We start from the raw sequence: 288358 nt of genomic DNA on the forward strand, positions 1-288358 counted from the left end.
ATTTTTTCTGTGTAAACGTGCTGGCAATTTACATAATTGGGTTTTTAATTTTTTACTTTACAATAAAGTTTAATGTGTGTAACCCAACCACATACAAAAATACTCAACTCATAAATTGGTGTGTGGAGTAGAAGGTGGTGTCAAACAGAAAATATTTCAGTTTGTTTTTAATACTTTATTATCTGCCACCACTTTTAATTCGTGTGGGAGATGTATATACTGGTGTGCAAACCTTAAGGACGAAAGTAATTTTCTCATGACATGTCACTGCCAAGTAACTTGGATGACACACAGAAAGAACTGCTGCAGTGTAGTACAGAAGGTAATCGAAAGAAATATGCAATGAAACGAACATAAATGACACTTTTATTCAAAGACAATAATTACACTGAGGGGCTCGCCGTGATCCTGCGGACATTACAAAATGGTTCTTAATAGGAGTGTGATCACCACGGACGGCAGTGCATGCTCTGCAAAAGTGCTCCCATGCTGACCACAAGCTTGGTAAGAAATTATTGTGGTAAGACTTCCTATTCCTCCACCAGCGCATTTGAGTAAAAAATGGCTCTGAGCACTATGGGACTTAACATCTGTGGTCATCAAAGGACATCACACACATCCATGCCCGAGGCAGGATTCGAACCTGCGACCGTAGCGGTCACGCGGCTCCAGACTGAAGCGCCTAGAACCCCACGGCCACACCGACCGGCGCGCATTTGAGTACTCTGGATAGCTGTTGGTGCGTGTGTATGTGCTGTAGTACATCTTCCCAACGTTTCCCACACGTGCTCGATGGGATTTAAATTGGGAGAAGTCCGCCTCGGTAGCTGAGTGGTCAGCGCGACGGAATGCCATACAATGGGGCCCGGGTTCGATTCCCCGATGGATTGGAGATTTTTTCCGCTCAGGGACTGGGTGTTGTGTTGTCTTTATCATCATCGTATTATCTCCATCGACACGCAAGTCGCCGAAGTGGCGTCAGCTCAAAAGACTTGCACCAGGCAACAGGTCTACCCGACAGGAGGCCCTAGCCACACGGCATTTCATTTCAGTTGGGGGAACTCACAGGCCAGTCCATTCGCCGAACATCCTCCCGTTCCAAGAACTGCTCCATCTTCACTGTTCGATACTGTCGCGCATTGTCATCCATAAAAATGAAATCAGAGCCGAATGCACCCCTGAAAAGACCCACATGGGGACTAACATGCATAAAACATTGACCAGTGAGTGTACAGTGCTCAAAGATTTGGAGATCAATACGGCCTTTCAAAATTGTAACTGCGCACACCGTAACACCTCGACCACGAGCACGATCACGTAGACAAGGTTCCTGTGCGAATTACGTGTTCCCACTTCTCGCCATATGAAGGTACTTCCAGAGCCACTACTCAGGCTGAATCTGCTCTCACCGAATGAGGTGGCGCAGTGGTTAGCACAATGGACTCGCATTCGGGAGGACGATAGTTCGAATCCGCGTCCGTCCATCCAGATTTAGGTTTTCCGTCACGTTCCTAACCCGATCAAGGAAAATGTCGGGATGGTACCTTTGAAATGACACGGGCGTTTTTTTCCCCATCCTTGACGCAATCCGAGCTTGTGCTCCACCTCAAATGACATCGATGTCGACGGGACGTTAAACCCAACCTTCCTTCCTAAATCTGCTCTCCTCTGAGCAGAACACGCGACCTCACTCCTCGACGGTCCAGTCCTTATGATCTTGGCACCATCGGAAATCTTTGAAAACTGCACACTCACTGGTTAGCGTTATTCCGTTTCTGCACTCCTTTCCTATGTGCGTCTGTCCAGGAATGCATCCAGCCCTGTTTTCACTGTTATGGATGATAATACCCGACCACATAGAACAGCACAGGTGGAGGCGCTCTTGGAACGAGAGGATTTTCGGCGAATGGACAGGACTGCCCGTTCACCCGACTTAACTCTTTGGAGCACGGTGGTATACATAGTATACCACCTTTTGAAAATTTTCTTGGCTCTTTGCACAGTGGTTTAACTGCACGACCACCACTCTAATATGCTCACCTAGTTCTCTACTTATCAGACAGATGGCACTCACTGCCTATAAGGAATCAGTTCCCGCCAAGAATTGCATAGATTACAACTGTGAAAGCTGCGTGCTGAGTTGTGCATGGTTTTTGCGTGTGAATAGTGGTTTATAACGAATTTCTTGTTGCGCCTGTGTTTTTTCCATATCTTGGACGTCACAGCTACGGTATGAACCCATGTATACATTCATATGCACAATCTTCCGTTATTTATATACAATTTATTTTGGTGGTATATTATTTGTACCACCGTGCATGTAGCAGTATTCTATTGCATTTCGTTTCCTAGTATAAAATTCGAAATCCTCCGCTACAAAGTTTAGTTTTTAATTGTGTTGTGACTTATTTTAGCTCTTTCTCCATTTTGTTTTGCTTACGTATTCTTTACTTGGATTCAGGCTGTTGTTTGAAAATGAAAATGTCAAGAAGAGGCTTACGAGATGAAGAAATCGAACGATTATTGTGTGAAATTCCATCAGACGAGGATTCCACTGTTGACACCACAGATGACGAATCTGATTATGAAGCAAGCATTGTTGCGGAGGCTATTGTGTCGTCTGAAGGCGAAGTTTCAGAGAGCGAGGAAGAAAGTGAGTCCACTCCGCCAAAACGCGCTGCTGACACAGCGCCAACTTGGGGACAACAATTCAATGCTACCTCAGGAATGCAGTTCGACAGTGAATCAGGACCAAGTGCTTTTATTAGGGACATTGATGATCCAGAACCTATCGATATATTCGAAAAAATATTTCCAAAAGAGCTAGTTGAGCTAATCGTTTTCCAAACAAATTTATATGCGACGCAATCTGGCAAGTCTTTCACTCCAACAACTGACAATGAAATACGAACTTTCCTGGGAATCAACATTTTGATGGGTATAAAGCGTATGCCAGCATACAGAGACTACTGGTCTAGTGCCCCAGAACTTCATGATCGTTATATTGCATCTCTGATGGCAGTAAATCGGTTTGGATGGTTACTGAGGAACATTCATCTGAATGATAACACATTGCATCCAGAAAAAGGACACCCAGGTTATGACAAACTGTACAAGCTGCGACCAGTGATCAAGATACTATCTGAATCTTTTTCCAAGTGTTACCAACCCAGCAAACACCTAGCAATTGATGAGTCAATGATCAAATTCAAAGGCCGCAACAGTATGAAACAATACATGAGAGATAAACCCATAAAGCGTGGTTACAAAGTGTGGATGCTGTGTGACAAGACCTCTTACAACTTGAAATTTGATATTTACACCGGAAAAGTAGGTGACACAGTGCAAACAGGCCTTGGGGAGCATGTAGTGCTGAGTTTGTCCTCTGAACTCGTAAATAAAGGCCATTATCTTTATTTCGACAACTATTTCAATAGCTATAACTTGTTGGCTGGTTTACAGCAGAGAAACATATATGCCTGTGGGACAGTTCAACCAACAAGGAAACATTTACCCAAATTAAAAACAGACAAAGAATTAAGCAGAGGTGAATTTGACTGGAGGGTCAGCAACTGTGGCATCCTCTACTTGAAGTGGAAAGATAAGAGAGCTGTTCATCTCCTTTCAAATTTTCACAGTCCTGAAGTTACTACAGTGACTCGCCGTGAAAGAGATGGTTCACGCATAGAGCTACCTTGTCCTCAAGCAGTGATGGATTACAATGCACACATGAACAATGTCGACAAGTTCGACCAACTGAAAAAATCATATGAAATAAGCCGGAGAAGTAAAAAGTGGTGGCACCGAATATTCTTTCACCTGCTTGATGTCAGTATCGTCAACAGCTATATAATTTGGAAGGAACTAGGCGATAGAGAAAAAATGACTGCCAAAGTCTTCAGGATGAGTATCCTGCAAAGCTTAGTAACCCAGAAAACACCATTGAGGCCATCTAGACTTCATGAGAGTCAAGTCCACGTAAAGAAAAACAAGCCATATGTTTCCTCACGCCAGCGTCTCGACAATTCATCCCACCAGCCAGAGCGTACTACCGCCAGACGTTGTGCGAAATGCAGTACAAAAAAGAAGCAAGTGCGCACTTTCTGGATGTGCGCTGAATGCAAAGTGCCTTTGTGCCTTAGCAAAACAAAAAGGTGCTTTCAAGATTTTCACAAAAAGGAATAAGAAACATATTTTATTTGTAAGGTTTGTAATTTGATTTTGTATTGTAAATGACCAATTGCCAGAAATAAAATTATTTTACATTAATTATACTAATTATTACTGCTTAGAGTAGAATTTAAAGGTGAGTTACAAGCACAAACCAAGATATCTCAAAAACTTTAGGTACGGCCCTAAGTGGCATGGTGGTATATTATATATACCACCATCTAAAACCAAAATCAATACAATAAAAAATTTTAATTCATGTTTTCCTTTATTAGCAACCCCACCAGACATAGAAAATGCATGTTTTATTAAAAAATTAATTAAACATAAAATCTGTGCATCAAAGAGTTAAATCCCATCCAGCGCGTGTGCTATGCTTTGGGGAGACGCCTTGCATCACATCCACAAGCACTGCTGACCATCGAGTAGTTGTCAACCCCGCTGGTGGAGAAATGAAGCTCCCTATCACAATAAATTCCTACCATAGTTCCCAAGCTTCAGCCATAGATCGCAATTTTTATTTCAATACTTGATGAATATCGAGCCCTGGGGGCTCGACTTCACGTTCTTGATCACTCTACATCATTTTTTGAAACAGATTACTACTGGTCCTGATGAAAGTGTATAGGTATCTTACGATGTGGCACTCCATGACAACAAAATTAAAACAAAAACAAGAATGTTGTTTCCAGCAGAGGTTACACAGTTTTTAGGTATGGTAGGTGTAGCCCTACTTACATACATACAAACATTTTTTTTCCCTCAAAGTAAATTCTCAACAAAATTCGAACATCACATCATAATTTCAAGATGCTACATTTCCACATATACACAGATGGTGCTATTTCTAAGATGATATAGAGATTTATTTATTTGGCCTCCGGCAGCCAACGTCCATTTCGTCAGGTAAGCGATAAATAAGAGACCTGTAGAAATGGCTCTGAGCACTATGGGACTCAACTGCTGTGGTCATAAGTCCCCTAGAACTTAGAACTACTTAAACCTAACTAACCTAAGGACATCACACACATCCATGCCCGAGGCAGGATTCGAACCTGCGACCGTAGCGGTCGTGCGGTTCCAGACTGTAGCGCCTTTAACCGCTCGGCCACTCCGGCCGGCTAAGAGACCTGTAGAACGATCCATAAATTGATGACATGATAGTGATACAAAAATGACAATACTAACGATTAACACAAGTTAATGTATAAAACGAAAAAATAGGTCCACTAGAAACACAACTGTTCAGAGGCTAAATTAAAATAACTATATATATAAAATACATAATAACACAATTGTTAACATAGTCCCCAGTGCTGGGTTATTATTACAAAGATATCGTGGCAGCTTGTAAAAATTTGGAAAGCTCTTTGTTATATGCAGGATTATTCAAAGAAAGAAGAATGGCAGCACTCGTAGAAAAATCTGCTTTCATACGACGTAATTGTTGTAAAAATGATTTTGTGTGTCCCTCTCCTTTTACACATGCAAAGGGGATGTGATTGTTGTCACCTTCTGCAGTGTTTGGGGTTGGAGTGACCCCAGTGCGGTGGAGATGCATCGGCAAGCTTCCGTGGTTGAATCTCATATGACAGGCAAAAAAATGGCTCTGAGCACTATGGGACTTAACTTCTGAGGGCATCAGTCTCCTAGAACTTAGAACTACTTAAACCTAACTAACCTAAGGACATCACACATACCCATGCCCGAGGCAGGATTCGAACCTGCGACCGTAGCAGTCGCGCGGTTCCAGACTGTAGCGCCTAGAACCGCTCGGCCACCCCGGCCGGCATACGACAGATAGTAGATATGTCATCTAGGTAAGTGAACATCGCGAAATAAGGATGTACCTGGGATAACAGACAACACAGGCGTAATATCATCCCCCCAACAGTTGAGATACGTTCCAGTCCTCTTGCCATTGTTGAAAGGCCTTCTTTGTGGCCTGATGGTACAGTTCAGAGGGCGAAAGTACGAGAGCGATGAAAGTTCCAGAGTTTGTGGGTTCTCTAGTAACATTATCGACTTCTTCATTATGACTTACGCTACAGTGAGATTGGATCCACAGCAATTCTAACGTCAGCCTGTGGATTTCACACTTGAGACATTGCCAAATGATTGCCAATATGAGGTTGTTTTAGATTTCATAATCCCACTTCTTTCGCCTTAGATATTGCAAATGTAAAATCAGATAAAGTGAGGATCGTGGAAATGAAACATGAAGGGAGATGCCTTCTAGTATGGCTACGGTTTCCGCAGAAAAAAACAGAAATTTTCCTTCGGCAGTTGAAATATTTTTGAGACATGTTTTTGTGGACAGGGAAAGGCACAGCCCACATTTTGTCCCTCACTGAATTTGGAGCCATCGGTATACATGTACAAAAGGTCCGGCTATTTCTGGGATACAAGGCACATCACATCTTGACAGATGAACAGGTTTTCCGTTAGTGACATCCCATGTTACGTTATTATCCATACACAGATGTCATTCCCAAAACAAATTCTTTTGTAAGTATCAGATGTAATATCATGGCAAAATGGTTATGCCTGTTAAGTTCTTGCTTTTTATAGGAAAAATGGATTTTTTAAATTGCTGAAAAAACTGTGGATCTTGAAGTAAGTTTGTTCGTTTAATATGTTTTCAGAAATTTTTTTCTGTACGAAGTACAGTTTGGGTGTTGTGAATGTCATTTAGTGTGGATCAGTTTGCTTTCCTTTTTACAAAAGTAATACAGTCACGGCAATAACACTTCGAACAATGAACAAAATTAAATTCTGATACTGTATCTGTACAAGATTCAAAAATATGGTTCAAATGGCTCTGAGCACTATGGGACTTAACATCTGAGGTCATCAGTCCCCTAGAACTTAGAACTACTTTAACCTAACTAACCTAAGGACATCACACACATCCATGCCCGAGGCAGGATTCGAACCTTTCTAGCCAATGTATGTACATGATTTCCTCTGCATATTGGTTGATAGGTTGATACTTGTATTGGGCGCTCAGCAGCAAGGACATCAGCGCCCTCACTAAACCAATTTGAGACGAGTGTGGTTATAACGTTAAAAATTACGTTTCAAAAGATAAAATATGAAATGAAAATCTGATACACTCTACGCTGCTCTTGCCACAAAGACGTGCAACGCGACTGGTGAGTTGTACGATGTGCTGCTACGAGATGTGGCATCGCCCGTAAGAGCGAGAAAGATGTTGGACACGATTATTTCTATGAAAGAGGGGCTATTCCGCATTCAGCAGCTTCTTCAAAAATTTTCGTGGTAATTTAACTGTTCGATGACTGTTACCCAAAGTTTGACTGCTCCAACCATCCAGTCTAAACGTGTTTTCTAATTGCAACAGAGCGTCCTGAGATTCACCTAATGTAAATATAGGACAGCCACATTAAATATAACCTAAGAGAGCATGTAATCCAACTGGATTGACGTGGTCACATACGAAATCACGATCTTACGCCGTTTATTCTTACATCGGGTGAATCAAACGTCCTATTTACGGCCAACAAAATCGAAACATTTACGGAAATGCTGTCAAAATTTCTATTTTATGATATACCATCTTCTGCAAGAAAATACACGTAATAATAGGTCAAACATAAAAATAAAATGCTCTAAAAACAATATCGGAATTCAACGAGAGCTCACGGAAGAAAACTGCTATCTAGCCTCATTTCTATCTTCCGCAGCAGTGCATCACATTTTATTGTGATATAACGTAACCAGCTTGGCGGACCTCTTATATTCCTCAGGCGCTTACTGTTCTTGGGAGGATGTTGTCTGTCGACCAACTGATTCGTAGAAATCTAGGCGCATCGAGTGACGACCTACGGAGGTACCACTGCATAGTTATTCACGTAATATTTGCTGTCTCACAATAGGAATCCGGCCCTGAATTAATAACTTCGCTTGACTGCTCATAAATTGGTGACGGCGAACAGGAATGTTACAATTCTGAGTAAAAATCACGGCTAACATGCCAGAAGACTTTCTGCATACGTGACGTTATTTAGACGCATTATCAACTATCGATGCAGGACGTGTCATATTCATTTTGGTATACTTGGATGTGTTGTATTAGTCTGTGACTTACAGAATACGTTTCAAAGCAATGGCGCATTGGAAATTTATCACAGACACGTCACATTATCCTTAAATATCAGAGCATAGCGCATCAACGACATAAGGTTTTCAGACATACTATAACAACCAGGACAGGAGACTAAAAATTACGGCACCAAGCGCTAGTGGTTTCTGAAGGAAAGGGCATATGTTCGCATCACGATACATCTTAATATTCTTTTCCATCTAACAAGTAAGCGTTGTTATCAAAATCTGGGATTCTGATAAATGTAATACAGTCTTGTTGTAATCTTCAGTCCAGAGACTGGTTTGGTGCAGCTCTCTATGCTACTATGTATTGTGCAAACCTCTTCATTTCCGAATAACTACTGCAACCTACGTCCTCCTGAATCTGCTTCGTGTATTCATCTCTTCGTCTCCCGCTACAATTTTTACCCTCCTCGCTTCCCTCCAATGCTAAATTGCTGATCCCTTGATGCCTTTTAACGTGTCCTACCAACAAATAACATCTTCTAGTCAAGTTGTGCCACAAATTCCTCTTCTCCCCAACTCTACTCAGTACCTCCTCGTTAGTTACATGATCTACCTATTTAATCTTCAGCATTCTTCTGTAGCATCACATTTCAAAAGCTTCTATTCTCTTCTTGTGTACACTGTTTACTGTCCATGTTTCACTTCCATACATGGCTGCACTCCATACAAATGCTCTCAGAAAAGACTTCCTGACACTTAAATCTATACTCGATGTTAACAAATTTCTCTTCTTCAAAAACACTTTCCTTGCCACAGCCAGTATACATTTTATATTCTCTCTACTTCGGCCATCATCATTTATTTTGCTCCCAAATAGTAAAACTCATTGACTACATTAAGCGTCTCATTTCCTAACCAATTCCCTCAGTATCACCTGATTTAATTTAACTACATTCCATTAACCTCGTTTTGCTTTTGTTGATGTGCATCTTATATCCTCCATTCAAGACACTGTCCATCTCGTTAAGATGTGCTCCCAGGTCCTTTGCTTTCTCTGACAGAATTACAATGTCATCGGCGATCCTCAGTTTTTATTTCTTCCCCATGGATTTTAGTACCTGCTCCGAATTTTTCTTTTGTTTCCTTTACTGCTTGCTCAATATACAGATTGAATAAAATCAGCGAAAGGCTATAATCCTGTCTCACTCCCTTCTCAATCATTCTTTCCCTCTCATGCCCCTCGACTCTTATAATTGCCATCTGGTTTCTGTACAAATTGTAAATAGCCTTTCGCTCCCTGTATTTCAGACCTGCCATCTTCAGAATCTGAAAGAGAGTATTCCAGTCAGCATTGTCAGAAGCTTTTCCTAAGTCTACAAACGCTAGAAACATAGGTTTGCCTTTCCTTAAGCTATCTTCTAAGATGAGTCGTAGGATCAGTATTGCCTCACGTGTTCCATCACTTCTACGGAATCCAAACTGATCTTCTCCGAAGTCGGCTTCTATCAGTTTTTACATTCGTTAGTACAGAATTCGTGTTAGTATGTAATAGAGTATGTTGTGCAATATTTGATGTTATTTACGTTTTAGATAACGAAGGATGAAATAAATATTTTGTGATTTCCGAGTGTGTGGTTAGGCAGTTATCTAAGAGGACAGCTCAAACTGCTGAGAGTCAAACAAGGAACAATAACATTCATATTCTTCTTTGTTAAAAAGTCGATAGCAGTTCCTAGCGTGTGATGTCGAAATGACATCATGTTTGCAGAAACTCTTGTGAGATGAGTGTTACCCAAAAATCATAACTTTCTAAGTATAGCTCACTTACACAGAGTAAACACGATGTAACTTCCATAAAATATTTCTATCTCTCTATAAGGACGATTATACTTCATTCTGACATTAAACTGACTCGCAGATTATCGTATCAGTCCATCCGAATACCACGAAAGCCTCAATAACAGATCGAAGTCACCACATTTTATTTGTAGGGAGATGACGGCATAAGGCCACTTTTTATATAAAATTAATATGCAAATTAATTAAATTAATCAATTAATTACCGTCCACCCACACACCCCCACCTTCAGGTGACGCCACGTGTTTTCCTCGGCCTGCCCTCCCCACCTCTCCCCCTCCCCGCACCTTCCCCCACCTACCCTATTGGCGGGAACTGCAATTTTTGATGGCAATTCCGAATTTTGTAGGTATTTTGAATTTTGGTGGGAAATCCTTTGTCCGAGGCCAGTTCTGACGCCCAATCCCACCCCCCATCCGTGAATTGGTGGGAAATTAAAAATGGCTGTGCCATTTGTGGGTGCCTCTGGACTGAAAGCCCAAGGGCACCCCACAGCACATGGAGACCGTCCAGATGCAGGAGAGGAAGGTTAGGTTACTGTACTTTATTTATTTTGTTGAGGAACTGAAGTAAACATTGATCCTAATTACATAATTAATCATAAAGATCAGGCCTAGCTACACAACTATATGCATAGCGCTACACAAGCGCCTAAAATCACAACACTGCTCAAACACTGACGATGCCGTGCAGCTGATGGCACCTGCTGGGGAAAAATTTCATAATACCACTCAAAACCAAACTCTACCCTTCACTTACAAGCTGGTGGGGGAAAGGCTGTTCATTATTTTGACAGGAATTGTGTTCAACTGATGAGACGTCGATGTTGGTAAGACTCAAGTTTAATAAGTCTATTATCTATATGCATACAGCAGAGGATGTGTCTATCGCTGTTTGAGATTAGCGTTCACTACAGACACCTGCCCCTGCATTGCTTGACAATCACCCTGCACCACAACTGATGGAAAATGCTTCACAGTTCTAATTACACATCCAAATTGTCGTGAAAAAACGGCACTCGTAATTAGCAGGTCATAACGCAACACATGTACTGGGAAAAAATCGTCGTCTCAAATGATTTCAACAGGAGAGAGGGATGGCAGTTGAATGTGCATTCTCTTCGATGTTCGGTTAGGAGCTAGCGAAATTGTAGACACTGCTACCTCACCTCATCCCTCCCCTCTCCATCGCTCTCTCCCTCCACGTATGGTGTGGACATAGGCCGGCCTCAGTTCATACCATGCGCTGCACAGTTCTTTGGCTTCATCCGGCCCGGCCGCTTTAGGGAGATGGTCCAGGCAATGGCCCGTCACTAAAACAAAAGGATGCCATGCCAACTAAACAATGCGAGATAAATGACTTTAAAATGTCGCCACGCCCTAGTCGGAGCACAGCTGCATCGGGCGACCACACACACACACACGCACACACAGTAGGTCTACCCACCATAAAATCCAACAGCCCACCATTCTGTGAGGGAAACATTTCATTGCAGCAATATATTTAACTTCAACGCATTTATTATAAGCGAGCATCTGTAAAAAAGGAAAACACAGTAGTGACGACAATAAACGTCCTGTTTCCATGAAAATAGGTGCAGTCCATTTTCTTTTAGTTTTATCAACAAAATCACTGTAATATGAGAACATTCGTCATGTTCAAATTATAAATGGTCGTGCATAAGGGCATTACATTCGTTTCAGATGGTTGAATTACAATATGGAATGGCATCTATACAGTCATTCTTTTATGTTCAATTGTAGGATACAATTCACATCTCTCTCCCGCCGGCTTCTGTTATTTTGCGACATCCAAGAAAGTGGAAAAAAAAACTACAGTAGCACCGCTGATTACATACGACCAAACTGCAAAGGGCGACCCTGCGCAAAATTGAGAAAAAAAATCTTCCACTATTCTGCAGCGAAAACTACCGATTACTGCAGAAAGCACTCGTTATTTTGAAACCGTCATCGGCGTAAAGAAAAAGCGAGAATTTAAGCTACAAAGGAAGAAACATCTATGTTAAGCGATTTCTTTCGGGCTGATGGACAAGAGCATCCCTTGTACTCAAATCAGTGTCTGTAAATAAACGGTTGTACATGTATATTACAAAAATGTCTATGTCTGTGCGTGTGTCATGGATGGCTCCAATAAACCCAGTCCAGTCCTCTTGCTGATGGATCCACCTTTGAACCCTATCCATAGCGGATCATCCTCTAGACAACGTTCCAGATATAATGCCTGGTTGATTCACCTTCGAACCCTGTCTCGGACGTAGTGCATCGTGAATTCATACCTATACACTGTTCCAGATATAACATGTATCCACGTTCTAAAACTAATGCAGGCCTATCCTCAGTCATGTGATCCATCCACAACACATGCACAGACATAGACATGCAGAAAATAGAGCAAATTCAACACACCTGTAGAATATGTGTTGTGAGTCACTGGGTGCATTCGAATACAGTGCTATGCTATACCATCCGACTAATGTGCTGTTCTATCTTGTACATAAGAGTAATAATCAGGAAGGGCTATCTCTACTCTGCCAATGGACATCTAGCACACAAAATAGCGGAATTCGAATGATCTTGTGCAATCATCAAGGATCTTTAAGAGAATAAAAGGAGGCGTGATAGATGCAGCAGGGGCCCTTGGTTGCTGTTACTACTGGAGGATCTAGACAATATTATTACGAAATATCGGTAATATAACTTGCATCGAAGATGTTACGCTCTTTAGCAGGATAAATTTAAATGTGCTTACATCCCCTACAGAATTGTTTTGCGAAGAGGTTTTCGCTATTTACCGGACTGTAGCACTGTCGAAAATAGTGTACAAGTGGTTGTAATCGAGACTTCGCGATTGGTAATATCCATGCATAGCCTCTATATGTATGTGTATAGAGCTGTCAGCGGCGGACGATTCCAGTATGAATGCATAACTTGCTAACTTTTCATCTATAAATTATATTGCCGGGCATGCGCACTCTGTAGGTATGGAGAAGGGAAACTATCGTGATCTAAGATACTAAGTGCTGTCGACACATTGTCAACTAACGAATAACTTATTACTAGGGTAAAAATATACCCGAAATCTACAGTTTGTTGATGTCCTGATATGATTGTGAGGATGCATCAGAGTTGTAAGGTATAAACAAAAGTACGCGAAGCTCATCTTATAAGCAATGAGACCATATACTTATGGGAAAAAATATCAGAGCAGCAGCAGAAATCAACTCCGTACACATGCCAACTCCCTGTTGCAGATCCCTACACGGTAGAGTGGAAGTAAAATAAACGTGTGGAACTAAACCAGACTTTGAGTTTTCATCAAGTGAATCGCTACATGAGCCTGCAGACAAGCTTTCTGATGAGTCGTAGCAGTATACGGATTTGTTTCCAGACTACGAGTTTCTATTTGCACCAGTCGTTGAGCCTCATCTAGGTATGAGGCGAGTGTTACTATACTTTTCATGATCTTCCTATCCCAAATGCATGCATGCAGATTATCGGGAAGAGGGGAATTCTTAGGATATTTTAGTAGGCTGGTATATAGGACATTCAAATATCCTCATATAAAATCAAACAACGCATGGGTATGCCAGCAATATGGCGGTATACACACGGAAAACTATCGAAAAATATGAAAAATGACCTAAAATCGGTAAAAATCGAGATTTTTACGACAAATTAATGGGAAATATATAAAATTGAGGGAAATACGACGAGATATGTAAAATTGCTGAAAACTTCCAAAATTACGTAAACTGACTGAGGATACATAAAATTAGGGGAAAAGCACCATGAAATGTGGGAAATTGAGGCGGGTTGGGTGTAACCATACACTCAAGACCGAGAAAAGCTTAAACATTATGCTGTCTGCATTCAGTTTTAACCCTGCCCTTCCCCTGTAAACTATGTGGGTTTCGTAACACATACATCAACAACGGCAATATAAGTGTTGCACAAAGGCTCTATATTATAGCAGGTGAAACAGTTGTATCCCAATATTAAACTGTGTTCTCACACATGCAGTCGAATATAGATATTACCGAATTACAGTTGGTTCTCACAAGCAATGTTTTACCTTAAGTATTAAGGAGAAGAATCAATGCGTTTGTCTGACTTAAGCCATTCCCTAGTGTTCTGTAGGAGAGTAGACCGACTCAGACATATACAATCTTTAATAGTGTGAGGAGGGTGTACCCGTGAAACATGGTGTTAGTACGAAATTGCTATATTATCCCACACATGAGCAAAACTACCTAATATCAGACCAGGACTTCTATGTGCAAGAGAAATGCTACCAGGGCCACAGTGATGCTACTGTAAACAGCAATAAGACTGTTAATCTCCTTCGAAGCAATAAGACTGCATTTCAAAATATTCTATTCTCTTCTTGCTTAAACTGTTTATCGTCCATGTTTCAGTTCCGTACATGGCTATACCCCATACGAATACTTTCAGACTTAAACCTATACTCGATGTTAATACATTTCTCTTCTTCAGAAACGCCTCTATAACTGTCCATAGTTAGGTAAGTGTTGCCACTGCCGTATTTTGTGCACGAACTGACCTCTCAATCATGCCCCATAAATGAACTACTTTTGAATGCATTATGGGAACAGCAGTGATCAATGTCTTATAAATAATTACTATTAAAAACAGTCTTGATCACGATTTATTTAACAAGGTGACCGGTTTCGACCACTACTGTGGTCATCTTCAGACCATTGAGTAGGAACCTCTTTCTGTTGGAGAAGCACAGTAGTGATTCTCCAACAGAAAGAGGTTCCTACTCAATGGTCTGAAGATGACCACAGTAGTGGTCGAAACCGGTCACCTTGTTAAATAAATCGTGATCAAGACTGTTTTTAATAGTAATTATGCCCCATAAATGTTCGATCGGACTCGTGTCGCGTAATCTGGGTGGCCAAATCATTCGCTCATGTTGTCCAGAATTGTGTTTTTCAAACCCATCGCAAAGAACTAAGGCCCGGTGAGATGGCATCATTGTTTGGAAACATGAAGGCCATGAATGGCTGCAAATGGTCTCGAAGATAATCAATTCCAGTCAATGAACGGTTCAGTTGGACCAGAGGAGCCGGTCATTCCATGTAAACAGAGTCCAGCCAATTACGGAGCCACAACCAGGTTGGACAGTACGTTGTTGAAAACTTGGGTCCACAGCTACGTGGAGTCTGGGACGTCAGCTCCTATAAACTGAAATCGGCACTCCTCAAATTAAGCCGCGGTTTTCCAGTTATCTGGGGTCTAACCTAGCCCAGGAGAGGCGCTGCAGGCGATGTCGAGCTGTTAGCTAAGGCACTCGCGTCAGTCGTCTTCTGCCATAGCACATTAACGCCAGATTTTGCTGCGCTATCCTAACGGATTCGTTCATAGTACATCCCACATTGAATTCTGCGGCCATTTTACGCAGTGTTGGCGTGTCTGTTAGCACTGAGAACTCTACACAAAAGTCGCTGCTCTCGGTCGTGAAGTGAAGGCCGTCGGCCACTGCGTTGTCCGTGCTGAGAGGTAGTGATTGAAATTTGGTATTTTCGGCACACAATTGATATTTTGGATCTCGGAATATTGAATTCCCGAACGATTTCCGAAATGGCATGTCCCATGCGTCTAGCTCCAACTAGCATTCTGCGTTCAGTGTGTTAATCACCGTCGTGCGGCCATAATGACGTCGGAAACCTTTTCACATGAACCATCTGAGTACAAATGACAGCTCCGCCAACGCACTGCCCTTTTATACCTTGTGTATGCGATACTACCGCCATCTGCATATGTGCATATTACCATCCCATCTTTTGCCGCCGCACTATATTGGTACGAGACTCCAACTAAAACGTTCCAGGTACGCAGCTAAATAATCCTTTCCTCACACAACAGTCCAATAAGGTTATTAAATAGCTAATTTCATCGTATTAACCATTTCCTCGTAGTATGGCGGGTCACACCAGTAAATAACTCGCGTACTGAACTGTGGAGTTAGGAGTTTGCAAGTGGGGACAAGAAGGGGACTTGCCAGTCTCCTGTTTGGAATCTGTGGCAGAGGCTTCTTACTAATTCCAGAAGTCTCACGCTTTTGTAGATATTTTGTAAACGATAGTTTGCTACTCACTATATGTTGAGTCGCAGACAGGCTCAACAAAATGCCTACTGTACATTTGAGCTTTCGGCCAAAACGCTTTCTTCTAAAGGAGGAAGCAATACACGCTCACGCAAGCAACACACACACCTGCCTCTGGCCACTGAGGCCGGACTGCGGACAACTTCTGTCGAAAGCTCAAATTTATAGCAGTCTTTTTGTTTTGGCTGTCTGCGACTCAGCACATCCTCTAAGTGGTGAGTAGCAGTCTATCCTTTGGATAATATTGTCGTTATACCATCTTGAATTTCTCATTGTTTGCTTTTCTAGATACGATTGCCCGCGAAACCACTAACACCCAAGCCTCCAGATGTCAGACACTCGGATTGGCACCAAATGTTGTATGTAGGTAGGGTACCAACCAAAACACCGAATTAGTTTGTGCTATGTGCTGTCGTCCAGTAGAACATGCGTAAACGGTAATTAAAAGTAACACCAGAACTACAGAGTTAGGGAAAATAGTGTCTGTGAATAATGATGTTCTTGATCTCGCGTGGGTAAGTTGCTAGAGCGTGTGGTCGTCGCATCGACGGTCCAGTGTTCAAACCTCACTGACGGCAATTAGTTTTAACTGTTTACACGTCAAACTGTTTTAGGGGAGAACATTTTCCTGACAGGTAAAAGGACTTTTCGAAATTTGTAGCACTGTTCTTTTGGCATTCTGCTTTCACTTCGTTAGTTGGAAATAGCAAATCTATATTTGTATAGACAGTTGTGGTGTTCTGTCAGGCATGATCGGCAGAACAGACACCACTCGTGATGAAGCAGCTAGTGCATTTATAGTTTCATAGAATAATCATAAGCAATCGGAACAGTGGAATAAAGAAAGAATTGTATCACACGTGCGGAAGTGTTAATAGACTCGTATAACACTTTCGCATAATACAGTAAAAAAATGGGGCACTACTGAAGAACGGGATACAACCCATCAGCTTTGACCAGTGACGTCAGAATTTGCCAGAGATGATTTATTACACAGATTTAACAGAAAACACGAGTGTTCGTAAACAAAGGAATTCAGGAGAGAGAAAACAGATGGTAGACATTGTCACGTGCATTAATATTTCGAACATATTGTTAAGGATATCGCTTGTTTGAGTCGTAGTACATCTGTAAAAATAAAGGAAAAAAGGGATAGAAGTAACGTTGCATGGAATACCTCAGTTGACATATATATGAGCTGTATCTCGAACTTCAGTCGATCTGTATAGGTTAGCTGCAGTAAGGAATACAAATTTAATGTGCGTCGATTTCTTCGTTTTCGTTAGCATTAGTATTCTATTCTTCAGCTGACCTACATAGGTCAACGGAAGTAGGGGATACAAATTTTTTGGCCTCCGCTACTACTAGCGTTCTGTTCTTGCAAGCAAAGGCGAAAAGACCTACATACATAATATTTGTATCCCATACTTCAGTTGACCTATATAGCTCAACTGAAGAATAGAATACTAGTGCTGACGAAAAACAGAAATCGATGTACTCAACATTGGCATCCTGTACCTTAATTGAACTACGAGAAGGCGAAAAAAGGGAGACACACAAAATTTGTATCCCACACTTCAGTTGTGCTATAAAGGTAAAGTGAAGTATGGGGAATAAATTTTTTTTGTCTTCGATACTTATACTATCGACTGAAAATTATGATAGTCGTCTTAGCGACTGCAAAAAAAAAAAAAAAAAAAAAAAAAAAAATCGACAACAGTATATTTTGTATCCCATTCTTCAGTTGAGCTATATAGGTCAACTGAAGAACAGGGTACTATTACCACCGAATGGGAAAATAACGACATTTATAACATTTGTATCCTGTACTTCAGTTCACCTGTATAGATCAACTGAAGAATAGGATACTATTGGTAGCGAAGTCAAAAAATAGCGACATACATAGTAGCATTTGCATCCTGTTCTTCGTTGACCGCCCGCATCTCGTGGTCGTGTGGTAGCGTTCTCGCTTCCCACGCCCGGGTTCCCGGGTTCGATTCCCGGCGGGGTCAGGGATCTTCTCTGCCTCGTGATGGCTGGGTGTTGTGTGCTGTCCTTAGGTTAGTTAGGTTTAAGTAGTTCTAAGTTCTAGGGGACTTATGACCACAGCAGTTGAGTCCCATAGTGCTCAGAGCCATTTGAACCATTTTTCTTCGTTGACCTATACAGGTAAATGATAGCAATGTTACATATTTCGCTTTTTTGTCTAGCTAGTGCCAATATCCCGTACTTCAGTTGACCTTTATACGTCGACTGAAGTACGGGATACAAATTTTACGTATGTCGCTCTTTTTCACTTCAGGAATGCTAGTATAGAAAAAATCGTAGTGATACTCTTGCTAGGAAAGGGAAACAGATCAACAACTGCAAAATTTGTTTTCCATACTGCAGCTGACGAACCCATACTTAACGCAGAACAATATAATATGACAAAGAAATACATCAAAATAGACAAATTCAGTACAACATAAAAATAAAAGACTAAACTTCCCATACGCAAACTCCTCCGTAAAAAAAACCAAAGCTTGCCTGGAAAGACGTCAAGAAAAATCACATACCCACATACACAAGAAACACAACATCGCAAAAAATACACATACATACATACACACAAATATTAATATAAATATAGAAGTTCACGTCAACGAAATGAAGTAAAATAATTAAAAAATACCCGCAGAATAACCTCACCTAACATAATAAAATTAAGGATGATGGATCAACCCCAAAAAATCCAAATCAATATTTTAACCATTCCGACCAAACCCTCCCTTTTTCCTTGATTATCAGTTACCGCTCCCACCCTCCCATCCAACTAAAATTATCTTACAAATTTTGGAGGATACATTTGCCCAACATGTTTAAGGAAAACTTAAACGGGCAATATATATTGGGTACATTACGCCTCCATGAATCTAAATGGCTCTGTAGTGTCGAAACGCGTCGTTTCCGCCTCCCTACAACAAATTTTATGGCTGACCAATAACCTCCTGTACTATTAGTACAAGCCCCAGGAGGTCTGAATTCAGTATTATGATTGATGACAAGATGCTGAAAACCCCTATTCCCCTAATCCATATATGAAGTAAAACCGTCGGAGATAACTACAGAACCCTCTGCAGCATGATCTTCAATTAATTTCACAAACACTTTCTTCGTTCGACTAGGAACTACTTTAAAAACTACATGATCACATTCTGGACCTGAAATTACAGCCTTTTAAACCCACAATCCCACGGCAAGTTCCCCCAGGTTATACTTGGTTTTGCTGAAATGAGACTCATCGACTTCGACTATAACACCCGGGCCCTCCAAAGGCCCCCTGTACTTTATATATTTTCCACAAACATCCCTACGGAACGAATACCAGTCTAAAACGGTATGCTAACTGACACGACATTCATGCACACACTGCCACACAGGATACCTCAAACACCAACAGTTTGTTATTTTTATTATATCCTTCGATTTCTCAAACCATGTTCCTGTCTAATTGAGTGCCATAGTCGATCCTTTCTACATCTCCATGTGAATAAATCGTGAGTACGACGAGCAGACCCACTAATCAGGCGCATATATCCACCGCACTCACGACATCGAACGTAATCAGCAAGAAGACCTTTTGCAAAAATCGAATGGTTGCCATGATGTCTACGACCAATGCCTGCTTTAAGTCTTCCATATTCATGGGAATAAATAAATCTATACCTACAAGCGAAAATCAAAAACTAAAAATTCTTCTAAATGAAAACCTATTCTTCCAAATTACCTCAAACTCACAAAGAATGAGATTAAGTACCGAGTGAATTGGGAAGAACCAATTACTTAAATCAATTCAAACGAAAAAATCTTACGCAATGCCTGGCGCTGTCTCTCATTTATTTCAATTTACAATGATGGCGTTTATCCACAGCAATCAAACGATTTATTATCTGTGGCTCTAAAAGACATTAATGTCTATGAGTAACCTATGACGTCATTGGTCAAAGCAGACTGGTTGTATCCCGATCTTCAGTTGACCAAAAAATTATCGTCATTGGGGTATGAACCCAACGCTCTATAAACTTCCCTACGGAAGCTAGACGGATACGTTATTGACAGCTACGCTTTTGCTGTGCTCCGTGGTCTGGTGTTACTTTTAATTAACATTTACGCCCGTTCTGCTGGACGACATCACATAATAAGAACTAAATCTGAGTTTTGGTTGATACTCTGTCGACATACAACGTTTGGTACCGATCTGAGTGTCTGACATCTGGAGGTTTGGGGGTAAGCTGTAGATTTAGCATAGCCGAATGTAATGGGAAACACTATGGCCTTAGCAAGCACTACTTGAGCTGTTATTTGATTGGCAGGCTGTTCACAGTGAACTATACCGTTTCCTTGGAGCGACAACTGTATTGGCGCCATTTTTCGGTCTTGATGGATGTGAATCTTTACAGAACAGAATATCTTTCTTTTACGTGTCACTTCTTCGCATAGCCCTTATCGAAATGCAGAAAGAGACTGTTCCAACACTGAGCACAAAGTGAACATGGCTGCAGCATGCTTGCCCGACATCCGGCCTCAATTCCTAAAAGGACACCTCCTTCCTCTGCAACACAACTTAATCACAGCAGCTGTGTGACGTTTGTCTATAGACGAAGAACTCATCTCAAGGCTTACTGAGACTGTATTTAGTTTTGCAGCAGGGAGATTGTAATAAACTCTCATGAACACGTACGAGCCACAGTGAAAATGTGTTCGTCTATGGAACTAAATACGAGGGTTGGAACTTAAATAGAGGCAACTATTTATTCACAACCGATACAAAAGAGTTGCAAGTTTGCATCTGTTACTGTCCTTCAAACTAGTCACCAGCATTGTGTAGAACCCGTTGCCAGCGATGTGGAAGGCGTAGTATACCGTTAGCAGAGCCTGTTCTGTTGATGCTGCGAATGGAGCCGTTTAAAGTTATGGTGATTCTCGTGTACGACTGTGATGGCGTTATCCTAATGCATTATGTTCCTCCACGACTGACTGTCAATGCATAGTATTACTGTTCGTTTTTGGAGCATCACCTGCGACCAGCTTTGCGAAAGAAGCGGCGACACGTTCTGCGCAACCCACCCATCATTTTGCACGACAATGCGCGGGCACATACAGCGCAAGCTGTGGCTGCTGCGTTCGGTCGATGGGACTGGGAAGTCCTTGTGACTTTGATTTGATTGCGAAGATGAAGGAACCACTTCGTGGCATTCGCTTCAGAACTGTTCCAGAGATTCGACAGGCAGTAGACCGCTCCATTCGCACCATCAACAGAACAGGCTGTGCTAACGGTATACTACGCCTTCCACATCGCTGACAACGGGTTCTACACAACGCTGGTGGCTACTTTGAAGGACGGTAACAGGATCAAACATGAACTCGTTTGCATCGGTTGTGAATAAATAGTTGCCACCATTTAAGTTCCAACCCTCATACATCGATCAGAAAGAACAAATACTATTTTCAGCGCTGGAAAAGAGGGAAACAAAAATGAAATATCAAGATCAAAATTATTTCCTCTCCAGAAGCAGGAAACTTTCTTAAACAGCATGGAGTGCAACACATGTCAGGAGTTACGAAATCTGTAGTCCAGTTGGCACGTCTGCGCAGTGTGTTGTCAGACTGGGGAGCGAAGGTCACATTGGTTCAGCCCTGGGCTGCTAAGAGTTGCTTCTGCCCGTCAGTTTGAGAACTGATGTACATTTCTCGAATTCATCACATCGAATTCTGGCTGTTTGCTGCACCTGTTCTTACAAACCAAAAAGTGCAACTATCAAGACACGTTTTGTCCGTCTTTCACTATGACAATCACCATAAAGAAAAATGTCCGTCTTTCACTATGACTATGACAATCACCATAAAGAAAAAGAAGACATAAAAAACGCTACAGATACATTATCGTGATAAGATGTGAAGCTTTTTAAGCAAAAAGGTGTTGAATAAGGGTTTTTTAAGTTCACTTCTTGTTTCTCATCTTTGAAAAGTATTAATCATTGGCATTTTTTGCTGCCTATTTTTTTTATTTTCAACATTATTTCTTAGGTGTATCAGTTATTTGTTATTCTCTTCATTCCTACGTACATATTAAAAGTACAAGTGAGCTACATTTGTATTAATCGCTTTGTGTTAATACTAGTTAACAAGTGACCCTCAAACAAATTTTTGAAATCATAGTTGATTTTTTGTACATGACATCATATACGATATCTTAGGGCAATTATACACACAACTATACATTTTCATGCTACTTTATGGCAGTAAAGGAATCATAAATATTTCACATATTGTTCATACTTGCTGTACATTTCATGATACGTCAAACTACAAACTTGGCACCAAAACTTTCAACAACAGTAAGTCGTCAACCAGTTTTAGTTAACTTCTCACGAGGTACAACCTTGAAACATTGTCTGTAGTTATTGGATACCAGTTTTCCTCTCCCAACACATCCTTAGTCGTGGTACACCAAAAAGTGCTGCAACATCACTGACTCTTCAAAACTTGTGAATTTCTTCTACAGCAGAATGAAGTGCTTTTCCTATTTTAACGAGGTGCGTAATATTATGAAATGACAAATAGGCCCAAAAAATGTACCAAGAAAGTATTTGGAAAAATATTCAAACGGTTTCTTGAGTTCATCTGAGATCTGTGACAGCTGAGTTGCTGGCAGCACTGTTAGATTTTAGGTTACTTGAAGTACTACCCATCTGAAAGCTAAAAAAGGCAAACAAGTTTTTCTAAGTAAACTATCTGGTGAAAGACAGTAATTCTTTTAATAACACACCTATTCTTCCTCATTCGTACGCCTTCAGAACTCGTCTCTTTCTCGAATTTGAGCAGGAGGCACAGTTTCTTCTTCTGTTGCACTTTCCTCTCTTTCATCTCTTCATCATCAGATTCATGAAACTCTACGTCAGATTCATCTGGATTAATTCTGTTGACCAACTCAATGATATCTTGACCGGTCAAATCTCGCAACCGAATGGAAAAATATAACCACACTCCAACTGCTGTAGACGAAGTCGGCATTGAGTTCCGAGGTGCCATATGTGCTACTCAAAAGTTTAAAACTAATAAATCCATTCAACGTTAATTTATAGTTCGCTATTGACTTAGGGACCCCTGTACAGTTTCACTGCAGTATTAAAGCTTGTGAAAACCACATGTAATTAAAAATGATATGTCTTTACCTTTGTTTCAACGAGACATGTTGTGCAGTTGCACAATCCGAAATTTCCAGTTAGTGCTGCCACCTCACTGTGCCCGGCAGAAGAACGAACAAGTGAGCTGCCGGAAATGCGATGTACGTCGCATGTGAGAGCACAGGTTAGAAAAAAATTAACTGCCTACGCACCTGAGAAAAAAATAAACCTAGATTTATCACCTACGATAGATACCTCGGGACTCAAGAGGATATTTTAGATTTTAAGCCTCGGTATCGATCTAACATGATGACAACTGAATAAAAATATATTTTGTGAATATAAACCAGCTTTATGTACGTTATATTAGATTTAGTCATATGATGACGTCATTTCGTAGGGTTAAATAAAAAAGGATGGTATCCATATTCGTATTAGTAGTAGAAAAAGATGTACTTTGCATATAAAAGTGGAATATGCTTGTCTTTTAGGTATCAAACAATATCTGTCTCAAAATGAGGTCATAGCTGCGAAACATTTGAGATGCAGTAAGTTTAATACCCGTACTATCAAATTAAGTTTTTTGTGACCGACACGTTCTCAAGCTCTCCGAATCAGATGTACATAAATGGAAATTCTAGAATCTTATCCTTGTTTGAATAAATTTCTGTGGACGCCCAGGGTTGTAAAAATTTGATAATTTTGTCTCTGGTGCCGTTAAATATTTTTTGAATAATTATATAGGAAGGAACATTCATTAATCGAGAAACCGTCTCGGTAGAGAATGGCATAAGGTTTCTACATGATTGGTTTCACTTAGGTCTAGTTCGCTAAAAAGACTATTATTACTACTAACTTCCTATGAACCATGGACATTGCCGAACTGGCGGTGATTTGCGGCCCTCGACTATACAGAAAGCCACACCCTCGGTGCAACCACAACGTAGGGGTATCTCTGGAGAAACCAGACTAACCAATGGTTCCTGAAGATGAGCAGCAGCAGCCTTTACAGCAATTGCAGGGCAACAGTCTGTATAAATGACTGACTGATCCGACCTTGCAAAACTGGCCAGCAAGGTCTGCTGTGATGGTGCTGTTAACGACAGAAAGCAAGGAAAAACTACAGGTCATGCAGTGGTACTGTATGGCCTAATGTTGTTGGTATCCTCTTGGTTAAAATATTCCAAAGGCAGAATAGTCCCACATTCGGATCTCCGGGCTTGGACTACTCAGGAAGATGCCGTCAACAGGTGTGTGTGAAATCTTATGGGACTTAACTGCTGAGGTCATCAGTTCCTAAGCTTACACGCTACTTAACCTAAATTATCCTAAGGACAAACACACACACCCATGCCCGAGGGAGGACTCGAACCTCCGCCGGGACCAGCCGCTCAGTCCAGGTCTGCAGCGCCTTAGACCGCTCGGCTAATCCCGCGCGGCCCGTCAACAGGAAAAACAAGAATGGCATTCTTCGAGTCGGAGCGTGGCATGTTGGATCCCTTAATCGAGTAGGCAGGTCCTAAAACTGAAAAAGGAAAGTAGATAGGTTGAAGTTAGACATAGTGGAAATAAGTGAAATATGTTGAAAGGTGGCTACACTGAGTCACAGCGCCAGAGATTGCGCCAAAGATTATTATTCCGCCGCCTCCACTGGTGCAGTAGTAGTTCAGAGGATGTCGAGGGCAGTTGTTGTTCTGTTGGGCGAGAGAGTAGATGCTGTTCTGTTGGTGTAATGTATAGATGGAAGAAGTTGCAATTATCAGAGTGTATTTGAGGAGATGGGCTTTTGATTTATGATCCTGGTGTAATGGAAAATTTTCGTCAATATATAATGAGGTAAAAAGGTATTACAGTTTTCTTTAATGACAATGCCTCTTGCTCACAGGTACAGTCAACAAGGCATCTGGCTCGTGTTCATTTTATAGACTTGTAATTCGGGTTTCTATGTGCAATTATAGTATTTCTGGTTTAGCAATTAGTTCATTGTAAATGGTGTTTAAAATATTTTGTCGTATTGAGAAAGAACTGAGCCAGATACATGTACGTTGAGTCACACTACCACACGCAGAACAGTTACACTTGTGCTTTGTTGTTTCGTAGCTTTTATGGTTGCAGGGGATTAATTAATCAATTGTGTTAATGGAAATTCCTTGTCATTCTTTATTTTTATTTTATGCATTCAGATTGCGTGCTAATAATAGTCAGGGCCAACCGGTTACGAGACTTCGTAACCGGTCACACAGCTAGTAAAATTATTGCATTTATTCATTAATATTAATCTTTTTAATTAAGCCCCAATGCAGTGTTGGCAAGGAGAACAGAACATTTGGTCAGGTCACTACAGAGTCATCAACACAAAGCCAAATAGGCACATAGCAAGAGTAGCCCTAATAATGAATAAGAAAACAGGAATGCGCGTAAATTACAATGAACAGCTTAGTGAACACATTGTCGTAGTGAAGATAGACACGAAGCCAACACCCACCACCGTAGTACAAGTTTATATGCCAATTGTCTCCGCAGATGCTGAAGGATTGAAAGATGGTGCGATTAGATAGAGGATATTATTCCGATGGTTGAGGGAGACGCAATTTTAATTTTGATGGGTGACTGGAATTTGACTGTAGGAAAAAGCAGAGAAGAAAAAATAACCGGAGAACGTGCATTATGGAAAGGAGGGAAAGAAGTATCCTCCTGTCAGAAGATGCGCTAAAACGGGAAGGTTTCAGATTGATTTCATAATAGTAAGACAGAAACTTCGAAACCAGGTTTTAAACTATAAACCATTTCCAAGAGCAGATGTGGACTCTGACCATAATTTATTCGTTATTAAATGCAGATCAAAACTGAATAAATTGCAAAAACTCAGGAAGGCCATGAGACCTGGATAAATTGAAGGACCTAGAGGTTGTCGACAAGGGGAGATTTAGGTAACGATTGATCGAAACAGGGGAAAAGAATACAGTAGAAGGCGAATGGGTGGGTTTGAGAGATGAAATATCGAAGGCAACAGACGAAATGAGAAAATATAAAAATGCTGCAGACGAATGGGAATATAAAAGTCGAAAAATGAGACTGACAGATACTGCAAAACTGCTAAGCATTAATGGCCAATTACATCATGGGAATCGCGTCGATGCGAATGACAGACTCCTCTGCGTCAGCCACGCGCACGTGCGTCACAGGCAAACGTAAGTTTATTTCATCTCATACACACATAATTCCCCACAGCAGCAGAAGTTCAGGGATAACTCAGGAGCTAGTGAACTTAACTGACGAAATGAGAAAACATAAAAATGCTGCAGACAAATGGGAATATAAACGTCTAAAAATGAGACTGACAGATAGTGAAAAACTGCTAAGCATTAATGGTCAATTACAACATCATGGGAATCGCGTCGATGCGAATGACAAACTCCTCTGCGTCAGCCATGCGCACGAGCGTCACAGGCAAACACAAGTTTATTTCATCTCACACACACATATTTCGCCACAGTCCCGGCATCATGCGTGGTTTCACTTTTTTCATTCTGAAGATAATGCTGTTTGTTGAAGATTGTTGCACAGCTGCTTTTCATGGTTTCATGTTATCTGCTTAGCTCTAATTATATGTTAGCATCATTTTTAATGTGCTGTCCGCCTGGTTTCTAATGTATGGATGATGAAGAAAATTTCGCGGACTCGGACTTCCTACCTCAATTCCTCACATACTGGCAATACAAAAATTTCTCTCACAAAATTTCGTCCTGCGTATATTCGGGTAGTGAATGGACGTTAAAGAACGGCGGTCTGGCAACACTATAATCACGTGTACGGTAAGTACTCAAAGGATAGCGTTTTGGATTGGCATGCACGATGTGGAGGGTTCGATTCTGGGTTGAGGCATATTTGTTTTTATTTGCTAAAAGTAGTCTGCGTGTTACGGTATATGATGTCTGAATCGTCATACAGCGATTACAGTGGTCTTATACAAAACATTTGCGATTACGTACTGTGAACACAGAAATGGAAGTACAATCGTTTTCATTGATCAGTTTTTAAAGAAGCCTTTTGCGAATTGTTTCGCACCACTGTATCCATCAAATTCCAAACCAGTTTTCTGTGTATCCTCCCTCAATGGTCCCATCGAAATTATTTGCAAAGCAAGTTGCTAGCCCTATTGGTGATGTAAGGCCCTAATTGACCCTCAACGTAGCGAGAATAATAGTTGATATTAATCGATGGGACTAGCCTATTGGGGGACGGTACACAGAAACAGGTTTAGAATCTAGTAGATGCAGTGATGCGAAACAATTCGCGTCCACGACATGCAAAAGATTTCTTTAATACAAACGATTGTCTTTCCATTTCTGTGCTCGTAGTACGTAACTGCAAATGTTTTGTAGAAGACCCATTGTAATCGCTGTATGACGATTAAGACGCCAGATACCGTACCACGCAGACTACGTTTAGCAAATAAAGCCAAATATGCCCCAACCCAGAATCGAATCTCCTGCATGCTAACCCACAACGCTATCCACAGCATCAACTGCACAGCAGTAGTATACCCTTACAAGAGGTAGTTACCCATACACGTGATTACAATGTTGCCTGACTGGCGTTCTTTAACGTCCATTTACTGCCCGAATTTCATGAGAGACATTTTTATATTTCCAGTATGTGCGCTGCGAAATCCGAGTGCACGAATTTTTCGTCACCCTTTATAGACAGACCTTCAGCACATTATTTGTAATCGAGTATTACACTTAATGAGATATGCTATTTCCACAGAAACTGTTATTAAGAAAGCAATTGTCACACCGTGTACGACGAGGCTGTAATATTTAGGTAGTCGCCTCTCTTGCTGACTCTAGAGAAAAGTAGTTTAGCAGTTTTTTGTGTCTACAGATGCTGCAAAATGTACTTCTCACAATCAACAGTTTTGAAGTTTTATTTTATTGTAATTTATATAGACTATGGACTATTTCCGTCTTTTTCTCAAGAGCGATTCGTTTCTTAAGGTCATTGTGTAGGTCTAAAATTCAGCCTCCGACACGAGGGGAAACGGATTCGAAACCCTCTGCCGTAAACTGTCATTCCGGAAAGGGTCTTTCATTATTGCTACTGACAATTCTTCCAAGCTTCTTTAAGTGAAGTAAGTTAGCGTGTCGACAGCAATGATTAGCTGCTGATAACACTTTAATAAGTTGCAGGGTGATAAAGACTTGACAATTATAGTCTCAAAAATAATTAATTATACTAAATGACTTACCTTAAACATAAGTGGTTCAAAGCATTTTTCTTTGCACCTTGCTGCAATTTCAAATATAATATTTGCCAAATCCTTTGCCTCTGACGCTGGTGGTAGCATCATTATACTCAAGATCACTGTAAATAATTACAAGCTGTCAGGATGATAGGCAGCTTCTCAGTTTTCTTTTTAGCGATTCTCTTGAAATCAAACTTGGCATTCCGAATTCCAGATTCTGTTGTAGCTCCATGATGAATCATCATTATGTGATATCTTAAACTGTTTCTGTATTCTGTTTTAGATTAACCAGTAACCCCTCCCCCCCCCCCCCCTCGCTAACCAAACCCAGTTCTGTACAGACTCGAACTCTCGTGTATAAAACAGCTTCAAATGTCTGATCACTTCACAAATGAGCTGATGTGTTAAATGTTTGACATTAAGAATGTAAACGATAAAAAATTTTAGAAGAAGTTCGATATTATGTTTAAAGTTTGTTGGAAGTCGCTGAGCGCTCTCATTATCAAACACTGAATGAGTGTAGTCTGGGTAATTTGTGCTCCTTTTGAAGCAAAAGCTAGCTTTTCACTCATCTCGATGTTTATGATATCATATCTCCTGAGCTATGTGTTGTACAATGATATAATTTCGCAGGTACATTAATTACTCTACGTGGATATTGTCTGCAAAATGTGTTGCGATTGGAGTCAGTAGAAAAGAAATAATAAATTAAAACGTCATGCACGAAGCTCAAGTTTTACTGCTTGGACTGCAAAAATGTAGTAAGCTGTCAACTTTTCTTATTTTGTTGAGCCCAACCTACATAGGTAGGAATGATCATCAAAATAAAATAAGATAAATCAGAGCTCGAACAGAAAGATTTAGATGTTCGTTTTTCCCGCGCGCTGTTCGGGTGTGGAATGGTAGGGAGATAGTATGATTGTAGTTCGATGAACCCTCTGCCAAGCACTTAAATGTGAATTGCAGAGTAATCATGTAGATGTAGATGTAGATTATATCAAATATTGGAAAAGAAATTTTTGTGGCCCCCGGAAACTGTTGGATAGTCAACCTGGGACTGGAATCCTGACCGTGTACTGTGCGCCGTGCACCGTGCATCGCAGTAGCCAATTAGCAATATACAGGGTGGTCAGAAACAGTCTGTAAAGCTTGTAACAGTATTGCAGGGTATGTTGCGTGGAGATATAGTTGTTAAGAAAGAAATTCGATACGTTGTCCCCTTTAGGAGTCAATTGGCATTGAAGTTAGCCAAGCAGGTCGTTGCGCGAACAAATTCATGTGGCCCGCCAGATACAGTTACTGCCAGTTGTTCTCATAGCGTAGACTGCTCATCTTTTGGCTCTGGTTCGATCCTTACTCGGGTCCCATGTTCAATTTTCGTTTCGCTCTCTTGTTCGCTTTTAGGAAACCAAACGAAGCACAGTTTTGGCGACACCGTCGCTGGCAGACCGCTTCAATTTGCTCGCGCTGCTGGCTGATTGGGTAACTTCAATCCTAATCAGTCCTGATACAGCGCAAAAAATGTTTCGAATTTCTTTCTTAACAGCTATTTTTCAGAACAGCCTACCGTGCAACACACTTACAAGCTTTTCACAGAGTTTCTGATCACCCTGCGGGTTGACATTGGCCGAAGATAGGGCTGTCGTACGTAAGAGAATCTATACTGGAGTTTCAAACTGTTACTGTACAAGCTAATTTCTGTTTCACTTTCAAAATATGGAAGCAAGACTCTAAGAATACAATAGGCGTATGTAGCTACAGTTTAATCTCGTACTCTGACATATTACTATCTGCAAAGAAGGGCAGCTCGTTTCGTGTTATCGCGCAACAGAGATGAGAGTGTCGCTGATGTGATACGCGAGTTGGGGTGGCAATCACTGAAACAAAGGCGGTTTTCTTTGTGGCGAGATCTATTTACGAAATTTCAATCACCAACTTTCTCTTCCGAATGCGAAAATATTTTGTTAACACCCTCCTACGTAGGGAGAAATGATCATCATAATAAAATAAGAGAAATCAGAGCTCGAACGGAAAGATTTAGTTGTTCCTTTTTCCCACGCGCCATTCGAGAGTGGAATAGTAGAGAAGTAGTATGAAAATGGTTAGAGGAACCCTCTGCCAGGCACTTAAGTGTGAATTGCAGAGTAACCATTTAGATGTAGATGTCATCATCTTTCGTTTGACATCCACAGCAAGATAAAGGCCTTTTCGAGATTTCTCCATACGTTATAGTCTTCAGCAATGGGTACCCTGTTTGCTAATGCCATCTAGCCAGCTAAGTTTAGGTTCTCGTCTCGGCCCATTCTTATCGCTAGAAATCCTATAAAGAATTTCATTTTTTCATTTACTATCCATTCTCTTGTGTACATGACCTGCTTACCTTCATTTCATTACTATTACAGCCACTAAGTATGTACTCAGCTGTAGTTTGTTTTTTGATCCACTTACTCATTTTCCTCTTTCCCATTAATTCTGTAATCGGCACTTGACGGCAACGCTTTAGACCTGTTAGTGACAGATCCGAACATTTCGAATCAGTTAACGTCGAGAAGAGAATTGGTGATCATAAGACTGTGACACTATCGGTGAGTACGAGTGAAAAAAATGAATGCTAAAAAGGTATGAAAATATTTTTGGTTCGCAAGAGTGACAGGAGACAAATTGCAGAGTAGCTAAGTAGTCAATATCAAATATTCAGCTCTGCGGATGACGATGTGGAACACAAATAGGTAAAACTTAAAAACATTGTACAATCTGCCTTAGACAAGAATGTGCCGAGAAAGATTGTGGGGCATGGAATAGGACCACCGTGATTCAGTAGCGTTGTTAAGAGATTGCTGCGAAAGCAAAGAGACTTCCATCCCCGATTTAAAGCGATGTCAAAGCCAAAATCAACATGAGAAAAACTATGTGTGAAGAATTCAGTGAACTTCAAAATAAAATTTTGCCAAGCGATATGATTAAACAACCTAAGAAGGTCTGAACCTAATGTAAAATCTGTATGCAGATCGAAATCTATTCAATCGCACAGTGACCATACTGGTACGGAAACAGGCGATGAGACAGATTTAATTCGGTCTTCCGAAATTGTTTCACCGGGGAAGACCGTACAACCGCTCCTTCTAATCATCGCACGAATGCTGAACAGCAGATTTTGAGGTAAGCGATAGGGGAATAGAAAATCAGTCAAAGCTGCTCAAAAGAAGAAAGGCAACTAGATTGAATGAAATATTAGTGTGGATCTATAGATATTATGCTAAGGAAATTGACCTCTTTCTAGCAGCAATTTATCGTAGAACACTGGAGCAACGAAGGGTACCTAGTAGTTGTAAAAGAGCGCATGTCACTCCCGTTTTTAAGAAAGGGCGTCGTACAGACGTGCACATTTATAGGCCTACTAGCTGAGTACCCAGCGTTGCCCGGGTATGTATTTATTCCAGTCCATTAGTCTGTCTACTCTTTCCCCCTCTCCCTGTTCATTTCCTCGTCTTTCTTTCTCTCTCCATCTCCTCCTCTTCCTTCTTTCTGTTCATCTACTGCCCCCTCCCCCACCCCAGCCTTTGCCTATCTCTTCCTCCCCCTGTCTCTGTCCATCTCCTCCTCTTTCCTTTCTCTGTCCATTTCCTCCTCTCCCATCTCTCTGTCCATTTCCCCCTCTCAGCGTCCATCTCGTCCTCCCCCTATCTGTAACTGTCTCCTCCTTCCCCCTCATTGTCTGTTCATTTCCTCCTCCCAACTTCTCTTTCCAAGTTATCACACTCGCCACAACAGGAGGACGATGGTTCTTACCCCTACAGTATTTCTTACGAGAGTGTACCTAATTGTGTACCGAATATGGTTGAAATCGTTCCAAGGGTTTAGGATGAGATTTTTACTCTTGGCATTGACTACACACACACATGTCAAATATATTTAGCATCTCCTACCCTCCCCTCCCCCCAGCCTCTGCCTATCTCTTCCACTCTCTGTAACACACTACTTTTTTTAAATCCATCTTTTATTCCACATGTTTGAAAGTTTTACAATGTGTAGATAAATCCTTTAGGAACAATATTTTCATTTCTCCACATAATTTCCATCCCTCTCAACTGCCTTACGCCATCTTGGAACCAGCGCCTGTATACCCGCACGGTAAAATTCTGGACCAACCTGTTGGAGCCACTGTTTGGCAGCGTGCACAAGGGAGTCATCGACTTCAAACCTTGTTCCACGAAGAGAGTCTTTCAGTTTCCCAAAGAGATGATAGTCACATTGAGCCAGGTCAAGACTGTAAGGCGGGTGTTTCAGTATTGTCCATCCTAGTTTTGTGATCGCTTCCATGGCTTTTTGACTGACATGTGGCTGTGCATTGTCGTGCAACAGTGAAACATCCTGCTTTTACTGATGTGGTCGAACATGACTCAGTCGAGCTTGAAATTTCTTCAGTGTCATCACATATGCATCATAATTTATGGTGCTTCCACTTGGCATGATGTCCACAAGCAAGAGTCCTTTGGAATCGAAAAACACCATAGCCATAACTTTTCCAGCAGAAGGTGTGGTTTTGAATTTTCTTGGGTGAATTTGCATGATGCCACTCCATTGATTGCCTCTTCGTCTCTGGTGAAAAATGATGGAGCCATGGTTCACCACCTGTCACAATTCTTCCAAGAAATTCATCTCCACCACTCTCGTACTGTTCCAGAAGTTCACTGCATACCGTTTTTCTGCTTTCTTTGTGAGCCACTGTCAACATCCTGGGAACCCACCTAGCACGAACCTTTTTTAACGCCAACTCCTTCAGTATTCTGCAAATACTTCCTTCCCCTATCCCAACGTAGCATGACAATTCGTTCACTGTGATGCGTCTGTCAGCAGTCACCAGTTCTTTAACTCTCTGCACATTGTCTGGAGTGTGTGCAGTACGAGGCCTGCCGCTGCGAGGACAATCCTCAATATTGCCGTGCCCGCTTTCATCGCGTAACCTGCTTGCCCACCGACTAACTGTACTGCGATCGACAGCAGCATTCCGCACACCTTTTTCAACCTCTTGTGGATGTTTGCCACTGTCTCGTTTTCACAGCACAGGAATTCTATGAAAGCACGTTGCTTCTGACGAACGTCAAGTGTAGCAGCCATCTTTAAGACATGCTGTGACAGCGCCACTCACGGGAACAGGTTGAACTAAGTTTGAAAACATGCGGTAAGGATGTATCTACACGTATCTACACACTGTAAAACTTTCACACATGCAGAATGAAAACTGTATTTTTACAAAAATAGTGTGCATTTCTTTTGAAGTGACCCTCGTATTTAACATATTTCACAAGTATTTGTACATATATTTCAGCTTAATGTCTAGCTAATTTCGCCTTGCATTTTTATTTTAGCTCAGCTCAATGTTTATGACGTCATATCTCATGAACTATGTGTTGTACAATTGAAATAATTTTGCTGGTACACTCTGTGGTATATGTGAATACTATTTGCAAAACGTGTCTGGAATACAGTTACTAGTAAATAAGTAATACATTTAAACGTTATGCTTGATACAGCAGTTGTACTGCGTGAACAGCGAAAATGCAGTAAGCGATAAACTTTTTCCTTTTCACTATTTTGTAGGGATCGAAAGCGAGGAAAAGTTTGGTAGAGGTTTGAAATTATGTGTAAAGTTTGTTGTAAGTCTTTATGTCCTTTCGTTCTCAAATACTGAAAGACTAAAATATGGATATTCGCGCCTCGTGGGCTGCACTACTTTTTCACCTGCACCCCTTTGATAGACAGGTGTTCCTTATATTTACAGCGATGGTTTCCAGACGTTAAGTGATATGAGTACCAATTTTGGTGGACATCGGTCCAATGGTTTAGGAGGAGATGTGGAACATACATACATATATACGTACGTTCAGTTTTATGTTTCCGTACTTCACTCGATGAAAACGGAACCTTATAGGATTACTTTGTCGTCAGTCTATCTGTCTGTCTGGCTATTAAGAATCCTTTTTCTCAGGAACGGGTAGACACACAAAGTTGCAATTTATGTCTCATACTAAGGTCTATGTTTCCCTGAGGATGATGTCAAAAAATTAAGCTTGTAAGTCAATGCAGTCAAAAGATACGGGCATTTATGTCACATATTTTGATTCTTACAAATTCATTCATCAAGACCTATAGGGTCCTCCTCTTTGACCTAGAATCACAAAATTTGGCAACGAGCAAGGTTTCACAATAAAAGCAAAGGGAAGAAACCGAAAACTGTTAATTTGTAATTATATCAAAAGAAAAAAATCGTCTTTTTTTATCGGTCTGCCTGTTCGTCTTTTACCAACCCCCTATTTTTCTGAGAAACTGGTAGAAGTATCAAGTTGAAATTTATGTCACATACCATATGTCCGTGGTATCTTCGCGGTGTAAAAACATTAAGCTTCTAAGTCTATGGAATCACAAGATACGAAAATTTATGTCACGTATTTTGATACTCACAAGCTCACTCGTCAAAACCTATAGGGTGCTTCCCGTTGATCTAGACTCATGAAACTTGGCGGTAAGCTAGGATTCACAGTGCAAGTAAGGGGGAAAAATCTCAAAATTGTTAATTTGTAATTATATCATACGAAAAAAAATTCGATTTCATTTGTTATCAGACTATCTGTTTGTCCTTCTGTTAAGCTCTCGTTTCTCAGGAAGAGTAGATATATCAAGCTGAAATTTATACCCCATGCTAAAGTCTATCGTCTCTTTGCGATGTAAAACACTAATGCTTCTACGTAAAAACAATCAAAAGATACGGCCATTTATGTCACATATTTTGGTATCTTTCCAGTATCTGTGACTACAACAAGCCAAAATCGTCGGAATTCTCTATTCCCGCAATGGATGAACCGTCTGTATACATAATTAAGTTTGCACAGAACCCTCCGTGCACGAGTCCTACTCACACTTACCCAAACTTTTATAATACGTATGGATATCGCTGACAATCTGTTGTAGAAATATTGGAACGCGTTTTATGCTTACGAAATTTGTGGTAAGGACTATGGGACCAAACTGCTGAGATCATCGGTACCTAGGCTTACGCACTACTTAATCTAACTTAACCTAACTTACGCTAAGGACGACACACACAACCATGCCCGAGGGGGACTCGAACCTCCGACAGGGGGTAGCCGCGCAAGCCGTGATAAGACACCTCAGACCGCACGGCTACCCCGTGCGGCTTTATGCTTACGCATTATGACGTTCTTGAAGAACGAAAATCTCGTCTATAAAAGTCAACATGGATTTTACCGACAGAGATCTTGCGAAACTCTATTTTTTTCTGTTCGTCCATGATATCCAGAGCAACGTAGTCAAAGGCGCTCATATTGACGCCATGTTCCCTGAATTCTGGAAAACGTTCATTCAATTGCGCATAATCGTTTAGTGAACAAAATACAGGCTTACCATGTATCGGACCAGATGAACTGAACAAAATAGACAAACGTAAAGCTTATTCTTGGATTACCGCAAGGAAGTGCTGTAGGACCCCTAGCATTTATAACGCTCTAATGGATAACTTTGGAAACTCCATGAGGCTATTCGCGGACGATACTGTTGTCTACAGGAAGGTTGTAAAACGAGAAGACTATAGTGAAATGCAGGAAGATTTCCGGTAGATAGATGACTGGAGCAGTGACTGTCAGGTGACGTTGGACATAAACAAATCAAATGGACTGCTCATAAGTAGCGGAAGAGATCCACTACTTCCAGATTACAATAGAGGCTACATTGGAAACAGAAACTACCGAAAAATGCGCTAAGAGTGACCATCTGCAGCGACATAAAATGGAATCTCTCTTTCCAAGCATTAATCCCGACTTGCGGGGTCTGCTGTTATGGTTAACCGGATTTGGCGTGTTAATTTTAAGGGGTGGCCAGGTGGCCAGATGCCCTTCCTGTCACCACCCTATAACCCCCCCCCCCCTCAGGGCGGAATATGTGTACCCCAATTGTCTGTGCCTAGTGTAATCCATGGAAAAGTGCGAACATGTTTCAAATGTCTGTGAGCCGTGTAACTGAGGCGGAACGTGATGACCAGCCCGGTATTCACCTAATGGGTTGTGGAAAACCGCCTAAAAACCACATCCAGGCTGTCCGGGACACCGGCCCTCGTCGTTAGTCCGCCGGGTGGATTCGATCCGGGGCCGGTGTACCTACCCGAGTCCAGAAAGCAGTGCGTTAGCTCTCTCGGGTATCCTGGAGGTTAGTGACATAAAATGGAATGACCACATAAAACAAATTGTAGGAAAAATAGGTGCCATGTTGAGATTCATTAGGAGAATGTTAAGGAAATGTGATTCATCCACGAAAGAAGTGACTTACAAAACACTTGTTTCAACGATTCTTGAGTTCTGTTCATCAGTCTGGAACTCTTATCGAGCGGAATTAGAGAGCAAACAGAGGCGGTAGAGCGGGAGAGCGATACGAACATGCTCAACACACTCCAGTGGCAGATGCTACAGATGTTTCGCGTAAAGATCACAACGATTCAATTTGAGCTAATACAGCGGCTAATCGACAATCATTCTTCCAACGCGCCATTTGCGAATGGAACATGGAAGGGGGGATTAGTCGTACCTGAAGTACTCTCCGCGACACAGTGTAAGGTAGCTTCCGGAGTGCATGGGTAGATGTAATTCTTAACATACATCTGTCCGTTGATCGCTGAGCAACCATCAGAATTTAAAAACTTTTTTCATCATGAAGGATGCATAAAAAAAAGAGCCGGAGGCCTGTAAACAGAAACTTGTACCACTGTTTCAAAACTACTGCCCAGAACTGCTGAGGCATTTGTCGCACTGCGACGCAAGACGGTGAATGGCGGTCTCGTAATATAGCTGGGGTTGCGTTGTGAAGCAGTTCCGAAAGTACTGTTCAGCGTCCTCGTCCGAGGCGAATCATTTGCCTCTCATTCTTTCCCGCTTCAAAAATTGCATATTCGTGGGGAGACAGGACTGTTTGCAAAGTATGGAGTATGGCTGAGGACTTTCCGTTTGAATGTTTGCAAGAGGTCCTTGACTACGTTTGCTGTTTGGGGCCTTGTGTTGTCGAGGCGCAGAATGAGCCAGCGGGCGAGTTGTCCTAGTTGTTTCGATTTGATCGCTTTGCATATGTGAGTATCACGTTCAAGGTTGTCTCATGTTGCAGAAAGTCGATAAGAAGTGGGCCCTTTTCGTCAAAGAAAAGGATCTGTATAATCTTTTCCACACTTGTATGGACGGCCTTGGATTTTTTGAGTGGAGGCGACGCTAAATATTTTCACTGGAGACTTTGTCATTTTGTCTCGAATTTGAAGTGCCGGCACCATGTCTCGTCTCCAGCGATCACTCATGGTAGGAACTTTCCCCTTTCTTGGCAGGGCGCCGCAGACGTTCAACAGAGTGGCCTATTCGACATGCTTTCTGTGGCGGTTGAAGACTCTGAGGTACTCATTGACTGTACGCTTTACAAAATTTCAGTCTGTCGTTAATGATGGCGTGGACGCTTCGGACGCTGAATATGACCACTGCGGCAATGGTTGCTATCGTAACTCGCCTGTCTCAAACAACGAGGGCATCCACCTGCGGGACGTGGCAGCCATAACGCAGGTTGGCGTTCCAGACCGTGCGTCATCGGACAACGATATCCGTCCTTCCATAAACCGCTTGTGCCTCGCCTTGACCCTTGCAATGGACATGCAGTGCTCTTCGTACACTTTGCTCTTGTTTTGGACCCGTTATTTCACGGTTTTCAGCACGACTGACAGTCCCGCGTGTCAATGTTGCAAAATAAGTTTTCATTTTTCAAAATTAATTAATGATAATAGTTTGCAAAATTTCAGATTATTACGAAATTCGATTATACGGTTTTCAAGAGCGTTAATTACATATAAACTTTAAAATGAGAAACATTTTAATATATCATTGTTTTGAAGACATTCCCTTCAAACCTAATACTCAAAATTATGTTTAGGGGTATGTTTTATCTCTTAAAAATGAAATAGGCACAAAAATACGTATTGATTATTTTCTCCCTCTACCCATCCACCAAGTTTAATGTAGATTATTGAGACTGCGGAATGTTCCCTTGTGAGTGCAGTGGACGGTCGACGAGGGTGCGTGCTCTCTCTGTAGTCATTTAGGTTTGCATCCGTATCCCTCTAGCGGCGATTGTGGAACCTCAGAGCTCGTAATAGACCCGCGCCTTCTTCCGTAGACAATGACATTACAATGCTTCAGCAGCCTCTGCTTCTGCTTTACCCCTGTCTTTTTTATAATTGATTTACATGCCTCGTTCAGTTTGCCTCATCCATTCATTGTTCAAGCTTACCTGTACTAGAGATGAACAGTACGCTGTCATCACAAAACCGAAGATAATACGCATGTGTTTCATTCATTCGTTTTCCCAGTTGAGAGGAACGAAAACTTCGTCTACGCTTGTTTACAACAGATGCACTGATATGGAATCTCCTTCTCTGACTCCTCTTACGATTTGCTCCGTTTCTCATAGACTGTCAACAAAGATTTAATTAAAACCAAGTCAAAAGTTTTTTTAACATCCATGAATCTGAGACAAAGTGCTAAATCATACTCCGTCCGATATATTCGTTCTCGAGTTTTAAATGGAATGTTTGTAGAATTTTTCTTCTGTCGTTAGTAACTTTCCCATATATCATCTTAACTAATCAAGTGTGGTGTCTAACCAACATAAGTTGATGTTTGGTTTCCTTCTTATTACTGCTGTATCCTTTTCTAAAGACAGTCTGTTGCTTTCTCTGATTAAAATCTAATACCTCTTGCGTTTAGCTAGTGATAATTCCACTGTGTACATTACGGACGGGAGTCTGAATGATTTATAGTTATTTTTTGTGTCTGTCTCCTTTCTTGTAAAATGTAGTAATACATTCTGCATATGTTAGAAAAGTGTCTCCTTTCAGGAACATTCTATAATAAAAATTAGAAATTCCATTTGTATATTGTTCCTCCAACTTAAAGAATTTAAATTGAAACACTCTCCCGAAGTTTTTCTTTTTTCCATACCTCATAGGGCTTTATACAGTTCCGATGGCATTACCCTTGGAATGTCATTGCTTTTAATAACCATCTACATTTATGACTGACCTCTTGAACTGTACAATCTATTTTTTTTTAAATTGGTATGTTAGTAGAATTTTCCTTCTGTCGTTAGTGTGACATCTATAATCTTAACTAATAAAATGTGGTGTCTGCCAAACATAAGTTTATGTTTGTTTTCTTCATATTACTATTGTTTTCAGTTATTTATCATATAAAATTTTCACTGTAGCTAATAACTTTCTCTCAATAATAATTGCGAACAGTTTTGTTTAATTACCCATATTTTAAGGCTATCGAGAAAATGTTAAAGTATGTTGATGAGCGCATATGTATAAAGAAACGCATTTACCGAATTATCCGTATAATGAAACGCATTTACCGAATTATCCAATGTTGAGCAGGAATCAGTCAAATTGCAGATTCATAAAAACAGAAATTGAAAACAGTTTAGGTTGACGTGTATACGAGAAAATATGTAATTCCGCACTTTCAACATTTTTTTAATCCCAAATCTACGACAGAGAAATGATACTGATCGGTCTCTTCATTGGTTCCATAAGTGTTTGGTTCCTAAAGGATGCGTAAAACTGAAATTTGTGTTACTGATAGTCACTTCGAAGTTTCTGAGGGATTTTTCAAGTCAAATAAATGTGGTGTTCCGTAAGAAGATGCTTATGTTTACTCCTTACTCTAACTTAGTCGCAGGTTAATTTTCAGCTCGTAGTCACAGTATAGTCGAAGAAATTCTGCCTGAGAAGCTTCTGTGTTGTGACAACACAGATTATGTCACCCGGTGTTATCTTTGTAACCTTCTGCACCAGAGTCCGCAGCTGGTTACTCATACACATTTCTGGCCTTAGCTTATCCTCGTACTCTGATACAGGACCCTTCATAGCTGATGTTGTAAATTGTGGAAGAAGAGAACAGATTCCTGTTCAAAATCGTCCGAAAGTAATTCCACAGCGCATCACGAGTGTTCCATATTGATTTACATTTTATTCTTTCCCATCAATTATGGTGCGCCATTTGAATCTTCATCTTAGTTGCAAGAATGTACTTTGGTCTAACCGTAGGTTGCAGGCCATTTTCCCACATCCTGTCATTACCTGGGCACTTTTAGGTGACGTGCCCACTCCCCACACAATCCCACAATTGCGTATGAATAACTGCAGTGTTTGCAGCCTCCTTCCTCAGAAACCACGCTGCCCAACGCTGTGGTTGATGATCACTCCCCATGTTGTCCGCCCCGTAATGACAGTATTTGGGAAAAGTGGGGTGTACTATGCAGGGATTACACTTCTAGTGATTTCCTGCCACCCACAGTTAGTCCGAAGTGCTACTACTTGCAACTGTAATGATGAGTCGTATGGCGCACCATGACTGATTGGAAAATAATAAAGTGTAAATCAGTGTGAACGCCCTCGTATCACATTCACAACTGACAAAAAGGGACACGAATACACTTACTATCATCGAAAGTACGTGATTTTCGAAAGAATTATTTATCTGCCGAACCCAGTACGTTAACCCTGGCTGCCAAATGCCCAATTTATAATGACTCTGGTAGAAACACGTCTAGTTAGACACTAGCAAATCTGAAACGTTTTATGCAGTAACGACGTGTATTTCAACTTCTGCTAATCGTGCAGCCTGCTGGAATCCTACCGGGAATTTCGCGAAAGCCACACAGAGCTGAAGGCATGTGCTACGGTTCCAACAGCAGTTTCTCCAGTGATGACATCACATTTTTTTGCCACTCCTATCGCACTCACTACGCAGGTAACAATCTGGCCCATTTCAAATCGGTTAACTGCTCTTACAGGTTCATAACTACTCAAGATTCTCCAATGGCGACCAACATTTGATCATGGTTGTAAGGGAGATGACCAACATTTGGCCATACTTTTAAGGGAAGTTCAAGGGAGATTTGAGCGCAACAAATTTCAGTTGCTCACCTACGTCTCATTTTCTTAGGATGGGTGACAGTGGAGTTATACGCGTAAATATTTTAAAAAAAGCCTATTTTGCTTACCTTTACTCTATTACGTCACATGGTATCATATTTTGGGGTAACTCCACAAACCGAGAGAAAGTACAAAAACGTGTAATAACACTCATTTGCAATGTAAATTTAGAAATGACTATTACACGCAAGTGTTCTAAATACGTTTCTTGGCATGTCCCATACGTACAAGGATCCCCTCATTTTTAAGTCTGCGGACTGAAAAATGAATCTAATCTAATTTAAACAAAATAATTTATTTGTTCATTCTATATAACACACAGGTATAATCAAAATAACATTGAACAAATTTGCACATATATATATATTACATGTACCTTACGATGGGGGACCCGAAAGTAACAGTAATTGGGCTGCAACGGGGAGGGAGAGTGGGGGAACCATTATTCGACCACGTGTTTGTCACGGTCACGCCACCTGAGTCAGTGTGCGGAGTTGTGTCGCTGAGAGTGCATCGGTTCGCCCGTGAGAGTTTTTTTTAGTAAAGCAACTTTTCCATTTCGGTGAAAACGTGATGGCAGATTCTCGAGAGCAACGCGCGGTTGGAAATTTTTTTTCCTGTAGAGGAAGTAAAAACAGAGCCTATCAGTGGTTTTCAGGTTTTAAAAATGGAGAAATGTCAACTGAAGACCAACCCCTCAACGTCAAGAAGTGACAAAAACGTCGTCAAAATCAATGTCCTCGTTCGTGAAGACCGTCGCCGAACCATTGATCAACTCTGTGCGATGTCTTGAATATCATGGAATTCAGTTCAGAGGATTTCATCAGAAGATTTGCACTTGAGAAGGGTTGGAGCCAAATCACAGACGAGCAAACGAAGCGTCGACATCAGGTACGTTTTGAGCTTCAAAATCAGCTCAAAAAGGACCCTGATTTTTTTCCAAGGTGATTACTGGTGATGAATCATGGTGCTATGGATACGACCCCGAAACAAAGCAGCAATGAAGTCAGTGGAAGACGAGTGGCTCTCCTCGTCCCAAAAAAGCTCGCCAAGTGAAGTCAAACTTCAAGACAATGCTCATTTGTTTCTTCGATTGAAGAGGTGCTGTGCGCGCGGAGTTCATTCCCCCAGGTCAAACTGTCAACCAGGAATTTTACTTGGAGGTTTTGAAAAGATTGAGGGAGAGTATCCGGAAGGAAAGGGCAGATCTTTAGCGCACAGACGACTGGTTCTTTCATCATGACAACACGCCGGCCCACACTGCGCTCTCCGTAAAGCAGTTTTTGACCAAAAACGACTTGACACCGATTGTCCACCCCCCCCCCCCGCCCCCCTACTCACCGGATCTAGTCCCCTGTGATTTCTTTTTGTTCCCTAGACTCAAAAGGCCACTGTGGAGGACGTGAAACAAAAATCGCGGGAAGGCATAAAGAACATCGCGATAAGTGAATTTAAAAACTGTTTTGAACAATGGAAGGATCGTTTGAAGAACTGCGTTGTGGTCAGTGGAGAATACTTCGAGCGTGATCAAAATTTGGTGTAAAAATATTAAGAAATGAAGAGGTTATGACGATATGACGGATTTCCCGTTTTTTTTTTTTTTTTAGTCTTCCCTCGTTCAAGAAATTAATTATAGAAGCTGCATAGCTCTGCAATTTTTTATCTTTCTGTACAAATTTAAAAAAAAAAACTATTTGCAACTGTAATCAAAATTGATTTCAATCAGTTAATCAGTTCTACGTTGCTGCTGTATCACTGATCAGTACATTTATTGTTTATAACGGAAAAACCACTTTCGAAGCATTGTGAAGTGCTATTGCGTTGTGTGAGTCAGTTTAGAAAAAAATAACGTAACGAACGTGTTTAAACAGCAACGTGTCTATAATCCTCTTACGCGAGTCCTTGTTACTTCGTGTATTATTCGTACCACAGCTGATTGGTATGAGGCGACCACATACGTGGCTTGTCAGTAGTGGCCGACAAACAGTCAAATAACCTCCCTTTCTCGACCCATCAAGACATGTATATCTGTCGTTCTTTCTCCGCTTCTCACATTTCCTTGAGCCAAAACCTCTTAAGCACGAACAGAAAACAGACTATACATCGACAGTAGAAGCGACGCAGCGATAAATGCTGTTGTTCCCTAACAAACGTCGAACTGTGTACCCCCAGAAACACGAGCCTTGCTGCGATACCAACTAACTGCTCTGTGGCGAGAAGTCGACGTGTTGTGCGGCTGGTGGAGGGTGTGATGGAAATAGAGAGGGAGGCGGACACAGGGCGGTGGGAAGCCCCTGGCAGCAACCGAGGCTTACCCATTCCATCAACAGCACAAAACTGCAGCCAGAGTTAAAAGCCCTATACAACACTGACGCGATCAAAACACGAAATATCTGTTTTTCAGGCACATTGGTAACAAGCGGAAGAGGAAATATTACTCCAAAAATTAGGCGAAACCGTTTCTGTCACTATTCTAGACTAATTGCAAGCAGTCTCTTGTAATTCATGGAGGTCAGTGGGACAGCAGTCGAATATGAAGTACTTTAATAATGAAAATTGAAAACGGCGCCCATATTGTAATTTAAACGTCGTTTATTCAAAACATGCTACGAGTTTCGACGCAAAAAAGCTCTGTCTTCAAGTCGCTGTGGATCGAAACATACTTAGCATCATAGTGAAGTACAATGAGAGTACTGACAACGTAAATCACATCACAGAACGCAGCTCTCCATGCTACTCTATCCTGTGCAAGGTTCTTCATCTCCCAGTACCTATTGCAACCTACATCCTTCTGAATCTGTGTAGTGTATTCATCTCTTGGCGCCCCTCTACGATTTTTACCCTCCACGCTGCCTTCCAATACCAAATTGGTGGTCCCTTGATGCCTCAGAATATGCCCTACCAACCGATCCCTATTTCTAGTATAGTTGTGCCACAAATTTCTCTTCTCTCCAATTCTATTCAATACCTTCTCATTAGTTATGCGATCTACCCATCTAATCTTCAGCATTCTTCTGTAACATCGCATTTCGAAAGCTTCTATTCTCTTCTTGTCTAAACTATATGACGTAATTTACCGACGGGAGTCCACAACCAGAATACCTACAAATACTGGATGTACCAATAACAAAACGAAACAACGTAATAAAATAAAACCAAACGGTTAGCGTAAACAAATGCAACAAAAATAAAATGAATAAACGTTCATTCGATAACGCAAATTCATGATTTACATTGTTTATGTACTGGAGATCATTAGAGTGCATGTGATATTATTGGGTTTACATTATCAAAAAATGGTTCAAATGGCTCTGAGCACTATGGGACTTAACATCTGAGGTCATCAGTCCTCTAGAACTTAGAATTACTTAAACCTAACTAACCTGCCCGAGGCAGGATTCGAACCTGCGACCGTAGCGGTCGCGCGGTTCCAGACTGAAGCGCCTAGAACTTCTCGGCCACAGTGGCCGGCTTACATTATCCAATGAACATTTGTTCATTAGGATTTTGTTGCATTTGATTACTCCAGCCGTTTGGTTCAATGTTATTAGGTTATTTCGTTTTGCTATTGGTACGTCCCGTATTCGTAGTTGTTCCGGTTAGGGATATACACGATTTCGGTTGCTTTGCTGATGTGGTTCGTTGTACGTGTGGGCTCCCCTCGGGTATATTACGTCATTGGAGTACATATTAAAAAACAGTTAAGCAATATAAATTAGATGCTGAAGTTTGTGTGGTATGAGTACCGATATTATATTTTTATTATATAATTTTATGATGTGATTTACCCCCGTTCTAGTCACAAAACTGTGATTTTTGTTGTCAGTACTTTCATTATACTTTACTACCATGCTACTTATGTTTCCATGTACAGGAGCCTGAAGATGACGCTTTTTCGCGTCGAAACTGGTAGCACGTTTTGAATAAATGATGTCTGAATTACAATACAGTGCCGGTCTCAATTTTCATTATTCAAGTATTTATCGCAAGCAGATACAAGTACCTTTCTGAAAATGGAGTAAGTTGTTACTGTGTTTCGTTACAATCCATACTACACTGGCGGAAACAGAAAGGGTTACACCATGAACATTTGGCCGAACATGAACAAATTTATACTTCAGTTTTATCACGCCTGTGGTATCGAATAAAATTTCATCCTTGAGGGAGCTTATTCCCAGTATTTACATTTAAAAAAAGAGCCGTGCCTACAGATGAAGAATGGTAAGAATACCTGATGCTATCGGAGTGTCTAACGTAACTGGAACGTTTCATATAGAGATCACAACTTAGCACGCTGAGAGGACATGCATGGCCATCTTAACGTAATCGAATGAATTTTGATATAGAACGAAGCATTGGCATGAGGGGTCATAGAAGGGTCAAACTGACATACCGCACGGACCGTTGGCTGGAGGGCAATGAGTGCAGAATGAGTGGTGACGAAATGGTCTCAGGACGACAGAGTGACAAAAAGAGCACGCGCGAATCGTTACGGAATGACTAGACCACTAGAAGATCGTAGTGTTGTTCGACTGGCTCTAAAGAATAGACTGATAACAGTAGCTGAAATCTGAGGATATGTTACAGGCAGAGTATTAACACAAACCGTCGGGAACTGGAAGCTTGGTCGAGATCTCGAGTTGCCGTCCGCCATCTACCGCTGGCATCATTCCTCAGACAACAATGAGTTGTTTGCTACAGAGCCAGTCAACTGGGATTTGAGGAGCATTCTGTGGTGTTCAGAGATAAGTCTGTCTTCTGTTTGTGGCGGTCGGGTGGACACCATAGACGAACTGATTAAAGGTCACAGGAAGCTGCGATTTTAGACTCCAGTTATTGCCGTAGTAGTGTGAGGAGCTGTCGATATAGCGACTGGACTGATCCGGTAATGGTTGACGGAAGGCAGAATACTAGCCAGTATGTGTCAAGATGGGAAACACTGTTGTCATATCTTCCATCACCAGGCTATCAAATGGCATGTTCCAGCAAGATAATGCATGAGACCATACAGCAGCTCATACTATAGACGCGTTCAGGACTGTAAACATTCTTGACTGGGCTGCTTGGTTCTCTGACTTTTGTTATCCATAGAGCATGTTTGGAACACCATTGGAAGACGTAAACAGGGTTATTCGTGAGCACCTCTGGGATTCCAGAAGACGATTGTGCAAATACTTGAAGATGTATAGACAAATGACACATACCAGTGGATAGAACAATAGCGCATCTCTACAAATTTCGATTCGTTGTAAACGCTGTGCCATAGTTGTACTAGGGGACAGGCGTGACATGTAGACAAATCATCTGGTCGTACTGTCGCATCGAATTTGTACGCGCCAACAGACAGACAACCCTATTAACAGATTTACAAAGCCGGTTGCTGTTACATCCCCCTGAACAATTCATGTCCACGACTTCAGTGAACTAAATGGACATAATGACATTTATCACGTCACAAGTGCTGCCCATACTGAGAAACTGTAATGTGAGTTGTAAACTTGGGGAGGTACTCTGTCGACTGACATGTGTAGTCGCCTTTTGAAGCCACGGAGGTACTTTTGGAAAACCTTGTACTTGCATTCTAGTCTTCAGTCAGCAAACATCATAAACTGACACAGAATATGTTTCATATACGGTAGCAAATTTCTCAATATGAGATTCGGTGGCTAACTGCTTCTATCCCACGACGTGTACGACAGTGTATTCACACTTTTGGGTGTCACACCTCGTACTGATGTTGACGATGGACATCAGTTTGGAATGGTATGGAAGTTTCACCACTTAACACCGTCTTGTGACGGACACCTTCACTAACTTTGTTGAATATTGGACTCGTTTATTTATTTATCGTGTGGCTTACAGAATTATATTTTAAAGGTACATACAATTAAGTTGATATAAGGTAAAATTATATAAATTAGAACAAGCAGGTACATTTATATGTACGTATGTATAGACAGTAAATAAAGCTGGAGGAGCGGCAGTAGATAAAAGAAGTTGAAAGATCCATTTTTCACCATAGCTGGATATCCTAAGACTCAAACCAGTTAACTGCTGTAGGTGTTGCGTCTGGAAGGTCTTTCGTCCCGATGTTCCGCAGCCACACTGGTCGTGATCAGTAATTCCCACCTTGTGTAGCGTTGTTTTGGTCACAGCATGGCCAATTCTGATACGATTGAGGAAGCTCCATATGTTTCTTGGTTGACTCACACCCGGGGCTGGATGGTCGGATCTATGTCGCCCAACTTCTGATGACGATGGAGGACGTCCACCGTTTCTTCGTTCATCTCTTAGACTATAACTTTCTGCGGCGTAGTGGGCAGTGTTCACCCAGATTAGGTCTCTAGATTTTAATCGAGTGTTTGATAAGTTGTTCAGTGTATCACGAATAGGTAAGTCTGTTGGTCTATTGAGTTTCATTCATTCATGTGTTACTAATTGTTGTCGTCGGAGACTTGGAGGGGCAATATTGGCCAGTACAGACAGCCATGGTGTTGGTGTGGATGTAACAGTTATTGACACGATCCTCGTCGCATCATTTAGATGAATATCCATTTTGCTGGCATGTCTATTTCTATCCCAGACAAAAAGAAAAACACCGTCCGAACAGGCCTTGGAGACCCAACGGTGCTGACCGGCCGCCATGTCATCCTCAGCCCTTAGGCGTCACCAGATACAGATACGGAGGGGCATGTGACCAGCACACAGCTCTCCTAGCCGTTGTCGGTTTTCGTGACCGGTGTCGCTACTTCTCAGTCAAGTAGGTCCTCAGTTGGCCTCACAAGGGCCGAGTGCATCCCGCTTGCCAACAGCGCTCGGAAGATCCGGACGGTGACCCATCCAAGTGTTAGCCAAGCCCGACAGCGCTTAACGTCTGTAATCTGACGGGAACCGCTGTTACCACTGCGGGAAGGCCGCTGGCTCTACTCCAAAGAGGAGAAGAGTTTTCGGCGACACGCTATAGAAATGCTTGTGCTGTAGTTCTCAAGGTGTTTGCATTAGATCCCCAGCTAGTACCAGCCACTTTCTTTAATATGTTATTTCTAGATTTTAGCTTGTGTCCTGTTAGTGTTAGCAGTGTCAGAAAGCTGTCGAAAATCACACCCAAACATCTGAGATGTCGACTATGTCTTAATGTTTTGTTGCGGAAGAATACCTTCTGTTCTCTGTACGCCGTTGTATTGGTCAAGTGGAATGAGCTGACTTCTATTTTATTAGGATTCCGGCAAAGTCTCCTCTTTTTGATAACGCTGGTCGACCTTTTCTAGTTCAGTAGTAAGTGTCTGTTCACCTTCTTCGAAAGGGATTGCTTTGAGTTGCAATCGCTGTCACTGACGTAGCTAAACTGTACAGAATGAGTGGTGACTACGTCACTGGTGTACAAGTTGAATAAAAATGGGGCTAGACAGAGTGGAAGATCGTTCTTTGTGGTACTTTGTGGTATATTGGACTGATGCATAGTTCAGGAGATACAGCGTCGTAAACTCTGAGCTGCGTGAAAACGAAACTGCAGGGCGAAATTTGCTTGAGATTCCAATAAAAAATTTGTGTTAAGTTCCTGCTGAGACCGTCGGTCCCTAGGCTTACACACTACTTATTCGAACTTAAACTAACTTGCGCTAAGGACAACATACACATCCTTGTCCGAGGGAGGAATCTAACCTCCGACGGGGGGAGCCGCGCGAACCGTGGCAAGGCGCCTCAAACCGCGCGGCGAGATTCCGATTAAAACATGTGTACAAATACGTTTGAAATATGTTAAACACATGTGAAATATATGTGAGTTTTGCGTAAGTGGGCAGCTCCTTAACCCCTGGATAGATTTCATGCAAACTTTGTACACATGTTACTTACTATTTGGAAGGAAGTACTGTGGGGGTGAAAACGTGCAGAGAGGAGAGAGAAGGAGATGGATAGACAGAGAAGGAGAACGAGGGCATGGACACAGATATGAGGGAAGAAGAGATAAACCGAGAGAAGGCGGGAGGGAAATGTACAGAGAAAGGAAGAGGCGATGGACAGAAGAGAGGGGTGAAGGAGATGGACACAGAGAGAGAGAGAGAGTGGGCAGGACGAGATACACAGAGAGAGTGGGAAGGGTGAAAAAAAATGGTTCAAATAGCTCTGAGCACTATGCGATTTAACTTCTGAGGTCATCAGTCGCCTAGAAATTCGAACTAATTAAACCTAACTAACCTAAGGACATCACACACATCCATGCCCGAGGCAGGATTCGAACCTGCGACCGTAGGGGTCGCTCGGTTACAGACTGTAGCGCCTAGAACCGCACGGCCACAGGGGCCTGCGGGAAGGGTGAGATGAGCAGAGAGGGGGTTGGTGGGGGAGAGGGACAAAGAGAGGGCGAGGAGAAATAAAAGGAGGAGATATAGGGGACGGGAGGAGACGAACAGAGGGAGAAAGAGCAGATGGACACAGGGAGGAGCAGATGGATAGAGACACGCAGTAGGAAATAGATGGACTAATAGAATTGGAATAAATACATACTCAGATAATGCTGGGTACTCAGATAGTATTCTTGTAACATTTGCTATCACGTTAAACACTATCTTGCACGCGGCGGCAGTTTGTACTGCATACTCGGACAATCTAATGCGTAAAATTATGTCTGCAACCGCACCACTTGATCCATGATAGCCACTGACACTGCACAGTTCAAGGATAGTTGCAAATTTGTGAAAGTTTATTTTGAAGAAAATTTTCGTCTGCGAGTCTTATTTTATTACGATACTCATCACTCAGCTGCATGTCACATTGCGAGTCTGTTAGTTCTAACTGTAGCTAAGCATCCTGCACTGACGTATTATAAATTGATACTGTGATGTCTGACCTTTAAAGAGAAAGTCCTAACCCAGCCATAATGCTACTTTTCATCGATTTAGAGGAGGAACTTTCCACTTTAAGCATTACATCATTAAGTACATACTGGTGAGTTTAAAACTACGATCGATGTAACATATTGTCATTCCTCTGAAGACAGTTAACACTTCCCCTGCGGTGAATAATGGCGTCTGGCAGCCACATTTTAAAGCGAGCGCTCACTGTTCAGGCCCTCGTGCTATCCTAGTCGCCTATTGAACATACCTTCTCTAGACACGTCTGTCTTACAGGAATTGAACATCTATGTTCACAAGGCTGCATGTATGCGTTCCTGTTTGTACGAATAGTCAAGGTATCCTATCGCACGTTGACTAGTTTGTTAAATCACACGAACTTATGCCCATAGAAAACCTCTCTGAATATTTGGATCAGCGGATGAAACGTAGCAATCAACATGCCCGCAATATCAACGAGTGGTCTCACCTGCGTATGGTATACATGAAGAAACTTGTCGACTCCCTTCCTGTCCGAACTGCATCAAGGCCAGAGGTGATGTGATGTCTCCTTGGCGTGATTTATTGTTGTCCCGTGCAGAACGTAACCTGACCAGTCATTGTCATTGATAGTTAAGTGTTTGGTAGTTAGTCTGATATACAGACGAAAACGTCGATGTGTCAAATGAGCTTCCGAGTGCGTTGTTCTGGAAGCATGAGGTTAGTGACGCCGCGCTCCTCAGAAGGCGCGTCACGTCAAGCAGTGGGCACCACGTGACGTGTGTGTGTGTGTGTGTGTGTGTGTGTGTGGATGGGACGCGCAGCACGGTTTCTTCAGTTCGGCTGTGACTGCGCCGAGCTGAGGACGTGGGGTGCGCGACTGCTCTCTGCTGGCAGGTAAGCAAAGCTCACCTTGCCGCGCTGCGCTTCAAAACTTGCATGCGACTACTCAACTACTCCGTGGAGCGTTCCACATCTACATACACAGTGTGCAAACCACAACGGTGTGCACAGCAGAGGGCACTAAGCATTGTGCTACTCGCGGAAACCAAGTTGACACCCGGCGCAGCAGCTGAGAGAAGTCACCCTTAATGGCTTTCTGCATTTACGGCCCCTCCCATCAGTCACCACAATGATTGTCAATTTATTTCGCGCAAACAGCGGTTTCTTCCCATCTAATCGTGATGGAACGTGTGAAGAATCACCGCTTATATGAGAGTACTCGCGCTGTAATTGGTCTGACCTTGTCCTTGCGGTCGCTACGGGAGTGATAGCAATGGGTTGAAATGTATTTCTAGATTCTTCACTTAATGCTGGTTAATGAAACTTTCGAAGTAGGTTGTCTCGGGATAGATTTGTGCTTCTTCAGGCATGCCAATTCAGGTTTTCCGGAACTTCTGTGCCTTTTTCACGTGAGTCAAACAACCGTTTGACCATTCGTGCTGCCCTAGTTTTAAATAGTTCAATATTCGCTATTGGCCTTGCTTGATACGAGTCCCACACACCCGAGCACCACTCTAGGATGGGATACGCAAGTGGTTTAGTATACATTTTTCCAGTATTCTGTTAATGACTGAGCCCACGTGATCATCCCACTTCACATCCATACCCTACCATCCCTGTATATACACATTCCATCATGAAATTTGTCAGAAAAAAACTGCAAAACTCTTTCAGTGAACACTAGATTGAGAAACGATATGCACTTCGGAGTAGTTGAGAAGTTTTTCTCTGTAATGTGTTACTTATTCTGAAACACTCTCACAATTTTATCGTATTTTTTACTTCTTTAATTCTTCCGCCTATAAATTTTGTAATTAGCATTCTGTAAGCTATGTACCGACTCGTTCCATAACAAAGTAGCTCTGCCTTGCTTGGTCCCACGGAACCTGTGGATAAATAAACAAATAAATATTTGTATGAGTTGACTGATTCCAAACGTGACTCAGCGATATTGTAGTGATATTACTTTTTGCGTACTGTGAAGTGCACAAATTTTTCATTTTTGTACGTTTACAGCAAGTTGCCAATCTCTGCATCACTTTGAAATCTTGTATGGATCTAAGTGGATATTTGTACTTTTTCTTTGGATAGTCCTTTAGTTTAGATATCTGCATCATGTGGAAAACGTCATTAAGTAACATTCACTGCGACGCTTTCCCTTTCATAAACGTTGTCCAGTCCTACGGAGGGAGAAGCCTGTTCACGTAAAGAAAGAACAGTGCGCAAGCATTACCGGCAGTAACAGTTTACAGCTTTTTTTTTAATTTTTTGAAATCTAATGTTGGATACCAACTACGCCATACATTTCTATTCATATTTAATGTGTGTTTTAACGCCAAATTGGTTAGCGGATAAATGAATTCAGAGGTTCGGTATTCGAACCCTGGTTGGGCATATGATTTTTCTTGGTCTTTGACATGACCTTTACCTCTAGCACAGTTCTGCCTGTATGAAAAATGTCGAGTTGCTTCTTGGTTCTGATTCCTCGTAAAATTGTAGTTACTTCTGTTACTGGCTGGTAAGTCTCTTCGTAGGTTAGAGAAAGGCAGCCTATATCCTCCAATAAAACCATTTCTAGTAAAGCAGAGTTGGAAAACTGCTGTACTTTATTTAATAAGTCACAACACGTTTCGAGCAGTAGCTTAGCTCGTCATCAGGTCAGCATTCAGACGACATCAACACTTAATTATATTCTGTCAGTAGCCCACATTTCCTACCATTAACGATGTACAGAGAGCTGTATCTTGTCAGCGATAATGTTGTGCTCTTGGAGCATATGAGATTTTCTCTACGTCATATTATATCACATAACTTAGTTTGTAAGTATAATTTAGTTCATTTTTGGGTGGCTATCCAACGACAAACTCACAATGGAAATGAGCTGAAAATGTACATAGTGTAACATAGCACATGTGTTACTGATTCAACCATTACAATCGCATAATTAATCACCAGTATCAAACGGAATTTTAAAAAAATCACTTCGTCATGCTACGAATTTTACACTGAAAATCAGATTTTTAATGTAGCCCACTTACCGAACTGTAGGAAATTCTGCGTTCTGCAGAAGACAGTCTACAGCTGTCTATTTCTTGTCAAATCAGACGACGACTTGTTTATCATCATCATTGACATTTTACAGCAATAAAATGCATGTACTGAAGCGTGCTTCGAAGTATCATTATTCCTTCTCCTAGCTAATGATTACCGTGCATCGGAAGACATCACCAGGAATTTTTGTGAGAACTGATGTCGTTATATTTACTTTATTTCAAAGTGCCTCGTGCAATGTTCCATACAATTAAATACAAGATTCAGAAACAGGAGGTGAAATAAAAGTTGTGGCTACTTTATACAAAGGAAACGAACGTAGTGAAATTCTTAAAAGTAATATTTGAACACTTTGTTTTGAAGAATATGAAGACACTGAACATCGTGTCATTCAAAGTTAAACTTTCTCACGAAAGGAGCCAATTACGTGATAAATTCAAACCTAATGTAAATGTATCATTAAATACCTCTTTCACAACGTCTAATGAATTTGTACATACTCATGAGCCAAAGCGTTATGACCACAGTCCACCACGAGATGGGATGCCACCTGGTGACGTTTCAGACACTTGACACGATAAGAAATGTACACTGGTGTACAAAACTTAAGGACGAAAGTAACTTGCACATGATGTGTCGCTGCCAAGTAACATAGCTCGGTGAAACTTGGACCATACGGAGGAAGAACTGCTACTGTGTAGTACACAAGGTAACTGAAAGAATTACGCAATGGTACTTTTATTCAAAGACAGAAATTACAATGAAGACACCGCGGTTTATGATGGTCCCCATGGACATTACAAACGACTGGACATGGTACTTAACAAGGTGTGTGGATACCACGGACGGCAGAGCATGCTCTGCAACGTACTCTCATATTGCCCACAAAGTTGAGGAGGAGTTTTTGTGGTAGTGCGTTCCAATATTTCAGGAGCGTGGTTCACGACTGCTGGACGGTCGATGGTGCATGTGGACGCACTGCAATATGTCTGCCCAACGCATCCCACACGTGATCGATGGGTTTTAAGTCGAGGGATCGGACAGGCCAGTCCATTCGCCGAATATCCTCTAGTTCTAAGAGCTCCTCCACCTGTACAGTTTGATGCGGTCGCGCATTGTCAGTCCATAAGGATGGACCGAATGCAGCTTTGAAGGAATGGGGAAGGAGTACAGTGTCGCAAAAATTTGACTGGTGAGTGTAATGTGTTCAAATGTTCCGTGGTCAGTACATTTGTGCAGTATTATCCCTCCTCCCCCCCCCCCCCTCGCCCCCAACAACATAACACCTGGACCACCAAAACGATCATGTTCGACAATGTTCCTGGGTGCATTACCTGCTTTCACCTCTTGCCTTTCGAGGGTACATCCAGCACTGTCGAACATGATTGTTTTGGTGGTCTAGATGCTAATATGTGAGGAGGCATAATGATGCATGGGCTCACAGACATTCAGATCTTTGAAGAAGTTACACTCACTAGTCAACGTTATTACGGCACTGTAATCCTTCCCTACGTGCATCTTCTCTGGGGTGGAACCGGCCCTGGCTACATGTTTATGGATGATAATGCGCGACCGCATTGAACAGCAGCTTCTGGAACAAGAGAGTATTCGGCGAATGCACTGGCTTACCCGTTCCCCCAACTTAAATCCCATCGAGCACGTATGGGATGCGTTGAGGAGAGATATTGGAGCACGTCCACATGTACCAACGACCATCCAACAGTTGGCAACGGCGCTGGTGGAGGAATGGAACGCACTGACACAAGAAATCTTCCACAACCTTGTGGGCAGCATGGAAGCACGTTGCGAGCATGCATTGCCGTCCGTATTAATCACGCATCCTATTAGGAACCATGTTCCACAGTTTGTAATGTCCTTGGGCCATCATGAATCGCGGTGACGTCAGTGTAATTATTGTATTGGAATAAACGTCTCATTTTCGTTCGTCCCATTGCGTTTTCCTTTCAATTACCTTCTGTACTATAATGTCGCAGTTCTTTTTATGTATGCTCAGAGTTTCATCGAGCTATGTTACTTGGTAGTGATACATCATGTGAAATTTTTTGTCGTCAAATGGCTCTGAGCACCATGGGACGTAACATCCGTGGTCATCAGTCCCCTAGAACTTAGAACTACTTAAACCTAACTAACCTAAGGACATCACACACATCCATGCCCGAGGCAGGATTCGAACCTGCGACCGTAGTAGTCGCGCGGTTCCGAACTGAGCGCCTAGAACCGCTATATCACAGCGGCCGGCTATTGTCGTCCTAAGTCTCGCACACCAGTGTATAAAAGCGCAACAGAAACGAATGAAGAATCATTCTAGCACGATACGCCTCGCAAATGGGGAATTCACTGACACAGGCGACTTTGACAAAAGACATACTGTCGTGGCACCATAGCAGGGAACGAGAATCTCATAAACAGCGAAGCTGTAACTGTTCGTGAGTACTGTTATAAGCATCTATGGAAATTGGTTACAGGACGGCGAAACCACGAGTAGGCGATAAGGTGTTGGATGTTCACGCCTCATCATAGAACGTCCAGAACGAAGGCTTACTCGTTCTGTAAACCAGAACAGGCGGCGATCCTTGGGAGATGAGGCGACAAGACTACAAAGCTTGCGCAGGCACAAATGTTTCGGAGCACATCATTCAGTGCACGTTGTTCAACGTGGGGCAAAGTAGTAGATGACACCTCTCCCATGTTTACCCAAAGACACAGAGACTAATGATTGCACACAGTATTGGATCATAGAGCCTGAACCGTGGATCAGTCGAAACGTATCCCCTGATCGAATGAATCACGAATCTTGTTACACCAGATCGGTGTTCGAGTCTGCATGCGCCGTCATGCAGTCGAACAGCTGCCCGAAACATGCACCGCGCCACGGACGCTGCTGGTGGGTGCAGTATTGTGGTGTGCAGGACATGCACCTGGGGCTCCATGGGACCTGTGAGAGTAATCGAAGCCACCATGGCAGATGTGGTCTACGTGAATATTACTGAGGGCCACCTTCTACCTTTTCGTGCATAATGTCTTCTCCGACGCTGACTGTATCTTCCAACAGGATAACTGGCCGTGTCACACGGCCAGAATCTTGATACAGTGGTTTGATGAGCACTTTAGTGGACTCAAGTTGTTGTTTTGGCCACCAGATTTTACTTGATCGGAGCTCAATGGAACGCATCCGGGATTCTTTTAGCCGCATGCTCCGCGCTCACAAACAACCGGCCCAGTATTTGTAGGGAATACATGACCTGTGCGTAAATATCTGTGCAAGAAACTCCCGAAACCTATCAACGACTTGTCGAATTCATACCACGCAGATTAGTTGCTGTATTGCGTTCCAAAGATGGAGAAAAAAGGTTAAGTATGTTACCACAACATTTGGGCTGATCAGTTTATGGTTTGATAATTCAAAGAACTTCAACTGAGCGGTTTGAAGAGTCATCAACAGTTTTGAGTTCTTCGTAGAGTTTTATCCTTTTCTTTTTTTTTATTTCTGATACACTGCGATGTAAAATGCATGATGTCATCTTTAGATGCACTTTCATTAACTGCAACAGGAGTTTCGTGTTGTTGGTAACCAGGTAGACAATTTTTAATCTATTAATGGAGATTATTTCCTTCCGCTTAAGACCTGAACTAAGAAACCATGGGGTATGAGGTGCAGAATGTGTAGCTGGATAGCCCAGCCCCACGTTCCTATAAAGTTAGCATCCTCATTATATATCGACGACCATTCTTCTTTCGTAATAACTGCAAGCGGACGACAGTAATCACAATGCGAGTCTTTGCTCAGGCCGGCCGGAGAGGCCGAGCGGTTAGCCGGCGCGGTAGCTCAGCGTGTTCGGTCAGAGGGTTAGCTGCCCTCTGTAATAAAAAAAAAAATGAGTTAATCGATCTACAACGAACTTTGGTTCAAATGGCTCTGAGCACTATGGGACTTAACTTCTAAGATCATCAGTCCCCTAGAAATTAGAACTACTTAAACCTAACTAACCTAAGGACATCACACACATCCATGCCCGAGGCAAACAACGAACTTAAACGAATGTCTTACGACGTCCGCCCCGAGCAGATCCAACGAAAAAAAAAAAAAAAAAAAACGGTGGTTCTAGGCACTACAGTCCGGAACCGCGCGACTGCCGCAGGTTCGAATCCTGCCTCGGGCATGGATGAGATGTCCCTAGGTTAGTTAGGTTTAAGTATTTCTACGTTCTTGGGGACTGATAACCTCAGAAGTTAAGTTCCATAGTGCTCAGAGCCATTTTTTGAGTCTTTGCACACGTTTGGTAAGCTGGTCCCCGGATTCTTAAGCCGATGTGGCTCTGTACCCACTGAAAGCGAGTTTATTTATGAAGATTTTTCGAAGTCGTAAGATTTCTTAAATGTCCTGTGATAGATAGTTCGTAGTTTTTCCGTGAGCTGCTACTTTTACTGCAAAAGCCATTCAAAATCTGAGGGCTGAACAACGAGCGAAGGAGCCACGCCGATTGGGAAATACTAGGAAAGACTGAAAGACAAATGACTAAATGTATCGTGGAACTGACTAGTATGGAAGGCCTAAAATTAAACGAAGGTGGGCAGGACATGTAACCAGGCGAACTGATGGTAGATGGGCTGAGGATTTTCTTTCCTGGATTCCAAGATTAGGCTCGAGACGACGATCTAATGGCAACTAGCTGCATGACATAAGAAAACGTGCAGGGCCAAAGTTGATGGGTATGTCGAAAGACCGTAATGCACGAAGTAGTGTGGAAGAGAGCAACTGATGAAAAAAGGCTCATGATGACAAAACCGGCGTGCCCGGGTATTCATTTTGCGAATTTTCTAATAGAAGCAGGAGGAAATAAATACGAAACACAAAAAGTGAACTGTGTAGAGTAATACAGTAAAACTTACATTTCCATATGTATGTGAAAACACCTTTGAAATTATTAAAATCATATAAAGAAATGTGCATAATCTACAAATGTATAAGTACAGTATCCCGAACAGTTTCTCTACGCTGGGCGCAGCTGTTTCGCGTGTCTGCAACGTGTTTTTGTAAACATCTCTATAGCAAGGCCTCTTCATAGCCCTATGGACGACTGCTGGATTGGGCCTCCAGCCGTTTGCTCTGTGCAAGTTAAAGCCGTCAAAAGCGCCCCAGTGTCAGGGATTGGTCGGTTGGTCGGTAGGTTGATTTGGAGGAGGGGACCAAACAGCGAGGTCATCGGTAAGTTGACTCGACTGTAGAAGTGTCTTAGTAGCGAAGAATAAAGGTATTAAGACTTCGTGCATGATGCAGCATTTTTTCACGTATCTCATTGTTTATAACGTCATATCCCCTGAAATATGGCAGGTGGGTGGTTCTCACCCCCACAGCAATAGTTTGGTTGAAACTGGTCGAGTGATTTAGGAGGAGATGTGGAACATACATTCATACGTACCGTAAATATATTTATAATATGTATCGATATTGTTCCGTTGATTCCATCGAAAAAGAGGTCCTTCAGCGCAAGGCGTGAGTCAAATAAAGCAACTAAAATTCCAGCACTCATCCACAATGTCACGTACACAATATAAAGAAGCAGTCGTTTTTCAGAGGAAATATTTTTCTATCTTATCCTAACCTGCCTCTGTTACGTTTTAATACTTAAAAATAAGGAATAAATTGATTAAATGTATTTTCCAAGGCTTACGTTCATGAACGGTCGCATTACGTTACCGCTACATTTTATAATAGCAGAGAGCAGGCTGGCTTCTATTAGCATGAAAAGGCCAACACCGAGAGAATAGCACTACATTATCTGCTGGAATGTAAGCTATGATTATGGATAAGTTCACAGATTTTTTTTAGAATTTACTGATATATTTTTATTGTCATTTCATATTACTGTAAAATAACCTAGAGGTCTGCCACATATCTACTTCACTATATTCAATTAAGGCAACGGTGGAATATATGGTTGACAGAAGAAGTTGGAGGCGGTATGTTAGTCTAGATAACACACTCTTCTAAAAAACACAAACACACACACACACACACACACACACACACACACACACACACACACACAAGGCACAAAGAGGGCTCTGTTCCTTCTGATATCTGGGCATTGGCTGTTAGCGTTTGAAACGTTTTCCTTTTTCTTTTTTTAGATGCTGCATCGAATACTACAGCAATTTGTCTCGGCCTTGAAAGTTTTGTACACTCTAAGTGTTTGACTAGTGAACAGTATCGTCAGCTCCTTATCTGTGACTGTAGGTAATTCTTGTCCTCCTTTTGTAGAGTGGTATTTGTTTTCGCTGGTGCTAGTAGAGGAAGACGGCTGGTGTTCCATTATTATCTGAAACATCAAAGGCGGAGCAGGAGTTCCTTTCGACAAAGTTGCAAGAAAAAATAAGTCGTGTTTGTTAAAGAAACCATCCCGATATTAGCCTGGATTACTCCACGGAATGTAGAGGTACATGAATGAGGACGCTGTGGAAGGTAACTGAGCCACCCACCTCTGTTCATAACCGGTGCGCTTTCTCGCTTAGCACAAGCTACTAATTACAGTGGAAGTATTTTAGACTTATCTCAGTCTCTATTACATCTAATAACCATGCTTGTAATAAGTCCTGGTACATCTTCTACGTTCTTCTATTACATACTTCTTTTCGGTGGCTATTACAATTTTACGAGCAGGTCTGCTTAGTAAATTTTATTAAATACCGTGACCTCTAACCTTTAAAACGCAATAAGTTTAAGCTGTACCAATCTGTACTTGGTAGTTAAGATAGCCCTTTTCTCGTCCCTACCTGATGACAATGATTTTCTATCTCTCACATACCGGATGTACCCATCTAGATCCCGCCATGTCGTAGGAAATTTACACGACCTTGACCTCTAGAAATGTATGTGTGGGGACCGACGACCAGAGCTTAGCTTTAGGCTTCTTTGTAAAAAGGAATTTCATCTCTTGGTACCTAATAATATAATCATCAAGAAAACAAGGGAACAAGTGAGCTGAGGAAGTTGTTTAGATCAAAAAGTTTCTATCCGAAGGCCGTACAATCCAGAATTGGTATACCAATCAGGCAAAATCTCCGTAAACATGTGACAGGTTCGCCTTCTTTATTTCTTCGTTTGTTGTCCTCGGTGTCGACGTACTACATTACTACACTGGCTGAAAAAGGGTTGTAGAAGCACAACACTGACTACTTTGAATGATGTAGCCGACAGGCGCACATTTACGTTTCACAGTACTTTACTTTCACTGTTCACAACCCACCAATAATACAGTTATACATGACCAGGGCACTATTGTTTAAACTTTCCATAAGCTTCCTTAATAGTTTGCAGGCAAACCTCCATATACTACTACAATAGTTTACTACTGAACATCTACGAGCAGTAAAAAACATAACCACATAGTTCACAGAACGGAAAGGTACGTATGGAGCAGACACTGTCATTGTTTTAACGCATGGCCTAACTGTGTTACTTATTTCACAGTTAAGTTGAAGCATTGTTGTTGTTCTAACCAACACAGATTTCTCGTCTGAAACTCGAACGTGGACTGACTGTCTCGGGACCAAAGATCTGGCCCTTGTACTTCCTCACAATAATAGGTGCTAAAACTACACATTGTTAAAAGTTAAATTTACAGAAATTACAATTAAAACTTAACGCAGTAAATTAACCGAATACATTGAAAAATTCCGTCTTTTTAACAGTTTCTCCTACTACATGAATTAAGCCGAATTATTTGTTTAAATCATCAGCTTAACAAATATAGTTACGCAAACAACACTTTTAACAAAGCCGTTGATTACTTTGGAATTAATTAAGGGCTGGCTTTGCCAACATGTTTTCGAATGGAGTCAAATAAATACTTAAAGAATGGTAGTGTTTCGTCTTCCAAACGTTTATAATTTTTATAGAATTCATATTTGTTTATACGCCAACAATAGAAAAAGTTACGAAACAATCACTGATTTCACTCTATAATGCAAGTATTAACTATGAATAGTCGAAATAAATTAGAAAATCAATCACATCCATAAAACTAAGCACAAAATTAGATCTGGTGTTATGTTCGTTAAAACTTAGGGCCAGCCTTTCTCTTTAATGGAAATACAGATTATATTGAGGTATGTTAATGGTAATTAGTTAAAAGTGAAAAAACGACTTTAAGGAGGCAGATGGCAAAACAAGAGGGGAAGTAAAAATATCCCAGCCTGCTTCGTCACAAACACTGAGGCAATCATCCTACCGACGGACCAGGTTGAAGATACCCGTTTGGTGAAACACCTTATCCTGCTGGGTGAATAAGTCCGCAAATGCCTGCTGCTCATTCTCGTCCGACAGGAACCTTCGACCCTTCAAGGTTTTTTTTAAGTGACCGAAGGCGTGATAATCCCGTGGGGGGATGGTTCAAATGGCTCTGAGCACTATGGGACTCAACTCCTGAGGTCATTAGTCCCCTAGAACTTAGAACTAGTTAAACCGAACTAACCTAAGGACATCACAAACATCCATGCCCGCGGCAGGATTCGAACCTGCGACCGTAGCGGTCTTGCGGTTCCAGACTGCAGCGCCTTTAACCGCACGGCCACTTCGGCCGGCTCCGTGGGGGGAGAGATCAGGGCGATAGGGCACGTGCTCGAGTGCCTCCCGCTTGAGCTGAAGTAACTTCTGCGTTTTGGCACTACGGGGACGTGCGCGTATCATGAAACGGCACCCCTTGTTGCAGTTTTCGCGAGGTGTTTCACCTTAATTGCACGCCGTAATTTTTCCAGCCTTGCGCAATACCGTTCCCCAGTGATGGAGACACCAGGTTCCTTGAAATCGATAAGCAATAGGCCCCGGCAATCAAAGAATAGGGTGAAGATCATCTTTCCAGCACATCGCTGGCTCTTGATCTTCTTGGTGGTTTTCGACAGACATGCTGCTCCATACACATTCGTCATTTTCCGGTGTATGTCTACCGGTATTTGTCTTTCTGCAGCCGAGAAAAGGGTAACAGGACTTTGGACCTGTTTGGACGCCTTTGGTAATACGTCCCCGTAGTTCACATTTCCGCAACCGTATATACCCGCATCGGAGTCTCGCTACGTTGCATATACGCTGCATCAGCGCCCTCAAACGGATTCTTGTTGATCGCCCTTTATATTAGGAGGGACCAGCGCTAATACCCCTGTCCGCTCTTACTGATTTAGGAATCCTATAGTTCTCATGAATATCTTGAAGCTAACGACGGAATGGTCCATTAAATAAGACAGTTGGTAATTTTCTTCTCCATCCCTGTTCAATCCACCTTGCACGATCCCAATCTTCCTTCCGTTAAAAAAGCTTACGATATCTGTTAATACGATGTTTCAGACTAACTGGTGCAAGTCAAACCATCCTGAGAAAAAACTTCACTTATCTCTCACCTTAACACTTTGAATTAATTTGACTGGCGTAGAAAGGCCAGATCTATAAACTTCTGTCCTTTTTCAAAAAGTCTAGTGACTTTTCAACATCGTACTTATTAACATCCAGAATATCCTCGAAGCCTACTACGAACAGCGAAAATGTGTTAAAAGTTATCTGCTGTCGAAGCTATTTATAATCTGAATGCATTCAGTGTCAAACAAACAGTTCAGGATTATGATTTGTGTGTAAGTTATTAGAATTTCTCGGTAAATTAATTTCATTTCCCTTTTTAATGAAAGTACATCAGAGACAAACGTGACTAAAATAATCAAGCCGATCAACTGTCACGTTGAGTATAATCATGAAATTGCTAGTGTATACGTTGTGTTTTGACTAGCGGTAAGTAAAGTGGTCCTGCTACTCTGACATAATCGTTGCCCTCAAAAATACTGACTAAGAAAGTCATTAGGTGCAAAATTCAACAAAATTCACAATCAGTTACATTGAAAGTGCATGATAAATTATCTGACTAAGATCGACAGATCAAAACAAATACCTCGGCATGATTGGTTAAAGGGTCTGGAACCCGATTCTAACGCGTACCAGTACAAAACGATTATAATCGAGAAGCTGCACCGTGATAGCTGAAATGTTAGTATTAGAGAAGGCTATACGTTTGCACCTGTGGCTGGAGTTGAAAGCATATTGATTGATCATATAATCTACAAGCAAGTCTTCAGAATGGAACTTGAAGTTATTAAAACTCAGTAATAATGAATTTGACTGTCCTTACGACTCGTCTAACTGTCGTGGCTAATCGCACCATGTTACTGCAGGTGGAGACTGAAAAGGCTGTTAAATCAGTCATAGGTCACCTCTGCGACGAAGTTCAACTCAGCTGAAAAATTTTTTAAGTCCCCAACTCTTTTGCTTAGAGGCGTCTGACTGCTCAGCTGACGATGTGCGGGGAAGAAGGCTGGCAGTGGGGAGCCGCGGAGGTGGGGAGCCCCGGGGATAAAGTGATTATCATCTGTCTTCTTCCAGAAAGGAATACTCTTATTTTCGCCACGTTATTTCGATTGGCTAACTACGCATATTCCTAGCGCCGACCGGTAAAAAGATGCTTTAAAAGAAGCGGATCCCCTCTGACTATGATTTCAGGCAGAACCAGCAACTTGCTCCCTAACACTTGGCGCTGAAAAGCTGTGTCCTCCTCTCTCTCTCTCTCTCTCTCTCTCTCTCTCTGTGATCAGTGAGGTCGTTTCTCGCCAGCACAGTCGAGTCTCTCTCTCTCTCTCTCTCTCTCTCTCCTCTCTCTCTCTCTAACTTCTAATTTATTTATGTTAGCCAGTCCTGGCAGCTCTTACATTGCGTTAACGTTCGGTTTTTGTAGGCTCTGAGTTCAGCGGCATTCCACGCCCTCAAAGGTGATTAAACTATGAGTTCTCACTCCACTTTTTTATCTTATCTGTGGTGGGCAGTGCATTTCGTAGAAATCCCTGTTTTCTACTTTTATGTTCTCTAAAGCTCCCAGCCAGGCCTCCCCTACACTAAGGGAAATCATATCTGTATTGTAACTTAAGTGACCGGTGTCCAACAACGGTTCCTCAAAGAAAGGTCGATTGACTGAGTGGCAGCGAATTGTGCCTTCTGGGGATTCTTCAGGTTTTAGGCTCCCCTGCCTGACAAATGTGAACTGCTGTGCGCCCCTGCGCTTGCAGCTCCCCATAATATGCTTAGTAGAGCATTGAAAATCAGTGGTACTGATACACACCTCATTTATCAGAGGTGATTAATTATTCTGATTTGATTAGTCTGTTAACTCTAATTTATATCAGTTACTGAATAGTTTTTGCAAAAATGTTCACGTAAAACTGAAATACGACTTTCTGGGACAGAACAATTAAAGCGCTTGCCGAAATAAAAATGTCAAAATACCTAATAAACTGGGACAACGATTTCAATTTAAGCAAGGCTTCTTATCCGGCGCTCAATTTGTCAAGGTCACGTCGGCCACCTCTTCCATTCTGGAAAATGCTTAGATAATGTGTAAATCAAGGAATTACGGAGTGGGATCTGAAAACTAAATAAACAACAAATGGAGCATTAAAAGAAGTAGCTGGAGCAGAGGGTCGAACATGGCTGTAAATAGCGTCACAGTACCAACGATACGTCAGAGTCTGGATGGATCCAAGCACCGAATACATTCGGCATAACAACACAGTTCGCAGCACCTGAAGAAAATGGTTATCGAAATATCACGCAGAAAAATGAAATTAACAACTCTGCTGATAATGAAAAGTATACCGCTAATTAATTTTTTCCTTTCCATTGTGCTCAATTACAGGTAATGTCTGAAGTTACATAAATTACCACTAGCGATACAACGATTTTACATGTTATTTTAGAAAACTGACAGGAACTTTTTTGTGTAATACTGTTATTGTAAATTGTGATGACTTAAATGTTATACAGGGTGGCGCAGATGGATCGGGTGGTTTTGAAGTGGACTGTACGTCTGGAGGGGGGGAGCCAGGTGTTCGGCGACTTCGTCCTGTGGTGGGGGGGGGGGGGGGGGGGGGACGGGAAGTTTCAGTTGCAGGCTGGCAGTCAGTCGCGATGGCTACGTGGTCCGTTGAGCATCGTGTTTTCGCAGTGGAAGAGTTCATACGCAATAACGAGTCAATTGTTGCTGTGACGCGTGCCTTTCGCCGGCGTTTCAACATCCCACCTCGCGGTAGTGTTCCTAAGCGAGATACGAAATTGAGTTGGGTGCATAATTTCCGCACTACTGGTTCATGTGCTCCAAAATGGAATGTGCCCGCATCTCGTGGTCGTGCGGTAGCGTTCTCGCTTCCCACGCCCGGGTTCCCGGGTTCGATTCCCGGCGGGGTCAGGGATTTTCTCTGCCTCGTGATGGTTGGGTGTTGTGTGCTGTCCTTAGGTTAGTTAGGTTTAAGTAGTTCTAAGTTCTAGGGGACTGATGACCATAGATGTTAAGTCCCATAGTGCTCAGAGCCATTTGAACCATTTTTTTTTCCAAAATGGACGCCTAGACCGCCAACAATAACAACGCCTGAGAACGTGGAGCGTGTGAGACGCGATGTCACTGCGAGCCCACGTCGATCAACGAGACGTCGTGCTCAAGCTCTTGGAATGTCACGTCGGAGCCTTCAAAGGATTCTTAACGAAGAACTGAAATTCCACCCCTATAAAATCCTGTTGGTACAGAAGATTCTCCCAACAGACCATCTTCAAAGGCTTCAGTTTAGCCAACAGATGTTGGAGTTATTGGAAGATGTAAACCTGATTATCATGATGTCTGACGAGGCTCACTTTCACATTAACGGATACGTAAACAAGCAAAATTGCCGTTACTGGGCCGACACTAACCCAAGAGATCTACACCAACGGCCTCTCCATAGTGACAAAGTGACGGTTTGGTGTGGGGTTTCTAAGGTAGGGATAATTGGTCCTTACTTTTTTGAAAATGAAAGGGAGCAGGCGGTTACTGTTAATTCGCAGCGTTATGTGAACATGATTGAAGATTTTCTTCTCCCACAACTTGAAGAGAACAATTACGACATGGGCAATATGTGGTTCCAACAAGACGGGGCAACTGCACATACCGCTAGGATATCAATGCAAGCTGTACGCGCTCTGTTCCCTGGCCGTTTGATTTCCCGTAATGGAGATGTCCATTGGCCCCCTCGCTCGCCGGACCTCACGGTATGTGACTTTTTCTTATGGGGCTATTTACAAGCAAGGGTCTACATGAACAAACCCCGGACCATTCAGGAGTTGAAGGCAGCAATTCACACCGAAATCACATCAATTCCTGGTGATGTGCTTGAGCGGGCAATGCGGAACGTTAAGGACCGACTCCAAGAATGCGTCGCTCGAGAAGGAGGGCATTTGATGGATGTAATTTTTAAAAACTAACATTACTATTTTTTTGTTAATAAACTTCCATTGTAACTACACGTTTTGCACTTTATTTCAATCCAATACCTTTACAATTGACAGTTTGACAAGTATTTTAAAACCACCCGATCCATCTGCGCCACCCTGTATATGTAAGTTGTTATTATCTCAGCTAGCAAAGCACTGTAGTAGAACTGTACTATGTTATTCGTATTAACGTGATAAATTTTACAATGCACGTCATCATGGTCGCTTCGTGGTCGCTTCCACAGTCCTGACTTCGCTAGGTGCAAACTTACAGAATAACATGTTTCGGGACTTTGTGACTGAGCTAATGACCTCCAAACGTCGTAACACTAAGCTATGAATAGTTCACGTTTTCCAGGTGGAATAATAATTATTATTATTATTTGACCTGTACAATCTGCATAGCTTACAGAAACAGTGGAATGTAAAACTGTTAGTCAGAACACCTTCATTGTTTGAACAGTTCGTTGTCGTAACTATTAGTCGTGAATAAAAACTTCGTTGCATGTTTGCTTAACGCCCTAAGACTTCGAAATAGATGTCACTGAACTTTTTCTCCTTTGTACAACTTGAATTACGTATGTTTCTCTATATACAATACTTGTTGAGAAATGAAAATATGTTGACATAGCATGAAATGGTCATGTGTGCCACAGAATTAACAGTTTTTGATAGGTGGGCCTATGGAGGCACGAATCTTCCATTTGAGAATGAACATTTGATTGAAATTACAATCGCTGTGACTGGGGTAAAGCGAATAGTCAGTAAACGGTATAGTATTGTCTTTCAAAAACAAAACAAGGTTCTTTCATCATACTGCACTGGTGAAATAAGGGACTGCTTTGCTTCCCTTACTTGGTCACGATTTTTAATCCGATAATAATGAGGTTCTTCAGTGTCACTGTTTGTACTAGCGGCAAACGGAATTCCTGTGACGTTACAACAGGGACGATCACAGAATACGTTCTCCTCCATCGCTGAGCAGTCTAGCTGTCATGCGAATTACCTGTGTTCGATCACCGGAACTACTAACGATATTATTTTCTTTGGTCGGGCATCTCTAAGCGGCTGAGTTTAACTGATACTGGACAACCGAGGAGCTGTGTGAAGAAGTAGCAGCGGCTTCGGTTTCGAATACCCGTCATTAACGGCTGGGGGAGCAGTGTACTAATCATAAGCCCATCCTCGCTGGCGATCAACGAAAGTGTTGGCTGAGTGGGAGACTGCAGCACGTACTCTGCAGTGTCTGTACTCAGTTGTCGTGGTATGTGCCCGACATGATCGTGGGGATATTACGAAAGCATAAATCAGAACAGCCACCGGGTTTCGAAACTATCTGCAGCGTATTAATCTTTGCGCCACCCAGTTGTCGCTTGGTGTTTTTTTTTTTATTTACTATTTGCTCAGTATATGTGTGGCGCTATTGGCAACTTCATACGCTTGGATTTCTGAAACTGCGTGTCCACTAACGTCAGTGAGAGAAGCAAGAATGGACGCAAGAATTACGAGCGAAGACAACTTCGTAATGCGATGTGGAAAATCCCTTATCGTCTGTATTCATAAAGATACGCATACAGCAGCTCGCTAGTTGCGATAAGGCAGACGAAGCATGGGTGTGGCGTAATACTCGCAGAAATCAGCGATGGACGGCACTTACAGCGATAGATATTCCGAGAGTACAGAAAGATATTGACGTAATGTTTTAACTACATAGGTATATAAAAGTAAATTTATAAAATAATAATTTTGACGCTACTAGGAAGAAAAAATTGTAGTTACCCTTCCCGGGAAGATTTTCCAGGACAGATCACAGGCTATAGAGTGTTCCCGAAAAAGCGAAGAACTAATCCGTCTCTCACTACCATAGAGCCAAATGTCCTGTCGTTACAGTTAGCTACAAATGATTCCTCTTACTGGACTCTTAATTAATGTGCAAACTAAGGATTTGCATCGACAATTTCTTTTTCCACGAGTTGTGGTCATGATTTTGCTGTCGCGAACACAAAAACTCATTCCAACGAACATTATTTCACTGCTTATTCTCTCACTTGTGATTTCACTGTTGCAATCATAATAGTGATGGCAGACTGTTATACTGCTTGTCGGTAGCGTTGCACAATAATAACTCTTTAAGTAAGTTACATAATGATCTGAAATATTGCATGTTTGGATGAGGCAAACGAGGCTATCATTAGATGGCAACGTCACCCCTGTGGAAGCTGATGAAATTCAACGCGAGACAACCAATGTTTACAAACGCAAAACGGCAGTTACATAATGGTGTCGGAATACTTAGGAAATTCGTAACTCTTGTTTCCTCTTCCATCAGACGACTCCACCTGACATAAATGTCAAAAATACCTACAGAACTTTAACGGTTCTGGTGGTCTCTCCAACGGTAGTAATGTTCTCCGTAAATCCATGTGGCCTCCTTCCGACCCATTTAGTTTGATTGGTCATATGTAAATACTTCTGAGCAGGTCCGTTGTATAAATACTGGACCATTCCATAGTTACACTTGACTACAAGGGCGAGCTGAAAAGTAATACCAACGAATTTTATAAGTGAAAACTCTTAAAGCTTTTTAAATAAAACAACGTTATTGACATTCTACATTTTTGTTCTTCGTGTCTACATATTTGCATCTCTGTGTCGCTAGAGGACTCCGAAATGTGGTGTGTAACATGGCAGACTGTAACGTAACTATGTGGGTGTGTCAGTTTCAAATTCGAAGAGTTCGTCAACACACAGAGCATCGTCTTCTTCAGTATGAGTCTGTCCGATCACACACTAGCGCTGCGACATCTGCAGCAGTCCAACGTCTTTGGTTCACTTTCACGCGATACTACCGCCATCAGTATATGGGCACATTGCTATCCGTTGACTTTTGTTGCCTCAGTGTATGCACTCACCCGTGTTAGGACTAGGTACTTCGTGTTTATCCCATTAGTTTCCTTTCGCCAAGTACACTACTGGCCATTAAAATTGCTACACCACGAAGATGACGTGCTACAGACGCGAAATTTAACCGACGGGAAGAAGATGCTGATATATGCAAATGATTAGCTTCTCAGAGCATTCGCACAATCTTCGCGCCGGTGGCGACACCTACAACGTGCTGACATGAGGAAAGTTTCCAACCAATTTCTCGTACACAAGCAGCAGTTGACCGGCGTTGCCTGGTAAAACGTTGTTGTGATGTCTCGTGGAAGGAGGAGAAATGCGTACCATCACGTTTCCGATTTTGATAAAGGTCGGACTGTAGTCTATCGCGATTGCGGTTTATCGTATGGCGACATTGCTGCTCGCGTTGGTCGAAATCAAATGACTGTTAGCAGATTATGGAATCAGTGGTTTCAGGAGGGTAATACGGAACGCCGTGCTGGATCGTCGAGATGACAGGCATCTTATCAGCATGGCCGTAACGGATCGTGCAGCCACGTCTCGATCCCTGAGTCAACAGATCGGGACGTTTGCCAGATAACAACCATCTGCACGAACAGTTCGACGACGTTTGGAGCAGCATGGACTATCAGCTCGGAGACCACGGCTGCGGTTACCCTTGACGCATCACAGACAGGAGCGCCTGCGATGGTGTACTCAACGACGAACCTGGGTGCACGAATGGCAAAACGTCATTTTTTCGGATGAATCCAGATTCTGTTTACACCATTCTGATGATCGCATCCGTATTTGGCGACATCGCGGTGAACGCACATTGGAAGCGTGTATTCGTCATCGCCATACTGGCGTATCACCCGGCGTGATGGTATGGGGTGCCATTGGTTACACGTCTCGGTCACCTCTTGTTCGCATTGACGGCACTTTGAACAGTGGACGTTACATTTCAGATGTGTTACGAACCGTGGCTCTACCCTTCATTCGATCCCTGCGAAACCCTACATTTCAGCAGGATAATGCACGACCTCATGTTGCAGGTCCTGTACGGGCCTTTCTGGATACAGAAAATGTTCGACTGCTGCCCTGGCCAGCACATTCTCCAGATCTCTCACCAATTGAAAACGTCTGGTCAATGGTGGCCGAGCAACTGGCTCGTCACAATACGCCAGTCACTACTCTTGATGAACTGTGGTATCGTGTCGAAGTTGCATGGGTAGCTATACCTGTACACGCCATCCAAGCTCTGTTTGACTCAATGCCCAGGCGTTATCAAGGCCGTTATTACGGCCAGAGGCGGTTGTTCTGGGTACTGATTTCTCAGGATCTATGCACCCAAATTGCGTGAAAATGTAATCACATGTCAGTTCTAGTATAATATATATATGAGACAGCAAAGGACTTGGAAGAGCAGTTGAACGGAATGGACAGTGTCTTGAAAGGAGGATATAAGATGAACATCAACAAAAGCAAAACGAGGATAATGGAATGTAGTCAAATTAAATCGGGTGATGCTGAGGGGATTAGATTAGGAAATGAGACACTGAAAGTAGTAAAGGAGTTTTGCTATTTAGGGAGTAAAATAACTGATGACGGTCGAAGTAGAGAGGATATAAAATGTAGACTGGCAATGGCAAGGAAAGCGTTTCTGAAGAAGAGAAATTTGTTAACATCGAGTATAGATTTAAGTGTCAGGAAGTCGTTTCTGAAAGTATTTGTGTGGAGTGTAGCCATGTATGGAAGTGAAACATGGACGATAACCAGTTTGGACAAGAAGAGAATAGAAGCTTTCGAAATGTGGTGCTACAGAAGAATGCTGAAGATAAGGTGGGTAGATCACGTAACTAATGAGGAGGTATTGAATAGGATTGGGGAGAAGAGAAGTTTGTGGCACAACTTGACTAGAAGAAGGGATCGGTTGGTAGGACATGTTTTGAGGCATCAAGGGATCACAAATTTAGCATTGGAGGGCAGCGTGGAGGGTAAAAATCGTAGAGGGAGACCAAGAGATCAATACACTAAGCAGATTCAGAAGGATGTAGGTTGCAGTAGGTACTGGGAGATGAAGAAGCTTGCTCAGGATAGAGTAGCATGGAGAGCTGCATCAAACCAGTCTCAGGACTGAAGACCACAACAACATATGTGTCCAATGAATAGCCGGTTATCATCTGCATTTCTTCTTGTTGTAGCAATTTTAATGGCCAGTAGTGTATATTTAAGATAATTTCGTTCAGCTTGCTGCTAGCAAGCGTAATAGGACTGCAATAAACAGCTCAGATCCGTGTATGAACAGCGTTATCCTCCATATTGTCAGCTGTACTTATGCTAGATGGCGCAGCAACAAAACCCCGACAACAGTCGATTAAATACAGCCTCTGCTGTTCTCAATTACATTTCAAATTCTTGAATTAGTCTCATTCGCAGGCGCGGCGACGGTTTCTCGTCTTTATCGAAACTATGCAGTGGCGACGTGGGGAAGAGGGGGAAGAAAGGAGGAGCTGTATGCGAAGTCCCACATATACATGGCGGAGGCAGGCGGTAGCACTCGAATTATCGATCTGCGTAACCCTTTAACGCTTCGAATTCGTCAAGTAGAAGGGCTGTTTTTACGTAATACTATATTTCGACATCTCATTCGCTGCTTCGCGTTAGCAGAGGAGTTGTTGCACGATCTTCTATAGGCCCTGATTGTGGTTAAGTTTGTAACTTTCGGGTCTTTAGTTTCGTTTGGTGGGTAATTTGTGCATTACATTACATTTAGTTGCCTTTTGTTGCCCTTTTACAACGAGTACAACTTTGTTCGTGCCTTACGGATAATAAGTCATTTCGCATAATAATCATCATCTGTGCAGCATAAAGCGCAACCCTTGCGTGTGACTGTACGCAACAGGCAACAGTGGCTGCATATAAATGATCTCCGTAAATGTACAGGGCGTTCGGTTGAGGGACGCCTGTGTCAATTGGTTAACGCGCACCAGAAGATTCGGCTCCTCTCAGCGTTCAGCATCGTCACGCAGTAGCCTTCGGACTATGTTACCTGTCAATACCACAGCTGCCACACTTTCGTAACCTTTATTAAAAAGTCTTCGCGAAAATATAGAATGAAATTGTCGTTTTACCTTTGTTTATTAAAGACGAGTTAACGACAGGGGCTAAAGAGGAATGTGAAAAGGGTGTTCAGATATTTTAACGCATACCCATTTTTTGGTGGCGTTTCAAGTTTATGTTGCCGCCACTAAGCATTTTTCTTTTTTAATAATGCTTGTTATTGTTACCATCTGTCAGAGTTCTGAAATTTCAAACAGGATTCTGTCGAATTACTCGTGTGTTAAATATTTACGCGGCTGATCATTAAAATTGCAACTTCAAGAAGGATAGTAAATAACAAAATTTCACTTTTATTGAGTGTAGAATATAGTAAGAAGAATGCATGACTATAGTTGTAGGTGATTTAGGGCTACAAAGAGTGTATCATTTTGTACACAGGTGCCACCATTGGCAACAACAATGGCTCTAAACTGGTTGGGCACTGGGTCGAACTAAATTGGGTGACAGACGTTGGTACACCATCCCATGCTGCTTCTGCCCTCTGCCAGAGTTCACGAACGATGGTGGCTGGCCAGTCTCTCAACAGCTCATGACAAAATGAGTGAATTTTATGTGTAATGGATGCAGGCTGAACTCCGTCACCGTTCCTTTATTTGGTGTAGAATAATAATCGCTACCAGTCGCAGCAGTAGGTGATTTTATTTAATGCACAACCGGCTTCGTGCTTGTGCCCGTCTCAGATGGTTTACATTCAAATATATGTTTCCGTATTCAGCGTTAGAGATCACCGTTTAAACAAAAAACAATTGATGTAATGATGACTAAACAGACACAATTGAGACAGCTGGAACCTTCTAAGCGGCATGTCTTGTAAAATTGTATTACTTAGAAACGGCTGGATTGTCCATATCGTTTTCACATTACTTTACACACATTACAGTAAAACTCCGATGAGCACCATCATGTTCCTCGTGATGAACAGAAATCTGTTGTGATGCCCCTAACTCTTAAAGCAGTACACAAAGCAAGTATAATATAAATTGTTATCAAAGACCATAACCTCTGTTTTCCTTTGTAAACACGTTGGGTGTTGTGAGTGCGCGTGCTTCTGAAGTTACTAACATCTGTTGTGTCAAAGGCGTAATATGGAAGTACCAATAATTACAAGGGTGATTAATGTACAGGTAACGAGTAAAAAATTTTTTGAGAAAATGTGGTAAATGTAAAGTGGAAACGAGATGGATACTCCAGCTGTATACAGGGTGAGTCACCTAACATTACCGCTGGATATATTTCGTAAACCACATCAAATACTGACGAATCTATTCCACAGACCGAACGTGAGGGGAGAGGCTAGTGTAATTGGTTAATACAAACCATAAAAAAATGCACTGAAGTATGTTTTTTAACACAAACCTAAGTTTTTTAAAATGGAACCACGTTAGTTTTGTTAGCACATCTGAACATATAAACAAATACGTAATCAGTGCCGTTTGTTGCATTGTAAAATGTTAATTACATCCGGAGATATTGTAACCTAAAGTTGACGCTTGAGTACCACTCCTCCGCTGTTCGATCGTGTGTATCGGAGAGCACCGAATTACGTAGGGATCCAAAGGGAACGGTGATGGACCTTAGGTACAGAAGAGACTGGAACAGCACATTACGTCCACATGCTAATACCTTTTTATTGGTCTTTTTCACTGACGCACATGTACATTACCATGAGGGGTGAGGTACACGTACACACGTGGTTTCCGTTTTCAATTACGGAGTGGAATAGAGTGTGTCCCGACATGTCAGGCCAATAGATGTTCAATGTGGTGGCCATCATTTGCTGCACACAATTGCAATCTCTGGCGTAATGAATGTCGTACACGCGGCAGTACATCTGGTGTAATGTCGCCGCAGGCTGCCACAATACGTTGTTTCATATCTTCTGGGGTTGTAGGCACATCACGGTACACATTCTCCTTTAACGTACCCCACAGAAAGAAGTGCAGAGGTGTAAGATCAGGAGAACGGGCTGGCCAACTTATGCGTCCTCCACGTCCTATGAAACGCCCGTCGAACATCCTGTCAAGGGTCAGCCTAGTGTTAATTGCGGAATGTGCAGGTGCACCATCATGCTGATACCACATACGTCGACGCGTTTCCAGTGGGACATTTTCGAGCAACGTTGACAGATCATTCTGTAGAAACGCGATGTATGTTGCAGCTGTTTGGGCCCCTGCAATGAAGTGAGGACCAATGAGGTGGTCACCAATGATTCCGCACCATACATTTACAGTCCACGGTCGCTGTCGCTCTACCTGTCTGAGCCAGCGAGGATTGTCCACGGACCAGTAATGCATGTTCCGTAGATTCACTGCCCCGTGGTTTGTGAAACCCACTTCATCGGTAAACAGGTAGAACTGAAACGCATTCTCTGTTAATACCCATTGACAGAATTGCACTCGATGATTAAAGTCATCACCATGTAATTGCTGATGTAGCGACACATGAAACGGGTGAAAGCGGTGACGATGCAATATGCGCATGACACTACTTTGACTCAGTCCACCGGCTCTCGCAATGTCCCGTGTACTCATGTGTGGGTTCATGGCAACAGCAGCTAACACACCAACTGCACCCGCTTCTCCTGTGACGGGCCTGTTACGGACCCGTTTGCGTGCTACGACCATACCTGTTGCATACAGTTGGCGGTAGATGTTTTGCAATGTGCGGCACGTTGGATGCTCTCTGTCCGGGTACCGTTCTGCATACACCCTGCAGGCTTCAGCTGCATCTCGTCGACACTCGCCATAGATGAGTATCATCTCCGCCTTTTCAGAGTTCGAATACACCATGGTCACAGTTCCTACAACACTACACTATCACAGACGTCTGGTGACACGGTGTACTACAGTTGGTCTGCGTGCGGAGACGAATGCAGAATAACAATAGCAGCAAGCGCCACATGCGGACACTGCGACAGCTAGACCAAACCACAACAGTGCACTACAGCCACAATAGTAAACACGGTCGTCATCGTAAACATGTCCCTGCAGATGCTGATCGCCGACCGTGGCCCGTGTTTGTTACAACACGCAACTGAACTTTAGGTTACAATATCTCCGGATGTAATTAACATTTTACAATGCAACAAACGGCACTGATTACGTATTTGTTTATATGTTCAGATGTGCTAACAAAACTAACGGGGTTCCATTTAAAAAACAGAATATTGCGAGGGGAACTGCATGCGATAGATCGGTTACCTCACAAGGTCATTGTTCACAGAGGCTCATAAAGCTGCACGTCTTCAGTGAGACAAGCTACACAGAAAATGTACAGTAGGTGACTGAAAGCGTGTAGTGTGGTGCGACGAGACGCGATTTCGCTTCTTTTTCGACTGATGCAAGACGTCGAGTGCAACGACGACCCAGTGAGGCGTTTAGCTGTTGCGTTTAGTAATTCATCCAATATAGTCCGAGGACATAATTCTGACTGGGGCAAATCACGAATGTGATTCTCCAAGGCTCAATCTTAGGTCCGCTATTTTTTCTCACGTACACGGTGTAACAAAAGTACAGCAAAAATTGCAGAACACGTTCCTCAGACATAGACGAAGAAATTATGTTGTATGAACATGGGTCTGGAAACGCTTTGTTTCTATTTTCTCTAACACATTAATCGTGGAAAACACACACGGACGGAAAGCACCAGCATACCACATGCAACTCTTTCTCACAAGAGTTGTTCAATAAGCCCTCCGTGGGCATATTGATACACACATCAACCCTCTGTCGTAGTGAATCTCGGATGGTCTGATGTATCCCTTGAATATTGTGTATGGTTTCGCAGCCTTCCATAATACGGGCTCGGAGACTCTGAAAATGGTCTGCTGGGGTTCCATATGCAAGACCTTTCAAATGCCGCCACAAATAAACGTGTAGTGGTTTTGGGTGGAGGGCAGGCAATTAGTCCATATCTACCTATCCGTCTGTCACCGAACCTGTTATATAGTAGCCGACGGACATTAACACTAAAATGAGAAAGTGCTCTATGGTGTTTGAAATACATGTTTTGTCGCATAAAGATACATCTGCTAACAGAACAGGTAGAACATTCTGTACGAAATTATGATAACTTTGTTCGTTGAGCCTGCGTGGATGAAAGTGTGGCTCTACCAAACAAGCAGTGACGTACGAACACTGGCGGTGCACTACGTAACCAGACGTCACCAAGAGTGCATGCATGCTCTAACGTTTTGTTTTTGTGTGTTTCCCATGACTGATGAGTTGGAGAAAGTGACTTGTAATATGGAAACAAAGCGTTTCCAGACCCTTGTCGACATAATTTCATAATTTCTTAGTCTCAAAATGGTTTAAATGGCTCTGAGCACTATGGGACTTAACATCTATGGTCATCAGTCCCCTAGAACTTAGAACTACTTAAACCTAACTAACCTAAGGACATCACACAACACCCAGCCATCACGAGGCAGAGAAAATCCCTGACCCCGCCGGGAATCGAACCCGGGAACCCGGGCGTGGGAAGCGAGAACGCTACCGCACGACCACGAGATGCGCGCAATTTCTTAGTCTATGTGTGAGGAATGTGTCCTGCAATTTGTGCCGTATATTTTTGTTACACCCTGTATGTAAACGATCTCACAGCTAACATGCAACGACCGGAATGTTCTCTTTGCAGGTGATACTAATATTGTAATCAGTCCAACCACACATACAGAAACAGGTGAAATGGTAAGGGATGTTCTTAAAAGTATCATAGACTGGTTTATTACACTGTTCTGACTCTCAATTTTAAAAAGACGCTACATATTCAATTCCGCACATCTAAGGGTACTACGCCAATGATAGGCGTAACACATGGTGAGGAAATAATAAACAGGGTGGAAACTTCAAAGTTCTTAGGTGCCCATATTGATGAGAACTTGTAAAAAACACCTTTTGGAACCCCTGAAACAACTTAGTTCAGCCAATTTAGTTCATTCTTGTGCACCTAGGATGACTGAATATCTTGGGTAGAGAAAAATCGGTAAGTTGATATATTTTGCATATATTCATTCAATAATGGAATAATTTTCTGGGGTAACTCATCTTTAAGAAAGGAAGTTTTCATTGCTCAAAAGCTTCTTGTAAAACTAATATGTGGTGATCACTCACGATCATCTTGCCGACATCTGTTAAGAAGTTAAGCTTTCTGACTATTGCTTTACAGTACGTTTGTTCCCTCCTGAACTTTGTTATAAATCATCCACTGCAGTTCAGAAGGAACAATGATGGACATAGTTACAATATCAGAAGGAAAAATGTCATTCATTACTTCACATTAGGGTTGTCTTTAGCGCAAAGAAGGGTGCACAATGCTGCAACTGAAATTTCTGATGACTTAATGATAAAAATGTCCGACAGAGAGCGAAATAAAATTTGGAATCAAACTGAAAAAGTTTCTCCTTTACAACTCCTTCTATTTCATAGAATTTCTATTGTTATGATGTATAAAAGAGGGTGAGCAGGAACTACTAACTCACATCTGTATTAAGAAAAGAGAAAACACCCTTGTAAATGTCCAGCTTGTAGCCATACCTACAAATTAATTTGCGATATGAATGTACAATGACTCGTTCCACATCATTGCGATTTACAGTACAAATAATCCATGGAACATGAAACTAACTAACCAAGCCAGTGTGTGGGTAGGGTGTAGTTAGTCAGAGGTGGTTCTGTGTTATCTTAAGGGTGTTTCTCGTCCTGCAACTAGCACCCATTCATTCAGATTTACCATGAACATGAACCAGGATATTTGCACTCATGCTCATAAATTAAGGATAATGCTGATACATGGTGAAACAACGCTCTGGTGGACGGATTGCAGGTTTAAATCACCTTGGGGTATGACCATGCGGTGCATTTGACCTGCGGTCGTCGCACGGTGGCGCTGTCAGCAGTCTACATACGCAGTACGATGCAGACGTGCTAATGGTAACTGTGTGTTGAAAATGGCTCAAAGAAAACATATTGGCGACTTTATGAGGGGTAGAATACTAGGGCGACAGGAGGCCGGTCAAACACAGCAGGTCGTAGCTTGGGCCCTCCGTGTGCCACAAAGTGTGATCTCAAGATTGTGGCAACGATTCCAGCAGACAGGAAACGTGTCCAGGCGCTACAGTGCGGGACGTCCACAGTGTACAACACCACAAGAAGACCGATATCTCACCATCAGTGCCCGCAGACGGCCACGGAGTACTGCAGGTAGTCTTTCTCGGGACCTGTAACTGCCACTGGAACAGTTGTCTCCAGACACACAGTCTACAGACGACTGAACAGACATGGTTTATTTGCCTGGAGACCTGCAAGGTGCATTCCACTGATCCCTGGTCACAGGAGAGCCCGTAAAGCCTGGTGTCAAGAACACAGTACATGGTCATTGAAACAGTGATCCCATGTTAGGACGAGTCCAGGTATAGTCTGAACAGTGATTCTCGCCGGATTTTCATCTGGCGTGAACCAGGAACCAGATACCAACCCCTTAATGTCCTTGAAAGGGACCTGTATGGAGGTCGTAGTTTGATGGTGTGGGGTGGGACTATAATTGGTGCACGTACACCCCTGCATGTCTTTGACAGAGGAACTGCAACAGGTCAGGTGTATCGGGACTTCATTTTGCACCAGTATTTCCGCCTTTTCAGGGGTGCAGTGGGTCCCACCTTCCTCCTGATGGATGATACTCATGGCCCCACCGAGCTGCCTTCGTGGAGGAGTACGTTGAAACAGAATATATTAGGCGAATGGAGTTGCCTGCCTGTTCTCCAGACCTAAACCCCATCGAGCATGTCTGGCATCCTCTCGGTCGACGCATCGCTGCACGTCTTCAAACCCCTACGACACTTCAGGAGCTCCGACAGGAACTGGTGCAAGAATGGGAGGCTATACCCCAGCAGCTGCTCGATCACCTGATCCAGAGGATGCTAAACCGTTGTGCGGCATGTGTACGTGTGCATGGTGTTCATATCCCATATTGATGTCGGGGTACATGCGCAGGAAACAGTGGCGTTTTGTATCACATGTGTTTCGGAACGGTTTTCTCAACTTATCACCAATGCCGTGGACTTACAGACCTGTGTCATGTGTGTTCCCTATGTGCCTATGCTATTAGCGCCAGTTTTGTGTAGTGCCACGTTGTGTGGCTCCACATTCTGCAGTTATCCTTAATTTATGAGCTTGAGTGTATTTCAGTATACTTGGTGACCAGACGTTGTGCTTTCTGTTTCATCTTCACGCTGAGCATACTGTCGACAATCCTGAGTTCCAATATGGCATACCTGAAGAAACATCATGGCCGAATTGAGGCCTTTATCAGTACCAGAGGCTGCGCATCGCTATGGCTCCTGGAGCTCATTAATTTTTTGTCCGGTGTTCTCATATTGCCGTTACAATTACTTTTGCAGTTAGTTGTTATATTCATGAGTGGGTGTACAACCCTCAGATACTGGTTAAATGAAGGCATGTTTCTGCTGACGTAACTTAATGCAATACGTCTATATGAAATGATTATGTAAAGATACAGCCTCAGCGGAAAGCTTCATTTACCTTCCTTTCGTAGTGTTGTGTAGTACTTGCCTTGTTGGAAGTGGAAAGAATGGAGGATGAAACCAGGTGCTGACGCACAGGTTGTGCCTCCAGAATAACTTCGGAAGGGTGCCAGTCTCAAAGCCTCAGCTCGACTGAAAGATCGCGATCGACAACGCACATTCCATCATGCCAGCAGATACCGTACAGGGTTATGAGATTTGATCTAGAGCCCTATCACACAAAATGTAAGCCACCACTCCTCCGTGTGTTTAAGTACCGACGGAGAAACTATCTTCCACATTTAGGGTCTTCAGAATGTTGGGAATCCTTATCATGAAGTTTCTTTCTCTCGGAAAAATCTTTAATTTTTTAAATCGCGATTGAATTTTCAAGGAATTCGAAATTAAACCGATAAAAATTGCGGATACATCGGTCGATTGTTCATTACTGGTGGGCTCTAAATCTGTCATCTTATTGCTTATTAATTTTTATCCAATTCTTTCTTTGTTTGCGGCCGCCCACACTAGCATCTCAGCAAAAAAAAAAGGGTTCAAATGGCTCTGAGCACTATGGGACGTAACATCTGAGGTCATCAGTCCCATAGAACTTAGAACTACTTAAACCTAACTAATCTAAGGACATCACACACATCCATGTCCGAGGCAGGATTCGAACCTGCGACCGTAGCGGTAGCGCGGTTCCAGACTGAAGCGCCTAGAACCGCTCGGCCACAACGGCCGGCTCATCTCAGTACGTAGCAGTCTTGGGAAGGTTCGTTGTGTTACAAAACAAACTGTATGACTACCTCTTAACACAAATACTTACCTTACAGAAGATGCCGAGAATATGACAGGCATTTTGTATTAAAATTTGCTCATGATCAGCGCCTACATTCTTTAGTCTATAAAACGTAAATGACGAGAACCAGTAGACGATAATTCAGAACAGGACCAATCCAATCATCAGAGTTAACGAATGGTTTCAAATGATTTAAGAAATTTAAGTAATCGTAGGTTGAGGATGCGAGTGTAGTTTCTTTCATTCGCGCAAGCCTCTAGCGATGCGTAATTCTGTTACTACGAGTAACCGCTCGACCGCTGGCCTCAGTCACTTGCAAATATTCTACACTGTTAAGAACGTTAAGTTTTCTTATAGCATTTGACAGCAGGACGTGTTACAGTCCAAGCGGCCCCTTTACTGCTGCCAGTAATCACGGTGGCTTGCCCACGTGACCCACGTCTCGTCGCCACTGCGTGACGCGTGATGGCTGTCTGTTGTTGCGCCATGTCTGGATGTCTACAGGCGACGACTGCTCCTGATGGACCGACGATATATTTGCATCGGCTGCTACTCCGGGGCACCAGAGTAAGACATATGTGAGAAAGTAACTCTGCTGACTGCAGTTAGAGACGAATCTTCTAGAACTGTTTATTTGGAGGAATAAGTAAATTAATATAAAATGTGATGCAGGAAGTCTGACCATTAGATAATGTGATCGCGAAAACGCTGAAAAGTAAATAAATAAACTAACAAAAAGTCGTTAAGTGGCGAATACCAGTGCGCGACGCACGCTCGCTGCCCTTCGAAGAAAATATAAGCTGTTACGTAAACCATTGTGAGGTGAAGATCGTGAATTAGTTGTAATATGTAGCAAGGACGCATGAACTTTTATCTTCAGCGGCTGCTGTCTGCAGCGTGAAGATGATTGGTTAAAGGCGGACACGTGACAGAAATCTGTCTTCCCATCTAGCGTGGTAATGGAAAGTATACCTGATATTAAATGTCCGAGAGGAGGCAAAATCTCTGATATTTGATAACAGATCTTTTAGCATTTCCGTATCAAATGCTCAGAATAGAAATATTATCGCAGAACTGAGGGAAATTTCGAGCGAAATCTAAAGCCGATTCGATTAAGAAAAATCTATCACGTAGAGGTCGCAACGTACAGTACATCAGTACCACTCTGTTCGCCAATATTTTCAGAAAAATTCCAAACTTCTATGCAGTTATTAGTACCTTGCAAAGAATGGAAGAGAAAACAGTAGTAAAACAGTTGTATTTAACATGTTCCTGATAATATAAATTAAACAAATTTGAGATATGAATCTTCCTGTTAGAATGAAGTTTAAAATTTCAGTGGAAGAAGAAATCAACGACCCTATATTTTTTAAAAACTTCTGTCTAATTTTCACTTCTGTAAATACTTTGTATATTTGGAAAATGTAAAGTCGATTGCACATAAAATTATAGTCTTCCTACTAATGGACTAAGTGAGAAGTTTCTTTAAATGGAGATAGGCCAGAGATTGCCTTCCCTAATAGGATCATAAGAAGTAGAGCGTTGTGGTGTTCAAACCAATCTTCGCGCAGGCGACGTTTTTATTTTTTGTGTTAATGGCGAATACGTATTCTAAGTAGTCGCTTGCAGTTGACGTATCTTCTGTGGATTTAGCATAGATTCTTGCGTTTAGACTTATAACCACGCAACGCAGATCTAAAGCAGAAACCATTCATGAAGAAATCTGAACTTGAGTTCTACACTGAAATTAAATTTAGCGTAATTCGTACTCGTGGTATAACGGTGCAGTATGACTATGATAAGACTTTTCAGTTGATATGAAGTGAAATTAAATGATCGTGTGTCATTGTTGGCTGAATAACTAACGTACAGGATGTCACATAAGGAATGGTCATTAATCAGGGATATGCGAGGAACGATCGCTCAAAGCAAAATAGTTCAGTAAACATGGACTCTAAAGCGTATACCTTAAGAACTATGAGCACTTTTTCATCCTAGATACTATGAATCAAATCTCTTGCACTGCTACCTACATCTTTGCTTCCCAAATTTTGGGAGGAAGTAATATGGAACAAAACGAGAAAAACACTCTAGTGAACATGGGCTACAAAATGCATGCGGAAGAGCTATGAGCATTTGTCCAATAGAAGAGATGTCTTTCTCAGTACTGAAGATAAAAAAGTGCTCATAGTTCTTAATGTATGCATTTTAGAGCCCATATTTATTGGAAATTTATCTCCTGTTTTGCTCCATACCATCACCTCCCAAAGCATGGAAAGCAAAGAGGTTGCAGTAGAAGAGTTTTATTTCATAGTATCGAAGATGAAAAAGTGCCCATAGTTCTTAAGGTATGCATCTTAGAGCCCATGTTTACTGAACGTTTTTGCTTCGAATGATCGTTCCTGTCATATCCGTGAATATTTATCAATACTCCCGGGACACCCTCCATATTAGTTGTTAATATATTCTCATTCATGGTGTATCACTCTTTCCGAATGTTGGATTGGTATCTCGCTTTCACGTTTTATATGATTTGCTTGTCGGAGTTGGTGAACGCCTCAAGTAAGTTATTAAAGTATCGTTATCGAAGAAAAGTGTATCAGAAAAAGTGGAGGATGCAGAATCATCTACCAAGTAAACTCTGCAATGTGTCTATCAAAGAAAATAAAAAGGAAAAGTGAAATTTTTTGTATTAATTGTTCTAGAGGTCGGACCTGTCACATTGACAACAACAGGAGTATGATAAGAATCACACGAAGCCATATACTTTTAAAATTAATGATTAAAAGAACTTCGTGGAGTATCTAATGGAAACTATTACGTGAAGAATTCTGGTGAAGAACAGGGGCAGAATTCCACGTTGGAGAACGGAGAAGCTTGGTGACACAGGACCGTGAAAATATCAAATTGCAATGCAAGAAATGATTTGCATGACAATAGCAACGATAATCGGGTTTCGTAAAAAGACATCTCCCTCGGGCTCAGCGACGCTTCAGACAGCAAGGTTCGCCGATACGTGTGAAGAAAAGGCCAGAGTTCGGAAGTTCATGTGAGCTGTAAGGTGGGTTAATTATGTGACATTGGCACCAAATTACACCACAATTCTTCCCAACGGCATCATGAATGTTTCACACGATCATCACATACCTTCTTATCCACATTTCATCCCTTCTTTTGACGCATCTGCGACGGAGGCTAGAACCCCGACGCCCGGCGTTCAAATCACGTCGGTTTATTACGTGTAATCGTGGAAAACTTTCAGACACTCCGTCGCTAGAATTGGCACAAAAAGGCCTCAGGAGGTGGCGTAAACAGCATCAACGAAACCACCCCTTCCCCATGGACGTTCATTTTGACACATTTAGCGCTGTAAAACCGTAGTTTGCGGTGCCCTGTACAACAGGACGAAGCCTTGGGGGCTTCAACTCCATTGAACATGATCTCACAGGTTTGGCGTGTAGTGTGGCCGCAAGTTTTGCTTTTGTATACAGGGCGGAACCACAAGGTATAGTTCAAAACCATTCGGCGAAATTTGAACGTGATTGGAAGGAGCAAACGGTGTTTACGTTTCTTCATACCTCCCTTTTCGCGCCATCCTTTGTGTACGGGGGGATGCGATATTGAAACGCACGTGAACAAATTGGCGTGAGGTTTCTCTAACGCCCCCCAAGTCGGCAACAACATCGTTGCCACCTGCGCACCTATTTGTGTCACTTTAGTTATCTCTCTGTACAGACACATCCATATACCAATCTCTCCCTGCCTGTCAGATAGACATCCGTTTAGGCAAATCTCTTATTTCGCTTGCGGTCAACAGTGACTAGTGTGGAGCAGGCTGTTGTCCCGCCTGCACGTAGGGATCGATGAAGTATCTGTGTACAGTGAAAGTTTTAAAGTGCCCAAAAAATGTGCTTCAGTAACACCAAGGAGCAACCGAGCAGGCGAGGGGGGGGGGGGGGGGGTGTGTCACCATTCGCCATTTCATTCACGTGTATGTCAATGTCGTGTCTCTCTGTGCACAGCGCAAAGAAGTAGGGGTGCCAATGTGACACCATTAACCCACCTGAAGTACATACGAGCTTCTGAGCTTTGGCCTTATTTCGCATGTGTCGACACTTTGCTGTTTGATGCATCGCCGAGCCCGTGGGTATCGTCAGAGCGGTCCCCGCTTTTGTTACATTATAGAGGAAGTTTGTAGGCACCTTTGAAGCAATTTCAAACTTCTTTGTCGCAATAGAAGACAGTTGCGGGGTCTCAGAAAAGTGACTCTTTAAGTCTGTTGCGAGGTGAAGATGAAAATTAATAACGCCTCCTCGCAGAAGAGTCTCTCTGTTTTAAATTGTATCGTAAAGTTACAAGAGTCTATGTACCGTTAAGCATCAGTGAACGATAGCTAGGCATCAGAATTCATTGCAGTCGGTATGTGAGACTGACGCAGCGTCTCAGTGACTTCTCAGGATCTATGGATGTCCAGACAAGAACTAATAACTACGAAAGACGTAATTAACTGAAGTTTATAGAATTTCAAGCAATATTCACCAGCCTTCTTATTGTCAATATATGCATAATAAGTCATGTGAAAAAGAGCTATGTACATCACATCTCTTTGACTGCGAAAGGGCACAAGGAACAGGGGCGACATGCAATTGTTCATATAGAAACCATTTAGTGGAAATATCTTAAGCTTTTGAGAAAACGGAGGTAGAAAACGGTCATCTTAAGAAACCACCATCTAAAGTTTACAGCGTTTTACACTGATTCGTTTGTATTTCCACACTTTTATGTTCCTTAAATAACACCACGAGGGGCGACCAAGGCATATGGAGCGCATTATGATATTTAACTTACCTTTGAACTGGTTTGGGATACCAGATTCTTATTTTATCTTACACTGGAGCTTATTAAGTGCTTTTGCACCAAAATATGTAATTTAACTCTGAACTGTAGACAGGGTGGCAAAGTCTACACAAAAACTGTTTTTATATCTTGTGTCGTGGTAGTACAGTTTAGTAGCAGTTTATTTTTATTGTCAGTAACAAAAATCATTAAGGAGTATATGTACAGGGGAATCAGTGTCAAGAATTCCAAAGTGCTTAAAAAGGCCTCTACAAGATGTATAGTTATGTACTTCACCCAGGATTGTTATTGCTCACTGCTTCTGAGTAGATACTTCATTTACTTTAGGTGCGCTGCACCAAGAATGTAATTTAGTAAGACAACAGTGGGTGAAAATAATTGAATCCAGTGGAAGGGTAAACTGTGCTGACTGATTATCTTGATTGGCTTTCCTGTTGGTTACTCCTTTTTAAATTATTATCCAATTAAGCCCGAAGGAATTTTACACACAGTATTTTATGTACTGTGTGACCGGTAATGTCTTCCGGTAATAGCAAGCAGATGCAGATTCAGGAGCTGGTCAGGGGGCGGGTGTCACAGTTAGTTACAGTCTTCCTCTCCCCACTTCTAATTTGTCATAGATGCCTCTGATTACAATAGGAAGGATGGGCAATAACAGGTAGCTGAGTGAAGCAAGTCAGAAAGGACAAAAAGTGTCGAATACTTTGAGAGCTGGTAGTAGTCATAGAAACAAGAAAAATATGTCCAATAAACATGGGTCCTGAAATGCATACTTTGTGAGACAAGTCCAATAAACATGAGTCCAGAAATGCATGCTTTCTGCTACAAAAAAGTGTTTACAGGAGGTGTTCAGTGTGGCGTCCATTCATGACAATGCATTCCTCTGCCTTCTGGCGTAAGGAATGACGCACTCTTTAAAGTATACCCGGTTGTTGTTGTACTTGCTGGCACGCAGCAAAGACGAGGCCCAGTAGCGCCCGCATATCGTTGATTGGCGTGGGTAGACCGATTCCTTCAACGGTCCCCATAACCAAAAGTCTAGGGGATTGAGGTCAGGGGATCGAGCAGGCCAAGGTGTGCCCCCCACCCCGGCCAGTCCTGAGTTCCTGAAATGCCTGCGCTAGATGTCCGCGCACATTGTGACGAAAGTGTGCTGGTGCGTCATCATGCAGGAACCACGTTTGTATTCGTTGCTGCAATGGCACAGCTTCCAGCAAGGTAGACATTACATTAATGAGAAAGTCCATTCTGTTACGTGTCATTAGGCCTCTTAACAGGTGGCATTTAAGCAAAATGTATGTGTTTTCCTTTGGCACTTCTCAAAATTTTTCTCCTTGGCGTCACTCGGGCACCTATCGAAGAACATTTCGCAGATTTCTTGTGGAGCTACACATGATGATCATTACATCATCAACTTTTGCCACCAAAACTATGACTGATTGTTTATCTTGTAGCTTTCCTTAGAGCAGATCCAACGTCAAACACCAGCATCGGGACCACCACCGTGACAACATATCAGCTCATCACACTGAGGAAACTGTTGCCTCTCATGGAAGAGCTCCAAGCCAGGATGTTTCTTCGTCCACCCTTTAGCTTCATACCATTTCTTCCTGTCCTCCAAAGTGAAGCAAACCTTCCGCAATCGTCACTTTAACGCCGCACAAGTAACCATCTTTGCTTATCTTGCCAAAAGTAGCCGACTGCGAAATCTTCCCCAAGTGGTTGGAGCAGATGCAATAGTGTGTGAAACATCATGGAGAGCGCTTCAGAAAGATGTATCGTCGTGGATTTCAAAAGATAACAATCAAGAGGACAGACTCAAAATATTCAATGTGCTCCTCACAATGATCTTGATTATAGTACAAGACCGATTAAGAAATATAGAGGACTATACATTCTTTTGTAGTAATGGACTATATATAAGTTGTGCCATTTCACTTTCTATTTTATACAAGATCATAGAGAATATTGCGCTCTTAGTAAATTCTGTATGTTAGAAAAGGATACATTCTTTAGTATCAAATGTAACATCTTTATTTGAGTTGGTGTGGAAAGATAGTATAGCTTTTCAGATCTGAAAGTCTCCTCATTTATGTCACCAAGATTCAGTACTCTGCAATCCAACTTGCTATATAACACTTCTTGCTGTAGTAATTTCTTGAGTTAAATAATTCACCTTATGAAAGAGAGTGTCTATTCGCAGTACGTCTAAGACACAGAGAATCCAAGATAACAATAAGAGGTTAATCAAACTAAGTAAGGGCAGAGTCTTTACGGATTTTTTCGAGTTTTTGCAGTTTGATCTTAATTTAGTACCTAACAGTTTCACACTTACAAGTCCCTTTGGCTGTAAGTACAGTGACCAACAAAAAATTTTTTATAGTGTTTACTGCACTCCATGAATCAATTATTACTAATTTCGGGTCGAGAAAAACGAATATGACAATGAAAAATTTTCCTTACCTCTAGTTTCTGTGATACGCACTAGGTGGAATTATTTCATATTAACTGGTGAAGAGAAAAAGATACATTTTAGTTATATATGCTACCAACATTGAAAGTGTATTTGATTTTTTTAAATGGTTGTTACATTTTAAGAGTTCTAAATTGCTGGAATAATACCTCCAGATGGTTGGGTCTGAAGAGAATCATTTGGTGACTGCATGAGATCGTCCTCCTTTAGTTTGCCTCTTGTAACGGAGTTCCAGAGCATCTCTACACAAAGACCAGCAATAATCCGCAAGAATTGGTTCATTCCAGTAGCCCTGATATCTTTGTTCCATAACATAAATGTCCTGATGGAGTCTTTCTCCATGTTCGTCACTGACATTTCCACAACTAGGAGGGAAAAAGTCTAGGTGGGAGTGAAGAAAATGTATTGTAAGGGACATGTTGCATCAGAGGTTATGGTATTTTTGCAGGAGCACTGTCATCAACTGAGTGTAGTTATCATCTCTTTTGCTGCCTAAAAATCCACGAACAACTTCCTTGAAGGCTTCCCAAGCTTCCTTTTTTTCCCCCTCCAAAACTTGATCAAATGCAGGATCCATTACAAGTTCTCGAATTTGTGGCCCGATAAAAATGCCTTCCTTAACTTTTGCATCACTTAATTTCGGAAATTTCTCTCTTGTGTACTTAAAGGCCCATCCTTCTTGCTTCATACCTTTGACAAAATTTTTCATCAAACCCAGATTGATATGCAGGGGTGGAAGAAGAACATCTTTTGGGTCCACGAGAGGCTCGGCAACGACATTTTTCTCGTTCGGGTTAAGATTTCTTCCAGGCCAGTCTGCTTTAATATAATTCGATTTCCTATTCCTAATGCCCCACATACGTAAGAAGCAGCAATGTTTGGTGTACCCCAGTTGCGTTACTATGTGTATGGCAATGACTTACAGATCACCACATGTTTTCCATTTGTGTTCATGATATCTGATTGAGTCCAAGAGGACTGTCATTCTTGCGTATGTCTCCTTCATGTGAACTGCATGATCAACACGAATAGAAGGAAGACGGTTGCCATTGTGAAGTAATAAACCTTTTAAACTAAGCTCGGAGGAATCTATGAATAGCCTCCATTCAGTTGGATCATAGTTCTAATTCAAAGATTTCATTAAGCCATTAATGTTGCAGCAAACATCAAGATTGTTTTTCTTCTCCAAAAAGGGAAGTAGTTAGGTGTAAAGTTTTCTGTACTGTGAGACTGTGACACCACTTTCGAGGAGTTTCCGTTGCTGTATCGAGACCCAAGAATTTCTGCCTTCTCCTTTGACAGGTCAAGGTCTCTAATGAGATCAATCAAATCCGCTTGACTCAGTCTGTGCGGCTTATCATCTTTTCCCTCACGGGATGTGGACGGCTTGTTTGGTTCTTCTTCAACCTGTTCCACATTGTCTTCATTTTCTACTTCAAACACACGGTTTCCGGCTGGAGTAGGAACTGGTAAACTTTGTGTATGCTTGAATGCGCAATGGGCCGATTAGCAGATCGAAGACACGAATACTGAACTATTCTTCTTTTCTTAATAGATAATCCTGCCTTTATAGGTGGAGTGAAGCAGAAATAGTAGTCATCTGTATGGTTTGTAGGCTCCCGCCAAACCATAGGCACATCAAAAGCCATAGATCGTTTCTTATTTTTCAGCCATCCTCGCAGTGCAACTGAACATGCGTTGCAACATATACGTGGAGCCTAAGACTTATCCTGATCCCCTACTTTCATACCGAAATAATGCTGGTAGGCAGTCTTCACTAGAGGCGTCACATTGCGTTTCTGTGAGGAAAATGTTATTTCACCACAGATGTAACAAAAATTATTGCCCTTACTTACACATTTTGTGGCATTTTTACGAATTTTACACTACAAAAGTACACCCAAACCAGAAATCCTGCTTCAATTACAGCAGAAACTCTATGAAACTTACAGTCACAACAACAATATCTGTGTTTATGACTTACAGAAATCTTAAGATCATTTGTATTTTGTTATTGGGCAGGTGTGCCAACTCCGAAAAAAACTTCCCCCAAACTGAATATATTGACTATAAAAATGAAATGTCACTTTGTCTCCAAAGCAAGAGCTAATCTGTCATTTTATGGTGATTTTTTAATTCAGCAGATGGAAACGCATAAGAATTAACTATTTTTGAGCCCGAAACATTTTAATTGTTGGCCAGTATAGTGTAATTGCCAGAACAACCTATTACCTCAAGTTATACTTCATTTTTGGTTGACTATATCTCGGAGAGCGACATTAATTTGACTCTCAGTGCATCTTCTGACGACTTAGTAAATGACATCTGAACTGCACAGACAGACATATTAAAAACTAGAAAATTAAATTAACTGCAATGTTGAATAATACTAAATAGATCGATATAGATATCAAATATTGGTTAGTCACGTCGACCTGTTCAACTGTCCCAGAAGTAGGCCTATAGTTAAAGATAACAGATGATAACATAAGGACATCACACACAACCAGCGGTCGCTCGGTTCCAGACTGAAGCGCCTAGAACCGCCCTGCCACACCGGCCGGCTGTGTATATGGAACCGGGGACCTAGAAACGACGGAGAGGCTTCGTCCCGCCGTAGGCCTTAGTGGTTCACAACCCCACAACAGGCCACAGTAGTCCACCCACCTCACCGCCGCCCCACACCGATCCCAGGGTTATTGTGCGGTTCAAAACCATTTATTTAACAAATGCGAATTTAAACAAGTATGTCAACAAAACAAGGAAAACACATTTTATAACGATTCTTCTGCACTATAATAATTTAAAGCCAGTTTTATCTAAAACAGTTGTATTTACTACCAATTTATTGATCCCACCTGAACTAGGGTAACAATAACGAAATATATTTCCTCATCAGAAAATATGACTGTGCGCCAGTCAAAATCAATTTATTCCTCCGCGAACGCCATGCAGTATCTGATAAACAGTCAAGCGTTGCTTCACACTCGTAGCAGCTCTTTGGCCTAAAAGTCTATTGTCGTTCAAAAGTCTATTGTCGTTCAGTGTCCTTCCCACAGTTCTTGCACTGCCAGGAAACAGAAATATCTCCCAACAGACGGCAACTGAAGAATAGACAGGCGAGTATGTTGTCGAACAGACATAGGTATCTCTCTCACGTGACATACAGTGCTGTCCCCTGCTACTTTTCCGCTAGATGCGGCCTACTTAGACATAGTTTCTCCACCAAAGCATAGCCGTCCTTTCCTGTACGCCGCATTTCTCACCCGTTTCGGACGGGCAGTAATTCCCATCTTCTATCAAGACGATAACATGAATCTTGTCTCTTGACTCCAATGAGCTTGCATTATGACTGAAGCCGTGTGATGTACTGCGCCATTTATACAGTGTGTGTGTGTGTGTGTGTGTGTGTGTGTGTGTGTGTGTGTGGTTTACGGCCGCTCAACTGTGAGATTATCACCGCCTCCCTTACACAGACTAACACCTATTAGTAAACGGAGAAACACAAATGTAATAAATAAAACACCAAAAGTTCGTTGGGTGCATAATGAGTAGGAAAACAATATTTCGTAAATAAATAACTTTAAGAGGTAAAACAAATGAAACAATACAAATTGTATTAAAGTATTTTAATGCGACAGCAAGTTACAAAACTAATTTTTGCTCATCTCGTATCCTGATTATTAAATTAATTAAACTCTTGGCGGACGTATTAAGCCAGTAATATATTTACCATAGACAGTGTGCTCTTGAAATAGTGACTCGTGACAAGTGTCGGGTGAACAAAGCACAATGCTGCTGCAGTTTATGTTGGCTGACCGACGGACTTGGTAGCAGACGCTAAAGATATCATCTTAGCTCTGAATGCAGGGTGCATACGTCACTATCTGCAAGTTCTTCGAGTAGTCAATCTGAGACTGTTCGTAGATCTGATAGAGCAAGTGGAACCAGTATCATTCCATTAGTCAGATAACCAGTGACATACTGTCTACTCCGCGTTAATCCCAACAAAAAAAGAACCTTCGCAGAAAATAACATGTGCTGATACCAAAATTTACGCAACACACAATAAGAATAAGGAGATGCTCTGCACTTGACAGTACTAAAGAAGTAAACAATTTTTCTGAGATGCATATACGAGTAAATCATTTCCTCCTCTCACTTGTTTTAGTATGAAGTGAGAAAGTAAACATTTTACATTTCTGAAACATAAAATGACACCATATTCTTATGGTAGTCCTGATCGGAAACGTTTCAGAAAGCAGGGAGCTCTCCATTCTTTCGTCCAACAGTCTGTTTCCTTTCATGCATTACTATTGCATGCAGGTTCTTATTTAAGGGCTTGTGGACAGCGAGGTTTCCGGGAGAATGTGCGTTATGTGCCGTTACTAACTACGGTGGGGAGGGAGGGGGGGCATTCAGCCAGAGGAGAGTTACCCTCACACCACTGAAGATCTTCCCTCATATCTGCATTTAGCACTGACTGCCAACTGCCACAACACGACAGAATTCGAGCAGCAGGCAACACAATTGTCTGAGTAGTTCAGACTTTATTCAGTAACTCGTCAGGAGATGGACTAAGAGATTCAAACAGTTGTGGTGGTGGTGGTGGTGGTGGTGGTGGTGGTGGTAGTAGTAGTAGCAGTAGTAGTAGTAGTAGTAGTAGTAATGCTATTCAGTCTGTACACTGAGCAAGCAGTAAAGGAAGCCAAGAAGAAATATGGAATGGGAGAAGAAATAAAAACTTTGAGGTTTGCCGTTGATATTGTAATTCTGTCAAAGACAGCAAAGGACTTGGAACAGCAGTTGAATGGAATGATCAGTGTCTTGAAAGGAGGATACAAGATGATCATCAACAAAAGCAAAACATGGGCAATGAAATGCAGGCGATGCTGAAGGAATTAGATTAGGGATCGAGTCACTAAAAGTCGTAGATGAGTTCTGTTATTGGGGCTGTCCGCAGCTCGTGGTCTTACAGTAGCGTTCTCGCGTCCCACGCCCGGGTTCCCGGATTCGATTCCCGGCGGGGTCAGGGATTTTCTCTGCCTCGTGATGACTGGGTGTTGTGTGATGTCCTTAGGTTAGTTAGGTTTAAGTAGTTCTAAGTTCTAGGGGACTAATGACCATAGATGTTAAGTCCCATAGTGCTCAGAGCCATTTGAACCATTTTTTTGTTATTGGGGCGATAAAATAACTGATGGTGGTTGAAGTAGAGAGAATTTGAAACGTAGGCTGGCAATGGCTAGAGATGCGTTTCTGCGGAGAAGAAATTTGTCAACATGGATTGTAGATTGAAGTGTTAGGAAGTGTTTCCTGCAAGTTTTTGTATGGAAGTGAAATATGGACGGAAAACAATTTAGACACGAAGAGAATGGAAGCTTTCAAAATGTTGTGCTACAGAAGAATACTGAAGATTAGATGGGTAGATCATATAACTAAAGACGAGGTACTGAACAGAACTGGGGAGAAAATAAATTTGGAGCACAACTTGATTAAAAGAAGGTATAAGTTGATAGGACACTTTCCGATACATGAAGGATTCAGCAGTTTAGTATTGGAGGGACATGTGGGTGGCATAAAAGTTGTAGAGAGAGACCAAGAAACGAATACAGTAAGCAACTTCAAAAGGATGTAGATTGCAGTGGAGTTGTACGGAGATGAAGAGAGTTGCATGTGACAGAGTAGCATGGAGAGGTGCATCGAATCAGTCTTCAAAATGAATTCCGCAACAGCGTAATAGTAGTAGTAGTAGTAGTAGTATTTTATTCATCAGTGGATTAAGGACATTGGACGTGTCAGGGTACTACACATTCAGAACAAAAAAAAAAAACGTATTTACAGGTTTCTACACACTAACAGGTCTAGATAGCGAGGGTGCGACAGGTCGTGTCATTTTAGTGGCAGCCATTCTGGTATTTGCGTGAAGTAATTTAGGGAAACCAACAGAAAATCTAATTCAGGATTGCCGGAATAAAACCTACCAACTAAACAGCTAGATATCATTAGGAGACACATCTAAGCAAATTTCGTCACTCCTGCTGTCACTAAGGGAACAAGACATAGCCAAAAAGATTAAAACTATAGCACTCAAAATACAGCAAGCACCAGACCCAGCAGTCACCGTCCTCATAGGAGAATAATGTCCATGTGATTTTTTAGGTTTTCCCTGGGTAGCGGTCCTGATGGGAGGGGGGGGGGGTCCCTGCGAAATGGGTATTCAATGAGTTTTCGGGCTTGCAGCCGGTTGACATAGATATCTTGCTACGATATTTCGGATGATCGGATGGCAACCATTAGCCATCTTCAGGTGAATTTACGTCGGAGGTTGCTGGTGCACGTCGCTTGCTTTATACCGCAAATTGGCACGCTGTGACTCATGCGCACACGTTTTCAATGCACGACCGCCCCCTATCAATGTTGGCGTCCTCCGTAGAATATGGCGTGCAAGCGCATGTGCAACAGTGATATTGCATCTCGCCCTCTGACTGCACGACTGCAAAGTTAAAATTCAGTTACCAAGACAATAAAACTAATTGTCACTGGACGTTTCACTAGGTGTAAAATTTTGTCGTTCTGGAGATATCAAGGAAATCACCAGTTCCCAAGCTTTATCACAAAGAAAGCCGTCGTCACGATTAATAAGATCTTTCGTCAGACGCGTTTCCCCAGATTACAATTTGCTGAGCCGAGAAGAGAACAGTTTTTGTAGTTGACCGGAAGTTTATCACATGATCTTTCTTAAGGACTCTGCCTAATTGAGAAGAAATGTTGCTCACACATGGGAGGAACACCTAGGCTCACGCAGCTCTTTCTTTTCTTTAACTTATGAATGCTCACGTTTGCTCCTCCTTAAAGCTGTCCTAATTTTATGTGAAGAATATCCATTGCCTCTAAACACAGACTGTAGGTGTTCTGTGCCTGTGTAAGGCTGTCTCTACCACAAACACGTGCCCGGTGGACCAGCGTACGAAGGACACCCACAGTTTGTGGAGGGTCGTGACAGCTAGGTGCCTGCAAATGAAGACCTATACGTGTTGACTTATGGTAAACAGAATGCTCTAGTGATTCATCCGCTTTCAGACTAACTAAAACGTCTAGAAACGGAAGACAGTCATCTTTCCCCACTTACATCGTGAACTGGATTTCTCATGAATGGACTTGAAATGTAAAAATAGTGATAGCTCTTCCTCACCAAGGGGCCACATTACAGTAGTGTCATTCACGTATCGTCGGAAGACTTTTGGTTTGAGTTCTGCAGACGGCGGCTTTCTACTTCACAAGGTTTGAGACTAGGTGATTTCTCTGATATCTTCTGAAAGACAAAATCTTACGCCTAATGACACGTCCAGCGACAGTTAATTTTATTATTTTAATAACTGAATTTTACAGGCCTGCAGTTCGACAACGTACGTCATAGGTGGCGCAATATTCAACAGACAGCGCTAAACTTGACACAGTGGCAGTGGAAACTTAGGTGTATGTGGCACCGTACCAGTTTTTGGTAGTAAGTCAGCGACGTGCACCAGCGATCTCTCTCATCAAATTTCCATCCCTCCCCACCCACATCGAACATCTCCTCATCTCGTACACTATCCGCAAACTAGATTACAATAACTTCATCGTCTCACCTCTGATCACCATCCTGCCGCGCGTTCACAAACACATACCTCTTCCCTATACCAACGCAACTTCTCCCAGACAATAAGATCCGCCCCGACATTTTCCCCTCTTACCTTCAACCTTTCCCCACCTATATCACTCCGCATCAGGGCTCCTCCCTCCTTTTCCATCCCCATTCCTTTTCTCTTGTAACCACTACCCTACCCACACACCACACTACTCCTCACCCTGTCTTTCCCACCGTCTGTATTTCCCCTATCCACGTCAAATTCTGCATCTCATTTCCATAATTTTCCTACCTAACAGCCCCCCATCTTTTTACTCATGCCCCTCAACCCTGTGGAACATAGTCTCTTTCCCACCATATTTCTCACCCAGTGCAGATCTTCAGATTTTAAGTGCAGTACTTTGGTGTTTTTCATCAGAAGAATTTCACCATTCTGCGATGTGTTTTTAAAATATGTATACTTTCCTTTTTTTAGCTGTCTGCCTTTGATTTTTAATTTAAAACAGAAAAGTAGCTCTAATGTTTATTTCTCATTTCATTCTGCAATTTTTAGTTCGCTTGTCTGAAGAGCGAAATATTGTACCGCTGATAGCCGATACCGCTCCCACATGGCGCGAGGGGGATAAAATAAACAATAAACGGGGAAAAAACGAGCGATCTCTGAAGTTGGCTGAATGGTTGTCAGCCGAAATACCGTGGCAAGCTCTCGAGATCATCCGGCTGCAAGCCCGAAATCTCACGGAATATTGTCCTTGTGAGAATAGTTGCCCACCGAAGAGTACCAAAACAACCACTCAGCTGTTGAAGAAAACTGATTTCCTCTCATACTGGCCATGTACGCCTCCAAGCCTTTGGAGCGACAGACTTGTAAATCATACTACGTGAAATAAATAAACAACTAAATAGACACCGCAAGTCAGTAAACGACTGGACTGGAAAGTTCTCGTCCGACATATTGGAAGGGTTAGCATTGGTCTCTCGGATGCAGGAACTAAAAAGATGACGCAGATGGTGTTTAACATGAAGGCTGAAAGTACGTTTTTGTTCTCTCTGCTTGTTCCCCAGCCTAGGCAGCGTGACATCCAGTTAATGACGTTCTCACAAGTGGTAACATGAAAATAAGAACTGAAATTATTGCTTCGTCGAACTTATGACTCACTTGACTTGTTGTGGCGACTCTTCAGAAGGGCGGAATTGGAGCGCTTTCTTTTAGCTGCAGTGAATCGGACAAATTAAAATGTTTTACATTGCTAAGGGTGACAAATTCTGTCACGGCTTTTAACAAGATAATCTAATTGTCTGTGCACCGAGAAAAGAAGCTGTTTGTGTTATGCAACTACAGACTAATGCTATCGATTCGCTGCTGTGCCAGTTATTTGCTGTCACGCTTTCTGTGGGTCGTCTGACACCGTGTTAAGAAAACGGACCCTCGTATGTGGAGTAGTCACTTGTCGCATCCCAGTCAACTAGACCTGTTAATGTGTAAAGGCGTATATATATATATATATATATATATATATATATATATATATATATATATATATATATATATATGAATGTGTAATACCTTGGCACGTTCAACGCCCTTGTAAATGTAATCAAATGGTTCAAATGGCTCAAATGGCTCTGAGCACTATGGGACTTAACATCTGAGGTCATCAGTCCCCTAGAACTTAGAACTACTTAAACCTAACTGACCTAAGCACATCACACACATCCATGCCCGAGGCAGGATTCAAACCTGCGACCGTAGCGGTCCCGCGGTTCCGGACTGAAGCGCCTAGAACCGCTCGGCCACACAGGCCGGCTAAATGTAATCCATTGGTGAAGAAAACTACAGCTACTACTACTACTACTACTATTACTACGTTGTTGAAGTCTTCAGTCGGGTTCTTTGTGACAATACGTTCATCGTTCCTCAAGACAATTTCATAGAAACTGTTCTGTTCTTCATTGGTCATTGAAACACCGTCATTATATAGGAAGTGTTTACCCAGTTTAGTTAAGGGCTGAGGAATACTCCTTTGTGACAGTGCATACCTCGTTCCTCAGGACTATTCCATAGAAACTGTTCTCTTCTTCATTTTTCAGTTGTAACATTTCGTCTGAAACACCATCGTTATGTAGAAGGTATTTACTCCGTTTAGTTAAGAACTGAGGAAGACTCCTACCTAAAAAGATTGAAATAGAGATTCGTAAAAATTTTCCACTTTTTTGATTTATGGAGGAGGGGAGAGTCCTATGGACGTTCAGATCAAAACTCCAATCACAATGCTTGTTTCAGCACTCTGCCCACACAACTAGTGCCGGACTAAGCCAGCGCAGGGCCCGTAGCAAATGCTAAGGAGAGGTCCTTGGTTTTCTTTAGGACTCCAAGTTTAGGATATAAAATAAAAACAACACTTTGCAAAAATAATCTCGATTTAACTTGGGAAAATTTAGAGGTAACACTAGTCAGATCAATGTCTCTAAGCAACTGACATTCTATGTTCTTTAAGGTGAGGTCGTTTGGACGTGCTTGTCCCATTGTGTCCCTTAATTAATTTTTAATGCGCTCTTACTTTGGAAAAGATCGTTCTCCACTGCAGTTGGTGATAATCAAAACATAGTAAATGTGAAAGACTATTTCTGTATTTGGAAATAACGATTCTAATGAATTTTCTATTAAAAGTTTATAAAACTGCGGTTTCAGGGGCTTTTGCTTTTTACTATCAATAGCAGCAGCTCCATCTGTTTTGAGCAGCTCAGCAGACTGCACTATTTCGTCACCTATGAAAAAAGGGCTTTCTTCCAAGACGCCTGGGTAAGCACTGGTGGTGATATGAGTTCTTTTCAAGATCTATTCTGCTGTTAAATACTTAAGAGGCCGAAGTATTCCAAATTCACTAGTGACTTGATGGTAAGCTTCCTTGTTAATGCAGACACGATATTATCAGTTATGACAATAAACACCATAGTTTCAGATTGTTGTCCAGATGTTTGATTTTCCCCAATATCATTGAGTGTAATAGAGCTGCTACAATGGTTGTACTTTGTATTTCGCTTGCATCGGCTTGAAATCTGTTGCTTATAGGCTTCAGAGCCAATCAGCACTTTGACTTCAGTATCTGAAAATATGGACACCTTGCTTGGACGTACCCATGTAAATTTATGAAGGACGTATCCCGTGTTTGGATCTTGATCAGACGACTGTAGCGAAGCGGACTTCGTAGCGTATGGATACAAACAAACAAGTTTACTTAATTCTGCAGTATTTCTCGTGTTCCTGTCGGTAAATTCCGCAGTCGATAGATAAAATTATGTTTCACTATCTTAATATATTCTACTGTTGTTAAACAGTGGTATAGTATCATATTAGTCCACAGCGATCGGCAAAGAAACGACACAACCAGGAACCACGAAACTACTACATATTGTTCAAAAATAGTTCACCAACAAGAAAGGAACCTTCAGTCTAGACAGCTCATATCAATAGTAACGTCAGAAAGGTACATACAAGGAATGATCGGTTGTAATAGTAGACTTGCAAAAATAAATGCAGTATTCATTAATTATTTTCTTATTGGTAATCAATAGAAGGCTATTTTAATTAATCGGGTTATTGCGACTAGCTCGAAAAACATTACCGAGTCTCCATCTAAGTTTTGCGGTGTTATCAACTTATGACACCTGGCCCACTTTTAGAAATGAGCTAAAATTGTTCCTCTCCATTGTACATGTGCACACCACCGTCTTTCCATTGGACGGCAGGTACAATCCCATACACGTCTGACTTGACAGATTTTATTTATACTCAGGCGCGAGCCCCCAGTGCGCGGGGCACGTAGCTTTTTCTGACTTGCTACATCGTTAATGCGGCGCTGCACCCAACGCTTAAGTTGTTGTTGTTGTTGTTGTTGTGGTCTTCAGTCCTGAGACTGGTTTGATGCAGCTCTCCATGCTACTCTATCCTGTGCAAGCCTCTTCATCTCCCAGTACCTACTGCAACCTACATCCTTCTGAATCTGCTTAGTGTATTGATCTCTTGGTCTCCCTCTACGATTTTTACCCTCCACGCTGCCCTCCAATGCTAAATTTGTGATCCCTTGATGCCTCAAAACATGTCCTACCAACCGATCCCTTCTTCTAGTCAAGTTGTGCCACAAACTTCTCTTCTCCCCAATCCTGTTCAATACCTCCTCATTAGTTACGTGATCTACCCACCTTATCTTCAGCATTCTTCTGTAACACCACATTTCGAAAGCTTCTATTCTCTTCTTGTCCAAACTGGTTATCGTCCATGTTTCACTTCCATACATGGCTACACTCCATACAAATACTTTCAGAAACGACTTCCTGACACTTAAATCTATACTCGATGTTAACAAATTTCTCTTCTTCAGAAGCGATTTCCTTGCCATTGCCAGTCTACATTTTATATCCTCTCTACCTCGACCATCATCAGTTATTTTACTCCCTAAATAGCAAAAAAATGGCTCTGAGCACTATGGGACTCAACTGCTGAGGTCATTAGTCCCCTAGAACTTAGAACTAGTTAAACCAGACTAACCTAAGGACATCACAAACATCCATGCCCGAGGCAGGATTCGAACCTGCGACCGTAGCGGTCTTGCGGTTCCAGACTGCAGCGCCTTTAACCGCACGGCCACTTCGGCCGGCCACCCCTAAATAGCAAAACTCCTTTACTACTTTAAGTGTCTCATTTCCTAATCTAATCCCCTCAGCATCACCCGATTTAAATTGACTACATTCCATTATCCTCGTTTTGCTTTTGTTGATATTCATCTTATATCCTCCTTTCAAGACACTGTCCATTCCGTTCAACTGCTCTTCGAAGTCCTTTGCTGTCTCTGACAGAATTACAATGTCATCGGCGAACCTCAAAGTTTTTACTTCTTCTCCATGAATTTTAATACCTACTCCGAATTTTTCTTTTGTTTCCTTTACTGCTTGCTCAATATACAGATTGAATAACATCGGGGAGAGGCTACAACCCTGTCTCGCTCCTTTCCCAACCACTGCTTCCCTTTCATGCCCCTCGACTCTTATAACTGCCATCTGGTTTCTGTAAATTGTAAATAGCCTTTCGCTCCTTGTATTTTACCCCTGCCACCTTCAGAATTTGAAAGAGAGTATTCCAGTTAACGTTGTCAAAAGCTTTCTCTAAGTCTACAAATGCTAGAAACGTAGGTTTGCCTTTTCTTAATCCTAAGATAAGTCGTAAGGTTAGTATTGCCTCACGCTTAAGTATGAATTAAGAAACGGTCACTCTATAAGGGGGATTAGGGCGTGATACTGCGGCGTGATTTGTGATACACCCAAGCAAACTAAAAGAGCTATATTCCACTACTGTCTGCTGTATGTTATTGTCGGCAGAGATTATTTGCTTCGCGTTTTTAACATAGATCGTCTATAAATCTTTTGTTGATAAACTCTCCCACTAAACGACATATGCCGGGATGGCTCCTTTCAAAGGGCACGGCCGACTTCCTTCCCCCTCCTTCCCTAATCCGATGAGACCGATGACCTCGATGTCTGGTCTCCTTCCCCAAAACAACCAACCAACTAAACGACATAGGCCGTCGATCTCGCCGATCGCCGCGAAAAAACCGTTGTCGTTGGTGAAAGGGACAGTGCATACGTGATCGCAACTCTAGCAACAACAGCCTATTTCCAATTGAAAAATATCCAGAAATATGGGACACATCTGACTAGGAGTATCATAATCGAATTAAGAATAGAGCCGCTTCGTTTCTAGTGTGTGAGAAGTTTTGTCACGGTTTTGCTGCGAAACCGGGTCAGTTGAAAAATGATACAGCGTAGTTAAACTACTTTTTCTTGTGTTCATGTCGCGGTGTTTTCACTCGAATGGGATATTCAAAACTTAGAACAGTGCTAATTAGCAAATACTCTGCTCCAGGCGAGAACTCTTTCATATGAATGCACAAATTTAGTTAATAATAACGGTTTAAAATAAAATCTGTTACCTCAGCCGGTTCAAATGGCTCTGAGCACTATGGGACTCAACTGCTGAGGTCATAAGTCCCCTAGAACTCAGAACTACTTAAACCTAACTAACCTAAGGACAACACACACATCCATGCCCGAGGCAGGATTCGAACCTGCGACCGTAGCGGTCGCGCGGTTCCAGACTGAAGCGCCAGAACCGCTCGGCCACCAACGGCCGGCCCGGTTCACTGTAGCCAATGCTTTATGGTATTTCCATCTACAAAATACACAATTACGCACATTTCAATAGCGATATAAATGAAATAGTTTATCACGTTCACTACGATTGTTATCGACCAGATTTAGAAACATTTGCCTTGCCATGTTACTTCTCCATCATCGGCTTATCAGCGAAAACATATTTTCTTCTACCGTTAAATAAGTGAACTTACTCCTTGGGTTGATGGGGTCTGATTGTCCAGATCGCCGCGCGGGGTAGTTGCGCGGTCTATGCCGCCTTGTCACGGTTAGCGCGGTTCCCCCCGTCGGAGGTTCGAGTCCTCCCTCGGGCATGGATGTGTGTGTTGTCCTTAGAGTAAGTTTAAGTTAGATTAAATAGTGTGTAAGCCCACGGACCGATGACCTGAGCAGTTTGGTCCCATAGCAAAATTACCATAAATTTCCAAATTAAAAAAGAAATTGTCCAGATCACGTAGCATCTGTATACTTCAAGTGTCTTCAAAGTTAAAATCAGCTCTGCGAAGGACACAGCCTAGGACGTACCCAAAAGGATGGTACAAGGGGGTTCTGACTCCCCCCATCACCTAAACGAAATTACACACGACATAGTTTCTAGTTGCTGTGTAGTGAAATTGAAAGATATTTTGATTTTCAATCATGCGGCGAAAAAGAGATACGTACTATCGATAGCCAGCGAGGCTAACGATAGATTTAAGCTATCTATAGATCCATAGAGCTACCGGCTATCGCACATCCCTATTTTAGGCTAGACCATTTGTTAGTCTTGCCTGAGCTCAGTTGTTGTTTTGTTAGTAACTTCAGTTCTTACTTGCAGTTGAATGTATGTTACCGTTTATTGTTTTTGCGCTGTGCGCTGCTGTGATAGTTTTTTTATAATTATGGATAAGTTTGTGACGTGGAAGAAGAGGAAACCCGATTTTGATTCAAAAAATGGTTCAAATGGTTCTGAGCACTATGGGACTCAACTGCTGAGGTCATTAGTCCCCTAGAACTTAGAACTAGTTAAACCTAACTAACCTAAGGACATCACACACATCCATGCCCGAGGCAGGATTCGAACCTGCGACCGTAGCGGTCTCGCGGTTCCAGACTGCAGCGCCAGAACCGCGCGGCCACTTCGGCCGGCTGATTTTGATTCGTCCGCTAGCGTTGTGATTTAGTTAAAAATATGTACGCACTATTACAGCAGTCTAATTATCTATCTACAGCAGTTTAATGTTAACCCTGGAGGCTGGTAGAACTTTAGGTTGTAATGTATCAGTATTTCACAAGGCAGCGGAGGGGTAAATATTATTACAAATAGCTTTAAATTAAAATCAGTGCATAAAAATACGCTTGTATTTGTCTGCGTCGCCCAAAAATCGCGTTGTTCAAAATAAATATCGGCTAAACGGCGGTGGTTGCATTTCTTTAAAATATTTGCTGAATATCGTATCACTAGTAGCCAAAATGGCAAAATATATCACACAGTCTGGTCACCCGGGTACTCAGTTACGAAAACCGGTTCCGACACAAAACGATGGGGAAGAGTTTGTGGTGAGCAGAAAGGATATGTGATGACAGCACATTCTATTGTTCGTTCGTTTCTAAAAGATTTTTCCAGCGGGCTGTTTAAATTCGTCTGAGCCGACTGCGCCCATCATTCCCCCTCCCGCTTCCGTCCAAGATCTATTTACGCTCTTGTAATACTATGATAAGTCAAGCCAGCAATTCCACACACAATTAAAATTTAAAATATGCATGCATTCATGCTTTATCAAATGACTAAACATGCACAATTAAAGAAAAAACATGCAGTATCAGATTTCAGTCTTACTTTGTTTTAAAACCATGTACAACAACCACTTTTTTTTCCAAACTCTCCAATGACTTGGTGTAGTTCTTCGTGTTTAGCTGTTGAGCTAGCAATCCCTGGATTTGGGAGGCAAGGTGGTTTGGCTCTATCCACTTCCAATATTGAAAATGGTTTTCTGTGGTTTCCCATTTTCAATTTAGGAAAATGCCGGAGTTCGTTCCTTACTATCAGCCACTGCCATTTCTTTCTGAATTCCTTTCTTTCCCGATAGAAGAGTGTAAAATCACCCTGAGCCGTTTCAGCTATTAGGCAAGACTAGGGCGGCAGAATTTTAGGGGCGCCGAAGGGAGGAAAAAATTAATTAAATCAAACAGGGAAAAATTGAAAAATGAGGAGAAAAAATTGAGGAGGAGGAAAACTTAAAACACCGAATTACTTTCAAAAGAATAGAGTACAGTTATTTAATAAGCCTTTGCTTACTTTGACGAAAGTAAACACTGACTGTACCATCCTCAAAACTAAAGCAACCACTGCCAACACTTTTAACTTAGTCTTCGTACATCCATAGTTGAAACGGAGTACAGAGGTACGTCAGCTGGTATAAATTTATATTAAAAATGAATAAATTCCTCTAGCTGTATTTAAGGTGTCGATTTTATTTTGGCAACTAGTTTCAACGTTGTAACAACGTCATCTTCAGGCCCATACACTTGTTGACGTCAACTGTGTGCGGCTGAACTAGAAGTCAGTGGTGAGATATGGACGAGCTCCGTGTGGAAGGTGGTTTGACTTAAGAGTTTAACTAGCACCGTGAGCAACTCAGTGTGCTATAAACGGTCCCCTGTTATTAATTTACGGCCACTAACTAGAGGGAACGAGAGAGCCAGTGCATTTATACCATTGGTTTTCAAACTGAGAGACGCGCCCTTGGGGACGTACAAAAGTGGGCGCGGCCGGGGCCAACGGTGCCAACACATTACGTTATTAAAAAAGTACCTATTTAATCAAGACAAATCTCTTAGTACTTACGACGAAATGTCTACTGGGTACCCAGTATTTCTGTGTACTCTGAGATTTATTTTCATGTTAAATAATCAGCCTGAATGTAAGCGCAGTAACTGACAGTACCCAATCTGACCGCTGAAATTCGTAGCCTACGAGTACAGTAGACGTGCGAAAACTTGGCCTGTCGTTGCACGTCGGCCCGATTCGGAACACTTCGAGCTAACTGTCTTCTGTATAGAATTTCTCACAGCCTCAACGATATAGTAATTGTTTCCAGTAGTCAGTAGTGGCTTTCGTTCCAAGCGGCGTTGGCGCTCGAGTCTTAGTTGGACTGAGTTGCTCAGTCATTATCGATCAAACAAGCAGGTTAGTTGCGTGTACTTTTGATGTGAAAGTGAACTGGAGATTTGTAAAACTATTTTTTTCTTTACTTCGTCATGAGTTGGTCGATGAAACGCAACTACAGTGGTGATCGCATTAAATAGTTTTTGTTGCTGTACGAAACAATGGTGTCGACCAGCCGCATTGTGTTATTTGTTGTGTAGTGTTGAGCAACGATGCCACGAGACCTTGTATTATCGAATGGCATTTGTGGACTAAACATAACGCTTTAAAATGTAAGCCGATGGACTTTTTTGCTACAAAATGTGGCCGGCCGTGGTGGCCAAGCGGTTCTAGGCGCTACAGTCCGGAACCGCGCGACCGCTACGGTCTCAGGTTCGAATCCTGCCCCGGGCATGGATGTGTGTGATGTCCTTAGGTTAGTTAGGTTTAAGTAGTTCTAAGTTCTAGGGGACTGATGACCTTAGAATTTAAGTCCCATAGTGCTCAGAGCCTTTTGCAAAAATGTGCGAGTATGAAACTTATAGTATTGGGTCCATTGCTCAGTCTTCTGAAAACGCGATCCTCCCTTCCTCTAAGTTATCGCTATTCATCGCAAAGACTAAGAAAAATCAAATTGTCGGAGAAACACTTGTCAAACTTTGTTTTTTGAAAGCAGCTGATACTGTACTTGGACCAGAAAGTAAACAAAAACTTTCTCAAATACCGCTTTCTGACAACACTGTGATACGTCGGATTGATGATGTGGCCGAATTAAAAACGAGATGCTATTTTCTACAGAGCTAACGACTAATTCAGAAGCAATTCGTATAATGACGGCGATATCTCAGTTCTTTTGCAAATATCAACTGTGATGGCAGAAGCTGATGTGGCTGCAGATATAACAAATCAGGTAGTGCAGGCCTTGAAAGAGTGAGAATTTTTCGCAGTACATTTAGACGAGAGTACAGATGTTGCAAATTATTGTCAACTGTTAGTTTTCATTCGATAGATACAAAACGAAGCAGTTGAAAGCTTATCGGCGTATGCGCAGACGGCACCCCGTCAATGCTTTGATCTCTCTCGGGATTCGTGCAGATGATCTGAGAAAAGAACCCCAATGCTATTTCAATTCACTATGCAATACGCCGTCAAGCCTTGGCAACTAAGACACTTCTAAAGAACTCAACGACGTTTTAAAATTATGCATTACAATTGTGAATCATGATGAAAAGAGTGCGTTAAATACTCGTCTTTTTACGGCCCTTCGTGAAGATTTGGGAACAGAACATAAAAAGTGCTATTTCATACGGAAGTACGCCGGTTCTCAAAAGGAAAAATGAAAGCTAGGTTTTTGGAACGTATTTTAGAGATGAAGTGATTCAGTTTTTGGAAATTCAAAACCAAACTGAATTGTATGAGGGACTACGAAATCAAAGTGTTCAAGTTGTGAAATTTTCGAATCGTTGAAGTCACTGAACTTGAAATTGCAAAGTGGAGATTCGAACATAGTTTATCATTGGGATGCCATTACAGTATATGCTGATACGCTACAACTTCGGAAACATGAAATTGTAACCTGCAATTATTCTTGTTTTCTCCAATTATTTGGAATCCTGGGAGAAGCACCCTTTATGTGGGTCCTTAAGCAAACTGATACTACGAACAAAATATCAGATGATCTACAGTATCTGACGAATTCAAATGCTACTTCCCTACCTCGTGTGATGATAACATTTATGGATTGGCAACAGATCCTTTTTCACGTTAACATAGATGTACTGTCGGAAACGCTGCAAGAACAAGCTTCGGAAATTAAAATCGATTCTACAGCCAATTATAACTTCGAGAAGATGGATAAGTCATTATTTTGGGCAAAATATCTGAAAGTTTATCCCAGCATAGCAAAGCGAGCACTGCAACTATACTTACCATTTGCAGCCACTTATTTGTGCGAAATGGCGTTTTCAGGAATTGTAGCAATTAAAACTAACTACAGAAGCAAACTCAATATTGCTGGTGTGCACTTTCATCTCTTCAACCATCATCATCCTGTACAGTTCCCAGCCTCTGGCCGGGTCTGTTTGGAACGTAAGCCTCTCTATCGTCTTCTGTCTTGCCACCATCTCTCCGTCTCCACCTTGGTCCAGTCTTCTCCTTTCTTCTGGACGCATTCCTCCACTCCTTTCACCCATCTGTCTCCCGGTCTTCCTCTTGGTCTCTTTCCTTCCAGTTTCATCTCGTGTATCCTCCTGGGTATCTTCGTCTTCTCCATTCGCTTAACATGCCCATACCATCTCAGCTTTGATTTCTCTATCTTCTCCTGTAATGGTTCCACCTTCATTAACTCTCTGATTCTCTCATTTCTTAACGTGTCTATCTTTGTCACTCCAATACTGTTCCTCAAGAATTTCATCTCACTAACTTGTACTTTGCTTTTCTCTCTTCCTTTCATAACCCAGGTTTCGGATGCATATGTCAGGATCGGGTACATCCTTGCTCCATATCAGGCTTCTGACACTCTCCCGAAATGCTTCTGCTTTTCTCCCTCGCTCGTTTTTTCTCTGTCGTTTTCTCCATCTTCCTGTATCAGGCTTCTTAGGTACTTGAAACTCTCAACTCTCCTCAATTGTTCTCCACCAATTGTTATTCCAGTTGTTCCTCTCTCCTTCGTTCTTGTTGTGATAATTGTCACGGACTGCGTGGCTGGTCCCTGCGGTTCGAGTCCTCCCTCGGGCATGGGTGTGTGTGTTTGTCCTTAGGATGATTTACGTTAAGTAGTGCGTAAGCTTAGGGACTGATGACCATAGCAGTTAAGTCCCATAAGATTACACACACATTTGACCTTTTGTGATCATTATCCCACTCTTACCTATAATAAATTTCATCCCATATTCTTGTACTATTCGTTCCCATACGTCCAACTGCTCTTGTACTTCCTCCTCCTTATTCCCCCAAATCATCAGATCATCTGCAAACACCATAGCTTTCATCTTTCCTTCACCAATTACTTGTGCTACTGTACTCATTACATCATCCATCACTAAAATGAAGAGTAATGGTGAAAGTGCACTTCCCCGCCTCAAGTCATTCTTCTGTTCAATCCAAGCTGATCTCTCTCCTCCCACTTTCACACAGCCCACACTTCCATGGTACATTTCCCTTATCCTCCAAATAATCTGTTTTGCTACTTCTCTGTTCTCCAGGGCTTTCCACACTTTGCTTCTTCGTACACTGCCATACACTTTTTCAACGTCCAGGAAGGTAATCAGTAGATCTATGCCATATTCATAATGCTGTTCCTGCAGTAGTCTTACAGCAAAAATTAGATCCACCTTGGACCTTCCTGTTCTGAAGCCATGTCGCTCTTCTCTCATCTCTCCTTCTAATTTAGCCCGAATTCGTGCTTCCAAATTGTTTTCAAAAATCTTTACACAATGACTCATCAATGTTATCCCCGATAGTTCTTACACTCTTTTCCATTTCCTTTCTTAAGATTGGGACAATTATTCCCTTCTTCCATTCTTCTGGGATCATCTTGTCTCCACACAATTTTCACTACTCGTATAGCCATTGTATCCCCACCTCTCCTGCTGCTCTCGCCATATCTACACTTAGCTCATCCAGACCTGGTGATTTCCTTCCCAATGCCTCTTCCACTTCTCCCCATGTGAGGTCTTTTTCTATTTGCTGTTCTTCCTCTTTTTTCCTCCTCGGCTTGTTCCTCCTCATCCAGATCTCCATTCGGGTTCAGGAGTTCTTCAAAATATTCCTACCACCTATTCTTGAGTTCCTCCTTATTCTCTACATCTTGACCACTTTTGTTCACCATTCTGGCATAATGTGTCGTACCGTCCTTGCTCTTACTTTTAATCATCCCATATAATACCCTCTTTGAACCTTCACTATCCTCCTCCATCACTCTGGTCCACTGTTCCATCCACTTTCTTCTCCCCTCCGTCACCACCTTTTTTGCTTCTTTCTTTCTTGCTTCATACTCTTCTCTTGTCCTTCTGGAACCATACTCTAAAGACTCTATTCTTCTTCTGTACTATGTCCTCCGTTTTATCATTCCACCAGCGTGTTTCTTTCCATTTCTTTTTGTTGCTTGTCCTTCCACATATTGCTTCCGCCGCACTTTCATCTCTTCAACCAAGAATCGAAAATCCTTGCAAAAATATACAAGCCCATCCACCACATTGATTTATGTGTTTTTTTAATTATTATTATCGAATGTGTGTGCAGATTGTATACGTTTATAATAAAATATTTATATTACAAAGTTTATGAACTTTTTTGTTTTGCTCTTATTACCCCTATCCGCGCAGATAGTTGCCACAGGCCGTAGATCGGTCGTCCAATATCGCCCATTCGGAGCACTTTGTGTGAGCTGTCTTCTGTTTCAGACTGCTTGCAGCCTCACCGATCAATCAGCAGTCGCCATTTTTCTTCTATTCGTTGTGACATGTTCCGACAAACTAAATTATTTTCACAATATTTGCTACAAATAAGCGCCCATTCGAAACTGGCCACTCTGTAATAAGCAGAGCCCGAATTTGCATGCAAACGGATGTACTGACCATTTTGGGAAATAAATGCATACATGGAAGAATTTTTATTTAATATCTTTTGTTTATAAATTTATAAGGGATACAAATAATTTCCCTGGCTTTAAATGAGATGTTGGAGTAACCTGCACAGACATAATAAGTGCTCTCTTTTCTCATGTAAATTTTGACCAGATTGAAGATTATGTAAAATTTATGGTCATTTGGTTGAACTAGTTATTATTTTAGAACTGAAAAATTGTGGCAAGTTTTTGAGGGCTTTGTTTCATAGAATTGTTTGTAAAATACAACACAATAGGTCTAAACCATTTTCTACACTTGTCTGTATTACGATGTTAGCCGATAAAGCAACAGTGTTTCCTCGTCACTCACAAAGGAAAGTGGCCGACACTACGCACAAATTTAGTTGTTCTTCCAGTGGCATGTCATAGCAAGTCAGAACATTTCGTATCGATAAACCTTTGTTTCCCAGTGGCACCCTCGTCAAAATGACTGTCGTGGCACAAAAGGTGCAAGGGACTTGGTGCTGTGGTGTATTGTCTGGTGTTGACAATTTTAATAGTAAGATTAATTACTAGTGGTAGTAATTGTATGTATATAAAATTGTCTGACACGAGCAAAAAAGCTCAATACGCCTTGAAATGTCGTTTTTTATTGCTAATTGCTTAGTGCTGCAACACCTTTAAAATAGTTTCATTATCCTTGATACCTGTGAGTAAGGCATTTGAAGATGAGCGTCTATCTGTATAATGCGCAGTCTCGAATCTACATTTCCTCTGTGTTAGGTTTATACCGCTACAGGTCTTCGGTACGATGCGCGTGAGCTCGCCGGTCGGCAGCTCCGAACCGGAGACAGAAAAAACATTCCCCTCTCACGTCACCCTTCGCCTCAGCGACATCCGTACTCCTCGCTCTCCTCTACCTTCACACCTGCGATAAAACACTAACTTTAAATGTTCGTACCGTAACAAATACTCTACCGCTAATAATCCCATTAACGCGTGTACATCAGTATAAATATGTCTAGAACTGAGAAGCGTACTCATCGCACTTGTCAGTATTGCAAGACGAGACCTTGTCCTAAAATAAACTGAAGAAACAATTCTTGAGAACGTACATTTTTGTTGTTGCTGTACGTGCAATTTTAGTTTCAGACTTACCTCAAAGGCGTGCGTAATGCAGAGGGGCGTTGTTTAGCCGCCGTGTTCGTGAGAGGGGGAATGTTGACTTGTTTCCACATAGGAGCTGTCAAGCCACAGGTGCCTGCACTTCCTACGAAGCAGAACTAGTGCCCATCGGCCACCTTCTTGGATAAAAGCATGTGGTTCAAATGGCTCAAAAAGGTTCAAATGGCTCTGAGCACTATGGGACTTAACATCTATGGTCATCAGTCCCCTAGAACTTAGAACTACTTAAAGCTAACTAACCTAAGGACATCACACACATCCATTCCCGAGGCAGGATTCGAACCTGCGACCGTAGCGGTCGCGCGGTTCCAGACTGAAGCGCCTAGAACCGCTCGTCTACAACGGCCGGCTGAAAGCATGTGCCAAATCGAAGTAAATATAAATATAAAATTGAATTTTGATACTGCGTATTTTTATTGTTTTTCGCTTCATTCTGCAGTTTTGATCTTTTGGCAGTTCATGAATGCGCGCACATTTAAGTTACATTAGTACATGGAAATTGGTGCTCTGACAGTTTAGATGAATTCATGTTGCTTCCGTGCACAATATTTACAAAAAATGGTTCAAATGGCTCTGAGCACTATGGGACTTAACATCTGAGGTCATCAGTCCCCTAGAACTTAGAACTACTTAAACCTAACTAACCTAAGGACATCACACACATCCATGCCCGAGGCAGGATTCGAACCTGCGACCGTAGCAGTCTTGCGGTTCCGGACTGAAGCGCCTAGAACCGCACGGCCACCACGGCCGGCTCACAATATTTACAACGTAGTTGCTGATTAGTACAAGGCACATGCTCCACCTTTATGTTGGCAGTGTCGAGAGTAATTAATACATACGCATTTATCCTTTCACGACCCTCCTCTACTCACCAAGTCCTTATTACTTTCTCTTTTAACCCCCCCTCCCCGAAATTGAGCTATTCGGTCGCATTTTCAGGTACCTGCTGTAGGTAATACTGCACAGTATTATTATTGTGAAGGGGGCCGCGAAGTTCCCATTTTTGACAGTTGAGGTGCGCGACAAACAAAAGTTTGGAGCCCATGCTTTTGACAAACACAAAATCCATGCCTCATCTGGGTTCGAACCTGGACCCATCACTTTGACCAATGCGCGACCGAGCCGGCTAATAAAAGTTGTAGAGCTGTCAATCGAAAATTCAAGCAAGGCGTCGTTTATTTATTTAACTGCAAGAAAGAGGATGCTGAAAATCGTGAAATTTGTTTCTGATTCTAAAAATATTTCAGTTACAACAGAAACAAAATAACACAACCCAGTTTGATGCCCCCGTAGTTATAGCATAATTTCTAAATTCAAGGAAAAATTCATTCGCAACAGAAAATATGGCTCTGAGCACTACGGGACTTAACATCTATGGTCATCAGTCCCCTAGAACTTAGAACTACTTAATCCTAACTAACCTAAGGACATCACACAACACCCAGTCATCACGAGGCAACAGAAAATAGTTCCACACCTTTATTAGACCATTTTCTCGCAGTTAAACAAAATAAGTAATTCTTATTATTTTGATTATTTTATGAAATGTCAAGAACTGAAGATAAAAATTAAGGACATTTGTTGTTCTCAATCAGTTTTAAAGAAAATGAGTATAAAGAATGAAAATTGATAACTGTTCCCAAAAATTTCGGAGTACGGCTTTTGACAAAATTATCTATAATGAAGTGCTAATTGAAAGAAGCCGCGTAAATATTCAGTCAGATCGTGATGAGATTTCAAAGTGGTGAAAATATTAGCAACTTGCTTTAAACGTTCAGAAATGTAAAATTGTACACTTCACAAAACGAAAACACTAGTACTATCCTATGACTGATATAGTGAGTCACTGTTGGAATCGATCAGCTCACACAAATACCTGGGTGTTAACACTTTGTAGGGATATGAAACGGAACTGCAATCAGTCTACAAAGGAGATTGCTTACAAACAACTCATGCGACCGCTTCTAGATTATTGCTTAAGTGTGAGTGAGCTATAACAAACAGGACTTACAGGGCATATTGAACGTATACAGAGAAGGACAGCATGAAACGTGACAGGTTACCTTGATCAGTGGCGAGTGTCACAGAGATACTGAAGGAACTGAACTGGAAGACTCGTGAAGATTGACGTAAACTATCCCGAGAAAGTCTGTTAACAAAGTTTCAAGAACCGGCCTTAAATGACTAGGAATGTACTGCAATCGCCTACGTGTCGCTTCTGTAGGATAAGATACTACTGAATGCAGAGAGACATTCAAATAATCATTCTTCCCGCACTCCATACGTGAGTGAAACGGGAAGAAACCCTAATAACTGGTACAATGGGACGTACCCTTAGTATGCACCTCACAGTGGTTTGCAGAGTATAGGTGTAGATGTAGAACTTTACAACATGATCTAGTTTACATTGTAACGTGAACTATAATAATTGATAATCATTTTCAAGAATGTTTGCAGAAGTCAGCCCCGGCTGCTGTTAGTTCTGCTTGTCGGTACTTCATGCGATAAAACCTAGTTTACTTAATTTTCCAACTAACAGGAAACAAGTGTAATAACACGCTGGTCACTTGGCCAGTTTCAGAGTATATAAAGCGTAAATTTTATGGTTCCTCCTTGCTATGTGAATGGAGCTGAGTCAGCTGTCCAACCTAGTGGGTAGGTTTAGTGTCTTGAGTAATATTTATGTTAGGTTACGGGGAGAAAATTAAGGCATAGCATTTATTGGTGCTTAAATCAGTGAACTAAACTTTTATTAGACGTCACGTTCACATATTATGTGGAAGTAAAATGTTGCTGTTGTAGTCTAAAGCTCTCCAAGTTAGTGTACTCAGTGCAAGCATCTTCATAGCAGTATAACCAACTAAAATATTAAATTTTTAAAAAAGGGAGTAAATATCGTTGAAATCAGTTCGTCCGTGCTATGGACCCAGCGTGAACTTAAACCGGTCTAAAAGCAATCAGTAGTCCATTGTCTAAGAGTAGCAGCTGCCTACAGACCAGCGTGTGAGAGGGAGAGGCTCGCTCTTGAATGGAGCGTCGTGTCTGTGATAAGCTGTGAGAAGGGGACTGTTGCGTCTGTGGCCGAGACCTTTGTGTGAGGTGGCAGCTCAAGGTCAAAGCCGACGCCCTCTACTGCCGCCGATAATGGGGAAGTGACGCACCCGCTCTGTTCGGGCTTCAACGACTTTCATTTTAAACTCATTGGTCGGTCGGCAGCCACCATCTACATACGTATATACTTTCCAAACCACCTTAAAACCAGACCACACACTACGGTTTGTCTACGAACGTGATAAAATGCAGACAAATGGTAGCTCCTGCATCGGGAAACCGCCGCAAATCTGGCGCGCAGTTTGACTCGCGTGTTTGCCCAAACTGCTGTTTCCCGTCTTGCAAACACAGTGCAAAATGGCGATATGCTTCACTATCCTAGACCAGAGTCCGTTGCTGAATTTATAGATGTATACTACTGAAGCTACACGTGTTGTGCAAAAAAGAGGACAAGTAATAGGGGTGAAAGACAGCTACTTATAATTCTTTAATAGAGAAAATGAGAGCACTAGATCATCCGCCAGTCAAGGAGGCGATAATAATAAAATTATTGCGGTTTGTCTGCCGCAGAACAATAAAATCTGGCCGGCCGCGGTGGTCTAGCGATTCTAGGCGCTCATTCCGGAACCGCGCGACTGCTACGGTCGCAGGTTCGAATCCTGCCTCGGGCATGGATGTGTGTGACGTACTTAGGTTAGTTAGGTTTAAGTAGTTCTAAGTTCTACGGGACTGATGACCACAGATGTCAAGTCCCATAGTGCTCAGAGCCAACAATAAAATCTATTCCATCTGGTCAACAAACAACGTAACTCTTAGTATACGAGTACGTAAAAAAATCCGGATAAGTGCGAGTATCACTCCCGCACCGAGAGTTCTATATGAACTTGTTTATGTAGGCGTATATAGATAGTTCATCCATCTCGGGAATCAATTTCGATGATTTTTGCGTGTTATCGATATCGATACTGACAAGATATCGGTTCTAGGAATTCGAAGGCGTTGGAGAATCACAAAAAATTATGTTTTTCGCATGATACAGTTACTAATTAACAATTTTCGGATTTTTTTTCCTTTGCCTGTAATGTGAAACCTCGCTTCTTGCCAAATTTTATGATTCTAGGTCAAGGGGAAGTATTCTAGACGTGTTGATGAGTGAGTTTGCGACTGTCAAAACATGAGACATAAATGGCCGTACCTTTTGATTGCATTGACTTAGAAGTATAATTTTTTTTTACACCGCCAAGCGACCATAGGCCTAATTATGGAACATAAATTTTAAACTCTGGGATCTTTATTGATCCCAAACTGATCCTGGCAACTTTATGGTCATAAAATGTAAAATATTTTCACAGAAATAATTATGATTTATCGAGAGATCGCCGGCCGCGGCGGTCTAACGGTTCTAGGCGCTCAGTCCGGAACCGCGCGACTGCTACGGTCGCAGGTTAGAATCCTGCCTGGGGCATGGATGTGTGTGATGTCCTTAGGTTAGTTAGGTTTAAGTAGTTCTAAGTTCTATGGGACTGATGACCACAGATGTTAAGTCCCATAGTGCTCAGAGCCATTTATCGAGAGATCCATACGCAATGTTCAAATTACAACTCCATAGTGCTTTCTAGAATTAAGTTACGTGTAAGTTGTAATTATGTACTAGCTGTGTTTGAAATATGAAAAATATAATTGTTTAGTCCCAAATATTATTTTAACACAAAATATTCATTTACCTCATACTACATAACAAGACTAATTAATTAATGTGATGTGTAATATCACTTACAAGGAATTGTGTTAAAAATAAACTTGTACTCACTCTCCGCAGTATATGATGAACACTCATTACACAACACTCGTACTCTGGCATGTTCTTAACGGACAAACGTGTGACATCACATTGTTTATTCACTTTCCTATCCTTTTACCTTGGGCAGGCATCGCACCTCTTTCGTTTCAGATTTGGGACGTACACATCCTTGTTATCATGCTGCTTGTCCTTTAGAAGATCCTTGAAACCTAAAGAAGTTATTGCTGGGCGAATGCGTTGTATTCTGCTGTTGGGGGACAGAATTCATTTTTCAATGCGAGTCTGACTAGTTCTTTTCACAATTCTGAGAGGAATTCTCTTCTCGCATTTTTACTTTTCATGTCATGCAAAAGCTTACAGTACAGAACGAAAGCACAGAGACATGCTAAATAAAGTATATCAAAAAATACCCTAAGTGGCCACCTTCTTCTTCCACGTTTTTCTGAATGCAGTAGAACCCCTCTAATCCGTCACCTTCGGGACCGGGACCATGGTCGGAACGAAAAAAGGGTCGGATTATCCGAAAAACCTAATATTTATTGCAAAAAATATAAAAAGACATTTAGTACAAAAAATTAAACGATTTAAGAACTACAAGACTTCTACAGTAATAAAAAAGGATTTTTTTTCACACTGTTAAACAATATATTAACTAAAAAAGTCTACACACACACACTATAATATGTATTGGTTTTAAAAGGAAAAACGACAAACAAATTACAGTACTCTACTGTACATAATAACTTATAAACGATATATACTGTAAACTAAAAAATGTTTATAGCACTGTATATAAAAAAGAAATTTTTTACAAAGAAATACACTGCGCGTATAAACTAAGAAATGATTATACTGTATGCATTGTTTTTACAGTAAAAACGAAAAAAATTACTTGGAAACAAGTCAGTGATTGATTTTTGTTTAGCAGATGTTATTCTAGATTTAGCTGCAGTGTCTCTCCATTTTTTTAATCCACAAAACGTCCATTGGAGTTAAAGTTGGATTCTACTCGATGTATTGAAGGGCGATGTTAAAAGCGTTTCTTGCATCGTTGTGTGAAATCCGGGTGAGGGGTTCGACTTCGCCGTCCGAGTCCTCATTCACAGTTTCCTGGCTAACAGCGGCAACAATCTGGCCGTCATCGAGCTCTTCAAAAGTGTCAGTCTTTGTCACATTCGTTGATCCACTCTTCAACTTCATTGGCAAGGACGTTCGGATCCAGAGTTTTAGATCTTTAACGATTCCCAGTGCGTCGTTGTTTTGCTCATTTTCGGTACTTGTGACCAAAGCTTACGCCACGATTTCCGCAGTGTGTCAGGTTTCAGTTCCTCCCATGCTGCAGCGATTGTGTAGATATTATCTTTGATGTTCATGGATTTAATTGCCTGAAATAAGTTATGACCTCCTTCAAATTTTTCCAAGATTAAGCTGATATACTTTCCGCGATATCGCCTTTTTAACCATTCGATAACGCCCTGATCAATTGGTTGGATGAGTGAGGTCACATAAGAAGGCAGAAAGAGAGCTTTTGTGTCCCGTTTCACCAAATCTTCCTCAGATGGATGTGATGGTGCGTTATCCAACAGCAGTAGAGCACGAGCAGGCAGAGTTTTTTGCTTCAAGTCATTTTCGACCGATGGCACAAATTCGTCGAAAAACCAGGATTTAAAAAGGTTGCAGTCCATCCAAGCAGATTTTTGATTGCGCTAATAAACCGGCAAGGAAGATAAGTTTATATTTTGGAATGCCCTTGGATTCTTAGATTTGCTAATGACGAACAAGGGGAGCTTGTGGGTACGATCTGCGTTGCTACAAGGAATGACTTTTATTCTATCTTTTATAAGTTTCGTTCCTAACACGGATTCATTTGAAGCTGCGAGCGTTTTTGTTGGCAACATTTTAAAGTTCAGACCTGTCTCGTCGATGTTGTACACTATACACACTTGGCAGGGTAACAGTTCATTTTCTTTTACAATTTAACAGAAAACTCCTTAGCAGCTGCAGCATCGGCAGATATTTTATCACCGGAAACAGAAACAAATCGGACACCATGACGAGTTTTCCAACGATCAATCCAGCTTTCGCTGGTAGCAAATTTACTTTCGGCTTCCAGTTTTTTTGTGCAAAACTATCGCTTTTTCTTTCAGAATTGGCCCTGATATTCGAGTTGCTTTCCTTCTTTCTTGACAAAATCACAGCCACAATGCGTTATCAAGCAGTTCAAGTTTAGGCTTTTTTAATGTTTTGAGATTCTTCAGTGTGTTTTCACCGTCGTTCGTAACTGTATAGGATTCAATGTCTTTCCGATTCTTCCTCCCATACTTAACTGTCGTAACACCTACATTCAGTTCCTTTGCAATTTTTTTGGAGCGATTCTCCTTCGTCCAGTCTTTGTAGGACTGCTGATTTTTCATTTAGTGAAAGAGTTACGTGTTTACGTTTGAATCCAGACATGTTGAAAAACAGACAACTGTACACACTATGAATATACAGTAATACATACTGTAGAAAACACGAAATAAAGCAAACAACGACGTTTTTTAATCCCAACAGAGGATAAAACTGCACAATAACGTACAGTATAACAATATGCACAGCGATAGACACCGCAACAATGGGCCGACAGGCGTCTAGTCAGTGACAAGTCTGCACAGGCTCGCAAGCCTGAGCGTGGTCGGACTAACCGGAGTGACGGGCCATCCAAGGTCGAATTAGAGGGGTTCTACTGTATGTGTAGCCGTCATATCAACTGCATCAACTCCTAACTTTGTTGAGTTGTAGAACATTATTATTTCAGTTCTTTTGTATTCTTGCTCAATTATATCAAATGTCTGGTGTAAAGAAGACAACAAAATAACTGATTTGTTTTGGGTAGGGACAAAACAAACTAAAACAGTATTCTGTGTGTGCCCAAAAGTGGCCAATAATGGAGTCCTTAGTTCAGATGGTGTGGTTATCACAGAAGATTAGTTGAGAGATAACACACTTTGATATGAAATACACATTGGTCACTCGAACACAACAAATGTAGCAGTCGAACATATTACGCCCCGGTAGTGCAGAGCACAGCGGAGGGAAGCCTCACAAGGTGAAGTCGTAGTCTTGGTGCCAATGCGGCGGTTGTAGGCGGCGGCCAGTACGGGAAGTGGGGGCGGCAGTGTCGGCGGTGCTGCAGCCCGTTGGTTCCAACGGCTGCACGGCAACCACGGGCGGCGACGAGTCAGCCGAAGGCAGGACTACTGCATCGGGAGGAAGGTCGTCGTTGAGGGACCACGCCGGTTGAAGTCTATTAACTGAGACTGCCTGCGGTCGTCCGTGGAGGTGGATGTCGAACGTGTTGGTAGCGCGACGTAGCACACTGTGAGGGCCCGAATAGGGCGGCTGAAGGGCTGCCCGCACAGTGTCATCCCACAACATAACAAAGTCACACGTAGCTAGGTCCTTGTGGACGAACACAGGGGGTGGTGTGGGGGCGGAGCACGGGGGTGCGGAGGTGCGCGATGTGTGTGCGGACATGCTCGATCAGGGCGGGGAGATCCTCAGATGCAGCGGAAGGTGAATTCTCGACGAATTTTGTGGGGAGAAGGAGAGGCTGGCCATACAGAACCTTGGCGTGCAAGGCATTAAGATCTTCTGTATGAGCCGAGCGAATACTCAGCAGGATCCACGGGAGAGCCTCTGACCAGAGGCCTCCGTGGCACTTTAGGGTGGCCTTGAGTGTGCGGTGCCACCTCTCTATGGGGCCGTTTGACTGCGGGTGGTATGCTGTGGTATGAAACTTGGTGACACCGTATAGTTCGCAGAGTCGTGCGAAGACCGTGGACCTAAATCAACATACTGGTTAGTCGTGAGAGATAGGGGACAGCTGAAGCGAGCAGCCCACGCAGAGATGAAGGAATGGGCATCAGTAAGGAGGCCGCCTCGACCCAGCGGGTCACACAGTCAATGACCAGTAAGATATATCTGTAGCCCTTGGACGGGGAAAGGGGACCAATGGCGTCAATATGGATGTGCCGGAAAAACCCCTTCGAAATGTCAAACTTGCCCAGAGGTGGTTGCGTGTGCCTGCCAACCTCGCCGCGCTGGCATGGAACACACACACAGCTCCAAGTGCGACAGTCGTGCTTCATGCCAGGCCAGACAAATCGCTCCGTAACCAGCCCCATCGTGGCCCGCATCCCAGGGTGAGCTAAGCCATTCAAGGTGGTATAGACCCTATGGCGAAGGGCAGTGGGGACCAGGGGACGAAGTGGGCCCGTAGAGGTGTCACAAAGGACAGGGATTGCCGAACCAGGTAGTATATGGGGTTGAACAGAGAGCGATGAGCCGTTGTCTGATTTTATTCGCTGTAAATCATTGTCTTCGGCTTGTACTCGGGAGGACTCCTTCAGATACAGTGGTGCAGCTAGCACGCAGGATGCAGGAAAGGTAGTCTGCCACAACACTCTCCATGCTGCGGATATAGCATGTGTCCAAAGAGTGCTGACAGATGTAGGCCATGTGGCAGAAATGCCTGGGCTGAAGGTCTTTAGCCGGGTTACAGTTAGCGTCTATGAGCGGCTTGTGATTGGTATAGATTGTGAAGGGTCACCCCTCGAGGGCACTATGAAAACGTTTAATCGCCTTGTACACAGCGAGTAGCTCATGGTCAAATTCCGATCACTTGCACTGGCTCTTAGTCAGTTCCTTGGAAAAGTAGCAGAGGGGTTGGATGGAGTCGGTGGTGTCTGCTGTAAAACGACGCCCACAGCTGAGTCATTGGCATCAGTCGTGATCGAGACATGGGCCTCAGGATCAGGGTGGGCGAGTGCGACGGCTTTGGCAAGGGCAGTTTTAAGGTTACCAAAAGCATCGAGCATAGGTTGGGTCCACTCCAACTTCCGTTTACCAGTGGTGTTCTTGTCGGAGACAGTGTCGGTGAGGGACATTTGGGCGGAGGCAGCTTGAGGAATATGGCGGCAGTAAAAGTTTGCCATACCCAGAAAACGACGGACCTGAGCATAATCTTCGGGAAGAGGAAGTTTAAGTATGATTTCGACACGAGAACTCGTCGCTCAGAGGCTGTCGGCAAAAACGGAATGGCCAAGAAAGGTAACGGATGTGGAACATAGTTGAGCTTTATCATGGTTGATCAGCAACACAATTGCAGCGAGGGCCAAACAGACTGAATCAAGGTGAACTTGATGCTCCTCAACGGAGGAAGAAAAGATAAGTATATCGTCTAAGTATGCATAAGCAAAAGACAGAGGGAGCATAATGGAATCAATGAACCGTTGCCATGTCTACACAGCATTTTTCAATCTATAAGGCATGTAACAGTATTCAAATAGGCCAAAGGGTGTGATGATGGACATCTTCAGAATGTCTGGTGGATGCATAGGAATCTGGTGATAGGATTTCGAAAATCTAATACGGAAAAAAAGGTAGAACCATGTAACAACTGTGTGAAATCTTGATTATGTGGTATGGGGTAGTTATTGATAATGGTGTGGGCATTAAGGGACCTGTAGTCCCCGCACATGCGTAAGATGCCGTCCTTTATGGGAACAAGGTGAATAGGGGAAGACCAGTTGCTATCAGAGGGGTAGAGGACGCCCGAAGCCAACATATCCTGAACGATCTCCTTGGCGCACGGAAGTTTGGAAGCGTTAAGGCGCCTGCCCTAATAAGAAACAGGTGGGCCATTGGTGGTGCGAATCTCATGGCAAGAGCCATTAGTGATGGCCAATAATCACATAGGGAAGTCGACATGAGGGGTCAAGAAGGTACCCACAGGCAATGTCGGTTCACTGACCTTGATGAACCTGGCCAAAGTAGACGGGGCATCAGCTGCATTCGGTGATTGAAGGCGCGATGCAGTGGTGAAGTGGCGTGAAGAATCAGGAGAGGTGTATGCAGGTGCACCTTGGAAATTCGTCAGCGGCGATGCGAAAGAAACAGCAGGCAGTGGAGTGCTTGATGCTGGGCAGGTTGGTGAGAAGACTCTGTAGGGGTGTGTGCTGGGCTGCATCTCTGTGGGGCTGCGGATAGGTGATTTATGGTATGCCTTGCATGTGACAATTCAGTAGAGGCAGAGGCGATGCGGGCGCATAAGTCCTCATTCTGGGTGTGAAGTTCGTCGTTCTGAGAGTGCACGTACGACAGATCAGAGAGCTGTGTGGTTATGCTCTCACCTAGGGAAGCACACATAGAAAGCACAGCCAAGGAGGCAGAGAGCGAAGTGGTGCTGAACTCGGGTGTGCACGGAGCTGTCGACCCAGATGTGTGGTGGAGTGCGTCGGCCTGCAGGTCTGGTGAAAGTTCGTAATGGTGTAGAAAATCCAAACCGATCACAGGTTCATCCACTTTGGCAGTGTGGAAGGTCCAAGGGAAGGTGTGAACTGGTGAGAGGTGAAACAACGTCTTGATGCCACCATGGAACGAAATGGGAGAACAGTTGGGGGGATCACGGCGAGGGTAGATGGGGATAGCGCATCGACAGTGAGCTTGGTCGGGATGACGTGAACATTGGCACCAGTGTCGATGAGAGAGTGAATGCCGGTCGAGATATCTGTGGCATAGAGGCGTTGTGTCTCTGAAGCGGGTGGTGCAGTGTAGGAAGATAGGTGCCGTGAATGTACGTGGCAGGACATGGCGCCTAACATGCCCACCAGTCTTGTTTGGGTAGGCGCAGGGCGCTTGGCAGTTGCGGGCGGTGTCCCCATGATTAGCTTGTAACCAGCACAGTGGGTAGGCCAGTTGGCAGGTCAGTGCGGTGTGGGTGGGGGTTGCGGCTGACTGCGGTGGGGCCAGTAGCCAATTGTGCTGCTGCTCGGGCGATGTCGGTGGCTGTCGGGAGCCCGCTGGCAGTACCTCCTGTAGGCTGCTAGGGGGCAGCTCCTCATGGGCAGCTGAGGTGCCAAGGCGAGCGCACCGGCCTCTGCCGACAGGGCACAGAACTGGAGGTGCAGGTGTACCAACTGAGGATGGTGGAGATGTCATTCATGACAGATCGTGTCAGTGACGAATGATGACGTAAGCCTGATCCACCATGCGTAGTCAAACCTCGAGTGGGTCAGCGATGTGAGACAGTAGATGAAGCTGCAGATCCGAAGGCATTTGACCATCCACAATGTCCAAAGTTGTGGAGGGATGCGGTCATCAAGATGCTCCTCATGAGTGATGTGATGGATCACCTCTGCCAGAGGGTGGAAAAGACCTCGATAAGCAGTGATTTGGCCGTTGAATATTTGTGCGAGGTGGACGGTGCGAGGAGCAAGTCACTGATGAGGTCGAGATGTGCGGGGAGATGATACACCAGGCAGACAAAATGGGTGCTGTCGTTGGAAATGCTATGGATGTCCAGGAAGTGGTCCACTAAGGCAAACGAAGTTTTTGGGTTGTCTTAGAGAACCTGCCCGGTGTCGCATGTTGAGTCAGCACCGGCAAATGAAGACCAGTGCTGGTAGAGCCGGATGCCTCCGATGCTGAAAGTGCGGTAGCGGTGAATGGTGCATCACCTGATGCCTGGGTGGCGTGATGGCTGCTTGCAGCACATAATACAGAGCGAGTTGAGGTGGTGATGGGTGCATAAGCCGGTAAGGTGTGTCCAATCGGCCAACCTTGCAAAGAACGCAGTGCAGGTGTAATGACCGGTGCCGTTGCAACAGTGGGTGGGGGGTGGTCGTGGTAGAGCCATGGGGTAGAGCCTGGTGACTGGCACAAGTTGTATGGATAGAGCCATTACGAAAGCAGGTGGTAGGTGGTTGTGATGAAACCACGGGGTGATGCTTGTGGAAACTGGCATGGTCAAGGTGACAGATGTCGCCGAAACGGCATGCAGGGAGGGGGAGGGGAGGTGCTGCAACTCCATGTAAATGAGAACATGCTACCCCATGTACAGCAATGTTCAATTCACTGTTCTGGAAATCTGCTGGCATGTCAAGTCATCCTGAATCTAACAATGAACATGAAGGATAAACCACAATGTCTTTAACTGGAAGATCCTCAATGTTGAGGTTAGGTGACAGGCATTGTCCATGTTGTGGCTGTTGCTTGCTGTGCTGCCATGCTAGGCAGCGGCCATGTTGCACTAGGTAAGATTAGTTGGCCTCCGGCGTGGACAGGTGTAAATGACCGTTCATTTTTAACCGAGTTTGGAGGAGGTGCACTTGTCCACTTATGGTCGCAATTGGCAGAGTTGGTGGAGCCTGTTACACTTGCACCAAAAGTCACAGGTAGATCCATTTTGGCGCAAACAATGCAGTCTGGCACACAATGTGAGTGAATGAAGAAAACAAGCACAAATAATGCTGAATGAGACATCAGTGGTGTCGGGGTCACCACTGCGGTTATCACAAAAGATTAGTTGAGAGATAACACACTTCAATATGAAATACACAGTTATTGATTTCTCATACATATAACAAATATAGCAGTTGAACATGTTATGTGCTGAAAGTTCACACAAGACAAACTAGTTAAAGAAGGAAGGTGCCGAAGATAGGGCAGTCTGCGTCAGAGACACTACAATGGGAACGTTTATTTTGCTGTATCCTTTCAGTTGGCCCAATGAGTTCCCACAAGTGTCAATTTGTTAGAAAGACATTCCTGTCTGAAATCAGAACTTGTAAAAATGTTATCATTGTCATGTTCCTACCACTTCCCTTCAAGTGATCAACTAAATCATGTAGCACTCATTTCTCTTGATGTATTTCCCTTTCTTCAGCAAATATCCATTTATACACTTGTGTATTTGTGAGATAATTGGTCTCATAATATACAGCAGCCCACAGTTTTATCCCCACCTATGAAAGTATACATGTGCTCATCAATTGTAATATAAGGCCCAGTGACAAAGACAAAATCCATGCGTGAATGAACATTTCAATCACAGCCAATATAGGTTCAGCTTTCGATCCAGAAATAACTTTTCTTTACTCTCTTGTAAGTTTATCATCAAAACAGAGTATCACAAAATCTCGAAGTTCACTGTGGCTGGAAAAATTGGCAAGACATACTTTTTTGGCCAAAATGCGCTCCAAGTTTTCCCACATGCCTTCTGTAAGTCAGCTACTATTAATAAACTGAAGAATGCCTGCAGTTCTGTAGAGTCAAGTTCAATACAGTGTTCAAGATACAGGTGTACAATTTTACTGTCATCTGCATGGTTATTGGTGTGCATTACTATTACACTCTGCATATGATTAGTGCTAAAAGATCTGCCCTTGTCTACAATTGTGATCTCAGATGATGTTGAATACATGCAGTTTCACACATTACATTCCTTCAAAACTGCTTGAGCACATTAGGTGGTGGTACATCATATGGTATCTGCCCGCTTCTAGATACAAGAATAGGCACGCTATAGTCGAGTCAGTATAAGTTGATCCCTGACAGCTGGCAGCATTGTTGCCAATTTTGAACTATGAAGTGGTAATACCTCCAGGCATAAGCAGTAGCCCTCTATAGAGCTCTGGCAACAATGAGGCATTCCCAGAGAGATGGTTACAAAATCGCATAACATGACCGAATGCAGTAAGTGCACAAAGCTGCTGTGCTGAGCCCATTGCAACTGTCAGGGATCTTCTTACAGTAACACATCTATACCTTTTGCGGGCAAGTGCTCTACCAGCTGAGCTACCCAAGCACAACTCACGCCCCGTCCTCACAGCTTTACTTTGCCAGTACCTCATCTCCTACCTTCCAAACTTTACAGAAGCTCTCCTGCGAACCTTGCAGAACTAGCACTTTGCAAGGTTCGCAGCTTCTGTAAAGTTTGGAAGGTAGGAGATGAGGTACTGGCCGAAGTAAAGCTGTGAGGACGGGGCGTGAGTCGTGTTTGGGTAGCTCAGTTGGTAGAGCACTTGCCCGCGAAAGGCAAAGGTCCCGAGTTCGAGTCTCGGTCCGGCACACAGTTTTAATCTGCCAGGAAGTTTCATATCAGTGCACACTCCGCTGCAGAGTGAAAATCTCATTCTGGGAACACATCTATAGTTTCCTGAACACCATTATCATCTTCTTCACATTCATTCACATCCACTTCATGACTATCCTGTATATCTTCCTGTATCATATCAATATCTACATCAATCTGATCCTCATTTTCAAAAATTGATTCATTATCACTATCACTCTTCCATAAATCTGCCAAAGCGTGCTTGAGACTGTGGCCCCTTTCGAAAGATATATCATCATTCATGATGAGTAAAACACAACACCACATTTCAACAAAACCCAATTCCTAGCTGTGAATTTGTCATAAAAGTTCACATGTATGTATTTTCTACAATTTATTTGCAACAGTGGACATATAAATGTTGATGTAGAAGGTGCGTTATTGTGAAGTTTTTTATTTTTGTAATGAAGTTGAAATATAACGTTGAAAATTACATATTGTATACCTTGAGTATTTTCTGGCCCCACTGTAGAAATTTTAAGTTATTGTACTAGGAACCATGATATAACAATAAATATTTTGTCCATTTGTAATAAAAAGTCCATAAGAAGCTTATCTGGAGGATGAGAAATCTAGATCCACATTAAAACCGTATCTTTGCAGTTAAATTAATCTTAGGGCCTAAAAAGATCCCAGATGCCATGTGAGGATCAACTGACAGATGAACAGACAGAGAGTCAGATAAAAAGTGACAATTTTTTTCATTTGTTATAATTACAAATTCACAATTTTCTGATTTTTTGCTTTACTTGTACTGTGAAACCTTACTTATTACCAAATTTCATGATTCAGGGCAAATGGGAAGTACCTTCAAGGTTTCGGTAAGTGAGTTTGCAAGTCTCAAAATATGTCAGGTAAATGGCCTTATCTTGTGATTGCTTCGGCTTAGAAGCTTATATTTATTAAACCAACAAGGGACCATAGACCTTACTATGGGACATAAATTTCAATTTGATATATCTAACCGTTGCTGAGAAAAAGTGTCTTAACAGAAGGATGGACAGGCAGACAGTTGGATAACAAATAATGATTTTTTTGTGTGATATTATTACCATTTCACAGTTTTCAGATTTCTTGCATTACTTGTACTGTGCAATCTTGCTTCTAGCCATATTCATGACTCTAAGCCAATGGGAAGTACCCTATAGTGGTTGATGAGTGATTTTGTGAGTATCAAAATATGTGAGATAAATGGCTGTATCGTTAGATTTCATTGACTTAGAAGCTTAAATTTTTTTCCACTGGCAAGGACTGTAGACGTTGGTATGTGACATCATTTTCAACTTGATATATGTATCTGTTCCCGAGAAAATGGTTGGACAAATAGACAGACGGACAGCAAAACAGTAAAATAAGGGATCCATTTTTACTGCCTGACACGCAGAACTGTAGAAAGACTAATAACATGAATTTCTGTATAAATAAAAAACCTTATAATACAAGACATAAAGTACAAATGAGACCATAGAGTGTACAGCTACCACAAAACGTTTTAGGCCCCGCATGTGTGCAGATCCACAATTTAAATGGCAGAAACACATTAGAGTACACAGTGAAACAATTAACACAACATGATATGCACTACAAGTATTAACCACAGAGTGTAATAGGTCATGCCCAAGAACATGATAACTATCTGATCAAAAGTATCCAGACACGCAATGTAGTTTGGAACTGACCACCAGAGGTGAATCCCCAATGAGAGACAGGACAATAAGCCACAGAACAGGATAACATCACTATTGAACTGAATGGAAAGGCTATAAATGATGAGTCATGATTAGCAAATATATTTAATAATCATTTCTTAAATATAGTAGAAAGTACAGGGCAAAGAGTTAAAGAGAAAAATCACAACAGTGTGTTGAAAAAGCATCTCTCATATAATTCAGTCATATGAATGTATCATCAACTTCTCCTTCTGAAATGAGGAAAATTATATAGTGTCTCAAAAATAAAAGCTCATCTGGTTTTGGTGGCATTTCCAACAGAGAACCAAAGATTTGTTCTCATATAATAACCTCTGTCTGACCTACAATAGGTAATGGGTCAGTAACTCAAGACATTTTTCCAGAGAGACTGAAGTATGCTGTTGTCAATCCCTTCTTTAAGAAACATGATAAGGCAGATGTCAATAACTACCAACCTGTTTCACTGTTGACGTTATTTTCCAAAATATTTGAGTAGATTACATTTTCTAGAATAGTAACTCACCTTAGCAACCATAAAATCCTCAGAAAATCTCAATTGGTATATCAGAAGGGTTGCTCTACTGAAAATGCCATTAACATGTTCACTCTCAAAATTTTAAAAGCATTAAATAATAAAATAGTGCCAGTTGGTATTTTTTGTGGCCTGTCTAAGGCATTTGACTGTATGTATTCTCGTAGATAAACTGGTTTTATAGGATTGATGGTATAGCCAGCCAATGAATAATGCTATATCTAACTAAAGGAATGCAGAAAGTTGTACTTAGTAATTCAGCCAATGTGGTCCAGGGACATCATTCTGAGTAGGGAGCAATCACATACAGGATCCACCGAAGGCTCAATTTTAGTTCCACTATTGTTCCTCACATATGCAAATGATCTTCCATCTAATATTTAATATACTACAAGCTGAATTAGTTCCATTTGTGGATGACACTAGTATTATAATCAATCTAAGCATACATACAGAACCAGCAGAACCAGAAGAAATGCTAGACAATGGTCTTTAAAGTATCATTGGCTGGGTTTCAGTTTTAAAAAGACACAAAATAAATAGGATGGAAACATCAAAATTCTTGGGCACCCTTATCAATTAGAATTTGAAAAGGAAAAAAAAAACCACATTTAGGATCTCCCAGAACAACTTAGTTCAGCCATATTTTCATTTCAAATCTTGGGGAGATACAAATCAGCAAGTTCAACATATTTTGCATATTTTCATTCAGTACTGTAATGTCATATGCAATAAAGCTCTGGAGTACCTCATTGTTAAGAAAGAAAGTCTTCATTGGTCCAAAGTATGCTATGAGAATAACGTATGGTGCTCACCCTTGATCATCTTGGAGACATCTGTTCAAGGACTTGAGCATTCTGAGTACTGCTTCACAGTATATTTATTCCCTCTTGAAGTTTGTTATAAATATTCCACTGCAGTTCAAAAGGAGTAATGATGTACATAATTACCACACCAGAAAGAAAAATGACATTCGTTAATCCACATTAAGGCTGTCTTCACACAAAAAGGGCTGCACAATCCAGCAGTTAAATTTTTTTGTAACTTACCCAGTGACATAAAACATCTGACAGACAGCAAAATAAAATTTGAAAACAAAGTGAAAATGTTTCTCCTCGACAACTCCTATCGTTCTGTACAAGAATTTCTATTATTTAATTCTGTGAAATATGGGGAGGGGGCAGGGATGGGGGGGGGGGGAGGGGTAGGATTTACTGACTTATGTCTGTATATTAAAAAATGTTATAAATGTTCAGCATGTAGCCATATTTTCACAGTTAATTTGCGATGTGAATCTAAATGACTCATTCCACATCATTATGATTTATCATGCAGATGATCCATGTAATGTGAAACTAACTAACTAAATCAACATCTCTTAAATTTTCTTTGGTGGTCAGAAAACAGATTGAGCACCATATCCTGACCAGGTCTTTGCCTTTTTTATGTATTGTAGCTCCAGACAAAGAAAGGAATGATATGGATTGATTATCCGCTGATTGGGTATCCCTGTATTTTTGTTTCTTTAGAGAAGGCTAAACCGGTATATGAATCATTATAGCCGTTCTTCTGGAATATGTTTCTTAGATATGTGCACATTGACATATAGGGCAGTAGGTGTTGGTTTCCATTAAACAGAGTACTCTAGTTGCCCATCTGATTTTTGTTCAAGTACAATGTGTAAAAATGGTAACTTTCCCCCTCTCTCCATCTCATCAGTGAACTTGATATATGGTGCATACTATTCATATGATCAATGGACAAGTGAAGAGCTTTGATTCTATGTGGCCAGATCATAAAGACGTCATCAACATAGCGAAAAAAGCAAGGTGGATGAAGAGAGCTGATTTTAATGCCATGTTATTTGAAATGGTCCAGCACTGGCTAGTTTCTATATGGAGCATTTCGAAGAACATGCGTTAAATAGATCAACATAAAATCACAGCTGTGATGAAGGAAACAGTGTAATTTCCCATTAATGATGTGACACTATATGATTTGCTGTGATTGCTAAAGCCATTGTACTAAATTTCTCATGGTTATTTACCACATTTGGCTAGTGCATAAGCCTATGGTCTAGTGTAATTACAGTCATTTCTAGAAGTGTAATGAAGTTCTATAATGAATAAAAATGGTCCAAATTGGGGGAGTGCTCTCTCTTGTACCCCTGTGCCCCCCCCCCCCCCCCCCCTCCTCTCTGCACGTTCTTATGGACATCCATGGATTAGTGTTACCAAAGTTAGTGTGCAGACACTCATGGATGACAAAGGAATTGACGCTGGTAGCAAAGCAAAAGTAGAACTGCTAAACTATGTTTTAAAATGCTCCTTTACAAAATCAGATGCAGAAGTATTTTTATAGATTAATGCTTGCGTCCCTGAAAAAATGAGTGCAATAGATTATCAGTAGTGTTGAGAGACAAATGAAATCACTAGAATTAAATAAGGCTCCAGGCCTGATGGAATCTCTATCAGATTCTATACACAATGCAACTCCCATATTACCATTACATACCATAGATCCCTCAAACAAAAACCTGTCCCCACTGATTGGCGGGAATCACTGGTCCCACCAGTCCACTAGAAGGGTGCACAAAACTACCATCAGTCTCACTGACATACATCTGTTGTATAATCCTAGAAAATATTCTAAGGTCAAACATAAAGATGTATCTCAAACAGAACAATCTCCTCCAATCCATACAGCAAACATTCCAAAATTATTGATCAATTTGCCCATTTCTCACATGATATCCATGCTAGATGAAACTGACTTTGTGAAATTCCTTGGGCTCCAGTAGGATAACATGTTAAAATGAAGTAAACATATAGATAAACTAATCATGAAGGTCAGTTTAGCAGAAAAAAATCTCATTAGGTTGACCTAAAGAGAAGAGTGTTGGCTTTTGCATATTTTAGCTCCTTGTTGTCTTTTGGAATTATCTTCTGGGGTAATGCAGATGAAGTAAATAAAGAATTTATTCAACAGATGTGAGCATTGAGAATATTGGAAAGCACAAAACTGTTGCTCATGCAGAAGCTTTTTGAGGGTCTTCACTTTCTTACACATATTATTCAGTTTCAACTGAACTATCATTTACACAGTTACAATACAAAACACACAAATTATTTTCACATAGACTTTGCTTCATTGTCTGATGGACAGAATGGAATCATGCACTGGTGGAAAGACATTTCATAAGCTACTGTCCAGCAGCAGCCAGAAATTGGAAGTATTTACCAGTTCGAAGAAAATTAAAACTACACCTCAAAGACTGTGACTGGTAGTCTGGCTTCAGCTGTCAGAGACTGTGGTCATGTGTGTGTGAGTTGCATTTTCGTGTGTGCGTGTGAGGGGAGAGGGTCTATTTTTGACAAAGGCCTTGGACCGAAAGCTTATTTTGTGACAGTCTTTTTGTTGTGCCTAACTGTGACTCATCATCTCTGCTATATGGTGAGTAGCAGCTATCATTTTCATAATACTGTTTCATTCCACCTTGGGTTTTCTATTGTTTAAAAATACACCTCATTAGCTAGTCTTTCCACAAATTATCTCAGTGTCTAGATTCAGTGACTGAGCAATTCTGTTAGTAACATGGGCAGAAGCAGTGTTTGTTGTAAAGATGCATAAAGAGTAGTGATGTACTGCAGATAGCACTCAGTATTTACAAACATAGATACATATTTTCTTTAAAAATACCATTGTAACAAAGTGAATATTAAATTACTGACTGCAAATAAACAGTGGATCCATAGCATGACTGAAGAGGCAGCAGATGTTTTTGAATTAGTTGCTTTCTTTCCAATGGCCTATTGCATGCAAATCTGGTCGGTGTGCTGTTGTTGAGGGGGGGGGGGGGTGGGAGGTGGAGGGGGGATGTGTCACTGATGGGGGGGGGGGATAGGGGCAGTGGGGTGAGGGGATATATTGCGAGGATCTGTCTTTGAAAGTTAACTGAGCTCCCCTCGGTGTCGTTCGTGGTGAAAGGGGAGAATCACATAGACTACTGCAGGAGGGGGGAAGTGTGGCAGTCCAACCTGCTTTCATTTATTTATTGACTGATGATTGTCCTTGGTGTCATCTTACTGCTTTGCTACACTGGCTGAAAAATGGGTTGTGGATTCCGACACACACTACTGCAAATTATATAGCAGACAGGTGCACAGTTGGGTTTCATAGTACTTAATTTCACTTCCCCCTTCCCCACCCCACCCCAATAATACACAGTTATATGGCCAGTGCACTATTATTTAACTTGTGATAAGCCTCTTTAATAGTTTGCAGGTGAAACTCCTCATACTGCTACAATGGTTTCCTGTTGAACATCTAGCAGTAAAACATAACCACAAAGTTCACAGTTCTTTAAGAATACACGGGTACATATGGAGTACACATTGTCACTGTTTTTACACATTGCCTAATTGTTTAATACTTGTTCCACAGTTAATTTGAAGCATTGTTGTGTTCTAACCATGACAGGTTACCCATCTGAAACTCGGACGTGGACTGATTGTCTTGTGACCAAAAATCGGGCCCTTATATATTATCACAATAATTGGTGCTGAAACTACACATTGTTCAAAGTTTGATTTACGGAAATTACAATTAAAACTTAACTCATTAAATTAATAGAATACATTGAAAAATTGGTTCTTCTTAGCAGTTTCTTCTACTATGAGGGTTATACCAAATTATTTGTTTAAATTGTGAAATTAACAAATATAGATACATAAACAATACTTTTGACAAAACTGTTAATACTTTGGAATTAATGAAGGGCTGGTTTGCTAACATGTTTTCGAATAGTGCCAAGTAGGTATTCCAAATGTTTATAATTATTACAGAATTTATATTTGTTTATACGTCAACAATGGAATTCAAGTTATGAAACAATTACTGATTGCACCCCATAACAAAAGATACTAACTAGGAAGAGTTGAAATAAATTAGAAAATCAATTACATACATAAAACTAAGCACAAAATTTGATCTGGTGTTATATCCTTTGAAATGATGGTGAACCTTTGTTTTATGAAAATGCAGATTATATTCATGTATGTTAATGGTAAATTTGTTAAAAGTGAAAAAACGAATTTAAGGAGGCAGATGGCAAAACAAGAGGGGAATTAAATTTATCCCTACTTAGTTCGTAGGTACTGCTGTTGTAAAAATACATCACATGCAAGTACAGGGTGTCCCACATAAAAGCGGTACGTCTTATGCCCTAGATTAAAGTAACAATGAACTAATTAAAAAAGAGTAGATAACAGTAACACAGTTACACTGAAAAATGTGTAGCTACCTGTTTATAAGAGATGCTGGAAGTGGTGGTCATGAACATCCATGCCACTTCAAAAGCAATTCTGCTAGGGGTGATTAACTGGTATGTGAGGCATACCGATTTTATGTTGGACAACCAGTCTAATCAAATTTCACTTAACGATCACCTCCTGAGTAGAGCAAACTGTAATAAACTGCTTGCTTAATGATCAATGTTTCAGGAAATGAGGAGTCTGTTTGTGCTTTTTTTTTTCAATTTTTAATAACTGTTGGAAAAACCAACATCTCACTTAGATCAGCCTCTTTGGCTTCAATGAATGTGCAATAAATCACACATTCTCCTATGACCTACTGCTTTGTAAAGTAGCAGCTCCAACAATGCTGTATTCAGCTGAACTGGTCATGGCACACTTCATGCCTCAATTGTTGTCTCCGGTACCACTGCTGCGACCTCTGCAGAGCAGTTGCATTACGGAAAGACTCTTCATTTTCATTGTGACTTCAGAATGGCAGTTTCTATTTCCCTAAATAGCATATAACATTAATGAGCCTCTTTAATATCTCTCTGTTCTTTCTCAGTTTTTCATTGTGCAGCTCGATTTCAGCTCTTCATAGGCGACCCAATAAAATATCAGTTCTGGTAAGAGATGAAATAAATAAACTTCAAAAAAACCAGAAAGATGGTTTTCAGGCTTAATGTGTTTTTTTTTGTGGTATTTGGATGGTTCAGATGCTCTTATCCTTGATGATTATTTGTTTGAAAATAGCATACATGTCCAAAAGTAAAATTTGTTCACCACATCACAGCCACAAACCAACTCCGCAACATCATACAGTTCTTTACAGAAATGTCTTTTCAACCCTCCTCCCACATATTGCACACATATTGATGCCTTGAGAGCTCAGCATGGTCAGCCACTATCAATCACCTGGTTCCTTTCACTATAAGAATGCGATGGAAACACTGTTGTTTAATAAGTGAATTACTGTGCTTTCACTACCCACATTAAATATTTAAACTTCTGCTCAATTGGGTAAGCAATAATACACTTGTACGGAACTTGAGAACAACAATCAACACAAAGCTTAGGAAACCGAACCAATGCCTTGATCAGCTTTAGCAAGCAGAAAGCAATAGGACTGAGAGCACATGTGCTTTTCAAGGAGTGAAGCTGCTGAGACATTGAAAAATGCTCCAGCACCTTGACGGCTGCCTTGGCAGTAGGAGATGACTCTGGGCAGTGCAGATGGAGTGAAACAGTGGATTATAATGATAGGAAAACACACTATAATGAAACATTATATTTAAACAAATGAAATAAAGTAATTTATTATATTTCTTTCGATTTTATTTGGGCGTTGACGCACAACTTGTACACCTGGAGGAAATACTACTGTTTCTAATTTACTCAATTAAATCAGATGGTGTGGTGTGAATAGCGTTAAGCAGTGTTATGACAGTTTATGTTCGTATAGTATACAGGTTATTTATGTAACTTCCTTGTGTCATAGTAATGTATACCTTGGCTCATTCCACATCCTTGAATTCTCTCCTTTGCAGTGGGATCTGCAAAACACAATGAGTAAACACTATGGTTCAAATCAGTCATAGAGGTACTGTATGTATTCCTTGAATCCCAAAAATCATTCAAGTCAGTACCACGTCAATGCTTATTACTGAAAATATGATCATCCTTGAATTCCAAAAATCATACAAGTCAGTACCATGTCAATGGTTATTAATGAAAATATGATCATGTGGACTGTCAAATTAAATTGCTGACTGGACTGAGCTGTTCTTGTTATGAAGAACAGAGCACTTTAGCTCAAATAGTATGTCAGTGCTAGAAGTAGAAGTAACTTCAGGCATGGCCGAGAGAAGTGTATTGGGACTCTTACTATTCATACTGTATATTATGAGGGGGTATCAAATGAAAACCTTAGAAGCTTAATTAAAAATCTATATTGGTCTGTAAGTTGGTAGTACTGTTACCAATGACTTAAGGAATGTTCTGCAGGTGACAGCATACTACAAACAAGCAAAACACCATCACAATACCCAATTCAAAATGGCTGCCACACTTGTGATGTGCACTGAGGAAGAACAGCATTCTGTCATACATTTTCTGAGCAGTGAAGATAGGAAACCTAGTGAAGTCTGTCAGCGAATAAAGTTCCAGTATTTTGATGCATGTATTATCACTACTGCGGGAGTGTGAGTGGAGTAGAGAAAGTTTGAAAATGGCATGACTTTTGCAGCAGACACTCAGTTTTCATGTCAGGCACACCACATTGTGGCAGCAAAGTCTGCTGCAGCAGTTGCAGCCATTGCAATGAAAGATGAAGTAGTCATAGATCTGAATGTTAGAAATGGCTTAGCACATCACATCATTCATGAAGTGCTTAAGTTTTGCAAAGCATCTGCAAGATGGTTGCCATGGCAGTTCACTCGATAAGTGAAAGAGTGATCTGTGAAGAACTTTTGTGGCACTTTGAAGGATAAGGTGATGGCTTCTTTGTAAGATCACTACAGTGAATGAAACTCGGACACATTACCAACAACCCAAAACAGAGAGAGCATGCAAGGAATGGCACCATTTCTCACCATCAAAACCCAAGAATTTCTGGACATAATCATCTGGAGGGAGAGTTTCACTGACTCCCTTTTGTTATGAACGAGGCATTGCTTTGGAACACTATATGACTAAGAAAAACACCATCACCAGTGAATCATATTTCAATATGATAAAAATCAGCTTCGCCCTGCAATAAGATCAAAGCAATGTCAACTTCCGACCATAGGTACCATTTTGAAACATGACAATGCTTGGCCTCATCCTGCCCTTGCAACACTTTCAACCATCAGTGACTTGCACTTTGATACTCTGCCACATCCGACATACCACCAGACCTCACACTGAGTGATAATCACATGTTTGGACCGCTAAAGGAGATGACAGGAGGAAAGAAATTTTGTTGTGATGAAGTGGTGCAGCAGACAGTGCACGAGTGGTTGTGCATGGGACCAAAAGATTTTTTTTTTTTTTTTTTTTTGTTTCCAGAGGAATCTGTGCACAACCTACATGCTGAAGGAAGTGTGTTGAATGATAGGGAGTCTATATGCTGAAAAATGATAAACTTGTGTTCTGCTATTGTTCAATAAAAAAATTAAAAAATGTTTTAAGGTTTTCATTTGACTCCACCTTGCAATAATGAAGGAAAGTTCCTGATAAGAGTATAGTTACAATGCCAACAAACTCGCAAAAACTGTTAATTTGGAAGAAAATGTGTGAAATTACTGTGTTAATGTTTGGAGCTGCTACTGTTAGTTGAATATGTTGCACTTTTTGGGATGAGAAGGCACCACACTAATGACATTTCCAGTAATAGATTAAAATAACTTAGACTGATAAGTTCCATTCATTCTTACATATGAGACTATACACTTCTGGAATAGTGCCAAGTGACTTAACAAAAATGTGAGAAGCGTCTGACTCACAGGCAACCAGAGACCTACCAGGGAACACCAGTCTGGTTGTAACAGGTATACAGTCTCTCATATTGGTATTGGTCTTACCATTTCTTGAATCAGTTTCATTTACAACATATTCAAAATTGTGTCTCTGTATTCTGGTGAAATTCTAGAAAATGTAAGTATTCATAATCAATTCACAAGTTAAATTTTGGGAAGCAATTTGCTTACTGGTACTTAAAAAAATAATGCATTTTTAGAGTGTGATTTCTTCCTCTGTTTGTCTTTCTCTTTGTGGATTCCAAAAGTAGGAGAGCCATTATGGTATATTGATAATTTTTACTTATGGACCGTCTGACAGCAACTGAATAAAACGCGTTTTATTCAGTTGCTGTCAGACGGTCCATAAGTAAAAATTATCAATATACCGTAATATTAAACGCAAGTGAGGAAGACAGGACTACAAAAGTTGAAGATAGGAGAGCCATGCTCACTATTGGTGCATGATGAAAAGTAGTGCCTTCAATTTTTTTTATGTGTAAACCCTTGGAACATTTTTAAATAAAATAAATGTCATTTACATTCTACATCTTTATTCTTCATGCCTGCATATTTATTTCTCAACACAGTCATCCTGGTGATGACCATATTTGTCCTAATGAGAGATCAGTTTGTTGATATTGTCCGCGTAGAATTTTTGACTTTGTTGACAGAGCCAAAATCTTACCTCTGCTTGCATTGCTTCATGACTATCAAAGTGAACTACTCAAAGATGTTCTTTAAGTTCTGGAAACAGATGAAAATTGGATGGGGCCGAGTCAGTGCTGTATGGAGGATTATTGATGACAGTGAACCCAAGGCACACTGGATTATTGCAGATGTTGCAGCACTTACTTATGGCCTGACACTGTCATGCTGAAGGGGAGGATGCTCCATGTGTGGATGAGCTCTTTGAATTCATCAAAACTTGATTACAGGACTTAGTTTCTCATTCACTAACATAGTTACCTTATACAACACCATATTACAGACTACAATCCAGAGCCCTCTAATGGCACAAGGCTGCAAATATGTAGACAGGAAGAATAAAGATGTAGAATGTTAGTAAAATTTGTTTAGTTTAAAAGAGTTTTCACATAAAATCCCAGAAGTAGTGTCTTAATGTGGTTGGGTATCCAGGTTGGCCATAAATGACAATTTGAAAATTAAATAAATTGTTGATCTTATGTAAATTGTAATTTTGCTTAATTAACCTGCGATCTTGCTACTTTATATATTGGATGTCTATAGAATTTCCCATTGAAGATATGCAAAAACTAAAAAAGTACAGGAACTGTGCTTTTAGAAAATGAAATATTTGTGCTGCTGTTAAATTACAAATCATGTTTTTTCTTTCTTTCAGATGCTTTATAATTTCAAATACAAAACAATGGGTGAACAAAAGGAGCCAGTTGTGCATCTAAAATGTGTAGCACGAATAGCAAACATTCCCCTCATTGAGACTAGCTGGACATATGCATCAGACTTTTACACAAAAGTAAAGGTAACAGACATTGAATTAAATATCACTCACTCTAAAATGTTCTTGCCCTTATCTAATATTATGCCTAATGTTTAACCATGTATAACAGGGATAATCACTGTTAGTGGCAAAAGAAGATGGGCTATACAAATGAAATGAAGAGGGGCTATAATAACCAATGAGAGAAATGAAAAACTTGTTAGTTTCATAATATTAATTTTAACAGAGCCTCTGTCAGAAAAATTAATTGAAAGATATGGAATACATGACAAAAATTGGGGCAAAAATATAATAAATATTAGGCATTCAGTGAAGAGAACATTCTCACACTTTGTAAAGAGTGATGCATGACCATTAATATTCCTATGTCAATTTTGATTCATTAGTACACTTAAATTTCACACTGTACAAATCATGGTGCATTCACCTACCTTATAAGACACAACAATGAAATGGATTCTGTTTAAATTATTATGTGATTTTTCTAATTCCTCTATTTGTTGTGTTTTGAAATAACAGGACAGAAACGTAAGTGGCAGTGAAACTGAGAAAAAATGTACAAGGGAGGACATTTGGGTTTGAATCCCAGAGTAGCACATCTCTCCCTTTCTCCCACTCTCTCTCCTTTCTTAGGTCATGATGTATGCATTTCAGAAAATGTAGCAACTTATGATTTTCTTCCAGGTATCAAATCCTCTCTTCAACTGGGGCTTGTCGACTGCTGAAGCCACAGTCCAAGCTGCTGTGGAACGTACAAAACCAATTGTGTCAAAATTTGAAGTCCCATTAAGTCTTGCAGATTCACTTGTATGCAAGAGCTTAGACCTTGTAGAAAAACAATTGCCTGTTATCACACTTCCTCCTGAACTGGTAAGTCCATTATCACTTTTCTTCTCAGTTATTATTCACTTATATGCAGTGGATAGCAATTAAATCTTCCTACTACCCCACTTTACTGGTAAATGATGGAAGTTGAAACACAACAGTACATTTACTTGAGTGTTGCAATGCTTACACCAAAATTCCTTGGTTTGTTTGGTCATTTAGGTGAAGTGTTAAAGATTGCTTGCCTCACTCATGGATTATATACTCACCCTATGATCTGTGTCATTGTTCTAAATTATAAATGAGTGAAAGGCTTAAATCAGAGTTTCCAAGTCTGTGTGGGTATACAATTCCACTCTACTGACATCACTATCTCCTGGAGACATATAGGGCCCCCTGAAAGTTTAGATGTTTAATACATCTAGAAAACTACTACATAACTTGCAGAATATGTGTAGGTGGCTGGTGTGGGTTTTTAGGTTGGAAACATTCTTTTGTGGGCTTGATGAACACTTGTGGTTGTTAGATCAAGAGAAATGACAGATTGTGGCATACTAATCATGGAGGAGTACATACCCTTAGCAGATAAAAAAAGAATGTAATATTTTTGTAATTGACAGCAGGTGAGATGACCCTGAATAACTCTCACTTACTAATTGTAGCAGTGCCCACAAAATCATTGAAACAGAATACTGGCTACAGTGACAAATAAATTACAGCAAAATTTTCACTTCCAATAGAAAATGTATTGGAAAGACTGGCTGTAAGACAGTGGTATTGATATATTTATTGTAATAGTAATGAATACAAAGATAATTACAGCTTTTAAATGTGACATGATTTCAGTTAGAAAAAGAATGAAAAATTGACTAATAATAAAAATTCCTTCTTTCTATTGCCCTTTTGCATCAGTTATTGGAGGCACTGTAAGTTCTCAAGAGTGACTGATAATGCTATGCATAATACCCTGATTATGTTGAGGTAAAAAAGGTGTTTTAATCTGCCAGCAGTAGACTGTAAGAGACACACATTTATTATGGATGAAAAGAACAGAGATCTGTGGGATACTCTCCCAAATGTCTTTTTCTGAGAACAATCATGGGCTGTTTTTACAGAACGAATTTGCAGTTTAAGAACATATTACAGCTCCTGACAACAAACATGCCCAAACTTTTCATTTCACTTATAACAAATGAAGGAACGAGAGTTGAATGACCATAAGACTATTAGAGCATAAAAGATTACTGGAGTTGGAATAAATGTTAAAATGGTTGGAAATTACTTCTAATTAGTAAGTGTAAGAACGAACTAATTTCTAACTGTACTTGTACAGTTAGCAAGAAATGTAGATCACAAACTTAAGAATACCAACAATATTGGGAAAAGGATAGATTGCTACTCACCACAAAGAGTTGCAAACAGGCACAATGAAAACACTGTTACACATTGTACCTTTCAGCCAAAGCCTTATTCAGCAAAGAAAACACACACACACACACACACACACACACACAAGCAAGCACAATTCATGTACACATGACCATTACCACTGGCAGCTCTGACCAGAAAGCACCTGTCATGTGAATAGCAATCTGGAGTTGGGCAAGGAAGGGGGAGGGATAACAGAGTGCAGGTGGGAGGAGAAAAGAACACTGTCTGGCATGGCATGCAGGGACTACAGATTGCCAGGTGTAGCATCAGGTGGTGGGGTGAGGGGGAAAAACAGGGAGTGGAAAAGGAGAGGAGCAAGGATGGGGAAATGACAGGCATAGTCATTGGCAGTGGGTGGCACGCAAAGAGGGTGAGAGATTGTGAAAAGGGAGAAGGTGGTAGGATGAGGGGGTGAAAACTGTTGGGTGGATGGTGTGGGGATAGTAGGTTACCGTAGATTGAGGCCGGGATTTCTTTGCTCTTTGCCACAGTTTGGTGGAGCCCATTCATCCTGCTGGACAGCTGGTTGGTGGTTGTTGTTGTGGTCTTATGTCCTGAGACTGGTTTGATGCAGCGCTCCATGCTACTCTATCCTGTGCAAGCTTCTTCATCTCCCAGTACCTACTGCAGCCTACATTCTTCTGAATCTGCTTAGTGTATTCATCTCTTGGTCTCCCTCTTCGATTTTTACCCTCCACACTGCCCTCCAATACTAAATTGGTGATCCCTTGATGTCTCAGAATATGTCCTACCAACCGGTCCCTGATTGGTAATCATACCAATATAAAAACTAATGCAATGGTTGCAGCAGAGCTGCTATATGACATGGCTGCTTTCATTTAAGAATACTGTACGCCACATATTAATCAAGTACTGTGTCCATTCTTCTCGGGCTAAAGCATTACCAGTAGAGTATTTATCTTCTGTCACATGCCAGTGAAGGCTTATGGAGTAGTAATGTAGACACCTATTTTATTTTACATTTCTCTTTTTACATTTTTGCGTGACCTTAACTGAACAACTCTTGTTCTATGCTAAAAATGAAATATTTTTCCATCTCTTTCGAGTTAACACATGAATGCAATATACTGAAACTATCTGCTTGTTAAAGAAGTTATAAAAAATCCTTCTCATACATTTTTTACATTTATTTTATTAATGACAGTTCACTGAATTATAGTGGCAAAGGGTTGGGGGTGGCGTTTACATCAGATATGTAGGCAGTTACTGAATTTTGCTGTGTACCGGTACCTAAAATGTCGTACACACTACTTCCTATGCATGTAGAGAACTATGCTTAACAACGGTACTAGAATGATAAAAGTTGCTCAATTTTAAAACAGTTATTTATTCTAGGAAACAAGTATATGGTCCCTAGCTAGTCTCACAGAGTCCCACATCACTCATTCTATCTAGTCACAGTGAACAAATTCACCATGTAATTTATGTTCAGAAAGATTTAACTGTCTCTCTAGCTCTTTCAGCAAGTTATATAACTACTTCTGGTATCCAGTTATGTCAGTGATCACCTTTAAAGTATTATCATTGCCATGTCCCATCAATATCTGCAACTCACATATTGCTCCATGAACATCTTATAACTTTTGATGCTTTGCTTACAAAATAACAAAACATTTTTCATATGTACACATTCCTTTCAAAATTCTTTTCATAATTTCAATGTGATTAATTTTTCCTCAACTACAATAACTTATTCCACATCTGGGGTTCAGCCTGATCGTCACCTTTGGCCACTTATAACCCACTGATGCCTCTCAAGCTTGTACCAAGTGTACACAGTCTAATACATGACTTTCCAATCATTGGCATGAAACTGCCTCATCTGTAACCTTCTAGAAGGTCAATGATATGAGAGTCACCTGAAATAGGTGGCTCTTATTGATTATTGGTAAGGGTACTATGATGATAACCTTACAAAGTCTACTTTAATCAGTACAGGTACACAATGAGAAATACCTGGCTGAAGTTAACTGTCAAAAATGAAAAAAATTATGATTTTTAAATTAACTAGCTGTATCAGTAGACAATGGCCTTGCCGCAGTGGCAACACCGGTTCCCGTCAGATCACCGAAGTTAAGCACTGTCCTTGCTAGCACTTGGATGGGTGACCATTTGGTCTGCTGAGCGCTGTTGGCAAGCGGGCCGTGCTCAGCCCTTGTGAGACAAACTGAGGAGCTTCTTGATAGGGTAGTAGTTGCTCCAGTCTCGTAAACTGACATATGGATGGGAGAGCTGTGTTCTGACCACATGCCCCTCCATATCTGCATCCAGTGACACCTGTGGGCTGTCGGTACTGTTGGTACCACTGGGCCTTCATGGCCTGTTTGGGCAATGTTTAGTTTTATAGCTGTATCAGTGATTGAATGACAGATCATTTCACATAATGCCTTACAAGTATGACACACTACTTTTCTTTATTATCCTGTAATAATAGGTAATGATAACAGTTTACCAGTTATTTACTATGGGAATTACATACTTTCTATTGGAAACAGACTTGCACAAGTGGTGAACTGTGATTTATTCATCTTGTAATGTACATATACTAATCATTTGGTTAGAATACGGGAGACATATAAAAATATGGTTAACACAGTTTCATTGATATGAAACTGTAGTTAATAAGATGGAGCCATATTTAAACAATAATCTAACTTTTTGTGAGATTTTACATTTACATATTCATGTAACAAGACAACTGATAAGCTAGGAACTGTCCCTCCAAAACATTCTTCAGGCTGGAAATCCTTCACGTCTTGTTACCTGCTGGCCTGCCCCTCACTCCTGTCCTTTTGCCTAAACTAATCTCCCTTCCTCACCTTCTGACTGCCACTCATTAAACACAGATGCTTTAGTTCAAGGTATAGGTTTATGAATGATCGTCCACTCTGATCTCTCAGTGGTCATACTCTCCCCCTCCTTTTCTGTTTTCCTTTATATTATTATCTCTTGTCCCCAACTATATCCATGTTGTACCATCCTGTTCACACACATATTCCTTCCCCCATCACAATCAGTTTTCTCTTGTGTTATTTTCCTGTCCTCTCCTTCTCTTTTTCCCTCTCCCTACCATTCAACTTAGGGGGTTATCCCTATTTATTCTGTTGTTAGTGTAGAGAATTTATTCCTGTGAGATTTTTAATGAACATAAACAGCATAGATTGTGGAAAAGGACAATCTATCTCCAAAGTTTCAATGCAGCTTACAATCTGTACCATTCTCCCTATAACTAATTGTCTACTAGAATGCAAGAGAAAGCTAACCCACAAATAGTTAAAAAATGAATTATTGATATATTTAGATACTATTATTACTTATTTATTATCTCACAAGATGTTAACAATTATTATCCACTTATACTCTCCCACTGCACAAAAGAGAGGTTTGAGAATGTTTCTGAATTGCAGTTTTGTAGTGCAAGAGGGAGCTAAACCAAGTGGTACCATTACTTCACTTATTGGTAGCAAATAGTGCACACATGAGCTTGCAGTCACATGTTTTAGTGTTGACAACGTGAAGATTATTCTGTGCCTAGCAGTTCAGAGAAATGTAGAAAGCGTGAATAAATGAAGATAACTGGAGGAAAGAAACGCAAAAGTACAACAAAACTTGGGACTACCCTACATGAGTGAAACAACTAACAAAATACACTAGTGTGGGATTCAAGCCAAATGAGTGAATATAATAATAATAATAATAATAATAATAATAATAATATTTATTTCTCTATAATAACTTTATACTGTCATTTTCTTGTAAATTTACAACAATGGTACCATGTAATAAACATAATGAATATATACAACAAGTATACACTAGATATTATTACTCAATCATTTAAAACCACTAATATACAGAAATGGGATCATGGATAACGGAGTTCAGAAATCTTTGAAAGAGCATAAACATCTTTAAATTAAAAACTGTTTCAGATTGCCATTATAAGGTATCGACACAGTCACTTTATATTATTTGAGAACATGTTATAGGAGTGCAGATCACCAGGTCAGAGGGGCGGCTACAGCTGTAGAAATCCATTTCAAAAATAAATAACCACAACAGCTGCTGTGGGAAGATTTATTGACCTCCTAGTTTCTTGACTTTAAAGTCATATCCTCAGCTGCCAAACAATTGACCTTTCCTGGACATGGAAGCCATCCTTCAGTAAGACATAGATATCCTCTATCCTTATGCTGATCCTAGTGTGAAAAATGAAACTGTCCAAAACTTGACAGTGGACTGCATGCAAGATGTAACACAAGCAGTGCTGAGATGACATGTGCAGAGCAGCCCAGTCCACAGTATAGCATGTACTCATTCCTCCACACAAGCCTTCTCATCACTGCTTGTGTTACATCTCACAAGAACTCCACTGTCAAGTTTTAGATGGTTGTGTTTTTTTATGCTATGATCAGCATAAAGATAGGAGACATCTGCTTTTTATTGAGGGATTGCTTCTGTGTCTAAAAAAGTTCAATTATTTGCACCTGAGAATGTGACTTTAGAGTAATGAAACTAGTTGTAAACCAACAGAAGATCAATAAATCTTCTCACAGCAGCTGGCAGCTGTTGTGGTTACTTATTTATTCATTGTTATAGAATGGTCTCCCAACTGCAAGTAGACTATTATCTGTAGATATTCCATTATTCAGTACCCTATGATAACCACATCTGGTTCATATGTTATAATTATAAAAGGCTCTATTCATTATGCTTATTTCTTCATTATCTTTTTTATGCAAATGTAATTGTCTTAAGGACATACAATGAGTACAACATAGTCAGTAAATTATGCTTGAAGTAGTAGTCCCTGCAGGACTGGTATTTGCTTTTATCCTCAATTATTCTAACAGCTCTCTTCTGAAGTTTGAATATCCCATTAAAGACAGGGAGCTATAACATTTGTGAGACATTTCAATAAGTAAATGTTGCAGCTAAGCTTTTTACAGAAGCTTTTTCCACATAAGATATTCATCTACCACAATGCCTAAAAATTTATATGTATTGGATGTGTCAGCTGTAGACAGTGATTCAGTATGTATATCCACCAGAGATTGGTTATAATTTAACAAGAATTTCATTGAATCAGTTTTTTCCTTATTCAGTGGAAGTTCATTCATGACTAACAACAATATTTTGAAAAGGATAGATTGTTACTTACCTTATAAAGAAGACAAGAGACTGTGAAATGAAAGAAGATCGTATAATAGACTGCAAAACTTCGGGAGACTTGAGCACAACAAATAATGCTTTTACTGTATATATACTTGCCGACAGTCTCGGAAAAAGACTGGCAGAAACCCTATATAATGCAGGATGCAGTGTTACTAGCGTAATAAAACCTGATGCTCCACTGAAAGACATCGTCAATATCTGCGAAAATCTGAGTATTAAGATGAAGAAAAATGATTGTGTTCTAATCCTAGGGGGCGGAGTGAATGCCCACTGCAATGATGTATTATCAGCAAGATGAGCGCTAAGAGAGACGCCCGAAAAGCTCAAAAATGTACATGTGATGGTAACCAGCATTCCATACGATTTTTTAAAGAAATCTGGTGTTAACGAAAATATCAAAAAGACTAACAGACTGCTTCACAAAATAACAAAGTGCTACCCAAATTCAACATTTGTCCAGCTAGATTTCAGAAAACAGCATTTCATAAACAGTGGAGATCTCCTAAATAGAGCAGGACAACTGTATGTCTGTGCTCAAATCAGCAAGGTAAAAATCCCCATGAATGACATGACAATGTTCCTTTATCCAGTAACTGAATCAGAGGTACTAAATGCTATAAATAAGTTAAAAAATAAAATTTCATGTGGGTGTGATGGGATTCCTGAGAAAGTCATTAAGCAAAGTGCAAGAAACATAGCCTCACATCTTACTGAAATTAAAATGTCAACTATAAAGCCACTTTACAAGAACGGAGATAAATATGATGTTAGTAACTTTAGGCCTTTATCAATGTTGTCAGATTTCTCAAAAATAATAGAAAGGATAATGTATCATAGACTATACAAATTTCTTATGAAGAATAGAATATTGGTTATTGCACAAAATGGTTTCCGTAAAAATAAATCAACTGAAACAGCTATCTTCAATTTTTTACAACTTGTTCTAAATTCCATAAATAGAAAGGAATTAAATTGTGGATTGTTTTTAGACTTATCAAAGGCCTTTGATGTCATTGACCATAAGTTACTGCTTAGGAAGTTATTTGCCTATGGGATACGTGGAGTTGCCCACAAATGGTTTGAATCACATCTGTCAGACAGGTATCAGAAGGTGGAGATAAACCATGCAGATAGGACATATTCATCAAGATTTGAGAGAGTTCTGTACGGCGTACCCCAGGGATCTGTATTAGGGCCATTACTGTTTTTAATATTTATCGATGACCTACCAAGTCAACTATCTGAAGCAAAGGCAGTACTGTTCGCTGATGATACAAGTTTGTTTGTTAAAGCAAATAGTGAAGCTGACTTACAGGAAAAAGTCACATTAGCAACAGACGAAGCAGACAGGTGGTTTAATGAAAACAGACTCATTGTGAATGCCAAAAAAACAATTTGGATCAACTTCATACAAATTACAAATAAAATAAAAACTAACCTTACAGTAGAACTGGGTAAGTGTAAGACTGAACAAAAGAAGGCAGTCAGAATAATAAAAGGTATTGGACATAGAGACTCTTGTAGGCATGCTTTCAAAGAATTAAAAATCATGACACTACCATCCTTATACATATATGAAAGCATATGTTTCTTAAAAGAACACGAGGAATTTTCTACATTAAACAGAGACTTTCACAACTACGAAATGAGGAATAGGAATGAATTATTATGGGTGGAGGTTACACTCAACAACTGAGGTAGGTTAATAATTGGCTCCTTTTACCGACCTCCCGACTCAGAAGCATTAGTGGCAGAACAACTGAGAGAAAATTTGGAATACATTTCACATAAATTTTCTCAGCATGTTATAGTCTTAGGTGGAGATTTCAATTTATCAGATATAGACTGGGACACTCAGATGTTTAGGACAGGTGGCAGGGACAGAGCATCGAGTGACATTATACTGAGTGCACTATACGAAAATTACCTCGAGCAATTGAACAGAGAACCGACTCGTGGAGATAACATCTTGGACCTACTGATAACAAACAGACCCGAACTTTTCGACTCTGTAAGTGCAGAACAGGGAATCAGTGATCATAAGGCCGTTGCAGCATCTCTGAATATGGAAGTTAATAGGAATATAAAAAAAGGGAGGAAGGTTTATCTGTTTAGCAAGAGTAATAGAAGGCAGATTTCAGACTACCTAACAGATCAAAATGAAAATTTCTGTTCCGACACTGAAAATGTTGAGTGTTTATGGAAGAAGTTCAAGGCAATCGTAAAATGCGTTTTAGACAGGTACGTGCCGAGTAAAACTGTGAGGGACGGGAAAAACCCACCGTGGTTCAACAACAAAGTTAGGAAACTACTGCGAAAGCAAAGTGAGCTTCACTGCAAGTTTAAACGCAGCCAAAACCTCTCAGACAAACAGAAGCTAAACGATGTCAAAATTAGCGTAAGGAGGGCTATGCATGAAGAGTTCAGTGAATTCGAAAGTAAAATTCTATGTACCGACTTGACAGAAAATCCTAGGAAGTTCTGGTCCTACGATAAATCAGTAAGTGGCTCAAAACAGCATATCCAGACACTCCGGGATGATGATGGCATTGAAACAGAGGATGACACGCGTAAAGCTGAAATACTAAACACCTTTTTCCAAAGCTGTTTCACAGAGGAAGACCGCACTGCAGTTCCTTCTCTAAAACCTCGCAAAAAACGAAAAACTGGCTGACATCAAAATAAGTGTCCAAGGAAGGAATAGAAAAGCAACTGGAATCACTCAACAGAAGAAAGTTCACTGGACCTGATGGGATAACAATTCGATTCTAAACAGAGTACGCGAAAGAACTTGCCCCCCTTCTAACAGCCGTGTACCGCAAGTCTCTAGAGGAGTGGAAGGTTAAAAATGATTGGTAAAGAGCACAGGTAGTCCCAGTCTTCAAGAAGGGTCGTCGAGCAGATGCGCAAAACTATAGACCTATATCTCCGACATCGATCTGTTGTAGAATTTTAGAACATGTTTTTTGCTCGAGTATCATGTCGTTTTTGGAAACCCAGAATCTACTCTGTAGGAATCAACATGGATTTCGGAAACAGTGATCGTGTGAGACCCAACTCGCTTTATTTGTTCATGAGACCCAGAAAATATTAGATACAGGCTCCCAGGTAGATGCTATTTTCCTTGACTTCCGGAAGGCGTTCGATACAGTTCCGCACTGTCGCCTGATAAACAAAGTAAGAGCCTACGGAATATCAGACCAGCTGTGTGGCTGGATTGAAGAATTTTTAGCAAACAGAACACAGCATGTTGTTATCAATGGAGAGATATCTACAGACGTTAAAGTAACCTCTGGCGTGCCACAGGGGAGTGTTATGGGACCATTACTTTTCACAATATATATAAATGACCTAGTAGATAGTGTCGGAAGTTCCATGCAGATTTTTGTGGATGATGCTGTAGTATACAGAGAAGTTGTAGCATTAGAAAATTGTAGCAAAATGCAGGAAGATCTGCAGCGGATAGGCACTTAGTGCAGGGAGTGGCAACTGACCCTTAACATAGACAAATGTAATGTATTGCGAATGCATAGAAAGAAGGATCCTTTATTGTATGATTACATGATAGCGGAACAAACACTGGTAGCAGTTACTTCTGTAAAATATCTGGGAGTATGCATGCGGAACAATTTGAAGTGAAATGATCATATATAATTAATTGTTGGTAAGGCGGGTACCAGGTTGAGATTCATTGGGAGAGTCCTTAGAAAATGTAGTCCATCAACAAAGGAGGTGGCTTAAAAAACACTCGTTCGACCTATACTTGAGTATTGCTCATCAGTGTGGGATCCATACCAGATCGGGTTGACGGAAGAGATAGAGAAGATCCAAAGAAGAGCGGCGCGTTTTGTCACAGGTTATTTGGTAACCGTGATAGCGTTACGGAGATGTTTAGCAAACTCAAGTGGCAGACTCTGCAAGAGAGGCGTTCTGGATCGCGGTGTAGCTTGCTCGCCAGGTTTCGAGAGGGTGCGTTTCTGGATGAGGTATTGAATATATTGCTTCCCCCTACTTATACCTCCCGAGGAGATCACAAATGTAAAATTAGAGAGATTCGAGCGCGCACGGAGGCTTTCAGACAGTCGTTCTTTCCGCGAACCATACGCGACTGGAACAGAAAAGGGAGGTAATGACTGTGGCACGTAAAGTGTCCTCCACCACACACCGTTGGGTGGCTTGCGGAGTATGAATGTAGATGTAGATGTAGATTTCCACAGAGAAATTCATAAAACAGCTATGTATCACAAAAGTGTACTATACCAATCCAAAATCCTCTACAGTGCTCTCCTCAAAGAACTAAAAATAATACCAAAACTGCACATATTTAAAAGAGAATTAAAAAACATGTTATTGAGCAATAGTTTTTACAGTATTGAAGAGTTTATGAATCATTGACAATAAAAGTGCAGTTAATATTTCCCTGACATAATAAATATGTGTAATTGCTCACATTTAAATACTTGCTGTTTCTATGGAAGTGTGAAAGAGTGTTAATGTAAGAATGGGAATAATCTTTGATGTGAGAGTCACTAGCTTTTTTTGTATGTTGTTAGCCTACTTGTATATTTTTATGTTAATGTTCTTATAGTTCTATTAAAATTGTAATGTCTAAGTGACAAGTAAATTCAATTATAAATTTTCATGTACACATGTTTTAAGTTGTAATGTTTATTGACAAGTCCTATGTAATTTTGATGATGTACTACAAGGACGCTAATAAATTGAAATTGAAAAATTGAAATTGACACTGAATTGCAGGTAGACATAATGAAAAGACTTCTGCACATTTAAGCCTTTGGCCAAAAGGGCTTCTTCTGAAGTGGAAAACTATAACATGTCTTTAACTACTTGTAATAGTGGGGTTGTTCATAGTTACTCATTATCTGTTGCAGTCGTCATCCTAAGTACTTTTACAGTCACTGTAAATTACCTCCTGGAGAGTTAATATAGTTTAATCTTGTATTAAGTTTCAGAATTTTTTATTATACTTTCAAAACAAAAATAAAGTATTATTACAAAGGCAAACAATACTTACAATACAAAAGGAGCAGCTACATTCTCACTGCTCTAAAACCAATGCCAGACTGACTGTCTTTGCCAACATGTCTGTAACTATTTGTACTTTCTTAACGATCCCGAACAATCCTCGGCATTGTTTAAAATTATTATTTCATTAATTAACAATTAAAATTTATACAAAAAAATTAAAATACATGTCTGGTTGTATATTTTCTTCAGAACAGCTAGTACACTATGATATTAGTACATGTCTGTTGTTTCATTCAAGAATAAATTCTGAAATAAGAAATTACAATAATACATTTACGTGTTTTATTAATTCCTAGAGACTCCCTTCATGGGAATTGTTCCCTCCATTTACAGAACTTCTACACTTTGAAATGTAACAAATTAAACAGTTATTATCTCAGTTATAGTTTTTCTAGATGAGTTACATATTTTGTTTACATGTGCGATCCTGAATTAGATTGGGAAATGTTTGTTTTAAATGGGTCTTAATAGGCTGTTAAGTTTCAAAACACACACATGTTCACATAAGTGAAACTCACACATTCATGGCCACTGTCTCTGGCCATGTGGTCACTCTCTCTGTGGTATATCTTATGTTCCCTTGGTCTCAACCTGGGGGCCTCCACAGTTGGGGGTTTGTATGTTGATTTTACTGTTAGGAGCTTAACTTTGTTCTTATAACACACAACATTGTCTTCTATCTTCAAGATAACAACTTCCAAAATTTAGTGTCACTCCTTTTATACCTAATTTTATAATTTGTATAGAAGTACTGTATGATTCACAGAATCAAAGGCCCTAGACAAATTTAGAAAAGTCCCAATGACTTCATTTAATTTATCCACTCTATTTAGCAGTTCCTGGAAAAAAATTTCTGCTACGGTTATTGTTGCTTCCACTTTTTGGAACCAGTGGTGCAAGCATTTGGTACATTGTATTTACAGAAGCACGATTCCATTTGATCTAGAATTACCCTCTCAAGTAACTTTCGAAGACCCAAAGTCAGTGAAATTGGCCTGTAGTTACTTATATCAGTGGTTGCTTCCTTTTATAAGGTGGACGTAAGTTTTAAAAGGTTGGGAAAAGCCCTTGGTCAATTTAACTGTTTATTAAATGCATTAATGGTTCTATTAACTGATGTATGCATTCTTTAAGTAATATGATATGCCATACTAGCGAGCAGATATTTTTATCACAGACAGTTTCTGGCTCACACAATAACTTTTACATTTTGTTCTAATGCTATATTTAGTGCTTTGTCCATTCTCAGCAAATGTAGGGGTAGTTGCTGAAAAAATTAGGAACCAGTTGCACACAAGGAATTTTATTTTTTGACTGGTTTCAGACATCTAGTGCCCTTCTTCAGAACATTAGAAGCATTATTAGGGCACCAGGTGCCTGAAACTGGTAAAGAAATAAAATTTCTTTTGTACAGCAGGTTGCTGATTTTTTTTTTTTTTCAGCTAATGCTATATTACTGTAATGTGAATACACTCTGTTTTCACATTCTTTATTTATTATTTATATTAGAGGCTATTTTACTAATATTACCAGATTTGCTTATCTGTCGAGCATAACAGTTTACTTTCAAAATCTTCAAGGGTTCTCTGTATGTTTTTTTTTGCTACTTTTGTACTTGGTTATGAAGTATCGGAAATTTGGTGTCACTTAACAGTTCATATAGATCTTTCATTTGTTGGATGTATTCCACTCTGTGCCTTCCTCCATAGGTTTTACCCTCTGCAGCTCCTTCTAGTACTATCAAAGTTGTTTCCTGATGTCGTAATATGTCCTCTTACCCTGTACCTTCTTCTTGTCAGTGTTTCCCATAAGATCCTTTCTTCACCAAATCTCTGGAGAACTTCCTCATCCCTTGTTCTATTAGTCCATCTAATTTTCAACATCTTTCTACAGCACTACATCTCATATGCTTTGATTCTCTTCTTTTCTCTTTTTTCCCACAGTCCATGCTTTACAACCAAACGAATGCTTTGATCCAAACATACATTCTCAGAAATTTCTTCCTCATATTAAGCTAATATTTGATACTATCATACTACTCTAGACCAGGAATACTCTTTTTCCCTGTTCTAATCTGAGTTTATCTCCTGCTTGCTTTGTTCCTCATGTGTTATTTTCTTTTGAAGACAGCAGAATTCCTTAACTTTGTCTACTTCATGGTCCCCAGCTTTGATGTTAAATTTGTCACTAATCTCATTTCTGCTACTCCTAATTACTTTCATCATTCTTTAATTTACTCTCAATCTGTATTCTGCACTCAACAGACAGCTCCTTCTATTCAATACATTTTCACTGAGGGTAACAATATCATCAGCAAATTGCATCATATGTATTCTATCACCTGAACTTTAATCCCATTCATAAAACTTTGTTATTTTCATCATTACTACTTTGACATACAGATTGAAGAATAGAGTCAAAAGACTGCTTCCCTTTTTTAAACTCCTTTAATTCCAGCACTTCGATTTTGGTCTTGTATTCTCATTGTTCCTCTTGATTGTCTTGCATTTTGTAAATTATCCATCTTTCTCTATAGCTTATTCCTATTTTCCTCATAATTTTGAACATCTTACACCATTTTATATTGTCAATCATGTTTTCTAGGTCAACAGATTCTGTGAACATTTCTTGATTTTTCTTAAGTCGTGCTTCCATTTTCAATCAGACCAGCACCACTGGTGCCCCTATCTTTCTGAAAGCTAAACCAATCATCATTTAATAGAGTCTCATTTTTCTTTTCCACTCTTCTGTTTATCAGCGACTTGGATGCATGAGGCATTAAGGTGTTTATGTGATAGTTCTTGCACTTATCTGGCCTTGCTATCTTTGGGATTGTGTGAATGATATTTTTCCAGAAGTCTGATGGTATGTTTCCAGACTCATAGATTCTACACACCAACTTGAAAAGTCACTTATTTGCCACTTCCTCCAATGATCTCAGAAATTTCACAGGAATGTTATCTATCCCTTCTGCTTTATTTGATTGCAAGTCTTCCAAAGTTCTGTTAAACTCTGACTAATAGTGGATGCACTGTCTTCCATATAGACTTCAAATTCTTCCTCAGACATGTCATCAGACAGATCCTCCCCTTGAAGAGGCCCGTGTACTTTTTATTTATTTTTATTTTATTTATTTATCCATCCATAGACAATAAATATTGTATGGATGTTGTCCAAAAGTATATGTAACTTAATGGGAAACAATTTGTGCAAAAGGAACATACAAAATTTTACATTAAGTAGTACAAAGAATAATACATACAAAATTGTACAAAAAAGTACAAAGAATAATACTTGGTCATACAAGACAGACTAACGTAACTTTTTATATATGTACACTAACAGTATTTTAACTGCATAGTCTGTTTGCCCTAAGGCTTTACTTTTGTCTTCCCTACACAGGAAGCCCTTATATTCACAACAAAAATTCAGTAAAGATTTTACCACACTCAGCAGCTGTCCATCAGATATACAAAATTAACAGAAACTTTAGGGAATGAAAGATAGTGTTTTCAGTTTTGCCTTAATATAAACATTATCAGAATTATTTATTGGCCTAAATAGTCATTTACTAAAAACATTGTCCAAATAGAAATTCTTTAAATTCTACTTTAAATCTATTTTCTTCTTCTAACTTTTTGATGTTAGCTGGCAGTATGTTGTAGAGTTTTGTACTAATATGGCTCACATGCCTTTGTGTGTGTTCTTCTTGTTCACTGAGTATGGAATGCTGTGCTATTTCGAGATTGTAGTTATGCAAGGTGGCATTTGTGTGAAAATCTGCAAGGTGAGCCCTAACATATAAAACACATTTGTATATATATATATTAAGACAGGTATTGTTAGAACTTTAAGCTTGTTGAATAAGGGTTTGCGTTGTGTTTGTGAATGACTGTGTGTTATTATTTGGATAGTCCTCTTCTGTAACAGAACTATTTGTTTTAGACAGCAGGTGGTGGAACCCCAAAATATTATTCTGTATGTTACAACAGACTGAAAATAGCCAAAATATGCCATCCTGTCACCCTCTGCAGTACAGACATTTGCAATAATTCTAATAGCAAAAGAGGCTGAGTTAAGTTTCTGCACAAGTTTTGTTACATGGTCATTAAAATTAAGATTTTCATCTACATGAATCCCCCGCAATTTTATTGATGACACTCTGTCTATGGCCTTGTCACCGAACAACAGATCAAAATTTACTTTTTGACATATTTTCCCAAACTGCATATAATTTTTTTTATTTGCATTTAAAGTCAACTGATTTGCATTGAACCAAGCGTGGACATCCTTTATTACTTGATCAGTAGTTATTTTCAGCATTCGCTTTGGTGCACCTATTATCACACTAGTGTCATCTGCGAATAGTATGGCCTTTGCTGCTCCATCTGAGGTGTGAAAGTCATGTGGACAAGGAACAATAAGGGACCTAGAATACTGCCTTGCAGCACTCCTATTTCCACTTTTTTTGCATCTGATACTAAATTTATTTTGTGGTTGGAGTAATCTGACATCAGTCCTACAATCTGTGTTCTGTTTTGTAGGTATGATTCAAACCACTTTTTCCCTGTCCCATGAATACCTAATGCTTCCAGTTTTTCTAAAAGAATTCCATAATTGACAGTGTAAAATGCTTTGGAGAGATCTAAATTTATTCCTACTACACTGTTGTCTTTATCAAGATTTTTGATTATTTGTTCAGTGTAGCACATTAGTGCTGTTTCTGTATTTTTACCTGCTTGGAAACCATGCTGATTGCTATTTAATAACTTATGGTCATTTAGGTATTTCTTGATTCTGTGCTTCATTAATTTTTCTATTATTTTGGAAAATGTTGGAAGAAAGCATATTGGCTGATAGTTTTCTACCTTATGTTTGTCGCCATTTTTGAATAATAGCTTCACTTTTGACACTTTCATTCTTCCTGGAAACACTCCTTCACTAAATGATAAGTTGGCTATGTATCCCAAGGGCCTTGCAATTTGTGCACCTGTCATTGTTATGATATAAACAGGCACCTCATCTACTCCTGCTGACATTTTAGGTTTCAAGCTCATAATTACTTTGAACACTTCATGTTCATCTGTTGGATCTCTCCTCATGCTACAAGTAGCTTTGGCAATTCAGGTTTTTCTTGGTTTATAAATTTCAAGCTTAATAAAGTTGTTGCATTTATGAAGTAATTGTTGATGCAACTTGGTAAATCTTGTTTTTTAATATTGATAGTTTCTGTGTTTTTGAGAATGGTATCCTGGTCTTCACATCTCTTTCCTGTTTTAGTCTTCACGATAACCAAATATGGCTTTTGATTTGTTATCAGACTATCTTATTAAGATGTCATTACTCATAAATTTTGTCTTGGCAATTACTTTTCGATATACCCTCTTGTAATTCTTAATACACTCCTGGAAATGGAAAAAAGAACACATTGACACCGGTGTGTCAGACCCACCATACTTGCTCCGGACACTGCGAGAGGGCTGTACAAACAATGATCACACGCACGGCACAGCGGACACACCAGGAACCGCGGTGTTGGCCGTCGAATGGCGCTAGCTGCGCAGCATTTGTGCACCGCCGCCGTCAGTGTCGGCCAGTTTGCCGTGGCATACGGAGCTCCATCGCAGTCTTTAACACTGGTAGCATGCCGCGACAGCGTGGACGTGAACCGTATGTGTAGTTGACGGACTTTGAACGAGGGCGTATAGTGGGCATGCGGGAGGCCGGGTGGACGTACCGCCGAATTGCTCAACACGTGGGGCGTGAGGTCTCCACAGTACATCGATGTTGTCGCCAGTGGTCGGCGGAAGGTGCACGTGCCCGTCGACCTGGGACCGGACCGCAGCGACGCACGGATGCACGCCAAGACCGTAGGATCCTACGCAGTGCCGTAGGGGACCGCACCGCCACTTCCCAGCAAATTAGGGACACTGTTGCTCCTGGGGTATCGGCGAGGACCATTCGCAACCGTCTCCATGAAGCTGGGCTACGGTCCCGCACACCGTTAGGCCATCTTCCGCTCACGCCACAACATCGTGCAGCCCGCCTCCAGTGGTGTCGCGACAAGCGTGAATGGAGGGACGAATGGAGACGTGTCGTCTTCAGCGATGAGAGTCGCTTCTGCCTTGGTGCCAATGATGGTCGTATGCGTGTTTGGCGCCGTGCAGGTGAGTGCCACAATCAGGACTGCATACGACTGAGGCACACAGGGCCAACACCCGGCATCATGGTGTGGGGAGCGATCTCCTACACTGGCCGTACACCACTGGTGATCGTCGAGGGGACACTGAATAGTGCACGGTACATCCAAACCGTCATCGAACCCATCGTTCTACCATTCCTAGACCGGCAAGGGAACTTGCTGTTCCAACAGGACAATGCACGTCCGCATGTATCCCGTGCCACCCAACGTGCTCTAGAAGGTGTAAGTCAACTACCCTGGCCAGCAAGATCTCCGGATCTGTCCCCCATTGAGCATGTTTGGGACTGGATGAAGCGTCGTCTCACGCGGTCTGCACGTCCAGCACAAACGCTGGTCCAACTGAGGCGCCAGGTGGAAATGGCATGGCAAGCCATTCCACAGGACTACATCCAGCATCTCTACGATCGTCTCCATGGGAGAATAGCAGCCTGCATTGCTGCGAAAGGTGGATATACACTGTACTAGTGCCGACATTGTGCATGCTCTGTTGCCTGTGTCTATGTGCCTGTGGTTCTGTCAGTGTGATCATGTGATGTATCTGACCCCAGGAATGTGTCAATAAAGTTTCCCCTTCCTGGGACAATGAATTCACGGTGTTCTTATTTCAATTTCCAGGAGTGTATATTCTATGAACTGTGGATCTGCAGATGTCTTATATTCTGAATTTAATCTCTTTAGAGTTCCACAACAAGTTTTGATGCCTGCTGTTATCCAAGAACTTGGCTTTGTATTGTGAACTGATGTGAATCAGCGCATTTCGAAATATCCCATGAAAATTGAAGAAAAAGTGTTATATGCATCATTTGTATTTCTTAGAGACAGCACTTCTGCCCAGGACTCACTAGTTAGGATATTTGTGAATTCTACACAGTTTTCAGTGGAAAATGTTCTTTTATATGTGAATTACACTTCTTTTCTTGCAGTGTCATTGAAGGAATTTTGAGGACAAGAGCATTATGGTTTGATAATCCCAAATCAGTATTTGTTACTTCTACTTCTGTGGAATATACAATTGAAAATATATTATCTATAAAACTGTTTGTATTATATGTTATTCTTGTGGGTTCATGTATGTATGGAAACAGATTGAAACTGCATAATAGATTTAGGAATTGATTTTTTAGCCTACTTTCATTCATAAGATTTATGCTGAAATCCCCACAGACAACTGCAGTGGCTCTTTCAGTATAAAGAATATTAAGTAGTGTTTCTAATTGATTAATGAATATGTCTGTATCCCCCGAAGGTGGTCTGTATATTGCTATGACTTCTCACTGTCTTTAATACAACTGTATAGCTGCTGCTTCAAAATGATTGTCCACACTTGATGATTCAGCTTCACACCTTCTTTTGTACCTGATACTTGATTTAGTAAAGATACATACACCTCTGTTTCTGGCATTTTTTTTCTACAATACTGACTTGCCAACTTATATTAATGATATGTAGTTCAAAACATTTGCATCAATGCTCCATGATGAACATGCAGTCAATGTTTGCACCACTCATTGCTATCTCACATTCTAGTGATTTATTTCTAAGGCACTGAATATTTAGGCTTAAAACATGCAGGTGACTAGGGTGAGAACTGATTACAGTTTTATTTACATTTTGTGGTGTCGTATTCATTCCCATGTCCTGGTGAGATACCAATAATGCTTGAGAAGGACATGTTTCCTGCACCTCTCAGGACATACCTGTACATTGTGCTGCAGTGTTCAGTCTATCTGCACACTCCTATGGACTTAACAGTGGAATTCCCATTGCCGTCTTTATGTTTACATTCTTGCTTTTAATTTCACTGAAGGTTGTTCTGACTCTTCTATGTGCTGATTCAATCATTTTGATGACCATTTATTTTTCAGTTTCCTTGCATTTTTCCTGGTACCATCACATATTTGCTTCCCTGCACTTTCCACTTATTTCATTCCTAAGTAACTTACATTTCTGAATTCACTGAACATTTTTTTTTGTTGTTGTTGTTTTTCCTTCTTTTCTCAATCAATTGAAATATTTCTTCTGTTACCCAATATTATTTTAATTTATATTCCTTGTGTCTATTTTTATCAGTGTAAATGCTGTGATCACCCTTTCCAGTGATCTTCATCTGAGCTAGCTACTGTGGTATTCATTATCACATTACTTCAGAGCATTAAACACATCTCATCATTCATCATTATTTCAGTGTACCACATCTTTGCACTTAGATTCTTCTTTTTATGCTCCAACCTACTCTTCATCATTACTAAAATTTGATCCAAGTCCATATATGATCCTGGATATACCTTACAATCCAATACCTGATTTTGGAATATCTGTCTGACAATGGTGCAATCCATCTGGAATCTTAACACATCTCCAGGCCTTTTCCAAGTATACCTGCTCTCCTTGCAATTTTTGACCAGTGTATTCACTACTGCTAGCTGAAATTTATTGCAAACTCCATTAGTCTTTTCTCCTCTCTCATTCTTACTACCAAGCCCATATTCTCCTGTAGCTCTTTCTTTGTTCCTTCCCCTGCTACCACATTCCAATCCCCAATGATTATTAGATTATCCTTAAATAGTTACAAATGGATATTGATAAATGTTCCATGCTTGGTTAGTCCTGAGAAGGACTGTTCATAGATAAGTTCTCTTGTCTCTTGCTTACTTGTTGCTGTGTAGCAACACTTTCATGGAAGAATTAGGCAGTATTAAACCATTGCTCAGACATTACGAGATTGCAGCCACCAAATCAAATCCAATCAAATCAAATCAAATCAACAGTCTTTTGGGAGGCTCCTTCCTTGATTCAGAAAGTATCAGTTATTACAACATGACTTCCTAGTGATATCTATACTGGAAAAAAATCTACCCAAGTAAGCTCATCTGGTTTAAGATCAAGTAAAGAAGGTTGAGGAATTCCAATCCCCACACCAAACCCTGTTGAAGCTGAACTGTGTTAGGATGGCTCATGGGAGATGTGGTTAAACTTTGAAGAAGTAGGGTTCCTGTCTGTCTGCTGACAGTGAATCACATTCCTAAGAAGTGCCCAGTCTGAGCACTTGATGGTGAACTGAAAACACTACACCAAGTGATTCTGAATGCCCTGGTCTGGTTGTCAATAATGTTGAATATTTCTATTTGATTGTAGAGACCATTTTTAGTATACTCATATACCTTCTCTATCTCTTCATCTTCTGCTTATGACATTGGCGTGTATGGCAAATTTTTGTTGGTGGCACTGGTTTGCTGTCAATTCTGATGAGAACAACCCTCACTGAACTGTTCACAGAAACTAATTTTCTACCCTACTTTCCTACCATACTGAACCCTATTCCCGTTGCGCCATTTTTTGCTGCTGCTGATATTATCCTTTAATCGTCTGCCCAGAAAGGGCTAAATCTTTATTCCATTTTACTTCACTGGCCCCTACTATATCTATACTTAGCCATTACATTTCCATTTAGTGATTTTCTACCTTTTCTATTACATTCATGCTTCTGATATTACACACTCTGACTCATAGTATGTTATTCTTTCATTAGTTATTCAGTCTCATTCTCATGGTTACCTGCCACTTGCAAGTGCCCTCCTTGAGAGCCAGATGGGTGACTAATCCATAATCTTTTGCCAATGGAGAACTCAACATAATACATTTTCTGTTACAGTCCATATCCCCTGTGGCTACATATTGTGTGCCATTCTGTGTTCTCATGTTGTTGATCATTGTTGATTCTTCCACCTTTTAAGCACAGTTTCCCACTCCAAGAGCAGGAGATTGCCGTGAAACTCTTCACCACTCCTCTACCCTCTCTGACAAGGCAATTGACAGAACTTTGGTGACTCATTATACCTGAAGGCTTCTGCCATCAGTGTTGATGAATTTTATTCAGAATTTAGTCTGTGGTTGTGTTGAAACTGGGACCCATGATGTTTTAATTAGTAGCCAAGGAAACTACATCTAGACCATAGATCACATGGTTTATTACTTCATAAAAATGGGCTCACTTTTCATTTGTGTCATCGTATTTGGGTAGGTGCTGCCTTTCTCTGTGTGTGAGGTCACTATGTGGATCTATTTTATGGTCTACATTAATCTCTCTGGAAAGAGCTGTAGGATCCAAATGGTAGTTTCCATTGGTTCCCATTATTTCTTCCCTGCTTAAATTTGTGACATGGCCAATGCAAGACTGTCAGTCAGGTATGATTCTGGTTGGTCCCAAATTTATGTGGATATGGTTATAGCATTGTAACAGGTTCAGAATACCTAAGCTAATTTACATGATAGCTTAAAGAATGTATGCTCACATCTCATAACATTACAACCTCTTTCTTTTTATCAAATGACTCTACACAGTTCCAGATACCTTTTCAACTCTCAAACATATCTGATGTATATGTGCAGACTGAAGCAATGAATGAAGATTTGTACCAAAGCCAAGATATGAACCCAAGTCTCCTGCTGACTAGGCAGATGTGCTAACCACTGCACCATCCTCATTGCCGATGATACAAGTATAGCTATCACACCCGACAGACAAGAATTAACTGGTGAAATTGTAAACGATGTTTTCCAGAAAATCATTAAGTGGTTCTCTGTAAATGGGCTCTCATTAAACTTTGACAAAACACTGTATATACAGTTCCACACAGTAAATGGAATGACCCCATTAATAAATATAGACTTCGATCAGAAATTGGTAGCTAAGGTAGAATATTCAAAATTTCTAGGTCTATGCATTGATGAGGGGTTGAACTGGAAAAAAAAACACTGAGGATCTGCTGAAACGTTTGAGTTCAGCTACTTATGCTATTAGGGTCATTGCAAATTTTGGCAATATACATCTGAGTAAATTAGCTTACCACGCCAATTTTCATTCTCTGCTTTCGTATGGCATCATATTCTGGGGTAACTCATCATTGAGTAAAAGAGTGTTCATTGCACAAAAGTGTGTAATCAGAATAATTGCTGGAGCTCATCCAAGAAAATCCTGCACACACTTATTTAAAGAGCTAGAAATCTTCAGTGTAGCCTCACAATATATATATTCACTTATGAAATTTGTTATTAAAAATCCAAACGAATTCAAAAGTAATAGCAGTGTACATGGCTACAACACTAGGAGAAAGTATGATATTCACTACTCAAGGTTAAATCTAACTTTGGCTTAGAAGGGGGTAAATTATGCTGCCACAAAAGTCTTTGGTCACTTTCCTAATAGCATCAAAAGTCTGACAGATAGCCATATAGCATTTAAAAGGAAATTAAAAGAATTTCTTAATGGCAACTCCTTCTACTCATTAGATGAATTTTTGGATATAGTAAGTGGGTAATTTCCCAACCTCCACAAAAAAAAAAAAAAAAAAAAAAAAAAAAAAAAAAAAAAAAAAAAAAAAAAAAAAAGAGTCATGTAATATTTTAATATTTTGTCTAATGTAATATTTTAATATTTTGTCTAATGTAATATCTTGTATAGACACCTTTTATTAACCTGACACGTTCCACATCATTACGAAGTGTCGTATTAATGGTCTATGGAACAAGTACTAATTTAATCTAATCTAGGGGCTTTGCACAACTGCACAGAATGCCAAAGCACATCTTCCTCCTCAATCCAAATTCCCATTCAAGCCACAGCCCACCTGGTATTTTCTCTAAACTCAAACAACATTACAGAGGCTCTCCAGCTGTATTAGAATAGCACCTCAGCATGAATGGAATAGGGGACCCTGCCTGAAACCTAGGCATTTATGCTTTAATCAGATTAAACTACATGGTTGTGGAAGCCTTTTCAAATCTCAAACAACTATGTTGTATATACGCAGACTGAAATGACAGATGAAAAATTGTACCAAGGCCAGGATTCAAACCTGGTTCTCCTTCCCACTAGGCAGATGCGCTAACCACCTGACCTTTTCAGGTCTCAATATCTATGATTTTCATTCGGTGCTGAGGTGCTGTTCACATTAGTGAGCATAGATTTTCCTTGAATGTTTCTACAAGATGTTATGGTGCAATCAAGTTGCTGGTAAAATATTTAGCTGTATAGCTCGCAGAGAAGGTCCTATAGCTTTTGTGAATGTCTGGCTCTTAAAAGTGTCATTGTAAAGTTGCTACAAGATGCTGTAGCTGGGAAAGATATGAGATTTGGTTTGGCTTCTGTTTGTGTATACTTCTAACCATCGTGCTTTTGCATTCTGTTGCCCAGGTGCACAAACTTCAATGTTGTCTGCAAGTTATGCCCAGGATTCAGACTGAATGTTATTTATACCATAAATGCCTACATCACCACCATCCTTGTGTATCTTTTTACAATATACTCCTATGCTCATAAGCTTGTAATTATCTTATTAAAACTATGAGTCTCTTCAGTTTTTCACCAAGTGTATCCATTGTATATGAGGCACCACTTTTTTTCCAAAAGCAGGTTGGTTTTATTTAGAATTCAATATACCATATTATTTCCCACTCTTTTGGCCACAAAACCTTATTTTTCACCATAATCTCTGTTCAATGCACTGGCCTTATGCCACCTTACTGGGACAGTCTGTGTGCCTGCATGGTACCACTCTACTGGTTGACGTTCGAGCTGACATCTTACTGCATCAGTAACCTCACCATCATACGTGTACTGCTTCCTGCAGAGTGTATGCTTCAATTAAAACAAACAGATGGAAGTCAGAAGGTCAGAAGGTGTGAGACTGGGGTTGAGGATGGATGACAAAGAATAGCCTAATGTAGTTTTGTGAGTTCCTCTCCGGTGTAATTGGAGTGGGAGAAGAGCGTTTGCATTTTTGTGGTGGTGAACATGCTCAAGTCGTTTCTTCAGTTTCCTGGATGTAGCACAATACATTTTGGAGTTGATTGTTACACCTCAGAGCTGATTGTTCTGCTTATGAGGGTGACATCAAAGAGAATATCCCCTTCAGAATTCCAGAAGACCATCACCATGACTGCACCAGCTGAGGGTGCGACTTTGCAGGGGATTAACCAAGCGGTCTACGGTGCTGCAGTCATGGACTGTGCAGCTGTTCCTGGCGGATGTTAGAGTTCTCCCCTGGGCATGGGTGTGTGTGTTTGTCCTTAGGATAATTTAGGTTAAGTAGTGTGTAAGCTTAGGGACTGATGACCTTAGCAGTTAAGTCCCATAAGATTTCACACACATTTTTGAACATTTGGTGTGGCTTTGAACTTTTTCTTCAGAGGAGAGGTGGTGTGGTGCCACTCCATGGATTGTCATTTTGTTTCCGGTTTGAAGGGATGAACCCATGTTTCATTGCCTGTGATAATGTCCAACAAATAACTTTTCATGCTCATCCTCAGATTGCACAAATAATATGACATAGATGGTCCTTCAGTGCTCTTTATGGTCTTCTGTTAGGCAGCGAGGAATCCAGTGTGCCCACACCTTTGAGTACCCCAACTGGTGGATGACTATATCAGCACTAACAATAGCCAATTGCACAGTGAGGTATTTAATTGTGATCTGTGGATCACCTCTCATGAGCGTGTCTGTACACTCCTACACTGCAGGAGTTACAACTGTGTATGGTTGGCTGGCATGTGGGAGATCGGATAGGTTTGCACTATCTTGTTGCAATGATGACAGACACCTCAACAAATGACTCACCATGCTCTTGTTCACTGCTAGGTCTGTGTAGACATTTTGCAAGCACGTATGAATATCTGCAATGCTCTGTTTTGCTGCTAAAAGAAACTCAATGAAAGCTCTTTGCTTTGAATGCAGCTCCGTTACAGACACCATTTTGAATGCTACATATAGCACCATCACCTGTGGGAACCTCATGAAACTAGGTCTCAATCAGGAATATTCCATGATGATCCACAACAAATTCTGCAATTATTCAACTTAAATTGGCTGAGAAAAAAAAAGTGTTGCATTACTTCTTGAACACTGCTTGTATAATTTACTTTCTCCTAAAAACACGTCAAATTGTTCTATCTTATTAGTGACATACTAGACATCAGTTATCCTGCTAAAGCCTACTTACAAAGTTTACAGAATCAGTATTAAGTGAGGAACATAGTACATTCCCTCCCAACACCCCTTCCCACCCCACCTGCCCCACATGCACCTCCCCCATCCCCTCCTCCGCTGAACCACACCCCAAGAATTGCTACCATAGGGTCACAAAGATAACTTTAGACTAATTACACACACACACACACACACACACACACACACACACACACACACACACACAGGAATTTGAGCAGTCATTCTTCCTGAACACCGTACACAACTGGAATAGAAAGAAACCTTGGTGTATGGTACAATGAGAAGTACCCTCTGCCATGCACCTCACAGTTGTTTGCAGTTGGACACACACACACACACACACACACACACACAAAATGTGTCTATTGTTGGTTTGTTTGTTGATTTAGGTGATTTTAGCAAACCAAGTAGCACTACACTCTTGCACTCATTTTATAAATACATTATGCATTGATAGTGTCTGTGAAATATTGATGCTGAAAACTAAATCTAATAATGCATTAATTGTCTCATTGATTTCAATTTGATTTTTACATTATAAAGTATGGTATTTTTATTAATGTAAAGTATTAAAAATGACTTAGTTAATGGTTAGTTGTTGGAATAGTACTGGTACAGTGTAATAATAGATGTTAAGAATTAAAGAAAATGGAGCTGATGATTGTTGTTGCAATAGTACAGTTTGATAACAGCTTCATACACAGCAAATGAAAGCAAGGGTTCTTCTCTTGATCAGCACTGTGAAATATTCCCTCCCGATCTTTGTTCATATAAGTCAGTGTTCCACTTTTGATGATTGTGTTAAGGAACTGACAATTTTAACACACAGCATAAAACAAAGAGATTAGATAACCTTAATCACACATTATAAATTTGTTGTTGAATGAATAAATTTTATTGTTATACTTTGCTCATAATGCTTGTAATACAAACTTGCATGTGCCATTTGTTTGTAACAGATTTTTGTCAGCACCAAGGATTATGTGAGCTCAACAATTGTGCAACCTGTTCTCAAGAGAGCAGACTCAGTTAAACAATTTGGCAGAGAACAAGCACATACAGTTCTAGAGAGCAAATATACAAACTTTGCAGCCTACAGACTGGACAGTGCACTTGATTTGGCAGATAAATATATCGACCAATATCTTCCATCCACCGAAGGCACACAAGAGGAATCAATTGGTAAAATAAAACTGAATTTTCATTCTTATTAATCTTTGAATTCTTACAGTTGTTATGAAATATTATGTGTTACAAATATACGAAATATTTTACATATACTTGGTGCTCTTCAGCTTGTTAGTATTTTTAAAATACATCTCACTGTACACCATTAGCTGTATGTAAAATATTCAATTGTTAGACCAATATTCACAAATGCAGATTATTGTCTGTGACACATATTGTGCATACGTTACAAATGACTTATATGCCAGTTATGAAATCTTTATTATGTTAAAATTGATGAGGATCTCTGCAATATGCTGGTAATCAAATGCTAAATAGCCACACTTCTTGGTCTTATTCAGCACTCATGAGACCTGAAAGTGTGAACATAACGTGTGCATGATGATCTGTGTACCACAGAGATCCATATAAATTTTAATGTTATAAAGATTTTATAATTGACATAAACATAAACTGATATGGAGGTGCACAATATATACTACTGACAATGGGCTGTATTCCTGAGAACTGGTCTAGCAATATAATATTTTACATGCAGCTCGTGGTGTACAGCAAAATGTCATTTAACAATTGAAATATTTTATGTTATTAACATCGTTACTGACCACCACTAAAGGGAAAATTTTTCCCCTGTGTATTAGAACATAATTCACACAGCAGAAAGAGTAAAGGTAACCATTTACCTTATATTTGAGATGTTGGGCACTGGTGTCTGGGTGAAGAATCCACATGCATGTGTGGTGGAACAGGTACCGAGGTCATGACTGTCATGTTGTACAGCATGCTCTGCAACAGAATATTGTGTGTTGCCTGTATGCACCCTCTGCCTATGCCCATTCATCCTGACTGATAACTGCTTGGCAGTCATGCTGCTGTAAAAGGCCGAGCCATGTTTACGTAACAGCTAGTATATGACATGTGTCATTCCACAGGTGACACTCCCTTAGATAGTATATGTTTTGCCAGTTACGGGGCTGGAATAGGTGGTGGTAGGAGGATGTATAGGGCAAGTCTTACAGCAGGGATGGTCACAGGGGTAGAAGCCGTAGGATAGGGAGATGGGTGCAGAAGGAGCATAGGGTCTGACAAGGATATTGTGGAGATTGAGATGGCAATGAAAAGCTATTCTAGGTGTGGTGGGCAAAATCTCAGACAGAATGGATCCCATTTCAGGTCATGATTTTAGGAAGTCATGCCTTTTCAAAGTAGCTGACTGATACATTTAAGACCTGCGTAATACAGGGAGATAACACTGGTGTGCTTCTTCAAAGTTGGTTTTTGGAGGGATCAACATTACCAGGATTGGATGTGGCACCAATTTCTCAGAACTCTGCAAATGAGAACTAGCACTACAACATGTCCTTGGTTTTCACCGCCCACCTGGCCTTAATTTACTTTAATTCCTTCTGTTTCAGCGTTCTTCACAGTAACTACTCCTTTCTTCATTTTAGTTTTCTACATCTTTCATTTCCTGGCTTGTCTATTTTTTGCCATTCCCCTCCCACCTCTGTTACATACAATGCACTTAGCTTTTCCCTCTTATTAACTCATGTACAGTGTTTTAGTAGTAATCTCTGTCTTGCATAATACTCTGTCTTCCACCTTTAAGCTCTCAGGTTTTGAGATATCTTCTGGTGCAGTCCCCAACATCAGTCTTTCCTTCTCATCCAGTCTGGTAAGTCTCTCCTGACCTTGGGTTCTGGGTGACTTTTCTGAACTCTACCCCTTTCCCTAAACCTCTCCAGTCCTTTTCCTTCACCTGTCCCTCTTTCCCGTCAACTCTTCTGTCAGAAGAAGGAGCCACTGTCTCCAAAAGCTTGTAAAAGTTAAATCCTTTTGTGTGTGTGTACCCCTGCCACTGCTTGGTGAGTAGATTTTTTAACTATCCTGTTACATTATACCTTATACTTAGTTATTTGTTATAGAATGTTATGCAATACTTACAAGTCAGGAGTTCATGCTATATTCTGTAACAAATAACTAAGTATAAGGGCACATTAATAGAATTCTTGTCTTTCTACATTATATTCTATCTTCTATAATACTTAATGGTTCAGTTGTACTACTGTTGGTTAGTCATCTATAGACTGGTTGGTATTTTTGTATTTTGACTAGTAATATTGTTATATTTTTCTGTATTGAAAACAATGTGCTGTCTCCAGTTGTACCTTTGGACATAATTCCCAGGCATTCAGTACTTCCTGTTTTTTATTTTTTATTATTTTTTAAACAGATAATATTCAATTCTCATTTACTACAAATTTACCGATTTGAATATATTTTCGTGCATTTATGTAATGTAAAATTTAAAAAAATTCACTACATGAACATCCTTTGTTTTATTAGAATCGCATCTGTAGTAAATAAGTTGGATGATAGTACAGTGTGGCATACAGTTTTTCCATGTGGCCATGATGCTACACCTCAGCCAGTTTGCTGACAGTTGTCACACATAAATGTCCTTGATCCTGTTATGAATGTTGGAAGTGATACCTTGTTTACATCCACTCACGTGCAATGCAGCTATCATTGCTGTCAATCATGTGTATAGTTGTGTGGCACTGTGATTAGTGATTAACATTATTATGAAAAGGATAGTTGCTACTCACCATATGGCGGAGTGATGAGTCACAGATAGGCACAACAAAAAGACTCTCAGAAAGTGAGCTTTTGGTCAACATGGTCAGAAATAGAAACAAACACACACACACAGACACACACACACACACACACACACACACACACACACACACACACACGCACACACACACAACTCACTTTCTGACTTTTTGTTGTTCCTATCTGCAGCTCAGCATCTCCACTATATGGTGAGTAGCAACTATTCTTTTCATAACATTGTTATATTTCATCATGGAATTTCATAGTGATTAGCATTGTCAGACCAATTTTTTTTTAAGGTATTTCATATCACTCACCATATATTTATGCATTTTCTTATTGTGTTACATTTTAATATTTTGCCTGTTATGGCTACATGATTTTTCATTTAATTATGGTGACTTATCTCTAAGAATATGACAATGTGAAATTATTGTCACACACTGAGCAGCATTTTAGATTCGTATGTATTGCATAATAAAAATTCAAATATGGAACATATTTTTTATTGTTCACTTTTTACATGCAATTTTGTGTATTTTAGATCTGAAGATGGCTTGCCAATGAGCTGACAACAGTAATCAACAAGGAAATTTTGTGGTTTTGACATAGGATTTTTATGTGCTCATTTTAAATTAACTGATCTCCCCTCTGACGATGTCAAAAAATAACTTGAACTTAACAGTGATCATACAGAACAGTAGTATTAATAACAGTAAAAGATCATGATACCAGGGCCACATTTACCTGCAGGCTATCTAGGCTTCATTCTAGAGGTTGACACCACAAAGGTCATAACACTAAAATTAAAAAAAGGTCATTGTTTTATGCTGTTTTGTAGGCCCTCTTATAATCATAAAAGATGTGGGAGTAATTATTCTGTATAGGCTGGTTGCAGTGGACAGCTGATATGAACGAAGGCAGCATTCACCTATCAAACATCACCTCCTTCACATCTGGTCAAATAATAATGGGCAGAATTGTAATCATTTTTAAAAGAATGGGTAACAGAATATTGTCAGACTGAAGGGAGTTAAATTTCACAGTGAGCTGATTTCTTCCATAACTCATTTCATCCAAAATGGAACCCATAACTGCTGGCCGATGTGGCTGAGCAGTTCTAAGCGCTACAGTCTGGAACTGCGCGACCGCTATGGTCGCAGGTTCGAATCCTGCCTCGGGCATGGGTGTGTGTGATGTCCTTAGGTTGGTTAGGTTTAAGTAGTTCTAAGTTCTAGGGGACTGATGACCTCAGAAGTTAAGTCCCATAGTGCTCAGAGCCATATGAACCATTTTTTTAACCCATAACTTTTTTTTATTCCTGTCACAAGATGCAGAATCTGAGCTTCTGAAGCTGGTGAAAACCATTTCCAGATACCTTTAATTGTTAAGGAGATAGTGTGTGACACTTAAAAGATGTCTTAAGACCCATAGCATCTGAAAAATTGGTTACTTACTCAAGTCATCATAAAAATGGCAAGAGATTGTCATGAGGGTGTTTTAGGGAAATTCTGCATCCCTCAGTACAGAAAGAGATATTTTAAGGCAACTAAGTTAAAAAGATGTTATGAGCAGGTTCATTAGTGTGAAATGTAGGCACAAATAAATTAGCGAATATGATTATCAGAAACATTCATTTCAAAGCTGGTTGTTTGGAAAAGTATTGTATTTGAATTAAATGCGAATAGACTTTGCTTAATTGTTATACTCGTTTTGGTATATTGAAATTAGAGTATGTTATTTTTAGAACGGAAATACCAGTTTTTCCATTTCTTTTTTTAAAATGTGATGTAGTTGTTTATGTAGCTGTTGATAAGTGATGCAAATACCTTAATGATTTCAATACTCCTCATTTTTTAAAGTCTCATCAGTCAGTTAATTGACACACTGTATAATCTATTTTTTACAGTTATTACTCTATCTTAAAGGCTGCATTATAAGTTTTAACTCAAAAATTGCTATAAAATTCTGTTTTTGTGTGTTACCTACCAGAAAATTTCCTTTATAGTGATCACACCACAGGTCCAGCCCATGGTTCTGTAGATCCTAAGTATGTTTCTGCATGATACATGAACAATAGATACTTCTTATTAATTCTTCAATATCTTGCATTCTAAAATACAATATCTTTCATTTGGATAATTTTGCACAGCAATTTTCATTATTTATTGCATAAAAAAACTTGCTACTCCAATGTTTCAGAAATTATTTCTACTTGTAAATATTAAAACAAAAGTAATGACTCTGTATTTCAGAACATCACAATTATGAGGATAGGAAGTTAAGCTTCCTTCTCTCATTCAGTGTCATTGCTGGATTACTGGTTAAACTTGAACAGCCTTAGAATCTCCCAGATCATCATACTCACTTGATGTTTACGCAAATAGATGACTGAGTGAAGTTGGTGATCATTTGGATGAAGGAATGATACCTGTGCTTAACTGGACTCCATTTTTGCATGTTTATTTTTCTGGAACTTAATTTTTGACATATACTTATTCTAACCATGTAACATGTGATTATAGAAAGCTGTTATTAGAAGGCAAATAATTAGCACTAATTCTCTTTCCTATGAAAATATCACACATTGAGTCATACTCTGTAAGCCAGATAACCAGTTCAAGAAGAATGTAATTATTTGAAAATATGGATTAAATAATTTTATACTTTGTGTTTTGTTGGTCTTAAGCTATAACAATTGCTTCTACCTCAAGAGAGTGAGTTGGTTATACTGTTACAGAAACAAATAATACTACAGGAAGCAAAGCAGTCCAGGCACTTCACAAAGCAGACCGAGTGACAAAAAAACTTCAGAGGCGCTTAACACAGCGTACCCTGGCAGAGGCAAGAGCCCTTAAGAAGCAAAGTGAAGACACATTGCAAACTTTAATGTACTTAGGTGAATTGGTAGGTGAATGATGAAAATCAATTAATGAATAGATTGTGTTATTTAAAATAATAAAATTTAAAATACATCTTACAAATGTAACAGTAGTTTTCTGCTGCAGCAATTACCATGCATTTTTAAAGGAAATACAGTTGTTTATATAGATGTTAATAAGTCAAACAAATGCCTTAATGATTTCAATTCTTTTTATTTTTTAACTCCTATCAGTCAATTAAATGACAAATTGTATAGTAAAAGAGAGATTAGAGGCAGAATTTGACACAGATTTTGACACAGTTCTCACTCTTTCAGCCAATGAGTACAATCCAAACAGCATTCTCTGCAACTCAAATTATTTACTAAGGAGGCTACATGCTGTAGGCTTTAGTGTTTCTCCCATTTGTCCCATTGATAATAATGGGTAATTATGGCAGATATATCATTTATAGCAATAGATAAGTGAAAACTCTATATCTTTGTAAGAGATAGAAGACATGCAATATCAGACAAAGCTATTCCTGCATATATAGTGTGAATCATAGAACACTAACATCATAACTGTAATGTTTAGTATTTTTTGTTGTTGTTGTTGTTTCTCTATGAATCTGAGTTTAGAATATTCCATAAGGTTAATACTATGAATCATTCTGGTGATGCACCTTTGTTTGTAGTTAATGTTACCAGTCTTTATGAAGACTCATATGGACTGTGGGCTAATATTTGTTTCAAGTACACAAATTCAAATTGTATTGCAAAGTGATTGTATAGTGATGTAACCAGGTAACAGAAATGAATGATATTCAAAATGCATGAAATGAAATGCAGAGTCACAGGGAAAATGTGTTTTTTATGGGCACTCAAGTACCTAGTTACATCTCATGGGCATTTTCAAAAAAAATTGGATCACAGCTACTGGATATTATTTACACATTCACATGGAGTATAATTAAATGCTCCATGATGTGAAGATATTAGCCTGCATTGAGGGTACCATTAATATGATGTATCATGCAAATCCCTGCAAATGATACCCATCTCCTTGTTTGAGATTGTCCAGCGATTTTTCTTGTGTACATTAATGACCTCTCATCTGTTACATTGCCAAATGCTAAGTTTGTTTTGTTTGCAGATGATACAAACATCGCAATAAGTAGCAAGTCAAGTACAGATTTATAAATAGCTGCTAATCAAATTTTCACTGACATTAATAATTTTTTTAAAGATAATTCACTCTCATTAAACTTTGAGAAGGCCCACTATATGCAGTTCAGAACCTGTAAGAGATTTTATTCCAGCATGTGTATAACACATGAAGACATGCAGATCGAAGAAGTTGACAGTGTTAAATTTCTGGGATTACCACTTGATAATAAATTCAGTTGGTAAGGGCATACCACAGAATTGCTTGAGTGCCTAAACAATTCTGTATTTGCAGTGAGAATGATGTCAGATGTAGGAGATATAAATATAAAAAAACTTGCATACTTCATTCTATTATGCCATATGGAATCAAATTCTGGGGCAACTCATCAAACCGACCAAAAGTTATCAGGGTGCAAAAGCTTATGATAGGAATCATTTGTGGTGTAAATTCAAGAGCATCATGCAGAAATCTGTTCAAGGAAGTTTGTATTCTAACCACTGCTTCTTGATATATTTATTCCTTAATGACATTTGTTACAAGTAATACATATCTATTTCCAACCAATAGCTCAATACATAGTATCAATACTAGGAATAGGAACAATCTACATAAAGACATAAAATCACTTACCTTGGTCCAAAAAGGGGTCCAATATTCAGGGACACACATTTTCAATAAATTGCCAGCAACCATTAAACAGTTAGTTTAAACAGAGTTTGAAAGACTTTTTGATAGACAACTCCTTCTACTCTATAGATGAATATCTTAACAGAGGCTGTTAAGCCAGCTTAAGTAAAAATGTCTGTTAGATTTAAGTTTTGAGAGCACTTGGTCACAACAGTCAAGATTAGGTATTTTGTGTATGATAAATTTATTAATAGTGCATAACAATGTTTCATTTTGACAGCGTGTAAATTCCGTAAATATTAGCTGTTCCAGTTTACCACATTGTATTCATCTATTTCGACAATCTCCTGACAAATGATCAGGGTATTATATTCAGTATTATATTCAAATGTTTTATGTTCTTATATTATACTTTCTGACATGTTCCACACCCATGAGAATCATCTCATTTTTGGGTCTATGGAACAATAACTGTATCTAATCTAAAGACAAATCTAGATTCTACAAGGCCTATACAAATCTAGGAGTCCAGTTTATGATATTTGAAATGCTAGCTCCTAACTGAAAATTAAATTTCTCTAGTCTGGGTCTTCATTAGATATGGCATAATAATGGTGGTATATTTTGTGATCTCTGGAAAGAATGTTTAGTTTTTCCAGATTTCTTCATTGTCCATCAAGTGATGACACACAAAACAGGGAAATGATGGCAATCTTGAAGCTGTATTCAACTTAAATCCATGCCCTTCCATGAAATTTCAAATACCTAGTCATTTTTTTCTCTTCCACTGAAACATGTGACAAATTATATGTGGAATGTTCCCTAGTCATGTTTTTTTGCAACTTTTGATCCATTACTTTGCTGCTGGAGGCAGCATATTACTGTAATACACTTCAGTATACTTCACACTTCAATAAAGTAAATATCAGCCCTAACAAACCTTGAACTTCTGTCTTTGATGTTATGTCTCTGTATGCCTATGATGAGCTGTCAAGTGTGGCTTGGATATGTCCACATACAATATAAATTTAAAGCCCTTGAGCATCACGATCAAGATAGCTCAGTTATGCTGTTATCATAATACTCTAATGCATGCAGTTTTCCAAACAAGAAACCAGACACACTGAGCAAGCTCCTCATGGCTTCTAATTGTATTCGTCAATTTTTTGAGGAACCTGTTACATCAGAGGATATAATCCACAATTTAAACTGTTAGCTCAACACACATCCAAAGACCATCATGGTTAAGAATTGTGCATCCCAAAGACTATTTTGTGTTTTAACAATTAAGTTGAGTTTCCAATGACGTTTCCTTAAAATCTGTGCTTTAACTAAGATGATATGCATTATGACATTTACACGACAATAGAACTGTTAAGATTTTCTCTCTAAGCTACACCAATAGTCAGTATCCCCAATAGAATAACAGAAAATTCTGTAAGCTTACTGGCAATTTTTTTCCTGAACAATTGTAGGAACCAAAGTATATCCATAAGACAAATTCTGAAAAGGCTTTCAGACCATGAGTCAATAATTGAATAAGTTTAAGCTGTCAAAAATGTCCTTTATGTCTTTCACATTAATTAGTACTAGTAATAATAAATTAAAATCCTTCAATAATTCCATTTACTGACTGGAGCTCTGAGTATCCAGAAAGAAATGTAAATAATAAATTTACCCTGATAACTAATAGGTTCATTTCTCTGCAGTGAGAAACAACCCTCAAGTTATCAAAATTAAACCCTGACATATCAAAGAGATTAGAACTTGTTCCTGTTGAGGATGATACTGGGTGATGGAGGGAACACTCCTTTGTAGCTGGTTTTTGGTGGTGGTGGTAGGAGCATTGGTGAATTGAGGGGAAACACCACAAGAGATCTGTTAGCAGACTGGTACTGGGGGGATAGTGCCTGTCTGTGAAGGCCTTGGTGAAACCCTCAGCATACTGGGCAAGGGAGTCTTTGGTCCTTGTCACTGCAGATAAGGCAACCCTGGGTGACTGGGCTATATGGGAGGGATTCTATAGTGTGGAAAGGATGACAGCTGCTGAAATGCAGGTGATGTTGGTGGATTTGACAGACTCACACCACTTCTCCTTTGAAGGGAAGATATACAAACAAATAAACCCTATCCCAACTCACTACTTCACCTTTGAAGGGAATGTATACAAACAAATCTGTGGCACAGCCATGGGCAAACACATGGCACCCTCCTATGCCAGTCAGTTTATGGGCTATCTGGAGGAGACTTGCCTAGCCTCTTGAAATACCAAACCCCCAGACTTGTTCAGGTTCCTTGATGATATCATCATGATATGGACTCAGAGCCAAGACAGCATACTTACATTCCATCACAACCTCAACACCTTCCCTCCCAACTTCTTCACCTGGTCCTCCTCAACATAGCATGCCACCTTCCTGGATGTGGAACCCTTGCTCTCTGATGGCTCCATCCACACTTCTGTCCACATTAAAGACCACCAGCCACCAACAGTATCTGCATTTTGACAGCTATCATCCTTTCCACACCAAAAATTCTCTTCTGTACAGCATGGCCACCTGGAGTTGGTGTATCTGCATTGACAATGACCAAGGACTCCCTTGCCCTACCTAATATCTTTCCTACACCTCCTAAAGCAGTGTTATGTCACCCACCTGACCTCCACAACATCTTAGTCCATCCCTATGCCACTCCCAACCCCAACCCCTTATCACAGGGATCATATCACTGTGGAGGAACAGTCCACCCACCCAACAACTCCATTCTCAATCCCAACCCCTAGCCACAGGGATCATATCCCTGTCGAAGATGAAGGCACAAGACCTGACCAATCTTAGCACTTCCTACTCCAGTTGTATCACAGACTTAATCTGCCCCATCAGAGGACGGGCCACCTGTGAAAGCAGCCATGTATTATACCACCTCTGCTCCAATCAGTGCACAGCATTTTATTTTGGTATGCCTACCAAGCAGGTGTCCACCAGAATGAATGGCCACTGCCAAACTGTGGCCAAGAGCAACATAGACTATCCTGTGGCACAACATGCAGCTGAATATAACAGGCTTGATTTCAATAGATTCTCACTACGATTGCCATCTGGATACTCCCCTCCCACCACCAGCTTTTCTGAACTGCACAGATGGGAGTTATCCTCACAACACACCCTCCACAACTGAAGTTATCCTGACCTCAACATAAGGTAACCCACTGTCACCATGCTAGCCACCCAACTGTTTCTATCCCCTCTGTGCTATTATCTCCTCCCTTTTCTTGTCTGCTACCCTCTTTGTGTGCTGCCCTCTGACAATGCAGCCACCCATCTTTCCCCTTGATGTGCATAGGTTGCAGTCAATGAAGTAAATCAAGTTGTGCTCATTGCAGTACTCTGCCACTGAATAGTCAACCTTAGTTTTGGCCATAGATTGGTGGTTGACATTCATCTGAATAGACTGGTAGCTGATGATTGTGCCTATAAGAATGGCTGTGCAGAAGTTACAGCAGAACTGCTTTTAGAGTGGTCTCTTTCTATGACAGCACTGGTCTATGTAGAGCATGAGACAGGACTAGCTCCTGGAACTTTCACACATGTACAATCTGTATGGCAAGGGATTAGTAATGTGTGGCAGTAAAACAGATTAGGGTATGTTTTTGGTGGTGTGGGTGGTAGGATGCTACCTAGGGGAGGAAAATATTCCTCATTTCAGGGCACGAAGAAGAATGTGGTTCATCTGTTTCAGTTTGAGTTGTTATTAGGAAATATAATGGATAATTATCATACTTTCCAATATTATGAGCCCTTACTATTTCATCCTTCAATCCAAAAATCAGGTCCTGATGAAAAGGAAGAAAAGAACATTAGTGTTTAATGTCCTGTTGAGAGTAAGATCATAATAGACAGAGTGCAAGGTTCAGATTGAAGAGGAATGGGGGAAAAATCAGCCACAACTTTTTCAAATAAACTGTCCCTGTATTTGTCTAAAGCGGTTTAAGAAAATCATGGAAAATCTAAATCTGAATGGCTGGTTGTAGACATGAACCACTGTCCACCCAGATGTGTATTCCGGAAATAATCTTGTCCTTAACCTACAATAACCTACTCTCCCTGTGCTGTCCACCCAACAGTTTTCACCCCTCCGTGCTGTTACCTCCTCCCTATTCTCATCACTCACCCCCTTTGTATAAATATTCCTCATTTCAGGGCACAAAGAAGAATGTGGTTCATTCATTCCAGTTTGAGTTATTATTGGGAAATATAATGGATAATTATCATACTTTCCAACTTTGAGCCCTTACTATTTCCATATTTCAATCAAAAAATTGGGTTCAATGAAAAGAAAGAAAAGAATATTAGTGTCAAATTTCCTGTTGAGAGTAAGGTCATAATAAAGAAAATGCAAGGCTCAGATTGGGGAAGAATGGGGGGAAAATCAGCCATAACTTTTTCAAATAAAGTGCCCCGGTATGTGTCCAAAACATTTATAAGGGAACCATGGAAAATCTAAATCTGAATGCCAGGTTCTAGACTTGAAGCATTGTCCACCCAGATGTGTGTCCAGTGTCTTGCTTCTCTATCACCCTTCTCACTATCTCTGATGAAGATTCTATACTGCTCATTGAATCCAAAAATTGGTTCCTGACGAAAATGAAGAAAACAACATTACTGTTTAATGTTCCATTGAGAGTAAGGTCATAATAGACACGCTCGGATTGGGAAGAACAGGGGAAAAATTAATTGCAACCATTTCAAATGAACTATCACAGTATTTGCCTAAAGCAGTTTAAGGGAACCTTGGAAAATTTAAAACTGGATGACTGGTTGTGGATGTGAACCACTGTCCACCCAAATGTTTGTTCAGTGTCTTACCACTGCATCACCTTGCTTAGTATCTCCAATGAAGATTCTATATTGCTCTTAGATGTGGTATGAAATGTTACTTGAATATAAGTGATCCAGTCAAATTAATAATCATCACTGTAGTCTGTCTACGTAAACAATTTTCAAACAGCTGTAAAAACAATTTACCCAGCCCTATCCTGTCTATTTATCATTAAATAAGTTTAGTGTGTACATGACAGGCCTACTGACCATTTCATTCATCATAAATTTTTTCTTTATTTTCAGCTTGTCAAAGACCCAAAAGCTGTTTTTGAACTAAGCAAGGATCTGTGGGCTCATCTGAGTCAAGATGAACCAGAAAACCAGGCCCCGCCAACAACACTTGAACAACTAATGGTCATGCTTACTCGTGAATCAGCCCGCAGGATAGTCCATCTTTTCAACTACACACGATCTGCTGTTGTAGCTTTGCCACATAATGTTAATGTATCCCTTCACAAAGCTGCTGGATTCTGTTCAGATCTTTCTGATGCTTTAGTTAAGGTAATGCATGTTCTGTATTGAACCATTGCATATAGATATCTAAGTAAACATTACTGAAAGAAAAGAAGGAAAGAGAATTTTATTCAGTAATAAATGCAATATAGTGTAAGATAAGTTCAAAACTTTATATTTTGACTTATGAAAAATGTGTTGCTAGTATGCATTGGTCATATTTATTCATGAGGTTTTAAACCAGAAAGACCAAATTTGATAGCATATCAATTATAAGATTTTTTCCTTGCTCATTAAATGGAAACTGAAATATTCATATGTCAGATATATTATTAAACATAAACTATTGTACCTATTATTAAGTAAGGATATTAGACATGTTTCTCAATTGATCTTAAGTCATACTTTTGGGATCCCAAATAGAAGTAGATACTAAGTGCATGAACATCCAAAAATCTGGTGGTGTGTCCAAATTTATGCTTCAGAGATCATGAACGTATTGCTGTCCTTATTTATCTATATTTTTCCTAAAGATTAATTATTGGCCATATTTGACTAAACAGATGGCCCCTATTACAATACTTAAAGAGCGGTTCTTACAAATCTCAAGTGAACTTTGCTAAACTTAGGTTTTTAATAATGACAACTGCACTCAGTGTGTGTAAAGCCCTTATAATATGAGCAACATTCTTGTCTCACTTGACTGTTTGCAGCAGCTGAGTCTGCTGCAACACCCCAGTTATCTTTTTTCTGTACTGTATCTTGCTTGCCACAAGTGATCATTTTCGTCTACATGCTGGTACCAAAAATGTGTATTGTGAGAGCTGTCTGCTGTACAGTTTACATCTGTACGGTGAAGTGAGGTTATGAGAGAACATCCTTTGGTAACAGATGCAGTGTACCCTCCTTGGAAATTCTCATAGCAATTATTGAGGCTGGAGTTGTCACCTCTACTGTTGTGGGTTGCAGTGGTGAAATTTGGACTCGTTTGGTGCCAGCTGGGCACCCCAAAAGCACCAATGAAACATCACTAACAAATAAACATTTATTGTTGAAAAATACACTGTTGTTTTAATTCATGGCTGCCAGCAGCAATGGCAGGCAGAAGTGGCCATGCCGCAATGCGGCTGATGGTTGCTTGTGCTGCACCATCTAAGTCACTGCAATGGTGGAGGCATGGACTCAGCATCCAGTGGGTCACTAGCCACAACTTGGTCAGTGTTCTGTGCACTTTCTCATGAGCTAACAGCTCAGGGATGTGTGTAACCAAAGTGCTCTCATTGGCATCGTAGATGACATGCCAGGAAGCACACAGACTGACACTGCATGGATTGTGCAAAGTAGAGCTGCATCACTCTGCAGCCTCTGACAGGATACATGCCCACAGCATCAAAGTACACCCTAAGCAACAGAAGGCATGTGGAAGCCACGGCACACCCCATATGATGACAATTGTTGACTGCTTCCTGGACCCACAGGTTAGGCCACCAGAAGGCCTGTTTGCTGATGTCACCCATACCTCCCCATCAGTCTTGACTTGAATAGCAGCACTGTGGCTTTCAGTAGCAATTTCCTTCTGTTCTATCAGAGACTGAAGATTGTCTTGATGAGCAGAGGATAGACCAACATAAGTCCCTCCTCCACGTTACGTGGCTGCGGACTAGCATACTTTCACTGGAACTGTAGTAATATGTACACAGGGCTGGCCAGTGTGCTTTGCCACTGTGGGGTACCCATGACACCACCTAGCCTGACTTTCTCGTTTGATGAGCCTCTCTGGTTGATATAGTTGCAGCTGAGATGTATCTCAGCTTCACCTTTCAAGAGTAGTGGTGGATGTATTTTGCAGAGTTGGTATACTGAATAGTTATTCTTGCATCTGAGTTATGCCTTCTTATTCCTTTCTGCATGGTCAACACAGGTACAGAATCATCCTCTCTCTTTGATGTCATTCTACTCCATTGGCACTCTGGACACCCACATCTTAGTGTGTGGTAATTAACTCTCTCTTGTGGCCATATTACATTAACATCAGCAGTCCTTCCTTGTTTGCATTAATTTCGGCTGTTGTGTACTGACCTTGTGTGCTCACCTCTTGTTACCAGGGGAAGGTGTCAAAATTTTTACTCAACCACGTAAAGTTTACTATTTTGTGGCACTTCACTATGTATGATATATGTGTATAATGTGCATGAAAGTACTAATTGAATACTTGTCCATTATCTAATATACATTTTCTGAATTTACCTTTCAGTTTTAAATTTTGCAGTGAAAAGTATATTAAAATGACAAAAGCACATCTAAATATGGTGTTGATGTAAATATTAGACTATACTGCACATACATCTGTTACCACAATCTTTATTTGGCATTTGCAATAACCACACAACCAAGTTATCACCTTTCATCTTAATCTATACCTCAGGCTATGTCACAGATCAGTCACCACAATCAAGATTTCAGTGATCCCAGCCTGTTTTTGATAAAAAAAGTCAGAATGTAGTAACAAGTAATCATAACAGAATTTATTAATGGTCAAAGTAAAATTCATAGTGAATGTTCTTGACAAAGATTGTATAATCAATTCTCCACACTCTCAAAACTGAAAAAATAGAAAAAGTGTCATTTTAAAACATAATTTCCTTGCTGGGGAAAATATATACTTACAAGCACATCAACAATATTTTGAAGGTGGTAAATAATGTCTTTTTACTTTATCTTTTGTATCTTTTTTATATAAATGGCAAATAACATTCTAAATTGTTTTTCTCGTTAAATAGCTCTGCTTATTCACTGTTGAAACAACTTGCTTTAAAAATATCTATCCATTCCTGTTTATACTGATGTATAGTGTAGGGTTTTTCTTTATCCAGGTATATTAAATACCTTTTCACTTTCAGATATTTCCTCTTTTGTGAGAGGACTCTAGTAGTAAAAATATCAGGCCCTTTAGTAATCTTTGCAGTGTGCCAAGAAAGCAAAAGCAAACAACAAAATAATGATTGAGAAGACAAAAAGGGACAAAATCCATTTCTATAAAAGGAGTGAGCCCTATGAAAATAGGTTAAGTTTTCTGACATTAGCAGATGGCTCCACTATCCCATGTTTCTGAGCTTGCAAAGTCTGCAGCTTACTCAATCTTTCAGAACTGCACATTCTAAACAGTCACTTTATCTTTGATATCAATGAGCACCTCTTGATGTATTGATTGGTGACTCCATAGAGTGCTGTGTGCACAACGACCATATATGTGAAATTAGAACGAAGGTCAGCGTTGGCCATAATTTTGATGGTTTATTGACAGCTTAATTGATTTTCAATCACATAGTGATCATCTTCAGTGCTGTAGTGTACAAATTAAACTCATAAGCACTGGTGTCAAGTTATTACCAGTAAACAAAACTAGCTTTGGTTACTGATACTATGTGACTGAAAATCGATTTTGCTGTCAATAAACCATCAAAATTATGTCCAACGCTGACCTTCCTTCTAACCTCTTGATGTAGTTAGTGGTTGATTTACACACAATCACATGATGCACACTCACAAGTAACTGATGTTGACTGGAAAGCCATTCATGTAAAACTGCCTTTGTAAAAGTAAAAGGTTGATCCTGTGACAAAAATTATGTTTTCCATTTATACAGATATGCTTCTACAAATAAACCACAGGTAAACGTATTTTGAATATAGTTCTGTGATGTGGGATGAACAATCTCACTGTGAATTCGGCAGTTGTTTGCCATCACATTTTCTGACATGCCATTCTGTGTTTCATATTTTTTGTTGACCTTCAAAGAAATCACAAATTAATATTTCTGCTGTCTCAGTTTCTTTCAATATAAATTTAAATACTCTTCACCAGACATGGACATCTTGATCTAGCAGTATGTGTAGTCTGGCCCGTACCTGCTCTGGACTAGTAGGAGCTGTGGAAATGATTTATGGAGACAGTTACCATAATTTTCACTGCAATTTAAAGAAATTTTAATCAGCTGATATTGTTGGTACTCTATGCATCCATTATTCACTGTTGGGTGACTCACAATGAGCAAACAGTTTTTGTGTTGAATTATTGGGACACATACAACATTTCTAACACCTTGCACAATGAAGTGAAATGCAATGGCAAGGAATAGCTTTTTCATTCACATATTTCTGGTAATATACGCACACAGAGTGATATTTTAGAATCATAATGTGCACTGATCACCTTTACTCTTTCTACTTTCCTGATTAGTAGAGAACTATGAAAAACCAGATCTGTTAGTCTGTATTGAAGAAAAAGAAAAGGAAAAAAGGGCAATTGTGTGAAATATCTATGTCTGACTCTACACTCTGAAAATCACTCTCAAGCAAATGATGAAAGATGATTCCTACTCTATTCAGTATTATGGTCGCTTTCTTTTCCATAGATGTATGGAGTGTGAAAATAATAATCACTTGTCTGCCTCGTCGTGCATGGTAGAAACACACAGGAGGCTCTCAATGCCATTCAGATAATTATAGTTGTAGGAGAACCCAAAGTATTACTGTAAGATTCAAGGAAATGCCCCTCCTCTCCAACAAATATGATAGTTAAAATCACAGTGATCAATTGCTTAAGCATTCATAACAAGGGCCAGAGTTTGAAGTGTTCCTAGAAAGTATGGAGATCATGTAATACTAGGTACAGAAAGTTGAAAGTTGACTAAAACCTGGAATCAACAGAAGTGGAATTTCTAGGGCAAATATTAGTGTATATTGATAGGATGCACAAATGGGAAATGGATCTTGTGTAGAGAGAAATTGAAGCAGCATGTGGTCTTTCTAAGAACAATGTGATTGTTCATCTTTCAGCTGCTATTATGGCTTCAGTTTTTTTGTAGTTTATGCTTATTTTACATGTTTCTCACATTAGGTCACATTCAACAACTGCTGAGAGGTGAGCTCTGATATCTTTAATATTATGCTTCGATTTATACTTGATCTGCATGAAGCCAATTTGAAATATTTTTTATGATTCCTGCATCTACTATGTCTATTACTTCTTGTTTTGTAACAAGTTATTTGTAGGTGTCAAGCTGCTCTATGAATGAAATTTTTCCTAGCTTAACTATCTCTTTTGTTCTCTTTCCCCATCTTTAATAACTTCTTATTCCACTGACTTCTTCTCCCCCAGGGAATACACTCCAGTCACATAATATGATTGGTGTCATTTCTTTAACTAAAAAGCCTATTATTTCAGATTTGTTGAAGTGTTCTATTGTTGTTTTTATTGTTTTCCTGTTATAGTGTTGCTTCATTGTTTTTTCTGTTTAACCAGGGTAATTTGTGAACTAAAGAAATTTATTTATTTTAATTGATTTTTGAGCATTTTTATGCAGTTGATGTCATCATAAGTAGTTTACTTTTATCGAACAAATACATTTTATTGTCATAGTTTTAGTACACATGCTAATAATAATAATACAAGGCACGTAAAATATACACTACAGAACAATTTCTTGATTTTACAGTAGATAAAACATAATATACAGTTTTGAAATTCTAAAGTATTGTAGAAAGCTTTTCCTTTCAACCATTTTGCAGCTTTTGTTTTAAAGTCATTAAGTGATGAACCTGTAAAGGTAAAGTATTAAACAATTTTATGCCCAGTTATTCATAACTAGATTGTGCTTTCTTACATCTAGCTGTTGGTGTTTTATTAGGCATTTTATTATGCTTCAACACTGTTCAGCTGATATTGTTTTCACCAAGTTTTTTTTTCCATATTTTTAAATATATTTGAAAATAACATCAATCTGAAAAAATGTACTGGAATATTAGTAGTTATTACAAGAAAAGGAAAACGAAGGGCTGGTATACTCCACAGTTAGGGCAACTGAAAAATACTGATATGCTGTATTCTTGTCTGTACAAAACCAGTAAATCAGAAGTGTATAAAGAACTGTATGCTAAAGCTAAATACAAGTATAGGAAGGCAATAAATGAAGCAAAAAAACTGCATAACATAGTAAACATTGAAAAGTCTAACAATAAATGCAAAAAGGCCTGGAGTGTAATAAACTCCATTGCACACACTAAACACAAAGCGGAAATCATCATTACCCCAGAAGAATTTAATAAATATTGCATCCAGTCCATTGAAGAAATTAGTACTTCAATAAACAAACCCCCTGAAAATGCACTTAGTATTATCAACAGCTTGAAAAGCTTCCCCCAAGCACCTTCACTTTCACAGAAATGAACGCAAATAATATCCTAAAAATAGTGAAAAATTTCAAACCTTCAGTTAGTGTTGATTACTATGATATGTCATGTAATTTGTTGAAAGATGTTATTGATTGTGTGATTTATCCTTTAACATTTTGTGTTAACAAATGCCTAGTTGAAAGTAAGTTCCTTGACATACTAAAAATTTCTAGAGTTGTGCCCATATATAAAAAATGGGAAAAGAACTGTCCCGCTAGTTACAGACATATATCCATAACCCCAGTTTTTTCAAAAATTTTAGAAACAATTATAATGAGCAAGTTAGTGTCTACTTGGGTAAACTAAATATAATTAATGATAAACAGTTTAGATTTAGGAAAGGTAAATCCACAACAGATGCAATGGACTCCCTCGTAAAAATAGTCCTAGATGTGTTTGAGGCTAGGGACTATGCCCAGGCTACATTTTGTGACCTGAGCAGAGCCTTTGGCTGTGTAGAGCGTGACACTGTGCTGAATAAGGTAGTTTACTATGGTTTTGATGACAACAATATAAATATGTTCAGGTCTTTTCTAGAGAACCATCAACAAGGTGTGTGCATTGGTAGGGAGAAATCAAATTTGGTTAATGTTAGGTACGGAGTGCCTCAAGGGTCGGTGCTTGGACCTTTACTGTTTATACTAATGATTAATGACCTGCCCTCATTCATAAAGTCTCACACAATATTGTATGCTGATGACACAACTTTTCTACATGAAAGCTCTGATCTAGGTACACTGAAAACACTAACCGAAAATACTCTTGCTCAGTCCTCATTATGGTTCAAAGCTAATGGCTTCTTACTAAATGAAAACAAAACCCAGACACTTTACATTAGCCTCAAAGAGATTCCTAACTACCAAGAATTAGAAACTGTAAAATTTTTAGGTGTTACTATTGACAATAAATTGACATGGGAACCACACATTAAAAAGATATTGGCTAGGCTTTCAAGAGTTATTTATCTAATTAGAAATTTAAAAAGACATGTTCCCAATGACTACATGAGATCAGCATATTTTGCCTTCTTCCAAAGTATCATCTCTTATGAAATCTTACTGTGGGGTAGTAGCTGTCATGTAAATGACATTTTACAAAAGAAAGTAATAAGAATAATAACAGATTATGATAAAACAGAACATTGTAAACCTCTGTTTATTAAATTGCAGTGTCTTACAGTGGTAAACTGATTCATCTACAATGTTTTATTGTACATTAGAAACAATGTCTCTAATTTTGTGTTGAGAAGTGATATTCGTAGCCATAATACTAGAAACAGAACATCTGTAGACATGCCATATCATAGATTATCAAAATTGCAGCACTCCTACCTAGTTCTTGGACTAAGGATGTTTAATAGACTAAGTGCTGACTTTAAAGAAGTGCTACAACTATTTTTAAAGCTAAATTATACAAGCAACAAGTGAACAATCCGTTTTACACCACTGATGAATTTTTTGAAGATGAAAATACTGTATTCTAACGTGTACCTATTTTATGTAAATCAATTTACATTGATATAGCAGTTTATGTAGAAATATATGCTCTTGACTTTGTCTATTGCTGTAATCAGCTGAATGACAATAAAGTTATTATTATTATTATTATTATCTGTCTGTTTCATTCTAGTGTTATGTTGGGTGTGCAGTTCCCCTTTAGATTTAGGTGTATAAGTTTTCTGATCAATACTTTTAGGTCTTTAAAAAGTATTCTGCAGGAGGTTTTAGAGCTTGTAACTGCAGAAAGAGACCTAATAGCCTTTTTTTGCCAGATAAATTTTTTTGACCCCTCAGAATTACACCATAAAAGGACATAATATTGCAGGTGACAGTGAAAGAAGGCATAGTAGGAACTGTGGAATTGTGGTTTATTCATCTTATGATGTATATTTGGAGCTAGTAACAGAGGTGTTGTTACACAACAAAAAGGTAATAAGTGAGAGCTTTCTGCATATGTGATCTGCGTGTTGGAATCAAGATATATATCAAGTAGCTTAACAGTTGAAAATTCAGTTTCACTGATTGATAAACTGAAAGTGGTGTTCACTGTGTTTTCATGGGTGATGCATAGCTCATTGGCTTTGAATCATGTATTAGTATGTTTGGTCTCTGGAAACTTTAGTAAACATGGCAGATACCATTAAATATACCAGATTCTGATGAGATTAGAATTCATTAGTATAGCCTCTTGCTGATTAACTGTCTGTGTGTCTGATCTGTGTAATTTCTACTTAGTCACTTTCTTATCACACATTTTAAATCTATTACAAGATTCAAAAGCCTCCCTTCATTCTGGACTTTCGTGAGTTATCTGTGGTAATCCATGTGGGATGTCAGATGAAATACAATCTTCTCATGTAATTTCTTAATTCCATTTCATAAAATTATAGTCTTAAATAAGTTATACAGAATTGAAATTTTAGACCAAAATTTAGTAAGTTATGAAAACTTGGGGCAGACAATAATTCACCTGGAGAATGATGGCTGGTGCAGCGGTACACTTAAAAGACCAAAACGTCTCACTAGTTTTCCTGCTTTTGCTCTTTTTCATTCATTTATTCACACACTGGGTGCCATAAATCCTATTATGAAGGAGAACCTTCTGGTTCTTAATAAAGGACATTATCAGTGACTGGTTGTTGTTGTTGTTGTTGTTGTTGTTGTGGTCTTCAGTCCAAAGACTGGTTTGATGCAGCTCTCCATGCTACTCTATCTTGAACAAGTCTCTTCATCTCTGAGTACCTACTGCGACCTATGTCCCTCTGAATCTGCTTACTGTATTCGTCTCTTGGTCTCCCTCTATGATTTTTACCTCCCTACGCTTCCCTCCAGTACTAAATTGGTGATCCCTTGATGCCTCAGAATGTGTCCTAGCAACCAATGCCTTCGTTTAGTCACATTGTACCACAAATTTCTCTTCTCCCCAATTCTATTCTGTTCCTCCTCATTAGTTATGTGATCTACCCATCTAATCTTCAGCATTCTTCTGTAGCACCACATTTCAAAAGCTTCTATTCTCTTCTTGCCTAAACTGTTTATTGTCCATGTTTCACTTCCATACATGACTACACTCCATACAAATACTTTCAGAAAGAACCTCCTGACACCTAAATCCATATTCGATGTTATCAATCTTCTCTTCTTCAGGAATGCTTTTCTTGCCATAGCTAGTCTACATTTTATATCCTCCCTACTTCAACTATCATCAGTTATTTTGCTTCCCAAATAGCAAAATTCATTTACTGCTTTAAGTGTTTCATTTCCTAATCTAATTCCCTCAGCATTGCCTGATTTAATTCAACTACATTCCATTATCATTGTTTTGCTTCTGTTGATGTTCATCTTATATCCTCCTTTCAAGAGACTGTCCATTCCGTTCAACCACTCTTCCAAGTCCTTTGCTGAGTCTGACAGAATTACAATATAATTGGCAAACTCTAAAATTTTTATTTCTTCTCCCTGGACTTTAATTCCTACTCCAAATTTTTCTTTTGCTTCCTTTACTGCTTGCTCAATATACAGATTGAATAACACTTGGGATAGGCTACAATCCTGTTTCACTCCATTCTCAACCCCTGCTTCCCTTTCGTGTCCCTCAACTCTTGTAACTGCCATTTGGTTTCTGTGCTTGACCCTTGTAACTACCATATGGTTCCTGTAAAATTGCAAATAGCCCTTTGCTCCCTTTGTTTTACCCCTGTCACCTTTAGAGTTTGAAAGAGAGTCTTTCAGTCAACATTGTCAAAAGCTTTCTTTAAGTCTACAAATGCTATAAACATAGGTTTGCCTTTTCTTAACCTGTCTTCTGTGAGAAGTTGTAGGGTCAGTATTGCCTTGCGTGTTCCTACATTTCTCCAGAATCCAAACTGGTCATCCCCAAGGTCAGCTTCTGCCAGTTTTTTCCATTCTTTTGTAAAGGATTAGTGTTATTATTTTGCAGCCATGGCTTATTAAACTGATAGTTTGGTAATTTTCACACCTGTCAGCACCTGCTTTCTTTGGAATTGGGATTATAATGAGACCCATATGTTGCAAAGACTAGATTTGTTAATTATAAACAATACATATGAACAGAATTTACATTCTTTAGTTCAAATATACTGCTTTTTCAGTTCCCTGCCTGGTACAGACATCCACCACCATCAGACCAATCATTCTAGTGATGTGTCATGATTTGTCAACAACTACGTAAAGGACACAACACTATAAGACACATGGAAATTCTTCAAATAGAGAGTCAAATAGAGACAAATTCACAGCAAAAGTAAAAGCATAACCTCAGAAGAACTTCTTGTATGCAGTAGAAAAATTAATCATGGCCATTATAAAATAAGCAAACAGAATATTTTTTTATGCACCATAAGTTTATAGCCTGTTAGTTCACTCTACACATGTTACTATTATTTTCCTTATTAAGAGTCTAAAATAACCAAATTAATTGTTTTGTTAAATGCCATTCGTTTTTAGCTGATTTATTTCATTCTAAAGGATTTTGTTCTTATAATAAGTTTATTATATTGTAATTGTGACTTGTCCCACATTCAAGTGTGGGAACGCACAATAGGATTTCTGGGATCAATAAAAATCAAATCAAAACTATAAATAACATTAGGGAGTAAATGTCTAAGCATGTAAATGCAAGAAGTCCCAGTCCATGATTAGCCTTCAACTTTACACAATGTTCTTACTGTATGCTTCTGTAGAACAGATATCTTTTTGCTCTTACCTGCATTGCACCAGAAGATTATGCCATAGAACATTACTGAGTGAAAGTTTGCTAGTAATCCTGCCTACAAGTAAAAAGAATGAGGGAGCTTTGTAAGCACAAAACAGGCAAGATGGTTTATTATCCATCTTGATGCCTAGGAGTTTCACACATTGAGCTTTACCTAGTATGTGGCCATTGATCTCTTCTTCTCATACTTGTAAGTCATTTCTATGTATTTTGGAATTACATAATATGAATTTTTGTTAGTTTCTGGGGTAAGATATTTGCTGTACAGTCTAGTATAGATGAATTTAGGTCTTTTGCCAGTATGCATCTGTCAGTAACAAACTTCACAGTCTCTGAAGAGTCCCCTAATGCCTTAAGCAAATCTTGTATGTAGGTCAAGAACAAGAGCAGACAAAGTACCAAATCTTGTGGGCATCATTTTTAATGTTTCTTCCTTCTGAATTAAACTTATTCCTGTTGTATAATTTGTTAATATGATCCACTGTTTTAGGAAAATAAATCTGTAATTAGAGTGCACTTACTTCTCTCCTCTTCTGTAAATGAGTGCTACTATCAATAAATACTGCTTGATTATTGACTGGTTGCGAAGGGATCTCAAAGTCACAATTATGTCAGCACAAGATTTTAATACTTTGGTTGAAATACCACCATAGACAGAATGGTTATCAACCACCGAGCATTCAATACTTTTTTTGTAGTCGATTTGGCAGAATGCATTCCTGCGGATGGAGTATGCAATGCCTGTTGAAATAAATCTAATGGATATGCATTTTGATGGTCCACATTTTGTCCCTGTATTTTCAGCTACTGTTAGAAAGAATTAATTAAATTCAGTAACCAGTAACTTGAATTTAATGTCACCTGTCTCACTGCTACTATCACCAGGGAACTGAAAATCATTTGCTTTACCACTCTGATCTGCTTCATGGCGAATAATGCTCCATATTTCCTATACTTTGTTTTTGGAATTTTGACATTTTTTGCATAAGGCCTAGTATACAGTTTTTGTCTTTTTGATGATTTAGGAGGAATTTTGCAGTATTGCATGTGATACATCTTTAGGTCTCAATTAGAGCTAGTCCTATGCAAAAAATAAAAGCTGTCTCTTCATGACACAAGATACTTCTATTAGACATGTTTGCCATCCTTTCTTTTGGTTTCTACTATAATTATCCCTGACCTATAGTAAAGGAAAATGGGATTCATAGTTTGTAAGAATATTTTTAGGAAAAATTCAATTTCCCGTCTACTGTATAGGGTTGGTAAACTTCCTCACTGTTAATACTCTCTGACTAATGCACCTGAGTCAATATTTATGATTCTGTAAAATTTTACTTTTCCCTTCTGAGGCAAACTCGATTGATGGGGAAGCTTTATTGTTGCCATTTGATCATCAAAGCCACAAAACCAATTATTATGGGATCATATCTGCTTCACGAAAACAGTACAATTTAAAAATGAATTTGCAGTAACTGTTGCACTATATCATCATATTCTTCTTGAGATTCTTACTATGGGAACAAACCAAACCTCAACATCTGAAATTCTTAGTAGCCTTGAACGGTACTGCCCACGATTAATTTAATATGGAGCTAAGCTGTTGCCTGTTCTCATTTTTAAATTAATGTTTACATTATCATAATAAAATTAAACAACCATAAAAATAATTCTTAGTTCTTATATTCAAAATCACCTTTCCAGGCAGCCCATCTGGAAGAAGCAAGAAATAAAGTCATATCAAATGCCAGGCAGAGAATATTATTTATTCAGAAACTGATTTCAGATATCAACTCTTATGCGACTAATCAACTTGTAAGTAAATTTTGCATATTTACTTTTATATATGTCAACAGAAGCTATTAGTCAACAACTATGCATGTTTAAGAAAATTCTTAGTATGTAACTTATGATAGTATGTAACATATGATACCAATGATGAGCATACATTAAACATCTGCAACGCTTTGCCAAAGTAATTGAATTGCCAATTAGTTCCCTGGAGTGTTTCAGATAATAACATAATTTTATGTTCAGTTTTCTTTGGAAAAATAAAAGCTAAGTGAAGTTTTTGGGCAGTAAAATAATAAAGTAGTTTACTCTTAAAGCATAAAATTCACATTTCCATGAAACAGTAAATGTAAATAAGTATGAATTGCATATACAGTAAGTAAACTATTAAAAAACCAGTTCTTAATACAGATCATTTAATAATTTCAAATATAGATCGTACTTAAAAAAAAATGCAAAGCAGCAAGATATGGAGGGGCTTTAATGACTGCTAAATGGCTTTTTCATGTAAAAAAACTACTTCCTAATTACTTACAAAAATATTATTGGTTATTAACTACAGATGAAAATAGAAGAAATTGCAGGAAGGTAGAAAATTAAGGAGATGTGACCTGAATAAATGGAAGGAACAGGAAGTTCATGGACTACAATGAAAGGATGTAGACAGAGCGACAAGTGACAGTTTGGGTCTGTCTGGGGAGTGTGTACAGAAAGCCAAAGTGATTAAGGCAACTGCTCACAATGAGCAGGAAATTTAGGCTCAAATGCAAGTACAGCACAAAGTTTCATATCACTATTGGATATCAGAGACCTATATCTAATACAGCTGGTGCTGAAGAATTCACAGGCAGTCAATTAATTTTGGGGAAAAAAACAGAGGTTTCGAGGGTTTTAGAAGGAGCATTAGGCAATGCTGTACTGAAAGAGGATAAAGGAATATGATAAAAGACAAATGGGTAACATTCAGAAATGAAATAGGGAAGGCAGCAGAGGGTCACATGGGTAGAGAGACAAAGCCTACCAGAAACCCCAGGAAACACAGGAGAAACTGAATTTAATTGACAAAAGTAGAAAATATAAAAATGCAAAAAATGAAATGGGCAAAATGGAATAAGACTAATGTTGTTGTTGTTGTGGTCTTTAGTCCTGAGACTGGTTTGATGCAGCTCTCCATGCTACTCTATCCTGTACAAGCTTCTTCATCTCCCAGTACCTACTGCAACCTACATCCTTCTGAATCTGCTTAGTGTATTGATCTCTTGGTCTCCCTCTACGATTTTTATCCTCCATGCTGCCCTCCAATGCTAAATTTGTGATCCCTTGATGCCTCAAAACATGTCCTACCAACCGATCCCTTCTGCTAGTCAAGTTGTGCCACAAACTTCTCTTCTCCCCAATCCTATTCAATACCTCCTCATTAGTTACGTGATCTACCCACCTTATCTTCAGCATTCTTCTGTAGCACCACGTTTCGAAAGCTTCTATTCTCTTCTTGTCCAAACTGGTTATCGTCCATGTTTCACTTCCATACATGGCTACACTCCATACAAATACTTTCAGAAACGACTTCCTGACACTTAAATCTATACTAGATGTTAACAAATTTATCTTCTTCAGAAACGATTTCCTTGCCATTGCCAGTCTACATTTTATATCCTCTCTACTTCGACCATCAGCAGTTATTTTACTCCCTAAATAGCAAAACTCCTTTACTACTTTAAGTGTCTCATTTCCTAATCTAATCCCCTAAGCATCACCCGCTTTAATTTGACTACATTCCATTATCCTCGTTTTGCTTTTGTTGATGTTCATCTTATATCCTCCTTTCAAGACACTGTCCATTCCGTTCAACTGCTCTTCCAAGTCCTTTGCTGTCTCTGACAGAATTACAATGTCATCGGCGAACCTCAAAGTTTTTACTTCTTCTCCATGAATTTTAATACCTACTCCGAATTTTTCTTTTGTTTCCTTTACTGCTTGATCAATATACAGATTGAATAACATCAGGGAGAGGCTACAACCCTGTCTCACTCCTTTCCCAACCACTGCTTCCCTTTCATGCCCCTCGACTCTTATAACTGCCATTTGGTTTCTGTACAAATTGTAAATAGCCTTTCGCTCCTTGTATTTTACCCCTGCCACCTTCAGAATTTGAAAGCGAGTATTCCAGTTAACGTTGTCAAAAGCTTTCTCTAAGTCTACAAATGCTAGAAACGTAGGTTTGCCTTTTCTTAATCTTTCTTCTAAGATAAGTCGTAAGGTTAGTATTGCCTCACGTGTTCCAACATTTCTACGGAATCCAAACTGATCTTCCCCAAGGTCCGCTTCTACCAGTTTTTCCATTCGTCTGTAAAGAATTCGCGTTAGTATTTTGCAGCTGTGACTTATTAAACTGATAGTTCGGTAATTTTCACATCTGTCAACACCTGCTTTCTTTGGGATTGGAATTATTATATTCTTCTTGAAGTCTGTGGGTATTTCGCCTGTCTCATACATCTTGCTCACCAGATGGTAGAGTTTTGTCATGACTGGCTCTCCCAAGGCCATCAGTAGTTCTAATGGAATGTTGTCTACTCCTGGGGCCTTGTTTCGACTCAGGTCTTTCAGTGCTCTGTCAAACTCTTCACGCAGTATCTTATCTCCCATTTCATCTTCATCTACATCCTCTTCCATTTCCATAATATTGTCCTCAAGTACATTGCCCTTGTATAAACCCTCTATATACTCCTTCCACCTTTCTGCCTTCCCTTCTTTGCTTAGAACTGGGTTGCCATCTGAGCTCTTGATATTCATACAAGTGGTTCTCTTCTCTACAAAGGTCTCTTTAATTTTCCTGTAGGCAGTATCTATCTTACCCCTAGTGAGACAAGCCTCTACATCCTTACATTTGTCCTCTAGCCATCCCTGCTTAGCCATTTTGCACTTCCTGTCGATCTCATTTTTAAGACGTTTGTATTCCTTTTTGCCTGCTTCATTTACTGCATTTTTATATTTTCTCCTTTCATCAATTAAATTCAATATTTCTTCTGTTACCCGAGGATTTCTATTAGCCCTCGTCTTTTTACCTACTTGATCCTCTGCTGCCTTCACTACTTCATCCCTCAGAGCTAACCATTCGTCTTCTACTGTATTTCTTTCCCCCATTCCTGTCAATTGTTCCCCTATGCTCTCCCTGAAACTCTCTACAACCTCTGGTTCTTTCAGTTTATCCAGGCCCCATCTCCTTAAATTCCCACCTTTTTGCAGTTTCTTCAGTTTCTAATAAAAAATGAGATTGACAGAAAGTGCAAAATGTCTAAGACGGAATTGCTAGAGGACAAATGCAAGGCAATAGAAGCATGTATAACTTGAAAAAAGATAGAGAGGCAACCTATAGGAAAATTAAAGTGACCTTTGGAGGAAAGAGAAATGGCTGTTTGAATATCGAGGTCTCAAATGACAATCCAGTACTAAGCAAAGAAGGGAAAGCAGGAAGGTGGAAGGAGTAAGCAAAGGGGCTGTATAAGGGAAACAAACTTGAAGACAATATTACAGAAGGAAGCAGGTAAAAATGAAATGGGAATATGTTACTGAGGGAAGAATTTGTCAGCGCATTGAATGGCCTAAGAGGAAACAAGGCACTTGGAGTGGATGATTCCCTCATAATTATTGAGATCATTGACAGAGTCAGCTATGACAGAATTTTTCACCTAGTGTGAAAGATATGTGAGACAGGCAAAATACACTCAGACTTTGGGAAGAATATAATAATTTCAATTTCAAAAAAGGCAGATGCCGACAAGTGTGTACCATCAGTACAATAAGTCATGGTTGCAAAATATTGTCATAAATTATTTACAGAATAATCGAAAAAGTAGTAGAAGCATACCTTGTGGAAGGTCAGTTTGGGTTCCAAAGAAATGTAGGAACACAAGAGGCAATATTGACCCTACAACTTATGCTAGAAGATAGACTGAAGAAAGGCAATCCTATGTTTATAGAATTTGTAGATTTAGAGAGAGTTTTTGACATTGTTGACTGGAATATTGACTCTTTGGAATACCAAAAGTAGTAGGGATAAAATACAGGGAACAAAAGTTATTTATTAAATGTATATAAACCAAATGCCAGTTATAAGAGTCAAAGGACATGAAAGTTGAAGCAGCAGTTGAGAAAAAAGTGAGATAGGATTGCAACCTATCCAAAATGTTATTGAATCTGTACATTGAGCAAGTTGCGAAGGAAACAAAGAAGAAATTTGGAAAGGGAATTAAGCTTCAGAGAGAATAACTAAAAACTTTGAGGTTTGCTGATGATATTCCCATTCCGTCAGAGGTGGCCAAGGACTTGGAAGAGCAGTTTAAGGGAGCAGACAGTGTCATAAAAAGAGATTGTAAGATGAACATCAAGAAAAGTAAAACATGGGTAATGGAATGTAGTTGAATTAAATCAGGTGATGATGAGGGAATTAGATTAGGAAATGAGACACTAAAAAGTAGACAGCAAAATTATGGATGGTGGCCAAAGTAGAGAGAATATAAAATACAGGCTGGCAGAACAAAAAGAAAAAAAGCATAATGAAAAGAGGAATTTGCTGATATATAAATTTCAGTGTTAAGAAATTTTTTCAGACGGTATTTGTCTGGACATTATCCTTGTAAAGAAGTGAAATGTGGATGATAAACAGCTTGGACAATGTGAGAGTTTTTGAAATGTGATACTATGAAGGAATGGTGAAGTTTAGCTGGACTGATCAAGATGGAACTGAACTGAATGAGAGAGAAAATAAATTTATGATACAGCTTGACAAAAAAGGAGGGGCCAGTTGATAGGACTCAGCCTGAGGCATCAAGAAATTGTCAATTTGTTAGTGGAAGCAAGTGTAGTGAGTATAAACTGTAGAGGGAGACTGAGGCCTGAGTACAGTAAAGCATTGAAATGGATGTTGGTTGCAATGGCTGTTCAGAAATGAAGCAGCTTGCACAGGGTAGACCAACAAGGAGAGGTGCATCAAACCAGTCTTCAGGCTGAAAAACATAACAAAAACAACAATTACAACAACAACAAAATTCTGTAACACAAATCCTATCAATAACATGTCTTCTAAGAAAAAAGTATGAAACAATGAAGCAGTTCATCCATTAAGTACTTCTCTTTTGTAGGCCATTGGATATGATGGCTATAGCAGTTTTTCCAAAACCAGCAGAAAGGAGGAGTTTAACATTTGTACATCATTATGATTGTTACAATTGGAAGACAGCCTCCAACTGATCAGTTCTGCCATTAGTGTAAATTCAAACACTTTTTCTAAGAAGGATGAAAATAATAAAGAACTTACTGGGCAAGATAAATTGAGGTACAGGTAATTGAAGTCATCAACCAGAATACAGACCATAACATGGCTAGCCTGATAGTGTCATTATTTTGTTGAGCAGAATACATTTACAATCACTTAAATATTTTGTAATAACAGATGTGACACGACACACTATTGTATGAAGACAACAGGTAAAAATTCAATGCCAGCAAATAAATAACAAAAATAAATAAAATGATAGTGAACAGAGCTGAGTTTCTGTTCACATTTGACATATCAGTCTCAAAAGTGAATGGCTTTATTTATTGTTCTGTTTAGTACATCACAACAACTGTGGTAGTAGACTGTGATTGGTGACAGAATAACAAACTTTAGGGGTACCATACATGCAGAGTGTATAGAAGCTGAATGAGCAAGAGTAATGATAGACTGAAGGGAAAGAAAGAGCAAGAACATGAGAAGTAGCAATGAAAGAGAAGAACATTGTTAATAATTAATAACATAAAATAAATGTTGACACAAAGGGCTGTTTTAAAAGCTCAAGTGTGAAACAAAGTTTTCAGAAATAGAGTTAAGATGTATGATTTCAGAAATTTAAGATTAACTTGCTCATGGTTTTCAGTATGGACGGTACCATAAGAGAACTGTCCTGAATAGGTTAGGTATGCTCCGGGAATTAGACACACCCTTCTCTGTCCACAAGCACTTTCCTGAAACATGAGTATTGCTTGATTAATTTTTATTTGGTTCCATTTTACTACATTATTATGTACATAGTGTGTACTTATAATACAGGGTAATTCAAAAGTCATACGACATAGGACAACTCTCCGAAATATATTGTTTTAATTCATGAGCTTAATTTTTGTGACAAAAGCTTCACTATTCAAGTTAATTACTGGGTAATTTATTAGTCTTCTTGAAATCAAAAACTTAACAAAACAAAATGACTTTTGAAATGGCAAACTGAAACAGTCCCAAACAAATCAATGTCATATCCATATACCATTTACAACATAACAGAATTGACAATCACAATAGCAAACTCACAGACTGGCAAACTGAAACCAATCAATGACCTGAACTGCCATGTCCTGCAGCTGAACTGCTTGTACACTACTGGAGGAATTGTTCAAATTGATCACATCTGAAAATCGTTCATAGTTCTTGCATACTTTACATAACAGCAAAGGTGTTATTGCTGCAGAGGATCCTCTGATGTTTTCCTGCAGTTGCTGCAGTGTTTAGGGCCTATTTCTGTATACTGCAGATTTGAAATAGCCACTGAGGAAAAAAGTCAAGTGGTGTCAAATCTAGTGAGCCAGGCAGTCATTCCACTGAACCCCTTCAACCTACCCAATGCTCAGGAAAAACTTCATTCAGAAATTCCTGAGTTGTTCATCCAAAAGTAGCAGCGGTCCATCTTGCTGAAAGAAAACCCCCCATCAGTTTGCTAGGAGTGTCATCTCAAGATGTTTTCTGTATAGATCACCAGTGAACTTGTTGCTGATAAATACGATGAGAACATCCTCATGTATACTCTAACACTTTCACCAACAAGAAGCAATGTGGAGCTGCTTTTCCAACTTCACACCTCTCTCTCATATCAGTTGACTTACTTGGTATGCACAGCCGATCTTCTTCTCTGGATAGTCGGCCACATCGATCTCCAAAAACTACTTCTCCAAAGAATAAAGCTGGTTGAGGGAATTTGTCAGACTCTCTCTCTCTCTCTCTACTCATGAAATAAGTGGATACTCGCAGAATACTTTTAGTTTAGTCTTGGTATATTTCAACATCCATAAAGAACAAATTCACCATTTCTCACATAAATATTCGAAAGTTTGCAAGTCAAAAGATTCATCTTGCATCAGACTCGATTAAATAAATTTATAATAGCATCGGTTTAACAACCACATAATTTGTAAACATGTCTTGCTTCTACCAAGTCCAACACATGAATTACTTGAAAGTCTAACCTCATTTCTTCATTTGTCCTTAACAATCATCACAGTCACTAAAAGCACAGAATAGTACATAAACACTCCTTGTTCTTCTCTACACATACACCGAAACTGTATGGATCGTACACCAGGTACTTGTCAGTCGCCATTCAGATGCTGCATGCACAATTTGCTCGTGACTGTTTTTAGAGCTGCACACACAAACGTGCAATGCGCAGTAGGTCAGATTCATCTCTCTCACACTTCTATTTAAAATATCCTGTGTTAGAGATGGGAAAGACCAAGTGGTTCTAGAATTTATGCAGAAATTTTTAAAGCACTACATATTCCCCCCCTCAGATCGAACATGCAATATTTTATATACAACCATTATGTACATTTATATCACATATAATAACAATTCATATTTCAACACATATAATAACAATTCATATTTAAACAGTATACCTTGTTCTTTTCATAACCGTCAATACCCTTCTTATTATTATTTAGCTGTTCCTTATTTTTTCATTTTACTTTAACTATAAAGTGTGAACATTTCAATTAGTGTTGGAGTTCATTTTCTTATATCTAGGAATTGTGAGGACCAAACCTTTAGTTTCCAATCCTAAGCTCCATGTGTTCATGACACTTGAGTACTTCATTATTTATTCTAATTCCTTGTACTATTTTTTCCTTAATAAGTACTAGTATCATTATTTATAGTAGTTTGTAGTCTGGAGGAACTCTGGGCAACTGAAAGTGTTCTTTTCAACACTTGTAGATTCACATAAAACATAATAATGCTAGTGATATATAGAATTCAAACTTACCAGAATAATTCCTATTAAATATGTGACTTCTGTCACGATACTGTCCTTTTCCCCTAGGATCAGTATCTATACCTTACATGTGGGTTGACCCTATGAGTGCACTTCCTCCTTCCGTTCTGGTAGGTATGCCCCTTTATAAAACATCCCTCTTCATCAGGTCACAGGTCGTCTTGTCTCTGTGTAGGTACATCTGCCCTATATCCTTAGCAAATGCTGGATATGGCCCCCCTTATACTTTATGAGTAAGCCTCATGGTTCATTGCCCTAGTATACATCTTTATGTACAATATAATTAAATATTTCCTGGTAAAATAAAAATTTATTTTACACTTCACTCTCACTTCTTAGTACCTCATTTAATACCCTAGAGTCCTCCTCTACTTTTCAACTTCTATAATCTTAGTAGATACTATGTCTGCACATATTATTCAACACATGGTAGATACTATGTCTATCTATTTTGTTCAAGTCCTCCTACTATTCATCAATTTATTCGAGTATTTGCTACACTGACTTTTCTTAAATAAGCATCACAATTAACTCCAATCTGGCTTGTGTTCTCCTTCATTACTCATGCTTCCTGATGATGGCTTTTCATGTAAATAGGCGATGTAGAACCATCATAATAAAAGCAGTGTGTGAATGTTTCTAGATGTACATATATCTCCTCCCCTACAACCCTTGGCGATTCTTACATCCTTCTAATCTGTGACTTCATTGTTTGTGCATTCATATTTATTTGCGTGTATGTGTAAGTGTGTTTGTGTGTTCTGATTCTTCGGCCTTCTTATGTGAAAATAAGTTGTAGGTTTTTGTAGTCCTGTCTTCCTCAGTTGTGTGTAATATTATGGTATATTGATAATTTTTGTGGAAAAAAACTGCAAATTGGCATTCATAAGAAGAACAACACCAAAAATGCAACAGGAGTGTAATATGTAAGAAATTGTCCACACAACCTGTAAGTACAGTTCAAAACATTACTACTTAATAGGAAATAGCAACCACCAGAACTGTTTATAACCTATAGGCACAGTGACAAAAATGTAAATAAAATAGCTAACATATGTACATATTCCAGGCCACTGATGATGCCTTGCAGAAAATAAAGGCGAAACGCATATGGCACTAAAATTGTGTTTTATTCAGTTGCTGTCAGACGGTCCATAAGTAAAAATTATCAATATACCGTAATATTACACGCAACTGAGGAAGACAGGACTACAAAAGTTGAAGATGTCAATACAGCTATGTCAAGCATTCTCTGTCAACGTGTACAACAGGTTCAAGAAAATACATCTGAGACTCCATAAGACGATACAGCACATAAAATTCAACAAAACATGCAAAAAGAACGATTTAATTCCAAGTTACATTAATGTAAAGGTTAAAAACAGTTCTACAGTGGCACAAAAGTCGAAATCATTTGCAGAACGATATTGGTTACTACATGAAATTAAGATGCTCTGTTCGAAAAAACAGCACCTAAACATGATGCTCTATGAGACTCATCTAGAATTGGCAAAAAACCTAGGAAACGCCGCAGTTTTCATGGCACTAGTAGAAAAACCCGAACACAACACATACACAGCAATGAAACATTTACAAAACAAACATAAACAGAAGATATTGAAGCTAACAGTAAAAAAGACGCAAAAATACATTTACATTTTAAATGTGAAACCACATGAACTCCAACACACATTCCATCCACGCCTAGTTAACCTAACAGAGACAGAACTACACGAAAATGAAAAAATGCTATTGGAAAAAGGTTTGAAACACTGCACCAATAGCAAAGTGAACAATCAGTACATAGAAAATCTCATAGTAGAAACTGAACACATCCTTACACGTGAAGAACAACAAAATAATTGTGAAATAACATAGGACTGACAAGAGAGCTAGTAAAAGAAGAAATAAAAGGCATAATAAAACAAACACAGCAGACACACAATAAGAACAACCAAACAGAAGCAGCCACTATGAAAAGGTTAAAACAAAAGTTAACAAACAATAACGTATTAATAACAAGAGCAGACAAGGGAAATGTAACAGTACTCATGGATAAAGAGCAATACATCACAAAAACCAAGGAATACATAAATACCAATGCCATACAAAAACTGAAGTCAGATCCAACTACACGATTCCAGGCAAATGTGAAACGAACACTGAAAAACATTGAACACACACTCACAGACAAACAGAAATACTACTTAACACAGAAAAACCCACAAGCACCAACACTCCACAGTCAACCGAAAGTTCATAAAGACGGAATGCCAATGAGAAATGTTATCAACTTCAAGAAAGCCCCAACATACCGCACAGCCAAACACCTCCAAAAGTTAGTTACAAAACACTATAAAGTAGAAAACAACAGAAAAGTGATAAACACAGGAAACCTAATAGAAAACATACAGAACATACAGGTACCACACACAGCATCACTGATTTCATTCGATATAGAAAATATGTATACCTCCATCCCTATCACAGAAACAATAGAAATCATAGAACAAAATCTCTCATCCCACAGCAACCTCACCACAGACGCAATAAAAGAAATAACAGATATGCTCAGACTGACAACTGAACAAAACTACTTTCAGTTTGAGAAAGAATATTATCTACAAACTGATGGACTGCCCATGGGATCCCCAATATCAGGAACACTAGCAAATATTTTCATCAGTCACCTAGAAAATCAGATATTTGAAAAGACAACCACAAATGAAAGCTTCAAAATCATATATTGGTACAGATACATGGATGACATTATTTGTCTGGTAGATGAGCCAAGTGAAAAAATAGATGAACTCCATTCAGAAATAAACAAAGCTCATCAGAACATAAAATTCACACTTGAAAGAGAAAAAGAAAATAAATAAATTTTCTTGAAATTACAATTAAAAAAGAAAATGGCAAACATACATTTAACATCTTTAGAAAACCAACAGCCACAGACGCAATAATACATTCCACATCCAACCACCCCCACAGCCAGAAACTTGCAGCACTAAGACACATGTTACATAGATTAAACAGAATCCCACTCAGCAAGAAAAACTATGAACAAGAAATGAGTACAATCATACAAATAGCTAGGAAGAACAGGTATGACACACATGTGGTACACAGGCTCAATCAAAAAATAAAAACACACATTCAATTCAGTTCAATTCAATTCAATTTATTAGCGTCCTTGTAATACATCATCGAAATGACATAGGACTTGTCAATAAACATTACAATTTAAAATACATATACATGAAAATTTGTAATTGAATTTACTTGTCACTTAGACATTACAATTTTAATAGAACTTTTAGAACACTAACATAAAAATATACAAGTAGGATAACAACGTACAAAAAAAAAAAAAAGTGATTCTCACATCAAAGATCTCACATCAAAGATTATTTACATTCTTACATTAACACTGTTTCACACTTTCATAGAAACAGCAAGTATTTAAATGTGAGCAATTACACATATTTATTATGTCAGGGAAATATTAACTGCACTTTTATTGTCAACGATTCATAAACTCTTCAATACCGTAAAAACTATTGCTCAATAATATGTTTTTTAATTCTCTTTTAAATATGTACAGTTTTGGTATTATTTTTAGTTCTTTGGGGAGAGCACTGTAGAGGATTTTGGGTTGGTATAGTACACTTTTGTGATACATAGCTGTTTTATGAATTTCTCTGTGGAAATCTTTCCTATTCCTTGTTTCGTAGTTGTGAAATTCTCTGTTTAATGTAGAAAATTCCTCATGTCTTTTAAGAAACATATGCTTTCATATATGTATAAATATGGTAGTGTCATGATTTTTAATTCTTTGAAAGCTTGCCTACAAGAGTCTCTATATCCTATACCTTTTATTATTCTGACTGCCTTCTTTTGTAGTCTAAATGAGTGTTTTGTTAGACTGATGTTCCCCCAAAACTATACGCCATATCTTAATAAACTGTGCATGAATGAGAAATAAACACATAACACTGTTTTAATATTACATGAGCTTTTAAGCATTCTAAGTATGTAACATGTTTGACTTAATTTTTTGTTCAATGATATTACATGTTTTTCCCATCTTAAGTGTTCATCAAACCATACTCCCAAGAATTTAGTGTATGATGCTTGTTCAATCTTACACTTACCCAGTTCTACTGTAAGGTTAGTTTTTATTTTATTTGTAATATGTCTGAAGTTGATCCACATTGTTTTTTTGGCATTCACAAAGAGTCTGTTTTCATTAAACCATCTGTCTGCTTCGTCTGTTGCTAATGTGACTTTTTCCTGTAAGTCAGCTTCACTATTTGCTTTAACAAACAAACTTGTATCATCAGCAAACAGTACTGCCTCTGCTTCAGATAGTTGACTTGGTAGGTCACTGATAAATATTAAAAACAGTAATAGCCCTAATACAGATCCCTGGGGTACTCCATACAAAACTTTCTCGAATCTTGATGAATGTGTCCTATCTGCCTGACTTATCTCCACCTTCTGATACCTGTCTGACAGATATGATTCAAACCATTTGTGGGCAACTCCACGTATCCCATAGGCATATAACTTCCTAAGCAGTAACTTATGGTCGATGACATCAAAGGCTTTTGATAAGTCTAAATAAAAAACAAACACAACATTTCCAGAATACAAAAGAACTCACAAGCTGAAAACTTACAAACACACTCAACAAACACACAATGACAACACCACACAGAAAAGAACCAAATGGTACACCAAGACCTACACACATAAACTAACACACAGAGTTGCAAACATCCTAAAGAGACAGGGCTTCAAAATAGCATATAAGCCTGGGCAAACCCTTCAATCAGACCTAAGCCAGCCAGCTACCAAGAGGGACAAATTCCAACAATCAGGAATATATAAACTTGAATGTCAAAGTTGTGATGCAGTATACGTAGGCATGACATGCAGGAATTTTGAAACAAGATACAAAGAACGTATCAGATGTTGGAAGTATGAAACAAACCATTCCACATTTGCAGAGCATTTAAAACACTACAACCATCATCCTACAAACATGGAACAAGAAATGAAAATAATGAGAATAAGCAACCATGACAAACATCTTATACAAACACAAGAAAACTTCCACATCCAGAAAGCCATAGCAGAAAACAAACATGTGATAAATGAACAAACACACATCAGCACAGGCTCCCTACTGCACTTAATAAAGGAAATGATAACATAAAACAAGAAAACTCTTCCCCACACCATCTGGACACACACACACACACACACACAAATTATACCACACCAAAATACACACACACACACACACACACAAATTATACCACACCAAAATACACACACGCACGCACGCACGCACGCACGCACGCACGCACACACACACACACACACACACACACACACACACACACACACACACACACACACACACACACAAATTATACCACACCAAAATACACACACACACACACACACACACACACACACACACACACACAAAAACATACACAAACACACACACAAATGCATACACGAACAGACCAGAGATACTTCAATAATTACACTCATAAGTTTCGATCTTTGGCAAAAACGTGTGACAGTCGGCAACAGAAACCAAAACATTGCATTAAAACAAACGTTCAGTGCATAGTGCTGTGGAATGTGGAAAAAACCGCAAATTGGCGTTCATAAGAAGAAGAACAACACCAAAAATGCAACAGGAGCGTAATATGTAAGAAATTGTCCACGCAACCTGTAAGTACAGTTCAAAACATTACTACTTAATAGGAAATAGCAACCACCAGAACTGTTTATAACCTATAGGCACAGTGACAAAAATGTAAATAAAATAGCTAACATATGTACATATTCCAGGCCACTGATGATGCCTTGCAGAAAATAAAGGCGAAACGCGTATGGCACTAAAATTGTGTTTTATTCAGTTGCTGTCAGACGGTCCATAAGTAAAAATTATCAATATACCGTAAGTTGTAGGTTATTGGAAACCACAGAGAATAGGAAGGACTTCTGCGATAGAAGTATACGAATATGTAAAGAGGGAAAAGAGAAGTAAGAAAAGAAAAAATAGAAAGGGTTGCTAAGATCAAAGAAGAGAAAGAAGACAGCCTCAAAGACAAGAAACTCTTTCCACCTCCCTTCCCCAGGATCCCTACCTTTCCGAAACTTGAGTGAGAAGCCTGAGGAGGTATGGTGTTAAATTGTCTCCTACAGAGTGGACATTTCCACCTTCAACCTTCAGGTCCCCGAAGAAAATCTTAGCAACCCTTTGGAAATGGCAAATGGTGAAGAACCAGTCACACTTGTTTGTGAGGGTTTCTTCAAAGGTGTGATGTGTGTTCTGTGTTAGCCATGATTTATCTGTTGGTGTAAATCGTGCTCTTATTTACAACTACCCACCCCTTTCAAAATCAATACAACCCCCCCCCCCCCCCCCCGTCTACATCACCTCTCATCAAAGGTATAAAATATTCTATACAAAATAGAAAATCCATACACTACAGTATAAAGGTTGCTCAATTAGTTACTTGATATTACCTTTTTCCACAAATATAATATACTATTCTGTCAAAATCTGTACAGAAACCAGATGGCAGTTATAAGAGTCGAGTGGTTGGGAAGGGAGTGAGACAGAGTTGTAGCCTATCTCTGATGTTATTCAATCGTTATATTGAGCAAGCAGTAAAGGAAACAAAAGAAATATTCGGAGTAGGAATTAAAATCCATAGAGAAGAAACAAAAACTTTGAGATTCACCGATGACATTGTATTTCTGTCAGAGACAGCAAAGGACCTGGAAGAGCAGCTGAACGAAATGGACAGTCTGTTGAAAGGAGGATATAAGATGAACATCAACAAAAGCAAAATAAGGATAATGGAATGTAGTCGAATTAAACTGTGTGATGCTGAGGGAATTAGATTAGGAAATGAGACACTTAAAGTAGTAAAGGAGTCTTGCTATTTGGGGAGCAAAATAACTGATGATGGTCAAAGTAGAGAGGATATAAATTGTAGACTGGCAATGGCAAGGAAAGTGATTGTGAAGAAGAGAAATTTGTTAACATCGAGTATAGATTTAAGTGTCAGCAAGTCGTTTCTGAAAGTATTTGTATGGAGTGTAGCCATGTATGGAAGTGAAACGTGGACGATAAATAGTTAAGACAAGAAGAGAATAGAAGCTTTCGAAATGTGGTGCTACAGAACAATGCTGAAGTTTAGATGGGTAGACCACATAACTAATGAGGAGGTATTGAATAGAATTGGAGAGAAGAGGAGTTTGTGGCACAACTTGACAAGAAGAAGGGACTGGTTGGTAGGACATGTTCTGAGGCATCAAGGCATGACAAATTGGAGGGCAGTGTGGAGGGCAAAAATCGTAGAGGGAGGCCAAGAGATGAATACACTAATCAGATTCAGAAGGATGTAGGTTGCAGTAAGTACTGGGAGATGAAGAAGCTTGCACTGGATAGAGCAGCATGGAGAGCTGCATCAACCCAGTCTCTGGACTGAAGACCATAACAACATTTTGTTCATTTCGTCTAGAGATCACTGTTTATCCGTGATTCTCTTAAATTGTTCCTTTTTTTTGTTGTCATATCCAGTTTTCTCAGTACTAAAATTATAGGATAGTTTAAGAATTCAAGAATAGATTACAGAATAGTTTAAGATTTGAAGGGTGTTCGGTGCAGGAAACTATTTTGGAAGAAACACTGAAAACAACTCAGGATCTGACGGTCGTCACTCCGCCCATCAACACAGAATGTTAACCTCCTTGGGGGTTAGATGACTCCGCTCAGATCCCATGGATCTGATATTAGCTTCACTTGAGCAAGTGCAGACCAGTACTTCTCGTTAAATTTTGTATGAAAGTCTCCCCACAGCAAAACAATCACCACTTCACTCAGTAACACAACATTAGATAAAGTTATTCTATTTTCTTTCTATTATGGATAATTTTAAATTCTTTCCACAAGTCATCTATAACCTTTTGGGTATCTGAAAGTTCAGAAGAAACAATAGGTGACATGTTCCCGGATGTTATTCTCTCGGTGACTTTTCGATCTATAACTCCTTCAAATTGTTCCTCAAGACTACTTATGCTTACTTTATCAGAGTTAGCTGTTCTCTCTTGGAAACTTCTTTCTACATTTTCTACTCATGTATTAATGCCTGCAATTTGTGATTGGAATATTGGTATTAACTTATCCTGCTTTTCAACAGTTTCTTTCAAAGTATGCAATCTCTGCTTGACAGCATCAAAAATAACATTACATACATTTTGAAATGATCCTTACTTCTCACCAAGTTCAGATTCTACATTATTACATTTATCTTCAGTATCAAATTCTAACTTCTTTGTCAAATACTGAAGATGATCATTCTGTCTCTGATTAAGGTCAGTGAACAGTTGATTTACGTGACTGCTTAAAGAATTAGTTAGCTCACCTTTCAAATCTGTCTTGAGATTTTCTACTTTAGCAGTTAAATCGTCAAATTGAGTGTTCAAATTTTCCATACCTCCACATAAATTACTAAAGTCTTTACTTTGTGAATCTACCTTAGCACTTAACAATCCTAAAGTTTCATTCTGAACATCCAATTTATTATTTAACTGAGTACTGATTGAATCTAACTTCAGACTTTGAGCATTTAAAGCTGCATGTAATTCCATTCTTAAAGCCACTAAATCTTCACTTTGTGCTTTGATTAAATTTACTAATTGAGACCAGTCTGGCACTTCCTTACTCACTTATATAGCCGTGGCTGGTTCTGAAGTTTCCCCAATTCTCTGTGTATTATTCATATTCCTATTATTTTTAAATCTAGTAATCATTTAACAAATTAAATCTAAGTATAATTACTACACCAATAAGTCACTCTCCTGCTTGTATCCCTTCTTGCTAAGGTACTAAAGTTCTATTTTGCGCTCACCCGGCGTAGAATTCTCGCAACGTAGGTAAGTGGATGTGACTGCAAGTCAGCACTGGTGAACAGCAAACTGGTGTCATCAGACATAGGCATCAGTAGGCAGCTGTGGAAGCAGGTCAGCACCGTTGAACGGCAACTGGTGCCAGTGTCATCGGACGTTGTTTCCGCATCGGCGTCGCCGCAATGTGTGTGAGTTGTATACTCCCCCCAGTGGATCCTCTTAGTTGAATTATTCTCACCATATCTCTTCTTAGTCTAATACATCGAGGTCTTCTTTCCTTTCTTTTAACATTATTACTTCCTTACATATTCCCTTTTGTTGCATCCACAAATTTTTTCATTTAATTTTTGGACTTAATCCAATTACATGAAACAGTTCTCTTATCTGGTTATATCTGGTTGCTATGGCAAAACATCATATCTTCTTCTTCAATTTCTACTCAAAATTCCTGTTGTTTCGAGTCCTTTTCACTGGTCGCCATGCCCTAATGCTTTTTGATGATAGAACATGTGGAGTAAATATACAAACTTTATGTTTTCACCAATTAATGATGTATTGGATCATGCAGAATAACATTCTCGTATTTCACATATAAATATCTCCTTCTTGTATTTCAATCATATTTTGAGATTTAGAAATGTATTAAATTAACATTCATAAGTGAAAATTAAAGAATGGAAAATCCAGGATGGAATGTAACAATACCAGAGAAGGAAAATTGCTACTCACCATATAGCGGATATGCTGAGTTGCGATAGGCACAATAAAAAGATTCACACACTCATAACTTTCGGTCATTAAGGCCTTTGTCAGTAGTAGACACACATACACACATGCGCGTGCACACACACACACACACACACACACATGCACAAACGCAACTTGCACACACGTCTGCAGTCTCAGAGACCTGAAACTACACTGCGAGCAGCAGCACCAGTCCATGATGGGAGTGGCGACTGGGTGGGGGTAAGGAGGAGGCTGGGGTGGGGAGGGGGAGGGATAGTATGGTGGAAGTGGTGGACAGTGAAGTGTTGCAGTTTAGATGGAGGGCAGGAGAGAAGGTGTGGAGGGGGGAGGGGGTAAGTAGTGGAAAGGAGAGAAATAAAAATAAAAATAAATTAAGACTGGGTGTGGTGGTGAAATGTTGGTTGTGTAGTGCTGGAATGGGAACAGGGAAGGGGCAGGATGGGTGAGGACAGTGACTAACGAAGGTTGAGGCCAGGAGGGTTACGGGAACGTAGGATGTATTGTAGGGAAAGTTCCCATCTGCACAATTCAGAAAAACTGGTGTTGGTGGGAAGGATCCATATGGCACAGGCTGTGAAGCAGTCATTGAGATGAGGGGTATCATGTCTGGCAACGTGTTCAGCAACAGGGTGGTCAACTTGCTTTCTGGCCTCAGTTTGTTGGTGGCTGTTCATGCGGACAGACAGCTTGTTGGTTGTCATGCCTACATAGAATACAGCACAGTGGTGGCAGCTTAGCCCTCACCAACATACTCTTGCAAAACCATATCAACCAAGCCCAATACTCCTTTCAGTACCTTCTCTCCATCCGCAAAATTATCCTGCTATGTAATCCCAAATAACACACATTGAAACTCTTGCCCTGCAGGAACTTGAGCAACATGCACAACACCACCTCAAAAAGCTCCCCATCCTGCTCACTTCCTACTACTCCCTCGGAGTACCACTGTCCACCACTTCTACAACAACCTCCAAACCTCCCCCACACCCCCTCATAGCTGACAAACCCTGTCTCGCAGACCTACTACACTTACCCTACCCTCCAAAACTCCCTCCCACCGCCACACAGAACCCAAAACCTAATCAGACCCACAACACATTCATGAACCTTTCCTCCAGAGGCCTTAGTCCCACAGAAATATCAGTCCTTTCCAAAGGCCTCAACTTTTGCCCCACTCCCAAATTCAACCATGCAGGACTAGTCCCTACAGTGAAAACACTTTTTTGCCATCAACCCGATCAATCAGACTCAACCAAAGACCAATATTGAACCTTGCCTCAGTTCACTCCTCCATCCAACTGTGATCTACCCCCACTGCCTCCAAACCACCCCCTGTTAACTTGCCAAAATTTCTTATCCTCGAACTGTGCCTCACCATCATTCCCCAAATCCCTCAACATGCATACTAACCTTACATCCACAGAAATAACCACAGTCCACCATCTAAAAACTTATCCCGATCTTATAATCCTACCTGCAGACAAAGGCTCCACCACCGTTGTTTTGAACCACAAGGATTACGTGGCAGAAGGACTCCGTCAGCTGTCAGATACTTCCACCTACATACCATGCCACAGTGATCCCATTCCAGTAATCCAGAAGGATCTCCAGTCACTACTCAAATCCTTAGGCCCATCCCAGAACCTCTCCCCAGAGTCCATCTCTTTACTTAACCCCTACCACTCCCCGCACTCCCACCTTCTACATGCTTCCTAAAGTCCGTAAACCCAACCACCCAGGATGCCCCATTGTGGCGGGTTACTGTGCCCCCACTGAGAGAATCTGTGCTCTCATAGACCAACACCTTTAACCTATTACCCGGAACCTATCCTCCTATGTAAAAGATACCAACCATTTCCTCGACTGACTCTCCACAGTTCCTTTCCCTTTACCACACAGTGCCCTGCTCGTCACTATTGATGTCACCTCCTGTACAGTAGCATTCCTAATTCCCATGGCCTTACTGCTATCGAACACTACCTTTCCAGATGCCCAATGGATTCCAAACCAACAACCTCCTTCCTAGTCTCCATGACCAACTATATCCTCACCCACAATTACTTCTCCTTTGAAGTCATTACCTACAAAAAAATCCGCGGTATGGCTATGGGCACCCACATGGCACCATCCTATGCCTACCTATTCATTGTCCTTCTAGAGGAATCCTTCCTAAAAACCCAGAACCCTAAACCTCTCACCTGGTTCAGATTCATTGATGACATCTTTCCTATCTGGATTGAAAGTGAGGACACCTTATTCACATTCCTCCAGAACCTCAACAACTTCTCCCCCATTTGCTTCACCTGGTCCTACTCAACCCAACAAGCCATCTTCCTAGATGTTGACCTTCACCTCAGAGATAACTACACCAGTACCTTCGTCCATATCAAACTTACTAACCACCAGCAACACCTCCACTTCAACAGCTGCCACCCATTCCATACCAAGAAGTCCTTTCCGTACAGCCTAGCCACCCATGGTCATTGCATCTGCAGTGATGAGCAGTCCTTCTCTAAATATACCGAGGGTCTCATTAAGCCTTCACTGACCGTAATTATCCTCCCATCCTTGTACAAAAACAAATCTCCTGTGCCTTATCTTTCCAGTCTCCTACCACCTCCCAAAGTCCCACAGACCGGCCACAGAGGAGCATTCCCCTCATAACTCAGTACCATACGGGACTGGAGCAACTGAATTACATTCTCCGACATGGTTCCGATTACCTCTCGTCGTGCTCTGAAATGAAAAATGTCCTACCCACTATCTCCTTCCCACCCCTCCTACCGTGATATTCCACCGTCCACCGAACTTACACAACATACTCACCCATCCTCACACAACCCCTGCTCCCAATCCCTTACCTCATGGCTCATACCCCTGTAATAGACCTAGATGCAAGACCTGTCCCATACATCCTCCTACCACCACCTACTCCAGTCCGGTCACTAACATGACCTATCCCATCAAAGGCAGGGCTACCTGTGAAACCATTAATGTAATTTACAAGCTAAGCTGCAACCACTGTGCTGCATTCTATGTAGGCATGACAACCAACAAGCTGTCTGTCTGCATGAACGGCCACCGACAAACTGAGGCCAAAAAACAAGTGGTCCACCCTGTTGCTGAATATGCTGCCAAACATGATACCCCTCATCTCAATGACTGCTTCACAGCCTGTGCCATATGGATCCTTCCCTCTGACACCAGCTTTTCTCAATTGCGCAGGTGGGAACTTTCCCTGCAATACATCCTATGTTCCCGTAATCCTCCTGGCCTCAACCTTCATTAGTCACTGTCCTCACCCCTCCAGCCCCCTCCCTGTTCCCATTCCAGCACTACACAGCCATCATTTCACCACCACACCCAGTATTTTAATTTATTTTTATTTTTATTTCTCACCCTTCTGCTACTTACCCCCTCCCCCCTCCGCACCTTATCTCCTGCCCTCTGTCTTCACTGTCCCCCACTCCCACCATACTATCCCTCCCCCTCCCCACCCCAGCCTCCTCCTTACCCCCCACCCAGTCACCACTCCCATCAGTGTAGTTTCAGCTCTCTGAGACTGCAGATGTGTGTGCAAGTTGCGTTTGTGCATGTGTGTGTGTGCGCGTGTGTGTGTGTATGTTTGTCTACTGCTGACAAAGGCCTTAATTGCCAGAACCTATGAGTGTGTGAATCTTTTTATTGAGCCTATCGTGACTCAGCATCTCCGCTATATGGTGAGCAGCGACTTTCCTTCTCTGGTATTGTTACGTTCATAAGCATGCTGGTTTAAGAACCACTCGTAATTTATGAACATGTCTTGCTTCTAGCAAGTCCAAGATATGAATTACTTGAAAGTCTAACCTCATTTCCTCATTTGTCCTTAACAATCATCACAGTCACTAAAAGCACAGAGTAATACATAAACACTCCTTGTTCTCCTCTACACATACACTGAAACTCTATAGATCATACCGCAGGTACTTCTCGGTTGCCACGTCCACAATTTTCTCATGACTGTTTTTAGACCTGCACACACAAACATGCAATGCATCGTATGTCGGATTCCTCTTTCTCACACTTCTATTTAAAGTATCATGTGTTCGAGATGGAAGAAGACCAAGTGGTTCTAGAATTTATGCAGAAAATCTTGAAGCACTAAAATACCATACCAGACATTTAACCTTGGGTCCAGCTGATGATGAGCATCTATAGCAGTGTAGTTCTTTGTTGCCCAGTAAACAGCATTATGTCTATTTATTGTTCAATTCATATGGAAAGAGGACTCGTAACTGAAAATAATATCAGCTTCAAGGTGTGGGTGGTGCATTCACCTTTCTGTAAACCACTCACAGCACTATACCCATCTATGTGTGTCATTTCCATGCCTGGACAAAATGCAAATGATATGGATGTAAATTGTTTCTGGATAATATTCTGGACACAAATGCTTGACTGCTTCCACTTTCTTGAGCCACTTTTTTTATTGACCATGTTGGACTGACTGTCAGCTTAGCTAGTACACCACTTGCGGTTACTGATCTGTACGTGGCCGTGCAGACTGTTGTTTGTCATGGAAACTGCCTGTTGTCTGGAACCACTCTGGTAAATCAACAATGGTTGCATGAGATGGGGCAGTTGACCTGCATGCCATCTGTGATTTTGACCCGCAACTTCCAATAGACTTATGCCTGTAACATGTATAACAACCATTCCCACTCTTGGGACATTTAAACATAGTTTCCAACAATTTTGTTGTTGAATACATAACAAAATGAAACAAATACATATTCAGCATCTAGCTAATGATTTAAAAAGTATGTTCAACAATTTTTCCCTTAATCATTTTTACAGTATCTACACAAATAACGGAACTGTTTTGTGTTGTGTGACTTTTGAAGCACCCTGTATAGTTTTGAATTAATTATTGACAAGAATACAAATCCTTGCAGATCAAAGTGAAAGAGAGAAATAAATGTAAATTTGATACTAATTTACAGTTGGAACATGCAGCGTTAGTTAAAAAAATTACCCACAATTTTATTTAGGAATAAAGAGATGACTCATTGAAAGGTAGGAGCAGTGTGTCATCTTCAGACTCACACACAGAAGGTACAGAGCTTTGCTATGATACCTTTGGGAATGAAATTCCTCTCTCAAATGGTAGGAGAAACATGCACACACACACACACGTGCACATGTATCTCCTATAAATTGAGAAAGGAATTTCATTCCGAAAGCTAGCAAAGCACAATTCTGTACCTTTTGTTTGTGTGACTATAGACAACACAGCACTTTTGCCCTCAGTGAGTCATTTCTTTATTCCTAAATAATTCGTTATTTTCAACCAGAACTTCCCCACATTTTTATAGTAGAAATGATAACATGATAACTGGAGTGAGAAGTTGGTTGCAAACAGAAATAACTAACAGTGAAGCCATAATTTGATTAAAGTATATCTTAGAGAAACTACTAAATACCAATGATGATGCCATATTTATCAGTATAGATAATTCAGTCTTGAGTAACTGGATAAATAACAATCTAGAAATCAAAATTTTCTGGGTGAAGCTAAGATGGGCCATACATAGCTTGGTTGCTTCTATCAGCCTTCAGCATCACATTGATGAATATTTATGAAAAAAGCATGAAAATTGTAATTAATAAATTTCCCTATTTTTATAGCAGGATAGGAAGCTTTCAGTCTGTCAGTAACATAGAATAGGAGACACAGATATTCAGGACATATGCTAGAGATAAAAGTTTGTGTGACACGGTGGCAAATATTTTATTTGTTTATACATAATTTGTATTCAGTTAGAACCATGCACCAAATTATTGACAGAAAACAAAACAGATAATAAAACATGGAGCTATGAAACATCAGGATGAAAACAATACCAATAATAATGTGGATATAATACAAGAATTTAGCTCATGTTACAAATATTCATTATAAACAAGGAAAAGAGAAGGTATTGGACATGACCTATCAGTATGAACCATCTGATCATTCCCCAAGAAGCATACAAAATTCAAAACAAGGAAGCTTTATTGGGCAAAGCATTTATGTTAATTATATGAGCAACCCACTAATGCCAACAAATAGACTCTAACTTTCAAAACAGTGAACATTATGAAAGGAATCCTTATGGTCATATGGATGCTATGACATCACCGATTACTTTTGCCTAAACAGAAACAGGAATGTAATCCTGGTTGAAAATAGGTGATCTTCTAAAATCAGAATTGTAATTAAGTAAACTTTACAAAAAAATTATTTCCATCCATTCTCTACTCAAACTGACTCCAAAATCTGAAGAATACACAAAATAGCTAAAACTCCCTAAATAAAATTTGAGATATACAAGGCTTATGCTGAGGCATAGTGACAGTCGTTGCTCTTGGATGACACCTAGGAATAGAATGGGAAGGAGTTAATATTACATATTCCATCATACACTACACAGTTGCAGTAGCTGTCTATTGCGGGAGAAAATGGCTATAGTTTTAAATAAACCCTCAATCATTGTTGTCATAAATGTATACAAATCATTGAACCATTTTATTCCTTCAGATTCTTAACATCATAAATGGATTATCTTATAAGCCGCATAATGAGATAATTTTCAGTAACATGAGTTTATTGTTCTATCTGATGCCACAACATTTCTTTATCCCCCTTAAAATGTTTTCCTTTTTTAACATTCTGCAAGAAAAGGCAATATAATTTCCAAGCATTGATAATGGTGATACAGGCTGTTGCTATCACAGACTGAATCATGTTAGTGCTACCTGCCATGATCCAATCATCTTCACTTTTCATATTGGTTTACAGTTGTGTATTATGCTTACACATTTGAACCTAATAAACATACCAGTTCATAATTTTGTTTCAATAGAAACTTGTAGCAAAGTGCAACACACTTACTGAGGAATGCAGACAGTCTATGGGGAGAATTGTTCTATTGATGCACTATTTATGTGTAACATAAACATTTTATACATGATATTTAAAGTATTAAGAGTAATATACCCCTGGGAGGCCCACTGAATTGTATTTTTTCTTTTTGTTTTTTTGCAATCATAAGGGAATTGTGCATCATTATTGCACTACATCAGCACAGACACTCTACAAGATGTGCTACTGTCAGATTTTCCAACGTTTGAGGAGAGCAGATTGCCACAAAATGGTGGCTATGCATGAGAACAGTGACCAGCAACTCAGCCATGGCAACGCATCTGCCCATGCAACACAACATGGGCAGAAATTTCCCCCAAAGAACCACTTTCCAGAGTTACAGCAGCCACTTTTTCTGCCAGATCCTGCATCCAGTGATCTTTTCCTCTCCCTGAGAAACAACAACCATTGGGAAAGAGAAAGATATCAAGAGATACACCAGAATCTGCTGAGGGAGCTGTCCCCTATTTCCGAAGATGACTTCTAAAAATGCTTCGTGCAGTAGAAACACCACTGGGCTAAATGTGTGGCTTCAGAATGGGACTGCTTTGCAGGTGATTACCTTACAGATCTGTACTTTTCTAATTTTTTATAAATCCAATCCAGAATTATTTTTCATAGATCTTACTGTTGTAATATCCCAACTGAATACCACATTTAGTAAACTCATATACTCTGTGACTCATAAAATAATCTGCCCTTCTCATTTCTTGAAATAATTGTTGCACCAAACAATCTATAACAGTGATATCTTTAGTGTGATTTGACTTTTCCTCATCTGGCATAGAATGGTTAATACTTGTATTATATTTTAAAATATTTGGTTGTAGTCTCTTCCTGACACTTTATTTTACAGTACACTTACAGTTCTGTCATCATGAATTTTATTCCTATGATTCCTATCATTCCTTTTCCCCTCTCTTTCCCAAAAAATGAAAAGTTCAGGATGGAATAGCAACAAAATAGCAAGTATAGCTTGCTGCTCACCTTGTAGAGTAGGCATTAAATCACAGATGGGCACAATGAAAATAACTCCTAAAATATTTAAGCTTTCGGACAAAGTCCTTCTTCCGAATAGAAAACACACACACACACACACACACACACACACACACACACACACATTCTTACAAGCACAACTCACACACACATAGCCACTGACTCTGGGTGCTGGGTTCCCAGTGCTTGGAGACAATGGCCATGTGTGCCATTTGTGTGTGAACTGTGCTATTTCCGAAGGAGGACTTTATCTGAAAGCTTAAATATTTTAGTAGTCTTTCTCATTCCGACATCTGTAGCACAACACCTCGTCTATGTGGTGAGCAGCAATCTATTCTTTCCACACTGTTGTCACTTCTTTTCCAGATGGAGACTGCATTTCTCAGCTTGTGATTGCCTACTGTCTTCCTGCATAACCAGCCAAAAAATATCAATAATAGGCATGTTTTGAATTGAGGTATATTGTATCTCTTGGGATTCAAATTATTTTTCATACTGCATACACATAAAGAAATCTTGTTGGTACACGAGTAGAAAGAGGATAAACTTTTATGCACGGTGTCAGATTTACATGAGAGAAACATGGACTAAATGATGAGAATATATACATAATTCAAAGAATAAATGGCAAAAATCCCATAAATGGTTGAAAGTAGGAAAATGAGAAGCTGGTGACCACAATAAATTAATGCTGGCTATGAAGTCTTTCATGACAGAGCCCTTGGATAAAAAATTCTCAATTTATTTGCATGTACACTTTGGATAAAATCCTAAGCTCTCAATGACTGCCTGCATCATCCTCATTCGGGACTAATTCTGACTGTCATGAAATTGACAAGGCTCCCACTTTTATGCCCATCATTGCATATCATAGACTATGACATGATATCAAGGAAATGGCTGATACTGAGATGACACTCTCTATGTCCATATATCATGTTTTTACTCTCTGTTACCGAGCGAGGTGGCGCAGTGGTTAGCACACTGGACTCGCATTCGGACGGACGACGGTTCAATCCCGTCTCCGGCCATCCTGATTTAGGTTTTCCGTGATTTCCCTAAATCGCTTCAGGCAAATGCCGGGATGGTTCCTTTGAAAGGGCACGGCCGATTTCCTTCCCCATCCTTCCCTCACCCGAGCTTGTGCTCCGTCTCTAATGACCTCGTTGTCGACGGGACGTTAAACACTAGTCTCCTCCTCCTCCTTACTCTCTGTTCAGCATTGTTTGCAGTGCTATCACTCACATTGGGTGGTAAACTATGTACTCTGTCTTAATGCAGTGGGTGGTGGAAGCTATGACCACTGAGATGCAAGTCTATATGTATCAGTTTATGATACATAGAATAGCTAAGTCATCCATCTGCTTACTGTTCGACCAGCATATCTAAGAAAGGCAACATCCTGTCCTTCTCCATATTCACCATAATTCTTATATTTGGATGCATACCATTCTTGCCAGACTTCAAAAAGTCATTTCTTTCCAGTGAGTGTTCCCCCTCCAACTCTAGTCATACATACTGTCCCAACCCTCACAAGCCTTCCTGGTCAATTACAGGGATGACTGTCAGTTATTGTGGATCATGAGCTCTGCCTAGTCTCTACATGTAAATGTCATAAGATATAAACTACTAGAACTTTCATTTTTTATTAAGTTGCTCATCTCAAACTCTTGTACTTACATTAATGAGATATTTAAATACTGAGACTAGTTTTATTTTTTTGGTCTTGACAAGTTCTTCAATATTCATTTCAGTTTGGATTGTGGCAGAATGAAGTTTATGTTCAAATGACTCATTGGTCACTGAATTCTATGAGCAGATTTAATGTACTTCATTGAAGAAAAGGTATTCATAAATGTGTGTTAAACTAAAAAAAAGATTTTATTTAACAGCTGAGTCTGTGAGTTTTGGGTAGCGATCCTGTGGTGTGACTTCAAAAATTGCAGCATCTCTTTTCCATTCTGAATAGCATGAATAGATCATTTTGTAAACTGCACCCATCTTTTTGAAGACCAGTTCCAACACTTCCATGGCTTATATTCATTGGATGCTTAAGGGAAAATGATATCCAGCTCTAGAGACTTAAAAACGTTAACACAACTGCAAAACTCATTGCCGACTTCATCAGTATTAGATTTTATTTTCTTGTATTGCTGTTTCAATTTGCAGAAACTCAGGAAATGACAGTCGTCTATACATAAAGAATAATATTGACAGTTGCAATTAAATTTAGTTTCCTTTTTATGCTATATCTCATATCAAGAATTCAATTTTTTGCATTTTTTATAATAAAGGAGCTATTTTAAAATATTCAGTAGCATCATTATAACCAAGAACCTTGGCTATTTCTGTTGGGCATATATCACGAGTATGCCATTGCTGAAGCATTTCTGAGCTTTTGCTAATTATAAGCATACTGCATACGATGCAGTTAAACTCTTATTTAATACTTGATGATTCAGGCAACTCTTGACCTATTATTTTAAGTTATCCATTGAAAAGCATCATTTACCCTGAGAGTAACACCTAAGTGCTACTTCAAGGAGTAAAATTTCGAGCAAGATTACTACCTTTGTTTTAACTTAAGCATTTTTTACATGTTGAACACTGAACACCATCAAAAACTTTTTACTGGGGTATTTCATCAGAATTGTGTTTCGATAAGTTCTTAATCTCCTGCCCCTCATTGAAAACACAGTTTTCAGTATTCTTTCTTTATGACTTATAAGAAACATACTAGAAAAATAGCCACAGTAATCAGCATAACCAAAACCAGAATAATAACCACAGAAATAACCAAAATGACAATATGACCAACAGCACAATAATGAGAGTAAATCTGAACAAAATGCAGAGAGCAAGTGGACTACCAAAACAGCAATGCCTCCTTGAAGTCGAACAATGAGTGAAGGTGTGAGAGTCTATGTATTGAGGAAATAGTTGAAGGGATGCTGCAGGAATACCTGTTCTAATTTTCTTGATGACATCCCCAAAAATTTGAGAATTTTTAATATAATGTCTACAGTAGCCAATTATGAATTTTCTCAATGGTACACCCTCTTTGTGTATTTTAGGCAGACCATACAACCTGTGTGGCCTAGACTCTCTTGGCCTCAGATTCTTTACAAGTTCATCAGAGAGGCACAAATCTTTAATAACTTACCATTTTTCAGCTCAGTGTTGATTTGATATCTCGTTTGAGAATTTGGTAAATGCTGTCCTCTGGTACTAGACACATGTTGTTCTGATAATCAATTGCATTAATAACCATGATATTCCAGTTTTCAGCTGAAAAGTTAACCAGTTCTTCATTGTTATCCAATAATTTCAGTCTGTGTCTCTCTGCCCTATGGGGCTTGTCATTCACTAACATCCGGGTGGTGTTAAGCCTTTTCTCATCTGCTGCCTCCTGAGGAAGATGCTGCACTGCTAGTTCACTCCACTGATAATCTCAGCAACTGGCGGTGTTCATGGAGTTGGAGCAAAATACAGGACTTTACAAAGCACTGAGATATGATGGCTTCATCAAGTTCCTTGTCAGAGAAGTTGATGACAGTGCAGTGAATGCTGCTGGACCCAGCAGTTTCTTGTTCACAGTTAAGGCACTAAACTTCATTGGAGCATTTTCCCACTGCCTTGCTTAAATTGGCTCACCGATATGCAGCTAAAGTCATGTTTATCCATTCTCAGTTCTATGTTGAGTGAGCTGCTGACAGAAACAGGTGGCAGCTATACAAGGAGAGAGCACTGGCCTCAAATTCATACCTCGTATGACACATCCTTTCCTGGATGAGAGCATGGTTCATCATCCATAAAGTTCTGTTCAGTAGCAGTTCTTCTGTAGTGTTTGACCACACAGACTTTAGTATGACATCCTTGTCATGACACCATTGTAAGAAAGCGAGAGAATGACGCAGCTGTGATTGTTTCAGGTACAGCTTCTCCAGATGATGGAAGCTGCATGCTACATCCTCCCCATAGTGGAAATTAATATGGCTATGAAGTCTTTCACACTGGAGTCTTTAGATAAAACTTTCTCAGTTTACTTTCCATATCATATCCTGATAAAGTCCAAAGTTTTTAATGACTGATTCCATCATTATCATCAGGGGCAAAGTCTGATTGCTGTGAAAATGGCTCTGACTTTTATACCCAAAGTGTGGCATCTGATTAGACACATTGCTAAGTGTCTAGGTGGTCTGCCACTGGCTGTGCACTTAGGAATACAGTAAAGTGCACACTTAATAAAGAATGAGAACCAAGGAAAACTTCTCATTGTTTACTGCCCAGTGCATTTGATGGCACTGCAAACAACAGCAGATAGTGTGCAAACATAATCTGCAGATGTAGAGGGTGCAGCCTTAGTACATTTTTTTTTAAATTTATTTATTTGGTCCTGTTGATTACATATCATACAACCAGTGTACAAGTAATATAGGACAAGTCAATCGATACAATACAGTAGTACATGAACATTTATACATCACATTGCACAGTTTGTATATTTTCCAAGAACAATCACTTGCATGCAGTATTAAAGCCTGCCTTATGCCAACAACAGTTTAAGTGACTGTTTAAAATAGTAGAATAAATGATAGTGCATATTTTTATGCTACTGACATATATAAACAGGTAAATTTGCTTCATGGTCATGGTTTGGATTGAATACAAATTTTAACTGCATTCCTTAAGAAGACGTTTAAGTGAATGCTCAAGAATGTGGATACAAGGGAGTTCACATTTTCTCATAAAGACATAGATAGATTTACATTTTATCACCACAATTTCAGTTAAACTACAAGTAACAGCATCACATTTATCTTTAAGGGGGTGCTTTTTTAGGCAGTTTCCCCCACTCTTATACCTTATAACTCTAAGTATTCATTCATTTTATAGAAAGTTTGTTCGATGATGAATAATTTTAGTTTTCTTTTGAAAACCTGTACATTATTTATTTCCTCTTTTTTATATTGATAGGGAGCTTATTGAAGACCTTTGTACCTGACTCAGTAACTCCCCTATGTACTTTAGTGAGAGTTGCAGAGCCTTGGTGAAAATTTTTCATCTGTCTTGTGTCATGGTTGTGGATGTCACGATTTTTCTGAAACAATTCCCTACTATTGGCTACAAATAACATTCAGTGAGTATATACACTGACCTGTGATGGTAAGTATCCTGAGAGATTTGAAGTGACCTCTGCAAGATGCCTCATTAGGGACCCCACATATTAGTCTCACTGCTCATTTTTGTATTCTGAAGACTTTTTTAACACCTGCAGCATCTCCCCAGAAGATTATGCCATAGGAGAGAACAGAATGGAAATATGCAAAATATGACAACAACATTATTTCACCGTCCACTAAGTGATGGAGAGCTAATAGTGCAAAGCACAATGAGCTAAGTTTCTTGATCAGCTGATCAATTTGTTCTTTCCATCTTAGGTGACTACCTGGATACCAAGGAATTTTGTATGTGTGGTTTCATTAATTTTGTGATTGTTAACATGTATTTCAGGATCTTTATTTTTTTTATTTTTTGTCATAAACTGTATCATATTGGTTTTTGAAAGATTTAAGGTTAGGCTATCCGCAGTGAACCATTTGTGTACTTGAGTAGAGGCTGTCATGGCTGTACCCTGCATTGCGGAGTGGGCCCTTTTACGAGGATACTTGTATCGTAGGCAAACATTACTATTTTTGCTCTGTTATCAATTGTGATTGGTAGATCATGAATGTAGATAAGGAAAATTAGTGGCCCAAGAATTGACTTCCATGATGTCATCATGATGTAAACAAGCCAATTAGATGACATCATTTGAGTATAAAAGTTTCATGATAATCAGTACTAACCCCTGACAATGATGATGAGGCAGTCATCAAAAGATTGAGATTTTATCCAAGTTTCACTCAGCAAGTAAACTGAGAACCTTTTATTTTAGGACTTCATTGTGAAACACTTCATAGTTATAACAGTTCCCTGTGCCTGCCTATTTGGATATAGTGCACAGCACCCATAGCTGGAGAAGCTACATCTAAAACAGTCACAGCTGGTGAGTAACCTGGCTTTTCTACAACACTGTCAAGACATGGGGGTTGAAGTTTGCAGTGGTCAAACATCACATAAGAACTGCTGCAGTGAAAAGAATTTTATGGAAGATGAGCCATGCTGTAATAAGGAAAAGAATACATCATACAAGGGACCATCTTGTGCCAATACTCACCCCTTGTATAACTGCTATCTATTTTTGTTGGTAGCTCTCTCACCAAGGGATCGGCAGTAGGTAGCTATGACCTAAACTGCACATCAATGAGCTAATTTAAGCATGACAATGAGGAAACAGTCCAATAAATTTGAGTGCCTTAATCAAAAGGCAGGAAGTACTGGGTCTAGTGGCATTCACCACACTGCCATCAACTACTCTGATGAGAAAATTGATGAAGTCACCAACTTGCTGTGGAATGAAAGCCTGAATTTTGCTTCATCTCCACAAATGCTACCAGTTGCCAACACTATCAGTGTAATGGACAAGAACAGTGTGAAATCTTCATCAGGATTCACAAGATGAGATAAAGGTTGCTACTAGCTGGGTTTTAGTGTCAGCCAAGCTCCTTAAGTTCAATATTAGCAGGGTGGAGAGATAAGGACTGAAATTGTTGGAGGAAGATGAAGAATTATGTTGTTTACCGGCCAACAAGGGGAATACAGCAGTTATCTTCAATGTTACTGATTACCGGAACAAAGTGTGTCTGTTGTTGGAGGATTGCAATTACCAGATTCTTTAATGAGATATGACATTGGCACTAAATGAGAGGACAGGGGAGTTCTTAAAAACTCTTGCCTCTCTGATGAACTTGTCAAGAATTTCGTGCAAGATCACCTGAGCCACACTAGTTATATGATCTGTCTGAAATACTCAAAAGAGGATGTACTACTTAGACCAATCATCATTACTATTGGCCCTTCTTCATAAAGGGTGGCAAAGTCTTTATCTAAACTATGGGTGTCTATAGTTGGTCACTGCAGACACCATGTTAAAAATTGTCAGATTTTTGTAGATGTCATCAAGCAGAAGAGGATAGGTCCAAGTGAAATCATGGTCAGTCTCAACTTCATATCCCTGTTTATTAAAGTACTGGTAGGCGAAGCAGTAAGACTATTTTCTGCCATATTCTCTCCTGAATTCTAAAAATTATTTTGGCTCACCTTGATGACCATGTATTTTTTTGTGCAGTGAAAATTACTATCAAATGAATGATGGAATAGCCATGGGTTTGCCACTGTAACCAGCCATAGATAATTCTCTCGTGGAGGATTTTGAAGAATAAGCATTGAATAGTGTCCCATTTCTGCTCATCCTGCTTCTTGAGACATATTGATACATTTTTAATTTGGCCATATGACAGCGAGGCACTGCATAGATTTATTGACAATTAGAATGGTATGCATCTGAACATAATATTTCTGAATGAGAAGGAGAAGGATGACAAGTTGCCTTGCTTAAATATGTTGTTCAGACAGAAATAAGATGGATGACTTGACAATTTCATGTATCAAATCCACCACTCAGCTCAAAATAGAACTATGCTTAATACTCTAACACACAGAGCCAGGGCTGTTTTGGACAAGAAACATCTTGGTTTCAAGATGAAGCTCTAACAATGGTGTTCAGAAGAAATTGGTTCTCAGTCTGTGATATTTGGTCAATGGCATCAATCAAATGAAGACATGACATTGTTCAACAAAACCAGGAGGACCAACACATAATGCAACTTCCATTCTGCTGTGCAACAAGTAGTAAGAGAAATGGAGCCTTAAACAAGCAATGAATCAATATGGTCTTCTGCCCACAAGGAAAATTAAGGAAATGTTGCAACTCATTGAAGATAATCTCAGCATGAAAGCATCAAGAATTTATAATATTCCTTGCAAGTGTGGTAGCAATCATGTGGGCAGCCTATATGATCTATTATTGATCACTTTGTTGAACATCACTACCACACAGAATTTTGAAAAATCAGCAATGACTGAGCACAAACTATTAAATAAACACAAGATTATGTTCGAAGGTATGAGAAGTCTGGTGTACACTTCAGACAATGGGACTCTGTGATTAGAGAAGTAGTGAAAATCAGACTGTGCAATAAAAACTTCAATAGAGACACTGGCTACGTACTTAGCAATGTGTGGAAGCATGCACTTGATAAAGAAATAGTACAGTGGAGATTTCTCTTAGTTCAGTGCCCAGTATGAGTAGTGGTGTTGCAGAAATGTTGGGTAGGGAGTGCAAACATAATCTACGAATGTAGAGCTACCACCATGGTACATGCCATTTCTTTGATGTTATGACTTAGTCCAGCCAATCAGATGCCATTCTTTAGACATCATAAAAGGGGGAGCCTTGCCAGTTTCACAGCAGTCAGTCTTTGTCCCTGATGACGATAATGGAGCCAGTCATCAAAACCTTAAATTTTATCTGAATTTGATACAGTAGTAAACTAAGAACTTTCATCCAAATAAATTATTGCTTTTTGAAAAAAATAAATTAGGTAGAAAATATTGCTCCAATTAGGACTATACAAAGCAAAACTAAGAATTTTGCAGCAAGTATATTCTGGCTGTATGTGACAAGTTTGTGGCGACAGTCGACTGCCAGTAACTTCACTGGCGAAGCGCAGAGTAAGAGGTCTTTGGGGACTCGAGCTTCTTTGGGAGTCCCGGCTGCGTCTTGATTAGTGATACACGTGTCGTGAAATTGTGCATTGTTTTTCTGGTGCTCATGTAAATATACAAACCGTAATAAAAGTGCCTTATCGTAATAGGTTGGGATTTTTGGTGCGTGGACCGTCACTATAGCCATAATACCCACAAGTTAAATGCACATCTCACTGGTCTATTTGATGCTTCTACTTGCCACAGGCTCCTGTAGATCCAGAAGATACTCAGTACATGGCAAAAGAATTAATGCTCAGCTACAACCCTGTTATTGCAGATGAGCCAAACCCACCATAACATCCTCTCTTCAGAAAGTGCTACTCTCACAGAACTGTGAGAGGGCTTTTGCAGAGTTTGGAAGGATAGGAGGCAAACTGGTGAAAGTTGAAGATCTGAGTCAGCCTGTGAGGCGTTCTCAGATGGTGTAAATGGTAGCAAACTGCAAAGTTCGCCCAGGAAAAATAAAAATTTTAAGTAACAGAATTGCTGGCCTCTTTCCTTCAGGAAGTAAAATATCTAGCACTGCTGATTAAAGTACACACACTGTCTTAACTAATAGCTCTTTGCTCAGGGATATATTGGAGAAGGTTAAAAAGGAAGGGCAGGTCACTCAGACCCCAGAATGAAAGAGACCCACCTGTTGTAAGGACAAGAAAAGGTGAGATGATTCTAGCAACAGTCAGCAGGAGTAGTGTGTGACACTCAGTGATGTGGAGAATGGATTGGAAAGGGTGGATTGAACAGAGGAATAAGGAGACTGTGGAAAAAGGGTGTGAGTACAGGATGGGTAATGGAGTAGGGATGGATGTGAGTGTAAAGAAAGAATTTGTGGAGATTGAGGCCAGGAGGATTATGGTACTGAATGATATGTTGTAAGACAATTACCATCTACATAATTCTGAGGTACTGGTTTTTTGGGAGGAGGCTCCAGATAGCAATTGCTTTACAGCAGTCACTGAAATTGAATCCATGCATCCGCTACCTTTTCCTTGCAACCATCTGCTGCTGTTCCCTAGAACTCTCTCTCACTACCTACCATCTTTCTCCCCTTGTCTATTCCACTGCCGTATGTGTATTGCTTTCACCCTCATCTGAAGAAACTGCCATCCAGTACACCAAGTGAAAGTACCATTTAAATTGCTCTGTATTTCTTACAATCATTCATCAGCAAACAAGACTGCTGATCCCATGTAATAAACTGTGTGTGCCTGTTGAGTACATTAGTAAATCTATTATGCTTCCTTATGCCACACTAGCTGCTGTTAGCAGTTTCATTGAATATTTGCTGCCCAGTATAATGTACTGGGTTTTCTACATCAAAAATTCCTCTAGTCATCATCTATGGAATACATAGTGCAGTACATGTTAGGTTTGGTTCTTATTTGAGAAACAGCATGCAGAAAGTTACCCCATACTGTTTGAGTAATACAAAGAAGGACCCTAAATCACATGTTTGAGGAGAAATTAAAATGGGAATCGCACAGGGTTCCATCATTGACCCACTGTTGTTCCTGCAGTACGTTAATGATCTAAAATTTTATTTGAAGCAGTTCTGTTTACACATGAAACAAGCATTGTTATAAAACTGAGCTCTAAAGTATCAATAGATAAAATAGTAAAGGATGATTTTGTAAAGGTTACTGAGTGATTTTGCACAAATGGGCTAGCTTCAAACTTTGAAAAAACACAGCTCATACAATTTTATACTCTCAAAAATATGACACGTCCTATTATCCTAGTCAACTGAAGAGAAATAATGAACAAGGTAGGAAGTTCTAAGTTCTTAGCCTTAGCTATGCATGTTAACAAAAACTGGAATAACCATGTAATAGGCCTGGTGAAGTCTTTAGGATGGCTGTTTTTTCAATAAGAATAATTGTCAACTTTTGGGACATAGAAGTCTATGAATTAACATATTTTGTGTACTTTCATTCAGTGATGTCTCACAGTAACACCCCAAGTTGGCAAAAAGTGTTCATTGCACAAAGAAAGTTAGTAAAGTTATGATCAGGGTTCACACACCTACATCTTGCAGGCATCTCTGTAAGCAGGTGGGAATATCAATCACAGCCTCACATTTATTCACTTATGAAATTTGCTATCAACACTCCATCTGAGTTTAACAATGACAGATATATTAACAAGTAAAACAATGGAAGAAAAAATGATGTGCATTACCATTTTAGAAATCTGGCTTTGGTTCAGAAAGGGATGAAATATGCATCTATATAAGTCTTAAACATTCTAACTATGGAGATAAAATGTTCGACAGACACCAAAAGTGTTTTCAAATGTTGATTAATGTTGTTTCTCTTTAACAACTCCTTCTGAACCATAGAGGAATTCTTGAATAGAAATAATTAATTAGTCATGTGTACAAAAATCTGTAAATGGCCAGAATATAGCCATATAAATATTTTTCTCATTTTTTTCTATATATTATTAAATATATGTTATATATTTCTTCTGCATCATGCTTATCATGAGTTTGTATTATGCAACATGCAACTATTAACTAAAACTAACTACAGTAGTCATTTACGGGCCATTGAGAATTCCCACACTACAGTTCTGAAGGTCTAGCAACAAAAATTTGCAGTCAGCTTGATACTGGCCCTAGTCAGTGACTGGTTAATAGGTCCACTTGTAATTTTTCTGACTTGATGGAACTAGTACCCCATAAGGATTCCTTGTCTTCCAAAAACCTAATTGTTGATTGCTGGGAGCTTTAGCAAATTTTAAATTACTTTACACAACAACTTTAAAATAGATTTTAATTTTATATTTATTTTCCAAGCAATCGCCTTACTTATATAATCATACATACATACATACATACATAATCATAACACAATAGGTCAGTAAACAACATACACTTTTATGTGTTGAACATAATTCAAAAAGTTTCAATAATGTTCGATAAATGTTTCTTGATACTAATTTTTACAGCACGCTAAACAATGACAGCACCACAAAGTCAGTTTGCATATTATATAATAAATATGCAGCTCATACCGACCAATTGTATACTTTTGATTGCTCTCGAGGATAGCTTGCTGAGGACTGACAGTATCTCTGTGTACAGTGCCTGTTTAAAGACATATGCAATATGCTTTTTACAAAAATTGTCACATTTTTAGTACTAACATAAAAAACAGAAACGATAGTTAATAGGTATAGATGTTAGAGAGAGAATGCATTTTGTTTAATTCTGCACTGTATAAACTTCAGATTACCTAAATCACAGGTTTTATTTTATGTAGTTAAATTTTGAGGGTGAAGTTTTTTCCTAGGATTTAGAAAAGCCCTCCAAGACATTTTTGGAATGTTAAATTTCCTAATTAAGACATTTAATTAAATAAAAAGTGTTTTTTTTAGTGAAAGTATATATTTTTGGAAATGGAAGAATAAGGGCTACAAGATAGTGCCCTTGAATTTTTGAAAGGATTGCATACTAAGATTAGAATATTCTGGAAACAAACAATTTTTAATTAAGGCAACTTTTTAATTGCACAGTTTTCATAAAAGAGAATATGATCTTTAGAAAGAAGAAAAGTAGGGCTTTCTTATAAGATACATCAATTGTGAAACAAACAGTTATTAACAGTGTTGAATTTACAAGTGCACATGGATTACTTGAATCTAAATTTTTGAATATTTCTGTAAATAAAATGTTCCTCCTAGAACTCAGTAGTGTGTAAATTATACTGTGAATAATAAAGTTCAGAAAAATACAGGTGGGAAAAGAATTCTGATATTTCACACATACATAGTTTATGTATTATATATGGAACAGAGGGCAGAGAAAAAAAGTATTTGTATTAGGAGTGTTATTACACCTTGATATGGTTCAGTCTGCTTCCTCCCTGTTTAAATATGCCAGTGTATATTATGTTTCTGAGAAGCATATTCTCCACATTTTGGAAGGTGCCCTCTACTTGATCTTTTTGGAAAAATGTAGAGCCCAAAGCTCTCCTTGAATACCTTTCACATAAACACCAGTGTCAGATGTCCTGTGAAAGGAAGATAAGAAGAAGAGGTCCTGTTTTGTGGTCGGCTCATTCACTTGTTCTGAAATGAACTGACGTCGTATTGTGGGGTCATTTTGAATGTGTACACAATGGCAGTTTATATAGATGATCTCCAAGCAAGAGATCCCACTGCCTGTGTCATTGTTTGAACAAGGGGGCATGACAACTTTGTGTAACGATGTCACACATACACAGAAACTAGGAGATGTCTGTTTGAACAACTGTCATAAATGAAGCGCATTGTGCCAATAAATAAAATTAAAGTAATGAAGTGTCTACCTGAATTTGTAGATCATTGTCAGTCTAACTGCATATTGTAGATATTATAGCTTCTGAATCAGTTATTTTTGGCCTTGGTTCACTATCTTAAATTGGCACATTTATCCTTCTCCAACATTGCTGTAATTTTTTTATCAGCATCACAGACACACTCTGTACATACCGCAAAATAGATGGCAGGAGCAACTAATAACATGTCTTTAATTTTTGGTAGGCTCAGCTAATAACATGTGTATTTAATTTTCTGTTGTATTTAAAAGGATTTTTGGTTTCCTGCTTTATGTAAACTATTGAGTAGTCTGAAGAACCTTTGCACCAGATTACAAACTCTACTGAACTACAAATGCAGAGCCAGAGTTTACATGCAAATTATTTTTCTGTCTTCAATTATTGATGTGGAATTTATACAACTAAAGAGTAAACATGTTTAAAGGGAATGTAAGAACTTAAAGATCTTTTAAGAACCATGTCTTGCTTATCTACAAATTAGACAAATATGGGATTAAGGACAATGCTCTGAATTGGTTCACATCATACTTGCACAGCAGAAGACAAAAGGTAACTATCACTTCAGATGCAGTGGATTATTATTCCAAATGGAATATAGTATCCAAAGGTGTACCTCAAGGCCCCATTTTGGGGCCAATCCTCTTCCTATTCTACACAGATGCCTTACCATGAATATAAATTCCCCATCAGTTCTGTTTGCATATGACACTTCTGTTCTAATAGAAGATGACAATGCAGAAATATTCTGGGCTCCATCATAAGCACACTGGATACCCTAGAAAACTTGCTCAAATTAAATTCAGTTTCAAAAACCCATATGGTACATTTCAAAACTAAGTATTCAAAATGTGTCAAAATTAAAATATAACATAACAATTGACGAATCCTAGGATTAAATGTGAATGAGAACTGAAGATGGAATGCACATACTTACTTCCTATCAAATAAACTAAGCAGTTTTACAGTTGCAGTGTAAATGTTAACAAAGTCCAGTGATTTGAGTACATGAAAAACAGCATGTCATAGTTATTTTCAATCTGGCATTTGATATGTTATAATTTTCTGGGGAAATTCAAATAGTGCATCTCGAATACTGAAACTGCAGAAGAAAATCACCAGATACATGTGTACTGCACAGTAAACAGAACCCTGTTGCTCATTGTTTCAGAAACTACAAAACCTAACTATTCCCTTTATATATATATATATATATATATATATATATATATATATATATATATATATATATATATATATATATATATATATACACACACACAAAATTCAAGCTTTCGCAACAAACTGTTGCCTCATCAGGATAGAGGGAAGGAGAGGGAAAGACAAAAGGATGTGGGTTTTAAGGGAGAGGGTAAGGAGTCATTCCAATCCTGGGAGCAGAAAGACTTACCTTAGGGGGGAAAAAAGGATGGGCATACACTCGCACACATACACATATCCATCCACACATATACAGACACAAGCAGACATATTTAAAGACCAATATATGTCTGCTTGTGTCTGTATATGTGTGGATGGATATGTGTGTGTGTGTGTGTGCGAGTGTATACCCGTCCTTTTTTCCCCCTAAGGTAAGTCTTTCCGCTCCCGGGATTGGAATGACTCCTTACCCTCTCCCTTAAAACCCACATCCTTTTGTCTTTCCCTCTCCTTCCCTCTATCCTGATGAGGCAACAGTTTGTTGCGAAAGCTTGAATTTTGTGTGTATGTTTGTGTTTGTTTGTGTGTCTATCGACGTGCCAGCGCTTTCGTTTGGTAAGTCACATCATCTTTGTTTTTAGATATATTTTTCCCACGTGGAATGTTTCCCTCTATTAATGTATATATATATATGAAATTATAATAATCCTACACAGCAGACAAACATTATTTGAGAAGAATTATCTTAACCACACAAATAAAACAAGAGACGAAAATAAGTTTAAGCTATTCTGCACCAATTGAAATTATATGCATGGACTCCACAGTATGTAAGGATGACAATATATATCAAATTAACAGGCAAAAGGATATTAATATGAAGCCAGAGATTCTAAAAAAAAAAGGCTACAACAGACTCAGTGGGAGAAAAGCTACTATTCACTAGAATACTATTATTATTGTTGTTGTTGTTGTTGTTATACTGTTTGTTAACATCAGCTGCTCTATGTTTATTGTAAAATTTTACTTCAGTTTAGACGTGTCTCCTGCACCTAAATCAAATGATTTAGATTATGTGTGTTGTGAGACTAATAAACCATAATTCACAATTTAGACTTTTGTCAGATCTCCATCAATCTTCTTTGCACAGTACTGTTACTGTTTGCTGTTATAAATACTTTCTTTACTTTAACAGTATGGTCCCAGAAAATTATCCTGTATCATAACGGAATAAAAACATGGAAAACAAGCCAGCACACTACCCTTTGAGTTAAAAGAATGACAGATATTTCTAAATTTTAAAGATATTGGACTGAGTTGCTTGAGTTTTTTATCTCTGTGTTATCTCCATTTTAGCTTGTTGCTCTGTTAGACTGCAAAGAATTTAACACATTTTATATCTTTTAGCATGTAACTATTAATGTATATTCTGTGAGAGTTCTTTGTGAATTCTCTGGTTACATTAATAACTAATTGCTATTAATAGCAGGCAACTTTTTATGGCTTTTTAGTTACACTAATCAACTGTTGGCTACCTGCTATAACAGACTTCACAGTTTGTGAATTGATACTGTTAAATAATAAGTTATATTATGGACCTATTGATTAAATGGAGGCTGGAATAGCTATTGTTTTCTACAGCTGTAATGGAGCCATGTGTGAGATGATCCATGTCATATGTTGGTTAACATACAACTAATATTCAGGCCTTATATCATCATAATTACGAGTAAAATACCAGTCAGATCTACATTCTCTGTTTATCTCTCACATATCAGTGCCACTTTCTATCATCTCCTAATTCCTTATATCCTCAAATCTTTTCTGTTAAAAGAATTTTGTTGCTAATTTCCCTATCTTTCAGTGTTGCATGTCTGTCTTGGCCTAGGGCACAGTGACATTCCTGTGGCATCTCAGAATGATTAATTTCCTTCAATTTTTTCCTGTTATCTTTCAGAGGAAGCAGTCCATGGCAAAAAGTTATAATAATTAATAGTGAAAACTGGAACTGATCACATAAGTGAAAATGTTCCAGTAAACATGGGACCACAAACAAGCCATTTTTGAGACAGCTGTGAATGTGTGGTTAAGGGCAATGAAATATTGGCCTAGTTAGTGCAAATGTATTTGAAATGTAAACTTTAGATTAAGTCCCCATCCAGCTGGGTTCAAATGTCACCATAACCTACCTTTGCAAAGAATTACATACTACTTCAGCATGTTGCATGTTGCAGTTTCCTATACACTTATAGCTATTTAAGGAAGTGTTACATGTATTGTCCTTGCTTTTGGATACAATATGGCACTTGTCTCTGCTGTTAGTTAGGAATTCCTTCAAATATCCTAGATCATCTCATGAATTTTGACAAGACTGTACAACCTGCTGTTCCAGTTCTGCAACTGTTTCAACATGAGTACTGTACACTTTGCTTTTGATGTGACCTTAGACAGAAAAATCCAGAAGATTGAGGTCAGGTGATCTTGATGGCCAAGGTACACGCCCTGCTCAACTTACCCACCTTGGATCATATTTGGCTTTTGATGTCATCACACATCATCACCAAAATTTGCTGATTCCTTATCATGGGTGTACCACATTATAAAATCATGGGCCATGGGGGAAATTTGAATTCAATTACATGTGGTTTTAATCAAAAAGTTTACATTTCAAATAAAATTGTACTAACTGGATTATCATTTCATATCAAAGACAATGATATCTCATGACCACACATTTGTTATCTTGCAAATGGCTCATTTGCAGACCACTGTTTACTGGAATGTGTTTGCTTCTATTGTCAAAGGCTTTCTCCTGTGTCAGTGTTTGCTGTTAACTACGATGCTCACTGTGCTTGTTTTTTGTATAGTTTGTTTTGAAATAACATTGTCATATCATCAATAACTAATAATTAGCTTTAATATTTTATGCAGCTGACACAGTATATCAACCATTTTAAAGATAATTACACATAGTTAAGTTCCCATCTCCAAAGCATTGTAATTAATAATAAACTGAACTTTTCATATCTCTCGAGACTCTTTCAGGGAGTATGAACATGGTGTTCAATATGTTATAAATACTTTAGCCCACCACAATAAAGTTAATAAGTTCTTTGAAAAGCATAATGTTAACATCACCAAGGTAACACTTTTCAAAACAATTTACATATTACTGTGATATCATGTTTGCAAGTTTTACAAACTAAGTGTACTTGTCCAACTCAATAAAGAGAATACTGATCACACTTTGAACTTACTTTTTTAATTGCAGGAGACGCTGACAAAGTCAAGTTCCAGAAAGGGAGAGAGCAAGAAAGCACCATCCTCTAGAAATGGAGAAGTGCAACCTACTGAAAACAAATCTGCTGTGAGCAAAAATCGACGTTAATGTAACATATGTCATGCTTTTTTTCGAGAAGAAAATCAATGATTTATTTGATGGAGCATTTTTTGGGCATTGTGTAACAATACAATGATGGAACTGAAGCATGTAAAAATGTGTTGCCAAAAATCATCACAGCTATATTCTAAATTCTTCAAAAGGATGTTCCCATATTCCACACAATATAGTTAGTTTTTGCATATGAAAGGAATGTACTGAAACACAAAATATGCACTATTAATTCAATTAAATTGTGGAGATCCATTTGAGGATAAATACAGTAGAAATATTGAGTATTTTCATAAATAGGTTTTAGAATATTTTTTGAAACAAGCTTTGTTTGTAACTTTTTTTGCATATTCCAGATGGGCAATATGACCTGGCAATTTGCTTCATTAAAGATTTTTGTCATGTCATTATGCAGTGAAGAAAATTATTCTCTGAAAGTCTAGGCTGAACAATGTCTTCAAACTGTGTTATCAGTCAGTAAAAACATGCTGTCTGTTGATGTACTCTTAAATATTATAAATCATTCAAAATACATCTGACATTATTTGTTTCTTAGGTGAAAAAAGATGAAAATATGTAATTTTTAATGTATGGTGTGTGCATGGCTAAAAGGTACTGAACAAAACTGAATTTTCATAATGTCTCAGCGGATACATTTTAATGTAACATGAACCACAACTTTCATTAGTGAAATTTCCTTCATTGAATAACCATTAATGAACCTCAACTGAACAAAGATTCTTTGTTTGATTTTTGTATCTAACTTGATTCACATTTTCCATTCAGTTTATGTTATATACCATATACTTCTCACCAACAAGAACGACTTATTTCCACTGGGACCCATGCAACAAATGATGCCTTGGAGATAACCAAAAGTATCACATATCAAACACTGCTGTAAATTTTAACTTATCCTCATAACATTTGAGACAAGCGTACAAAGATTCTTACATAACTATATTGGCTATAGCACTTTTTGAACAACTTATTGTTGCACAAAATTGGAAGGTAACTATTTTCAGAAGCCATGAATGTATATTTTAGCTCCCAACACTATAACCTAATGTTGATAATTAATGTAGGTGATAGAAATCAGATTTTGTTAGAGATACATTTTTTTTTTTTTTTTTTTTTACAAAACTAACATTTATGTATTTTGTTTGACAATGTAAAAGACTGATAAGTAAATAAATTTTTAGTTATTTATATGAAAAGATAATTTAACTGCACTGATAGAAAACATGTAATATTTGTTCCCTATGACTAACTTACACATTTTGGCTGTTAGGTGTTTGTAAGAAACACACACACACACACACAACAACACTCTCTCTCTCTCTCTCTATCTCTATCAGGACAATGAGTTATTTGTGTGTTGAACTCATAAAGGCTGGACTTGTGTTAAACTCATCATCATCATTTCCTTCGGGCCTTTCTTCCGCTTCTATGCAGGGTCGGCCGTGTTACTATGGATTTGGCAATGTTAGTGGCAGAGGATGGTCGGATGCCCTTCCTGCCATCACCCTGAACCCCCCCAGGATGGAATTAGTGCACCCCAGCTGTCTGCATCCAGTGAAAGCCTTGAAACAGTGTGAACATTTTCAAATGTTTGTGAGTTGTGTCACTGAGGTGTAACATGGGTACCAGCCCCGTATTCACCTAGCGGGATGTGGGAAACTGCCTAAAAACCACATCCAGGCAGGTCAGCATACCAGCCCTCGTCGTTAATCCACCGGGCGGATTCGATCTGGGGTCGGCGCGCCTACTTGAGTCGAGGTAGCAGCACATCTAGCACTCTTGGCTACCTTGGCGGGTTGTGTTAAACTATTGTACTGTAAAAATATTGGAAATAAGAAATAATGGTAAAAGAAGGGAACAGTAAACTGTCGGTCAAGCTGAAGCTGAGTACCTGGATCAGTAGGAAGTCCAATGTTATGGAACACACCTCAAAATGCAAGACACCCCTGTAATTATTACAACCTACAATGTATTGGTTATTCAACAGAGACTGTTTCATTCAAATGAACCCCATATGTTTTGGTCTGGAAAAATGAGCACAGCACATGATGACTGTGGAAAGCCTAGTGGGGACTTTATATGACAGATCTTCCATCACTCAGTATACCTCAACTGTTATTCAGGGTGGTCTGAAACGTTTGAAAGGGTGTTGCAGGGGACATTGTGTTGAGAAATAATTGATAAGAAAAAAATGTGATATATTGCACTATTTCTGACTTATTTAGCATCAAAGTTAAGCCATCAAGTCATCATGTCCGCAAATTCAAGCAACCTGTCACAAACAGTGTTGTTTGTTTCATTTCCTCATAACAAATAAATGTACTTTTACCTCTCCTAGCTTAAATTTATCACTTACTTAAAAGGCACATTTTAACTGGTATAGAGGATTTGAACAAGTGGTAACTCATAGATGTTAAAGTAAATAAATCAGAACTGGGTTTCCTCTCCTTTCCTACGGTGGTGCTTGGTTCTGTGTTGTGAATTTTTTTGCTCCTAAGAGTTTCTTTTATTTTCCATGCTTTTACTCTATGAAGTTTTTGTTGCTCCTATGAGTCATCTTTCAGACATTAAAGGAAGAAGATCACTATTCCTAAATGTGTTGTGCTCTTGCTATAAAATTATATCCTAAGTTCAACCACAACAGGTTATGGGCCCAGATTTGAATGCTTCAGGTTCTGAGCATTATAGTATTCGTTTGCAAGACTATTTTTCCATTTACCAGGATATTCATGAGACTGCAAAATTTTTGGAATAGCAAACACACCACTTCAGTTGGGTGATGATATTAGTCATACAAACATTCGCAAACTGTCAAGTGAAGATCAGTGGGAAACATGGAAATGGCAGATTCAACTTTTTTTGAAGGAAAATTCTCTTTATTTGATTATAGATGGTTCACATCAGTGTCCGTCATTAGCGGAAGGTGATGAAACGTCCGACGGATATCGGCGCTGGCAACAGGACAATGCTCGGGCAGCTCCTATCATTCGATCAGTGCCTGATGAGGAACCTAGTGCTTACTGAATAATGGTATACAACCAATCGGTTTTGATGTCAGAAGTTACCAGAGACGTCTAGGCACGCAGTCCGGAACCGCACGACTGGTACGGTCGCAGGTTCGAATCCTGCCTCGGGCATGGATGTGTGTGATGTCTTTATGTTAGTTAGGTTTAAGTAGTTCTAAGTTCTAGGGGACTGATGACCACAGATGTTAAGTCCCATAGTGCTCAGAACCATTTAGTTACCAGAGACGATGTATTGCACAGATTTAACACCAAAGACGAATGTTGAGAAACAAAAGAATGCAGGACAGAGAAAACAGATAGTAGACATTTCTCACATAAATTCAAATTTCGAACATAATGTTAAGTATATCGCTGCTTTGAGTCCTGGTATCCTATTCTTCAGTTGACCTATATAGCTCAACTGAAGAATGGGATATACCTCAGTTGACATGTACGAGTTGTTTCCCGAACTTCAGTTGATCTGTGTAGGTTAATTGCCTAAGGAATACAAATTTATCGTATGTCGACTTTTTCACCTTTGCTAGCACTTCGGTTGACCTATGTAGGTCAACTAAAGTGTGGGATACAAATTTTACAGGTGTTGCGTTTTTTGCTTCTGTGCTACTAGTATCCTATTCTTCAATTGATGCTAGGACTAGTGAAAATGAAAAGCGCGGCATACGTAAAATTTGTATCCCATACTTCAGCTGACCTATATAGGTCAACAGAAGAATAAGATACTAATGCGACACTAATAGAATCACTGAACGTTATGTTGTAGTGCTAGCGACGGTGAAGAAACCTACAACAGTAAAATTTGTATCCCATACTTCGGTTGACCTATGTAGGTCAGCTGAAGAATAGGATACTAGTGTTAACGAAGGCGAAAAACTCGACATGCGTAAAATTTGTATGCCATACTTCAAATTGAACTGTACAGGTCAATTGAAGAATAGGATACTAGTATTAGCGCAGGCGAAAAATAGCAACATACGTAAGATTAGTATCCCATGCTTCAGTATAGATATATAGCTCGACTGAAGAACAGGATACTACCTCCGTATTTCAACTGAGGTACAGGATGCCAGTGTTACGTAACAGTATGTAGCTTTTTTCGTCTTTGCTAGTACTAGTATTTCAGTTGACCTATACAGGTAAACTGAAGTATGGGCTACAATATGTCAGTCGTTTCGCCTTCGATGGTGCTCATATCGATTGAGAAATACTGAAATGAGTAATAAGTGTGCTAGTGAAGGCGAAAAATAGCAACAGCTGTAAAATTTGTTTTCCGTACTGTTGACGAATCCTGCTTAAAGTGTTCCATATTCATAGGAATAGATAAATCCATACCTACAAACGAAAATCAAAAAGTAAAAATTGTACAGTACAAAAAACACTTCTACCAAAATATCTCAGACTCACTAAGAATGAAAATAAGTACCGAATGAACTGAAATGAACAAATGACTTAAATTAATACAAGCGACGAAAATCGTACAGAATGTCTAGCGCTGTCGTTTAAAAACACATTCATTTATTTCAGTTTACAATGATGACGCATCGCCACAGAAGATAACATTTATTATCTATGGCTCCAAAATAAAGACATTAATATCTCCGAATAAATTACGACGTTATTGTTCAAAGCCGACGGGGCTGTACCCCGTTCTTTCAATTGACTGCAAAATATTTGGAATGGCAGACACAACACTTCAGTTGAGTGCTGATGTTAGTCGTACAAACATCAGCAAACTGTCAAGTGAAGATCAGTGGTAAACACGGAAATGGGCAGTTTCAACTTTGTTTAAAAGAACATTCCGTTTATTCGATTATAGATGGTGTCCGTCATTAGCGGAAGGTGGCGAACCGTCCGACGTATATCGACGGTGGCAACGGCACAATGCTCGGGCAGGTCGTATCATTGGAACGGCGCTTGATAAGGAACCTGCTATTAATGTAAGAAAGAAGACTAACGCAAAAGAAATTTGGGATACCCTTATGTCAGTATGTGAACAATCTTCATTGCAGCTACTATATACGTTGTTCGATTGTTTCTTTGAAATGTCAAAAGATGAAGTCACGTCTATAACATAACACACGTCGCTACTTGCGAATATTTTTCCATGACTTGTGCCTTGAACTAAACAAAATCAATCCAAATGTAACTTAGCTCCCTTCGCTGCTCCACATCGTATTTTCAAAACATTAGGGACCGAATATCAGTTTTACAGGTCGACCTGGTATCGTGTTCCTGAACCTGAGCAGGCGGCACAGCTTCTAATTGAGAATTTGCGTTCGATTGAGAATTCGCTAGCTACACAGGCAGCTGGTGCTTTCTACGCAAAATCGAATGAGCAACATCAAGAAGAGAAGAAATTTGCAACAGAGGGGAGTAAGTCAAAGAGAAAGAAAGTCGTACGTGTTTGTATTGCAAGAAAACTGGACATTCTATCGCAAACTGCCGAAAGCAAATGGCCGCAGAAGAAGCAAAAGCGACAACTAACAACAATAATAATTGGAGTTACAGTTTAAAAGTGAGCAACAAATCAAATACAGGCTGTCCCACTCAAACTTCCCTGATTTCAAGGACCCAGGAGAGAAAAACCACAGTAGATACGACAGTGAAACATGCACCACATTGTTGAGTATCTCAAAGAAAATATATTCCCACGTCAGAAGTGTCAAGTATCGTCGCCAGAGTGCAGCATGATCGCATGAAGTGAAAATGGCGACCCCACAGCAGTGCGTGCAAGCAGTCATGTGGTTTGAAGAAACAAAATCGCCGATTACTGTGTAAAGAAATTATCGTTGTGTGTATGAATGTGATCCACCTGATGTGGAAACAATTGAGGAATGGTATATGAAGTTTCTGGCAACAGTAAGTGCTCTGAAACATTCTGGCAGTGCACGTTACAGAGTTTCAGAAGAGACAGTGGAGGGCATCAAACGTTTCTCAGAATCCCACGTAATTCAGTTCATCAACCATCTAGGCAACTTGATGTGTCTCGATCAACATTGCATCGTGTAGTTCACCAGTGTCTTCGTATGTGTGCTTACAAAGTGCAAATTCTGCGACATCTGACGCTGAACGACAAACCACACCGACAGCAATTGGCTGTGGATATGCTGCAGCGTAATGATATGGATGCCAGCTCCCTGGAAAGATGTTTATTCTCAGATGAGGCAACCTTTCATCTATCAGGAAGGGTTAATAGGCATAATGTTCGGATTTGGGGTTCACAAAATCCGCACATTGTCATTGAACATGTTCGTGATAGCCCTTCTTTGCGGAACAAACAATGAATGGATCTGTGTATTTGAAAATGTTGGAGCAGTTTGTGTACCCTCAGATACAAGACTTGCAACCCAACATCATTTTTCAACAAGATGGAGCTCCACCGCATTGGTTAATGGCTGTTCGCCAGTTCCTGAATAGGAAATTTCCCAACATTGGATTGGACACACAGGACCCATTACCTGGCTGCCACATTCACCCGACATTATGCCATTTGATTTCTCCATGTGGGGATTTGTGAAGGACCGCCTGTATGTGACCAAAGTGGACAATATTCCTGCATTGCAACATCTTATCACTAATGCGATTGCAACAATAACATAGGAAATGTTACAAAGTACTTGGTAAGAAATTGTATATAGACTCTATATTCTTCTTGCTACAAATGGTTCACAATCAGAGGTGTATTCATGATAAATAAATAAATTCTTTGAGATGCTCTACAACTTGGTGCATTTTTCATTGTCGTATCTACTGTGGTTTTTTCTACCTGGGTCTTTGAAATCAGGGAGGTTTGAGTGGGGCACCCTGTACATTTCTAGCCACTAGCTTGTTGTCTCATGTTAATTTTGATAGTGCAGATTATTGGATTTCGGACTCTGGCACGACACACCATATTTCACCTAATACACGGCATTTCGCTACATTCGAAAAGTTTCCGATTCACAAAATGCACAGACAGCTGGCAAAGAAGTTATTTTTGCACTTGAGACTGCCAGTATTCATATTGAAATATTCATGAACAAAAGGTGGAGACCTGCTTTACTTGAAAATGTCTGGTATGTACCTGATGTCAGACACCAACTTTTCTCTGTCCATCAAGTTACACAACGTGGATATAATGTGACTTATGATAACAAAGGTGCTATCATTCGGCGACGTGGTGAAATAGTCGCGACAGGTAGACTAGTTGATTCAGTGTACATTATGAACATGCGAGTTTGTCCTCAGGATTCACAATTTATTATTAACTTAGCCACTTCAGAAGAACAACCACAATGTTGGCATGAGAGACTTGGTCATCAAGATAAACGTCATGTACGAGATGTGGTCTCTTGTTTTAGTATGTCTGTTAAGTGTTCTGATACCACATTATTTTGTGATAGACGTGTTCTTGGCAAATCCCACCGTGAACCATGTAGCCTTCGCAGAGATTGTCAACAAACTGTCGATGAGTTGATCAATGCAGATGTTAATGAACCCATGTCTGTTGATTCTATAAAAAGTTTTCGTTACTATGTGATTTTCAAAGATTATTATCCTCGTTTCGTTCGGATATATTTCATGTGATATAAATTTGTAGCGGCTAACAATTTGAAAACATTTTTGAAGGAGTGTGATGCTGTTGGCCATAAGTAAAAGTATTTCGGTTTGACAGTGGAGGAGAGTTTAATTGTAACATGGTAGCAGCTGTGCTACGAGACCGTGGTATTGAGTTTCGCTCAATGTTAACGTCTAGCAAGGTACCTAAATCATTTTGGGTTCATGCATGTGACAGCCGTTTTTCTGCCAAATCGTACTGGGAAGTTAAGTGGTCAAGGTAAAACACCTTTCGATTTGTGAAATGACAAAGTGTTTAACAGTTTTAGCTATCTACGAATTTTTGAATCAAAATATTATGTTTATTTACCCTAGAAATTTCGGTTTAAGTTCTATGATGAGGCTATACCTGGCCATTTCATTGGTTACCTGAATGACAAAGATGGTTACAAAGTGTGGGTTCCATCAAAACTTCGTGTGATGAAATCACGCAAAGTTGATTTTCAGACAGAAAAGCTATGTACAACTGGAAATTCGATTGAATTGGAATTTAATTCCGTACCTGAAGAAACAGGAGAGAAACGTGAATCTACTGTTGATCAGATTGAAACTAGTGACCAAAAATATTCGAATGAGTTACCAAATCGACGTCCAGTTCGTGAATTACGTCCCCCAGTAAAATTTAGTGACTACGAATTAGTATACCAGCCTCACCGTTCTCCAGAAGCAAATGCATTAGTTTGCCTGACAAAAGCAATCCATGAAGAGCTTGCACCAACAAACTTCAACGAAGCTATGGAAAGTAGTAGTTCCAGTAAGTGATTTAATGCGATAAAAGAAGAAATGAAGGCATTTGAAGAAAATTGTACCTGGGATTTGGTAAAACAGCCTAAAGGAAAACGTGTTATTAATAATCGATGGGTACTTCGTATTAAATATAAACCTGATGGATCGATTGATCGATACCGTGTTCGCGGTATGTTTCAACGTGCCGGTCTTGTTTATGATGAAACTTTTAGTCCAGTTGCTTGGTATGACGCTATTCGTGCTGTAGCAGCGATTGCAGCAGAAGAATATTTGAAACTTTGTCAATTCGATATTAAAACTGCAGTTTTATATGGTGATTTGGGTACAGAAATAGGCATGGTTCAGCCAGAAGATCCGATGACAGGTCAGGTCGTGTTTGTCGCCTCAAGAAATCATTATAGGGACTTAAGCAATCTCCTCGTTGCTGGAATAATAAGTTTCAGTCATTCATGACAAAAAATGGCTATATTAGTTCGACAGTAGATCCTTGGATTTACATTCGACAAAGCAAAACAGGGAAGGTGCTGATTGCTATTTATGTCGATAATGGACTTACCGCAGGAACAACTAAAAGTGCCGTGAATTCATTTTTAGATATGGTAAAGTCTGAATTCAAAACAACAGTGGGATCCTAAGATTCATTTTTAGGTATGCAAGCGGAGCAACGAGAGTCTGGCTTGTTTCACAACGAGCATACACAGAGGGAATTGTACAACGTTTTAATATGGCTGATTCAAAACCATTAAAAACAATTAGACAGTGAATATAGCAATACTCTTGACAACAACGTTCCTTACTGTTCGGCTGTGGGATCATTAATATACTTGGCGTGCCCTACTCGCCCAGATCTCTCTTATGCTGTTTCAAAAGTTGCTCGATCTATGGCTAAACCCACTTCTTCTGACTGAACCACTGTAAAACGTAATTTCAGATAACTCAGTGGTACTTCAGACTTAGGTCTCTTCAGTACTTCACTGGGCGTTAAACTTTGTGCCTATGCTGATGTTGACTTTGCTGGCAACACTAAAATACGACGATCAACAAATGCTTTTGTTTCAATGATTGGCGACATGTCTGTATCGTGGACATCTCGACTGCAGAAACCAGTTGCACTAATCACCACTGAGGCGGAGTTTCTTGCTGCAAGCGAAGGAGCAAAGGAGTTAGTATGGCTCAACAGACTGCTGTTGGAGATCAGTGGAAAAAGAAACACGCGCACGTTGTTCATTGACAACGCAAGTACCATTAAAGTAGTCAAAAACGCAGAGTTCCACAAACGTTCTAAGCACATCGAAGTATGGTATTATTTTGTGCGGGAAAAATGGGGATATCAATGTGGAATGTGTATTTTCTGAAAATCAACATGATGACATGTTTACAAAGCCTTTAAAATCAAACAAATTTAAAACAATGTGTATCAAGATATGACTTCGTAACTAATGTGTTTTGACTTGTTATTTTTTATTTAACCCTCTATTGCACTGTGTATATTTAAATATACATATTTTCAGAACTCTGTACTGGCTCATGTGATGTAACTGTGCCACTGACGTGCACTGTATACTCAGATATGCTGCGAAAAAATTTATCAAAAATACCAATTGAAGAACACCTTGCAGTGGACGAACAAACTGTGCCATTCAAAGGTCACAGTAGCTTGAAACAGTATAATCCCAAGAAACCAAAAAAGTGGGGCTACAAAATATATTGAATAGCAGGTGCCAGTGGTATTATTTATGATTTCGAAATCTATTCTGGACCCGTCAATCAACCCAGTCATCTTCCTAATGTAAACGCCAGTGGAAATGTAGTGCTCAGATTGGCTGAAAGAATACCAAAGTACAAAAATCATAAACTGTTCTATGATAACTGGTTCTGCAGTCCAGAGCTTCAAGTTGAGCTGGTAAAATGTGGTATTCACTGTCTGGGAACAGTACAGTTGAATAGAGTGAGAAACAATAAGATGCCATCTGATGCTGAAATGAAAAAGCAGGGAAGAGGCACATCTGTTGAATCCACTGCATCTGTTTCTGGATATGACCTGATTCTTGTGAAATGGCAAGACAACAGGTGTGTCAGCCTTCTGGGCACCTTTTCAGGCACTCACCCAGAAAGCCAGGTTGCAAGATATGACAAAAAAACAAAGCAACATATCGAAATAAAATGCCCAAAGATTGTGAAGGAGTACAACAAGTTTATGGGAGGTGTTGACACTATTGACTCCTTATTAGCTCTGTACAGAACGAAAATCAGGTCAAAGAAATATTACATGAGACTGTTCTTCCATTTATTGGACATGAGTTGTGTTGTTGCTTGGCTACTTTACAAGAGAGCCTGTCATGAAAATAGTATTGAAGAGAAAACCCAGATGGCTTTGTTTGATTTCAAGCTTGATATTGCTGAATCCTTATGCTGGTCAGGAAAACCATCCAAGAGACAATCGCTGGATAGCTCACCAGGCAGTGGCACCAAAAAGAGAAGGCAGCCAAATACAGCAAATGCTGACATCAGGAAGGACAGAATCGATCACTGGCCTAACTACTGTGAAAAATCTGCCAGATGTAAATATAATAAATGTCAAAAAATAACAAAAGTAATGTGTACCAAATGTAACACCTATTTGTGTTTTGTACCAGATAGAAATTGTTTCTACAATATTCACAATGTATAAATTCTGGAAATATGTAACTGCATAGTAGTGACATTTTGCTAACTGATGTATACCCAACTTTTATAATGTTTTTTATTTTCGTTTTTTAGATAAAATTTAATTTAAAGTCTTAATTTGTCGATGTACCATAAATTTTGAACTCTGTTCTCCAAAAATGTAGTACCTTATACGAACTAATATGTACGTACTCATTACATCCGTATTTGCGCAGTGTATATTTGAACATACAGAGTGATATTTTCCAAAATATATATACTAGAAAGTTTATCATCATCTATTTTTCATTCATGGGCACTATCAAGTATAAATCCAAAGTTGTTATTGGAAAGTTCTTAGTTTTACTCTTCTTGTGCAATAGAGGGCTAAAAGTTGTTCAGTGCACCACAGTTTGACTTGCGGGAAGTGTTAAATCAAATAAATCAGAACTGTGTTTCCTCTCCCCTCCTACAGTGGTGCCTGGTTCTGTGTTGTTGATTTTTTTGCTCGTAAGAGTTCCTTTTATTTTCCATGCTTTTACTCTACGAAGTTTTTGTTGTTCCTATGACTCATGTTTTAGATATTAAACTGAGAAGATCACAGTTCCTAAAAGTGTAGTGTTTTTGCTGTAATATCCCCACAACAATGGACCTACAGATGTGTGTGCATTACCACATTTTAGCATATGCGGTGCTTGAATTTGTGCGCACAGTGACCTGATCGACTAATTTCAATGTTAAATAATTCGGAAATGATGCAAAATGTCAAATTCTTTTCTGAATATTTATTTCTTAGCACAGCCTTCCCTGCAACACCCTTTCAGGCTTTTCATACTGTTTCTGCCCACCCTGTTTATGTGATGGATGCCATTTTCTAGAAAGTGTCATTATACAAGAACAAGACATGATGAATCTGTGGCATATTAATTCATAAGTTCATTGCAACTACATTTTTTCATTCTTTTTCGAACCGATGGTACTTATAGGATTCTTATCACTAAAAGTAAACAATCTCTGTTTCAGACAGTTAAGCATAAAGAAAACAGTTCTACTGGTATATAACACAGATGAAAATTTAGGTTACAAAGGTCTTGCTGCTTTTCAACACACTTTCTAAGGCAATTGCAACAACATGATTGATATTATGGAAAACATTTATCTCTATCTTCCACCATTGTTAAGATACACATCATAATCATACACATTAAATATGTAAAACACTTTCTGATACAAGATTTATTTTTAACGTAGCTCTGATATTATTAAAAAAAAGGAAGAAGAAGAAGCATCCAGAGTTTTGATATATATTGGATGTTCATTTAATATATATCATATCATTGTTCAGAAGATGATTCAAATCAGCTGCAAAGCTGCCTCACGAAAGTACAGAGCCAAAAGTAATAAATTTAATTGAAACATTTTCATTACATTGGTTAACTTTGTTTAGGGTGTCAAAATAGCATCCTCAAACAACAATTATTCTACCCACTCTAATTTTAATTTAAAATGTACATGTTCAGCCGTGAAGATGCCTGAAACTATCAATGAAACTTCTGAAGAGCATCTCTGATTTTAATCCGGTCACAAATTATATTCCGTTAACTTGATATATTTTTCATTAAAGTAACACATTCTGCCTAATGATGTTGATTTAGGTATACCAACAGCACATAAAATGTTCTTCAAAAGCACAGAAGTCTTCCTTCTCAGGCCAAACGAATGACACTACTGGTCCAGGTAGGTGGAGAAAAAGTAGTTCAATGTCTTCTTCTTCATCACAGACATTTCTGATGAAGGCAAAGTACCACCTGCCATCATATACACCTGCTAAAAAAAGAATTTTGTTGAGGATGAGTGCATGTCCATTGCAGGACATTTTCAATTAATGAAAAAAATCAAGAAGGTATTTCAGAAGAAGTTTCTCTTCTAATCTCTAAGGAATCACAAGAAAGTGGTTTGTAATGGTGAAAATTCCTCATACCGTGTATTGTGCAGGTTGTCGAAAATCTCTTCTCAAGGTTCTTTCAAAAAAATCTACATTGACTTACTCTAAGAAGTGAAAAAAATGGTCAATATTAGCTTTGCAAAAATCGTAAACACTAGATGCAGTTGTTATTTGTGCACATCTACTAGTGCAGACTAGCTCTTTTCAATATACATTTTATATTTCCTACCAAACCATTGCACACAGATTTACCATGGCTAGTAGCAGAAAAGGAATGCTCAGCATCAATAGAAAAATCGTTTTTGTGCTCACACAAATTTTTAAAGCTTTTTCTATTCTTATATTGAGTAGCACATTGATCAGTAATATAATGCACTTTCTACACTTGTGGGTAATGCTCTGCCAGCCACTTAAACATTTCTTTCTGACAACATTTACAAATCCTACATCATGCTCCATATCATCACTTATAAAGCAGTGGTTCACTATTACCAATTTACTTTCTTCATTTACCACATAAACACAAACAGGATGGATTGTACATCTGCTTCTTGTCCAGTGATAACTCTGAATTTCATTCAGAATTACATAACTGTAGTTCTCAGCAATGTCCATTAATATGGGGGTTGGAACTTAAATAGTGGCAACTATTTATTTACAGTTCATACAGAACAGATACGTGTTTCAAAGTTTTACTGACCTTCAGAGTAGTCACCAGCATCGTGTATAACCTGTTGCCAGCGATGTGGAAGTTGTAGGATACTCTTTGCAGTGCCCGTTGTTTTGACAGTTCGATCGGCGCGGTATATTGCCCGAAGAATTTGTAGCAGCTTGCATAGTACGTGCTTGATGGTCAGATCCTGCAGAAAGTGTCATCACTTCTGTCTCTATGCTGTTCGTTTTTGGAACACAACCTACGATCAGCTTAGAGACATACGTGACGACACTTTCTGCAGGACCTGAGCATCATTTTGCTGGACAATGCTTAAGCATACAGTGCAAGATGATCGGGCTACTAAGTGCTATACCACCTACTGCACTCCCCTGACTTAAGCCCTCGTGAGTTCAACTCGATTTCTAAACTGAAGGAAACACTTGAAGGTAATCGCTTAAGAACAGCTACGAATTTGTTGGCAATAGACCGCACCACTCGAACTGTCAACACAACTGGCACTGCTAAGAGTATCCTACGACTTCCACATCGCTGGCAAAGGGTTATACACAATGCCGGTGACTACGTTGAAGGTCAGTAAAACTTTGAAACACGTTACTATTTTGAACGAGCCGTAAATAAATAGTTGCCACTATTAAAGTTCCAACCCTCATAGAATTGCTTTTACCAGGATGAGATTTTCTTTCAATTATTTTCAGTGATTTTCACTGACACAAAGACATAAATGAGTGTGGCTTAAGTGCCTGTAATTTTGTTACCTACGAGTCTATGTGTTCACTAACAGTTGCAGACTGCTTTACCAATTCTACCCGATGATCTAGGTCTATCCACTGGCTGAACTCAATTTCGTCATCAGCATCTTTGTAAGCTAATTTCTGTTTCAATAATTCTGACAGTTGGTCATCACTGGGACAATTATCACAGTGATGTAGCATGCTGTCATACTTTTCCGGGTCATACAGCGTGTTACAAAAAGGTACGCCCAAACTTTCAGGAAACATTCCTCACACAAAAAGAAAGAAAATATTTTATGTGGACATGTGTCCAGAAACGCTCACTTTCCATGTTAGAGTTCATTTTATTACTTCTCTTCAAATCACATTAATCATGGAATGGAAACACACAGCAACAGAACGTACCAGCGTGACTTCAAACACTTTGTTACAGGAAATTTTCAAAATGTCCTCCGTTAGCGAGGATACATGCATCCACCCTCCGTCACATGGAATCCCTGATGCGCTGATGCAGCCCTGGAGAATGGCGTATTGTATCACAGCCGTCCACAATACGAGCACGAAGAGTCTCTACATTTGGTACCGGTGTTGCGTAGACAAGAGCTTTCAAATGCCCCCATAAATGAAAGTCAAGAGGGTTGAGGTCAGGAGAGCGTGGAGGCCATGGAATTGCTCCGCCTCTACCAATCCATCAGTCACCGAATCTGTTGTTGAGAAGCGTGCAGGAGCTCCATCGTGCATGAACCACATGTTGTGTCGTACTTGTAAAGGCACATGTTCTAGCAGCACAGGTAGAGTATCACATATGAAATCATGATAACGTGCTCCATTGAGCGTAGGTGGAAGAACATGGGGCCAAATCAAGACATCACCAACAATGCCTGCCCAATCGTTGATGACGTGATTGCACAATTGCGTGCGGATCCTCGTCAGCCCACACATGTTGATTGTGAAAATTTACAATTTGATCACGTTGGAATGAAGCCTCATCCGTAAAGAGAACATTTGCACTGAAATGAGTATTGACACATTGTTGGATGAACCATTTGCGGAAGTGTACCCGTGGAGGCCAATCAGCTGCTGATAGTGCCCACACACGCTGTACATGGAACGGAAACAACTGGTTCTCCCGTAGGACTCTCCATACAGTGACGCGGTCAACGTTACCTTGTACAGCAGCAAGTTCTCTGACGCTGACATTAGGGTTATCGTCAACTGCACGAAGAATTGCCTCGTCCATTGCAGGTGTCCTCGTCGTTCTAGGTCTTCCCCAGTCGCGAGTCATAGGCTGGAATGTTCCGTGCTCCCTAAGACGCCGATCAATTGCTTCGAACGTCTTCCTGTCGGGACACTTTCGTTCTGGAAATCTGTCTCGATACAAACGTACCGCGCCACAGCTATCGCCCCATGCTAATCCATACATCAAATGGGCATCTGCCAACTCCGCATTTGTAAACATTGCACTGACTGCAAAACCACGTTCGTGATGAACACTAACCTGTTGATGCTACGTACTGATGTGCTTGATGCTAGTACTGTAGAGCAATGAGTCGCATGCCAACACAAGCACCGAAGTCAACATTACCTTCCTTCAATTGGGCCAACTGGCGGTGAATCGAGGAAGTACAGTACATACTGACGAAACTAAAATGACCTCTAACATGGAAATTAAGCACTTCGGGACACATGTCCACATAAAATCTTTTCTTTATTTCTGTGTGAGGAATGTTTCCTGAAAGTTTGGCCGTACCTTTTTGTAACACCCTGTGTACAAGTAATATTATAAGTTCTTTGTATGTTTCTTCAATGCATTCTGCATCCAAAAGCAGTTATGCGTTTTGGTTGATACCACACACACATTAAATGTGTGCTGGCAACATGAGCTAAAATACACCACTTCGGTATTAGGAAACAAAATTTAGAAACACCAGTGTTAATGTTTGGATTGACTCAGTTAAAACAAGAGTACAGTTATCTTAACTTGCAAAAGATGAGTCTTTTTTGCATCTACACTTTCTTCTGAATGCTAACTTTGTGCTTTGCTCCTAGTAACATCTAGTACATTCATCATTTTGGTAGAAATCAGTGACAATCTTTACCACTTCATCAACAATAAATTTCCCCCTTTATGGTTTAGGAATTGGTAAAATACCCATTTCTGTTTTCAGTTTCTTTGCTTGTTGAACCACACACTCACAAACCTTGAATTCTGACATAATGTTTTCTTTTGGACAAGAGGGTGGACTAAAGTTAAAATTTTAATTTTTTTAGTTACTCTTATACTAGCCACTTTCTCTTTCATTAACAATATCATGCTATCAAAATCTTTCACTTTTTTGACAATTCCATCATCAAATTTTTCTTCTCTACAGTCAGAATCCTCAATACTACACTCTAAAACCTGGCACACTTTTCTTTCCAGAACATGCTTCACTTTTCCTGGCTTCTTTTTGTCATATGAAGGCTTGCTGTGAATTGGAATGGAGTGAAGTTTTATGGGAGAGCACCCCAAATCATTTAAGGTTTTATTTGCATCCTCAACACTTTGACTTTGCAGTACTGATTCGAGAAATGTCACCTTGGGATCATCTGCATCACATTCATTTCTATCACTGATGTAGCTTTTCTGTTCACAAATCTTGTGCCATGTTCACAGTTTTTTTAATGGTATTACATAGATTCTTTTATCACTTAATGTTTTAGACAAAGAGAAGCAAATTAACCTTAAATATTTTTTAACTGTTTGTCTGTGTTTTTTGAAAGGATTGCAACAGGTTCTTTGATGACTTTCATAAACTTTTAAGGAATAGTATATGTGATGTCCACATATGGTAGCACTTTCTTTATCTTGTGGAAAGCTTATATTGGATCACAGCACTTTCAAAACTTGTTGGTCTTCTCTCAGCTCTTCCATTTTTTGTGTACAGGTATAAGTTATCAAATGATATGACTTTTTGTAATTTTCCAACTGTGCATGAATTCACATTTTCCACTGCAATTAACTGAGCACTAATTCACTTAAAACATGCTTTATACAAGTGGAATGATAGGGCCCATCACAAACAGATGTGGCCTGTCTCATAGAAAGACAAAGAGTGACTGAGGCCAAATGTTGTATGCCATTTATTCTCAAAAAAAGAATTTCAGCAATTGTTACATTGTTTTCATGCCTATATAGGTTTCAAACAAAGTACTGCTGTCTAAGAACACTTTTTTTTATCCCTGTGAGCACGTGACTGGCTGAACACATAAATCATATATATTACAGGCTTTAAAAAATTACTGAATTACTTAAATGAAAGGAAATAAATTTTCACACTTACAGTTAACTTGCCTGCCAAAATGAGTTATACATAAATATGCTAATTTCTTGGAGTGCACAGTGCCAAAAAAATGAAATGGTCTGAGAATAGTATAAATCTCTGTAAGAACTTAGCTCTGCTATGTAAGCTTTATGGGTTGTCAGTACATGTGTTGAATCTAACTGCAAAAGTGGCTTACAATGGCTGTTTTCCCTCACTCATTGAATGCAGCATTATTTTTTGGGCAACTAACCATTAGCAAGGAAGGTGCTCATTGCTCAGAAGCGAGCTTTAAGAGTTATATGTGGATTGTGCCCAAGAGACTCATGTGCAAATAACTTTCAGAAACTTAAAATATACACAACAATATGCCAATATATTTTTTGTCACATGTGTTTTGTCTATAAAAATATAGATATGTTTCGACCAAACACAGAGGAAGAAATCTGAGCTTAGTGCAAAAGGGTGTCCACTATACTGAAACAAAACTCTTTAATTCTTTTCCTCCTGAAATAAAGACAGAGATTCATAACAAGAGTAAGTTTAAGAAATAATTAAACATATTTCTGTTAGAAAACGATTTTTACAGTCTAGATGAATTTTCAATAAATAAATTGTAACATTTTTATATTATATAATACAAATTGACATAATGCCAGTAAGAATGTTATTTAACTTGACCTCTGTACCCGTTTGTCCTCTGTATCTGTTTTCCTGTAGTGCTTTAATGAGTCTAAGAATATATGTATCTTCTTTCTTCTGTATTGCTACTCAAAGATATTATGCATGCATTTTTATATAATTATGTACTCAAATGTCAGTATATGCTATAAGATTATCATATGGTATTTGTTAAAAACTGACTCATTCCACATCGTTGTGAACCCAACACAGTTGGACCTATGGAACAAGAAAACAAATCAGATCAAATCAATCAGATTTGAAAAAAGTTTTTGCTCAATTACTGTGGTATCTACCTTCAACAACGAGATGATCTTCACTGTGTCCTGCTCGAAATTTTATTTTGGTGTCCCATTTCCATTATAAATTTTAAAAATGCCTTTTAATGTCAACGACCAACCTTTTTTTTCAGGAATCGGTTACTTCACTTCGTTTTTCATGTAATTATGTGTTTTCCTCACAGAATAGATAGTTTATTTTAAGACAAAATTTCTGAATTGACGATCGATAAATGGGGGACTCTTTTTCAACCATACCCTTTCTAGCATAATGAGACTTCCAATAAGAATTACAGCACCTTACATGAACAACACCAGCGGTATAGTTCTTCAAAACAAAGTGTTTACCAGCATTTCTCATTTTAATGATCTAAATAAGCATTTTTAACTCTTTTTCTTTCACTGTGACGGATCTACCCCATTCCTAACATTTTCACCACAAGTTAAACATTCAGACATCACGCTTAGTTCCATTAACTAAACAACAGTAGGTTGACTACTGATGCCTGCTCTATTGCCAGATTTAACAGTTGTCAGTACAGGACCCAGCAAAAAGCACACGTTTTCGGCAGCGGAGCAATTAAATACAGAAAAAGATTGTACCGAAGAAAACACCAAGTACGAATATTGGAGAAAAATAATGAACGAAAAGTAACAAATTGTTGGTCATTAACAGCACGATGTTCATAAACGTGATAACGGCGGTATTTACTAACCAGTTAGGTTTTACGCCACTTTCTTTGACTTTTCGAAAACACATTTTAATGCACTACAATTATTCACCTAGAATTTTTTTCGTCGAATTAGCCAGTACTCAGATATTGCACGTTTTATAGCGACTGAATAGGTGTTTACCAAAAAGTGAAAAACTAGCGTTTCCTGGTGTGCCGTGAAGGGGGTGGAGATAAAAAATTTTCTTGAATACGTTCACATTCAAATGTGGTGGTTTTTTTTTGTAGTAATGAGGATACAATTTGATTAGTTCTGTCCCAACACTTACAATCATTTCAGTTGACTGCTAAGATACAAACAGCACGAGGATTTCCAGTTTCCACCGACAAATATCGTCAGAAAAGGTGGCGAAATTGCGAAAAAGCTTTTTCAAGCTATAATTGTAATCAGTATGCCTAATGTACCGACAAACGTCAGTAAACCTCGTGGAGTTGCTGGCTATCGCCAACCTTAATTTAATTTCATATACATTACTGTCAATAAGAACCACATTTAAACGCAAATGTTACAATTTGCGCTTTCACGAAGGCTTGCAGTTTTAACCTGACATTTCTAGCATAGCACAGAACGCGGTCGTATAGATCCTAATGCACTATTATCCCCGGAGCCAACTATCCAGATTTGCGTTCTGTTTCCGAGTTCATTCTAGACGAGTGCCGGCATGGTTCCTTGGAAACGCTGCGCCGCTTCCTTCCCCTCCAAATGCTCAGCCTCCAATGATCTTAGCTGTCGACGAGACGTAAAAACTGAACTTACTTCCTTGCTTCTGCCATAGAAGACGATTGATGCGTGTATGAAGTGGAAACCGCGCGTGTGAAAGATGGAAACTGTATTTCTCCTTCCTTCTTGGCGCCCAGCCTGTTGGTTCCCCCACTTACTAACTCGTTATTGTTTGAAACTACACCATGTGTTAGAAAGACGATGACTGCCGACAAATACGCACAAATATTCACTGTCATCTCTAGGCAACGTTTACTGCCATAGAAACAAACATCTCCTTGGAGACACCATCGACAAAATAATTTTACGGACTGAGTTCTGCTTATTGATGAATGTTATAATTTATTATATAAATACACAAACAATATACATAGTGCCGTTTTGTATTCTATTGCAAGTACAATTTATTATGAAGTCCATTTGTTTAAACCTAGGATCGGCATATCTGGCTTTGACCTCATCGGGACACTTTGAGATGGTTGCGTAGGAATGAAGTAAAAAATTTAAATTACTTTTTATTTGGATGCCTGTTTCTTCTGCGTGGGCTGCTTAAACAGTTCCAACCCCATACTACTCGAAAAGTCTGGTATTTTGTCGAATGATGGAACTAGATCTAGAAAGAACTTGCATCGTCGATACAGGATATGCAACATCCAACACCATCTGCGAGATGACCTTGTCAGCATAAACTTATTGACACAAGTAAAACTAACTGAAGCTGCAAATAGATGTTGCACTAACAGATGGCTATACTTCAGTACCTGAGCCAAGCTCGTAATAGTATTTTGCAAAATTGCGACAAAATTGGATCATGTCAGGACAAGAATGTCATAATAGTGATGGTCCTGATATATTGGGATGGATGGCAACCCTATTTATAACTCCCCCCCATCCCCTTCAGAAATCAAATCATGGCTATGCCTATGATGGAAAATGCTCATACATTGTAGTACTTGCAGAAAATGGTGGTCCAAGGGCATTTACTACATTAGGGAATATACGAAAAATCTGTTTATAATTCTCCATTTCCATTTAGACTTGTTTAAAAGTTATGATTACATTGTATCTCATTGTGATGGTCTCAATATTATGCATCAGGAAACAGAAAGGATATTTGTAGAGTTTAAAACTAATGGAATGACTATTCATTAGCTAAAGTGGTATACTTGAAGTTATGTATGCAAATTCTGCTAGAATATGGCAAAGAGTTTCAGTGTATACCCTAGAGGATATGCAATGTATTAGCAGTATTACCATGTGGGAAAAGAAAGTTAAAATTGAAGTTTCAGAATGTTGTCAGCTAAAAGAAGAGTTCTCATGTATGACACAAGCACTGTGTCAGGTGATGTGTAGATTCTACTACCAGGGAGACAGGCTCTGATTAACACATGCAATGTGGCCTGATCATTGGACTCTGGCAAGTGATGGTGGGGGTGGTAAGATCAGTAGTAGGATTAGTAGTAATAGTAGTTGTTGTAATAGTTTTATCCACTGGCATATTACTTTCACTAAGGTATTGTTCATGTCTAGGTATTACAACTTAAGAACAAGAAAAATTGTCATATGTGCTTACAGGTCCAGTTTGACAAAGATGAGACAGGTAGTTGGCTGAGCCCTTATAGTAGGAACCATTCAAAAAAAACCATGGAAAATCTAAACTGGGATGGCCAGATGAAGACTGAAAACTCCTCTACCCTCGTGAATACAGGACCAGTCAGTTTAAAACCATGCTATCTTATTCAGTTTATCACTAGTGTACTGTTTTACAAAGATGTTATTTAATAACATAGAAGGCTAGTGCTACACTGTTGATTCATTTTTCACTCCGACTCACTGTACACCTACATACTGTACACAACATTGTTTCATAATGTTACACTACACAGTTGATATCAGGACAATATCAATGATGTTTAGGTTCCCTTTTGTGTATTACAACTTCCCATTCGCTTGTCTGAAAAACTGTGTCAGCATCCCTCTACGATGACTGTGATGTTGAGCTCAGAAAGAACGTAAGTGTTAATATTATACATTGCATAGCTTTGGCAATAAGTTTTTCCGGAAAAGGAAAAAGAAGAAAAGAATATAGTGTGAAAGTATCAAAAGCTTTAGAAAGATCTAAAAGTATGACTGTGACAGACTCATCTTTGCCCAGAACATCAAATACCACCTTTGTGAATTCTACTATGGCAGATTTTGTATTTCTATCACTTCAGAAGGCTGTATTTAGTCAAGTAATTCATTAATCTGTCTTTCATAACCGATTCTATCTTTGGTAGTGGTGGTGGCATTTTAAATATTCTAGATATTTCCTTGGTGTGAATGATTAATTTATTATGTTTGTTATGGAAGCTTGTATGCTTCATATGCATTGTTTCAGCATACACACTGGTACTTCACCTAAACCTATTGCTTTATACAGTTTTGCTGATCTCATGCTCTGTAGTTAGTAGGAACATCATGGTACTTAGTGCTTAATTATTTAAAGGTGTTGTGGTTATCTTTCTTGTAAATTTTCTGCAGTAGTCAAAAAATGCACATTGACATAGTTTGCTAGGTGTGTGGATCATTTAATACTTATCTCCCTACCTTATCAGAATGTTATTATACCTTTGTTTGTCTCCTGTTATTTCCTTTTTAATGACATTCCATCTCATTATGACACTTTTTCATTTGACTGAGGTACTTAAGGGTTTGGGATGACTTCTTAATTCCTATTTTTGAGAGACATTGTTACTGATGTGGGCACTTTTGGAAAAGTCCTTTCAAAGTTAAATTTAAATAATGTTGAGAATTTAAAAAATTTCACATTTACATTACTTTCTATATATGCTTCATCCCAATTTTTGTTTGTTAAGCCTGAAAATGAACATGTGTTTTTGGTTACTGAAAAGTGTCCTCTGTAGGCCTGCAGATTAGGGATTTTTCTCATACTCAATTACACTGCCGTTATTTGTCTGGAGTTGACTTATATTCAAAGACCTTTTAGAGCTAGAGCACTGTTATCCCTGTCCATATTTGTGGCCACATGATCAATTACTGATGCAGTCATTGTAGCAATCCTTCTTGCACTATTCACCAACATGGCCATGCCAGACTCTGAAAGATATATATGCAGAACCTAGTAGTTTCATTTATGATATTTATGTTCATGTCTCTACACATAAATTATATTGACTTTTTTACTTGGGACTTCAGTTTCAAAGTCTAATAATGGATTGAAAAAAAATGTCCACATTACAGCTGGGTAATTGATACAAGCACTGGTAATTCAATAGCTGAAATTTCAATGTTCGTTTCCTGACATAAATGCAGGATCCCTCACCCTTTGAAGCAATCCAACAATAAGAGTCTGTCATTTGATACAGTGATAATATATGATGGATTTCTGTACATCAGTGCTCAGTGACATAAATCACTATGTAGTTAAAAGATTCCAGTTCAACTTCAAATTCCTGTACTTTATTTTTATCAGTTGTATGTTTTGACAAAAGATTCTTAAGTCTGTGAAATGTTCCATGTTCCTTTTTGCAGCAGTTTCTCTATCTTTATCACGTGCAGTACTGTGTCATTTGGTGTGTTAAAATCTATCTTGTAACTGATTATTTCAGAATTTTTCGACTGTAGGGGATCATCTTAGACTGAGAACCCTGCTGCGTGGATTTATCCTACAAAAGACCAACACCCTCTACCCATTCCAACAGATATTAACTCTGGCAATGACAGATGTCTGTTATTTGTGTTCATAATGAAACTATCAGATTGTGTTCCCTTTCTTCCTGCCTTCCTACTGTCTGCCAGTTCCCAGTAACCCTCTTCCCCTCTATCTCCTTTGATCTTGATCGACTACTACCTGCTCCTCAATCAAAAATTCCTGCTACATACTCAGAGTGCCAGGAAAGAGACCCTTCAGTTTTCCCACTGTTCTCCCTATTACACTCTCCACCTCCTACCCTCTCCCCCCCCCCCCCATCCTTCTCCACCTCCTGTGAAAATATTTCCTACACATTGGCAACACATTCCCTAATTACTGCTCAATAACGGCTCTTACATATATGTCACTCATGGTCAATTGAAAAAGAAGAATTGAGTTTAACTTTTTAAAAATGTATTAAGCTGGTCAAAGACGTATGTTTGGTTGTATGTAAACAGGAATGACGCTAAAGTGTTTTGTGCTGTTGTCACTGTTTTTGTACTGTGTAGATGTAATGAGAGAAAAATGAATTACGAGGGTTAGTCAATTATTGTCCGCAATTTAGTTATATTTTTGTTTATTTTGGGCGAACTGTCGTTTAAAGTTAATGACGCATGCTTTGTTTATTTGTTGTTATATCTTTGCAATTTACAAGCTGTTAGGTTAATTTCGTTATCGCTGCCATGCTGTTAATCATGGCTGCTCCGTTATCTATGTGCACCAAAGAAGAGCAACGTTCAGTGGTCCGTTTTTTTGTGGTCGGAAGGCGTATCAGGGCCTGAAATTCATCGAACACTTTCGGTACAGTACGGGAACAGTGTTTTGCCACAACGGAGTGTCTACGAATGGATTGAAAAATTCCGCACAATTGTTACGCACAATGAAGGAGCCGGACGACGATTTACCGCCACAAATGAAGAAACCATTGAGCGTTCATGTGAAATGATTCTCTTAGACAGACGATTAACTATTGAGAAAATGGCACATCGTCTGCAAATTATTCACGGTTCTGCCTACGAAGTCATCCACAACAGACTTGGGTTTCATACAGTTTGTGCAAGATTGGTCCCAAAACAACTCACACAGCTGCATAAACAAACACACTTGGACATCTGCAAAAAAACATTTGGACCGCTGTGGTAACGAAGGAGACAACTTCTTTGACGGGATCATTACTGGTGACGAAACATGGATCCACCATTACGAGCTGGAGAGTAAACGGCAAAGTATGGAATGGTAACATCCAAATTCGCCATGCAAGAAAAAGTTCAAGACCCAACCGTCCGCAGGAAAACTGATGCTTATGGTTTTCTGGAACGCACAATGTCCAGTACTTGAACATTATGGGGAAAGGGTCACAACAATAAACAGTATACGTTACAGTGAGAGGCTTACTGCCAGACTAAAGCCTGGAATTAGAAGCAAACGCTGAGGATTGCTGTCAAAAGGTATTGTGTTGTTGCGCAATGCCCGTCCGCATACTGCTGCCCACACTGCTGAAACGCTCCAGAAACTCAAATTTGAAGTACTGGATCATCCTCCATATAGTCCCGATCTTGCCCCTTCTGACTATCACTTGTTTGGTACACTCAAACAGGCATTAAGGGGCCGTCGATTTGCCTCGGACAAAGCAGTGAAAGAAACGGAGCATACTTGGCTCGCTGCTCAACCGAGAACCTTCTTTTATGAGGGCATCAGGAAGCTTGTACAACGATGGACCAAGTGCGTTGAAACGCAAGGAGACTATGTCGAAAAATGATGTTCTTGTAATTTTCCTATATGATTACGATAAAATTTTATAACTACTTTGCGGATAATAATTGACTTACTCCCGTAGTAGTTGCTTTGTTTTTAGAAAAATTATTATTTGTTTAGTATTTTAAACGTTTATAGCTCAGAAAATTTAGGCCTTGATCGCATCCATCCAACTAGCAAATAATACGAAATGTGTTCAGAAATATGATTTAGAAACGTTTAATTAAACTTTTATGGCGCGATTAGAAACTGTAAAAACTAGTAGCTGATGTATGAGTTTTAGCCAACTAAGATGAGCTTTTGACAAATAATACGGAGAATTTAGGGATGGAAATAACACTGTGGCACTTAATTTGAGGATCCATTGTGTCGTGCATCAAGTGGGCACAAAGATCGAACCACAGTCACGTTTCGGTTCTAAGTGTGATACATAGAAGGAACTACAAGAACAAGATGTCGGCTCTGAGATACATATTGATTGTCTGCTTCATTTTTTCTGGTGGTAAAGCACTGGTTGTGGCTGGGAGAGCAAAATATGTTAGTATTGGCTTATAAGCTCTCTGATTGGCATATTTTCGAGAAAGTGGCATAGTTTAGGTGATCAGAGGGAGGAGAGTTCAAGGTCATACTTCATCTGAATACCCGTTGTGTACCTGCTTTTGTCCTCCACCTTTGCTCATATATACCACATTTGTAAGGAAGAATGTGCTGAAGATAAATATTCGTCACATACTGAAAGTGGCACCCTGCAACGATAGTCCAGGTGTGGTTCTAATACAAAATTTTGTTCTTTATTTACTACGCTTTACATGCTTGTGAGAAAGTATCATTTCATCGTTTTTCAGTATCGGTAAGTAATGAGTGTATGTTAAATGGAGCAAAAAAACGGCTACAACTATCATCATTATTCCGCTGCATGCCTATTTTCCTTAAATCATGAATCAGAACGATGTTCCCTGCTGGCTTTAAAACATTCTAGCTGCCTTATGAAACATATGCTTACTTGTCCAGTTTACCAAACACGTTCATGATACTTCACATGTTCGTGATAATCCTTTATTTAATATTTATTATATTGTAGACGTTGGTTTACTGATAGAAAACTGGGGAAGTGCAATCAGTCTACAAAGGCGATTTCTTACAAATCACTCGTCCGACCCAAGTGGATGGGATCTGTAACAGATAGAACTACCAAGGGATATTGACCGTATAGAGAGAAGAGCAGCATGAACGATCACAGAACCATGAGTGAGTGTCACAGAGGCGCTGAAGAAACTGAACTGGCAGACTTTGTAGATAGGCGTAAATTATCCTGAGAATTACTAACAAAGTTTCAGGAACCGGTTTTAAATGATGACTCTAGGAAAGAACTAGAATCCCCTACATATCCCTCACAGAGGCACCGTGAGAACAAGATTAGAATACAGAACTTACAGCATGCAGAGAGGTATTCAAACAATCATTCTTTACACGTTCCATACATGGATGGAAAGGGAAGAAATCTTAATAACTGGTACAGTGGAACGTACCATGTGCTGTGCACTGGGCTACGTTAAAACGAGAGGGTTTTTATTAGACTGAATTTCAGCCAATCGCTGTTTATACTGTACATCTAAACAGAGCAAATCTTTATAAAGTTCATAGGAGTGCTTTTATCATGTGAGGGTTTTTTCCGTTCTATTGTCGGTTAATGTGTGGAACAAAAGGACACTTAGTACGTTCCTGTTATCAGTCTGCTCTCATCTGTAAGTGCAAATACTGCAGTGTTTGCTATTTATTTTCGAGTGGACATGGAGATATAGATAACATAGTAGTGTAATTGTAGAGTATTTGGATGAAGGGAATTCACAGAAAATTCATGAGAGAGTCAGTAGAGCATAGGTTATTAAAGGAAGAGCGAACACCACATTCGGCATTACCTTCTGTCTCTCAGTGAGATATTCACTGGGAAGATCTCTCAGTGGGGCGGCATTAATTACTACCTACATGATTCTGCGTATCTCAACAGTCGCGACATGGAAGCGATTCATATTGTTGGTGGATACTGACTTAAGGTAAAATCATGCAATGCAGCTGATTAAAACTTCTCTCGCTTTAACTGAGAGATTACCCTGTAATGGTCCATCATCAGAAAATTTTCTTTTGATTGGGATTCCATCCGGCCAGTGAGCAGGCTGTCCGGCGTCATTGTTTGAAAGCGGTAGCCGATCAGACGCACGCAGTTCTCACAATAAAATTTTGAATACAGCAAGGGAAATGGCTGGAAAGGGGTTCTGAATTTCTGTTGTAAAGCAGTTCACAAAAGAACACGAACACTGTTTGATTGTCTCCCTCTGCTGCAAGCTTCTCTTAACTTTTTTTTGATGAAACACATTTAAAAGATACAATGTAAATTGATTAAACGAGATAGAGACAGGATGGTTGTCCTTGTGAAATAATTAACATGATTAATTATGGAAAAATAGATCATTATTAAGCAATCAAAATTTCAAAATTACACTATACCCAACTTACATCTGTTCTTTTCAAGCTACCATCAATGAAAAGACACAGTGAAAATGCAAAGAAAAGTGAATCATCTCTATCTTTTATACTAGGCGACATGTCAGAAAGAACAGACGCCATATCCATATAAGTATATAGTTCTGGCAATAACGGCCATGACCTTCTGTGCGGATGCACACACATTCCCCGAACTCTTACGGGACTTGGTAAGAATGTCTTCCACGAGTAATGAGTGTGTTGGGGTGGGACACTACGTATGCAGTGTGTGGACATACAAGATGAGAATGTGGTCTCGCGGGAGGCGTGCGCAAGATAGTCCCTGCAGTCGCACTGTCCTCTGTGTCCTCGGTGGCTCAGATGGATGCCGGCACTGTAGCTCAGCGTGTTCGGTCAGAGACCTGGTTGGCCTCTGTAATGAAAAAAACTTAGTGTAAGGATCAACAAACGAACTGGAACAGATGTCACGTGACATCCGCAACGACCAAATACAACGATTAACAACGAACAAAATGAAAAAAAAAGAAAAAAAAGATAGATAGAGCGTCTGCCATGTAAGCAGGAGATCCTGGGTTCGAGTCCCGATTGGGGCACACATTTTCACTTGCCGCCCCCCCTCCCCCAATATGTTTAGTGGTATCTTACCCATCTTTTAAAATAGATCACTACAGACATCAATTAGATAATAAGAAGATAATAAAAATAAAGGGAACCACTTCACATGTAAGAGTTCTGATGCCAGACCTGAGAGACATAATGGACAGACCAGCTTAACATCTACCCACCAGAGTATAGGGAGCATGTTTTTCAAAAATGCTCGAATGTGTGTGAGTTCCTAAGGGTCCAAACTGCTGAGGTCATCGGCCCTAGTCCTATACACTACTTAAACTAACTTATGCTAAGACAACACACACACTAGCCGAGGGACGACTCGAACCTCCGGCGGGAGTGGCATGTTTTTCAGACCTCGAGGATACGGTATTGGTTGGTACTGCCCGTAAAAGTGAAACATACACTGATGTGCAAAACTTAAGAATGAAAGTAACTTTCGCATGATGAGCTCTGCCAAGTACCAAAGCTCAATGAAAATTGGGCCATACATTGAAAAAAAAAAAAAAAGCCATAGTATACTGCAGAAGGTAAATGAAACAAATATATCGGAAATGTGAGAGACGTGCAGAAACGCTACTCAGGCTTAATGTGATCTCATCCGAGAAGAGCACGCGACCCCGCACCCCACTGATCCAGTCCCTATGTTGTCGGCACCATCAGAAACAATATCACCAATGTATGGGTATCTACGGAACGCAACGTACTGGTTATCGGGCAAAGCCGACCGCGGTGGCCGAGTGGTTCTAGGCGCTTCAGTCCTCAACCGCGCAAGTGCTACGGTCGCAGGTTCGAATCCTGCCTAGGGCATGGATGTGTGTGATGTCCTTAGGTTAGTTAGGTTTAAGTAGTTCTGAGTTCTAGGGGACTGATGACCTCAGATGTTCAGTCCCATAGTGCTTAGAGCCATTTGAACCATTTGTCAGGCAAAGAGATCACCACGTGCTGTCGTTGTGCCATTGTGGAGCGTGAGACTGAGTTTCTTGCTGTCCTGTTCAAGTGTGCTTACAATAATTGCACTCGCTGTTTAACGGGGGTGCTTTGTTGTTTGCTGCACAATGTAGCGGTCGTCTGGTGTTCTAGTTGACCGTGGTCGATCACTTCCTCTCCTTCTGGCAGTAGTGCCTTTGGTTCGGAAAATCGGAACGCTACCCATGCACATGAAACAATGCTGTGAGCAATAAGAAACTGCTGGACACATTAGTCACGCTTCGTCGTTCTTCCAGTTTCCCGACCTTCACAGTGCAGAGTCATTTAGTTGCCGTCTCTGAGCCATGTTGTAGTGAAGAACACCAGCACCATAACTACTCGTTGATTGACAATCATTGTCTTTTCCCATTCCTTCAACTGCCTCGTGTTGTGAGGCAGTTCGTTCTCGCGCTATAGTCACTCTGACTTCAGGCCATGTGAGTCCAGCGTCCTGTGCAAGACTTGGAGACCTCTGGCCACAGCTACCACACTTTCATCCGGTTCCACAGATTAACTGAAATGTTACAGTATTTTATTCATCTCGTCCTTAAGTTTTGCAGAGCAGTGTATTTTGGAGGCGATTTCAACAGAAAATGGTTCAAATGGCTCTGAGCACTACGGGACTTAATATCTGAGGTCATCAATACCCTAGACTTAGAACTACTTAAACGTAACCAACCTAAGGACATCACGCACATCCATGCCCGAGGCAGGATTCGAACCTGCGACCGTAGCAGCCGTGTGGTTCCGGACTGAAGTGCCTAGAACCGCTCGGCCACCGCGGCCGGCGATCTCAACAGACCATGTCGGGCCATTTTAGTAGAAAACTGTAAGCCACGTAGAGCAACAGCGTAGGTGTTGCTGCTTAGAGCATTCGGCACGCAGTCATGCAAGCAGAAGACACCCATTGCGCACAATGCAAAAATGAAATGAAATGATCGTATGGCACTGTTGGCCGGGAGGCCCCATACGGGGAAGTTCGGCCGCCGTATTGCAAGTCCTTTTTAGGTGACGCCACTTCGGTGACTTGAGCGTCAATGATGATGAAGGACACACAACACCCAGTCATCACGAGGCAGAGAAAACCTGAGCCCGCCGGGAATCGAGTCCGGGAGCCCGTACGCAAAAAGCGAGAACGCTACCGCAAGACCACGAGCTGCGGACAAGGCAAAAATGACATCCCACTGTAGTCGCTCACCGCCTGTACACTGCAGCTCGTTAGATCATCTTATAAGAATGTTAGTATCGCCCCATGAATCAAAAAATCCCAGAGTAATACTTAATAAAATCCAAACAGAACTCATCGAGCTGACAGGTCTACTTATGACAACTAGCCTTGCGGTTTCTTTCTCACAATATTCTATTTTGTGAAAATAGATGCTGGGTTCACCTACTAGTTCTACTTAATATTTGCTGTTAAACATCTAATCAGGTTCAGTTTACATCAAAATAAACTACTGAAATTTGAAGAGTAAACATTGAACATTCTTCTTCCTTAGAACTCCCGTTTCAAAATAATTATTAGCGCCTGTGTCATTGGTGCAATTTCAGTCCCGAGCTACGACCTTTCGGAGTCAAGAGACACATCCGATTTGAATCACGCTTAACAAACACAATGCAATTTAGTTGTGCTGAATAATTCAAATAATGTTCGAAGGAGAGAAAATTTTAGCGATCAGGAAGAAATCACAAAGGCAGTCCAACGATGTTCAATTGTGCGTCTACTCGTATTCCTTGTCTATCTGAATGATCCTCCACTCGTCAAACTGAATCGGTATTTTTTGCACATTATACTAGTGCTATAATAAAGCCCATTCGAGGGAAAGCTTGCGGAAGAGGTTGTTCATAATGTTTTTCAAAGAAATATTAAATGGTTCTCTGAAAATGAAATCTCCCTAAATTTTGAGTAAACACACTATATACAGTTCTGTACAACAAACAGAGTCATACTAACAACAGATGTAGCACGTGAGTAAGCAGGGAAGAATGCTCCTAATCTTAGGGCATACATTTCTGTGAAGACGTGAAGTGGAAGAAGCTATGTTCACTTACTTTCGCTTTTCGTGTGCAGTAATTGCTAGTCTTGGAGACAAACGAATTATCCTCCCGACATATTTTGCATATTTCCACTCAGTTACGTCTTACAAAATATTAAAATCGTGAATACACATTATTAATGTTCCACAGTAATACGTATTTAATACTTTGGTGTGAACCGTCTATCAGCTTCTTAGGTCATCATCAGATAACTTACCTGTTATGTGACGTTGGCCTACGAAGCTGAAAGCCAGTTCATAACGAACTGTTAAATAAATATTATTGTGGAACATTAGTACTGTATATTCAAGTTTTTAATACGTCTACGTTCCTCTAAGAATAAAAAAAATTTTTTTTTTAATCTTGTGGAACGATTTCTTGACGTAACACATCACTTAGAAAGAAAATATTGATTCCACGAAAAGCTTCGATAGCTGTCGGACTTCAGGTCTGGAGTGATTCCTTTAAAGTGAATTACATGTATTCGTAATTGCGAATACAATTACACTTATGTTGCACAATGGATTAGTGACAATGAAAAATTATTCCGGCCCTGTATTCGAACTCGCATTTCCCTCTCAGCACGAGCGGTCGCCTTAACAACTTTGTCTATCTGGGCACGCATTCGGGACCGACCCAAACTTCCTGTTATTGTGGGTCTACGTTCTGCACTTGCTCAGCTGCTGTGTTTCCCTTGAAGGGAGAAGACGCTTTCATTATTATTGTCGTGGCCTTGTCTAGGTGTGAAAAAAAATGTAACTGATATTAAAAATTTCTCTTTTATTCCGAACGCAACTTCGTTGGCAGACCTGCACTCAACCACCGTTATATTGAACTTGCTCGCTTGGAACAACGATTACGAAGCCGATAAAATGGTTCAAATGTCTCTGAGCACTATGGGACTTAACATCTGACGTCATCAGTCCCCTAGAACTTAGAACTACTTAAACCTAACTAACTTAAGGACATCACACACATCCATGCCCGAGGCAGGATTCGAACCTGAGACTGTAGCGGTCGCGCGCGGTTCCAGACTGAAGGGGCTAGAACCGCTCGGCCACAACGGCCGGCTATCTAGGTGTGAAATAATATTTGCAGTGTCCGTGTTGCATGCGTTTCTGAAGGACATCGCATAGCACATCGTCTAACACAGAAATTGCAAATACTACTCCTTCAAAGCGGGCTCGAGAGGTATATTGTCCCATCGTCCTGAGCTTGTGGTATGACTGGAATTAAACCTAGGTCGACGGGACGGTACTCCTTTCAGTGACATGCGGAGCTATGTACGCTCGTGTTGGTGCGCATTTGGACAAAATATCATAACGTTGCGCAAGTGGGCCATGTGTGCACCGGCTGCCGGAGCGTCGGTTAACACTGGCCGCTCTGTTGCCTTTATCAGCTGACGAGCTGTTGGCAACTCCGCTCGCCTGGCTTGGCATGGCTTGTAAGCCCATTGAGGGAGCGAGATGCTGAGGCCCTCACCTCCGAAACCTCATGTCCGTCAAAACACGCGACCTTTGTGACAATTAAACTGGCGCCGGCCCGTCGATGTTAAAGTGCGCACGTACTGTAGGTTTTTCCACTAGAGTTGCTCTAGCTACTCCCTCTTTACACCGGAAAGTACGAAAGCGAACACAACCGAATGCGCATCGACAGACAATTCGTCTCTCTTTACTGAAATTGGCTTGTATCGATGAACAAGCGTTTACACTAGCGGGAACGGAAGAGAACATGAGATAGCAAACCTAGTCGATGAATGCTGCGTTACTGTTTTTTGGTGCTAATAACGACGATGCAAGACACTGGTATTCAGAGAGGGTTATTTTGCACGACCAGCGTAGTGTTTTTGACGAAGTATGCTAAATGGCCTAGGGAAGGAAGAATTTATGTGTCACAGTCTGTACGTGAACATGAAATGTGTTGAGGTAGTGCACTTAACACTGAATTGCAGCTCCTACATTCCTTAGCATCAGTCCAAAACCTTGCTCATTCGTCGATTTACGCATTTCGCTGATTTTCATTGCAGTTAAGGAGGAAATTTCAAAACAGAACACTAATTACCGACGACCGACATCATCTGAAGAGAATCGGGTTATTAGCAACCGGAGACATTCACGTTGGCGTCTGTTTCGCATTCCAATAGCTGCTCTACATCCATTAAAGTATAGCATACCTCTGTAGTGACGTATGGATAGCATTTCACAGATGTCAATAAAATTTTATTGTTGAAATGTGAAATGCGGGGAGGTCAGAAACATTCTGAAAAGTTGTAAGAGTGTTGTAGGATAGATTGTCCTGAGAAGTGATTTTATGAAGTTAGCCAATTAGGCTATCGCGCGCAATTTCATGTGGCCCGCCAGATGCAATTAGTGTCAGTTGTTCTCACAGAGTAGATGATGGCGCACGAGAGCGCTCAGTCTTTGAATCAATTTCGATCCCTACTACCCTCCCACGTCCAGTTTCTGTATCACTCTCTTGTTACGTTTTAGGAAACCAAACTAAAAACACGTTTGGCGACAGAGTGTCCGGCAGGCTGCTTGCGTGCAACAGCCTGATTGGATAATTTCAATGCCAGTTAACATGGGATGGAGGAACGTATCGAATTTTTTTTCTTAATTCTTATTTCTCAGCATAAGCTACCCTACAACACCATCACAATAAGCTTTACAGCCTGTTCAACACTCTGTACATCTGTGGAGGTATAATATACCTCCATATACACTTCAGACAAGTCTGCAGTGACGTCTACAGTGCCATATCCGAAGCGATTCAAGGACTGTATTGAAGCACTTATAAGGAACATAATGTCAATAACATATGATTAATGAAATGTGAAACAGACATACGACAGTAGGTGGACAACCTATGTGCCAGGACACGCTGCATTGTTGCCAAATTTATTCAAAATGGCGGCGCTGACGTCATCCAAGATGGCGGCATGTAGACTTGGCAACATCGCATGACGTCATCCAAGATGGCGGAGTTTGGCGGGAAAATAGGTCAATTGTGCTATGTCCACTAACCTAACCTTCAGAAAAAATGGCGGGAAGTTTGAATTTTGGCGGGAAAATAGTCCAATTGTGCTAGGTCCACTAACCTAAGCCTCCAGAAAAAAAAATGGCGGGAAGTTTGAATTATAACAGGATAATGCATGCAAAACCGTACGTCCCTTTATTATTATTATTCATTATCATTCATTATCATTTATTAACATTCATTATTATTTCTTGTTATTTATTATCATTCATTATCAGTTATTATCATTTATTATTATTTGTTATTACTGACCTGCCTCCACTAGAAAATTCCCTCCAAATTCAAATTCCAACATGATAATGGCTGCAAAATATTACTCTTGTTTATTATTATTCATTATCATTCATTACTATTTATTAACACTCATTATCATTCATTGTCATTTATTATCATTCATTATCATTTGTTATTATTTATTATTATTGACCTGCCTCCACTACAAAATTCCCTCCAAATTCAAATTCCTACATGATAATGACTGCAAAACCTTACTTTTGTTTATTAATATTCATTATCATTTATTAACATTCATTATCATTCATTGTCATTCATTATCATTTATTATCATTCATTATCATTTATTATTATAGGCCTACCTGGACTAGAAAATTGCGCCAAATTGAAATTCCAACACGATATTCTCTCGAAAACTGTACTTCTACGTATTATTATCATTTATTATTTATTCAAGATGTCCGATTTTCTCGGTGAGAAACCCATTCTCCTTACGTCTATAACAAAAATCTATCGCAAGTTCAAATCCCCAACAATATAATTGATCACATGTACGAGGTCACTTATCTTTTTCCACTGGTAGCCTAACATAATTGCGTTAAATAATAAACTACACTTATACTAACGTAATTCACGTCCTTTGATTTTGCAGGGGGGAGGGGACTGAAGACTTTATTTCAAGCAGTACGGTCATTACTTGTTCTCCAACACAGTCAGCACACACATCTTTGATATTACAGTGCAGTCACCACGACGTCCGTGCTCCAACTGAATTAGTTCAAATCCTCGCCACCCCCTGGCCAGCGTGCGAAGACACTGGCTACGCCTGTCACGTGAGGTGGGGGGCGAGCCCAGCGATTGCTTCCACGTCGTAAACATGTTTTTGCTGGACACGATGGAACCTGTCGAGTTTGACGTCACAGCGGCCCCTTGTCCACTCACCACGTGTATTCATCACCTCCACACGTTCCCCGCCAAAATTGTCTCCCTCCGAGCTGAATCACACAACGGTCGGCCGTTTCCCTGCAACACTTTCGGCGCCACTTTCAAACCTGTCGATGCCGAACTCACACAGCCTTTCGCCACGTGTCCCTGAGCGAGCGAGAACACAGTGCTACACTTTTGGCGGCAAAGTTTGCTTGACAGTGGAATCCGCCATGACTATATAACAGCACCTTTGGACCGCACTAGAACGCCCGCTAATTGACTCGCTCTCGCGCGTGCGTAATAACTGTACAATCGCTGCGCCGCCGACCCGCTCACATCACACACCCCCCATACACGCGATGGACATAGCCTTCTGTAAATACCTGGAAAATGACTCTTTATTTCAGACATTACGGTCATATAGATGTATCCCAACTGACTTCTCTATGCTCACACAGCGAGGTAAAGACATGTGCTGCTATGATGTGTCTAGCGTATGGAGGCTGCGCTTTGGAATTATGCTACATTGATATAAAGTTGTCTTTCACCCGCGTTCGGTGGTCGCAGCTCGGGATCGCGGTCCTGGACAGACGTATGTGTGCGCTTTGACCGCTGACGAGAGCGTTGACCACGCCAACTCACGCTTGTGGAGGCCGAGCAGGGGCTGTGCGAGGTCTGACTTAACGATCCAGTGGGCAGAGTGCAGAGTGGGGGTACCTGCGCACGTCTGCTGAGTTATTTTGCGAGCGGATCTGCAGGTTCTGCTATGCGTTATTAGGATAGTTTACGAGTACTGAGCGTATCTACACATCTGTGTGATGTATTATTTAGTAGCAGTTTGCTATAGTGTGTAGTGAAATTATGATTGGGTGCGTGTCTGTGGGCTGTGCAACATGGTCCAGGGCACATCTGGGATTGGTGTTTTGTGATAGCGTCATACAGGGTGTTTCAAAAATGACCGGTATATTTGAAACGGCAATAAAAACTAAACGAGCAGCGATAGAAATACACCGTTTGTTGCAATATGCTTGGGACAACAGTACATTTTCAGGCAGACAAACTTTCGAAATTACAGTAGTTACAATTTTCAACAACAGATGGCGCTGCGGTCTGGGAAACTCTATAGTACGATATTTTCCACATATCCACCATGCGTAGCAATAATATGGCGTAGTCTCTGAATGAAATTACCGGAAACCTTTGACAACGTGTCTGGCGGAATGGCTTCACATGCAGATGAGATGTACTGCTTCAGCTGTTCAATTGTTTCTGGATTCTGGCGGTACACCTGGTCTTTCAAGTGTTCCCACAGAAAGAAGTCACAGGGGTTCATGTCTGGCGAATAGGGAGGCCAATCCACGCCGCCTCCTGTATGTTTCGGATAGCCCAAAGCAATCACATGATCATCGAAATATTCATTCAGGAAATTAAAGACGTCGGCCGTGCGATGTGGCCGGGCACCATCTTGCATAAACCACGAGGGGTTCGCAGTGTCGTCTAAGGCAGTTTGTACCGCCACAAATTCACGAAGAATGTCCAGATAGCGTGATGCAGTAATCGTTTCGGATCTGAAAAATGGGCCAATGATTCCTTTGGAAGAAATGGCGGACCAGACCAGTACTTTTTGAGGATGCAGGGACGATGGGACTGCAACATGGGGCTTTTCGGTTCCCCATATGCGCCAGTTCTGTTTATTGACGAAGCCGTCCAGGTAGAAATAAGCTTCGTCAGTAAAGCAAATGCTGCCCACATGCATATCGCCGTCATCAATCCTGTGCACTATATCGTTAGCGAATGTCTCTCGTGCAGCAATGGTAGCGGCGCTGAGGGGTTGCCGCGTTTGAATTTTGTATGGATAGAGGTGTAAACTCTGGCGCATGAGACGATACGTGGACGTTGGCGTCATTTGGACCGCAGCTGCAACACGGCGAACGGAAACCCGAGGCCGCTGTTGGATCACCTGCTGCACTAGCTGCGCGTTGCCCTCTGTGGTTGCCGTACGCGGTCGCCCTACCTTTCCAGCACGTTCATCCGTCACGTTCCCAGTCCGTTGAAATTTTTCAAACAGATCCTTTATTGTATCGCTTTTCGGTCCTTTGGTTACATTAAACCTCCGTTGAAAACTTCGTCTTGTTGCAACAACACTGTGTTCTAGGCGGTGGAATTCCAACACCAGAAAAATCCTCTGTTCTAAGGAATAAACCATGTTGTCTACAGCACACTTGCACGTTGTGAACAGCACGCGCTTACAGCAGAAAGACGACGTACAGAATGGCGCACCCACAGACTGCGTTGTCTTCTATATCTTTCACATCACTTGCAGCGCCATCTGTTGTTGAAAATTGTAACTACTGTAATTTCGAAAGTTTGTCCGCCTGAAAATGTACTGTTGTCCCAAGCATATTGCAACAAACGGTGTATTTCTATCGCTGCTCGTTTAGTTTTTATTGCCGTTTCAAATATAAGGTCATTTTTGAAACACCCTGTAGATACACTGTATGGTTAAATAAGTTGTTCGAAAAAAATAAATAGTGTTCTCAATGATTACACGCGCCTGCAGTGCAGATCAGAGTGATTTGGTTTTTCCGTCACCATCTCGGTTGCATGCAAGTAGTAAATGTTTTCCTGGACGCGTTAATCGACTGTGTCAACGAGCTATGAGCTATTCTGAGAATAGACGTGAAGGCAGGTCCAGACCTGAGACGCTGGCGGTATACATGAGAAGAACAATGCAGCTTTCACATGTGTCGGCTATCACGAGCGCTCGGAAGATGAACTTGGCTGGAGACTCTGGAATCCCCTTCCCCGCCGTCCACACATGCGCGTGGCCTGCATTGGAGCGTAATCTAAGGCGCATAGGCGATATAAATTTCTCCGGTGATAGGTGCGAATGCAACTGTGTTGAGGTCATCTTTGGGGGAGGCCGAGCAGAGACTTTTTGTCGGTTTGGCAGCTGGTGGTGTTTGGGCGCATCTGTTGCACTATTTTGCGAGCATGTCTGTGCACTGTGCGGTGATTTATTTGGAGAGTTTAAGAGTACAGGGCTCATCTGCTGATACTGTGTACTGCATTATTTAAGACCTGTTTACTATTGTGTGGTGAAATTAGGAGTTGTTTACGTGTTTGTGGCCTGTGTCAGATGACGACAGATCAGTGCAGGTGTTTTGTGACAAATATACTCCACGACTAAATAAAAGGGCTCCAAATAAAGAGAGTGCAGCAATTCCTTACTTCCCCGAGCAGCACAGCGCAGTCTGAGCTGTTTTTGCGCAATAATGGCAATCTGGTCAGAATATGAGTGAGTAGACAAACAACTGGACAAATTTATCTGTAGAGGAGTTACAGATCTGGAATGGAATGAATATCTTGATGGGTGTGGTTGTGTTGCCAAGTGTAGTGCACTACTGGAGTTCAGAAACTGCCTTATGTCAGCCTTACATATCGAAACCTATGAGAAGTAAAAGTTTGAGAAAGATATTGAGCAAATGAATAAAGTACACTCGTTCTTCCTTCCATCGGCCTATGCACTGAAATTATTTGCAAAAAGTAGCAGTTGTTTGGCTATTTGGAGGTAAATGTTTTGCATTATTTACAAGCGGTTCGTATGTCTGTAGGCTGTGCTATGAGTTATTTTTAACTGTTTACAATTAGCAAGCGTGTGTCTAGAACATTATAAATGAGTTATGTAGGAGTGTTTTGCAGGTCTGTATGATGTGGGACATGTCGGTGTGATATATATACTCCATTCCTAAATAAAGTAAATTGGTTCCTCAGTCCGTGGACCTAGTGCAGGGTGAGTCCGTTTACCAGAAACTTGTAGGAAGAGGTTGAGTGCTGGTGGCTTAGTTTGAAACAATTTTCTTAGGTTGGTGGCGGAAGCGCAAGTGAGCTTTGTTTACTGGCAGATTTCAAACTTGGCGCTGGTTCCTAGGAGGAGGAGGTGGCGTTCTGGTCCTCGAAAAGTAGTTGATATTAGGGAGTCGAACACGTTTGAATATGTATATGAAATTGTAAATGGAATTATTTAATATAGCGGGGTGGTGAGAGTGAATTAGCGAGCGTTCTTGCGACGAACAAACGCGTTGTTATATGGTCATGGTGGATTCCATTGTCGGTCAAACTGTGGCGCCGAACGTATCCTTTGTACGGCACGCGGTCGACAGGACACATCGTGTCCGGTGTTAAGTGCTCGCGGTCACGGCCGACCGTTTGTGGCGTGACCCTCAGGTGCCGCACGCCGCCGCCTACCTGTCGCGCTGGCCGTGGGGGTGTGCTTGACGTCAGTGGGCCAGGGAGTGGGCTCAGCCGGCCGCACGTAGATCAGCTGCGCTCTGCAGTTTTGCTGTGTGAGCATGGAGAAGTCAGTTGGGACACACCTGTATGACCGTAATGTCTGAAATAAAGAGTCATTTTCCAGGTATTTACAGAAGGCTATGTCCATCGCGTGTATGGGGTGTGTGTGATGTGAGTGGGGCGGCGGCGCAGCGATTGTACAGTTATTACGCGCACACGAGAGCGAGTCAATTAGCGGGCGTTCTAGTGCGGTCCAAAGGTGCTTTTATATAGCCAAGCAAACTTTGCCGCAAAAAGTATAGCACTGCATTCTCGCTCACACAGGGACACATGGCGAACGGCTGTGTGAGGTCGGCATCGACAGGTTTGAAAGTGGCGCCGAAAGTGTTGCAGGGAAACGGCCGACCGTTGTGTGATTCAGCTCGGAGGGAGACAATTTTGGCGGGGAACGTGTGGAGGTGACGAAACACGTGGTGAGCGGACAAGGGGCCGCTGTGACGTCAAACTCGACAAGTTCCAGCGTGTCCAGCGAAATCATGTTTACGACGTGGAAGCAATCGCTGGGCTCGCCCCCCACTTCACGTGACAGGCGTAGCCAGTGTCTTCGCACGCTGGCCAGGGGGTGGCGAGGATTTGAACTAATTCAGCTGGAGCACGGACGTCGTGGTGACTGCACTGCGATATCAAAGATGTGTGTGCTGACTGTGTTGGAGAACAAGTAATGACCGTACTGCTTGAAATAAAGTCTTCAGTCCCTTCCCCCCTGCAAAATCAAAGGACGTGAATTACGTTAATATAAGTGTAGTTTATTATTTAACGCAATTATGTTAGGCTACCAGTGGAAAAAGATAAGTGACCTCGTACATGTGATCAATTATATTGTTGGGGATTTGAACTTGCGATAGATTTTTGTTATAGACGTAAGGAGAATGGGTTTCTCACCGAGAAAATCGGACATCTTGAATAAATAATAAATGATAATAATACGTAGAAGTACAGTTTTCGAGAGAATATCGTGTTGGAATTTGAATTTGGCGCAATTTTCTAGTCGAGGTAGGCCTATAATAATAAATGATAATGAATGATAATAAATGATAATGAATGACAATGAATGATAATGAATGTTAATAAATGATAATGAATAATAATAAACAAAAGTAAGGTTTTGCAGTCATTATTGTGTAGGAATTTGAATTTGGAGGGAATTTTGTAGTGGAGGCAGGTCAATAATAATAAATAATAATAAATGATAATAACTGATAATGAATGATAATAAATAACAATAAATAATAATGAATGTTAATAAATGATAATGAATGATAATGAACAAAAGCAAGATTTTGCAGCCATTATCATGTTGGAATTTGAATTTGGAGGGAATTTTCTAGTGGAGGCAGGTCAATAATAACAAATAATAATAAATGATAATAAATATTAATAAATGATAATGAATGATAATAAATGATAATGAATGTTAATAAATGATAATGAATGATAATGAATAATAATAATAAAGGGAAGTACGGTTTTACATGCATGACCCTGTTGGAATTCAAACTTCCCGCCATTTTTTTTCTGGAGGCTTAGGTTAGTGGATGTAGCACAATTGGACTATTTTCCCGCCAAAATTCAAACTTCCCGCCATTTTTTCTGAAGGTTAGGTTAGTGGACGTAGCACAATTGACCTAGCCGGCCGAAGTGGCCGTGCGGTTAAAGGCGCTGCAGTCTGGAACCGCAAGACCGCTACGGTCGCAGGTTCGAATCCTGCCTCGGGCATGGATGTTTGTGATGTCCTTAGGTTAGTTAGGTTTAACTAGTTCTAAGTTCTAGGGGAGTAATGACCTCAGCAGTTGAGTCCCATAGTGCTCAGAGCCATTTGAACCATTTTGAACAATTGACCTATTTTCCCGCCAAACTCCGCCATCTTGGATGACGTCATGCGATGTTGCCAAGTATACATGCCGCCATCTTGGATGACGTCATTTCCGCCATCTTGAATAAATTTGGCAACAATGCAGCGTGTCCTGGCACTTAGGTTGTCCCCCTACTTACGACCTGTGACATAGGCTACTTGATAAAATCTCCTATGGTATGCAGTTCTTTAGAGGGCAGATAGCGTGATCCTAAGCAAACCATTTTCTTTTCTCATCAAAAATGTCTAATGTGACAGTGACATGTCAATCACGGAATTACATAGCATGACCGTAAACAACGAGAATGATCAGGTCTTTGGTGCATTTTTAATTTTAATCAGTACAATAGATAAATGTTCGCCTTCACTTACTTATTGTGCTTTTCCGTTTTAATAAAAAGCTTGTGTTTATTCACTTCGTTGCCGCCTGATGCAAGCATCTAATGAATTTATCGTCTTTCTCATGTCCTCAATAGGACGTTTCAGTGTTTTGGCAATTTTCTGCCAGTCACATTTCTTTTTTTCGACATTTGTGCTGTGGATGTCGTGGATCCCAGAAGCACGCATGATATCTATATTATTGTGTCAGCAACATTACCTCCCCTTCGGACGACATCACTTCATGACACACACCTCACGTCAACAGCAAAAGCGGGCAAGACAGCAGAAGAAAGCCTTCTGTTCTGTTAGCCTCGAAGCGGAGACGACGCGATCTTCTTTTAAGGATCCACTAAATGCCAACAACCAGCAGAACATAAGCGAATGGCTCTGAGCACTATGGGACTCAACTGCTGAGGTCATTAGTCCCCTAGAGCTTAGAACTAGTTAAACATAACTAACCTAAGGACATCACAAACATCCATGCCCGAGGCAGGATTCGAACCTGCGACCGTAGCGGTCTTGCGGTTCCAGACTGCAGCGCCTTTAACCGCACGGCCACTTCGGCCGGCCATAAGCGAATGCTAACCGAACAAGACCGAATGTCGATTGCTCACGCCCGCCTAGCATTTACACAGAGAGAATTATCGTTCGTTGTTGCACGTTCGATCGTATTCTTCTAAGGTGTACGCCATGGGAATCCATAGAATACTTTCCAATGGGAGCAAAATTCTAAAATTGCCAGTTTTGATATAACTGAGCCGGTGAGTTTGAAAACATGTCGTACCACAATAACTAAACCTGACAAGTAGAACACAAGACTTTTATTCCTTGAAGCGACAGACCGTTACTCACTCGGTGCTTTAAGGTAGATTCCTTTGATTCATTAATGGTAAACGTATCACAATAGTATATGCAAAGTGCATCTTTTTATGTTACTAAAATGAATACGGATGTCACCATTCTGATCCCATACGGTTACATTCAGGGTGACAACTGAGTTATGAAATAAACCTACAAAGTATTCATTAAACTTTTATTAAAATTCAGAAACATGAAAAAAGGTGAAAAGGATTGAACAAATTTTGTTGGATAGCAACAAAAATCTATACATATTATCAAAATGTGTGTGTGTGTTGTGTTCCACATCACCTAAACCACTGGTCCAATTTCAACCAAGCTTGCTAAACGTGTCCCTTACGGTCAGGCAAGGGGGTAAGTTCAGGAGATACGCCGTCATAAGCAATTAGATGCATGAAAAACTTCCGCACTGTGCATAACTTTTAACTTATTACGTCTTTTCTACCAACTCTATTTGCAACATATTTTGCAAACAGTATCCAAACATGCCGCTGAATGTACCTATACAAATACGTCATTATACGACACATAGTTCAAGAGATTGACGCCGTAAACACTGAGATACGTGAGAAATGTCGCATCATGCATGAAGTTTTATACTTTTATTCTTTGCTATTAAGACAATCCTATAGTCGAGTCAAGTTAAGGAAATCCTTGATATCTGACAGCGATTTGACAGCTTTCAACTGCGAAACGCAAACGGCTGTAGGCGAGGAAGACAGCCAGCCGTCTATAGGCAACGCCACCTATGTGGCGTTGCTATAGGACTGTGAAGAGGCGTTGCCATAGAGGCGTTTACAAGATCGCTTTGTAGGCACGCAAAGCACCTGCTCCCAGCATACAGTAACTGTCTGGGATCATGTTTCTTGATTTGGATACAATGCTTATACATTTGTACATTATGCATATCTCTTTGTACGACTGTTTCACAGTTTCAGAGGTCTTTTCACAAATGCATGTAATGAAACTTTTTCGGTACTTGACAACAAATACTGTTCATTTTTCGTTATCGTTTCTAATACAAAACTGCCAAAATCAATACCCGAGCAGTGATGGGTTTGTCAGCTAGTAACGGATAAAAATGGGAAATTAATTCTCTTCGAAGTGGAGAAAGAGGGAATAAACTTTGTACTACGCTTATTCAACTCTGATGGCATCTACAGCACTTTGTTTGCATACAAAACTTTACAACTCACCACGTTAATATATTTATTCCGTTGCTTTCATACCTATACTTTTAAGGTTGACTGGCGTAGCTAAAGTTGAATAAAATGTCTTATGAAAGGTTTGTTTTTTGGGCTGGTCAGCTAAAGTGCAGTCTAGGGCCAGTATACTACTAGATGAACGCAGGAAATGTCCCAAAATCCCATTGGCCACCGGAACTGATCTCAACAGCTGAACCAATGCAATCATCGTCTGAAGTTTGTCACCTTATTGTACAGCCATGACAAAGAAACTCCAGAATTCGTAGGCTACACGTGTCACTGGATGAGTTCAGCGGAGCTTAAGGTCTCAATTCATGGAGAGAAGAAACTTTTCTGCAACCTGTGGTGTAGTAGAGTAACAAACAAACATCGCTAAAAATTCACGAAGAACTGTAATAAATAAAAAGCTTGTATGCAGATTACAGGAAGGGGCAAGTGCCCATTCTTGCTCCTCTCCGACATCCCCCTCCTGCGTGTGCCTATGGTGTGAAGACCCAGCACTTCCTTGTATTTGTCACTGGTTTCCCATTCGCAACATTTTTACTCGTACGTTGCGTGTCCAGGCATGCTTATAGCACCATACCGACGCGTTCTGCTTTAGTTTAAATTTGCGCGGTTGTGTGTGATACGCGCGTGACTCGTTGTGAAAGGTATCATTCCTAGTTTCAACTTCTTCAATTTTTTATTTCGTTTCTAGTCATCTGGTGGCATTTGTCCCTTCCAGTTGCGAAAGTTACCCAAATCTGCTGCTATTCACCGTTCACTCACATCTCTGTCTAAGCCGACGTACGACGATTTGTTTAATTCCTTATTCCTTTCGTACTTCCTGTTGTCTCTTCTATATTATAGGCTATAGCCCTCCTTAGCGAAGTCAGTATGCTTATTCGCCGACCTATTGAATGCAGACCACTAGCAGAGCTTCTGTTGATGTTTTGTATATTACACTAAGAATCTAAGGTCTTCATCGAAGAGCTTACACAAGTCTGATCTATTGCAGTTTATGTGGCCTCACAGTTTCTCAAAAAGATATGTGAATGCTTAGGTTGACTTCACGAGGAGGTTGTACACAATCTGAAGGTAGACTGACATTCGGAAGCTGTTTTGAAGATCCTCAGCATCAGAGCACCTCTTCTGAGCAGACATGAGATGTGTGTACTGAAGTTCCTGTTCTCATTTAGGAACATGCGAAGTAGCCCATCAGTAAGAAAACTGTACTATTCTCTTCCTCCTTGAGCATATTCTGATTGCATCTGTTGTATACCAAGACGAGACCGTCAGTGTATTTCTGTTCTACTTTTGTTCTGATCAGCCTAGCGCACTGTAGCGGAGAACACAAGAGACACACATTTGCAGTTTCTATCGGAATGGTGGAACCTCTTCCTCGCTGAATGTATTCTTATTGCACCAGCTGCATTCACAGATGAGAGCTTCAATGCTCTTCTGTTCCAATTTTGTTCTGATCCACTTAGTGCCCTGTACGGGAGAACACTTCAGATACACATTCGCATTTTCTTTCGGGATGGTGGCTCCTCTTCCTGTTTGAGTATATACCGATTGCGCCCTCTGTATGCCAAGATGAGAGCGTAAGTGCAGTTCTATTCCAATTTTGTCCTAACATATGTAGCGTCCTGTAGCGGAGAACACTACAGACACACATTCGCAGTTTCTCTCGAGATGATGGTTGGCTCCGCAGATCGTCGATTTTACTACCCTATTTTTACAAAGCGCCTTGGAGGCAGATACTGACATTCTGGGATACTCAGCTCCGTTTGATGAATAGGCAAAGCGGCTAAAGATTGTCGGAAGCAGAATACGAGTTTTAGTTTAAATAATGCCATGCTACAAGCGGTAAAAGTCCAGGAAACCACCACACTGAAAACAAGATTTTCATGAACAGAAATCACTTTTAAAAGATGTCACAGACTGTGACTTGTGATGCCTAAAAAGTCTTTCTCGATGGAGTCCTTGGATAAAAAAAAGTCTCGGTTAATTTGCCACCTCCAATTTGGATGAAATCACAAGTTTTCGAAGACTGCCTGCATCATTTACGTCAAGGGAAAGTTCTGGTTGTCATGAAGCTGGCGAGGTTCCCACTTTAATGTCCAGAGTCAGTGGGCGCCACCTCAATATGCGCTATCTCCCTGGTACTATCATGGCGTGATTTAGACAATCAGTTGCCGATATCTGGGTGTAAAAGCTGGAACCTCGACAGTTTCATGATCCATTTGGCGATTGAAGACGATGATGCAGATAGTCATCGAAAGCTTATGATTTTATCAGAATTTGAAGCGGCAAGTTAACGGAGAACTTTTTATTCCAGTTGTTAAACTTATCGTTCTCAACCCGTTTTGGTATTCTGATTCTTTTAAATGGGTTCATGTCCCGTCAGTCATGTGTAAATGGTATTTACTTACTGGACCAACTAACAGAAACATGTATTGAAAGTGAACTAACAATCCATTTAACATTCGTAGCCTTAGAAAGATTATATGACACGTCATTGAATAAGTTGTGGCTGAGCATGAGGAATATTGGTACCTTAATATCGTACAATAATGCACCTAAAGCGCCAGCGCAGTGCAAGTGGGTAATGTATTATCAGAGGAATTCCAAATTTACAAAGGGCTTCGGTAAAGGTTGGCCAGTGGGTCCTCTGATGGTTAAAATTTATCTGGAAGAAGTATTAAAGACATCGAGAGGTTAATACAGCGCCATACGAACGGAAATGGGAGTTGATAAACTATGTGTTCTATTGTGGTCTTCAGCGGAAGACTGATTTGTCGCATTTCTTTGCGCTAGTCTATCCTCTTCACCTCTGCGTCACTACTGTAGCCTACGTTCATTTGAAGCTCCTTGCTGGATTCCAGCCTAGGTCTCAATCTATTATCCCCCCTCCCCTGCCCCCCCCCTCCCTACCCACGCACCCACACAAACTTCCCTCCATTAGCAAACTGACGATTCCTTGATGCCACAGAGTGCAACCCACAATAGATACCTTCTTTTAGTCATATAATGCAATAAATTTCTATTTTTCCGGATTCAGTACCTCTTCTTAGTTATTATTCAGTTCGTTATTTGTGTAATAACTGCTAAAACTGTACGTACATGTGAGGAAATGGCAGTTGAAGTTACAAACAAACATAAAGAAAACTGTTTATATGGTAGTAGATGGTGACGAATAGCATGATTTAAATTCTGGGAATTTTAGTATTAAGTGTTCTTCTTTTAAATGCGTCAGTGTAACCTTATCGCATGCTTACCTAAATCAAGCGCTTCACATGCAAACTTATTGTACTTTTTTCCACGCTATCGATTGACACTCGGCTAGTTAACCACCCGCAGTTCTTCAAAGAACTGAACTCCTTTGCATAAAACAGCTTAAAATGTCTGATTACTTTACAAATGAGTTAACGTGTTAAATATTTGACATCAAGCATGTAAAAAATTTATGGTTGAGGACTCAAAACCTAGGTTATGTTCGTTGTATCAGTTTTGCATTACTCACCCATAGGTATCTTCAGTGTTATGTCAAACACTGGATGAGTATAGTCTGGGTAATTTGTGCTCCGTTTTAAGAAAAGCCAGATTTTCACGCATCTCAGTATTAATGATGTAATACCTCCTGAAGTATGTTCCGTAAAATGACATAATTTTGGAAGTATGTCCAGTGGTGTAAGTGGATACTGTCTGCATAATATGTTGTGAATAGAGTTAACGGTAAAGAAGTAACAAATTAAAACGTCATGTCTCACCCTGAAGTTCTACAGCATGAAAAGCAAAAATGTAATAAGTGATAAGCTTTTCCCTTTCATCGTTTTGTAGGGATATCAGCGAGAAAAAGTTTTGAAAGGGTTTGAAATTACGTGTACAGTTTGTTGGAGGTCGGTAAGTGCTCTCATTTTCAAACACTGGATGAATACTCCGTCTTCAGGCCACGAGTGGCCTACCGGGACCATCCGACCGCCGTGTCATCCTCACAGGAGGATGTGTATAGGAGGGGCGTGGGGTCAGCACACCGCTCTCCCGGTGGTTATGATGGTATTCTTGACGGAAGACGCTTCTATTCGGTCGAGTAGTTCCTCAATTGGCATCACGAGGCTGAGTGCACCCCGAAAAATGGCAACAGCGCATGGCAGCTGGATGGTCACCTATCCAAGTGCCGGCCACGCCCAACAGCGCCTAACTTCGGTGATTTCACGGGAACCGGTGTATCCACTGCGGCAAGGCCATTGCCTACTGGATGAATACTGTCTGGGTAAATTGCGTGCCATAAATTACACTGACTCAAGACATACACACAGTTTCTGAGTTTAATATATGAATCGTAAAGCCCTGACATAGGGTTTTTAATGAGTGGATTATGACACCATTTTAAAATTTACATTAGGTCAGTAATTACATGAAACACTGGAAACAGAATTTTTGTTTACTCTGGAAGCCGTCAGATAGGCAACCTTTAACTTGCGACGGGTTAGCATTGTAGTCATTCAGTAATACAGATTTGAAATAATTGCAGTTGTAAAAGTATTTATGCCAAGGACAGCAAAATAAATGTTTGTGGAGGATCTGTGATATTATCAACTGAGCGAGGCTACTTCAACATAAACTCTTCGAACACATGGAAAGGACTCGTAATTGAGTCGAAACTGGTTGTGCAAATAAAACTAGCCTTTGCAACAGAATTAAAACATCATTTTTCGCAGCCCTGTTGTCTCCCATTGCGACGCATAAGTTTTAAATTTGGCTCAAAGGTGCCTAAGACCTTCCTCTGTAATGCTGGAAAAGCATGGCACATTGTGACCTCACTCTCGGGCTCGAAGACACTGCAGACAGCAAGATGTCGACACAAGCGAAAAAGGCCAGGACTTGGAAGTTCATGTGAGCTGTAAAGTGGGTTAATGATGTTATATTGGTAGTAAATTTCACCACAATTCTGCCCAACACTACTGTGAACTTGTCGCATGATGGGAACGTCTTCACAGCCCCTCTTACCAACATTTCAACCCTTCTTTTGAAGCCTCTGCAATAGAGATCAGAACCACGAAGTCCAGCATTGAAATCACGTGGTTTTCTTATGAGTGGCCGAGGAAACCGTTTCACACACCACCGCTCAGAATCTTAGCTCCCACCTTACTCTCTCCAGCAGCCCGGCGCAGGCGGAGTCATTTTTGGGCCATTTTCCCACTAAAGACCACAATCTTGGATTATCTCAGTTATCTGGTGTGACATGCAAGAACAAATTATTGGCATTCATTTAGGAAATCTTCACGGATCACAGTGTTACCAACAAAATATTGTAGATTGCTATACTCTAGACCTGCCTACACGACAATTTCTTGAACAATAAAAATGATGGATGCATTCGAAAAGCTTTCAAAAACTGCAGATGAATTTTATTTTCTCTGTAACTGGCATGAAAACATCTAATCATTACGTTTTCGTGTGTGCTGGTAACGCAAATATTGATGAAAATACAGATAGCTCCCGTTTTGATAACTTTACGTTACTGCTTCTATAAGCTTATGGTTGTCTTTACCTTGGTGTTACCCCTCGGAGGAAGATCACCGAAGGTGTAACCAATATGCGTGGCGTTTGTAGTTTTCTGCTGGTAATTCCCTGATTACTGTCCAGCAGTGATCGGATAACACTGATGCACTCCACTTTCACTGGTATCTCATTTGCATTTCCGAAATTTTCTGGTGGAAGCGTTCTCCGTGCCTATCGGTTACAGCACCACAGTTGTGAGGAAAGAAGTCCAAGTGGGGATCTAGGAAATGTAACTTTAATGTAATGTCGCACCGCAGTCTATTGTAGCAGTGCAAAAGATTTATCATAAGATCCTTCTAGTTTTCTTCCGTCTTATTTCCTAGAAAGTTTGTTAACACTTGAACAAAGGCATCCCAAGGTAACTTTTCATGACCTGCCAGGATGGTGTTGGGATGCTCATCTCTGTACAGTATCTTGGGGCCTACTAAAATCCCCTCTTTTATTTTCGCCTTGCTAAGACTTGGAAATTTCTCGTGCAAACAAATGCTTCCGCAGTTTTTTCCTTAGCCTTAACGAAGTTTTCCATTAGGCCCAATTTTATATGAAGAGCAGGGATAATTATGCTCTTGGATTCGAGTTGTGCCTCGTGCATAACATTGTGAGCTCCTGCTTCAAGCAACTGACGCTTAGGCCAATCTTTCTTTTTATAATGAAGTGCTTTGCCGCGCCTATCCGAGAGGCATAGGAAGCAACAGACTTTGGTGTAGCCGCGTTGTATCCCAAGTAACATGACCATGACTTTCAGAGCCCCGGAAATCTGCCATTTTAACTTTCATTCCTGATGGTCAATGGTTTTCTCATTAACATCATTCTCACAAACAAAATATCCTACCAGCTGTCTTACCTGCGGCAAGAGTTTGGAAAAAGATAGTCACAAACTTGATGCCTGACATTTACAAATAATACCTGGCATAAAACTATAACTTAAAAAAACTAAAACTAATGACAACATTGAAAATGAGAATTCCATCAGAAAATAATCATTTAGATACGAATAACAGAATATCTTACATCCTACTACCAACTTATCACAGTAACACTACCATCACTACACACATTTATTAAGCTTATGTGCACAGTGCAGATGGCGCTTGCAAACATCCACTTCAGCTACAGTTCCTACCTATTCATACTGACTCGCAAGCATCAGAACAGATACTAGACACGTGATAACTCATCTGGGTATTGATATTACACTGGATTATGTGTTTATAGCACTTATATTTCACGAAAACTAGAGAGCCAGCGCTGTTGAAATCAGGATCAAATCAACACATGTTGTCGAACGATTATTAAATACAGCTCAACATGGAAATAACGCCATTACCACCAGTGTAAGGTATTCATAACCCCACAAAAAATCAACACACTTCATTGCATGCATACGCCAACAAAAACATCAGTCGCGAATCTTCTGATACTGCAGAAAACTGAGCGCTGATCAGGTCACTGACACTATCGTAACTGTACGTCAGCCAGTCTGATTGGTCGTGCACACGTGTTACGATAGAGATAAACGTGATGATTCTCACGTATCGACCTTAATTTACTGCGGGAACGTTGCCTAAGCATTGACAAATAGGCACTAGAACTAAAATAATTGTCACTTCTCCCGGTATTCGTCTTCCAGCCAGAGGTAGCAGGCACAAGCTTTCGAGAGCCTGACGTTTGGAATTTCCAGCAAAAAGGATCAACGTGAAATTCTGCTTGAGAGAACTAGAATGTCTTTCAAGTGTCTCAATGAGAGAACGCTTTTACAGCATAAGTTTAAAGTATCGCAGTATCTGTAAGTTCTCAGAGCTTAATGGTTTCGCCTTAATCAGCACTAGGGTCCGCAAAGTAATCCTCTCCTTCGCTCATTTAGGAGCAGTACTGTTCGAGTGAAGCCAAACAGTTGGAAATTGAAATCGATTAACGATAATGAAACTAAATAAAAAAGTAAATGATACGTATTATATGCACCAAGAAGCAAATCAAAGTCTAAAGGTGCATTTACACTACACGACAGCCTGGCGCAACAGTATGGTGAAGCAAGCCTCGGCATGTGTAAACGTGGCCCCGACCGCGAAACGTGTAGTGCGACGCTATTCTGTGGCAGGGTTGACCCCATATATTTTGGTGTGCTTCACAATTCGCTTCTCTCGTTTCGTATAGTTTTCGTGCTACTTATTGTGCATGAGACTATGAGCCAGCAGGAAACAATCACCTGAGATCTCTAGCCTTCAACGTTATGAGTCTGGAACGTCCTATGAACCCCGAAGTTGTCCACCTCAATCTATCAGCACTTGTCACAGCCCCCAGAATAATTTGTATGAGATGATAGGCAGTAACTACAAGACACCCAGCACAGACAAGACTATAGGATATCTTCCTCCTTTATAGACTTAACTTGTAAACCTCTCTTTCTTTAAAGAATCGAACTTCCATGCGTAAAAAAGCTTCAAACGTCTCATTACAAACGAATTAATGCGTTAAAATTGGTTTTAAGCAAGTAGACGAGAAAAATTTTAGGTCTGAAGCTATGTTTCAAGTTCGTTAGAAGCCGCTAAGTGCACTCATTATGAATCAATGGACGAATATAAACTGGATAATTTGCGCTGCATTTTAAACAACAGCTAGTTTAGCACGCGTGACAACGTTTATGACTTCATATCTACTGAACTATGAGTCGTACAATGACACAACTTTTCCGGCGTATTCGGTGGTGAATGTCGACGCAGTAAACAAAGGGTGTTGCGAATAGAATTAGTAGCAAAGAAGTAATAAATTTAAAAAACAGTCCTCATATTTAAGTTTTCCTGCACGCCATTTACGGTAAAAACCTGTTTTTCACGCACCTGAAAGCTTATAACGTCATGTCTCCTCAACTGTGTGTCTTAACAAATATATAAGTTTGTAAGTGCGTTCAGTGATATATTTAGATACGATAAGGAAACTGTGTTTACAACAGAGTTAATAGTGAAGAAGTAATAAATTAAAACGTCATCCTTGTCGATGAAGTTGTAACGTCCCCTCAAAAAAATTATGAATTACTGTGCTGGTAAACTTCTTCGTTATTTGATTTTCAAACAGCTGAGCTAAACTGAACGTACTCAGACATTTCTCTTTTTACTTATTCTGATCATCACTAAACTGACACACAAT

The 288358-nt window shown here is 39.9% G+C and overlaps 1 protein-coding gene across 3 annotated transcripts; it reads left to right on the forward strand.

The window, feature by feature from the left end:
• The first annotated feature begins 51292 nt into the window (after positions 1 to 51292).
• LOC126248941 (lipid storage droplets surface-binding protein 1) lies at positions 51293 to 236277 on the forward strand. Of its 3 annotated transcripts, none has more exons than XM_049950461.1 (9): positions 51293 to 51433; positions 138475 to 138615; positions 139279 to 139464; positions 166262 to 166484; positions 171850 to 172016; positions 178891 to 179148; positions 191769 to 191879; positions 216709 to 217132; positions 235038 to 235172. In XM_049950461.1, exons 2-8 carry the CDS (start codon positions 138475 to 138477, stop codon positions 217063 to 217065), a joined length of 1443 nt encoding a protein of 480 aa, XP_049806418.1. In that variant the 5' UTR covers positions 51293 to 51433; the 3' UTR covers positions 217066 to 217132; positions 235038 to 235172. The 3 variants fall into 3 exon arrangements, with proteins under 3 accessions (XP_049806418.1, XP_049806428.1, XP_049806437.1); XM_049950471.1 differs by having other exon boundaries at positions 171868 to 172016; XM_049950480.1 differs by lacking the exon at positions 216709 to 217132 and having other exon boundaries at positions 235038 to 236277.
• The last annotated feature ends 52081 nt before the right edge of the window (positions 236278 to 288358 follow it).

This window comes from Schistocerca nitens, chromosome 1 (assembly GCF_023898315.1).
Source record: "Schistocerca nitens isolate TAMUIC-IGC-003100 chromosome 1, iqSchNite1.1, whole genome shotgun sequence".
NCBI lineage: Eukaryota > Metazoa > Arthropoda > Insecta > Orthoptera > Acrididae > Schistocerca > Schistocerca nitens.

Excerpts from the sequence above, each read along its gene's own strand:
- LOC126248941 (XM_049950461.1), top strand. The coding sequence starts at position 138,475 with ATGCTTTATAATTTCAAATACAAAACAATGGGTGAACAAAAGGAGCCA. Across the intron at positions 166,485-171,849 it reads CACACAAGAGGAATCAATTG|AAACAAATAATACTACAGGA; the intron begins GTAAAATAAAAC and ends ATACTGTTACAG. Across the intron at positions 191,880-216,708 it reads CTTATGCGACTAATCAACTT|GGAATTGTGCATCATTATTG; the intron begins GTAAGTAAATTT and ends TGCAATCATAAG.